The sequence below is a fragment of the Tenrec ecaudatus genome, chromosome 10 (genome assembly GCF_050624435.1).
Source record: "Tenrec ecaudatus isolate mTenEca1 chromosome 10, mTenEca1.hap1, whole genome shotgun sequence".
NCBI classification, from domain to species: Eukaryota; Metazoa; Chordata; class Mammalia; order Afrosoricida; family Tenrecidae; genus Tenrec; species Tenrec ecaudatus.
Window position 1 is genome coordinate 132,825,466 of NC_134539.1, and position 283,196 is coordinate 133,108,661.

A 283,196-nucleotide genomic window follows, 5' to 3' on the forward strand; every position below is an offset into this window, starting at 1 on the left:
TGACCCAAGCTAATAATTTCCTTTTTTATGGCCAATAATTTCATATGAATGCAAAATAAATCCAAAAGACTGAAGAAGTAGAGCTTTGAATCATGGTGTTGACAAATTTTGAATATGGATTTTGTCATGGATTGCCAGATGACAGAATGCTGCTTGGAAGAGAGATTGGTGCAATTCCATCTTAGGTACTTTGGGCATGCTGAAGAAGGGCCTTAGGAAGATCCTGTTAGCTTGACCCCGTGACTGTGCAGTGCGCTCAAACACAGCAACAATTGTGAGGATGGCCAGACCAGGCAGTGTTTCTTTGGGTTGTCCCTATGAGTGAAACCAACTGGGTAGCACCTAACAGCGGTGTATATTAATGTCACTAAATTTACTGCCATTGAGTCAGTGCTGACCCATAGCTTCAGGTTTCCAGACTAACTTTATGGGAGTACAAACAAAGCCCAGTCTTTCTCCTGAGGAGCTGCTGGTGGTTTTGAACTGCTGACCACGGGGATCACACTCAACCTGTGTAACCACACACCACCGCCAGGACTCCTTGTATTAACCTCATTAAAAACACACATAGACACAATGGCTTCAAATTTTATGTAAAGTGGAATGAAAAGATAATGGAATTTTTCCATGAACTTTTTTGAAGCCCCTTCAGATATTTTATTATCCATCTATTGGCAAGTCATCTTATTTTAATTTACAGCCACCACGAATTCTTTCATCCCCATTTTACTTATTGGCACGATAGGAAGCTAGAGTTCGTGACTGATAGGACGGGGTGGTTGCCGGTTTTTCTCCCGTTTAAGTGATTATCCCATTTCAAAGCCGAGGAAATCAAGGCTGGGGGATGATCGAAGTGCTCGGTTACGAAGCGGCAGTGCTGGGCTTCCGGGCTTTGTCGCAGCTATCTTTGCCTCGGTGCCGTGGTAGGTCCCAATTTTTATTTTGGAATAAATGCAACAGCAATGGGTTTTGCTTTTCACCTCGTTGAAAGCCTCATGACTGCTAAGGACCCTCTCCCATGAAAAATGTACCTTTGTACACACTCAAACATTTTGCAATTAGCAAAACAGCTCCATTCACGGGCCAGTCCATAGTCCTTCCTCAAAGGGACTCCATTCCATCTAAAGTCACGGAACTGAACCCACCAGGGTGGGGGGGCGAGCATGACACTCCAGAACCCCTAGAGTTCTAAGGAATCCACTAACCACATTCCCGATGCTGTTGGTTTGGGTTAAGTTCCAATAATTCCTGGAGCCGGCCGCGGAGGAAACTTCTTACCAGTCACTTGGGAAAAACTCGATTCTGGAGCCTCACAGCAAGGAAAAGGCAATCGCCTTCCCCGGGGGCTGCTCTCGATTACCACGAGGGGGGAGCAACCCAGCAAAGACGCCAGCCCAACATCCCAGAGGGGTAAGAAGTTCTGTTTGCGTAAGAGTCTTAGCAGTTAATCCATCGCTCCCTAGGCAGTTCCTCATCGCTAGTGAAACCTCAGTCCCAGCCCTCCCCTGTGGCCTGGAGATTCCTGGGCTTTTCTTCCCTTCCTAGCACTGGCTTGCCCGGCAACCTTGAGGAAGTTACTTAGGCAGAGAGGCTAAGAGGACAAGCAGCAGGCTATGGCAGACAGAGGGTTCTCAACCAGGGTGATTTCATCCTCCAGTCAGGGAATTTTTAGCAATAGTCACAGTTGGCCATTGGTTGTTACAATTTGGCGTGGAGTTGCTAAGAGTATCTCACAGCCAGAGGCCAGAGGGGTGCTAAACACCCTACAGGAAAGACCACCCGCTCCCAAGTCATTTCTGGGCCCAAATGTGCTGACCTTGAGACGGTGGTAGAAAGATGACGACTGCTGAATAAAGGTCACACGGACTTGGATTAGAATCACTGACCTCAACCTCTGCAAACAAAGGGAGGCCATGGTGAAAACCAACTTTACTGGCCAGCTGCGTGGCCTCAGACAGAATGCCTCCTCCGAGCCCCCCGGTTTCTTTACCTATGGCATTTCACTGGATCGAGTTAATCAAGGAAAGGACTGAGCACTGCCCAGTGAACGTCAGCCAATAATATTAGAATGCGTGCCAACTTGCTCAATTTCCCTCAGAATCTCTAGTCCATAGCTGCTGTACTCACACCACACGCGGCGTTGTTCATCCTCCTGGAGGTGTTTGTCTGGATGCTTCAAGCTCCTTGAGGGCAAGGTCTTCGTGCATTTCTCTGCCTTGCCCCTAGGGGGCTTACAGAGACTGACGAGCTTTTTCAATCGCACACACACGATTGAATCTGTTCTGGAGGCCCTGACAGCTTTCAGTAAGTCTTCACCTTTCAGTTGGAAGGGGTTCCCAACACTAATTGGGAATGGCCGTGGCGTCACTTTTGTCACCCAAGTTTTGCAGTAAGTCTGGAGGCATGACTTTCACAAAGTGGCTTTCCCTGTCGATTGCCGTTCCTTTCAAAACCGTCCAGCTTGCAGACAGACCACGTTCCCTGGCACCACAGGCATTCTGTCCGGATGGCCCATGGCCCCTATGGAGGTTTATCGAAGCAGTAGCGCTTCACACTTCAGCTTGTCACTCGTAACTGAGATAACAGCACCACTTGAGCCAAGTTAAGGGGCCCTGGTGGCGCACCGTGTTGTTCACTGGAAGGTCGGCCAGGTGGTTCTAGAGCATTCTAGAGCAGGTGTGGGGAGCCGAGCAAGTCTGCTGCTGCAGACTCAGCCCAAGGAGCAGTCCTACTTGGTCTCGTAGGGTCTCATGAGCCAGAAGACACTGTATAACATGGAATTTTTGGTTTTTAATCAAGTCAGGGCAGGGGGACTGCTGGATACTCATGAGACCACCAGAAAGATGCCCTGCAAGACTTTCTAGGCAATCTGTTAGCTCACCCCATAAAACACCTTTTGTATCTTACTGGTTTTACTCAGGAAATCTAATTATTTTTTAAAAATTAAAAACCTCAAGCATCAAAGAACAAAAAATTGTATCATTGTAAAGGTGGGTGAGTGCAGAGTGGAGACTCAAAAGCCCATCGGTAGACAACTGGACACCCCCTTACTGAAGGGTTGTGGGGACATGAGCCAGTCAGGGTGCAGTGTAGTAATGATGAAGCATACAACTTTCCACTAGTTCCTAAATGCTTCCTCCTCCTCCACTATCATCCCAATTCTACCTTACAAGTCTGGCTAGATCAGAGGATGTACACTGTACAGATAGCAACTGGAAACGGAATCCAGGACAGATGGTCCCTTCAGGACCAGTGGTGAGAGTGGCGATGCCTGGAGGGTAGAGGGAATGTGGGGTAGAAAGGGGGAACTGACTACAAAAATCTATGTATAGCCTCCTCCCTGGGGGATGGACAGCAGAGAAGAGGGCGGGGGGCAGACATCAGACAGTGTAACATGACAGAATAATAATTTATGAATTATGAAGGGTTCATGAGGGAGTGGGAATGGGGAGGGAGGGGGAAAATGAGCAGCCCATATTAAGGGCTCAAGTAGAAGGCAATGTTTTGAGAATGATGATGGCAACAAATACACATATGTGCTTGACATAATGGATGGATATAGAGATTGTGATAAAAATTGTACAAGCCCCCCCCAAAAAAATTTTAAAAAGAATTGTACGAGACCTCAATAAAATGATTTAAAAAAATTAAAAACCCAAATCAAATCTATCAAGTCAACTCCACCCTGTCTTAAGGTCATGAAACTAAATCTTTACCACAGGTGGGTGAATTGCTGACCTTGAAGTTGGCAGCCCAGTGATTTCCCAACAGCCCCGGCCCCCCCAAAAAACAAACCATGGAGTCAATCCCAACTCCTAGCAGCCCTGTGTGAGGTGGTTTCTGAGGTGGGAAACCCTTCTGGGCACTCATAGCCGCCTCTTTTCCTCGCAAAGCCGCTAGGGCAGCGGTTCTCAACCTCCCTCATGCTGCCACCCTTCAATAGTTCCTTCCTCACATTGTGGTGGCCCCCAACCATAACATTATTTTCGTTGCTACTTCGTAACTGTCATTTTGCTACCGTTATGAATCGGGCAACCCCTGTGAAAGGGTCATTCAACCCCCAAAGGGGTTGCGAGCAGCAAGGTTGCGAACCACTGTGCTAGTGGGTTTCAGCCGCTGACCTGTTGGCAGCTCAACAGTTACATGCTAATACCACCAGGGCTCAATAAAATGGCAAATCGATAGCGAAAAACAAGTGGGGGGACATCCACGCCTCCCTCCACCCCAAACTTGCTGTACAACTTTGGAACTAAGTTTCCCTCTTTGTGCCACCTTAGTTTGGGGATCAAAATGGAAACAGGCCAGCACAGAAGTAAAGGTGTAAGCTGGCTGGAGGAGGAATCCCCAATTCTGACAACTACACCTGTGACCTCGGACATGTCATTTTGCTTCTCCAAGCCCCGGCTCTCTTTTATAAACAGGCTTAATACTTAACCATCTATAGGGTCATGGATAGAATAATGTTTAAAAAAAACCAAACACTTGGCAATAAGTTTGGTACAAAGTAAGCTCTCTGAAAATGTTACAAATTAAATTTAAATCTGAAAGGGAAAAAGCACCAGTTCTTGTTACTGGGATTAATCCATGCTCTTCCTGGGAGGAGAGAAATGGTGTGTTCGTACCAGTGCAATTGTTCAGCACCAGTGGCTGAATCAATTCCCTCTTTTCTTTTTTTTTCCCCCCCAAGACCCCCACCCCCAGGGCAAAGAACAGAGGCACAGGCATATGGATTTAGAGAAACGTCGTGTTTAATGGTAAAGCTTAGCGCACTCCAGCACGGGGCATGACCTGGAGTTGAAGCAGCAGGGACAGGACGGTGCAGCCCACGGAGCCTCACATGGCAAACAGGATGAGGAAGGCGACCATCAAACAGAAGAGCCCCATAGCCTCAGACAGGGCAAAGCCCAGGATGGCGTAGGAGAAGAGTTGCTGCTTGAGAGATGGGTTCCTGCCAGGGAAAGAGCAATAACAACCCGGAGGGTAGGGAGTAAGGTCATGCTGACAATGGGGGGAAAGGTAGATTGGGATGACTGTGACTTAGGAGCTTACTAGCCTGCACATTTCCTGGGGGGTTGGGTGGACAACAGAGAACCAACATGGTCAGTTTTAAGTGAGCCAGGTTGGGCTGAGGGTCCCCTAAAGAGGGTGGGGCACACATGGGAGATCACATAGGCTACCGTGAAACTTACCTGGCATAGCCAATGATCAAGCTGCCGAACACGGTCCCAATGCCAGCCCCCGAACCGGCCACACCGACTGTGGCCGCCCCAGCACCGATAAACTTGGCCGCAGTGTCAATATCCCGGGAGACCACGCTGGTCTGGAACTCCCGCCTGGCCACCTGGAGCGGGGAGCTGCTGTAGGAAGGCTAGGAGACGGAGAGGTGGATAGAAGAAAAAGAGTAGAAGGAGATCGTGAGGCACAAGGACAGGGGACAAGACTCCATCCAATTCACCCACCCACCTGATCCCTTTGAAATGCCGGCAAATTGCCTTGTAAGTACAGAATGCAAGTACAGGTGGCAAAGTCTGCCGGGAACTGCTCTTGGAGTCTGTTCTCAGTGCCAGGGAACCTTGGTGAGTCCGGGAAACCTACCTTTAGCAAGTTTGTTAACACAAATGTTCAACTTGAGGGGCTACCAAAACACCACTTCTAATGGCAGCTCCATGGACCCACACCAGCCCCATTCAGAAACAAGGACCTTACTCCCTTACCTGTTTAGATGGGATCTCCGGCCTATTCAGGAAGGAGGCAGACACAGGCCTGATGAGACCCCTGGCACAGCAGCGGACCTATAAAACCAGAAAGGCAACGACATACACACCCCAACAATAGCAACAATCGCACTGTCGAGCTTCTGTCAAAAATGCCTATAACCATCACAAATAGCAAAAGCTCAATGTAGTCAAAGTTGACTAATGCATTCCTTTTCCGTTAGGCCTTCACCAGGAAGACAACTGTCCGGAGATTCCAGTGTACTGGACTCCAGTAGCAGATGACCTTCACCATTCAAAACCACGTACCAAAGTTCACCTCCATGGACACAGCCTTCATCGGTATCCCAAAAGGAAACATGAATTCACACTATTCACAAGGCAGATGGAATTCCATTCCATTGCACCTCAAGGGAACGGGAAGCAGGAAATCTTATTTGCTACCCAGTTAAGCTTGGTGAGGTCCCTGAAACAACCATCTAAGCAGAGCCATCTAGTCTGGCTTTCTCAGGATATTTCCTCAGTGTAGTGATCTTTGGCTGAATATAGGTATCACCTGAGGAATTCGGGGGGGAAATTGCAAAGGCATTCTCCAATCTCATTCCTAGAGCCTGAGGTTGGGAGCAGACAAGGTTGAGAACCACTACTTTAGTGGGCTGTCTGGCTAAGTCTAAGGGTCAGACGCGGGCTCTCTGAGGACATTCCAAAGTCAAGCTGGTTTAGAATTATCTGCTTGATTCTACAGGCTCCAAATATGCAGAAGTCACCTGCATCATATTCTACAGCCTCCCCCCAAGGGGAAGCCAAGCCCCTCTCGATTCATTCATTAAATACTGATGGCTCCTACACCCGCCTCCACAACTCGCCCTCGAGCCTCGGCTTACCAGAGCTGGAGGAATGAGTAGTGCCCCGGTGGTCTGCATATTTTCAATCTATGCAGGGAGAGAGAGAGAGAGAAAATCCCACTGAAATAGTCTGGTCGTTTGGTGATATCGGCGACCTTCGGTCGTCCCCTTCACCCCCGTTAGGAGGGCACTGGAGGTCAGAAGGCCGGCGCAAACCCGCCAGTCCACTACCTTCCGCCCGTGGGGTCTGCAAAGGAAGGTCACGGAGAGCGGAAAGGAAAGAAAGCAGATAGCCTAGGCCTCGGGAGGAAAACGTTGCGAAAGAAGACGGTCCCCCGGGAAGGCTTGGCAGGTGCCAAGCAGGGTCCTGCCCATTTCCTACTGCTGTTCGCGCTCCAGCTGGGGCAGCCAGCCACCCACTGCCCCTGGTCATTAACGCGAATGGAGCAGGAGCAGGATTCCCGCCGCTCCTCTCAGCCCCGGGAGGCAAACGCCCTTGAACCCAGCCCAGCCCAGCCCACCACCGTGCTGGCCACTGGCGCCCGGCCCCCGAGTCACCTGCGCTCCAACTGCCCTGCTGCCCCGGCTTGGACCACAGTACTCGCCTCGCTCAAGGTGACTGACTCACCTCTCGGGTTTAGCTCCGGGTCTCGGCGCTCAGCTCCCCCACCCACGTGGCCTGGGGCCCTTCCACGCTCATTGGCCGCAATTCCCCCCGTGCCGCCATTGGTGAACGTCATCCGCTCCTCCTTTCTCATTGGCTGTATGCAGCTTCTTCCTCTCTCCCCACAGGAGCTTCGTGGCAACTCCCGCCTCCATGCGGCTGAAGGCGGGGCTTGCCTCAAGAGCTGATGTCCGATTGGCCAACTCCTGAACTGCTCGACCATAGAGTCGGCCGAACCCAGAGGTTCCATAACCTCCCTCACAAAATGGCGACCAAGGTGGAAGCTGCAGGAAAAGGCGTGGGAGAGAGGACCGGACGCCTCACGCAGACAGACACGTGACTATAGGCCTGCGCTTTCATTCGAGTGCTCCGGTCTTGCGGTGCGTTGCATGCTGGGATTTGTAGTCCGGTTGGAGGAGGCACGCACACTCCCACCCCTCCCCTGCCAGCGTCCTACTCTAGGACAGCGGAGTTCCCGCGAGACCTCCCTCCGGGTTCCACGCCTTGACTGCAGTTTCCCACCCAGGTGATTTGCGGTCACCTCTGCTTCCGCCATGCAGGAGAAGGGCCACCCGCTGCGCACGAAAGTCCGGGAGTGGATGGGCCGGCTTCTGTGGGCCTCCGGGCGTTTGGCGCTCCCTCGCGGAGTAGCAGCTCGATGGTTTCGTAAAGTATTGCTTCTAAAAAGCAGCATTATAAGGATAAAACACTTGGTACCCCCAATACCAAAGGAGCAAAAGATAAAAAACGGTTCACGACAGAAGAAGTATAGACTGCTGGAAATAATGCTCAACCTTGCTTACGAAAGAACTAGCAGCTTCCAGCGCACCATTTGGCACTAATCTAAAGTGCAAGTTCTCTTTTGGTTCCTGTGATCCAGGCACACTCTTCTATTGCGGGTGAGAGTAGGTATTAAAAGGTTTTCTAGAAAGCAACTTGCTTGGCAAGGCTTCCTGAAAGTTTTTGAATGGCCCATCCTCTCTGACCCAGAAATTCTCGAGGAATTGAGAGCGTTTAAACTTTCTGTTTCTTTCACCCAGTACTCTTTAGGGAATTTATCCTGCGGAAATAACTAGACACAGCCAAAGCTTCTGTTTACAGCTTAGCAAAAAGAACATTAGGAACAAGTAAATGTTCAACCCATATTCAATAGCTAAATGATGATGTTTCTTCACTTCATGAAATGAACAGATATTTGAAATTATGTTTTTGAACAGAATAGTTCATAGCGACCCTATGCGGGGTTTCCAAGGCTGTACATCTTTATGGGAGCAGACAGCCTCATCTTTGTTTGCAGAGTGACTGGTAATTTTGAACAGTGCACGTTCCCACAAGCTTACCTGAGGTGTCACCTGGTCCCCTTACAAAACTGCCTCATGGTGTGAAAAAAAAATATGAACGAAGAAAATGAAGCAAGGACAATTTATATTTTCGTTTTTCCTGTTTCCTATGTACGGATAGGTGCTAACCTGAAACAACTGTATGTTTACAGAAGCATTTTAAGATTGATGTGAAGTGCCTTCTGCTTGGTTCTTACTCATGGTAATCGTATTAGGGTGTACCCCTCCAAAAAAAAAACAAAACAGAAAAAAGCTCTGCTTGGTGGAGCTTCCGCATAGGATTCATGTGTCCTGCTAGGCAAGCCTGGAGCAACTCTCTCTGCACCCAGTGGTGTCGCCTAGAAAGGTTCTCTCTGTTCACAGTGAATTTTTACATAAAAGTAAACTTGCTTGAATCGTGTGTGTGTGTGTGTGTGTGTGATGGCAATTGTGAGAGAACAGTATGCACCTGTGAAATTTTGTTTCCTGGGTCTGCAGAAACTGTTGTGATGTTGAACACAGCTTAAGAGGCAAGCGCTATGGGAAAAACTCAAGTGTAAAAGTGGTTTTCTCATTATTTTTTTTAAATTAAAAACTATCAAGTATAACAATTTTTATTGTAAATTAGGAGGGGATTTACATTTCAGAGAATCAACTTTGTGTTCAACAATTTAAATTGTTTAAATTAAACTCCCCACTAGTTTACCTTTTAACTGCTCGTTGGTTTCGCTTCCTTTTGTGGACTACTTCCAAATCCCAAACCCACAGCCGTCAAGTCGATGCCGACTCATACTGACCTTATAGGACAGCATCGAACTGTCCCTGTGAGTTTCCAAAACTGTAACTTTTTTTTCTTTCTTTTAAAAAACTTTTATTTCATAATTTTTATTTAACTATCAATGAAAATCAATAACTTTTATATAACTTTCACTTTATCTCATGACTTTCAGGAGCCACTCAGGTACCAAGTTGGGAGGAATCTCAGTCCAAAGGAGAGAGAGAGATCCAGGGTCTGGAACAAGGTCCTGGCCCTCAGCCCTGCATGTATTCCTAGCTTACAGCCAAGACAGCATGCCAGACTTAAGACAAAGCCATCTTGGAAGAAAGGCTCCATTCATCTGTTGAGCTCTGCAACCGGGTACTAGATAGGATCTGCAAGGGGATCTTCTCCATGCCATCTCCATGGAAACCAGGTTGTGATAGTTCTCCAACAGCACATCTTGATACAGGGTCTTCTGAGCAGGGTTCAGGAGCTGCCATTCCTCCCAGGTGAGCTGTACAGCCACATCATTGAATGTCAGTGATTCCGTCCGAGCTCCAGCTTCTGGAAGTCTTGTTGAATGTGCTCCCCGGGGCAAGAACCCACTTCAGAAAGAGGGCAGGGGGTGGAAGCAGAATCACTAGGCAGTTTGGAGGCAGGTGAAAGATATGTGGTCCACCGCCAGTTTGAACACTTAAATTAGTGACAGTAACAAATGGTTTCCATGGACAGGTGTTCATGGAGAGGTTGGAAGTTTGTGTCTACTCAGAGTCTCCAGGGAAGAAAGCCGGGTGATGCACTTTGAGAAACCAGTCACAGAAACCCCTCTGCAACATCGCTGTGCTCTGACATACCTGGAGTCTCCAGGCGTTGGCGTGGGTTTGATGGCATCTGTTTGGTTCATTCCATCGCTCGAGGGACGCTCACTCTGAGCCTTCTCAGTCTGAGAGACAACTCTTTTTTCTAAATCACTTATTGGGGGCGCATGCAGCTCTTATCACAATTCATACCTCCATCCATTGTATCAAGCACCTGTGTATATTTGTTGCCATCATCATTCTCAAAACATTTTCTTTCTACTTGAGCCCTTGGTATTGGCTCCTCGTTTTTTCAAAAAAGGTGAAATGTCGATTGATGACAAACCTCCTTCTGGTCGTCTATCAATTTCCCAAAGGGATGAAAATGTCGACTTGGACTGCATTTGGAGTTCGTACCACCAGGTCAGACTGTTAATCAAGCTTTCTATTTAGAGGTTCTGAAAAGATTGTGTAGCAGTGTGCGACAAAAAAGGCCTGACTTGTGAAAGAAGGGGGACTGGTTTTGCCACATGACAATGTACCTGCTCGCGCAGCCATCTCAGTGCACCATTTTGGGCAAAAACCAGCATGCCTCTCTTGCCCCGTGCACCTTACTCACCTGACCTGTGAATGAAGAGGGACATGAAAGGGCAGTGATTTGCAGACATAGACAAGGTAAAGGAAAAAAACAAGGGAGATGCTGTCAGCCATCCAAACAGATGAGTTTGAAAAATGTTTCCAAAAATGGAATAGCAGATTTGGCAAATGTATTAAGTGTACTGGAGGGTACTTTGAAGATGATAAGGTTGTTTTGTAAGAAAAAAAAACAACTTAAATATGTAACTTTGAAAACATTTTTCTGTTTTTGGGGGGGCGGTCCCCCCTCATGTGCAACAACAAACAGTGCCTCGCGTTGCACCATCTTCACAATCTTTTTGTGTGAGCCCATTGCTGCCGCCATGGAGACGCTTCCTCTTCTTCACTGACCTTCAGCAAGCATGATGTCCTTCTCCGAAGACCGATCCCTCATGCTAAAGCGTCAAAAGTACGTGAGATGAAGTCTCGCCATCTTCACAAATAGGGATCATCTGTCCTACTTCTGCCAAGACAGGTTTATTGGGACGTAGTCTGATAGTTCACGGTATACTCCAATTGCGAAGACACGAGTCGATGCATTACATATATGTACACCCATGTTTATCACGCCACTGTTCACAATAGCAACGAGATGGAAACAACTTAAAGCCCGTGAGTGCAAGAAGAACTCAGCAGCCTGGTAGCGGCACACAGTGGAGTTCCACACAAGGGTAAGGGGTAAGCAAGCTTGCATCTGAAAAATAGCCTGGGACCTGGATGAGCCCAGACGACATTGTTATGGTAAATGAATCAAATGAGTCACAAAAGGACAAATAGGATATGAGATCACCCTGACAAAAAACTCAAAAGTTTTTCACAATAAAACATTCTTTGAGGGTTACCAGGAGTGGGAGGGAAAGGGAGAGTAAATGACTAACCAGGGCACTAACCAGGGAAGTAACGGCAATCTTACCAGTCGGTGTGTGGCGTGGGGAGACTGGCAGGCTGAAGTTTCGTGGGAGGGAGAGTTGATCTATACCCAAGAATATATCTAGGGCTGACAGAGGATATTTGTATTTATTCTGAATGTGCAAATGTATTTGCACTGCAAATTTATTCATGAACGTGGTGCAGCCTACACAGGACAAAATTATGAGATGATCCTAGGTGTAAACAAATACTTTGGAGGAATGAGTCACTGGCCCTGATGTTTCAGGGCACAACACGGTCAGTAGGGAGAACATTGCCCACCAAGACAATGTTCGCCAACGTGCTTTGGTAAAGTAACAACATGGGTCTTGAAATCTGAGCAGCCATTTTAAGGCACTCCCAGGCCAGAAGAAATAAGAATAAAGGAAATCCTAAGTGCAAATGACAGTAACAATTAGTCCGATTGACTATTGGACCACATCAACACCAGCCTCCATGACCCAGAGATCAGAATAAAGACATCATGCCTGGCTACTTCTATCAGTCACTGTGAACACATTTAGAATGTCCTGGTTACAGTGGGGCCGAGGGGGGGGTGGTGTTGGGGAATGTGGAACTCAAAATTATACAAGAGACGGGCTTACTGATTGGATAGGAACTTCACCACCCTGCAGGGCTGGAGCTGAATTCACCACCCTCACAGCTTGATTTTCAGCCAAGCAATAACCACCAGGTGAATTGTAACGCTGGGAAAGCACACACCTCTTAGAGAGTCAACCAACTGAAATCCAAAGGGCACCATTTATCCAAGAACAAAATCCAGAAGTGTTCATGGAAGAAGGAGGAATGGAGACAGGGAACAGGAAGGAATTAAGATAGGTGATGCTACATTGTGGGGATTGCAATCACAGATAAGGAAAAAAAAGTGCGTGGGAAACTAACAAATGTCATTTCCGAAGATTCTCCCCCAACAGCTATGCTGCCTTAAAGTGAGCACCTGGTTGATTCTGTCTCCCATCTCCCGCGGAGTCACCCATCCCCCCTCATGTCTTTCCCCTGTGCAGGTATTGGGTTTCCTCACCTGGGAGTTCAGGGCCTTTACTGTGATTACCATCCACCTGGTGATACATGTAGCTACTGACTAGGCATGTCTTATAGCTACCTACAGATAGCCCCAAAGACGATCTCTCCTCCTGTACCCTCTCCCCCAGTTCTTCCTCCTCTGGCCTCTCTGCTCTCCCCCATCCCCTTCTCCTCCAGGCCCCCTCTCCAGCCCTGTCCTGTCTCCCCTGCCCTTCCCACCTTCCACATGCCTACATGGATCACTAAGCGGGGCTGAATGAATTGTTGACAGACAACGGAAATGATTTGTAAATCTTCATCCAAAAGCGAAAAGGGAACAATATTAATGGGCTTAGACCTTCTTCAACAGCATTGAAACAAAGAATCAGTGAGATGCTGTATGTGGAAGCCCTCTTTTTATCATTCAAGTGGAAATCTTGGTGAGCCAGGAGAGACTGTGCTAAGTAGAAGGTAGTTGAAAGTGGGCCCGCCGGCGTGGAGGCGCCTAAACAGCTCCTATGGGAACTCAAGGGAATGTTCAGGCAGAACTGCTGTGATGGAGGAGGGCAAAGACACCGTTGTGGATAATAAGCTGGTCGGTGCCTCTCTACAAAGTCTTTTAACTCTCCTTCTAACACCCTATAATTTTCCCCCTAGAATCTTAGATCTTCTCTGTTTTTCCTTCAAGCCCAGCTACTTGAGAACTTCGACAAACATTTCTGAATGAAGCGTTTTGAACAGACTCCAAGTCCTGCCTTAGGGTTGGGAGTACTCAGGTGAATAAACCCATCCTTGCTATGGGGGAGTCGTGGCTGTGTGGATGGCTCTTGTGGTTCCCATAAAAGGTTTGGGGGAAACTAGGCAAATAAGATGCTTATAGCCCACAAAAAGGAATTGGACAGTCTATCAATAATGCAAGTAAGGGACATGGAACCCCAGTGGGGGTAAGGGGGTCTCTATGTAAATAAAGTACTTAGATCTCTTGTAGGGGATTGGGGAGTTTTGTAATCCCACTATGTTTAAAGGGAACCAGTCCCAGAGGTGGAGGGGAACTTAACTACATCACGAAGAAGAGTTGGGACCAGAGTATATCCTTTAGGCCTGGAGTCCTTGTGCTGAGCACGTGGTAGAACTGAGAGACCGAAAGCTGTAACACTGGAGATAGCATGAAAGGGCTGCAGGATGGGACAGGTAGGCCAGACTTGCCGACCAAGGGTCATGGAAACAATATATTTGGACAGGGTTTGGACAGGAGGTTTCCCTGTAGAATGGGGCACCTCTGGGCACTTGTAACTGGTGATAAAAAGCTTTATAACAATTGTCTTTTTAAAAATTGTCTAAGCAGGGCAGAGGCCAAGCCGGGAAAAAAAAAAGAGGACTTTGGGATGGCTGAGAGGCTTGTCCGCTGATTCCTGACTGTGAGTAGGAAACAAACTCTTTCCTGAGAACTTGTAACTACAGAACTGTGTGTTAGTTTAGGATTCCAGTGTGTGCCCTGTGGCCCAGGAATGCCCATGCTGGTGACTTGATATTAAAAGTGGTTCTGAACCAGGGAGGCCCCTGTGCCAAAGCAAATTTAAAACTTGCTTGGATCCTTAGAGAATGTGCATAAGAAAAGGCTCAGTGAAAATGAACCCCGCCCCAAAAAAAGACAATGAACCCCACAGGGAAACACACTCCACAATGAACCAAAAACCACAGCCAGAATGTCAGCTTGCACATCTCTCGGCTGTAACTACCACTGTGGACTCTCGAGCCAGCTTGCCAGGGTTTCAGTCCAGCCTCTCCTCTTACTTTCCATGCGATCTTGGGCGAGAAAAACTGTCTTGTTTCTGTATACAGGGTCGTTAGGATAATTAAATGAATTAATATTTGTAAAGTGTCCGGAACAGTGCCTCATAAAAGTGTTACGTGTTATTATAAATCAGGTATGTTTTCGATGATTAAGGATCCAAAAGGGAATAAAAGAAGAAGAGGGTAAAATCAAAAATGGAACTTCTAAAAAGGGGGAAATAATGTAAGAAATTAAAAAATTTAAAACCTAATTGAAGGGTTAAACAATAAAGAAAAACAAGAAAAACAGTTCTAAGAAAATTATTCAGAATAGAACACACACAAAAAGATGAAGAGACTTGGAGGTCAGAGAACATGCATCTCCTGAGAAGATTAGGAGAGACTACAGGAGAAAAAGCCAGTATTTGAAAATACAATAGCCAGCCCTTTCTAGACCGATGAAAGATAGGCTTCTCAGATTAGAACCTGAAAGTCCCAAATAGGTTAATTAGAAAAACAAACTTTTATTGTAAATTGGGAAAAGGTTCACAAAGCAGATCAGCAGTTCTCCTTTCAGCAATTCACACCCATTCTGCCTTATCTCTTTCATTGCAATCCCCTCAGCATAACACCAATTGTCCAAATAGGGCAATTTAAAAATTATTCCTGTTCCCATTACAGTGAAGCTGTAAACCCTTGCGCATTTGCCCATTCCAAAGGAAGGTGATCTAGCAGAATGTGTAAGTTATTAAACCTCACTAGTATCATATGCAAGGAGACTGTAGCTGAAATACTTCCGAAGTGGTTGCAGTAGCACCTGGACAGGGAACTGTCAGAAATTCAAGCTGGATTCAGAAGAGAATGTGGGATGAGTTACCATTGCTGACATCAGATGGCTCCTGGCTGAAAGCGGAGACTACAAGAAAGGTGCTTACTTGCGGTTTGTTTTTTAGAGATACAAAGTTTATTAGCAGCTACTAGGATCAGCATACAAAAAGTGGGGGGTAGAGGGTTGAGGGTAGGGGTGATGGAAAAACTACATGGATCGTGGAATGTCAGCTGCAAACATTCTTGTCATTGCTGTGAGTAAGGCTTAAACCATCATCGCTGGGGCTGTTTCTGGCTGCTGGTTTCCTTGCTCGCCTGCTCTTCCACCTGCATGACCAGGACCAAGGCCTTCCTGAAAGCTTGCAGGACTGAGAGGTCATTGGGATGCATGGCTACCGTGGGTTCTTCTTTGTTCTCAGTTCTCTCTAGGTCATAGTCTGGCCGCTTGGCCATCTCGGGAGAGGTTAAGTCAGGTTGAACCTAGCTTTGAGCTGAAGGCGTTCAGAGTCTCGGGGAGGCGGCACCACTAGGCGCGCAGACAACCCTCTGCTCAGGCTGCAGGCGTTTCTCTGCTTACTTGCGTTTCATTAACTATGCAAAGCACCTGGCTGTCTGGATCATAGCAAACTATGGACGGCATCTGACAGAAGAGAATTGTAGCGTACCTCACTGCGCCTACGTAGGACATGCACATGGCTATTGAGGCAGTTGTTGGGACAGAACGGGGGACATTGTGTGGTTTAAAACCAAGGACGATGTATCTCAGCTTTGTATCCTTTTGCCCTCCTTATTCAGTCTGTGAAGGGCAAACAGTCGGGGGTACTTGACTTGTATAAAGAATGCATCGTCAGAATTGAAGGAAGGCTTATTAAGAACTTGTAATATGCAATCAATACAGCCTTGCTTTCCAAAAGCAAAGAAGGCTTGAGGCACTTACTGATGAAGATCCAAGACTATAACTTCAATATGGATTACACATCAATTTAAACAGAATGTGACCAATAAGCAACATCATGGTAAATGGAGAAAACATTCAAGTTGTCAAAGATTTCGTTGTACTCAGATCCTCAATCTGTGCTTAGGGAAGAAGCAGTCAAGAAATCATATGACACGGTGCACTGGGCAAGTCTGCTGCAAACGTGTCGCTTTCAGAATTAAGGCGGACATGACACAGGCCATGGTCATTTCATTTGCACCCGTGTATGTGGAAACTGGACAATGAATTAGGAAGCCCAAAGAATTATGGTGCTGATGGGGGATATTGAATACACCGTGCATTGCCAAAAGAACCAACACATTTATTTAGAAGAAGCGCAGCCAGGATGCTCCTTAGAAGTGAAGGTGACACGACTTCAGCTCACATCCTCTGGACATGCTTTCAGGCGGGATCAGTTTCTGGAGAAGGGCACCCTGTCTGCTAAGGTAGAAGGTCAGGGAAAAAGACAAGCCCTGACCTGGACACCCGTGAGACGACATCAGCCCCGCTGTGCACTGGGCTGGGGTAACTCTATCCCTAGGTTCTGCTGTCCGTTGCTATGGCTACACAGAATTCACCTGCAAAATTCACTGATGAAAGCGTTCCCAAGCAAGTTAACAGGTTGTCATGCAAGGGAGAAGTGCTCAGGATGGAGTGTATCGATGCCCAAAAGGCATACCATTCTTTGGCCAGCCTCCACCATTCAGCTGGGTGAGAAAACCCGCCTTACCCCCCAGCCCCAATTAAGTGTGCAGATGCACCCTACTCTAGAAGCCGGCCTCCTGCCCCAAAGCACTCAGCTTTACTTGCTCTGTGGGCTGGGAAGGCCGCCCCTGTTGGATGCTCTGGCTCTGGTTCGGCTACTGCTCCTTGGTTGGGTTACCATGAGTTGGAATGGACTTGATGGCAGTGGGTTTGGTTTCGGTTATTATAGACAGGAGTAGTGACAAAAGCTTTGCAACTGCACACACGCACGCATGAATTGAAACAATATGTTTAAGCCATCTGCAACCAGTGGGTGGCGGGAGATGCGTCATCTCTGTAATGCACTTGCCTTAAGACTCCTTAGGATGCATTCAGTGAAAAGTTCTGATCCAATCAGTGGCTTCTGCTGGGCCCGTTCAATTCAAGACAGAGAGATCATCACTGAGGGCTATGGTGACTGTTTGGAATTCTAAGTGGGGTAATTTAGACCGATTTTCTCAAAGGACACTCGTGTAGACTTAGTAGGAATAAGTTTTAAGAAATGGAAAACGGCATTATCAAGGAAAGGCCAGGAAAGTCCTACCAGGATTGTCCCCATCATGACAATGCATCTGTTGATCATTTGAAGTATTAAGGGCTGCCCTACGGGATTTTTTTCCCAACTTAAAAAAATTGTTTTATTAGGGGCTCATACAACTCTTATCACAATCCATACAGACATAAATTGTGTAAAGCACATTTGTACATTCATTGCCCTCATCATTTTCAAAGCATTTGCTCTCCACTTAAGCCCCTGGCATCAGGTCCTCATTTTTCCCCTCCCTCCCTGCTCCCTGCTCCCTCATGAACCCTTGATAATTTATAAATTATTATTTAGTCATATCTTGCCCTGTTCGATGTCTCCCTTCACCCATTTTTCTGTTGCCTGTCGCCCAGGGAGAAGGTCACATGTAGATCCTTGTAATCGGGTCCCCTTTTCCAACCCACCCTCCCTCTATGTTCCCAGTATCATCACTCATGAGTTCCTCATGAATATCAAAACTGCTATTTTGACATGATGTAAACTCCGAAGAGTACAGGATTCTTTGGGGGCAGCGTCCTGAAGGGATCATCCGCCCTGAATTCCCTGTGTTTCTGGTTCCTTTCTGAACCAGTGTCCATCCTCTGGTCTAGCCAGACTTGCAAGGTAGAATTGGGATCACGATAGTGTGTGTAGGAGGGGGGAGTGGGGGGAGGGGTAGGAAGCATTTAGGAACTAGAGGAAAGTTGTATTTTTCATCATTACTACATCGCACCCTGTCTGACTCTTCTCCTCCCCTAGGTCCCTCTGCAAGGGGATCTCCAGTGGCCTACAAATGGGCTTTGGGTCTCCACTCCGCACTCCGCACTCCCCACCTCATTCACTATGGTAAGATTTTTTGTTCTGATGATGCCTGATACCTGATCCCTTCAACACCTCATGATCGCACAGGCTAGTGTGCTTCTTCCATGTGGGCTTTGTTGCTTCTGAGCTAGATGGCCGCTTGTTTACCTTCAAGCCTTTAAGGCCCCAGATGCTATATCTTTTGATAGCCAGGCACCATCCGCTTTCTTCTTGCCCTACAGGACCTTTATGGGAAACCTTCCCTCTCCACCCTATAGACCAGCTCTTAGCTCATTCAGACTTCTTTTTGTTCCCCCAAAGGAACATGGCAGAAGAACACAATCTGAGTCCCTCATGAATATCAAAACTGCTATTTTGACATGACGTAAACTTCAAAGAGTACAGGATTCTTTGGGGACAGCGTTAGAGAGAGAAACATTCTGTTCACAGTGTATAGATTGATGAAGGATATGTTAAGAAACCATAGCATTATGCTTTGATATTTTTATTTAATAAGGGTTTCTATGATGTTTTAAGAAGACTTTTTGCCCTTGTCTTTAATATGAGAGTTCTGACCGTGCAGTGGTCCCACATCGGCTGTGATCTGCACGCATGGTCGGCGGTTTGAAATCGGAGCACATCTGCGGGGGAAAGACTGGCTTTCTTCACGTGGATGTGGTTACAGTGGAGGAAACCCAGCGTGGGGAGCTGTGAGGCAATATTGACTGAGATGAGACATTCTAAACTGGGAAGGTATCTAAAGACGTTATCAATAAACCCAACACATTAAAAAATACATCTAAAATATCCACTTATTACTGAAGTTCTACGTTATCAACATTAGTTCTCTCTACGTGGTAAGAACATGTATTCATTTTATTAATTTTGTTTATCTATGTGTTCTAATATTCTGCAATGCTTGTGTTTTGCTTCTGAAACCGCAAAAGGTCACTTTAAAACATTATTTAACACATAGTAAATAAAATGCGGAGACTGGAAAACAAGAGAATGGAGAGAAATTAGAGACAGCGAATGCCATTCTCTGAGGAGTTTTTCCTGCGGAGTGTGTGTGTGTGTGTGTGTGTGTGTGTGTGTGTGTAGTGGAGATAAAGAAGTGAAACAGTAGCTAGAGGAGGAAGTGGGTGCTATTGGTGGAAGAGAAATTTCTGGGCCAATCAATGGGCAGGAGAAGTTGGCACTCAGGAAGTGTATGGAGAGTTGGCTGAACTTGTTTACAAAGCTCACTGCCTTTGAGTGGATTCTGGATTCTGATTCCTAAGGCTCACAGGGCAGAACTGTCCTTGACCCCCGCTCCCCGTGGGTGTCGGAGACTAAATCTTTAGAGGAGTAGAAAGCTTCGTCTTCCATAGAGCAAGTGGTGGTTTTGAACTGGCCACTAAGTCACCAAGGCTACTGAAAAACCATTTAAAGTATATGTGATTTATGATAGATACCCGAGAAATAACGGCCAAAATAAATCGAAGGGCTGTATGTTAATATCAGGTATATTGTCTTCAAAAGTAAAAAGAGTCACCATGGAAGGGGAGCCATGAATACCTTGGTAAAAGACGCAGGCATGAAAGGAGGGTAATAATCTTACACTCAATGCGTCTCAAATATGCACATCAAATGAACGGGAAGGACAAATAAAAAATTCACCACCACAGAGGAAGGTTTAAAACATGTCATAATGGACAGATGAAGCAGATCTGAAATTGACAAGAATCTAGGAGATTTGAACCGCTCAGATAAGCTAACCGCCTTCATTTTCCAGACTTACAAAGAACACTGCATGCAGCAATCAGCGCACATTCTTCTCAAGCGCGCTTGGAACATTAACAAAGACCACTCACTAAGCCATACAGCAAGCTTCAAAAGAACCAAATAATCCGTATTACACAGACCACATTTTTGCACTACTCTGTAATTAAACAAGAATGGGGAAAACATTTTGAAAAAAAAAGAATGGGGGAAACATGAATTTGGACATTAAAACATTTTAATGTGAATATTGGAATCCATACCAACAGTTAGAGGGCAATCTCTGGAGAAGAGAGTATAAATGCTTATGACCAAACAGGCACTCCAAAAGGTCCCCACTGCATTCAGGGTTGGTTAGTACACACTCACACACACGCACGCGCGCACACACGCATGCACACGCACACACGCACACGCACACTCACACACATGCACACACACACTCTCTCCCACACACGCACACACACAGTCACACACACACGCACACACACTCTCTCACACGCACACACACACACACACACTCTCTCACACACGCACACACTCTCACACACACATGCACACACTCACACACACTCTCTCTCACACGCACACACACTCACACACACACACATGCACGCACACACACACACACACACTCTCTCTCACACACACATACTCTCTCTCTCACACACACATGCACACACACACTCTCTCTCACACACACACTCTCTCTCACACACACACGCACACACTCTCACACACACACACTCTCACACACTCTCTCTCACACACACACACTCTCACACACACACACACGCACACACTCTCTCACACACACGCACACACACACACTCTCACACACACCCTCTCACACACGCACGCACACATACACACACACACACTCTCTCACACACACGCACACACACTCTCTCACACACACATGCACACACACTCTCACACACACGCATGCACACACACACTCTCTCACACACACGCACACACACTCTCTCTCACACACACGCACACACACTCTCTCACACGCACACACTCTCACACACACGCACACACACACTCTCTCACACACACCCTCTCACACACGCACGCACACATACACACACTCTCTCTCACACACACTCTCACACACACGCACACACACACACTCTCTCACACACACATGCACACACACACGCATGCACACACACACTCTCTCTCTCACACGCACACACACTCTCTCACACACACACGCACACACACACTCTCACACTCACACACACACACGCACACACTCTCACACACACGCACACACACACTCTCTCACACGCACGCACACACACACTCTCTCACACACACACACACTCTCTCACACACTCTCTCACACACACGCACACACACACTCACACACACATGCACACACACACACACTCACACACACATGCACACACACACACTCTCACACACACACTCTCTCTCACACACACACCCACTCTCTCTCTCACACACACACTCTCTCTCTCACACACACACATGCACATACACACACTCTCACACACACATACGCACACACACACACTCTCTCTTTCTCACACACACGCACGCACACACACTCTCTCTCACACACACACACACACACTCTCTCACATACACACTCTCGCTTTCTCACACACACGCACAAACACACACTCTCTCTCTCACACACACATGCACACACACTCTCTCACACACACACTCTCTCACACACACACACACACTCTCACATACACACTCTCGCTTTCTCACACACACGCACAAACACACACTCTCTCTCACACACACATGCACACACACTCTCTCACACACACACACTCTCTCTCACACACACACACACACACTCTCTCACACACACGCACGCACACACACACAGCCACACATACAGACACTGACATACACACAAACACACTGAGACACACACACTCACACAGACACACACGCACACACACAGTCACATACACAGACACTGACATACACACAAACACACCGAGACACACAGACACCACACACACACACACACTCTCTCACACACACACAGTCACACACACAGACACTGACATACACACAAACACACCAAAACACACACACACACACACACTCTCACAGACACCACATACACACACACACTCAAACACACACACCCTTCTCCCTAAATGATCCCATCCAGCATGGCTCAAACTTTTCAACTACAGCCACAACTCATCTCCTTCCCAAAGGAAAAATCGCTCAGAGGCAATGGCATGAGCCACTTCCCCTCAAATACATAATCTTCTAGTTCAGGCCCAGCTTTACCAAGTGCAGTGCAGTGAATGATTTAAGATCAATCTCTCCAAGGGACCGAGATGAGGCTGGGTAAGAAAAGGGGCGGGAAGACACCCATAGGACTCGGTTGTGAGTGCTTGTTAATAGGGATTAGTTGTGATGGCCATTCTGCTGGGTCATCCCAGAAACAGGGAGGGGTGATCTCATTACCGCCAGCGAGGGAGAAGAGCCAGGAGCGGCGCGTGTCCTTTGGACCCTGAGATCCTGTACATGCAGCCTCCTTGATCTAGGAGACAGCCGTGGCACGTGGAGCGGGCAGAACCACAATCAAGAGCGTGAGACACTGGAGAACTTCCCGGTCCACAGAGCAAGTGAAGCTGAGAGCCTTTGGGCGGGAGGCTGCAGTGGGGTGTCTGCAGGCACTTGGGGGCTGGGGGGGCCCATGTGTGCTGACCCATGGGGCTAGAGCTGAGTGCCTTCGGGCTGAGGCTTGTGGCAAAATGGCATGCCCTTTAGGCAGTTGTTAGCACCCCTAAAAAGGGCTCTGTAACACCGCATGAGCAGGGCAGAGGCCAGCAAGCCATACGGCCGAGAGGCCAAAGACCAGAGAGAACTGACTGAGCGTATCTAAGAGGCTGTGTCTTCTGAATGACTGTGTCCTGAGCATGTGTAACCCGGTACCACTACCTCAATAAACCCATAAGTATGAGTACTGTCTTGGAGTTATCAAATCCAGCTGAGACGCAAAGAATGCTGGGAGGGGTGGCTGGAGGGTAGAGGCATGTCTGACCTAACCTCATGGGAATCCGCCTTGGGCAGTTGATGCTCACGCTCAGCCTAGTGATCTTCCTCCCCCCTTGTGAAGCGAGAGGCCAGACCCATGTCTTTCTGTTTCATACTGAATCCACATCACCTTGCCATCTCCCTGTGCGCCCGGGGGCTTCCTTGCTTACAGTAAGAGATCTGATTGCTCAGGAAGTTAGGAGAGGTTCATGGACACTTTGTTTCTTTATGCAGGCACAGCGCCACATCCTCTCCAGCATCTGGATTCATTACATTCCCTTTTGTCTGCGATGTCCATTGGGAGGCTCCCAGTCATTGGCTCTGCACCAAGCCCTTCCAAGCACCAGCTCAACTCCTTAATTTAGCTTATGCTTAAAAAATTTCTCAGCTCAGAATTTCGCTGACCAAGATAAGGTCTTCTAATTTGATTGATGCATTGATTTTTTCTTTTCTTTTTAAAAAATACTTTAATTGGGGTTCTTACATCTCATCACTATCCATACATTCATCCATCGTGTCAAGCACACTTGTACCTTTGTTGCCATCATCATTTTCAAAGCATTTTTGTTCTATTTGAGCCCTTGGTAGCAGCTCCTCATTTCGCCCCCTCCCTCCCACCATTGTGAACACTTGATAATTTATAGATTATTATTTTCATATCTTACATTGTCTTGTTACCCTTCACCCACTTTTCTGTTGTTTGTCCCCATGGGCAGGGGTTGTATGTTGATCCTTGTGATCAGTTTCCCCTTTCTCCCCCACCTTTCCCTTGTCCTCCTGGTATCTTTATTCTTTTTAAAAAATGTTTTATCAGGAGCTCATACAACTCATATCACAATCCATACATACATCAATTGTGTAAAGCGCATGTGTACATTCATTGCCCTCATCATTTTCAAAGCATTTGCTCTCCACTTAAGCCCTTGGCATCAGGTCCTCTTTTTCCCCCCCTCCCTCCCCGCTCCCTTCTCCCTCATGAGCCCTTGATAATTTATAAATTATTATTTTGTCATATCTTGCCCTGTCTGACATCTCCCTTCTCCCACTTTTCTGTTGTCCGGCCCCCAGGGAGGAGCTTGAATGTGGGTCCCTGTAATGATTCCTCCTTTTCACCCTCCCTCCATGATGTTTGGCATGTTATAAGCGCTGTAAGAGGCCCCATGCAATGATTTAAAAAAATAAAAGGAAAAGCCGGTAGGAAAGTGCCGTGTTTGTGCATCGGTCCCAGGGCTGTGCTAGTCTCCTTGCGTGAAGTTGTTCAGGTCGATGGTTGTTGTTGTGAGGTGCCGTGGAGTCCGTAGACCCAGCACATCCCACAGGCATCACTGTGCTCGCCATTTTGGGGCGATTGAAGGGGTGCCTTTGTCAGCAAAGGTGCCTGAGACGTGACTTGCCAGGAGGGCTGCCCTTGGATAGCAGCCATCTGCCAGGCCTGCTCTAGAAGAGCACCAGGTAAGGCTCTTGTTACAACTTGTGCAGGTTAAGTAGTCCACTTCCTACCATCCCTGATATCCTTTGTACGTGGACTTGGAACTTAGTTTCCTTGTGACATTGGCTGAAGACACTCTCAGACGTTTGTGTGTCTTTTTTTTTCTTCTTTTCTTCCTGGTGCTGCAATTCCCACAAAATCTTGGCAGTGTGATCGTGTCGTTTGTGGGCAATTTGTGCAGAAAGGCTCAAAGCAGGAATCTTACCTTCCTTTGATAAGGCTAGTCATTCCGGAACCTGGTGCAACTTGGGAGCTGGGCATCGGTAGGAACTGCTTATCGACCCCAACTCCCCTCAGTTAAGGATCTTAGTCTCAGGGAATGGATGTTGAGTCAAGGGGGCTGGGGCGTCACTAGTGAGACCCTGCACGAATTTGCCTTTAAATATCAGTCCTCCACCTTTGCTGCATTCCTCAATGATAAACCCAAACCAAACCAACTGCCACCAGCCGTTTCTGACTTCTGCGACCCTAGAGGACAGGGTAGCACTGCCCTTGTGGATTTCTGGAACAATAACTCTTTTGTTTTTTAAGTGGATACTTTTAAAAAATAATTTCATTGGGGACCCCTACAGCTCTATAACAATCCATCCATTGTATCAAGCACATTTGTACACATGTTGCCATCATCGTTTCAAACCATTTTCTTTCTACTTGAGCCCTTGCTAGGAGCTCCATTTTCTTTCCTTCCCCCCCCCCACTCTGGTGACCCCTTGATACATTCTAAATTATTATTATTTTCCTATCTTACATAATCCGCGGTCTCCCTTCAACCCATATTTCTGTTGTTAGTCCCCCTGAGCTTGGGGTGGGGTGGGGTGGGAGGAGGGGTGGAGAAGGGTTGACTTTCCGGAAGCAGAAAGCCTCATCTTTCTCCCAAGGAGCAGGAGGTGGTTTCAAACTGCTGACTGTCCACGCTCCTCCCTCTGGGGCTGAGCACTGGGTCGTTCCCAATCCTTCAATCTTCTCATTCATAGCAGCCTTATAGAGGGTTTTGGAGGCTGTAACTCTACAGGAGTAAGTTTCAGCTCCCCACACGAGCCACCTCCCTCTCCCCGTAACTGCAGCCGTAGTTGGACTGCTTGCCTTGAGCTGTTAGCAGCCTAAGGCATACCCCGCAGCGCCACTCGGGGTCCTTTCTTCAACTGCGGCCAAAGAAATGTTGGTGAAATCTTTTTTTAAAAATCATTTTATTGAGACTCTTATCACAATCCATACATCCATCCATTGTGTAAAGCACGCTTATACATTCGTTGCCCTCATCATTCTCAAAGTTCGCTTTCCGCTTGGGTTCCTGGAATCAGCTCCTCAGTTTTCCTTTTTACCCCTCCCCCTCCCTCCCCTCTCCCTTAATAATTTATAAATTATTATTTGATCTTATCTTACACTGCCTGGCGTCTCCCTTCACCAATTTCCTGTTGCCATCCCCCAGAGAGAAGGTTATATGTAGATCTCTGAGATGTCCCCCCTTTCTACACCCCTTCCCTCCCAGTATCGCCACTCTCACCCTTGGTCCTGAGGGGTTCATCTGACCTAGATTCCCTGTGTTTCCAGATCCCATCTGCACGGCTGTGCATCCTCTGGTCTAACCAGATTTGCAACGTAGAATTGGGATCATGAGAGTTGTGGGGGAGGAAGCGTTTAAGAACTAGAGGAAGGTTGTGAGTTTCATTATTGCTACACTGAACCCTGAGTGACTCATCTCCCCACTACCCCCTCTGCAAGGGATGTCCAGCTGTCTACAGATGGGCATTGGGTCCGCATCATGTGATCCCCTCATTCAGGATGATATGACTCTTCCCACTCCCCCCCCACACCCTCCCCCCCTGCCGATGGTGAAGGGGAGGCAATTTCACATCTGTCCAGCAGAGGGGCTCAGCGGGAGATACTTGATGATCTGGGCTAAGCATCCGGTTGTTTCAGTCTCAAAATGACCAATGCAGTGGATTTGGTTTGGGGACGTCTCTTGGTAAGAAACGATGCTGGTTCTACCTTCAATATGGCTTGAGAATCTGCCCACTTCTCCAGCCCCTCCGTGCCACCGCCCCTTTGTGATCTCACCTGGATGACTGCAGAGATCTCCGGTTCCCTAGATGTTCTCCCTTCTGGTCCAGCTGCAGTCCGGGAGGCCGTGGTCCTTCTCCGCTCTGAGAACACCGTGCCACTCCGGCTCAGAATCCTGCCATGACTCCTCAGTGACTCGGAGTCAGATCCTTACATCGTTGATGACTTGCTCTCATTGCTCCTTGGCCTCTTGCCCTTTCCCTGTTTATATGGCTCACTCCCAGGCGCTTATACGCGGGTCTCATATTTTTTAGCAGCTGCCCCAAGGCCCCTGTATAGGACAGTAATCACCACTTCTCCATTCTCCCCAAACTTCTGACCCTGCTCCGCTTTCCCTCAATCGTACCTGGCACCTTCTGACATGTATGTTATGTTCATGATTATTATCTTCGTCCATCCTATCATGTAAATCCCTGAACGCAGGGAGTTTGGCCTATTTTGCTCACTGTGCTTAAAACAGTATCTGGCTAGAGTGGGTGCTCAATAAATATCTGTTGAATGAGTGAATCGATATCTTCTTGCAACTGCTAGGATTTATCACCTAATCGATGTGCTAACTTAATTTTTGAGTGTGAGGGAGATATGGAGAATCAGCACCTGGGCGCTGCCATGCAGCACCACTGCAGGCGAACATCTTGACCTGCGCTCGAACCAGCCTCCCCCTCCCCCATTGTTTTCTACTTTGCATCCATTGGATGGTTGTCAGATAACGTGCCCCTTTTGCTAGATGCCCTGTTTTGCTATGAAATCAATAATGCTTTGGCCTCAGGGGCATGTAGACCAAATTCCATAAGAAAACAATAGGGAAGAGCTTAAACAAGCACCTCATTGCTGCATAGCAAAGACTGCCAGCATGTGTGTGTGTGTGTGTGTGTGTGTGTGTGTTGGAGGAAGGCGCATGAACAACTTTCCATACACAGATGACACAACTTTGCTTGCTGGAAGCTCTTACTGGTGAGGATCAAAGACTACAGACTTCAGTACAAAGTGCACAACCACGCAAACAAAACTCCTCCCAACGCGGCAAGCAAACAGCAAGCAAACAGCAACGGGGTCCACTGAGAGAGGGTGGAAGCTGCAGCCGGATTTCATTTCACGTGGCCCCCCAATCTTATCTCCATGGAAGCAGCCGTCAAGAGATCAAATGACAAAGGGGGCAGAACAACAGAAAAGTGGGTGAAGGGTGACAGAGGACGATGTAAGATATGAAAATAATAATCTATAACTTACCAAGGGTCCACAGAGGGGGGAGCCGGGGAAGGAGGGGAAAATGACGAGCTGATACCAAGGGCTCGAGTAGAAAGAAAATGCTTGGAAAATGATGATGGCAACAAATGTACAAATGTACTCAACACAATGGATGGATATATGGATGGTGATAAGAGATGCAAGAGCCCCCAATAAATGTATTTCATTAAAAATTAGAAATCAAATGACATATTGCATTAGGCCAATCTGCTGTAAAAGACCTCTAGGAAATGTGCAAACGCAAAGGTGCTCCCTTTGAGGGGTAATGGTATGCCTGACTCATGGCAGGTCTCTTTTTAAAATGGCCTCCCTCCTACGTGTGGGAAATCCGGAGAACGAAGAAAGACCGAAGGAGAGTCGATGCCTTGCGGCCTTGAGGCGTTGGTAGAGAGCATGGAACGCAGCATGAACTGCCTGGGTGCTGAAAGAAGCGCACCCAGTGTTCCCGAGAAGCAAGGCTGGCAAGGCTTCTCGCGTACCTTGGGCATCTTATCAGGATGCATCAGTCCTGGTAAAGTAGAGGGTCAGCGAAAAAGAGCACACCTGTAGGGAAATGGAGCACAGTGGCGGCCATGCTGGGCCCAGTCATAGCAAGGACACGGCTGAGGATGGCGCACCTGCAGGTGGTGTTCTGTTCTGTTTCAGACAGCTCATCGGCGCCTCAGCATCTGGCCTGACCTGCCTCTCCACGTGGTTCTCCCGTTCCTGCTGTACACGGCAAGCTCAGCGACACCCTGCCTCTCATGGTGCCCCAATAAGACCGCACTGCTACAGGGCATTGCCTTTACGCATCCTTCGGGCCCAGCTTCAATGTCACACTCTGTGACCCCATTCTCTGTGTTCTTATAAAACCCTGCACGTATCGTGGTAGGCATTTGCTCAACAGTAATTACAGGTTTCCTGTCCAGGGGCACCTCTAGAAGACAAGGTATTTTATTTAAAGCTTTAATTGCAAATTAGAGCAGACTATGAGGTTTGCATTCAACAAGTCGTACACATCAAAGAAAATTAATTTGAGCTGATGCCAGGGACTTAGGTGGAGAGCAAATGCTTTGAGAACGATGAGGGTAATTAATGTACAAATGTGCTTTATACAATTTATGTATGTATGTATTATGGTAAGAGTAGTATGAGCCCCAATAAAATGATTTTTTAAAAGAAAATTGTTAAATTATGAATCAGGTTAGAGTTCATGAACATTTTGTTTCAGCTCCCCTATCACAGTTCCCACAGCGCACTGTCATGCATGAGGGGCCCCAAAACCGATGCTCATTTGTTTTTTTCCCCAAATGAGTTTAAATGCATTTTATTTTTAGACCACCCACATGACATGGGTTTTTTTTTTTTGCCCCTTTGAAACCAACAACAAAAAAGCCTCCACTCCAAATAAATCTAGGTCAAAAGTAAATGACGAGCTCAAGATGACGTAGTTTCGTTGTCTGAGTCCGGGTGTCGTGTGGATGAGCGGCACCCGGGTAGGAGGGGAGGCTGGTTAGGATCGTGAGTTGCCCGCTGCGTTAACATGTCTCCATCCCTCAGCCATCCTGAAGGAGGATCGTATACCAGGTCACGCCATCCTCACGGTGGTCCAGCAGAGCAACCAGGCCCTCTGGATTCGGGTTCTCACCCAGAAGGATGTGCCTGATGGGTTCTGCAGCCCCGTCGTAGAAGGCTGTACCCTTTCTGGTGTCTGTTCTGCGAGTTTGCCTTTGATTGATGTCGCGTGGTCCCCGCTGTGCTTCTTGTCCGTGTCCATGGGGAAGCTGGCTTCCTCCAGGGACGGCTCCTGACAACATCAAACCGGTGACCACCGGGCTTCCTGTTCCATCGCCCCCGGGGCCGTCAGCCGAGGCATTGCCACCGATGAGCGAGTCTTCGATGTGATCTGTCCTACAGTCCATCTTCCCTGCCCCTCCAGGCACAGCCCGTCTGCCTGCATCTCCCGGATCTTGTAGATGTTGGAGAAGGTCTCATCACGGCCGATGAGGTCCCGGTAGAGGATCAGGATGGCGGATAGAGGGAGACCGCAGGAGCCCCGCTACTCAGAGTGAACAAGGTGCGGCCGGGGAGGCGCTGGGATGCGGGCTAGGGTGGGGTATGGGTGGTGCCGGTGGCAGACAGAAAGGCACTCGTCTGGGTTTGTTTTTTTTGATGTAAGGGCAATAGTGCACTTGGAGTTTGTTCTACCAGGTCAGACTGTTAATCAAGCTTTCTATTTAGAAAAGCATTTAGAAAATGCTGCTTAACATTGTGTGACTAATAAAGGCCTGATTTGTGGCAGACCAGGGACTGGTTTTGCTACCACGACAATGTACCTGCTCATGCAGCCATCCCGGTGAGCCAGTATTGGGCAAAAAAACAGCCTGCCTCTCTTGCCCCATGCGCCTTTCTCACCTGACCTCACTCCGTGAGACTTCTTTTTGTTTCCTGTAATGAAGAGGGACATTAAAAAGAGAGCAATTTGACGACATAGAAGAGGGGAAGGAAAAAAAATGAGGGAGGTGCTGTCAGCCATCCAAACAGAGAAATTTGAAAACTGTTTCCAAGAATGAAAGAGCAGATTTGACAAATGTGTTAAGTGTAATGGGAAGTATTTTGAAGGTGATCAGGTGTTTCATAAAACAAATGAAATAATCCCCCCACACACACACACCGATGAACAAAAGAAACCTGAATGAAGAGAGACAGAAGTTGGTGTAAGATATGCAAATAATAATCTATAATTATCAAGGGTCCAAGGGTGGGAGAGAGGGAAAAAAAGGAGCTGATACTAAGGGCTCAAATAGAAAGTAAATATTTAGAAAATGATAATAACATATACAATTGGTGTATGGATTGTTATAAGAGCTGTAAGAGCCCCCAATAAAATCTTTTTTAAAAAGTCAATAAAAAATTTTAAATACAGAGCTTTGAAAAAAATTCCGTTTGTGGGGGAGGCACCCCCTCTTAATCCACTTTCTCCCAGGGTTGTATTTTACTCTTCTGAATTTGCCCCTTGTTCTCAGAGCACCTATGTGGTAGCTGGTAATATGGTGGAAGGCATTCAATAAATGTGCGTGAGTGAGAGGTGGGGCAGAAAGAAGGCGGGTGGGGGTGGGGGTGGGTGGTGGTGGTGGTGGGGTGGTTGATTCCCATATGCACTTTCCCATAGCAATCTCTAGAGGGCGGTATCACACCACACTTGGCTTCTCCACCACTCTGCTCAGGGTCTTCTTCCTCAGACAGGCCAGGGAGATGGATAGAGTGGGCTTACTTTAGATCAAGGCCTAAAGTTGGCAGGCTCTGAAGCAGGGAACCTAAGCAAGCTAATGTAGGCGGTGCTGCCCCTTCCCACAGACACGTAGGCTTAGTACCCACAGATGATTGAAACCTGGAAAAAAGTTACTGGCTTCAAAATGAACACAACAATAAAACACCAGATGGAAATTCATAGACATTTAATAGCTGAAAAAAAAAACCTCTTATCATCCAATCAAATATAACACCACCAAGCTTGTAGTTATGTATAAACTACATTTCATGGGCGTGCATTTTAAAGTTTTAATATATTTTTTTTTTCCTTTCATGTTTTGGTGTTTTCTCAAGTGTCGAGGGTACCTGATGCTCTTGCAAAGGTTCTAGGAGGAAAGGAGGTGTGGAAGGCTACAGGGAACCCCAGATCACCAGCAGAGGCTGCAAGTCCAGCTCCCCTTCATCCTGCTGAGGTCCTGAGGCCAAGCCCAGGAAGACAACGGTCAGTGGCTCGCACAGGTGATCTGCAGCACCGTCTCTGTGGACCTCACAGTGTGATGGAGGAGGACGGCAGCTCATTTACACGAGACCCTTAATCAATGAAGACATTTACTGCAGGAGAGGCGCTGTCCCTTGGGGATTCCTGGCTTAGCCGGTGGAGTGGACATGAGACGAGAACCGAACCGGCTTGGAATTGGAGGCAGTAGTGGTCAGGTGCTCTACAGCACAGGTGCAGGAGGGCTGAGGGTGGGCCCATGCAGGCTTCTGGGATGAGGCAGCATTTCCACTGGGTCCTCCCAGGTGAGATGGTATCTCGCAGGCAGCAGGCGAGAAGGGGAACTAGACCGCATCTCTACCAAGCCTTCTAGATTGGGGGGTATTGCCCTGTGAGGGGTATTTACATGTGAGGAGAGTGAGAATTAATGATTAGTAATCAGAAAGATCAGGTGTTACGTGCTTACTTAAGCCAGGCACTGTGTTAAGTCCTTCATCTATACCAGTATCGGCTCTGTAACCATGATGAACCAAACCAAACCCAGTCAGACTTTTTCTCCTCTGGTGGCTTTGAACTACCAGCCTTGCCAGAAGTAGCCCAATCCTCAGCCCACAACTCCACGAGGCTAGGGGCTATTAGGTTTGTTTTTCACTTAAGGAACCTGAGGGTCAGAGAGGTTGATGACTTGTTAAAAGGACTCAAGGCCAAGACTGTCTGACTTCAGACTCCATGCCCTTAATCACTGGATCACACCCTTTCCACATGGTCTTTTGAATTTCAATTTAAGTGGCAGTGTGGAAAATGGAGTGAGGGTGGATAATGTGTCAGACACTTTCTGAATATTTTAAAGACTTTAGCTCATCTGGCTGAGTTTATCATTATCATTGCCCTTTTACAAATGGGGAAACTGAGGCCTAAAGAAGCGTGTTTGTGCAAGGTCGTCACCAGGCAGCCTGGCCTCAGAGTAGAGGGCTCTTCTCAGTCGTGCTCATCTGCTACTCTGTCTGCTGTGAAGGGAAAAGAAATGGGGCTCCCAGAACTCTGGACCAGCGACAAAAGCAGTGGGGGAGGGAACACTGTGGTCTGTGAGGAGCTCCGGCAGCATAGTGGGTTTCATGTTGGGCTGCTAACCACTAGGCCAGCAGTTCAAAACCACCAGCTGCTTAATGGGGAAAAGATGAGGCTCCCTACTTAAAACCCTGCGCGGGCAGTTCCACTCGGCCCCTCGCTAAGCGTCAGAATCGATGGATGAGTGAGATGCTACATGAAGGAGAATCCATCTGTAGGAGGCAGTCACTGTGCTTTCTCTGCTGCTTCCCCAGCAGGGATGCCATCCTGAGGCCCGAGCTAAACAGCATAGCTCCCCAAGCATCTGCTCTTTAAAAAGCATTTTACCTCGTGATCGCACTGGCCGGTGTGCTTCTTCCATGTGGGCTTATTTGCTTCTGAGCTAGATGGCCGCTTGTTCACCTTCAAGCCTTTAAGACCCCAGACACTATCTCTTTTGATAGCCGGGCACCGTGCCCAAGGGACCAGGTATAAGGCATCATGCAAAAAAAAAAGATATGTGTGTGCATGTATGTGTATATATATATGTATATATATGTATCATATTAAATGAAGGGGGAAGTGCAGAGTGGAGACCCAAGGCCCAAGTGTCGGCCAATGGAGATCCCCTCATAGAGGAGTTTAGGAGAGGAGATGGGTCAATTAGGGTGTGAGGTAGTATCGATGAAGAACACAGCTTTCCCCCAGATCCTGGATGCTTCCTCCCCCCAACTACCATGATCCGAATTCTACCTTGCAGGGCTGGATAGGACAGAGGCTGTACACTGGTACATATGAGGGCTGGAGGTACAGGGAATCCAGGGTGGATGATACCTTCAGGACCAAGGGTGTGAGGGACGATGCTGGGAGAGTGGAGGGTGAGTGGGTTGGAAAGGGGGAACTGATTACAAGGATCCACATGTGACCTCTTCCCTGGGAGATGGACGGCAGAGAAGGGGGGAAGGGAGACTCCGGATAGGGCAAGATATGACAAAATAACGATGTATAAATTACCAAGGGCACATGAGGGAGGGGGGAATGGGGAGGGAGGGGAAAAAAAGAGGACCTGATGCAAGGGGCTTAAGTGGAGAGCAAATGCCTTGAGAATGATTGGGGCAGGGAATGTATGGATGTGCTTTATACAATTGATGTAAGTATATGTATGGATGGTGATAAGAGTTGTATGAGTCCCTAATAAAATGTAAAAGAAAAAAAGAAAAAGATGATTAGGGCAAAGACTGTACAGATGTGCTTTATACAATTGATGTATGTATATGTATGAACTGTGAAAAGAATTGTATGAGCCCCAATAAATTGTTTAAAAAAAAAAAAAAAGCATTTTACAACACAGAATCCAGGAACAGGAATAGCTATACCAGAAGGGAAGCAGGGGAGGGGAGGGGAGGAAGGGCAACTGATCACAATAATCAGACTCATAGCCACACACCACCCCCTCCAGGGGGAAGTACAACAGGAGCCATGGGAGAAGGGAGACAGCAGTAGGTGTAAGATATGAAAATAATAATTTATAATCTATCAAGGGGTCACAAGGGTGGGTGGAGGGAAAAAAAAGAGGAGCTGATATCAAGGGCTCAATAGAAACTAAATGTCTAGAAAAGAATGATGGCAACATCTGTATAAATATGCTTGATTCAATTGATGTATGGGATTGTAATGAGTTGTAAGAGCCCCCAATAAAATGATCTTTTAATTTAAAAAATTTTTAAGCATTTTTATCAAAGTGTTTTTTTAAATTAATTTTAATAATTTATTAGGGGCTCATACAATTCTTATCACAGTTCATACATATACATACATCAATTGTATAAAGCACATCTGTACAGTCTTTGCCCTAATAATTTTTTTCTCTTTTCTTTTTTTACATTTTATTAGGGACTCATACAACTCTTATCACAATCCATACATATACATACATCAATTGTATAAAGCACATCCACACATTCCCTGCCCCAATCATTCTCAAGGCATTTGCTCTCCACTCAAAGTGTTTTTTAATTAGCAAATACATCTGCCTAACATAGGGTTCCTTTTTCCTGGTAAGGAGGAGCACTGATCTGCCCAGAGGCTTCCTGAAAGCTATCACTGGGCCCATTTAGTTAGGGAGACGCTGAGCTCTAGGGACAGGGTTTGTGCCACATCAGAAATTGACCTAAGTGGCGATAAGAAAACTTTCCGTGGTTCTGCTTGCAGGTCCAATTCTATCCAAGGTCTTTGCCACCAGTTCTAGGCTTTCTCTCTCAAAAAAGGAGAATTGAAAGCCAAGATGTGGGAATGATGAGGACAGGCTTATGGAAATGGAAATGTCCCATTTGGACGAAGGAAAAACTATAATGAGACACAGTGCATTAGCAATTAGAAAAATGAACTCTGAAATTGGCCTGCCTGAATTCAAATCCCAACTCTGTTGTGGTTAGACTTTGGATAATTTACTAAGACCCATTGCCTATATGGAAAATGGGTATATTATTGATACTGTTCTTTATTAATTATTCATATATTAAGTTCTGGTATTTATTGGGATGTAAATGACCAAATACTTATAATGTAAGTGCTTAGAACCTATTATTTAATCCAAATGAAAAGGCGATGTTATAGAACAGCTGGAGAACCACCACGGAAACCGTGTTCAGGATGCGGTAACAGGGTCGTGGTTGGCTACAGGAAGAATTTCCCAGGAACGGGGTGAAGTTAGAGCTCCCCAGTGTCTTCCCGAGAGCTCTCATCTCGGGGAGGCACTTTCTGGTGCTGGAGCCTAGTCCACAGGACTCAGGGACGGACAGGTATAAACATTGCCCTTTGAGACCTTCTGTTGGGCCTTGCTTTTGTTTTATAACCAGAAGATGGAACCCCTGCATTTCTAAGGCCTCCATTTAGAGCAGTTTCCCGCATCTCATTAGGGCTCTCATTTTAGAACCACAAAACCAAACTCACTGGTGACTGTAGCACTGGGTCGAACTGCCCAGTGAGTTTCCCAGACTATAACTCTTTACAGTAGTAAGGCACATCTTTCTCTGGAGGAGCCGCCAGTGGCTTTGACCTTCTGACCTTTCTATTAGCAGCCCTCTTTCATAACCACTTCACTACCAGGGCTCCTCTATCTTTCAAAGGTACCTCCCCAAATCCCTACCCTGACCTCCCCAGGGTTCCACATGACAGCCTCGCATTAAAGTTGCTGCTCTTTAGCGGAGAGGGAGGCAAACTGAAAGCAGTGATTGAAAGAAGGGAGTCAGAGTTAGAACAGGCAGCAGGGTTGGGTCCCCAGTGGTGGGGGACGGGCTAGGATGGGCCTCTTCAGGAGGTGCAAATGCTAGGCTGCTAAAGGAAAGATTGTAGGTTCGAGTTCACTTAAGAAGGTCTTTGGAAGGAAGATCTGGCAATCTGCTCCCTCCCCCACATCAGTCATTGAAAACCTTGTGGAGCAAAGTTCTACTCTGGCTCTAGGGAAATGGGAATTGGTCCTAAGGTGACAGTTTGTGAAGCGCTGCTGCCGCAAAGGAAGCACCAGGTCATCTCAGTGGGAAGGGTGGCAAGGGGTGAAGGAAGCGCTGCCCAAGAAATTCTTGTCTCCCAGAAGGTTGAGGAGTCAGTGTCACATGCAGGGAATTTCCTGGACTGTGAACTTTACTGCAGAGAGGACGTCCGTCTTAGGCTCCCTCTTCACCCCTCCCATTGCTCGACAGCTGCCCAAGCCTAAATGTAGGTCCAGCCTGACCTTCTGTAGCCGTGTGACCTGCATTCCAGCCTTACCCTTGCAGAGCCCTGCTGCCCTCAGCTACAAAGGGGGTAGTAACGGCACTGACTTGGAATAGCACTCAATGCACACTTGTTGGACTTAACTGTCATAGGACAGGATGGGTCCTGGGCCAGAGATTTGCACTGAGGGTGAGAAGGGTCTGTCTTTGTTCTAGGGGAGCTGAGAAAAGGGACAGACAAACACCCATGAAAAGAAATGCAGCTGGCTGCCTTTTCCAGGTACTGGTGCGGAGAAAGAGCACAGCTATTGGAAACAATCATTTCCAGGGGTTTCTGTGGGGTTTGTCACATTGTTGCATTACTTTTCTCTTCCTCCAGCTATCTTATTATTCAAGGGAATAGGAATCCTGACGGATACCCAAGTCAGAGAACAGAGTAGCAAGCAGGACATCAGATCGGAATGTGCGCTGGGCCACAGAGAAGGGACCTATGGGCAGATGTTGGGGAGCTAACCTCTAATGATTAAAAGCACAGGACTGGCAGGGACTTGATTGTGCATTAAGATAGGCATTTGCCAGGCACCTGTGTGTCCAGGACTCTTCTCAGCTGGCAACTCGTGAAAAGTCAAGATGGTAGGGGTCCCCTTCCTTTCTGCAATGGAAGGGCGCAAAGGTTAGAGGATTTAAAAGGGAGAAGTGCACAAGCGCCCAAAAGCCATTGAGATGCAGAGCACACCCCTGCCTTGGGAGGCTTGAAGAGGTCCTCTTTGGCAGAGACTAGGAGGGATGGGAGGGGGTAGGGCAGAGAACACCATCTCCGGGAGCAGATAGTGAGGGTGACAACGGAGGTAAGCTATTGATTGACCCAGTGCAAAGGGCTGGGTGCTTGCGCAAGTCACAGCTGAGCAGCTTCCATGGCATGAAGTGACAGAAAAAGCCCTGAATTCAGTCGTCTTCGACACCCCCAGCTGGTCTCCCAGAAGAGCTGCACCCCCATCCAGAGCTCGGCCTCTCTGGGGCCTCTCTAAATCCTCTCTGGGGCAGTTCCTCAGGGAGGATTTAGTTAAGGATGCCTGTGTTGGAAATCGGGACAGGCACACAACATACCTATCATTAAATGAAACAGAAAAAGAGCTCTTGCCTAGAAAAGTATGAATAGAAACGAAATAGTGATTATTTACTTGATTTTGTCTCTCCTCTGTTCGATAAGGAGCATACAGCATTAGTGCATCTATTTGCTATCTTGTCAGGAAGGTTTCGCTCTCTCCTTTGTGGGCTTCCTCTCCCTGTGCGCTCGGATCCTCACCACCAGTGAGCATCGCTGTCCGTGAGAGAGCCGACCCCCTGGGGAGCACGAGCTGGACCACTGCAGTCTTAAAGCCCAGAGCCATTTGACATGTGGTTCAGGAGGCAGAGAAAGGCAGTTAACCGCGAAAGAAATCTTGGCATCAGAGGCAGCGGGAAGCAGGGCGAGTGATGGTAAGGGCAGTTGTCTATTGCTAGCCAGCGCTCCAGCCTCAGTGTGGAGTCTTAAAAGCCTGGAATTCTCTGAGACACTCCTAGTTCCTTTACCTTCACCTTGTCCCACTGCCCATGCCCCTCAAATGAACTGTTTTACTCAACCAGACTGTCGTCTTTCAGGACAAGGGAGCGATTTGTTGTTGTTGTTGAAGTCTGATGAATGCTGGGTCCTCCTTTTGCAGAACTCCCCAGGATACAAATTTCATTCTTCTCTGCCAGTCTGTCCGAAACACTCCCATCGGGCATCATTAACTAGGACTCTGATCACACATCCACACCGCAGTCCCTCAATTTGCAAAGTGAGCTGCTGCTGGGTGCTGTCCCGTCGGTTCTGGCTCCTGGCATCTTCGCTCTGACGGAGGAGACTGCGCGGCCTGACACACACTGCTCTGCTGGCGCCCTCGTTGCAGTCATCGTGTCGATCCACTTTCTTGAAGGTTTTCCTCCTCTGCACTGACCTAAGCACGTCCCTTTCCAGGAACGGCCCCCCTGAGGACACATGCTTACCTTGTGTTCTGGGTTTCGAGCTATCTTCCCCTTCAGACTAGAACCAATCTGAAACCAGAGGCCCTCCTGCACAGCAGTCAGGGGATTCGCAGGGAGTCGAGGGAACGCCTTCAGTTAATCTTGTGGCTCTCTCAGGGGAAGAACTTGTCTTCTGGTTTCCTAAATTCAGGCCTGCCACTAGCTTTGCACACTGTGGGTGCTCAATAAATGTTGACTGACCAAGTAAACAATAAATTAGCTCCCCGCCCAGTGTGTCACATTCTTTATTTCTATTGGGAGAAACTAGTAACATCAAGCAGAACAGGCTGGGTGCCTTGTGAAGACCTGGGATTTGTGTGTGGGTGCCGCTTTCCCCAGATGTACTGGGTACATCCATCTCTACAGAATATTCCAAAAAGACACTGTTAATGCTTTTGGCCAAGTGGTGGACTCTCATGAATTGCCTTGACCTTGGTAATCTTGATTCCGTTGCTGCTGCCTCCAGGCCCAGTTAGGGAGGCAACCCAACACTGTCATGGTGATGGATTGTACTGAGATAGTATTCTTATCATCGAATTCAATAGTGTTGAACTGGCTTTGAATTTGGACTTGAGTCAACATATAGCTTTAGCAAGATTTTTGTAATATACCTTGAAAATTTTTTTAAGTTTGAGAGAAAATTAACATAACATGCAATCCACCCACTTAAAGTACAAACAAATTTCTCTCAAAATTACAGCCAGAATGCTCCTTAGAATCTATGGGGTGAGGTTCAAGTCTCACCTCCTTTGGACCACGTTCTTAGTTCCACCCCTGGAAAAGACACCATGCTCAGTAAAGCCAGCGAGAGAGAGGACCCTGGATGACACGGATTGACAAGGCTGCTGTAACAACGAGGCCAAACACAACCACCTGGAGGATGGCGAAGGACCAGTAGTGTTTTTTTAAAATAACTTTTTGGGGGGCTCACACACTGTTATCACAATTTATACATACATCCATCGTCTCAAACACATTTGTACATATGTTGCCATCATCGTTTTTAAAGCATTTTCTTGGTATCAGCTTATTTTTTCCTTCCCTCCCTCATGAACCCTTGATAATTTACAAATTACTATTATTTCTTCATGTCTTGCATTGTTCAACGTCACTGCCCACCCCCTTGTCTGTTGTCCATCCCCCTGGGAGGGGGTTATAGGTAGATCATTGTGTTCGGTTCCCCCATTCTCCCACCTTTCCCTTCTCCTCCTGGCATGGCTACCCTCAATATTGATCCCGAGGGGTTTATCTGTCCTGTATTCCGTTTCCAGCTCTTATCTGTACCCATGTACCTGCTCTGGTCTAGCCAATTGTAAGGTAGAATTAGGGTCACGATAGTGGGGGTGGGGGGGTAGGGAAGCATTAAAGAACCAGATGAAAGTTGAACGTTTCATCGGTGCAACACTGCACCCTGACTGGTCCGTCTTCTCCCCATGACCTTTCTGTAAGGGGATGTCCAATTGCTTACAGATTGGCCTTGGGCCTCCACTCCATACTACCCCCTCATTCATGTTATGATTTTTTTGCTCTGGGTCTTTGATGCTCGATACTTGATCCCACTGATACCTCATGATCACACAGGCTGGTGTGCTTCTTCCATGTGGGCTTTGTTGCTGCTCAGCTAGATGGCCGCTTGTTTACTTTCAAGCCTTTAAGACCCCAAACGCTGTATCTTTTGATAGCTGGGCTCCATCAGCTTTGTTTACCACATTTGCTTATACACCTGATTTGTCTTCAGCGATCGTGTAGGGAAGGTGAATATCTCAGAGTGCTGATTATTAGAACAAAGTGTTCTTGTGTTGAGGGAGGACTTGAGTAGAGGCCCAATGTCCATCTGCTTCCTTTAATACTAAACCTATAAACATATGTACATAGATCAAGTTCCCCATGGTCATATATACATTTACATATGTACATGCCTATATTTAGATCTCTATAAATGCCCTTTGCCTCCTAGTTCTTTCATCTATTTCCCTTTACTTTCCTCTTGTCCCACTATCATGTTCAGCCTTCATTTGGGTTTCAGTAATTCCTCTTGGTTACACTGCCCTTGGTCAAGCCCTACCTGGCCTCCACTCTCCTTGCCATAGATTTTTGGTCACTTGTTGTTCCTGCAGGACCAGTAGGGTTTTGTTCTGATGTACCCACCACCACGCAACAACATTCCCTGGTTTTGAGTAAATTAAGAGTTGAGCAACCACCAGCACAATTTTAAATTTTTTCATCACCCCCAAAAGAAATCCCCCTCCCAAAAAAGAAATCCCAAACTCATTAGCAATTACTCATTTTCTCTCAGCCCTAGGCACCCATTGTTTCTGTAGATTTTCCTATTTTGGACATTTCATGTCATGAAATCATACAACAAATGTGGTTTTCTCTGACTGGTTTGTTTCACTTCACTATGTTTCATTCATGCATTCATCAGCCGATGAACATTTGTGGTATTTCTACTTGACAAAACTTATTTATGTCTCAATTTGCTCATCTATAACACTAGAAGTTATGAGCTATCCTGTTTTAGAGGGTTACCAAAGGCACACAGGGTGTATCTCAAACACCCTCAACTATAGAGCGAAGGCATCAACACTTACAGGTGATCAAGCCAGGAGAGCACTTGGGCGGGTAACCTTCCTGGACCTTAGGGCCTAGTGCTGGTTACCTTAGTGGAGTAGCTACGTGCTTTTCTGGGCTTGATATCTAGGTAGAGTAAAGTTTGTCACTTTCGTAGGTAATTGACTGCACCATTTTGCCCTGGTCTAGCATCTTATCAACATCTGTTGCTAGGAGACCAGGTTGAGAGTATGCTCAGCTCAGTGCAATACTCCATTGCCATTGTAGAAAAGCACTCAATTCACAGGACGGTGGTATATGGGCATCGTCACAGTGCACCCGTTTGAGCACGAACAGGGGAAGCACTCAAGCTGGAGGAGCTCTGGCTTATGCCTGGCTAACTTTCCACTGGTCACCAAGGGGGCTCAAGGAATGCAAACACATTTTAAATATCAGACCTAAAAATAAAATAGAAAGGAAAACCTGTTGCTCTAAGAAGCATAATTCCTCTAACTTCCTTCTAATTTTTGCAAGTCTTTTACAACTGTGAAAACTGTGAGGAGTACCAGAGGCATAGAAGGCTAGGGCAGGCAGTGGATTATAACATAACTGCCTTTAAGAGTTGACAAGCTGCATACTAATTATCGTGGTTAAAGAAATTATTCAATAAAATTGATTTAAAATTGCAAAAAAATTTAACTGCTTACCACTAGTAGCTGCCTGGAAGCTAATTTCCCTCTTCAAAGCCTTAGTAATAGCAGCTGAGGATAATGAACAGAAGTTAAAGATGCTTAGTTTTACAGTTGGCAAGAAGGGTCACTAACACGCGAAGCGTTCTGTCGTGAAGCCTTCCGAAGCACTCCTGCTACTGCCGCTAACCGCAGCCACCGCAGGGGGGCAAGGACAGACCTGCGCCAAACCCACTACCGTTGAGACTTTCCGGCTTACTAGTGACAAGGTAATGACAGAGCCCAACTGTCCCACAGGCTGTCAGTCTTTTTTAAAAAAAATCATTTTATTGGGGGCTCTTACAGTTTTTATCACAACCCACACATATATCCATTGTGTCAAGCACATATGGTGCCATCATCCTTTTCAAAACATTTTCGGGCTGTAAGTCTTTACAGGAGCAGAATGCTACCTATTTCTCCCATGGAGCAGACCGTGGGTTCCGTCGGCGGACAGGCACCACCAGGACCCCTTCACAGGGACAAAGGTGCACAGTCTACCAGAAAAAGGTACTCACTCATTTGCCTGGTGTACGGCACTGCAGCTCTCTACTGTCATGTTGACTGAAAAGATGACCAGTCCTCAATAAAAGAAACTGCTCTATCAATGAAGCAAGAGAAATTTGGGAGGAAGTGGAATCAGCCAGAAATTCCTGCATCTCCACCTACCCACCTTATTTCTCTTCCAGCCTGTCTCGATGTCACACTTGATTCCTAAGAGGGCAAAAGGCTTATGAAGCCAAGAGACAGTGCACTGAAATGGAGATTCAGGCCAGCAGTGTGGATGCGTCTTCAGTTTATGCTGAAACAAAGGCCAGGAGCTGGGACTAAACAATGCAGTAAAGCGAGGGCAAACCTCAGACGGCACGCAGAGATGGACTTGACCTAGTCTTATTCATGAGATTAAGTTCAAGATCATTATAAGTTCCGGTACCAGTCTCACTAAGTGACCAGCTACTTGACTATCTGAGAGACACTTGCTCCATCCTTGGTTGAGAGAAAAGGGAATTGCTTTTGCACACATAGTTTCGGTAGGATGTCGGAGGAGGGCACTGAGCTCAGTTTATAAAGGGTGTACAGGTCTGCAAGACCCCCTGCAAAGCAGAGCCCGTTTGAGCGAGCCACGAGGATCCCAGCTTTCACATTCCCCCATCGCTTCCACCCGGCCTCAACATTACTGCCGCTTACTTTCACTAAAACGTTAAGGTGGGTAAAAGAAATCACTGGTACATCTGCTTTTCCTAAAACACCTTCAATCACACTTTTCCCATGAATTCAAGACTTAAAAATACTCCAGTACTTAACATAGAGGACTTGTTTATTATTTTGTATTAAAGTGATTAGCAATGTTTTGTCACATTATTAACTCATCCATACCAACAATCCAAGCTCAAACTGACCTCCTCAGGAAGTTTCACACCCAATTCCCAACAGCCACACACAAGGACTTAAATAAGAATACGTGCACAGGAAAGATCGGAGGAGAAAACTGCAACCAGGTGACCAGAGAGAGGGCAGGCTTTCTGTGGGGACTAGCATTTCCTGTCTATGGCTCAGGAGTAAGATGCTTCTGCTGGGAACTGAGAAATTCGGCTGTGAAACCTGTTAGTCAAAGTAGATGCAATTCCCTGCTGTGCCACTTTTTTCTCACCTAATGTGCTTATGCAGATAAAAACCTCTGCTTATTCTCTAGCCCCCAAGTTAGGATTGAGGACTGAATCTAACCTTGAATGGCAGTGACACAGCTTTGAGAACTAATCACTCAGTGTCAGGCCCATAGTGAACAGCCAGGTCCATTCCATCCTGGGCTTCTTGTACTGGTGGAGACCCTCAAAGAATGGGCACCACAGGTGAGAGGCGGACACACCTAGAGGTCTTTCACTTAAAAGATGGAATAATCATGGCTACTTCAGATAATTAGTATGTCTCTAGTTCTAGGGACAGCAGGGCTGAATACATCCCTAATAGTTTCATAGTCATAGTTTCATCCCTAATCATAACTCAGAGTCGAAAGAAGCGATTGGTTCTGTTCTATAGAATCTATCTACAGTGCACATCAAAGAGGCTATGGCACTTAGAGAGAGTGGCAGAGCACATGGTCCTCAAAGATCTGCTTCTGGCTGCTTGGGAAGCTCTTATCACAAATCGGACACTCCAAATAATGGGCCTGCACATGCTGCATTAAGGTGTGCTCCTCCTCGGTCAGGTCAGCAGTGAAGTCCATGGTGCAGCTGGGGCACTTCCTGATGGAGGCCTGGGAGAACGAGCAGAAGAGAGCACATCAGCTGTGTGTGGCAGAGAGCACGCCTATCTTGTTTCCTACTGTATCTTCGGCACCGGGCCTGCTGACTGGCACATGGGAGGTGCTCATGAACTCCGACTTAGAGACAGTTGATAGGGCATTCTTAACCCCCTAGGCCTGATATTGCTGCAGCAGTCAAGATGGCTGCCACCTTCGAAGGGGTCTAGAGCAGACCTTTTGTTCATATGTCTCCCACTAGTCATGCTACCAAATTTAACTTGCAGCTGGAGGGCCGTGTGCAGCCTGCTGATGGGTGGACTGTGCTCGCTTCTCCCCACTCATCAGGCTGGCACCGAACTGACCTGCGATGTCATCAAAATAAACCAGCCTCCCTACAGTTTGCCCACGAACTAGAAGAGTCAGTTCTTTATCTGATGGGGGCATACGTCAAATACTTACCAGACTGGGGGAAGAACTTTCTTGAATACCTAAGGAGAATCAAAAAGGTTTCAGTCAATGAAAAAGTAAAAAAAGAATCTTCAAGTCGCTAATTGTCCATTAGGTTAGAGTGGGTGATTTCTGCACCCCCTACTCCTGGTTTCCTTTCTCCCTACTGCCTGGTCTGCTGCCTCTCGTATATATGATATTTTTTGCCGGTTAGAGAAGATACATGATAAACAGAACAGAAAAGGGGAAAAATGAAATGGCATTTTCTATAGTCATGTTCATATTATGCAGTCAGAAAAAATACACCTACTTTCAGATTAGAAAAACAAGTAAATTTTCAATAGAACAATAACAATCTAATAAGGACACTGAATAGACTTTAAGACTACATACACGCAACAAACAATTCTCGAGTAAAATGCTCAATATTGTTAAAGAAAAAAATGTGTCCCCTACCAAGGTTTGGTTGCCTCCTAAGATAAAATGCCCTTACACTGTCCAAAAAGGCACCCTGGCTTTGGAGAGCAGCAAGGAAAGCTTCCGGTTGGGCAAACAGATCATGTGCCAAGTCCTTGAGTGACACGAGTATTTCCTCTCCCCGTTCCCTGTCCTCCAAACCACAAGTCTCTCTGGGGCTCACTCCTATTGCCCTAGGTCAGGACCCCTCGGGTGGCCGCCATAATGCCAGGGCCGGTGGGGAATCATTTCCCACTCTCATTAGCTCTCTGGGCTCGTACGCGCACATCTTCTACACACTGGCATCTCTCTGATTTATTCATTTGCAATACAGCCGCGGGACTCAATTTGTGTCTGCCGCCGCTGGGCAAATGATCTGATTTGCGTCTTCTAAATTCAGATTTATTTCTCAATTAAAACTTCCTGCCTGGCAATCTTTTGGTTGGGTTCTTGTCCTCAGTTTCTGCCCAGCAAGTCTTAACAATGAAACGGGTCTTAATTAGTAGCTCAGCCTCAAAAAAAAAAAAAAGGAAAAATCGAGTGAGGGAAGGCATGCAAGCGAGGCTTTGTAGCAAGAGCAGGACAAACTTGTCTTACCACAGTACGGGTTTCCATATACAAGCACTTGTTTTTGCTGTGCACCGCCTTCAGCTGAAGCAGGAACTTGATAATGCACATTGTCATAATCTAGGCCCATGTAACTCAGCAATCTGCTGTTCTCCCTCTTCAGAAGCTACGGATAGAACATGGGCAGAGATAGGTGAAAGACTGGAACAAAGAATGCTCCATCCCCAGGAACTGGCCAGGGGATGCTCATTACAGGTAGTTCTCAATGCAGCCCTGGAGAAACCTTCATAAGGGGTCACCCATAACTCTCGAGCAGCCTCAATATGCCAAAGATTTGACTTCTTTATACTTGAGTTTAAGTATATTTGCTGAATTTTGTTCAAAGGAATACATAAAGTCTCTGGATCGAGACTAGCTGAAATAAGAGGAGCGTAAAAAGATTGAGGCATACAGTTGGCGGTGACAAGAGTCACGACTGAAAGGGTTATACATTACTGAGAGCACTACCTCTTTCAGGCTCCTCCCTAGAACAAGTGTTAAAGCCTGCATCGAATACAAGGGGCTTTACAAAGTAGATGTGAAAATGGAATGGAACGAAAATGGAAGATTTCTACAAACCTTTTGCCTCTTGAAGCCCATAAGCACATATATTTATATATAAAATCTCCAGGCCACGTTTTGCAGAGAGGGTAGATGATGGAATACCGCTAGGGATGCAGATCTAGCCATTTCAAGAACACATGGGCAACTTACTCTTTGATGCTGAGTAAGAGATGGATGATTTCAGCATAACCATTTTTTACTTGCTGCCGTCATCCTCGGATTAAGCCATCAGACAGTAACTTAGCAGTCAACACAACAGGCAGGAATGAATGAACTGACAAACGCATACACACAGCACTGCTCAGGGGCCTACCGTGCTCCAGCACTGGGAGAGACCAGCACTTCTATTCCAAGTTTGGCAGCAGAGAAAAAGAAAGGTTGTCCTGAAGGAAAGGGGTCCCCGGCCAACATAAAAGTGACATGGGATATTATGCCTTCAAAGACTACGCTTAAAATAGTTTTCAAATTCTATCGCTGAATAATCTGTGTAGAATTTGCTGAGAGAATCTAAATGCCATGGAAACCTTCACCACAAGCACAAACGCATATTTTAAAAGACCACTCCTTTCACTACCTGTGTTTTCACAGCAGAAAACCCTCTCCCTTCCAAGCCACCAGCGCTGCAGGAAACAAGCTCCAGCTGTAGAGCAGGGAGGCCGCTGAGGTAGACCAGGGAACCAGATTAAAGGCTTAGGAGCAGCTGTCTTCACCCACTGTCCCACAGAGGAGCCCTTTCGTTTAACTTTTGATTTTCTCACATTTCTGAGACACCCCCGCTCCTTTCCCTAAGACCGTGGGGCTCTCCTCCCCTTTCAACATGGTGGCACAGTGATTCAAATGTGAGCTGCTAACCCAAAGGTTGGCCGTCCAAGCCTGACAGCGGCTCTGTGGGAGGACGATGTGCCCGTTTGCTTCCGTGAAGGATGACAGCCTTAGCATTCCCGTGGGGGCAGCTGTACTGTCCGAGTGGGGATCAACTCTGGGGCCGCTGGTCCACACACTTACATCACTTTCCCGCTGTAGCGTCTCATTGTCTTGTTGCAGAGTTGAATATATAAGCTCCTTTTCACTCAGTCTTCTCGACAAGTCAAAGTTCTGGTCCTGTCAACGGCAACAACAAACTAGGATTAAGACCCCACAGTGCGCTCTGTGTCAAGATGAGGACAAACAAGAGCAGGTGATGGGTTTGGATCTTTCAAGGGGGTGGGGCTGAGGGAACGAGGCAGGGAAAGTGGGTCTGCAGAGCAGGTGGCACTTACAGACCAGGATTAAACGAAATGCCTGAGCTGTATCAAGAAGCCAGTCTTGGTTTAGCTGGGAGTACAAGTGTGCAAACTGAGAAACAGTGTAAGCTTAGGGAAAGCTCAAGAACGACAGATCAGAGTTAGGAAGCACGGAGCCTTGTTTAATCCCACCCACCATGTAACACGCAACGCTGTTCCGAGTCAAGGCCTTCCCTCGGGAAGCCTGCAGCACTTCCGGGCAGGGTGGTGTGACTTTTGACTTTCTCCCACTGTGAGGATAGAGGTCTAGCCTACTCTGAGGAGGGACAGCCCCGGAAGGCATTCGTTCAAAGGTTACAAGGAAGGCAGGCTGGGCACTAGCTTCACGGCCCCAGAAGGCGGGGGCAAGCATGCTTCAGTGCTTCCCAGCTTCTACCTACATACAGTTACATATGCACTACCTCACAAAAACACTTAAAGCTAATCCTACTAGCTTGGCTTTGTTCCAAGTGTTTCTTATTTCTGTATGTGAACACTGGGGTCCACACTGCTATGTCCTAGGGGCAGTAATGCGAGAGGGTTGACTGCAGGCTCCTTCCTCCCCATCCCCATTGGCTGCTGCTGGCTCTGCTGGTCGTACTTCACTTCCTCCAAAGGGAAAAAAATCAGGCAGGACTGATTCTGCACGGAAGCCTCATCAGTGGTTACAAAAGCCTGTCCTGAGACCCATGGCTGAGCTGGGACTAATACTGATGGGATCTCCATGCTAGTGTCAGGCCTCAAATGATTTCCCTCTTGTTGGCTGCAAGAGAACATTCTCTTCTGAACAAGGGTGTGTAATCCTCTGGGTGAGGTCCAAGCACCGCTAATCTCACTGCGTGCTTGGCTGGGCCCATAGCGTAGCCTGGTCGCCTCCCAGGGCAGCGGCTCTGAGTTTCCCGATCAGTTTGTGGAGTCGTGGACACTCTTTGTACTTCTCTACGAAACAGACCTTCCCCGCCTCTACCTTTGCCTTTCGGTGTTCCGCCTCTTGTACTAACTGCTCCTCCACTGGCATTCTCTGTTTCTAAGCTCCTGCAGCATGAGCTATGCCATTCCCGTAGTTAGAGGCTTTTTGAAAGACACATGAAGAATGGCCGCGGGTCTTGTAAAATCCTCCGAGGAAACCCAGAACAGCCCCAGGAGGCTGGATGACGTCAAACATCATAAACCCAAACGTGTGACGAGGGACCCAATGGCTAACGCACAGGGTGGAGAAGTCCGAGGACTGCACCTACAGAGGGGCACGGCAGCTCGGCCGGCAGCTCCGGATCGTGCTGCCATGGGGAATGTGGGCTCAGTGTTGCCAGCTGCTCCAACTCTCAAGAGGAGTTGGAAATAACAGATTTTTAAAGCTGGAAATAGTCCAATTTTTAAATGCTGGTAACTATAGCAGTGGGTTTAGCATTCACAGATTCAATCAACCATGAATGTGCTTCAGTTTTTAGGCTGACCCTGACCTGTGAACTGCTAATTTGCCAACTTTTTTCTAATCTTTTTGTTATGCTAAATGCATATCGATCAAGTAGGTCCCCACTAGTTGACTGAAGGAATGATACAAGTATGAGTTACAATCCCAATTGGATAGCCCCACGATCACAGAATTTTTCATGCCCGAACGTCAATTCAGAAAATGGAACCTCAAGGCACCTGTCTTCAGCTAAGGATTTTTTTCCCCATCCAAAGAATCATTAGTCAATTCGGTTTTCATTCCTATAGCACTATAGTCTATAATGATAATTGTCATTACTAATCATGACAAAATTTGCTATATGTTCACTGTTAAACTTTGCTGTTGTAGCACTCCGCCTTAGAATCATTTGCCTGCCTCCACAAGAGCTCCATAAAGGGGGGTGGTAAGGATCATTCTGTGTCTACTGTAGTCCGTCATGAAGTTTATTTTCAGTATTTCTGCATCACCGACCACCCATTTAAAATGCCTACTTCTGGACATTTTGTGAATGGCACATTCTCTCTCCTCTTTGAACAGGAAGCAAAACACCCAGAATCAAACTCTAGTCCAGTCTATCTTAATTCGTCCTCGCCATCACCTGGAAATAGACCTTGGTCATATCTTTTCTGGTGCCCCTTCCCACCGTCACCCAAAGACAGACATGCCGTTAACTCTTGCAGTCTCTTTGCTGAGCTAGTTTCCTTTCGCTTCATCTCATTCACAGTCTGCTCCAGCTTCTTCTGATGCTTCCTCTACAAAGAAAGAGAGAGAAACCAGAAGGTCTCAGTCCATTGCCGGGAACCATCCCTCCCACCTCAGCGGACATCAGGAAGGGGCTGCTGAGCTAGCGAGCAGGCAGGATGCACAGGACAAGACAGTTCTTCATTGCTGAGAGAAACCAGATGACCGCATTGCAGGAGGCTTGGTTACAGCCATACCACCTTGACCATGCCCACGATCATCATTTCAGATGGCTTTCCTCCAACTTTTAAAAAAAAATCATTTTACTGGGGGCTCATACAGCTCTTATCACAATCCATACATACGTGGATTTGTACATTTGTACATATGTTGTCATCATCATTTTCAAAACATTTTCTTTCTACTTGAGCCCTTGGTATCAGCTCATTTTTTCCCATCTCCCTCCCTCATGAACCTTGATCATTTATAAATTATTACTTTTTCATGTCTTACACTGACTGATGTCTCCCTTCACCCGCTTCTCTGTTGTCCATTCCCCTGGGAGATTTGTAGATCATTTAATCGGTTCTCCTTCCTCCTCCCACCTTCCCTTTCCCTTCCCAGTATCTACTCTCATCAGTGGTCCTGAGGAGTTGATCTGTCCTGGATTCCATGTGTCCAGCTCTTATTCAGACAGCTTTCTCTGAACCAGTGATTTCTTGTAAATATAAAGAAACGACACTGTATAGACTTCCTTGCTTGCACCTCAAAACATTTCTTCCATAATTCTACCTGATCAGTCAAGTTGAGAAACAGCTGGTCATTTTCCTTTTTCAGGTCTTCCAACTGCTCTGTCTTATCTTGATCTCCCTGAATAAGCTTCTCCATTTCTTTCTCTTGAGTTGACAGCTGGGCCTAAAGGGAAGAAAATAATGAATAAGACCAAGATATGAAAAGGGAAAGAAGAACATTATGAAACCCCATAACCTCATACTTGAAGGATCTAAGTCTCAGTCGAATAAATTCTGAATCACTCCTTGAAGTCTCTCTTTAAGGCAGAGCTTCCTCAAAGTCCTGCTGCTATCTCTATTTATTTTTCAATAAGATTTTCAGCTAAAAGTAGTATGTTGGAAAACCAGTGGTTTATGATCTAGTTAAGACAAATGGTGCCATTCCTTAACTATTAACAAAGGGAGAATGTTTAGCTCAAAATCAGAAAGCGCACAACCTGAAGCTTCAGGCTCATGCTTTGAAAGGCACACCATTTGGTACTTGCTACGACGAAGTGTATCCTGCTGGGTCACCAGGAAGCTGTGGCAGTTGGCAAGGCTAAGAAAGACGTTGGCAAAGGTGTGGCATTACTTGCCTGAAGCTGATCTACTCTGATTCCCATCTTCTCGTTTTCTGAACAGATCTTCTGGTTTTGTTCTTTGAGTCTGTGGAGGTGGAGAGGACCGTGTGAAACAGACGCTGGCCACTGAATCCAGAGAAGTAGCAGTGGTTGTTTCTCCTGCTCAGCTGCCTCTGGTCTTAAATGAGTGAAGGCTGGCTGGGCTCTAATCCCACAGAATTATTTTTAAATCCCCAAGTCTCTTCTATAAGACCCCTGTGGCCTGGAGGTTAAATGCTCGGCTAACCAAAAGGTTGGTAGTTCAAATCCAGAGCTGCTGTAGTAGAGAGAGTAGTCTGCTTCTGTAGCTGTACAGCCTTGGTAAGCTCATGGGGCAGTCCACTTTGTCTTACAAAGTCACTCACTATGAGTCTCTTTGACAGTTCTGTTTGGCTCCTGCAGCCTAAAGGGCTGCAATTTTTTAGTAACCTGTAAAAGGTAATAACTGAATTCAAGATAATTTCTCATTCCCATTCCAATAAAAAAATTCAAAGGGGAGACCCACATCTCACTGCTATCAAGTCATTTCCGGCTCAGAGTAGACTGCCCCTGTGGGTTTCCACGACGGGAACGCTTTCCTGAAGTAGACAGCCTCATCTTGCTCCTGGGCAGCAGCCATTGGCGTTAAACTACTGCTCTTGCATTTAGCAGCCCAATGTGTAACCCCCTGTGCCACCAGGCTCCAGGCCCTACACCTGTAGCAGTCATAACCGAGAACTGCCTCAGGGAATCCAGGAATCCAAACCCACTTTGCCTAAGGGTACCTGGTAGAGCAGTTCCTCACACCCAAGAATCACGAGCCACACTCACTGAAGCAGCTCCATCTCCCAATAGTCCTTCTGCTCTTTCACCTGTCGGTCCAACGTCTTGTTGATGTTCTTGAGGGCTTCTAGCTCCTCCTGTAGTCCCTAGAAGAAAAGAGCCTGGAAAGTCATCCAAGGGACAAAGCAGCTCTAAGAGTTTTTATTAGATGCTCGGGCAAATGTTCATAAAGTGGTGGGGCCACAAGCAAAACAGGCATCATGCTGGATAAAAAGCACCCTCCAATTCTGTCTCTGGGACCCAACTTCACATTTAACTAGAGCCATACCTGCATTTTCTGGAGCTCAGTCTGAATGTCTGAGTTCTGCTTCTGGAGATTGACATAGCTTTCTTTCAGCTCCTGGTTTTCTTTACAAAGCTCCTTGTTACGCTGTTCAATCTCCTCCACCTCTCCCTGTGAAAGAGTATTGGATATTCAAGTCCCTCTGAAAGAAAACCCCTTAGACTGACTGGGATCATGGAAATCTGGCTGATTTCCCTTCACTGTGACATCTGTGTACCCAAAGTGGGAAGAGCTAAGGGTGTGAGATATGTACATCTGTGTAAGTGTAGTATTAAGGCTACTGTTACTACAAAAGACAGATAAGCAGGTATCAAGATCATAAAAGACCCAAAGGGGAAATGATGGAAAGAGTCAATATCGACTCTCTTGAAGACAGGACTGTCTCTCCCGTTTTGTTTAGCTGCTTGAGGCCACGTCAGGGTGGTGTCATTCTTCCCTGCATCCCCAGAGCCTACCACAGCACTGCATGAGGAGTAGGTGTCCTGTATTAGACAGGTTCTGGGTCGGAACTGTGAGAGATGGATACCATAAGGTCAGCAGTTCAAAACTACCAGCCACTCCAAGGGGGAAAAGACGTGTCTTTCTACTCTCATAGAGTATGAGTCTCAGAAACTCACAGGGGCAGTTCTACTGTCTTACAAGGTCTCTACGAGTCAGCCTCGACTCAATGGCAGTGAATAAGAATATTCAAAGATGCTAATTTTTAAAAATAATAAAAATAAAGCTGAAAAATTTGTTTGGCGGTAAAATGTACATGACAAAAATTGTCAATGGAAAGTTGAGACAATTAACAAATTAGTTAGAGAAAGGAGAGATCATTTATCGCTACCATTATTAAGGTTCTAAAATTACTTCTAAATGAATACCACATACATTTTCCCCAACACGATCTGATTCATCTGACTTATTAATTCTACTCCCCCCTGGAGCTGGGCGGAAAGGGACCGCGAGGAGATGCCGACAGACCTGAGTGGTTACGACCAGGATGTCGTCTTCACTTTCTGGACGGAACTGGAAAGGAATACTTGCTCCCCGGACCACACCGTCCACATCCACATAGCAGAACTGGTAATACTCATCATCCTTGGGCAGGTAATAAGCTGAAAACACATGCTTTTTAATCTCCAATAAGTTCTCTTCAGAAAAATTTAAATCTAGAGGCGATTATCTATCCCAGGAAACTCTGGTGCAAGGGGATCAATGAGCCTTATTTGCTGGCTGTCTCCCAACACCTCTGATCCATTCTCTTCCTCACCTTTGAATTGGACTTCCTGCTGTTTCTCTGATCCGCTGTTTAGGTCAACAGGCAAAGTAACCCACATGAAGGTGTAATACTCCCGAACTGTCTTCCATCCTACCTGCAAAGGCAAGAAGGCTCTCACTCAGCACCTGAAAGGACTTGCGAAAATCTTATTTGGGCTAGCTCTTCTTAAAATGCTTTTTTAGTATATGTAAGAAATACAACAGAATGGGTTCATGTCAAGATTCACACTCCATGGATCAGATCTTTTTTTTAAATTTAAGACAATAATATATGGTAAAATATCATATTTTAGGGCTTCAAAAAGCTTGTGGAAAATTTCTATTATCTTTTAATTCCACTTTTTTCATAGTAACTTGAAAGTCCCTTCATATAACTAAAAATTGGCATATAGTCCAAAATATCAGACTATGAAATAAATGAAAAATACTTACTCAACACCCAATACAAGCACTCCAACAACAGTTTTAACTTCAAGTCAGACATGAAATGGAGTGGCTGGGAGAAAGGAAAGAGTTCTGGAATTCTTACAAGTGGTGTTCTTGGAATTTCTGCATGGGAAACACTCCGGCCTGCACTCTCCACCAGTTTGTCCTCTACTCTTGTCCGATTCGGCCTCGTCATACCACATGGCTATAGCACTACATTGTCAAAACGCATTCTTTTGAATAATGTATGTATGAGGGTGGGGGCGAGGGAGAATAGGGAGTCTTAGCTCCTTCTACGTATTGAATGCAGTAAATCATAAAACATAAGGACACAGCAAAACATGCCGCAGAGCAGAAAGCTGGCTAAGTGGAAAATCTTCTCACTAAATGTCAGACAGCTCAAATTTTATCTGGAAGATGAGAGCGCACAGCAGGAAGCAGAAAGGGAACCACTATCCTCTGGAGCTGGCAAATGCGAGGCAAACGTAATATTTATGGTCGTGTTTTGACCCTGCTTGAACTCAGTGGGAAGAAAAAGAACTAAAAATACATTCCATTTTTATATATGAAGGACTCAGAGCAGAGTTGAAAAGGTTACACTGACACCTCATGAGAACATGCTGGGCCTTGGCTGTAAGCAGCTCAGCGCCACTGCGGCCTGCGTGGTCCAGGAAGCAGGAGCTTTATGGGGCCCTCATTCACATCCTGGAGTTCCTTAATGCACTGTGACCAAGTCTCACTGGGAAGGCTGCAGAAATGACTGCTGCCTGGAACAAGGAAACAGCTTCCAGCTAGCTGCCATTTCCAGTCGTGGCTGCTTCACTACGGAAGACTGGGTGAAACCGGCTCTCCTGACCCCCGTCTGCCTCCATGGCCTATTTCTACTCTTTGACACCTTGAAATCACCCGAGTCCCCAGCTAAAGGTCAGCACCGGATTACACATTCACGTCAAAGAAAGAGCGCCAACGCCCGTGCCCTGTCCACTCTGACTGATGGGTGCTCTCTCTCTAGGGAGAAGATGTAGCATGGGCATGCATGCAAACAGACTCGCCATTTGCCTATGAGGTGCCAAGAACTACGGGCATTAAACCCAATTAAGATTACTTACTGCTAACGAGTCAGTTCTGACTCCTGGTGACCCCTAGGGCAGAGCAGAACTGCCCCTAAGGGTTCCAGACTATAATTCTGGACGGGTGTAGAAAGCCTCGTCTTTCTCCTGTGGAGTGCCTGGTGGTTTCAAACTGCTGGTTTTATGGTTAGCAGCCCAACATGTAACCACGACACCACCAGGATTCCTCATTAAGGCTATAAGAAAGAAAACTGAGATGTAGGACAAAACTGTATAGTCACCTCATTAACTCCCTAATTATTCAAAGAAATTCAGCTCAGTTATAGAGAAAAGTGGCCACAACAACAGGCTGAAACAGAAGAACAAGATGGGGGAGGGGTGCAGGACCAGGTGGTGTTTCCTTCTGTTGTATGTGGGGTCACGAGGAGTTGGAACCAACTCGATGGCATCTCACAACAACAGAAAGACCAGGCACAGGTCTGGGAGTCACACACATGGGAGTGTACTGCCACACTTTTCTGAGTATATTCACTGTGTTCGTCTGTGAGCAAAAGGTCATACCCACCCCACGGGGTCGCTGTGCTTTCAGGCTTAGAAAACACAGGTTTACACGATACACCAAAAACCTCACCAAGGCCTGCCACACAGAGCGTGCTCTCAAAAAGCAAAAGCCCAACAACTTGTGTTCTCTCTTGAGTAGCTTAAAGCTTATTATCGTATATACTCGAGTATAAGCTGAACCAAATAGCAGCTGAGGCACCTAATTTTACCAGAAAAACGGCGTAAAATATGTGTTGAAAAACTCAGCTTATACTCGAGTATATACGGTACATCCTTCCGACTTCAGGGTAGGGTTCAAGTTAATAGCGTTATAATCGGTGAACACTAGTGATCCTTCAAATGAACCACCTTTTACTTCTTCATTTGGGTATAGGCAAGCTGAATACATGAATCGTTTATGTCAAATACACGAATCAAATATATATACATTTAAAATGTCTTTACACATGTTTTTTAAAAGCACAGGATCTTCATTTGGTTTATGATAGTCTTGCCTGGCAGCTGCTAAGTGCTTGGGAAAAACAGTCAGCCTTAGCAAAATAGAATAAACACATGTTGCAAGAAATAATGAGTTATAAGAAGGTTATTTTTCAAAACCTAGTAATACTGCCTTAAAAATGTGCTGAAAAAACTCGGCTTTTACACGAGTATATACAGTATCTGGACTATCTAGTAGGTAACTACATATACCTATTAAAATTCATTACAATTGTACAAAATGTAAAATACAGTTAAGTTAGTACATTTCAAGTGATCAACGGCCACATGTGTCAGATAGCAAAAGTACAGCTCCAGTAAAGTACAGGCAGTATTATTGGATAGGGCTAATCCATATGTTTTGCTATATTGTAAGGAAGGAAAAACAAAGAGAAATGACTCCCACCTTCTGTATAAGAGCAAACACCCTGCTGTGTCAGTTTTGTGTTAGCACAACTTTCTGTCTGAGGACGCAATAGCCTGCCGGGTTGACAACTGTTCCCACTTCTTGCTACCTACAGCTTTCATGGCTCTATCATGGAGCTTCAGATGCCAAATAAGTTAAAGGAAAGGGATTGACTGAGAGACGTTCTTAAGACAGCTCCTTCAGAGTGCAGTGCAGAAGGATGTCTGCTTTCAGCATGAGCAGCACTGGCCAGCAGGCATATGACATACTGAGTTGTCAAACCAAAGGCCACTGATGTTGCAACTAGCAGGGGAAATGACTTCAGCCTGACCTTTATCTCCTGTTTCAGCAGATAGGAAGATTTGTCCTTATGGGATGTTTATAACTGCGTAAGCACAAGAGACAAAGACGGGTAAGAGACGGAGATCACTGGAAGGAAGCTATTTTTAAAATGGCCGCTTCTGTACTTGAGCTGACAGGGGGATTGGAAGTTACCGGGGAGTTTTGTTAAACATCTTCACAAAGAAGCCAGACCCTCAGAGACAGACTTATTGGATGCGGGCTGTTTGACTACACTTTCTCAACACCGTTTCCACGATACTCACATTCAAACCCTGTGCTAAATAAGGAAGTGATTATGGTCACAATAATTACGCAAGAAGGGACTACCCACCCCAATCAAGTCACAGATGCGTATTTCCAAATAGGATCATTTTATTAAAAAATTATAACTTGTCCGTGAACGGCATTGCAAACTTGGAGATCATACCATTTTAGTTTGAGATGGATTTACAATGTGAGTCCCACAGCACACACTGCAACGTGAAAGGGGATGCTTTAAGAGTGCTCAGTCTAGGATTTTAAAATTTGCCAGACGTAAGATACAAAATGACTGTAAGGTTCACCTCTGGCTCCTGACTTCTCGATATTAACCACTTACTCTAAAGATGCCAATCCAATCCTTTCTCCGAGGGATGAAATGCTGAGTGAGAGTATAATAGCACGTGAGGTCCCCTCCGGGAACATAGAACTTCTCCACACTGTTGAAGATGACCTGCGCAAAATGACAATGATCCAGCAAGACAGCTGACGTGGGGGGATCTTCTACTGTCTCTTCCATAGCGAGGGTCCTGTTATAAGACAAAACCAGGCACTGAAAGGACTGAAACACTGGAGACTTCTGGGCACTCACCCAGGAACATTCCGATCAAAACAAGTCAGGAAAAGCCAAAGACTGACGCGTTCTGAGGGCCCACAACTTGCTTTCTGTTTCACTTTGAGCTGTTGTGCTGATGGTAACTTGTTCTGCTCTAACAACGTTGGGTCAGTCCCTAATTTCTTATCATGGACATTTCTGTATCGCCATCCCAACACAGAGAAAATGAGGAAGGCCCTTGACAAGATGGACTGACACAGTGGCGGCATCAATGGGCTCAGGCATAGTAACAGTTGTGAGGATGATATAGGACCACAGTGTTTTGTTCTGTTGTGCATAGTCGCTATGGGTCAGAGCTGATTCAACAGCACATAACACTTCCACACACCATTGTCTCTACTTTGTTTCCCTTTCTCTAAATGTATTAAATAAGTAAGGCAGTTTGAAGAACAATGGTCTGAACAGGGAATCTGAATCTAGATTTTAATCCCAATAAACCCTATAATTATCAGCCTTCCCATACATCGGGTACTCTACTGGGAGTGGGAAGGTCGGGATAACAGAAACTGGCATGCAGTGGTGACAAACATGGGTTTAAAAAAGCAAAAGGGCAAAATTCAAATCCCAACTGCAGCGGTGTGACATTGGGCAGTTTACTTCACCAACCTGGCTCTGTCTGTTTCCTTGTCTGTGAAATGGGATTAATAACAACACCTACATCATTTGTGTGTGTGTGGGGGGGGCTTTGTTTGTTTTTAAGGGGCAAGGATTAATGGAAAGAAATACTATTTAGTGTCTACCCCATAAACCAGTATGTAGCACTTATACAAAGTAGAGGGGTGTTGAATGATAAAATATTTAGCACAGAGTCTGGCACAGGGAAAGGGTTTAGTAGATATCAGTGATTCCTGTTGTGGGTTTTCACCCCTCAGTTTTTTTTCTGACACAGGCCTTGTCCTCAAAGAATTCCTAATTCAATACAGAGGCTGGATGAGCATACGGAAGTGACTACTAGACAGATGGACTAAGAAGAGAAAAAAAATACTCTGTTCAAGAGGGAGAGGTGGCACCTGGTTCGGGAAATGAAGGAAATCTTCCAGGAAACTCAGATGAAGCCCTAAGAAGGGTTTGGAGTCTGACAAGTGGGCATGGGGGCAATCTGTACAAAGGAAACAGCACTCGGGGAGGGGAAAAAGCTCACATACCCCCATTTGAAGGACAACACGCAGGCTTGGATTTTTGTGATTAAAACAGCAATAATGGCTCGTGTTTCACATTTCAAGATTACAACAGAGACGTGACCAAGGATAAAACTATTTTGGAAGTGAAAGCAATACTGAAACGAGACCAAGTCTTTTCAATTGTTGAGATCTACTATTTTCTGCCCTTCACATGCATTATTTCCTGAACGCCTTGCTAGTCGAATACTGTGATTATCAACGCAGGGTTTTATAGGGGGAAAAACTTAAATACTGCAGCCCTGAAGAGCAAACGAGGAAACAGCTGTACAAATGCAAATACTACAAAGACTACTGTTAACAACTCCAGCTGTCACAACCAGGGAGAATGCATACACACACAATTTAAAAAATCCTGAGTCAATAACTTCAGGTTAGCTCTTCTTGCCCTCTCTCACTTATTTCCTGGTTTTATTTTGAAGTCTAAGCAACCAGACCTCTGCCAACGACCCCAGAAGTCAGTCTTGTGAAAGAGAAAGGCAGGGGAACTTTGGGGCGGACGCTGAACTGTTCTTGGGATTGAGATAAAGGCCGTGGCTTTCTCTTGTGTGCTCCAGCAAAGCCACATCCTGTACCTCAAACCTCAGCTTTTCTCAGTGTGTGTGTCAGGAAGTCAGTCCGTCCAGACTTAGGCCTTGGTTCTGTGAGGAGCCATTGCCTCTAGACTATGTTTACAGGAGGAAAAGCAGGAGGCTGCTCAGCTTGTTACCTGAGCGGCAGGTGTGTACGTTATCCCTGCCCATGGACCCACTCTGAGTAGGAGGAAGAAAGAGAAGTTTTTGTTTAGAAGGCATACCAGGGGGAGACCACAGCAGTGCAAAACAAAAGGTTTTGTGATGTCCCGTTTGAAATCAGAATACACAGAGATTATGTACCTTTTGCCTTTGGAATTTATGCTTGGGGAAGTCACACACAGATGTTTTAAGTTACCTCCGGCTTCAGGCAAGCAAACACAACAATGAGGTTTGTCTTAGGCCAGTCTTTGTTGACTGACTGGATAGCAGGGTCTAGTGTTAATCACTAACAGGTAAATAAGAGAGGATTCTCAGCACTAGCTGGCATTTTCACGCGACATTCACATCCAACCTGTCTGCTTTTAAGCAATGTCGCCAATTACACAAATTCCATGGAGACTGATCCAGTAAAGTACCGTCGCAAACTGCATTTTATAAGGATTTTTCTAAGTACATTCACTAAAATAAGTGGGCTGCAAGCTTGCAGATCCTATTTCTACTAGTGCTCTCTTTTCATATTGAGACCATCATGCCCCCGTCTCATGTCTACAACAACAATGTATCTTAGCATGGAATACGATTGTATTCCTTTTACTACGATCAAGAACAACAGTCTGTTAAGAGTGACTTCAGGGCCTGCGCACCTGATTAATCCAAGTTCACACCCCCTGTGCTTTTCCTTCATCTACCAGTTGCCATCAGTTGATTCCAACTTATGGTACCCTTGTGTGGGGCAGAGCACAACTGGGCACCACGGGTCTTCGGTGGCTGATTTCTCAGAAGTAGAAGTGGAAGGGGGCAAGCAAGGAGGCGAGCGGAGTGGAAAACCAGTGGCTTCCCTTCTTGCCTTGCCAAAATGAGGGCAGAAAGGGCCAAGAGTGAACCTAGAGTGGAAACATGGCCACCTGAGCCTAGCCAGTGAGGTCCTCCACTCAGCCTTTCCTGAAAGACATCTGGTGATTTTTATGGTCAAGTGATCCTTCAAGGCCAACAGTGCTTGAAAAATAACCTTTCTGACAAAGCAACCTAGAAGAAGGCAGTGTGTCTATCTGGGGAGGAGGGGTGGTCCGGGGCGCAACAATGCAGAAGGAAAACTTGAATGATTTTAAGACCAGTTTCCTCCTCTTTTATCCATCCTTTCCACTTCTAGTTCTGGAAATAACCAGACAGTCCAGAAAACAAGAAGAACATAAAGATGAACAAAGGTTTAATTCATAAGTCCAGAGAACTACTAATTCATGAAAAAGCAGTAAAGTACGTTAGGCCTCCTAGGAATTAGGAAACAGAATTCCACCTAATTTTTTACGCCTCTACCAAATCAAACACTGGCCACAGAAGTGATCTTACAAACTGGATTTTTAAAAACAAAGTCACCCATCAAGCATCAGGAAAGAATGCAGATCGCACACGTTGTCAGGGGCACTTCGCCTCCGTCTCTGGACATAGTTGTTTTTCTCTTCAGCTAGATTTCTAAAAGGGGTAGAGTTCTTGGAGGAAGTAGGCAATAACAGGTAATATATTTTAAAGTGAGTCACCTCTACTGGCGTGTGGCTTCTACGAAAGCCTGACATATTTTCACCTAATGAGCTTGTCCAGCCTAATACGCTCTCCCCATGACAGTTCTATGGCAGCATAGCTCATCGGCGTCCTCTCTTAAATGGAACAACTACTGCCAACTCCCACTCTCGCTGAGGTAATCCTCAAACGACACGGACATGCTATTTAGCAGAAAATAAAAAGGTTCTAAAGCTTCCAGCTTCCGATTCTAACAATGCAATCATTCAACCAAATCGACTCATCAGCTTGTCTAAAGGTGTACACGCACGGATGCTGACGACACCAAGAAACAATTCTTAAAAAGAACACAACTTCTGCCGGCTTTTCAAAAGAAGCGAAAACTATTGGTAGCTTCTCTGGGTTCATCCCAGAGGGAAACAAATGATTCCACAGCTAAGGAGAAATGCGCTCAATTCTTCATTTAGCAACAGTGAAAACAAAAGTAAAAGTCAAACACACGTTCAAATGAATGCCCTCATCCGATTTACTTGACTTCTAAAACAATTAGCAAAATGGCTGGACTGGTTTGAATCCCAAGCCTCCTCGGAGAACACAGGTCAATGGATACTCTGGGTGTGGTGAGAGGGAGCAAGACACAAATTATCTCAAAGTCCTGCGCCCAGGTACTTTCCAAGTGGCTTCTCATGGCTTACCTATGATTTCTCAGAGTACTCTTCAGATAAATTTGGAGGCTTTTAATATTATTGATAACCATTTGGATTAAGCTGCCCAGCTTCTCCTACGCAGGCCCTTCTCTCTCATACCATACTACTGGTGCTAGTTGCTCAGTGGGGAAACAGAAAATCGGTTCCCAGGCAGGAGATTCTGACATGAAGGGGCCACTGTGAAAAGATCCGCACTGTGCGGTCCACCTCCCTTTCACTGAGACCACCCACTTCTTTCTTGGAAGCAATCGTGGTTGAAGTATAATAGAAAGACGGCTGAGGTAGGAGGAGCCAAGAGACCTGAGTACCTGCCTTTAGTTCTGCCACTGACTTCCCCTTGGTCAAGGCCCACTGCCTGGTTTGAGGCCTCAATTTCCGAGTTGGTCAAATGCTTGGATCAGGATGGATAGTCTCTAAGGGCCTTTCCGGCTGTAATGATCCTAAGTGAAAGTACTAGCTTCTTGGCCTTTTGGCTAAGATCAAGTGTAAGTACCTAAGAGAAAGGACTCATTTTAATGATCTACCTTTTCATCTAAGAAAATAAGGGCGTATATGATACCAGCAGAGTGCTGTCACATTTTTCAAAAGAGCCCTAGATGTTTTCTCTGACCCTGAAGACAACACATCTTGTTTGTTCCGGGTAACTGGAACGGGATTACCGGCTACCTTTATCAGTGTCCTTTCTACTCCATTAGCTGTCAGTCCCGCTAAAAGCCGTTTCAAGTCCCCCCTGGAAAATACCTGGAAAGTAAGCCATCTGGATAGTCCTTAAACGCCTGCCCTCCAGAATCTACAAAAACCCTTCTTCATGACACGGTTTTAGCAAACAAACCAAACACTCAACCCACTGCCTGCGTCCAGTGGATTCGAACCCACAGTGGCCCTCACTTTACATGAGCAGATGGGCTCATCTTCCTCCTAGGTTTGAACTACCGATCTTGTCCTTGGCAGGCCAGCACTTAACCCGCAGCGCCACCAGAGCGCCTCAAGGTTGAAATGGAGCGTGGGCTACGTCGGGCGCGTGGTGGCGGTGGGGATCCGGTGACGGCCGTGCAAGCCTACCCCTCCTTTCTTCTGGGGGGGCCTAGAGCCCGGCGGTAAGGGGGCCTCCAAGGAGAACACGGGGAAACTGAGGCCTGCAAGGGAAGCTGATGTCGGAAGGCCTGGCGCCTTCGAAGCAGCGCCCCTCTCAAGCTTCCACGCGGCACAGGGACGCCGTCCGCGCCCCGCGCCCCCCGAAAGGGAATGACGCCATGCGGCGTCACGACCCTCACTTCCGGCAGCGCGCTTCCGGCGCCCCGGCAGCTGGCGGCCACCCCGAAGCCCGCCGCCTCGCCTTCCTCAGCCGGAGGTCGGCCCCCAACTCTCGAAGGCCGCCGAGAGGGCTCCATGACGTCACGCCCACTGACCACCCTGGAAAAGTGGAGGAAGTGAAGGCGAATCCGGTCACACCGAAGCCACCACGTGGCCGGCTCACACCTGGAAGCCTGGGTCTGAGGGAATCCGACTGGACCCCTTTCCCCTACGGGACTCACCCCGGGCAGCAGTCGACGGCGGCGGCGCCACAGCAACAGGGCAGGGCTAGGGCCGGGGGCGGGGCTACAAGCCCGGGGTCGCGGGGACGCGCCTTGTCCCGCCCACGGCGTCATAACGACCTCTACGCCCCGCCCCTCCGCGTAGCTGGGACTTGTAGTCCTCGGGAGGCCGGGCCCAGGAAGGGTCCCCTGCCCCCTATGGCGTCCTCCTGTCCGGCACTGAGATCTCCATTCCAGGAAGAAACTTCCCCTAGAAAGAGCTGTTTATGTTCACTATGCCTTCATTGGTACTTCTCGCAGTCCCGAATGAGAAAGTGCCATTCCAGGTCACTTCCATTTTTCCTCTGCCTCCATATTCATCATGCATCGCTTTATAAATGTGTCTCTGGCATGTAGTCACGCTTCCACCGGACCCTAAAGGAGACCGGCAATCTCCCTAGGCCTCCAATTTCTGGGCTTCCCTGCCTCCCACCCCTTTCATTACTTTTCTGCAAAGAAATTATAATTAACTTGAATTTCTTCTGCTGCTGTTAAAGTTTCTTTTGTATTCTCAATGGAAGGGGAATAATTGGTTATGCTCTGTTATACTCAGGGGAAATTACGTCAGCCTCCATTTAGGTATTTCTGCCTTATTCTAGCTCTCTGTCCTCTTCTCTGAATGGTTTCCACAGACAGGCTGTATTTGTCATTTTCCCTAAAGTCATCTTATTCAGTGGCCTTGTTGGAAAGTTTAAAAAAGGGGGAGGGGGGAATTGATAGGCTTGTAATATTGATATCAGCATCTATTTTTCTCAATATAAAATAGGTAATTCTATTTTTGACCTTTTTCTTGTCTAAAAGATGCCAGTTAAACCCTACACATGTTTAGAAAACTAAACTCAGAAATGCCCCTTCTTCAAGGAGCAGGAACCGTATAAATCTGGAAAGAAACTTTTCCGTGCTGTCTAACCAGACAATGTATGATCCTAAGGCGGCTTTAGCGTTCAGGCATGAAAATGAGCATTCCCAGTTCTGCCTCTGCGCAAGACTGGTGGTACACAACCTAAATGAATTGGTGGTGCGGAAAGATAAGTAAACCAACAAATAGGACACCTATCAAAACCTCAAATCACTTTCTGAATTAACAAAACAAAACAAAGACTAAACTCTTTCATACTAAACTAACCAAAGGAACAGATAACCTGAAAATATCTCCCTTAATTTTACTTACTAGTTTTTTTTAAAGGCACTGAAAACAAGCTACTTTTATCTACAGAGTTTTCAACCTCTAATTAGCATGACTTTTAACTCAAGAAACTTTCCTAGGAGGTTAAAAATTCAAGTAATTTAATTGTTCATTCTGGAAACTTTCCTTTTTTAAAAACTTTCTTTTAAAAAAGACCAACTCTTCAATAGAAAGCATCCAATAACAACTAAATGTTTAAAAAAACATCCAACAACATGTTATAACTCATACTCTTAAAACTTCTGGGTTCAAAGTCTTTGTTTTGTTGTGTCCACCAATCCAAAGCTATTATATAATATTATCCAATGCCACTCCAACTTCTTGCCAATACAAATACCTTAAACTAAACTTCAAATTCATCTTATAGATATAACTGTCTTAGTCTGGGTTGACTAGAGAAACAAATTCATAGACACTCATATTTGTGTAAGAGAGTTCAAAGAGCAATTGTATATTGAGAAAACATCCCAGCCCCATCCAGATCAAGTCCATTTGTGTGATATTAGCCCATGTGTCCGATACCAGTCTGTAAGTTCCTCTTCAGACTCATGCAACACATGCGATGATGCCGAATGCAGGAAGATCACAGGCCAGTGGGTGGAAAGTTGCAGATCCGGTGTTGGTGGAAGCACCTCAGCACTGGCAGGGGTCTCCATGTGGTTCCTCCAGTTCTAGGGCTCTAGCATAGCTCCATGTGACATGTCAACAGGAATGTCTCTCAGGGAGTGAGCATGCCGCCTCCAGCGAACTATTTATCTCCTTAGTGCCTCCAAATGAGGTCATCAAGCTGCAACCTGATTGGCAGGCTAAATTCCACCCCTTCACTCTTAAGTCTCAAGTTGACAGATTATGTAACTCCCACAACAACTTTGTCCTTCCACAGAGCCAGTAATAAGACTTAAGGTAATTCTTATTTTGATAAGAACAAATTGAACTTTGCCTTATCAATCAATTCTTTTCATTATATTTGGGGGAACTGATTTCAACAGAACAGAATTAAAAACAACCACATTGGTCTGATTTAATTCCAAAAGAAGTGTCAAAGCTGCAGGGGGAGCAAAGCAAAAAAGTCCCCAAGGAATGCCTTGGGAACCAGGGCGTGGCACCCCAGCGGACTCAACTGGATAACACTCATAAAAGTCAATGGGCAGACCTGGAACTGTTTGAGGACTTTTCTTTTTTTGATGTTGGTTTATTTTATTTATTTATTTGTTGAGCTAAACAGTCATTTCATGATACCCACGTTCCCGACATGATCGCTGAAGACAGATGGGTGCATAAGCAAATGTAGTGAAGAAAGCTGATGGTGCCTGGCTATAAAAAAATATAGTGTCTGGGGTTTTAAAGGCTTGAAGACAAACAAGTGGCCAGCTAGCTCGGAAGCAACAAAGCCCACAGAGGAGAAGCACACTAGCCTAAGTGAACATGAGGTGTTGAAGGGATCAGGTAGCAGACACCAAAGAACAAAAACCATCATTGTGTGATCACCTTCCCCACATAAACGCTGAAGATGATTGTGTGCATAAGTAAGTGTGGTGAAGAAGGCTGATGGTGCCCGGCTATCAAGAGATATAGAGTCTGGGGACTTAAAGGCTTGAAAGTAAACAAGTGGCCATCTAGCCCAGAAGCAACAAAGCCCACATGGAAGCAGCACACCAACATGTGTGATCATGAAGGGCCGAGGGGACCAGGTTTCAAGCAACAAAGGTAGTGGGGGGAATCATCATCGTAAATGAGGGGAGCATGTGATGGGAACCCAATGCCCATCTGTAGAAAACTGGACATCCCTTGCAGAGGGGTAGTGGGGAGGAGATGAGTCACTCAGGGTTCAGAGTAGCAATAATGAAACTCACAACCTTCCTCTAGTTCTTAAGCGCTTCCTCCCCCCAACTATCATGGTCCCAATTCTGGCTTGCAAGCCTGGTTAGACCAGAGGATGCATGGTGGTACAGATGGGATCTGGAAACACAGGGAATCTAGGACAGATGAACCACAGATGAACCACTCGGGACCCACGGTGCGAGTGGCAGTACCGGGAGGGAAGGGGGATAGAAATGGGGAACCGATCACGGGAATCTAGATATGGCCTCCTCTCTGGGGGATGGGCAATGGTAGGGTGGGTGAAGGGAGATGCCTGGCAGTGTAAGATAAGATAAAACAATAATTTATCAATTATGAAGTGTTTATGAGGGAGGGGAGTGGGGAGGGAGGGGGAGGGAAAAAAGGAAAATGAGCTGATTCCAGGAACCCAAGCAGGTGAATTTTGAGAATGATGAGGGCAACGAATGTATAAGTGTGCTTTACACAATTGATGTATGTATGGATTGTGATAAGAGTGGTATGAGCCCCAATAAAATGATTTTAAAATAATATTTTTAAATTAATTTTTAAATTTTATTTAAAATTTAATTTGAAATTTTTAAATTAATTTTTTAAGAAAGGGGGTGCCAACAAAACCAGCAACAAGGGAAGAACAAGTGATCCAAAATTGATGGTCAGGAGGGCATAGGATGCTTAGGGGGGCTTGATCAAGGGCAATGTAGCCAAGAATTACCGAAACCCAAGCAAAGGCTGAACATGATAGTGGGACAAGAGGATAGTAAAAGGAAATAGAGGAAAGACACGGGTGGCAAAGAACATTTATAGAGGTCTAAATACAGGCAGGTATATATGTAAATACATTTGTACATAATGATAGAGGAATAGATCTATACATATATTTATGCATTAAGTATCAAGGTAGCAGATGGACATTGGGCCTCTATTCAAGTACTCCCTCAACAAAAGAACTAATAATTGTTCTAATAACCTGGCATTCTGCGATGCTCACTTTCCCTACACAGTTGCTGAAGACAAAAATGGGTGCATAAGCAAATGTGGTGAAGAAAGCTGATGGTGCCCAGCTATCAAAAATATAGCATCTGGAGTCTTAAAGGATTGAAGATAAACAAGCGGGCATCTTGCTGAGAAACAACAAAGCCCACATGGAAGAAGAGATCAGGCATCAGGCATCAAAGACCCCCTCAAAAAAACAAAAAAATCTTATCGATGTGAATGAGGGGGGTGGCAGAGTGGAGACCCAAAGCCCATCAGTAGTCAACTGGACACCCCCTGTCAGAAGGGCCACAAGGAAGATACGAGCTAGTCAGAGTGCGGCACAGCACCGACGAAATTCACAACTTTCCTCTAGTTCAGCAGTTCTCAACCGGTGGGTCGCAACCCCTTTACAAGTCAAACGACCCTTTCACAGGGCTCGCCTGATTCATAATCATAGCAAAATTACAGTGATGAAGTAGCAACACAAATAATTTTATGGTTGGGGGTTATCACAACATGAGGAACTGTATTAAAGGGTCTCAGCATTAGGAAGGTTGAGAACCATTGCTTCTTTAAGGTATTTCCCCCCACTCCCTATTATCACGACCCCAATTCTACCTTACAAATCTGGCTAGACCAGAACATGTACACTGTACAGATAAGAGTTCGCAACACAGGGAATCCAGGACAGATAAAACCCCCAGGACCAATAATGAGAATAGAGATACTAGGAGGATAAGGGGACGGTGGGGGAAGAAAGGGAAAATCGATCACAAGGATCAACATACAACCCCCTCCCAAGGGAACAAACACCAGAAAAATACGTGAAGGGAGACAGAGGATGATGCAAGATATGAAAATAATAATCTATAATTTATCAAGGGTTCATGAGGGAGGGAGAGTGGGGGGAGGGGCAGGAAATGAGGAGCTGATACCAAGGGCTCAAGTAGAGAGAAAATGTTTTGAAAAAGATGATGGGAACATATGTACAGATGGGCTTGACACAATGGATGGATGGATGGATTGTGGTTAGAGCTGTCAGAGCCCCCAATAAAAGTTGTAAAAAGAAAGAAAGAAAGCTGCAAGTACAGCCCTCTCTAGTTGGATATTAAAGGAATGGGAATTAATAGTTGAACTTCCCTGGAGGAGCTTCCAGCTCTATGTTTCAACTGCTAAGAGTCAGGCCCAGTAAGTACAAGACACCGTGGCAAACAAAGACGGAGAGGGGGGGAACTTACTCTGTGGCAGAAACTGTCCACCAGATGGATTATTTTATTTAACTTTACAAGGAAAGCACTCTGTGGCAGTTACATAATCTCTTGTCAACCTGAGCAAAGGGGTGGAGTCTAGCTTGTCAATCAAGTCATAGTCAATCATGCCTCAGTGTGGGCATGGCCTTCTCCTGGGATTCTGGGAACTCCTGTCTTCATCCCTAGAGGCAGGATACACTCTCTCTCTGCTTCACATTCCTGTTGACAAGCCACACTGATGGCAGCCAAAGCCCTGGAGATGCTTCCACTGCCACTGGACCCACAGGACTTTCCACTCACCAGCCTTTGATCCTCCTGCATTCTGCATCATGGCATGTGCCGTATGAGCCTGAGGAGGAATCTATAGACTAATATCGGACATATGGGCTAATATCGGATTTACAGACTTGATCTGGGCTGGAATGTTTTCTCAATATGCAATTGCTTCATGATATCGAGCTCTCTTTCATACATATATGAACGTCTCTAAATTTGTTTCTCTAGTCAACCCAGACTAACACACACGCATTATCCCTATCTTAGAAATGAGAAAACAGATGCTGAGAGATAGAAAAGTTGCTTGCCCAATGACTTCAGTGACTAGTATTCCCACCCCCACTCCCCACCCCCAGTGATTGCCTTGAGGTCTAAATTCAGTGATTCATCAGGGAAGACAAAAGCATGCATGCTTATAACACCACATCATATGATTCAGAAGAGGAAATTCTAGAATGCTAGAATATCACAGGTTTAATTTTTTTCCAGGGGGCATAGAAGGAAAGTTTTCCTGAAGAAGCAACATTTGACTTATTTAGATAATAAGCCTGGCAAGAGGTATGGGCGAGAAATGGGAGGTAGGGGAAGGAGCAGTCCCAGGAGGGCTATCCAATGGAGTCTCCGCAATGGTGGAAAACTCAGTGGCACTTTGTGTTTGCTGGGCAGCTGTCAGGGGAAGCCAGTCCCTAACACATCATTATGGGTCCGGTAGGCGCAATTGTACAGCGATAATAAGTAAAGATCATAGTAAAGTTACAGAGAGCATGAGAGATAGAAGAGAAGTATTGAAATAAATGGAGTTGGTCACAATTCATGGTAGCATGCTCACCTCAGCCTTGCTTGATGGTCCACATGGAGGGAGGGAGAGATCTTTAATGCTAGCCCAGGCTTTTATCTTCTCTGGGGACATGCAAGCCCCCTAATTACAGGTGAGGACATACGTCACAGAAAAGGGTTGTGCTATAGGTAATACAGTAATGAGAGGGGGTGGTCTAGGGAAATAGACGCAATACGAAGAGGAGGGATTGGGGGTATACATGTGACAAGATGGAAGGATCCTAGATTTAGGATGGCAGCCTAACCTTGGTCATCCTTGGATGGGTTTGACCTCTCTGGTGTCTCCTATAAGGAGACAGACAACTACTATCCTGATCAGAAGGGAGTGGGCCCTACTTGTTGTGGGATAAACAGTGGTGACTGCTCGCTCTAGATGGCTGATAACCCTTAGGGAGAATGACCCCTGATCTACTGATGACCTCCAAGTGTATAGTCATTGGCAAGCAGCTAAGTCTGGCATCTATTTGGGGGAGACAGCTTGGGAGAAATCCTTCTGTTTCCCACAGGCAGCTACTAACCACTAAGTGGCTACAGAACACAGGGGCAGTTCTACACTGTCCTGTAGGGTCCCTAGGAGTCGGAATTGACTTGATGGCAGTGAAAGTGAGTGAGACTAAGACATTGCTTTTTTACTTAAATTAAAATAGATAAAATAGCTACTCATGGCTAGTGAGTTTGCACTGGATGTGCAGAGCCACAGCATCTGGGTGACACCGGTGGGAACTCGGAGAAGCAGGAGGCAGACCTAGAAGAAGCCGCCCAACTAGCAAGTGCCTGCTTTTCCCCTTCCCCTCAGCTCCAGCCTGCCCAGCTCTGTGCGGCAGTAATGGCCCCACACGGGTCTTAACTTCCAACAGCACGAAAAAGCGAGCAAGAAGAGTTTCGGCCCTGAAGCTGTTGTCGCCAGAATCACCACCAGACTCTGTAGCTTGCCAATTTACAAAGTACAGACTGTAATATGGCCAAGTTTGAGAGAGAGAAAGACCAAACAATGAGAAGAAGGAGGCTATGCGTTATGTTGTGAGACCAGTGGGCTTTTACCTGTAAGCAGGTCAAGTGCACTGTTTTATAACCTTCAGGAGTCAGGCATACCTCACACAGCTCCTTGGGTGTGGGCAAACCAAATCATCTGTTTCAGGGAACGTTAAAATGCGTACGCGCCATGACCAAGGAGTAATAGACTGTGTTGGCAGTGCCCCTGTAATTGGAAAGTAAACAACTGAAACCAGGTCCTTGTTTCTATTGCTTTAAGTTGATAATTACATTCCTATTGCTTTTCAGTCCGATTTCTGAACCTTGAACTCCAGAAAGCCTGGTGCTATCAATTGGGAGCATAAACAAAGGAAAGCCTTCGCTGGCATAAGGACATCCACGATCAACAGGGATCCTGAGTCCACCTGTGTTCATATAATTATTATGGTAGTTTTAGGACTCTAGCTTTTAATTGGAGGATCCAGATACAGCACAACTGATACAGGATCGCTCCTGCTTCAACAGTTGAATGAGAAAGCCTTATCAGATCTGATGAAGTAAAACCATTCAGCTATGTTAGGTTTGCTTATTTTATGGTCTTATTTGGCCTTGATCAATGATCATAAGTCACCTTACTCATACACTTTTAGCATAGTAAGACACTCTTGCTTTGTGTATCCCTCACAATGAATTTTGTGCTCTTTTTGCTAGTTATTGCATGACTTTTTTCAATTTATAAATCTAAATCTTAGAACTGTTGACAACTATGTTAGGAATTAAATGCAAATCCTACACTACTGACTTCTAGCTGAAAGTCTTTGTGGGGGCAGAAGAAACAAGCAACAGAGCAGCAGAAAGACAGAATTGTCTATTCACAAATGGGAAAATGAGGAAAAAGAACTGGAAAAATGAATCCACAAAGACATATCCATCAGCAGCGAACAAACAGAGAGGTGTGCAGGGCCGGCACCCATCCAAGCTACTTCGACCCCTCCTAAGACAATTGCACCACAAAGGCCAGCACTGAAGATACAGCTCGGGAGAGTGGCCGGTCTGCCCAGCCCACATGGCAGCAAACTAAGAGGGAAAGAGAGACAGAGAGAGAAGGCAGAGAGAGAATCGTATCCTGGCCCATCAAGCCCTGAGGATGCACTCCTGCTTGGGGCAGCCAAGGAACAGAGAGGACCGTAGGGCCGGCCAAACCACAAGACGCAATGTTCCCTCACTGACCCACAACACTATAGGGGACGGCACTGAAGACATGTGTGGTATTGTGCCCAGGCTGGCACACACAACCCCTACACACACACACACACACACACACACACACACACACACACACACGGCACAACAGAGCAGCAAGGGGAGCAAAACAATGAAGTAAGTCCCTAAGGAATCCAGAAAATAGACTTCAGACTTGGTACCTCATCAGACTTGATCAGGAAACGCACAAGGGTCAGCAGACACACCTGGGACTATTTATAGGGCCTTTTTTTCTCCCCTCTCTTCTTTTTTTTTTTTTTTTTCATCTCTATCTAGAAAGAAAACAATGGCCTGACAGGGTAGCAGGGGAGAGAGGGGAGGGGGAGGGAGGGGAGAAAGAAGGGAAAGCCAAAAGACCCAGGGACAAGGGAACAACAAGAGATCTAAAATTGATGGCGAGGAGGACGTAGAATGCTTGGTGGGATTTGATCAAGGGCAATGTAGCCAAGAGGAAGTACAGAGAGCCAAATGAAGGTCGAACAGGATAGTGGGGCAGGAGGAAAGTAAAAGGAAACAGAGGAAAGAACTAGGAGGCAAAGGGTGTAAATATACGCATGTACATATGTAAATATATTAATATATGATGATAGGGATATAGACCTATGTACATATATTTATAGGTTAAGTATTAAGGAAGCAGACTGGCATTGGCCTCTACTCAAGTACTCCCTCAATGCAAGAACACTTCGTTCTAATAACATGGCATTCTGTGGTGCTCACCTTCCCGATATGACCCCTGACGACAAAATGGGTGCATAAGCAAATGTGGTGAAGAAAGCTGATGGTTCCTGGCTATTAGATGATATAGTGTCTGGGATCATAAAGGTTTGAAGTTAAACAAATGGTCATTTAGCAGGGAAGCAACAAAGCCCATATGGAAGAAGCACACCAGCCTGTGTGATCACGAGGGGTCAACAAGATTAGATATCAGGCATCAGAAGACCCAAAACAATCATACCAATGTAAACTAGTGGGGCCGTAGTGGAGATCCAAAGCCTATCTGTAGATAGTTGGACATCCCCTCATAGAAGGGTCACAAGGAAGGGACGAGGCAGCCAGGGTGCAGTATAGCACCGACGAAACATACAACATTCTTCTAGGTCTTTAATGCTTCATCCCTGCACTATCATGACCCCAGTTCTATCATACAAACCTGGCTAGACCGGAGCATGTACACTGGTACAGATAACAGCTCTGTGCACATGGAGTGCAGGACAGATACCACCACCACCACCCAGGAACAATGGGAGTAGTGATACCATGAGGGTAGGGAGAAGGTGGGGGGAGATGGGATAGAAAGGGGGAACTCATGGGTAAAGGGAGACAGTAGATGGTGTAAGATAAGAACATAATGATAAACAACGATGTATAAATTACCAAGGGCATATGAGGGAGGGGGGAATGGGGAGGGAGGAGGGGGAAAAAAAGAGGACCTAATGCAAGGGGCTTAAGTGGAGAGCAAATGCCTTGAGAATGATTGGGGCAGGGAATGTATGGATGTGCTTTATACAATTGATGTATGCATATGTATGGATTGTGGTAAGAGTTGTATGAGTCCCTAATAAAATGTAAAAGAAGAAAAGAGAAAAAAATGATTAGGGCAAAGACTGTACAGATGTGCTTTATACAATTGATGTATGTATATATATGAACTGTGAAAAGAATTGTATGAGCCCCAATAAATTGTTAAAATTTAAAAAAAAAGAACATAATGATAATCTATAATTTATCAAGGGTTCAGGAAGGGGGGGGGGATGAGGAGCTGATACCAAGGGCTCAAGTAGAAGGAAAATGTCTTGAAAATGATGATGGCAACATGTGCTTGACACAATTGATGTAGTATGGACTGTTATAAGAGCAGTAAGAGCCCCCAATAGAACAAATTATTGATAGATAGATAGCTAGATCATCCTCATCATGAGCTCAAAGCGAAAAGGGCTGAGTTGGGTAATTCCTTGTGCGTTAGAACTGAGATCCAATGCATTTGGTTGGTGGGAGGTTATGAGCTATTACTGAGTCCTGACTCCATGTGTTAGGTTGAGTTCTCTAGAGAAGCAGAACTCACGATGTATGTGTGTATGAGAGAGAGACAGAGATTTATATCAGGAAAAAATGGTTCCCACAGCTGTAGAAGTGAGCAAGTCCGGTCTGTTTCCAAGTCTGTGGTCAGGTGTTAAGCTAGAGGTTTCTCCTGACTGCCCTGGCATCAGAGGCTGATCACCCCAAGGTGGGCAAGAACACCACAAGCTAGTGGCTCCAGAGGCAGATGAACCCAAAGTCAGCCGGCCAGCCTGGTGCCTGGAGAAGCGAACGAATGCAAGGTCAGCAGATGAGATGACAAGCCAGACCGTAAGCCACATATGGCTCCCAGTTTGGGCAGACAATGTGGCAGGCTGTTGAGTCAGATCCAAAGACCTGGAGGTCTAGGAGCCAGATAGAGGATTCAACCCCATCGAAAAACAAGCAAGTGATACCACACCGCTCATGTGTGTAGGAAGTAAACCACACCCCCAGGAAACGTCTTTTGCCGGAGACTGGAAATCTTTATAGGACCAGACAGCCGTATCTTCTAAGGCAGCAGTTCTCAACCTTCCTAATGCCATGACCCTTTCACACAGTTCCTCATGTGGTGGTGACCCCCCCAACCATAACATTATTTTCGATGCCACTTCATCGCTGGCATTTTGCAACTGCTATGAACAGAGCGACCCCTGTGAAATGGTCATTGGACCCCCAAAGGGGTCACGATCCACAGGTTGAGAACCGCTGTTCTAAGGCATGGCTGGTGGGTCCTAATCACCCAGCTTGGTTAGCGGCCCAGCACTTAATCCACCACACCACCAGGGCTGCTAGATCAACTGGAAGCAAATCTCTGGAGAGGGAAATAAATGAAATTAAGGTCTGCAACGTGTACTGTTGTACTTATTAGATCAACGTGCCAGGCTTCGTGGCTTGTAAAAACAGTAAGGCATACATTATTTGCATGAAAATATAATGAACCCCAAGGGCAGTGGCTCGAACTCACCAACCTTTCTGCAGGCAGCTGAGGCTGTTTGGTCTAGTACATCCATACAGTCTTAGATACCGAAAGGGCAGCTCTGCTCTGTCCTCTACAGGTGCGATGAGTCAGAATCCACTCAACGACTGTGGGCATTTGGTTTGGTTTTAGCGCAATGGACAACGTACTCAGTGGAAGCTGAATTTCTGTGGACATTCGAAATTAAGTTCGAGCTGCCACTGTAAAACACAGCCTTTTCACCATTAAAAACACATTCATATTTTTATAAAAGCAAACAGGCATATCGTAACCCACCTAAATAAGTGGAAATGGGGAATGGATGCCCAAAGCACTTTGGAACCCTTTGGCTATGTGTCTGTGTGTCTCCCGTGGAATTAACCAAACTGCTTTGAATGTAGGGAGCGCTCAGGTAACGCGCCTGTCGTTCCATCTGCAGGCAGGCTGCTTTCCCCAGAGCTGGTTTCTAGGAGTCAACTACATCAAGAAAAAGATGCCCTAAAAATAGACAGGAACTACTTCTTGAAGCCATTTTCCCCAGACTGTGGAGCGGGATTGAAAAAGGCAAGGTGCAATAGAAGCTTCCATCGCTCATGACTGAGCAGCCTAATTATCAGGGGGCTCTCTCAGTGCCCTCCGACACACGTTCAAAAAAAGCCAAGCTCCTTTTGTGTGATGAACATACGGAGAGACCTCCCATATGGGTTTCCAGGAGCCCTGTTGGCACAGTGGTCACTGCAAGGTCAGCAGTTTGAAACCACCAGCCTCTCCAAGGGAGAAAGATAGGGTTTTCTACTCCTGTAAAGAGTCCTGGGGAGAACAAAACAAAAAAAAAAATATGAATCCTGGAAACCGAAAGGGGCAGTTCTACCCTGACCAGTAGGGTCACTATGCGTTTACTTGGACTCCGTAGGAGGAATACTGCAGAGTTGTCTGGGGGTTCCCCCCTTTAAAATTTTGTTGTTGTTGAGAACATACACAGCAGAGCAGATGGGCAGGCCTCAGAGATGGGCATTGTGGGATCAATCCCAGGCCACAGCAACAAACTGATTGTTTCACTAAGACAGCTGGCATGGATTTTTGTAGTGGTTTTCCAGGGCACGTGGAAGTTATACTATATTGGGACATGCCATGTCTTGGACCAGGTGCACGTTACTTCTCACGTTGCATCTTTGCTTCTTAACACTAACGCGAACTCTTGTAGTAGATTTGCCTGATTCAGTACACCATTTGTTTCCCTGACTGCCGTTTAGATGGGCGTTGGTTGTGATCCAAGGAAAATGACATCCTTGACAACTTTAATAGTTTATTAATATTTTAAAAATCATTTTATTGGGAGCTCTTAGAGAGATCATAACATCCATAGTTCAATCACATCAAGCAGTGTTGTACAACTGCTACCACAATCCGTTTCAAAACATCTTCTTTCTTCCTGAACTCCTTGATATTAGCTCTCCTATATCCCCTCCCTCCCCCACAAGAACCTTCATTCATTCATTCATTCATTTTGCTTTATCTTACACCGTCCACTATATCCATTCACATACAATTCTGTTGTTCATGCCCTTCCAGTGGGGTTATACAATCATCAAGAATATCAGCTGACCACCCCCACGCCCCATCCCCAACCCCCTCCTGTACCCTCAGGGCTGATGTTTGGGGTTGGAAGGGGATGTGAGGAGGGCAGTTTGATCACCTTGCTGCCATCGACTGAGAATGTCTTCAGAAACTGACTTAGCTCGGTGTCCACAAGAAGACATGCGCTCTGCTCGGGATCTCCTCCGGGCAGTTCATGGGTCTCGGCCTGCTTCCGGACCTCCAGCTAGCAGTCACAGTCTCTGGATTTTCTGATCTTTAGTTCTGCACCGTCCGCCATCTCGCGTCCGTCAGCGCAAATGCACTAAACCTTGCCACCATGGTGTCACAGTGCCAGGTGTAATCGTCTGTGCTGGGGAGGCACCTGGCAGGGCACCTCGGGCAGCAATAGCAGCAGACGCTGCTACGCCCAGTGTGTGTGTGTGTGTGTGTGTGTGTGTGTGTGTGTGTGTGTGTATTACCTTTTATTGTGAATTAGATGAAGGTTTACAGAGCATATAATCAGGTTTACATTCAGCAATTCATACACATTTTGTGTCAACTCATCCATTGCAAGCCCCTCACTGGACCACAACTTATCCCATTTCCCTTTGTGGTTCCTGTGCCCATCCCTCCTTCTTCAATAGCCCGTTGTACTTTGTTCTGGTAGATACAGCCCCGCCATCTTGAATCATTAATTACTCTGGCTCAGGGGTGACTTCTGTTCAGAACCTGAAGGGCGACCAAGGGCCATAATCCAGGTTTATTGGCTGATAGGAACTGGTGAAGCTTCAATGGTTTTATGTTCTGTTTTGTTTTTAATTATTTTTTTGAGGAAAATCGTTGCTTAAGGCTTCCATAATTACTGGAGTAATCTGAGTGTTCCTACTTCTTTGCAGTTAATTAGTACTTACTGGCTGCCAATTGTATTTGGCTTCAGATGAAATTTAAAAAAATAAAGGAAACCTAAATAAAATAGGTGAAAGTTCCCTGACCACGCAAGTCATTCAGGTGCGCACGCGCACACACACGCACGCCACAGGCACCTGAAAGGTGCTGGACAGCACGATCAATTTCTATGTGTTTCATATTAAAGACGGCGGGGGTTGGGCTTTAGCTCTAGGGGTTACTTTGTAAGCATCGGACAGTTGTCTTAAAGAAGACGCGCGCCCCCACACCCCATGTCTAAAGTTCACACTTAATCCTTCATAGAAAGGAAAAACTCATGATAAAGATAGTTCTGGGCAAAGTCTAATGATCAGGTCAGATTGTAGTCTGTCGAATGCAGGCTTGAAGCTTTAATAGGCCAATACGAGCTGATTTAGGATGGTGAACAGTAACGTGTCTGTGGAAACAGGAGCGGTGAGTTTTATGACCCCTCTGTGAGATCCTGGGACGTCTCAGGTCTCTGAGCCTGAGTTTCCTCATCTGGACACAGGAGGCCTGCCAGGTGAGCTCCGAGAGAAAGCTCTGCGGAGTGACAGACTCGGACGTCTAGGACTGTACAGACCTTAATGGCATTCCTTCTTAGAGGGCGGCTTTAAAGGAAAATAACTGTGGGGCTCAAGACACTTCCTTTTCAAAGAAGCACCTTTCCCTCACCTCTGCTCCCCGCCCCAGCCCTGGCACATAAGCCAAGATTTCCTCATTTTGATGGGCCCAGGGAGGAGAGACTTCAGAGGAGCAAAAGCAGGACTCCCATTTTTCCATGGAGGATTTAAAAGCATCTCCAACGGAGAGCCTGTGTGTCGATGGCAGAACAAACAAAGCTTGGAGGGATTTCTTGTTTTATTATTATTGTTTTAATATGTGTTTAGTGTCTATTGACTTAGAAGGTGCACTAGGCTGCTCAATCTCAGGTCTGGGGTAGAGAGGAGGCAGTCAGCTTTCCCAAAAGGTTGATTACAGCTTTGGACACCCAATGGGGCAGCATTGCGTTGCTCTGAGCCAAAATGGACTCAGTAGCAGTGGGGTGTGTTTGGTTGGTTTTTGTTCGGTTTTCTTTAGTCAAATGAGTGCCATTGAACAAAAATGACGGTTAAAAAAAAAAAGGCAGTCCCAGGTCTGTTTGTTTCTTTTTCTTTTCTCCCTGCACACAAAGGGAGAGGACAAAATCCTAACTTTGTGGGAACAGGAAGGGCCCTTCAACACTGGGCTCCTAGCTTTCACACCGAGCCTCAGAAAGTCCCTCTGCGATTGTCCTGTGGATGTGTCTGTTTCTGGTCTGCCTGGCGCAAATCACCAATGCGCTCTTCGGGGAGGGCTGCAGCCTGCTTCGCTCTACCGTTCACCCCGTGTTTGTCCCTGTCACCAGCCCTGGAAGGAAAGCGGTGCCAGGCTCTGTCCTATTAGCTCCATTGCAGCCAGCCCGCTCATAAATAACCAATTGTCAGGGATTTTAATGGAAACCTTCTGGAAGCCGTAAATCTTTGCTGTTCCCTCCTGCATCCTCTTCCTCATTTCCATCACAATATCACTCCAGAGGGACTAGGGACCAAAGAGTTAGCCTGGCAGGGCAGATTGGTAGGACACTGGGGAAAGAAAGAGGAGGGAGGGGGGAGGGGGAAAGAGCTGGGACAGTTGGTCTTGTGGAAGCATCTGCTGAGTGATCACCTGAGCCCCAGGGTCTCAGACGGGGGAGGGGCGCTATAGCCCAAGGCCACCTGGAGGGAAGAGGACCCGAAGACAGAGAGGGTTCTGGAAGAGTAGCAGATGGGCCAGTCCTCTGCTCAGGCCCTTCATTCCCTTTATTCCCCGCAGGGTGAAGTTAAGCAAGGCTTTCTGTGTCTGTGTGGGGCTGAGCAGGCCTTTGTTCCCAGCCTTCTGCCTGGGCAGGTCAGGCAGGTGAAAGGGAGATTTCCAGTCATTTCCTCAGTACCCTATCACAGTGCCGGGCTGACTCCCAGGTACAAAGTTTCCCATGAACCTGCTACAAGTTGACATCTTTCAGGAAACATCCCAGGCTTGTCCCCGACATGCTCCACATCGGAGCTGTGCATCCTGTCCTCTCTCCTTAGTCTGTTCCCAGTCACTAGCAGCTTCCCAAGAAGAGACTGTTTCTTTTCTTCATCCGCGTCCCTCCTCTTTGAGCGCACAGCAGGGAACTCCACCCTCGCCTCTTGTTGTTAGATACCTGGGAGTGGGTTCTGACTCACAGAACAAGACACTGCCCAATTCGGTGCCACACTTGCGTGATACTGTTCTTATATTTGAACCCATTGTTGCTGCGGGGCATGGTGTTAATCCATCTTGCCCAGGTGCTCAGTAGAGAGTAAGGATCCACAGTATTATTCCTTTGAACTTGTTGTTAGCTCGGTATTAGAGCTTAACTTCTGAGCAATGGTTTTGCAGCTGGCTGTGGTTTACAGTAGGAGCCTTAAATCCATTCTGAATCTTCACATACATTCTGCCTCCACTGAGACCTTTGTTTGCTTCTCCAACTCCCTCACCCTCCCTATCTCCAGCCCCCCTACCCCCCAATAAAACCCTTGCACCAGGTATTATCTATTCATCTACTCCATCTGTGCTTCACAAACTGGAAAATCCAACCGAAACAAAGTAAAAGGGTAAGGATAAAATAATAATACAAAGATAAAAATACAAATTAAAAAGTAAGAAAGAAAAGACCACCATCAGTATTTAGAAGGCCAGGGAAGAAATTTTTGTCATGGAACAAGCAAGAAATACTTGCACATAGAACAATTTCAGGTTGGGTCAAGCGGGAGGTCAACTGAGCAAGTACCAAGTTCAGTCAGAATCATCACGAGCACAATGATCCCTGTCTGATAGTACAGCTGTTGGAGACCCTTGTCTGTCGCTCGAGGGGATCTGTTAGGCAGAAATGGGAGTTAGCGGGGGAAGCAAGTGGAAAAATATCCTGAGCAAGAGAAAAACACTCTGAGGACCTGCTGAAAAACCAAACCTCCCCCTCCCCTTTGGTGACCTTCCAAGCCCAGATGCAGGAGGCTAACTGTAGTAGATAACATTGAATGCTGTACCCCGCCTTGCGGACAGCCAAACTGGAATGGAAAATCCCCCAGCTCCTCCCTCCCCAAGGCCTAGGCTATAAAACTCTTCACCTCTCACCCAGACAACATGCCTTCTCTAGCCCCAATTAGGGACCTGTGAACCTTGCTCTGAAACAAGCCTTTAAAACTGTTTCCGCTTTTGCCTTCTTTCTTTCTGTTGCCAAAACTACCTTACCCTGCAGTGGCTTGATCTGCAGATGGGTGTTGGGCTCCCACTGTCCTCCATAGCCTTCTACCAATTGGGCGTTCACAATTTAGGCTCTGGTACTTTTCCCTTTGTCATATTTGAATTTTGCTATTGTCGTCTTTGGATCACACAAGCTGGTGTGTTTTCATCCAGATGGACTTAGTTGACTCCTTACTTAGATGGCTGCTTGCTTGACGACAAGCCTTTAAGACCCCAGGTACTATTCCAATTGATAGCCAGGCACCATCTACTTTCTGCACCACTTTGCTGTAGCTCCCTTATCTTCAGGGACCATTTCATGAAGGTGAGTACTGAGCAGAACCATGTGATCAGAATTAGCTGTTCTTGGGTTGGGGCTAGAGGCAAATGGAGCCCCAGAATCCATCTGCTTATCCCTGGGATATCCACAACTCAGATTTACTATGGTGGTCCGTATTATGACAAAGCCAAAACCCCATAGGACCAACAACAGCAACAAACCAACTAGCAGACAACAAAAATAAATAAAAACAAACAAAATAAAGGCAGGAAAACAAAAAACCATAGCAACAGAAAATTAAAACATAGTCAAACATCCCCCCCTCGGTATAAGGCAATTGCCCTGGTAACATCATCAATTTTTCCAATAACACAGCACTCCACTGTCGGCGTGGAGTCTATGCAAGTACGGTTGCACTGTGAGCCACAACCCCTAAGTTGTTGCTCCACACAGACCGATCTTCCATTTGATAGAGTTCTGTTTGCCCTAAGCATGGGGATTATTGCCAGGGGGGAACTTCCTGGATCAATTCTTCCATGTTCAGATCCCTGTCCATCAATAGTATCCACTGGAAAAGTGAAAGGGGGTTACTAGGACTTCCTTAACCTTCCCTGAGAGGGGCAGTCACCTGGGTGTGCTCTTGAAAGAAATTGGAGTACCCAACTTCCCAACATGATCACTGAAGACAAAATGGGTGCATAAGCAAATGTGGTGAAGACAGCTGACGGTGCCTGGCTGTTAGATGAAATAGCATCTGGGGTCTTAAAGGCTTGAAGTTAAACAAGTGGCATTCTAGCAGGAAAGCAACAAAGCCCACAAGGAAGAATTACACCAGCCTATGTAATCATGAGGTGTCAACAGGATCAGGCATTAGGTATTAGAAGAGTCAAAACTATCATATTGATATGAATGAGTGGGGTCGCAGTGGAGACCCAAAGCACATCTGTAGACAATTGGGCATCCCACCCCCCACCCATCACGACCCAGTTCTACATTAAACATTTGTCTAGACTGGAGCATGTACATTGGTATAGATAAGAGCTCCCAACACACGGAATCCAGGACAGATAAAGCCCCCAGGAACAATAATGGGAGTAGTGATACCATGAGAGGGTAGGGGGAAGGTGGTGGGAGAAGGGGGAAAAAGGGGGAACTGAACGCAATGATCAGCGTATAACCCCCAACCCAGGGGGGCAAATAACAGAAATGTGGGTGAAAGGAGACAGCAGACAGTGTAAGATATGAAATAACAATAGGGGGAGAGGGAGGGAGTGGAAAAATGAGGAGCTGATACCAAGGGCTCAAGTAGAAAGAAAATGTTTTGAGAATGATGATGGCAACAAATGTACAAATGTGTTCCACACAATGGATGGATGGATGAATTGTGATAGGAGTTGCATAAGCCCCCAGTAAAATGATTTAAAAATAACAATAATTTATAATTTATCAAGGGTTCATGAGGGTGGGAGGGAGAAAAAGAAGAGCTGATACCAAGGGTTCAAATAGAAAGAAAATACTTGGAAAATGATGATGGCAACATGTGCACAAATGTGCTTGATACAATTGATGTATGGATTGCTATAAGAGCTGCAAGAGCCCCCAGTAAAATGATAAAACAATTTTCTGGATAATTTTGTTTTAAGCTGAAGAGCAGACCATCTCTAACCTTACCTAAGAGCAAAGTAAATCGCTTTGGGGCATTTCTCCTGCTTATCGGTTCAGGTAATTCTTGCATTTGACTCAAAACAAGCAGGGGGTGCCTACAATGAGGTCAGAGAATTTGCATTTATAATAGCGGTTCTCAACCTCTGGGACTCTTTCACAGGGGTCGCCTAAGACCATCGGAAAGCACATACCTATTTCACAATATATAATGACCTTGTTTGTGATAATCACTATGCTTTAATTGTTTAATTATGGTCAATTTGTAACAATGAAAACACATCCTGCATATCAGATGTTTACATGATGATTCATAACAGTAGCAAAATTACAGTTATGAGGAAGCAAAGAAAATAATCGTATGGTTGGGGTCACCACAACATGAGGAGCTGTATTAAAGGGTGGCGGCATGAGGAAGGTTGAGGACCACCGATTTATAACAAGCCCCCCAAGTCATGTTAATACTGCTGGTCTTAGTGTTTCGTTTCAGATGTAATAATGAAATATAAAGATCTAATGAACTACCTTAAAAAAAGGAAATTGGGGGGCAGGGAATGTATGAATGTGCTTTATACAATTGATGTATGTATATGTATGGATTGTGGTTAAGAGTTGTATGAGTCCCTAATAAAATGTAAAAGAAGAAAAGAGAAAAAAATGATTAGGGCAAAGACTGTACAGATGTGCTTTATACAATTGATGTATGTATATGTATGAACTGTGAAAAGAATTGTATGAGCCCCAATAAATTGTTAAAATTAATTTTAAAAAAAAGAAAAAAAAAGGAAATTGGAGTTGTAGGATCTTATAATCAAGGGCCTTATAATCATGAGTCATACCCTAACTGCCTTGGTTGGAGGGTCCTGAACCAAATGTTTACACTTCCCTAATCTATAGTGGCATAGCCTCTTTGGGAAACAAGGTGAACCTGACCCAAGCCAGGAGATTTTCAACAGCCTTACTGCATGTGAAAGTTGGAGGATGAATAAGGACCGGGCGAAGAAGAAAGGAATCTGTCTTGGAGGAAATACAGCCAGGATGCTCCTTATGAGTGAGGACAGAGAGGCTTCATCCCACCTCCTTGGATGGGCTCTCAGGAGAGACCAGGCTCTGGAAAAGGACACCCGGCTGGGTAAAGTACAAGGTCAGTGCAGCTGAGCAGGAACTGCAACAATGGAGTCAAACGTAAGAAGAGCGGTGAGCATGGCGCAGGACCCCGCGGTGCTTCTGTGTACACGGGGTCCCTAAGAATACGAATCGCCTGGCCAGCACCTAGCAATAAGGTTACCCGGATCGCGATTTAGATCTTAATCCCAAACTCTTCCCTATGGCGTTTCCTGTGTCTGTGGCTGGCATTTCCCCTTCCTCCGTCCCTGTCCTTAAGTGGATCCCAACTCCTGCTGTTGTTGGGGGCGGTTCCATAGAAGGAAACACTGCCAGGTCCTGCCCATCCTCACAACGGTTCCATTTGACCTCGTTGTCGGGCCCGGTGTGCCACCCCATCTCCTTAAGGGTCTTCTTCCTTTTTTGCTGACCCTCGACTTTACCAAGAACGATGTCCTTTCCCCAGGACATCCATGAGACGAAGTCCTGCCATCCTGGCTTCTAAGACTGACTCTACTTCTTCCCATATTGATTGGCGTCGTCTGGCTCTCTTAGGGTTTCCGAGACTCGCAGACCTGTCCCTTGTGCCTGCCCCAAGCCGCAGGAGCTGGGGGTCAGCGGGTGCGGACACGCCCCCTGGTCCCCCGCGTTCCCGCAGCGCCTGCGCAGGGCGCTCCGAGGGGGGAGCCCGGCGGGCTGGGGTCCGCGCGACCCCTACGTCCCTTGCGTCTCCCCGGACAACCTCCGGCGCTTCCCTAGCGGAGCTCCGGGGGCGGTTAATTGCATCCGCAAGGGCGGTGGGAGGCACAGCAGCCCCCCCGCAGGGGCCAATCGGAGGGCCAGGAGGCCCTGTATGCAAATATGAGGGCCAGGTGGGCCCGAAGTTAGGAAGAGGGCGGGTGGGGGTGGGGGGTTGTCTGGCAGCCAATAGGAGTGTGTCTCCCTGATCCTTCCAGGAGGGGAGCTGCCAGTGGGACTGCGAGTGAGACACGGGCCCCGCAGGGCGGGGGCGAGCGGGGCATTAGGAGTGGCGGGTAAGAGCGCCCCAAATCCCGGCGACAGCCCCGAACCGTGACGTCCCCACTGAAAGCCCGAGTCTACAGCACCATGTTTTCCCACCCAGGGCACCTCCGGGCCCCCTGGGTGGCATTCTAGGGCACCCAGCGACTCAGCCTCACGGCCACTGCGCCTCCTCGTCTCCCGAGCGGGGCTCAGTCCCTCGGGCTGCCCCGGCGCACCTCTAAGATACCCCACGCGCACTCCCTCTTTTCACCCTCCAGGCCCTGTGCCAGGGCTTGTCCACACCCTGCCCTTCTCCGCCCACCCAGTACTTCCTGTGCCCTATCCAACCCCCGCCCCCTACCGAACCCCTCCCTTCCCGCCCTGTCCCGGTTTTCCTGGACTAGCAGTCGTTTCCAGACCTGGGGTTTCTGGGACCACGCCGCTCTCTCTGCCCACTCCTTCCTTCCCCTTCATTGCGCCCTTGGCGTCCCCTTTCTTCCTTTGTGGAGAACCCTACCCCCGATTTATGCCCCACGCAGTCTTCTGCAGACGCCCCACGCTTCATGGTCTCTCCCCTCCACTTGTTACTTCTCCCCATGCCTGAGAGAAAGCGCCCAGGCTTGAGAAACAGTTCCCTTGGGATTTGAACCCCAGGAAAAAAAAAAGTGTAACTCAAGTTTGGGCCTGAAGTGGGATGGGAGTTCATGTTTCTCAAGCACCTGTTCTCCCAAGGCACGTCAATAGGTTATTTAGTGTGTGTGCCAATCTTTACCACCATGTTCTTTTTTCTTTCTTTACTGTTTTTTAAAATCCATTGTGTTTCTATTATAAAAGATAGCCCTATTTGGGGCCAAGCACTGCTTTTAAAAACATGACTAATACGAACCTTTGAAAGAATCCCTTGAAATGAATTCTTATTTGCCTTTTACTTATAAGGCATCCTGGTCGGGGTCATTTTGCTGATAAGCAGTGGGCGGAGCTGGGGTGCGGAGGTACTGCACGTTGAGGTGACAGAATGACTGCCTCTTCCAATCTTGCTGCAGAACTCGGTTCCTCGAAGAAAAGATGGTTCCCAGCCAGAAAAGCTCTTGAGGATCTCAATGAATGTGGCCAATCCTTCTCTGCATTTCTTATTGGCAAAGCTTTTGGACAGGTGAGTGACCCTCCTCTTCTCTTGTTTGTCCATGTTTTACCACAGACCCCTGTTGGTTCGGAGCTGAAATTGTTTGTTAGGTGTGGGGGGAACCAGCCCCCCACAACTAATCAATGGTTCGGTAAACACAATTATATGGTTAAAATACATAAAGATTGTGGTAAAGTCATGGAAGGTAGGAGAGCTAGGAAAGAGTAAAATGAAAGAGTCAGACATATTTCATAGTAGCATCCTCGCCTTCTGGACAGCCACAACCTCACCAGCCAGGTCCACGCCCAGCGTGAGCAGAGAGGCCAGGAGGAGTCTCTCTTTATTTCTGGCCAAGGCCCATGTATACTTAGGGGGTGTGATTACAGGGAACCACACGTCACAGGAAGGGGCTGTACAGTGAGCATAAGCGTGACAGGAAGGGGATCAGCTAAGGTGCACACTTACTAGGAAGGGGAGGGACTAGGGGTATACATGTGACAAGATGGGTGGGCCCTAGATTCATGATGGCGGCCTAACCTTGGTCACCTTTGAGTGGGCTTGACCTCCCTGGGCTCTCCTTCCGGGAAACAATCTACTATGATTCTTTTCAGAAGGGAGTGAGCCCTACTTAGGGTGGGCCAGACTACACTGTCTGGTTGCTCTAAGTGGCCGATAACCCTTGGGGGGGGATAACCTCTGACCTACTTTCATGGACCTCCAAGTGTTTACCATGTGTAGCAAGCAACTAAGTTTGGCATATGTTTGGGGGAGACAACTTGGGAGAAATCTTTGTGTACCCCATAGTTAGGTGCCTTCGGTCCCCCCTCCTAGTGACCCTACCCCATGTACGACAGAACGCTGACTGGTCCTGGCCATCCTCACGCCTGTTACGTCTGAGCCCATGATTGTAGCTCCTGTCCATCCTCTTTTTTGCTGACCTTCTACATTACCAAGCCTGTTGTCCTTTCCCAGGGATTGGTTTGTCCTGATAACACGTCCAAAGGACAGGAGGCAAAGCCTCTTGAAGGAGCATTATACACCCTTCTCACTTCAGCACAAGAAGACGTGCCAAACTGCCAAGTGGAGGGCAGCCAAACAGAAGAAGGGCCTTGACAAGGTGGCTTGACACCGTGGCCACGGTTACAATGGGCTCAAGCATAAGACCAAGTTCCAGGATAGCGCAGGATCAAGTTGTGCTTCACTCTGTTGACTGTTGGGTCACGATGAACTGGAACAGGCTTGACAGCATCTAACAATGAAGTGCTCCTTTCCCTGAGGCCTCCAGATGGATGCTTACGGTCGGAAAGAAAGGCCAAGAGATGAAAAATAGGGCAAAGGGACATCTATGTGAGGGAGAGAGGGAGACCACAGGCAGACACAGAAGATGCTCTAGAGCTCTATGCATCAGGACAGATTGGAAACAAAAGGTTTCCCTCAAGATTAGAGGTCCAAAACAAAACAAAAAACCTGGCTAAACCTTGAAATATAGTTCCCCTATCATTCTTATCTGAATCAACTACCAATCAAGTACCAGATTAGTCTTTCCTCCATTTATAGGATACCCACATTAATTCAGCTTTGCAAAATAAAGCACGCAACATGTCCCATATTCTGCCTCTTCCCTTAACACTTCCCGAGGCAAAGAGCATAGTGAACCTGTGTAGCTCTTCGGAAGTGCAAATGAGCCAAAAACAAACAAAAACCTGAATATGTGTGCATGGAAAGAACTCTGGTGGCTTAAGTTGTGGTTATGCATTGGGTTGTTAATCACAAGGTCAGCAGTTCAAAACCACCTTTCACTCCTTGGAAGACAGATGAGGTTTTCTATTTCTCTAAAAGAATAACAATCTCTGAAACCCACAGTTGCAGATCTACCCTGTCCTATAGGGTCCTTATGTGTCAGAATCAACTCAGTGGCAGGGAATTGTATGCCTGGAATTATCCTATTGTTCACTCCTTCCCCCTGGTGGCCAACAAAAGCCTTTTCTGCAGTCAAAACAGGAAGAATGCTAAGCTGCACTGAAAGCATGGGCCAAGAAAATTGGAATACTTGGCCAACCCACTAAAAGAGATCTATAGTTGTATCTATTCCAAAGAAAGGAGACCCAACAAAGTGCAGGAAAAGGTTTAAAGTATTGTTAATTTCACATGCAAGTAATTTTAAAAATTTAATTCAACAGCAGTTGCAGCAGCACATCCACAGGGGGGTGCCAGCAATTCAAGCAGATTCAGGATAGGATGGGGCAGGAGAAATACCATTGCTGATGTCAGATGGGTCTTGGCTGAAAGAAAAAATACAGGGAAGATGTTTATGTGTGTGTTATTGACTTTGCAAAGGTATTCAACTGTGTGGATCCTAACAAACTGTAGCTGACATCAAAAAGAATGGGAGTTCTCGAACACTTAATTATACTCATGTGGAACCTGTATATGGATCACGAGGCAATTGCTAGAATAGAACAAGGGAAGATTGAATGGTTTAAAAACAGGGACGGTGCGGATCAGGGTTTTATTATACTTTTTTCAATCTGTACGGTGATGTAGTGGATTACGAATTGGTCTGCTAACCTCAACCTCAGTAGTTCAAACCCACTAGCCTTCCCATGGGAGGAAAAGGAGGCTTTTTGCTCCTGTAAAGATTTATAGCTTCAGAAACCTACAGGGGCAGTTCTACCCTGTCCTATGGAGTCACTATGAGTCACAATTGACTCCCTGGTGGTGGGTTTCTTTGGCTTGGAGTGTGCTGGGCAAATAATAATGAGAAGCAAAACAAAAACAAAACAAAACAATGAGAAGCTGGACTCTCTGAAGAAGAACATTGCATCAGACTGGAGGAAAGCTCCTTCACGACCTGGGATAGGAAGATGAAACAAGCTTGCTGGCTGAAAACCAAGAGGAATTTGATGAAGATACAAAACTCCAGTCTGCAATATGGATGTAATGAAAGCAAACTACTCGCAGTTGGACTAACATAACATGATAAACAGATAAAACTTGAAGCTGCCAAGGATGTCATTTTGCTTGAATCCACAATCAGTATCCATGGAGGTGACAGTCAAGAAATAAAATTAGCCCGCCCCTGCGCTGAGGACCTGGCCAGGCAGTCTGTGTCCAATTGCTCCTGTGGCCAGATGGCTGAGGGAGATCCAGCAGCTAACCAGAGGCAGAATGAGGAAATTGAAGCAATGGCTGCTATAAATGGCGATGAATGGTGTGTCGTTGATGAGTGTGCCAAAATATTTTGTACTAGAATTAGTGACACTACAAAAAATCCCAAATGGATCCTTTGCTTGCAGGTGCTGCTACCGAATGAATACCCAAGTACAGCTCCACCCATTTATCAACTGAATGCTCCTTGGCTTAGAGGGCAAGAACGTATGGATTTATCCAATAGCCTTGAGGAAATATATATCAGGGGCAGCAAGTGAAAAATAGCATACAACCCAATCCACCATCATCCTGTCTATTCCAACACATAGTTAAACCCAATGCTTAACTCAACACACCACCAACATTCCTGAAAAATATTACTAATGTAATACTTATATTACACATGCCAATATAGCTCTTACTCTTTGTAAACTTTATTATGATTCAAAATGTTATAACACTTCTGGTGGTTTGTCATTGTTTGAAATAACACTTGGTTTTTATCTCAACAAATAAAAGATAAACCATCATATGAAGGGAAAAAAAGAAATAAAATTAGTCCCCCCACCCTTTCCGTACTCTCAAGGAATCATTACTCCCATTACTATTTCTAAAGGGTTTATCTATCTTGGATTTCATGCATCAAATGATCTTAATTATACAACTGAACATATGCAGGTCTCACAAGATTAACGAGGTAAAACTAAGACTGTAATCGCAAGGAGAGGGAATATTAAAGAAGTAGAGGGGAACGAATGACACACTGATAGGTGAACAGATACATTGGCTGGAGTAAGATACAGCAATATAAAATATAATATACATAATATAACAAGGGTTCCTGGGGGTGGGGGAGGGAGGGAAAAAGGGGGAGCTGTTATCAGAGAGTTCAAGAAGAAAGAAAATGTTCTGAAAATGATCATGGCAGCACTTGTACAATTATGCTTGATCTAATTGAACTCTAGATTGCTATAATATCTGTAAGAGCTCCCAATAAAATGTAAAAAAATATATAATAAATTATATATAATATAATATATTATATATGTAATATCCAGAGCTCCCAATAAAATCTAAAAATATGTATATAATAAAACGAGGTATTGCACTGGGCAAATCTTCTTCAAAGGACTCTTAAAAGTGTTAAGGAGCAAAGGCGTCCCATTGAGGACTAAGGTGCCCCAGGCCCAGGCCGTGGTGTTTTTAACAGCCCCGCAGGCTTGTGAAAGTTGGCAATGACTAAAGAAGATCCAAGAGGAACGGATGCCTTTGATTATGGTCTTGACCAAGAAGGTAGACATTAACATGGGTTGCTAGAAGAACAGACAAATCTGCCTTGCAAGAAGTACAGCCAGAATACTCCTAAGAAGCTAGGGTGATGAGACTTCATCTCACCCACTTTGAGCTTGTTACCAGGAAGAGCCAGCCCCTGGGAAGGAACAGGGTGCTTTCTAAAGCAGAAGGCTGCCCCAATAAAATGATTTACAAAAAAACAAAACCAGAACACCATTGAAAACAAAGGGAGCCAGCCCTCAAGGAGATGGGCTGACACAGTGGCAGTGACAATGGGCTCAACCATAATTGAGGCTGGCACAACCACCACCACCGGGATTTAGTCGGCAGCTTCTTGTTCGGAAGACTGCAAGATCCAACCCCATATAAAAATGCTTTAATGAAAAGCTGATGTGTTTTCACTGTCCTAATTAGCATACTGGGAAAGGTAAATGGAATGTCTGTGTCATTAAGGAAAACTGAAGAGGCTGCTGGTCATGTTTGCTACATTGGTAGTGCAGTTTTAATTACTTTAATTCTCCAAAGCATTGAGTACACATTCCTTCACCATCTGCCCACTGGCCTAGTGTAATGGAAGGAGAATTAAAGGGAGCAGCAGATCAGGGCTTGGATCCCGGCTCCACTGCCTGCTTGGCTTCTGTGCAAATCCTCTCCCCCACGAGGGCGTGGTCCTCAATAACCTCACCTCAAAAGCAGAGGCATTGAATTAGACTCTCTCCAAGATCCCTCCTAGCTGTAATATCCAGGGATTCCCTAAGAGTGTAGCAAGTGGTCTTATAAGAACCTGGACATTGGTGAAAATAAATAAATGAAAGATAGTGACAATAAATATAAAGCAGAAGCAATTGTTAGCACCTTACCCAGGTTACAGAAAATGTGGGCAGATTGGGGCCCTTTCTTAGAAATGGGCTCTGAAAGGAGATGGTTTTTAAGACAAGTTGTTTGTTGCTGTTAGATGTCATCGAGTCTCTTTCAGTCCATGGCAATCCCATGCACAACACAAGGAAACACTGCCTGGTCTGCAGCATCCTCACAACTGTTCCTGTGCTGGAGCTCATTGAGGCAGCCAGTGTGTCCATCTGCTTTGTCAAGGGCCTTCCTCTTTTTCGCTCTCCCGCTACTTTATCAGCATGATCTCCTCCAGGGGCCAGTCTCTCCTGACAACACGTCCAAATGCAGCTTCATGGACAAGTTCCGCATGAACACGACGAAGTGTTCCGGAATTCCTATTTGTGTTAGTCCAGGTAGACCAGAGAAACAAATCCAGAGAGACTCATGTGTGTAAGAAAGAGTTTTATATAAGGAGTAATTGTCTATTAAAAAACATCCCAGCCCAGTCCAGATCAAGTCCAGAAGTCCAATATTACCCCATATGTCAATACTAGTCCATCAATTCCTCTGTAGACTCACGCAACTATGCAATGGTGCTGAATGCGGGAAGAGCCCAGACCAGTGGGTGGAAAGTCTTGTGGATCCAGTGGCAATGGAAGCATTTTAGCACTGGCGTGAGTCTCCACGTGGCTTCTCCAGCTCCAAGGCTCTGGCTGACATCAGCATAGCTCCACGCGGCTTGTCAGCAGGAACATGAAGCAGAGAGTGTCTCCTGCCTCCAGGGAGGAATACGGGAGTTCCCAGAATCCTCAGAAGGCCATGCCCACACAGAGGCCTCATTGGCTATGGCCTGATTGACAGGCTAGACTCCACCCCTTCGCAAGTCGCCAGGATATTATGTAAGGGCCACACTATTCTCAAAGTTCTCCATAGTTTGTTATGATCCACATAGTCAAATGGCTTGGCATAGTCAATAAGACACAAGTAAACGTCTTTTGGGTACTTTCGTTTTCAACCAAGATCCATCTGACATCAGCAATGATATGCCTTATTCCACATCTTCTTCTGAATCTGACCCGAACCTCTGGTAGTTCCCTGTCAATGTACTCTTGCAGTTGTTGCTGGATGATCTTCAACAAAATTTTACTTGAATGTCATATCAGTGTTACTGTTGTATAGTTTGAGCATTCTGCTGAGTCACCTTTCTTCGAATGGGTACAGATATGGATCTCTTCCAGTCAGTTGTTCAACTAGCTGTCTTCCAAATTTCATGGCATAGACAAATAAGTGCTTCCAGTGTTTCATCAGCTTGTTGAAACATTTCAGTTGGTATTCCATTGATTCCTGGAACCTTGTTTTTGACTAATGCATTCAGTGTAGCTTAATTTCTTCCGTTAGCACCATTGGTTCTCGCTCATATGCTACCTCCCGAAACGGTGGAATGGAGACACGTTCTTTTTGGTACAGTGACTGTGTGTTCTTTCCATCTTCTTTGGATGCTTTCTGCATCAATCAATATTTTGCCTATAAGATCTTTCAATATTGCAACTGAAGGCTTAAATTCTTTCTTGAGTTTTTTTAGTTTAAGATATGCTGAGCCTAATATTTATATAAAGAGTAATTATATATATATATATATATATTTAAAACATTTTATTAGGGGCTCATACAACTCTTATCCCAATCCATACATATACATACATCAATTGTATAAAACACATCTGTACATTCTTTGCCCTAATCATTTTCTTTTTTTTTTTTATCTTTAAAAAAATTTTTTTTTAATTTTAACAATTTATTAGGGGCTCATACAATTCTTATCACAGTTCATACATATACATACATCAATTGTATAAAGCACATCTGTACAGTCCCTGCCCTAATCATTTTTTTCTCCTCTTTTCTTTTTTTACATTTTATTAGGGACCCATACAACTCTTATCACCATCCATACATATACATATATCAATTGTATAAAGCACATCCATACATTCCCTGCCCCAATCATTCTCAAAGCATTTGCTCTCCACTTAAGCCCCTTGCATCAGGTCCTCTGAGTAATTATATATTAAGAAAACATCCCAGCCCAGTCCAGATCAAGTCCATAAGTCCAATATTAGCCCATATGTCCAGAACCAGTCTGTAAATTCCTCTTCAATCTTTTTTTTTCCTAACTCTAGGATTGTATACATTTCATTATAATACTTTACCTTGTCTTCTGGAGTTGCCCTTTGAGATTTTTTTGTCCAGCTCTTTTATTTCATAATTTCTTCCGTGTGTCTCAGCTATTCTATGATTGCAAACAAATTGCAGTCTCTCCTGACATCCACTTTGATCTTGTCTCTCATTCTTGTCTTTTTAATGGCCTTTTGCTTCCTTCGTGAAGGATGTTCTTGATTCCATCTCACAGCTCCTCAGGTCTTCTGTCATTCGTGCTTAATGCAGCAAATCTGGTCCTGAGATGATCTTGACATTCATTTGGGATGGGCTCAAGGTCGTATTTTGAGTCTAGTGAGTCTATTTTGAGTCTTGTTTTAATTGTTTTCAGCTTCAACCTGAACTTAGCATAGGAGCAATTGATGGTCTGTTCCACAGTCAGCCTCTGCCCTGGTGTTAGCTGCTGATTTTGAGCTTCTCCGTTGCCTCTTCCCACAGATGTAGTCAATTTGATTTCTGTGTGTTCCATCTAGAGAAGCCCATGTGTATAGTCACTGTTTGTGTTGTTTAAAACAACCTATTTGCTGTGAACAAGTCATTGGTCTTGCAAAATTCTTGCAAAATTCTATCATGGGATCCCCAGTTTCATTTCTATCACCAAGACCATATTTTACAATGACTGTTCCTTTTTGTTTCCAACTTTTGCATGCCAATTGCCAATAATTATCAATGCATCTTGATTGCATGTTTCAACAATTTCAGATTGGAGATGTTGTAGAATTCTTCAATTTCTTCATCATTAGCTCTAGGGGTTGGTGCATAAATTTGACTAATGGTTGTATGGATTGGATTTCCTTGGATGCAGACAGATATAAACCTATCACAGGCAACATTGTACTTTAAGATAGACCATGAAATACCACTTTGATGATGGACACAGTGCCACTCCTCTTGATTGCTTCATCCTGGCACACAGTAAACCGCACGATTTTCTGATTCAAAATGGCTATTACCAGTCCATTTCAGCCACCGAAGCCTAGAATATTTATCTTTCTGCATTCCATCAAATTTTTCCTGACTTCCAATGTCTTACTTTGGACATTCCAAGTTCTGAACATTAATTAATGTGTGCCGCTGTTTCTTCTCATTTTGAGGTGTGTCCTCTCCTGCTTTGTAATCCGGAAGCTCTGCTGAAACCAGTTCACTGTGGGTGACCCTGCTGGCATTTGGAATACAGTGACATCGCTTCATATCACACCAACACACAAGCCATCACCGCAGTATGGCAGACTGATGGACAAGTGGGAGTAAGGAAACTAATGTGGTACCCATGGGTGCTTTCCCCCCACCTTCAGTTTGTGTACCTTGGGTGGGAGTTTGCATTTCTCATCATCGACCTTGTATTCATCAGTTTAAACTACTCATCCATCCTTCCCCTCCTCTACTCTTCACCTGATCCTTGGCTCCTCTTCTCCCTCTGTGGACTACCGCTTTCCATTACACCCAAGTTAGCACTTGGCAACAGTCTAACCCTTCCGGGCCCACCCCCCTTGGCAGTGTCCAAAGTCTATTCCCTAGTATGAAAGTTGTTATCTTAGGGAAAAAAAGATTCCTCTTTTTTTTTTCTGTCAGCAAGCTCACTTTATTCACAGGCAATGGGGACTCCATGCAAGTTTTTAAAATCACTTTTTTTTTTAAACTTCAAGCTTTTTTTGTGCATCATAAAAAGATTGAAAAGCAAGGAGCAAAAAGCAAAGAACACAAAAGGCACCCAGAATCATTTTGATGATTTCATACAGTATGATATCTTTCTATATCCTATGCACGTATATAAATGACTGAGCATACAATTTTAGGTGGTTGAGGTCACACAGTATGGATTCATGCATTTCCCCCCCACACCATGAATATTTACCAATTCAAAGTCCCTAAACTATGAGTATTTTGACAAGCAAGAATATAATATGCTGACTCAATCAGAAAAAGAAACAAACAAATCCCCTGGGGAGGAGAAAATTCCTAAAAAACAAAAATGGTTAACAGGCTTCTACATAAGGGTATGGGCAGAGTTATATTTAAAATACTGCATTCCCTTAATGCTCAATTTAAAATGAAGCATAAATCAAGAGGACACTAAGTATAATGCTTCTAAGAAAATCATCAGATTTTAAACTATTAAAATATTACCAAGGTGTTTCCCCTGAACTTAATGTATTTCTATAGTCCCACCAAGAGATGCCCACATACATCGACGGTTATCATCCAGATGCAAACACAGGCACAAACTTGCACACACCTCTCCCCTATCATGTCCTGCCGTCACCAACCTAACCAACCTTGAGGTATACTGCTCAAAGGTGGATTATTAATTCCATGTTCAAGATGGGTTTCTAAATCATAGCAAAATATATTTATAGATTGGTTAAATAAAAATATTCCTCTTATAATATGATCTCATAGAATATTTATTCCTACTAGTTTCACTCAACATGATGTTGTCCAGGCTCATCCATGTCTTGAGATGATACATGGTTTCCTCATTGTGTTTTTTTCCCCCATTCTTCTACTGATGGGTGTTTGGGCCATTTCCATCTTCCTGTCATTTTGATCAGTACTGCACTGAACAAGGATGTGCACACATCTTCTCCTGTTATGGCTTGCTTCTTTAGGATTTAGACTCAGTAGAGGAATTACTGGATCGTATAAAATTCTATTCCTATGTAACCGTCCACAATGATTTGCTTGTTCGAGGTGACACCATGTAACTTTCCACAATGATTTTACATATTTACTCTCCCACTCGCAGTGTGCATGGGTTCCAAATCTCTCTGCAGAACTTGGCTGTCAGTGTCTGTGTTAGGTGGTATCTCTTTGCTGTTTTGACTTGCCTCCCCCGAATGACCAGTGATCGAGAGCTTTTTTCCATATGTTTGTTGACCACCTGGATGCCATCGTTGGTGAACTGTCTATTCATAAGACCAATAAATCCGGCGCTTACCTGACAGACTTCCAGGGCTTCTTCATCTGTAAAAGAGGGAAGATAATGCCTATAATATGGTGATATGAAAATTAGGCATTAAAATACTTTAGTATATTGTCAGTTTCTTGGGAAATGGGTTTTAAAGTAGCAAGTATTATTTGAAATGAATGAATGCTTTCTGTGCCTGCCATATGAAAGGACCCTGGGCAGATGCTTTAAAAATTATTTATTTAATGGTCCCAGCAGCACCGCTATTACATAGAGAAAAGTGAGTCATAAAGGCGTTAAACTAGTCCATGCATGCATTTCCTTCTTCCAGTCTAGTCCCATTCAGGATTCATATAAACATTTCCTCTGTGTGCCAGACATTATCCTAGCAACCAAGAATACTCAAACACAGCCAGGCTAGGTTCACACACCGAACAATGATCGTTTTTATTGAGCATCTACTATGTGCCAGATACTATTCTAAGTACTCTATTTGTGTTGTGTGAACTCAAAGGAGTTAACTCATCAACTCCTATAACTCTCATAACTGGGGCAATATTTTTACAAATAAGGAAGCTAAGGAATTTGGAATCTGATTAGCCCTTGACTCATGTGTTAGGGAGACAAAACAGAATGTTAGGTACTGAGCAAACCACAAAGTGTCTAAAGAGGAAGTTACTACTGGACTCTAGTTGATCGCTAGCATGAAGGAATGGGAACCTACTTGTCCAAAAGAAAACAAAATAAAGAAAACTGAAAATCTGGATTTTTTACATGAGAAATTTGCACTTTCTAATGATCAGATACCATTTTTAGTGCCATACAACAACAACAACAACAGAGTGCACAAGCCAAGCAAGCACTTCTGAAGGCTGGCTTCACCATTGGCGTTGGCGGAGATAGTCTGTCTCAGGAGCCTTTGGAGAGTAGCCAGCATCGTGCAGCCTTTGGAGAGTTAACAGGGAGGAGAACGCTGGGAGAAAAGAGAGCCGAGAATCAAAGACAAAACTCATCAGACACAGCGGGGATTGTTGTTTGCCATTTGGCACCTTCTCAGATGCCCTCCAGGTGGCTGTTTGTCACAGGGACCTAGCAAACAGGTGATCCTGGGCCAGAATGCCACAGTGCACCGGCTCCTTTAAGAATGCAGGATCTAGTTCCTTGCTCTTCTAGATGGGAGGCTCCGTCATGCATGTCTCCGCCATGGACAGTGTGACATTTTTTTTTCCTCCTTGAGGCAGACAGGGCTTGCTCCTTCCACTTGGGCAAGAACCGGAACAAGGGCAAAGACAGCCCACGATTCCAGAGGCTAAACTCAGGGTCAGTTTTCTCTCCACAAGTTAACATTAACCTTTAGGTAAACAGTGCCACTCCTCCTCCAGGGCTCCGTGAGTAAACAGGACTCGTGGAGGGCGAGGGGAGGGGAGGTAGCCATGTACTTGCAGCGAAAGGAGCAGTCCAAGGTCAAAATTTCCAGCACCTTAGTGTTCTGGAGTCTTGCCAAGAATGTGCCTGTCCCCAGGGAAGAAGTGACTCATCAGATTCAGGTTCTATGTGTTGCTTGCTCTGAGCACCTCGTTCTACTCCTGCACAAGGGCCTCCATAGGGGGCCTTGGGTGCAAGTGGCAGTTCTGTTCATCAAGGAAAGAACCAAATGGGGGTTTGTGTCGGATTTAATAACTCCTGGGGCAGTTGTGAGCACTCAAGGCAATTATGTATATGAATATGCTTTGGAAAGAAAAACCAACAAGCACTACACCCTTTATCGACTTATTCAATTATTTGTAGGTAGCTCCCAGTTAGACAGCCGGCCCCTCCTCCCCCCATCACCAAGTTTTATTGGGGGGCAGAAAGAGGTGGAAGAGTAGCAAAGGGAAATGATTCCCCAAAGATGGTATCGCTCCGGTGAGCCGGGTATAATTATGGCTGGTGGTGGTTCAGATGGTTAGAATGCATGCGTCTGGGAAACATCACAGTAAGAGAGTGTGTGTGCGTGGGTGAAACAAATAGTCAAGCACTTGCCTGCTCGCTGAAAAGGTTGGAGGTTTAAGTGCACTCACAGGCATGCTGAAGAAAGGCCTGGAGATCTGCTTCCCCAAAAGCCAACCCTTGACAGCCCCATGGGGCACAGCTCCACACCGACCCACATGGAGTCGCCATGTGTCAGAGTGGACTCCACCACAACTGGGAAAGTGGTTGGCTGACTGCTTGGCTGGTTGGAGATATTTGTACACACACACACACACACACACACCTATATATACTTGCCCACACCCAAAGCTATATAGTTTTTACATTCAAGAAGCCAATAATCCTACTTCAAGATCTTTATCCTAGGAAAATAATTCTAAAGAAGCAAAAGAACTTCTTACATGAAATAGGTTCTTTTCAGGGCTAGATAGAAATGGTCGGTTTTGTTCTGGTACATACCTTCAATGGAATCTTCTGAATCACAGTGACCCGATACAGGGTTTCTATGGCTACAATTTTCCATAGGAGCAGGTTGCCTTCTCTGTCTCCTCGGGTTGACTGGTGGTTCGAACTGCTGTTCTTATAACTAGTAGCTCAGTAAGCCACCAGCCAGGGCAATAAACTATGACACAGTCATTCAAAGCCAGACACGTTATAAGTTATAAATAAATAAATGTGGGAACTTTGCAACACCCCAAAGATGTTGACGCCACAATGCTGAGAAAGCACAAAACTGTTTGCACAGGACGATTGTTATTGTAGAAGCATCATGATGCTTAAGAGTTAAAGGATACAAGAGAATACACAAGGCAGTCAAAATTGCTGTGTTAGCAAAAGCTACAGGTGAGTTTTCACCCTACTCTGCTCTCCTGACTTCCTTTCATGTTATGTTATTTGAATACTAATGTGAGTTATCTTTCACAAAGCCAAGAGCAGGGAGAAGGTTGCAATGGGCATTCAAGGAGAGGGACGGAAATGGTGGGAGGGAGGTGGGCAGGGTATTGGAGGGGAGTACCACAAAGCTGGCTTTGTGGCCAGGAGAGCCTTGGATGTGAAGAGCGAGTCCATGAATTGATCGGGGCTGTTCTGGCTACCCAAAGACACATCACGAGCATCCCTGGGGATTAGTGGGCCAGGGGCATCAGGACTTTAAAACTATATGTTTGAAATGTCACACACCAAAGGAGAGGGGACAAATGAGAACTTTGCCAGATTCTATTTTCTGGTTGAGGACTGGTTTTACTTTTAGTTAAATGATGGAGAAGACATCATAGCTTTTTTGGGGGTCGGGGGTTCTAAAGGCCCACATCCCACTTCTACCCTTGAATCTCGTTGTTAAATTAGCTATAAATCAGTTTTGCACACCAGGAGCAGCAGTTGCCTTAGCTACCGCCCCCCACCCCCCACCCCAGCAGATAGCTGCTGTGGGAGGTTGATTCAGTGTTGAAACAGTTAACAGACCTCCTCAAAGCACCTCACCTTCCCCTCTGGGACTGAGTCCGTACCTAGGAAGGCTCAGGGCTTAGCGCTGAGAGGCTGTCTCAAGACACCCACTTGCTTTAATAATAAGCTTGTTTATGAGGCAGTGCCGCGCACAGTGTCTCAAACGGCTCCTCGGCAGCCCAAGAGGGCAAAACCAAGGCCAAGGTTGGCTGAGTGAGTCCCCAAGGTCTTACTCAGTGGCAAAAGATGGAATCAGCTCCCTCCCCAACTTGCAACCCCCACCATGGAAGAGTGGCCTTTTATAGACCACAACCTGTTTGTGGTCCAGCTTTGTGGAACCAGAGTTCACCACCCACATGAGCGAGGGAGGGGGTCCCCCTGCAGGTAAATCCATGTAACTGCTTCTCTCTCTCCCCTTTCTCTAGGGACAGTGAGTATTTCCCCAAGGCCTCCAACAGGGCCAGGGACATGCTGCCAGGTGAGACTGTGGAAAGTGCAGCCGGGGCAGATTCAGACGAGAGGAAGGACAGTGGTATAGAAGGTCTGAGACGACTCATCGCCCTGGCTTTTGTGAGAGAGAACACGGGGCCGCAAAAGGGGCTCCAGAATGCCCACCAGCCAGGCAAGAAGAAGAGGAAGAAAAAGAGGTTAGGATTTAACGATGGGAAATGGGGGTCCGTGGGGGTGAGAACAGGTGGGATCCGGAGGGAAGGGGGGCCTTGACTGCTAAAGGGAGACTCCAGGAGAAAAATTGCAGAGATTGTGTGGGATTGTCCCAACTCCACCACTTCCGGGTCAGACAAATCAAATCCACTGTGGATGGTCTGTTTTATATAATGAACATGTAAAGGAAATCTACACCTTGTCCTAATTCCGCTCTGTGAGCATGTCTAGGATGTTTTTTTTTAATGGATGGGGAAAGAGGATTTCTATGTTTTATCTTATTTTTTGACATGTGACAGCATTTATTGCAGACTCCAGTGTCCACAGATGAGGGTAGGGCGGGAGCGGGGAGCCAGTGTCAGACTGTGCAGGAGGAGGATTTCTGTGTTTTAAAGAAATGTTTCTTGTCCTGGGAATTTAGTCTGCTTGGAACATAATAGAATTGACTTATTGGGATCTGATTACAACTTCTGCATTCCAGTTCTTGGGGAATGTTTTGCCATGCTTTCCTCTCCCCCGTGGAAAATGAATCACCACTCGGACTCATGCCGGAGGGCTTGCCCTCTCCCAGACTCACAGCCTCCCTCAGTAGGAGGAGGAAGGGGCAGGAGACCCTTTGGGTTCCAGAGATTTTCCATTCTTGTCCTTAATGGACCCCTGCAGTGATGGGGCTCAGGGGTGATGATACTAATATGGAGCTGTAAGCAAAATTGGCTGTAGCTGCACTGCGGAAGTTGGATCCGATTCCTCGATCATGAGAAAGGGACTGTCAGACGCAGTGGGGCAAGGCTGGGGCTGGCCCACCAGGGTCGGTTTCTCGGATGGACGTGTCTGGCCACGACCCCTGGTGCCGGCAAGTGTGTCTGTCTCTGTCTCGCTGCTCTCCTTCTCTCTTCCAGATGATTGGTGATCAATCTATCCAACTGCCGGTATGAAAGCGGTGAGCATCTGCATTCAGGGACCTCCGCTGGGCACATCCGAGTCCCCAGAGGGTTGGGAAGGATCGTTTCCCTGTTGTCTTGAGGGTGAAAAGGAGGATCCCTGAGCCCTGGTCTTGGGTTCCCTCACCTTGACTGACTAAGGAGGATGTGGGGGGTGGCTCTCCAAGAGCGGTGGGTTTGGACCATCGTATTGATCATTCTTGTATATGATGGCTTGGGGCCATGACTGCTGGCAAGGCAGCTGTGGACTCCGTCGACGGCTGTTTCAGAGCACGGGTTACACACTGGCAGACGGGATTGAACAGAGCCTACGACTGATTTTCTACTTCAGAGCACGGTGGTGCTGGTGTTGGGTTCAATTTGAATTCGAATGCTTTCGGCTGGCCAGGCATTCTCCTGGTTACGACTGCTGGGCAACTCCCTTCCCAGGTCCTTGAAGGCACTGGAGTTTGGGTGGGAGCCAACCCCAAGGTATTCATACAACAGGGACCAGAGAAGGATGTGCCAGCATGGACATGGCTTTGAAAGGCATTGTGTAATGTTTTATTTCCTGTGCTGTAGCTCACTCTGGCTGATGTTAAGGGCTAGTTTGTATTCCTTAAACATTCAATGGCTGAGTCTTTGGAAGAAAGCCCGCAGCCTGCTTCCTAGTAAGGGGAAGCCAGGGCGGGTAAGGCATTCACGAGCGAGAGCTTTCTGTGGGGGCTTTGAGCACAGGTTGTACCATCATCAGTAGCTCTCTGCTCTCTCGGTTCCTTTCTTGGCAGTAGTGTGTGTCCAGTCAGGGGAGGATGGCCACCGGCCCCAAGGAGACCAGTGCTTTCACTTAAGCACTTGCTTTGGAAGCACCTTCACACGGAGCTAGCCTCCCCGCCCCTGATCCCCTTCCACTTTCTGGGCTAACGGGCCTTGCTGTCCCCCAGTGCGTAGGGCTGCCCAGCAGTACGGCCTTCGCGAGGGAGGGGACAATGAAGACTGGACACTCTACTGGACGGACTTCTCGGTGTCGCTGGAGCGGGTCATGGAAATGAAAAGTTACCAGGTACCTGACTCAGAGCTGGTCCTCAGTATAAGGTGACATCTGCCTAATGAGGCTGCCGGGGAGCCCCCCCGTCCCCCGCCCCTTGTTAATCATTGCACCCAAGGGAATGTGGATCCCTACGTCCCCTCATTATTCATGAATTCCGGCTTCCTTCACAGAAAATCAATCACTTCCCCGGAATGAGTGAAATCTGCCGCAAGGACTTACTGGCCAGGAATATGAGCCGGATGTTAAAGATGTTCCCTAAAGATTTCCACTTTTTCCCCAGGACCTGGTGTCTTCCCGCTGAGTGAGTGCTCGCCGGTGCTCCCGGCTCCACGCCCCACCCCAGGTTACACTTCCTTCTGGAGGCTGCGTCTCTGGCTGTCACTGTTCCCGCCCATATGTTCTCCCATCTCCCCCCCCCCTTCTGTTCCGGAAGAAGGGAGACTCCGGGTGTGTCCAAGGTTCAGAAAACACAAGGCTCTGCCTATAAAATGAGATGACATCAGCTAGGTGCTCAAGTTAGGAAAGGCATTTGTTTGTTCTGACCCTGAAAGCTATTGGTCATGGATTTGAATGGATAAGGGGGCTTCAACACCTCTGTGGGAAAGTGGAATTTTAAAACAATTGGAAATTCCCCACAAACGTTCTGAAACCGCCTTGTCTCAACCATTTCTGGAGGCAATTTTGGATTTTTAACACCCGTGGAGCAGAAACGGTGCCTGGCCCTTCCCTCGGTCTGCTTTCACTTCATCCGTCTTGAAACCAGACATCTGGCCCTGGCTCACCAAGTGCTCTGAACCACACAAGGAAGAAATAGAAGAAATGAGAGAGACCGTGAACACGACCTGGGTACAAGCGGGCGGCTGAGCGGAGCAGGATTGTTACAGGATTCTTGCACGACTACATTAGGGGATTATATTTTCATGGCAAGGGCACTAGAGGAACCCCGCCATCCCCTTCCCATGCAGTGTTCCCTACCCAAGAGGCAGTAGGCCCAAACGAAGTTTCCGTTTCCCAGCGTCTCTTTAGCTTGTAGAAAAGGTGCTTGGCCAGCAGGGCAGCAGGACCCTCCAGATTTCAAAGCCGCTGAGGAGCTCTGCAATTAGTCCCTCCCCAGTGGTCACCGGCTTCCTTTACAAGGACACACCAAACAAGTGCGACGGTGCCGCCCATCGATGGGCTCGTTAGTTCTTCCGAATGTCCGCTGGCCGTCTTGGGAGTGCCCTCCCGTGCAGACTGCCTCCCACACGTGGCCTGAAGTGCAGCTGTTACTGCTGACCACCGACTCCCAGAAGGGGCTTAGAGACAGATCCACGGTCCACTCTGTTTACGAACGCAGAAAGTTCACCGACCCAGATCGCTGCTCCCCCACACGGGGTGCACGGTGCACCCGGGCGCTTTGCCCGAGTGAGGACAGGGGTCACCCTATGACAGTGAGATTGGTATCATTATCCTCATCCTCGCTGCACGGATGACGAAATTGGCTCAGAGAGGCTAAGTCCCTTGCCAAGGGACCGCCAGCTAGTAAGTGGCTTGGCCTGGATTTAAATAGGCACCTGGATGAATTCCCTCCAGAGTGCCCCCCCCTGCCCCCCAGCTGCTAACTGGACCTCGGGAGCCTATCAGCACCCGGGCTTTTGTCCCATGAGTTAGCCTTTCTTTTTTCCCTAAAGGTGTGTCTCTTTTCCTCTCTGCTCTTGCAGCTGGGGAGATTTGCAGAATTACAGCAGGTCCAAAAAAAACAAGACATACATTTGTAAGCCGGATTCAGGCTGCCAAGGGAGGGGTATATTCATCACGCGGAGGGTGAGAGAAATCAAGCCCGGGGAGGATATGATCTGTCAGCTCTATATTTCAAAGGTATGTCCTCATCGCAAGGATCCATCACCCCCGGCAACCTTAAGCTCTCGCTTCTCCGCACACAATGTGAAATGGGGGGGCGAGGGGGGTGGGTGAGGCTGAGTCCCCCGGAGTAGCTCCTTACCTCCGGCAACTACTCTTACACCAGGGGGTCAGTTGGTCTGTCCCTACCAGACGGGCCCTTTTCCTCTCAGAGGTGACAGCTGGGAGGACACCTTTAGCGTGTGGAGGCCCTGCCTGTTCAGGGAATGCGAGGCGTCCTGGAGGGATTTCTGTGACTGGTTTTACTCCCTGGTGGGAGCACAGAGGCCAGCGGTGCATGAACGCACTCCAGGGTCGAAGCCTCCTAGGAGGAGGGTGGAGGAGGAAGGACTGGCTCCATGGAACGGGAACGGCCAGGACACGGCGGGGCAGGGAGCAGTCTTGCGGGGCAACAGCAATAACACAGCCCTGGCTGGTGGTACTATGTTCTCGCTTCACAGGGCTTGTTTTGAAGTTACTCTACTTGGCTGTCGAGATGATGCTTGGCTGTGCTACCTTGTGCCATCCGACAGATCCAAGAAACGGAGGGCAGTGTAGTTTGGCGAATTCTACAAAGTCACATGTTGGGGCAGCGCCCAAGTCTCCTTGTCCGCCTCTCAGCCTCTCCCAACCTGCGCTTCATCCCACGAGACAAGGTTGGGTCTGACACCACGAAAGTGAGATGGGTGTTTCAGCTTCTCCTCTGACGGTGTGTGCCTTCTGCTTTCTCCTCCCAGCCCTTCATCATTGATGGTTTCAAGTTTGACCTGAGAATTTATGTGCTGCTGACGTCCTGTGATCCTCTCAGGATTTTTGTGTACAACGAAGGATTGGCCCGCTTCGCCACGTCATCTTACTCCTACCCTTGCACGGACAACCTGGTGAGCCAAGAGAGCACGCCTCTGAGCCCCACACTCTTAGCAAGGTCAAAACTCCTGCTTACACCCGCATGATCAAGGTGTCCCGGATACAGCGGTCACTGGTGGCTCACGTAATACGGGCCAGGGTGCCGAAGCTCTCTTTTCAAGGAGTACTCCCAAACAGGGAGTGTTACCCCAGTTTGAGAAGGAGCGCATTAAGGCTCAGAGAGTGCAAGGGTCTTGTCAAAGTCATCCAGCTAGGAAAAAGTGGGCCTGGGGTGCCCACACCAGCCCCACGATTCAGTGATGTCTGCAGAGAAAGAGCCTCGGGGAAGCCCTCCCAGAGCTCTGGAAGCCACCTTCAGGCCGAGGGGTGAAAGCCAGCCGAAGCCAGCCTTTCTTCTGGCCCTCCAGGCCCTGGGCACTCTGCCCTGTCCTCTATTTTGCCAGTTAAGTCAGCCCGACTTGGCGCCTTTCTTTTCTACCCCTGTAGGTGCCAGGGGAGGGAGGGAACAAAGCAGAAGCAGAAGGCCTGCCCTTCCTGTCCGACCCCACAGGCGTGTCTCTCTTTTTCCCAGGATGACATCTGCATGCACCTGACGAATTACTCCATTAATAAGCACAGTTCAAATTTCATTCAGGATTCTCACTCTGGCAGCAAGAGGTAAGGAAGCGGCTTCATTTTTGGTTCCTTTCCCTGCCAGCCTCTGAGCCGCCCCCTGAATCCCTGTCACTCCCAGAGGGGTTTCCATCCTGGCCCTGAGGGTCTCAGAAAAAAAAATATATTGCTTGGCTTCTAAGCCTAGATCAGACTCCTTCCTCTTTGTTCTCTGGGTTGTTAATCATTAAAAGAGGCCTGGTCGTAAACGTGGGAGGCTGGGAGGAGGAGACATAAACAGGAGCTGTTTCCCCAGCAGGATACACACACACACCCAGACACACTCTGGTTACGGTTGGGGCTTTCCTGTCAACAGATCTTCACTGATGGCTAGTCCGTCAGGTGTGAGGGCATGCCAGGTGGGTTTTCAGGGCCTGGGGCTCTCTGGGGCATCGCTCCCTTACAGATTCTCAAAGGCTAGGTCAGGATGCCCTAGTGCGGCAGACCTGTGACCGGCTGGCTTTTACAGTTGCTACAAAAGGAGGAGGAAATTATTGGGGGGCAGGAGGGAGCATTTCACAAAAGTACCTTCACCAAGGGGTTTTGGCCTTCCCGTTGCTTTGTCTCAGTTGAGTCTTAAGGAAAGGAGACTGAAGCAGCTGAGCATGGTCAGGGAAAAGGAGGTGTTTATGGTGTGCAAAGTCAGTGGTTCCAAACCACTGTGGGAGAAAGACGGGGCTTTCCACGCCCATAAAGAGTCTGGAACACGACGGGGGCAGTTCTACCCTGTCCCACCGGGTCGATGCAAGTCCTCCACTCGCTGGCAGTGGTGTGTGTGGAAAGGCGCCGCGGTGGTGCGTGCACCTCAGTCCGCCTGCCACATTCTCTCAGCAGCACTTACCGTCACCCTTGCTTTGGACACCAGGAAGACATGGAATTGGAGTGTCACTTTCCAAGGTGGCACAGCTAGGAAGCGGTAGAGCTGGGACTTACACACAGGCTATCTCGCCCCTGGAGTCATCCTGCAGTGCTGGTCATTGGAGAGAGCATTCCGTGAGGGTGCCTTGGGTGCGGTTCCTCATGCTCATGTCTCTGCTTTTGCCCACCGACAACCTAAAATGCCACCAAAGGCCCTTCTTCTGTCTCACAGAGGCAGCCCTGCGGGTGCTGCGGTGTCTGAAAGTGAGCGGTTCGAGCCCATTAGCTGCTCCCTGGGAGAAAGAGGAGGCTGGGCACCCACAGGAGCACCTCTCCTCTTTCCTTCAGGTCGCTCTGCGCCAAAATGGGCTCAAGGACAGTGGGAGTTTTCTCTCTTTTCTTATTGGACTCACGAAGCTTCCATGGTTCCAGGTTCTGGTCCAGTCACTTAAATAAACGCTGTGGTAGTGGTCAAACCTGACTTTTCTTGGGCCCTTGGCCTTCCTCACTTATCAGATGAGAAGCCTAGGTTTCATCTCTTAGGACAAGCTGTGGAATCAAAGCCTAACCACCCACGTGACCTCTCCGGCTCAAATCCCATCACCCTCAAGGGTCACATCCCCCATAGTCCGGCACTGTTCTTTGCTTGTTGGCCTTGTGCTCCCCCCTGCACAGTGTGTCCCCCTCAAGGCAGTGGGATAGTGTCCTGGGCCCTGGAGTGCTTCCCAGAAGTGGTGCCTTACAGAGTTTGACCTTTCTTGTCCTGTCCTTCTTCCTTTCTCCCTTCCGGGGAAGAGTTTGAGACAATATGATTTCCGTACCGATTTCCTTCCCACTCCAGACTTCCGGCCACAGCTGGAGGCAGTCTGTGCTTCCAGGCAGTCCCCTCCCACGCTGCACACCGAGTGGTGCTTTGGTCAAAGTGAAGGAAAAGACAGGAACACCGACCTGGCCAACAACACTATCTTTTCATTTCCAAGGCACAGGAGGGGCATGTGAAATTGAACTGCCTAACCACTGGGCATTATGAAATCACACAAGCACAGGCATTCCCTTTGACGAACCTGAGTCATCACGGGAAGGTCACGTTATGTTTCGTAACCTCTCTTACAAGGAGGCAGGGAAGTGCATAATCCATCTTAGGGAGATTTATTACCCAATTAGGAAAACTAAATACATTTTTTTTCGGCACTTGGAAAGATCAGCCTCAAGTGATCTGGAAAATCCATTTATGTGCAACACGCCATCTCCTGACAGTGGGAGGTGGAGGAGTTTGGCCTCGTAGTGAGTGAGCTTCGCCTTTCTGCCTTTATCCTTTATGCAAATGCATTCCAGGTTCTCCAGCTAACCCTGGGTTTCCCTTGACGTTGATGGTGGCCCTTGGAATCCCTTCACCGCACAAAGCTATAAGTGAAGGGCAGCCACTTGGCAAAATGCTCATCGGCTGGTTGACCCTGCTTTCTCCTTTTTAACTCTATCCATGAGGGTCTAGAGCACTTTTTCAACTGCCGGCATGAGTGGTGCCTCTGGCCCTCATTCTCCTCTCTGCCTCTGCCCCTTGCATCTCGCTTCCACCGTCCACTTACACTCTGTGTGCACCAGGTGTGCACGGAAGGGTGAGGGCGTGTGCCAGGCTCACCCTCTCTTAGTATTGCCCAGCTCAGAGCTGATGGGAACACACACGCAGGAGAGACATCCTCTGCGACAGGTGACAACCTTCTTGGTTTCTCTGCAGTGTGGGACAATCCCAGATGGCCTGAAACAGTTGGTTACCCATCTGTGGGGGTCCCTGACTGTCTTTCCTCTTGAAGGTCACCCTCAAACAGGTATCGGTGTTCTTTAATGGCTCCTCAAGTGATTTCCCTTTCTTTCTAAAATCATTTTATGGGGGGCTCGTACAGCTCTTACCATAATCGATCCATCCATCCATCGTGTCAGGCACATTTGTACATTTGTTGCCATCATCATTTTCAAAACATTTTCTTTCTGCTTGAGCCCTCGGTAACGGCTCCTCTTCCTCGCCCCCCCCCCATGCACCCTTGATGATGTATAAAGTATTATTATTTTTTCATGGCTTACACAGATCGATGCCTCCCTTCACCCTCCTCAAGTGATTTCAAGGGGCCCTCGAAGGCTGAGAAGCAATTTCCCCCAAAGTAAAACCACGCGGGGTGTTTGGTTGGTTGGCTGGTTTTCTCTCCACTCACTGAGCTTTCCGTGCGGGATACCAGACGCCTGCTCCAGTCCCTGGGTGTCGAAAGTGCCCAAGCTCCGTGTCTTGTATTATTATTGTGAATTAGGTGAGGGAGGTATCCCAGCCATGTCTTACATGTCATTAGATGCACATCTACTCCGGGGCTTAGGAAGACTTGACGGATGTGGCCCTGTGACTCTTTCAGACCCTCTCCTGTGCTGAGTCCGAGTATTCCTCTTGACTGTCTTTAGCGGTTCTCCACCTTCCTAATGCCCCGACCCTTTCACACAGTTCCTCATGTGGTGGTGACCTTCCAACCATCAAATTATTTCCATTGCTACTTCGTCACTGTCATTTTGTTATGACGATTATGTCTGACAGATCCTGTTATAAATTGGGCAACCCCTGTGAAAGGGTCGTTCAACACCCCGCCCCCAAGGGGTCGCGACCCACAGGTTGAGAATCCGTGGCTTCTCTCGCCGTGCCTGGTTTCCAGAATGCTACGGCCTTAAGTGATCAGAGGTGAGCTGCCCTGTCTGTGGTTCCCCTCCAGGAAACTCTCCACCTTCAACGTGCACATGGCGACCCAGGGCCACAACGTGGAGCGGATGTGGAGCGACATCGAGGATGTCATTGTCAAGACCATCATCTCTGCCCACGCCACCATCAAGCACAACTACCGGTCCTGCTTCCCCAACCACACGCTCAGCAGCGCCTGCTTTGAAATCCTGGGCTTCGACATTCTGTTGGACTGCAAGCTGAAGCCCTGGCTGCTGGAGGTAGAGCGGTCTGGGCGGAGGGTGGAAGCTGGGGTCTGCCTCTCAGGGCCGCCAGCTCCTTCAGACTCACCTGACTGTGATAAGCCACTTCCTGCCACACGAGGCACCAGGGCCTGGGGCTTCTCGCTTCGTCAAAAAGTGGCCACCAGAGGGGGGTAGACGGCAGGGAATTAGAGCATCCTTTTAGTCCGGAGGTCCACGGAGACTTGGCACTGCTGAACTTGGGCACAGCGCTTCCGAAGGCAGTTCCATCTTTCATAAGAGCGGTTTTCGCCCTCAATTGATTTCAGTGCTCACTATAAGACAAGAAGTGCTAGGCCTGGTGGCCCTTTGGAGCCTGATGTACTCAGTTGCAAGTCCCAACAGAGGGAGAGGCCTGGTGTCTGCTGCCTTAGGGATGGGTGGGGGCACCACTCAGGCCCGTGCAGTAGGGAGAGAAGGGAAACATGCTTTCTGGGTGGCTGCCTCTTTTTTACAATTGAACTTGTCTTCAAGAACTTTCTGAAGGCGGCCAATCAGAATGCACCATGGGGCTCACAGGGTGCGGAGGGGCAAGTGTCCGTCCAGTGCAGTAACCCAGAGCCAAGAACACAACATGGTATATCAGGTTCCTGGGGCCTGGACCTTCTCCCACTCTGAACCCTGATTCCCAACTGTGGGTGGAAAAGAGGCCATGGCTGTTTATACCTGTCACGCTTCTTCAGAGAGCAGATTGAGCCACCAGGGACAAGTTTTCCCAGAACTGCTAGGATTCTGCAAATATCACCGTGGGCTGCGATTCTAACAGCGGCTTATGAACGACTCTCCCTCAACTCTGGTCACACTCCCGATGTCTCTCTCCTTTCTACTTCTCCTCCCAAATCTGTCCCCGAGGGCTGCCCCGTCCCACCCTGCTCTAGAGCGTGACAAGTGCATGTGCGGATAGACGTGCACCAGATGGAGGGAGACCCTGTGCTTTTCAAGAAGGAAAGATGGAAATAAAAACTTTCGAATTTGGAGGGACTGAGGCTTCTTTTCCCATTGGGATTCCAGGCCAGACCCTCCTTCCACTCACAGCCGGTCACCTTGGTAGACCAGTCCCCCGCCTGCACCCCCTCCCCCCCACACACACACCTGGTGCGGGCTTTGGTACCACTCTGGACAGCCCAGCGCCCAGCTGTCACCTCGCTCTCACAGGTCAACCACTCTCCAAGCTTCTCCACTGACTCCTGGCTGGACAAAGAGGTGAAGGACAGTCTGTTGTATGACACCTTGGTCCTGATCAACCTGGGAAGCTGTGACAAGAAGAAAATCCTGGAGGAGGAGAGACAGCGGGGGCGGTTCCTACAACAATGTCGTTCTCGGGAGACCAGGTGCAGGAGTGCCCCCCTCCCCCAGGGAACCCCCACGCAATAACTCCCCTGTTCCTCCGGGTCAGACTGGGCCGTCCTGGCTCAAGTTATAACGTGTAGCTTTTGGGACACTGCTCTGAGCCTGTGTCCTTTCTGTGAAGTGAAGCCAATAATAGGTAACACATAAGGTTGCTGGTGGGGGAGGGCGGGGGTGGGGGCAGGAGGGTTGGAATTCAATGCAATAATGCGTAGAAAAAAGCTTCCCAGAGAAAGAAAGAAAAAAAAAAGCTTCCCAGAGTGCCCGGCACTGCCGATCTTGTTAGAAGCTGTTAAGACTCTTGCTTGGAACTGCACAGAGCAGGTGGTCATTTTCTACCAGATGATGATGCTTTTTGGAAAATGAGTTTATAGTTGTTGAATGTACCGGATCGAGCACGCTTCTGGTTCTAAAAACAGAAGGCTAAGTTACAGACCGATAGAGATAGGTAATGGAAATGAATTTCCTCCTGGAAAGCCCTTCGAAATACCAATAAACCACTCCTTCGTTTTTACTAAAAAGCAAGACCTGTCTCTTCTCCTCACTTCGCTGTGTTGGCAGAAGCTAAATACCCCTCTAGCTCCTGGGGTGGGTGCAAACGGTTTGCACCCACCCAGCCTCCTAATTGAATTTGAATTCACCTCGAGGTGCCATGAAAGAAAGGCCTGACTGCCACAAGCACAGCTCTACTCGGAAACATGGGGCCCAAAATGTGCTAGCTCTGGGTATTGTCTTTAGGCTTTACTGCCTCCCTCTACTTACTGGCCAGCGTGTTCCTCAGAAGAGGGGCCTCTGGAACCCCGGGCCTGCCTTCAATAGAGCGACTCTTGTGTCCCTGAGCCTGGTCAAGAGATGCCTTTGTTGCTTTTCTGATCCACCCATCCTCCTGGTGGGCAGATCCAACCTGATCCTTTGGGATTGGGTGTCTGGCACAATGGCCATCGAGCCTGTGCACGGGGATGGCACTGTCTTTTAGACTCAAGCCCTGGTTGGGCTGCCAACCCAAAGGTTGGAGGTTCGAAACCATGAGCCACCTCGTGGCAGAAAGATGTGGTTGTCTGTCCATGCAGATCCATAGCCTTGGAAACCCTATGGGGGAGCTCAACTCTGTCCTGTAGGATTCCTGGGAGTCAGAATTGACTTGACCCCCTGGGCTTGGCTTTGGTGTTCTGACTGTCCCTCGGAGCATGCTCACAAGCACTGCCTGTCCTGGTCAGGAAGGTGTATGACGAGGTGGCAGAGAATCCTGTGTCTGAGGCTCGGGAGACCAGGGCTCCATAAAGATAACTAAGCTGCCCAGTCACCTTGTCGGTGGATGGCAGGGCTGCATGAGAGCTCCGTTGTCTGCCATGCTATCCCTAAACTCCTTCAGGGAAATAGAGTCATATGAAAGCAGTAACCAGAGCCGGTGTCTTCATCAATTTGGGTGGCACTCAGGGCTCGGGCTCTCTCAGTGGCTCTTCATTTCTCTATGTAAAAGGGGACTAACCCCTCCCTACATGACCTTGATCTCCCCAGGGGGCTGTGAGGAAGCGTGAGATCAACACAGCTCCTAAAAACCCGCCAAGTGTACCCAGCCAACAAACCGCACCCACTGCACCGATTTGATTCTGATTCATAGTGACCCTCTAGGACAGAGGAGAACCGTCCCCTAGGGGGTCCAAGGCCATAGAGCTGATGGAAGCAGACCAACACATGTTTCTCCTGCAAACTTCTCCACCCAAACCAAACCATCTCCCTCGAGCCGATTCCGACTCTCAGATCCTGCACAGTGTTGCTGACGCTGCAGGAGCCGACGGCTCCATCTTTCTCCTGGGGAGCAGCCGGGGGCTGTTAACTGTTGACCTGGCGGTGAGCAGCCCAACGCCTCACCCACAGCACCACCAGGCTTCCTTAAGCTTACTCGAGAGACCCTCAAATGTAGCAAACCCACAAGGCGCCCTTCTCCAGAGAAAGCTAGCCAGGCTGTGAAAGAGAAGGTGCCAACCGGGAGCCGCGTCAGAGCTAAGCCATGGGGGAAGCAGATTTCCTTGTAATGGGAAAGCATTGGTGAGCTGGACGCGTCTGAGCATCTAGTGCTGCCACACACACATGGCACCAGTGAGTGGCCTTCACACAGAATCGTGCTGCAAGTCCGAATTCACAGCACGGGCGCTAGGGAAAGGCCTTTTCTCGCTCCCTCAGCTCTGGGAAGGCGCTCATCTCTTCAGCTTCTGCTTCTGTTTCCTGGGTCTCTCTGTCCCTGACGCCTCCTGGCCTGGGCCAGCCTTTGCCCGGCTTGGGTACGAATTACAGAATCACAAAGCTCTGTAGCTCTACCAGCAAGGGGCCGCAGGCATCCCACTCTGCCAGGAAGGCGCTCGTTTCTCTTGCTTCCTGGGTCAGTAACGTTGTGGCTCACTGGTCTCCTGGTTCTCCACTGCTGCTGTCCCCGTCTTCCGGCTCTCCTCTCTTCCCTCCGAGCCCTCACCAAAATTGCCTTTAGTGTCCATTCACCCACCAGCAGGCTCTTCAAGACAATCTGGTCTTTTCGTACTAGGCCCACGAAGCGTTTGCGGCTTCTGCCCATTACTCAGTTCCCAAAGGCATCCACCTGTAGGTATGTCTTAGAGCAGAATCACACGCCCATGTCCATCTCTGCAGTACCACTATACCAGAGACACTTCAAGGGAACAGCTTGAACACACAGAGATTTATTTTCTCTCAGTGTAGGAGGCTAGGGGTCTGAATGCAGAGTGTCTGCTGTAGGGGAAGTTTTCTCTCTCTCTCTCTCTCTCTCTCTCTCTCTCTCTCTCTCTCTCTCTCTCAGCTCTGAAGGAAGGCCTTTGTGCCTTCCTGGCTCATCAGCTTCTGTTTTCTGGTTGGTTCTTTAGCCCCTTGGGCCCCTAAGGGCCTCCCGGACTGGCCCACCCCCTGCCCTGCTCAGGCAAAATAGCACAAAGCTCTATCGCTCTACGTGCCCCAAGATACCACCCATCCGTCATTAGTCCTTATGTCTTGGTCCAAAGGCATTCCGCTTTCTCTCTCTGGGGGTCAGCGGGCCTAGCTCTCTCAACAAGCACCCGGAGGACCCCGCTCGGCTAGGAAGCCTCCTGCCTGAAGGCAGGGAGAAAGGGTCTTTTAACCGCTCAATGTATTATGACCATGCTGTCTCGGGAGAGCTAGTGTCGCCTCTCCCTGAGGGGCGCAGCCATGCGTTTATTGAGCATGCATGGAGTGACCACTGTTCGGTGCCAGGCCTCTGTCTGGCCTTAGATGGCATCCATCTTTGGCATGTTCCTTCCAAGTACCATAACGCCCCAAGCTTTGTCCTGAAAACTAATTGTAGCCCTGTGTCCTGCTTCCCAACAGGATTGAGGAAGTCAAGGGTTTCCAGGCTGTGTGGTTGGAGAAAACCAAGAAACACGAGAAGGAAAACTGTGGAGGGTTCCGGCTGATTTATCCCAGTCTGAATTCAGACAAGTATGACAAGTTCTTCCAGGACAACAACTCCCTCTTCCAGAATACCATTGCTTCCAGGGCTCGGGAGCTGTACACTCGGTAGGAAGGCCCCTGGGTCAGGTGGGCTTCGTATTCCCCGGGGCTTGATCTGCTTGGCGATGGGCCAGATGACAGGGATAAAGAGGACATCGGCTCTGGGCTCACAAGGACCAGGAGAGAGGAGATTGCCCGGTGTGGGGTATTGTTAAGTAGATGGGTAGCTCTTTCTAGAAACTCATCCTTAAGACAGGCGGAGTGGAGACGCCCTTGCCCCACTCCGGGATGCCCCTCCTCTCTGAGGGCCCCCGTGGATTCATGGCTGTGTAACTTGTAAGAGCTGGAAGGAGTCACACGGCACCCAGTCCAGCCCCCTTCTACCAGGTAACGTCATGAAAGGCAAAGTCAGGGGAGGGAAGGGGCCACACAAGAGGAAGGTGAAAGAGGAACTAGAGCAACAACCTTCTGACCCATAAGACGGTGCGGTTCCCCTGCTGCCCTGCTACCTTGGTCTGCCTCCAGAAGCTACGGAGGGGCCGTACGTGAAGGGGCCCTGCCCTTTGCTTCCTAGCGACCCTTTTCCCCACGCTTGGCATATGTGAGAACGGGCCTTCTGGGAAGCGGGCAGCAGACTTGTGTTAAAGGGATGTGCAGTTCTCCTTGGATGCTGTCCCCCAGATTGAGAACAGCGTGGTAGGAGCCCGATTCTTTATTCCCTGCTCTTTGGCCGTCGGTCACGAGTGTCTGTGGACAGGCTGGGGAAGGGCGTGGGGACACTTGGGAGCCCTCCTGTCTCTCTCCGACGCGTCCATCTCTCAAGGGTAGTTCCTTGAATCGGTAGCCCTTGCCTCACTCACATGACAGACACGCCCTCGTTCCTCAATGAACAGGCAGCTGATCCAGGAGCTGAGACTCAAGCAGGAGAAAAGAGCGTCCAGGACTAAAGAGAAGAAGACGGAGGTGCCGGGGGAATCGGTGGGCGAGCAAACTCGGGCCAAGCACCCGGGGAGCTCCAAGCAGAAACAGCGGCAGCAGCCTGAGGTCACCCCTCAAGCCTCCAAACAAGTAAACCTGGACCGGAGGGCAGCAGGCATCCCCAACACCCTTCCCCGGCTGGGGCCAGTTCGCGGGGGGGTGCCGAGGAGGCCACTACTGAGGGGCCGGACACACTGCCAGAGTGAAGCTGCACGGGGTGCTGAGCAACAGGAGGGGCTGCCCAGAGGGTGTGCGGAGCCCCGTGTCTGTCGGGGGGCCCTTCCTTGCAGGCAGTAGGGGGCTCTGCCCTCGTCTGTCCTGGTTGCCTCCTCCAATCTGTGTGTAGAAGCAGCAGGAGCCTCGGGGAGGCTGAGCACAGTCCCCACGGAGGAAGGAGGCTCCACAAGAGCGTGGTCCAGCCTCTGGCTTCGTTTGCAGGAAGCCAGCAGGCCAGGCTACAGCTGCAAGAACAGGCCACTGGCAGGAGCTTCTAGAAGGTGGAGCTCTCAGCATCTTCCCCCAGGGTACCTGCCCTGCCTGGTCCAACCTAGAGAGGAATTTGCCTCCGGGAACTGTCTTTGGCTTCTTCCCTGTCCTGTCTCGCTCTCTTTTCCGGCTCAGTGGACAGTCTCAGCTGACTTTTCAATCCATCTCCTTTTTCTCCAAGATTCACTCTGTCGGGGTACAATTAATTAGTCTGCTGTAACTTGTTAGAGCTCCAGACCCTGTGATAATCTGATCAAAGCGGTGGGGGACCTCTCGCCATCAAGTTCACAGGCACACACTTTGCAAACTGCCCTTTCCAGGATCCCCTAGAGCGTCAGAGACGCTGGTCCCAGTTGCTTTCTTCTCCTCGGCTCCTTTGCACTGGCTCTTGGGTGCAGATGCACACGGACATGGACAGAGCTGGGTTCCCAAAAGCCCTGTGTTTGGTTTCCTCCTTCCTAGCCCACGGCCTTAGTGTCCCGCACACCTGACCCACTCTCCGAGGTCAGCGACCCAAAGAACACGGAAGCGGACAGCAGCCTCAAGGAGGAGGCGCCCAAGCCTGCAACCCGTGGGGCTCTCTGCAAGCCCTCCTCCCCGCGGCACTACAGCTCCGCCCCGGACCTCAGGATGTCAGCTCTCCAGCCCAGGTTCCAGGGGCCCAAGTCGGCATCTGCCGGCAGCATATTCACTGGCACTGTGGTAAGTGGAGCAGCCCCCTGCCCGAGGGCCCAGCTCAGGGGGGAATGGCCCCTGTCTTGCTTCCTGGGCCCTTCTCTCATGTTGCCGTGTGCCTTCCCTGGGCCTCAGTCTCCCCATTCCTGAAGCCCTCATTTCGGCATGACACGCCTGCAATTGGATTATAGGCCTGGGAGGACTTTTACTGTTGTTGCTTTGTAACTTGGGAGACGCAGTGCGTTACGGCTTTGGGTAACAGAAGATGATGTTTAGGCCTGGTCCGTTTCTTCCCCCGTTACGGCTTTGGGTAACAGAAGATGATGTTTAAGCCTGGCCCGTTTCTTCCCCATTGCTGTTGGGTGACCTCGAACCACTAACTTTTAGGTTACCAGTCCAACATCACGGTTGGCGCCTCCCCTGGGAGGGCTTTCAGAAAGACCAGTTTATGCATCCTCTTCACTGGCCTCAAACAACAGTGATATACTCTAAATGCCTTGAAGGGGGGAAAGGCCTCTGAGATCCTTATTTGAGATAAAATTCACACACACACACACACACACGAAACCCCTCACTAAACTCACTCTATAGAGGCAATGCCAACTCATAGTGACCCTATAGGGCAGGGTAGAGCTGGCTCTGGAGCAGCTGATGTTTGCCAACCGCTGACCTTTCGGTCTAACTGAGCCACAAAGATTCTTTGTTGTCGTGCTCACGCACACCACACACACACACACACACACCCTACGCTATCCTCTGCCATTAATTCAATTCCAACTCATAGCAATCCTATAGGACAAGTAGACCTTCTTCTTAGGCTTGCCAAGACCTAATAGCCTCAGCCTTCTCCCCAGAAGCAGCCCAGGAAGATGGTGCCAAGGAGCTGTTTTCCCTCTAGCCATGCATTTGGTAATTCTTTGGGAATGGCAATGAGTACCCTACAAGGATTTTGTTGGGAAACCTTACCCGGCCACCCTGCAGCCTTGATCTTGTCCCTTCAGACATTTCACCACACCCCCCCAAACGCAAATAACATTTAAAAGGAGCACAATTTGCATCCCTTGATAACAAAACTGCTTTTTGTGATGTGGTGTGGATGGAGGAATGCAGAATTCTTTGGGTCAGGGGAGGTTGGAGAGCTGGAAACAGTGCCTTCAGGTGTATAGAAACCCAGCTGGGAGATATTTGGAGAGAGAACCAAGAGTTTCACATTTGGACATTTTTGTTGAAGATTTTGTAGCTATACTTTTTGACCTACCTTCATCTATGTGCAATATATTTTATATACATATACTTTATATAAATGATATCCATTTTATAAATTTATATCAGCAATATAGGTTATAAAAACGGTTACATCTTTCAAAATGTAAAAATAAGCATATATTTCAAAATGTATGTTAAAAATTATCTAAGTATATCAATAAAACCAGATATACAGTCTTTGTGCACATAGTTTTTTATGCAAAATTCAAAACAAGCTTAAAAATCTATAACCTATGACCCCAATAAAATCCAAATAAAAATATGAATTTCATGTTACAGTTGATTCTCTTCCTTTCTTCCCTTTTTCCTTTCTTCTCGGAAACGAAGGTACCACGTGGAAGAGGTACTGATTGCCACAGCTCAGGGTCTTTTATGTTTGACGCACTTATGTCCCCCCACTCCTGCCACTGCAGGAAAATCTTCGGCTTTGGGGGACCTCTGCTCGGGCCAGATGCAGCATAGAGCAGCACAGTATTCAAACAAACAACTAGAGTCCATAGTGAGAAAAATCTTTTATTTTATTTTATGTAATGATCTGCTAACTCCCGAGGCTCTCATTTCTTTCCCTGAACAATGAGGCTTCAGTAAGAGGAGCCCTGGTGACGCCAGTGGGTCAGCACTGTGACATAAACGGGGAGCTCCGGGACCCCAGCTGCTCTGTGGGAGAAAGATGCAGTGGTCTGCTTCTGCAAAGATGGACAGATGGACAGCCTGGGAAACCCTGGGGGGCAGTTCTGTGCTGTCTTACAATGTCACTATGCGTCCCCATGGGCCCAAAGAGTTTTCTGTCCTTAGGGTTTTGTTAGTTTGCTTGTTCGTTTTGCTGTTTGTGTATTGCCTCTTCCACGGAGTAATCCATGAACATGTGTATGACGGACTCTTAGCACATAACACTCGGGAAGTCCTAGGGTGCTCTCATTATTACTACTTCTTAAGGTTGCCTTTGGTTTTCTTTAATATAAGATAATAAAACCAATACTGCTTGACCCAGGAGAGATGTTTTTTCAAAAGGATAAGATGGGAACATTTGATTATTTTTTGACTTTCAGATGCAAGGGGTTGATTTTATCAAGCACAATCACACTGTAGCATAGTTGATTCACCCAACACCTTGGCCTGTCTTACTAACTTTACCATTTGTCTTATGGTTCCCTTTCCCCATCCTCCCAACACTACAGGCAACTGTTCTTGTGTGTTTAGTGTATATTGTTGTGTTTGCATAGTTGTTGGCAAAACGGGAATTTTACTGCATGTATTTAGATTATATGTAAATGTCATTGAGTGATAGACATTAAAATATGTCTTTGTGGAAGCACCCTAAAAGCTCGTCTACAGATGAATGGATGAACAGAATGTGGTGCTTGTACGCGTGGAGCGTTATTCAGTCATAAAGAGAAATGAAGTGCTAATACGTGCCGTAATGTGAATGCACCTGAAAACATGATTTCAAGTGAAATAAATCAGTTACAAAAGGACAAACAGTGCTTGATTCTACTTTATGAAATATCTACAACAGATAAATGTGCAGAGACCAAGGTTCACTGGTGGCTTGGTATATGGGTTGAGGCATCAGTCCAGGTTCATCCACTTGCACATGGAAATCCAGCCCCCGAGCACTAGTTAGGACTAGTTAGGACTAGTGGATGGACTGACACCCTGTCGAAAAGTATTTGACTTAGGAATATAGGTTTTCTTCTGGGTTCTCAAGTCTATGGTCTACACGTCTATCCGTAGACCAGTACCAGGCTATTTTGATTACTTTGTAATACGTTTCACCATCAATGTGAGTCTTCCTACTATGGTGTTTCTGTTTTGTTTTCGTAAGACAGCTTTGGCTCATCATGGCCCCTTGTGGCTCCATGTAAACGTAAAGACCAGCTTTTCTATTTCTAACAAGAAGGCCGTTCGAATTCCGTTGGGAATCGTGTTGAATTTACAGGTGACTTCAGGTCAGTGCTGACATCTTAATTTAATCTTCTGGTCCATGAGCACAGGCTGTCCTTTAGGTCTTCTGGACTTCAGTGGTGTTTTATAGTTTTCAGTGTAAAACACTGTTCACGTCCTTGGTTAACTCCTAGGTATGTTAGATGCTATTGTAAACGGCATTGTTTCCTTAATTTCCTCTGCAGTTTGTTCATTGTTAGTGCATTCAATCCCTTTTTACCCTGCTACTTTGCGACTCGTTTACTCCTTCTTGTGGATTTATTGATTCTGTGTGTAATTCGTGTCATCTGTGAAAAGAGCTGGCTTTACTTTTTCCCACTTTGTAGACGCCCCCCCCCCCCCCGCCCCGTGTCTAATTGCTCTGGCTGGTATCATTCTGTTTCTAATGTTAAGGGGAAACTCTCAGTCAATCTCCATCGAATATAATGCTGCTTGTGAGTTTTTCTTTATTATTTTTAATCATTCTATTGGGGCCTCTTACAGTTCTTATAACATTCCATACATCAAATGTTTCAAGCATATTTGTACATATGTTGCCATCATCATTTTCTAAACATTTACTTTATATTTGAGCCCTTGGTATCAGCTCCTCTCCCCACAACCCCCCTCACGACCCATTGATAATTTATAAATTGTTACTGTTTTCCTGTCTTATACCTACTGCTGTCTTCTTTCACCCACGTTTCTGTTGTTCATGCTTTGGGGAGCAGGGGCAGGGGGAGAAATTATGCTTCAATCATTGCCATTGGTCCCCCTCCTCCTCCCATCTTCCCCCTACTCTCCTGGTATCACTACTCCTAATTCTGTTCCTGAGGGGTTTATCTGACCTGGATCCGTGTGGCATAGCTCTTACCTGTTCCAGTGTACAGGACTGGGATCACAGATAGTGCGGGGTGAGGAAACCTCTAAGAATTAGAGGAATATTTGTGTTTCATCAGTGCTATACTACGCCCTGGTTGGCTCATCCCTTCCTTGTGACCCTTCTGTGAGGGGATGTCCTATTGTCTACAGATGGGTTTGGGGGTCCCTGCTCTGCCCAGCCCCTCATTCTCAAGAATCTGTTGATTTGTTCGTTTTGGGATTTGTGAGTGTTTCATAAAGGCCCTTTATCAGATTAAGGCATGTCCATGCCTTTCCTAGTTTGTCGAGTCTGATCATCATGACAAGGTATTGGGCTGTGTAGAATGCCTCTCTGCATCAATTGAGATGATCACGGTCAGGAATATGGAATATTGCGTGGATTTACTTTTCTAATATTGACTGCTGAAATCATTTTTGTAGGTGTCCTTTAACAGATTGGAGAAGTTTCACTCTATTCTTAACTTACTGAGTGTGTTCACCGTAACTGGACGTTAAGTAGTGCCAGTGCTTTTTCCGCGTGAATCCATATGATCGTGTGCGTCTCTTCCTTAGACTGCGACTCTGCCACATTCCATTGAGTACTGGGCCAGTTTGCCTTCCTGGAATAAAGCTACGGGATCCATGATATGTGATTTCTTTTCATACTGTTGTATTCAATTTGCTAAGGTTTTTAGGAGGATTTTCAAGTCTGCGTTCAGGAGGGATATTGATGTGTGGTTGGTTTTGTTGTGCTGTATTAGTATGTCTTTATAATCAAAACAATAATGCTGACGTCATCCACTGAGTTGGGAAGTGTTCCCTTTCATTCTATTTTTCTGGAAGAGATTGTGTAGAACGGGGCTTGCTTCTTATTGAAATGTCTGATAGGAATTCCCAGGGAAAACTCTGGGCCTGGAGGTTGCTTCATGTTGTATAGATCCCCAAGCTTTTTTGGTCTATTGGCCCATTTTCAGGGGGAAACAATTACTCAGCAGTCCCCTGACAATTAAAAACATGTGTGTTATAGCTCCTAATCCAGGAAAAATTGCAGGTATCTGCTTTTGCAGCCACCCCCACCCCACCCCAACCCCCAACCTGGTTTTGTTCCAGAGCTTCTCCTGGGCTGTACCTTGGGAAACACTGCTTTCATGTCAGGTTTTAACCTGAAAATTCAATTTCTTTGACAGTTCTTTCCTTTTTAAAAATACTTTTATTGGGATCTCTTATCACAATCCATACATTCACCCATCGTGTCAAGCACATTTGCACATATGCTGCCATCATCATTTTCAAAGCATTCTCTTCCTGCTTGAGCCCCTGATAGCCGCTCCCCATTTCTTCCCCCTCCCTCCCCCGCCCGCCCTCTCACAAACCTGTGATAAATTATAGATTATTATTTCCACATCTTACATCATCTTCTGTCCCCCCCCCCGCCCACTTTTCCATTATTTGTCCCCCTGGGAGGGAGTTCTAGGTTGATCCTTGTGATTGACTCCCCCTGTCTCCCCCTACCCTTCCCTAACCCTCCTGGTAGCTCTACTCTCCTTGTTGGCCCTGAGGGGTTTATCTAGCCTGGATTCCCTGTGTTGCCTGCTCTTATCTGTAGCAGTGTGCATGTTCTGGTCTAATCTGATTTGTAAGGTAGAACTGAGGTCATGATAGTGGGGCAAGGAAGCACCAAAGAACTAGAAGAAAGTTGTACATTTCATCAGTGCTGTTCTGCACCCTGACTGGCTCATCTCTTCCCTGTGACCCCTCTGTGAGGGGATGTCCAATTGTCTTCAGATGGGCATTGGGTCTCCACCCCATGCCCCCTCCCCCATTTACCTTGGGTATGTTTTTTTTTTTTTAACAATTTATTGGGGCTCATACAATTCTTATCACAGTTCATACATATACATACATCAATTGTATAAAGCACATCTGTACAGTCTTTGCCCTAATCATTTTTTTCTCCTCTTTTCTTTTTTTACATTTTATTAGGGACTCATACAACTCTTATCACAATCCATACATATACATACATCAATTGTATAAAGCACATCCATACATTCCCTGCCCCCAATCATTCTCAAGGCATTTGCTCTCCACTTAAGCCCCTTGCATCAGGTCCTCTTTTTTTCCCCCTCCCTCCCCTTTCCCCCCTCCCTCATGTGCCCTTGGTAATTTATACATCGTTATTTTGTCATATCTTGCCCTATCCGGAGTCTCCCTTCCCCCCTTCTCTGCTGTCCCTCTCCCAGGGAAGAGGTCACATGTGGATCCTTGTAATCAGTTCCCCCTTTCCAACCCACTCACCCTCCACTCTCCCAGCATCGTCCCTCACACCCTTGGTCCTGAAGGTACCATCTACCCTGGATTCCCTGTACCTCCAGCTCTCATATGTACCAGTGTATAGCCTCTGTCCTATCCAGCCCTGCAAGGTAGAATTCGGATCATGGTAGTTGGGGGGAGGAAGCATCTAGGATCTGGGGGAAAGCTGTGTTCTTCATCGGTACTACCTCGCACCCTAATTAACCCATCTCCTCTCCTAAACCCCTCTATGAGGGGATCCCCATTGGCCGACACTTGGGCCTTGGGTCTCCACTCTGCACTTCCCCCTTCATTTAATATGATATATATATATATACACACACATATACATATACACACATATACACATACATACACACACTTATATCTTTTTTTTTTTTTTTTGCATGATGCCTTATACCTGGTCCCTTGGCGCCTCGTGATCGCACTGGCTGGTGTGCTTCTTCCATGTGGGCTTTTTTGCTTCTGAGCTAGATGGCCGCTTGTTCACCTTCAAGCCTTTAAGACCCCAGACACTATCTCTTTTGATAGCCGGGCACCATCAGCTTTCTTCACCACATTTGCTTATGCACCCGTTTGTCTTCAGCGATCCTATCATGGAGGTGTGCAGTCAATGATATGATTTTTTGTTCTTTGATGCCTGGTAACTGATCCCTTCGGGACCACTCGATCACACAGGCTGGTGTGTTCTTCCATGTGGACTTTGTTGTTTCTGAGCTAGATGGCCTCTTGTTTATCTTCAAGCCTTTAAGACCCCAGTCACTATCTCTTTTGATAGCCAGGCATCATCAGATTTCTTCACCACATTTACTTGTTCACCCACTTTGGCTCCAGCCGTTGTGTCGGGATACCTTGGGTATGATTTTGTTCTGGGTCTTAGATCCTTTACAATTTTAAGACTATTCAGGTTATCTGTTTTATCTCGAGGAGGAACCCTGGTGAGGTAGTGTTTACTCACACAACCCCGCAGGTGCTCTGCGGGAGAAAGGCCGGGCTCTCTACTTCCAAAAAGAGATACAGCCTCAGAAATTCCCTGTCTACCTGTCCTAGAGGGTTGCTGTGAGTTGGCATCAACTCTATGGCAAGGAGTTTGGTTTTATCTTGAATGAATTTTGGTGCCTTGGGGCTTTCGAAGGCTTCACCCATTTCAGCTCGCTTGTTGGTCGGTCAGTGGAGTTGTTGGAAGGATCCTCCATCATCCTTCACAAGTTGCCAGCATCTGTCATGACAAACGCTCCTTCATAACTAATATGAGTGTGTTTTTCTCTCCTCTGTGAGTGTTGATATTGGTTTAATACACTCATCGATTAAAAATCAGGTCTTAATTTCATTCTTTTCTCTCGTCTTTCTACTTTTGCTATTGTCAATTTCCCTCCATCCCACGCATTTTTTATGGTGGGTTTTCATTTTTGTGTAGTGCAAAATGCTTTCCACTTCCTCTTGAGATGTCGTCTTTGACCCATAGATTATTTAGCAATGTCTTGTTTAATTTCCATATGTTTGGAGAGTTTCCTGTTAATTTTCTGGTGTTTATTTCTAGTTTTATTCCATGACGGGTACCAGGCATACTTTATATAATTTTAGTTCTCTAAATTTGTTAAGGTTCATTTTATGACCCAGGATATAGTCTATTTTGGTGAATGTTCCATTGTGCACTGGGGAGAGTCTAAGTTTTTTGGTTTGGGATGATGAGTTCTATAAATGTCAATTAAATCTAGTTGGCAGATAATGTTGTTTAGTTCTTCTCTAGCCTTGCTGATTTTCTGTGTGCTACTCCTGCTAGTGACTAACCAAGGGTGGTAAAGTCCCCAACTATAACTGTGAGTTTGCCTATTTCTCTTTTTAGCTCTATCAGTTTTGCTCCATGTCTTTTGAAATTTCACCATTAATTGTATCCACAAGATTATTAGGTCTCGGTGAATTGATGTTGTATCATTATATAATGTCTCTATTGCTTGTAATGCCTCTGTTCTAAAATCTACATCGTCTGGTCTTCACTCCTTCGAGCTTTTAAAATCCCGCTCTCCACGCTAGACCATTGTCTTCAGTGAGCTAGTCCTTAATCCATGCCTGAACGTTTAGTACACAGTTGAGGGTCAGAGTCACACAGGCTCAATTTGGAAGTGAGCCCACGGGGTCCTGAGCTACTTGGTGGAGTTGCTTTCCCAAACTCTTCCCTCTCTGCAGTCTCCCTTGTACACTCTGATGCTTCGTTGGGATTGGTGCCATCTCGTGCATTGTGACACACGGCAACCCCCAGGGCAGAGTAGACCGGACGGCCCTGTAGGGGTTCTGAGCTACAATCTTTACAGAAGCAGATCTCCGGGGCTCTCCCTGTAGATAGTGATTGTATTCAAAACACCAACCTTTCAATTAGCAGCCAATGTTGAAGTTACTTGCACTACCAGGGGTCTCTTCTGGCTCCATGGCTCCCCACTGTTCAGGTCTCAGACTGGAAAATTAGAACTTTGGTTGCCCTGCTCTGCTGCGCATTTCCATACCTCCTTCCGGGGCCAAGTGGATAAAGGACAGAAAGAGAAAATAACTGTGGGGTTCACGCCACCGGTGGGGCCACAGCTCCTCCACTTGAAGAGAAACTTTCCCCTCCTTCAGTTTCCAGTACTTCCAGGCCTCTGCTATTGACTCTGTTTCTACCACTGCTGCTTCGGTCTCGGGATTTCATAGGCGCTGGGGCTCAGGAGAGGAGCCCTGGTGATATAGTGGTTGTGTGTTGGGCTGCGTTCCTTGAGGTCGGTAGTTTGAAACCTCCAACTGCTCCACAGGAGAAAGACGGGGCTTTCTACTCCGGGAAAGAGTTACAGCTTTGAAAACCCACAAGGGTCGCTTATGAGTCGGCATCCATTTGATAGCAGTGCGTTTGGTTTTGGAGTTGGGGCCCAGGAGAGTGTAGAAAAGAAGAAAGGGGATCTCTTGAGTATTAGGAATCCCCATTTCTCCTCTCTGAGCCCAAACTAGAGGAGATTGTGCGCGCGCGCTTGCGTGTGTGTGTGTGTGTGTGTGTGTGTGTGTGTGTGTGTGAAAGAAAGAGCTTTATATCAAAGATACATCCTAGCCCAGTCCAACTCAAGTCCATCAAGTCCAGTGCTAGTCCACAAGACCCTCTTCAGACTCACGCAGCCACATGCAATGATGCAGGATGCAGGAAGATCACAGTCCGGTGGGAGCAAAGTTGGGTGAACCCATGGTTGGTGGACACATGGCCGGGCTCTGGGTGCTTTCAAGGGGACCAGCAAGCAGGAGAGGAACCCTTGGTACCCATTTCCATGTTTGGGGGTGCCATGGGTCCAGGCTTGGGAATTCCAAAGGAAACATGGAACTTCTGGTGGACTGCTTTGAATTGTCATCTTCTTCCTTAATCTGCCTGCTGCCATGTACTTTGCCGAGTTCTCCCATAACTGTCCGGTGCCTACGTTCTGTGCGTATGTACCAAGTGCATTCAGGAGGAAAAACAAGGTGATGTCTGCTTAAGTTTTCTCACCCAGAACAAGACCCCTCTGGTCTCTGTAATTCTTTCTATTACCTTTTTTTTTTTTCTATTACCTTTTTGATACACCTACCTTTCTGAGCTTGATAGAAGTACTTTGTGGTTCCTCTTTAGCTCCATTCATCTTACTGGAGCATTATCCAGTTTAGTTAAAGAACCAGCTTTAAGCTTTGCTAATTTTCCTTTTTTTTTTTTTAGTTTTGTGAACAACTGTGATATTTTATTTATTTATTTATTAGCAATTTATTAGCTTTGCTAATTTTCTGTATGGTTTGCTGTTTATTGATTGTTGCTGTTGCCTTTTATCATTCCATTCTTTCTGATAACTTTAAGTTTAATTTGCCTACTCCCCACCCTCAACTTCTTAGAGTAGAACATTGCTATTTACTTTTAAGTTCTTCCTCCCCTACAATGTTTCGGACTTCTCCAATATTGTTTAAAACTGTGAACGCTAGCTTCGCTGCATACCTCAACAACGATGTGTTGAATTTTTATTACCATTCTATTGGAAATACTAATTTCTCTTGTGACTACGTTTTCGACTCGTGGGTTATCTATATGTTTACTGTTGAATTTTTTAATAGTTGGGACTTTTCTAGGTCATATTACTAGTTCCTCATTGAATTACTTTAGTGTCGTCTTTGTAGACAACACATAAGCAGCTCCTGCCTTTTTAAAAAAACCCAGCATGCTAAATTCAGCCTTATAATGGAAATGTCTACTTTATTTTTGTTATTTAGGGCTGAAATTTTTTCTATTCATACTATTATTATTAATTTTCCTCTTTTTCCCTTTCGTTTGGCCTAATTTTTAATTCCTCTATTTCCTTAAAAGGAGCTCTGGTGGCACTGAGGGTGGGCACTCAGTTCACGAGAACATCGGTAACCCACCCAGCAGCCCCGTGATAGGAGAGACCTGGCGCAGTCTGTCCCTAGGAAGATCACAGTCTAGAAGACCCTGGGGAGCAGTCCTTCTCTGTCACACAGTGTTGCTATAGGTTGCAGACTCTTTGATGGCACTTACCAATGACAAAATAGCTTTTTGTATCTGTTAGTGGTTGTGCCAAGGGTTACCATATGCCCCTTCGGCTTGTCACCAATCTACTTAGAGTTAATGTTGTCCCAACCTCAGCGCGTTACCTCAGTAGAAACCTCTTCATTGTCCACCACCCAGACCTCAACCTGCCGGGAGGCGCCCCCAAACCTGACCCTCGATGCCAGTCCTGAGAGCCACAGCCCAGAGGTGGACAGGACGATCTCCTTTGGATCCAAGCAGCAGCAGAGCCCTCAGCACCTAACCCATGGGGAACTGTGGCAACCGTCTCTGAGTCCGAAGCCTCAGGGCTCCTGGGGAAACGTGGACTCACCGTGGACGGTGGTAAAGAATGACATGAAGCAGCAGCAGCTGATGTCGCAAATCTTCACCAAGCTTCAACTGAGGGGAAAGCTCTCCTGGTTCCCAGAGCATCACAACCCAAAGATGGCACCAAGTCACCAGTCACGTGAGTGTCTGCATGTTCGGGGAGGACAGAGAAACCAATAGAACCAACCCTAACCCTTGAGGAAGCCCTGGCTCTAGAGGGAGGCAAAGCCCCGGCCCCCAGGGCGACTCCAGACTGATGGTGGAGACACCGTCTAGTCCTGTAGGCACTCTCTGGTCCCATTGAGAAGACAGAAAACGTAAAAATAGAATGTGTGTGTCTCTAGCTTAAATGAACAAACTGGGATGAGAAACTATTTGGGGGACAGAAAGTAGCGATGACTGATTTCGAGAAGGTGTTAGAATCAATTTAGCTTTTTCTTTGAACCACTGGCGCGGTAGTCCCAGAAATGTGTGCCGTGACCATTAGCACAAACGGATAATGTCAATGACGTTCCTTTCCAGAAAGCCCCTCACAGCCCTTGGACTCCTACTTCAGAAGCCAAAGCTTTGGCAAGAAGAGGCAGCTGGACATGTCCCCCCTCCTCCTCTTGCAGAGAGAGCCCAGCCAGGGCATTTCTCTGAAAGACCTGCTGGTGATTACCACTCCAGCCCGACTGGATCTGAGGCCTGGCCGAAGCCATACAGGTGTCATGAGGGACCCATGCCCATCGGATCGAAAAGCATTCCATCATACCCTGTTCTCTGGCCCCCCAAAATGTAAGGGGCACTAGCTAGGCCCACCTTTATTTCCTTAATGTATCTTCTTCATTGGCAGGTGGTCTCTCTAGATTTTAGAGTGTCCCATAGATAAGTAGATGAATTAATAAAGACGTATAGATAAGTAAACTATTACGATTCGCCTAGTAAAAACGTATCCTGGTTGGGATGTCTATTTCTTTTTTTTTTCCTACGGGGGAGGGGAGATGTATATTTCTACACGATTGATCTACCTACCCCACTACAGACTTATGGATACCTTTGACTCGGATTGAGACAATCATAAATTCAGGTCCCAGAATTGGAACTGTCGGTCATAAAGGGATGGTTTTCATACCCCTCGGATTCCTTCCAGCCCAGTCACTTGCCCCGGAAGCTACTCCCCCCCGCCCCCCCCTCCACACACACACCCCGGCAGCATTCGGAGGACACAGCAATAGGCAGCAAAGCTTTGATTCCACTGTATGGAAGAAGCCCTCTGTGGGAACTCGGGAAATTCTGAAGGAAGTCCCTAGGTAAGAACTTAAGATAACGCTACAGCATAGCACTGGCCTGGCCGCCTAGAGGAGGTTATATCTTTTAATCATCTCTTTCCCTTCTGCAACCTAAATGACTCCCTAAAGTGGGACTGGCACCCCACTGGATGCCAGTGATGAGCCAGGTAATGGTGCATCAGTCAGGCGCTGACCAGGCTCCCTTGTGACCAGTGTCTCACCCTGCAGAAGGCCAGCAAGCTGTTCATTAAGCATCGGTATTCTAGGACCGCCTCTCCCAAAGATACCGTCTTGGGAGCCCACAGAGGCAGGTCCAGTCTGTCCTACTGGGTTGCTATGAGTTGGATTTCGCTCGATGGCAGTGGGTTTGGTTTTGTCGAGTAATTTCTAAGAGCGATTTGTCTTGTGGAGTCATACGGGTTTGTACTAAAATTGTAGACAAGGCCTAATGGCACTGACTGAATGTTTTTATTATTAATAGATTTTGTGTTTTAGAGGAATTCTAAGCTTTCAGAAAAGGTCTGTAGAAAGTACAGAAAGTTTAAAAAAAAGTACAGAAAATTCCCATACATTCTTTTCCCGCGCTGCCCACCATTATCGCTATGATTAATAACTTGCACCGGTGTGGTCTATTCGTCCCAATTGTTAAACTAGGGCTTACACCGTACTGTGGGTTTTGACAAAAGCCTCTGTGTGCCACCTATTTGTCCTACGATTTGTGTTTGTTTGTTTTTTAGGGAGGTTGGCATTGTGTTGTTTTTACTTTTTATTGTGATTTGAGTTTTTACTTTTTATTGTGATTTGAAAGTTTACAGAGCCCATGTTTCTTATTAAAAATTAATGATGATAACAGTTGTCTTTGTTTCTTAGGGCTACAGTGACAAACTATCACAACATGGATAACTTTGAAAAGCAGAAAATAATTTTCTCATAAGTCTGTAGGCTAGACATCTGTCTCCCCAGTGTGTAACTTTCTCCTCCCTGTTTCATGTCCTCTTTTATAAAATAGCACTTGGAAATGATTACATACCCCTCACCCTGCTCCCGTTTGACCTCATTTAATTAGACTGTTAGCAAAAGAAAAGCCTATTCCCAAACAAAGTCACACTCACAGGCACAGGGATTGGGATCACAACATAATCTTCCTGGGAGAAGCTGCTCCATTGATAGCGTTATCTTTTTAGGGTGGCCTACTATGTGTTGGTCACATAGATGTATAATTCCAGCTAGAACCATGAACTTTAGAAAAGAAACGAATGTTGAACCCAAAGGTTCAAAGCTCTCAAGGCTCAGTCTGCAGGAGGCCCACCAGTGTCATATGGGAGAACAAAGGTCAGATCTTTCTGATTCATAACCCCCACCTACTGAAGCCATGTCACTTCTGCTCCAAATGGCAATTTAATATTAGGCTTCTGTTAGAGCTAGGGATAAAATAAATGACTCTTCCGTGAAGGCATTTCTGCAGGTGGGAGAGAGAGGGCCAAGACCAAGCAGGATCGCCTAGAAAATCATGCAGGGTCACCAGACTTCAGGCTGGCCCTCTGCATTGGGGTCAAATTATGGCTGACATTTCTCTGCAAAGATTTCGACTGTGAAGGACTCATGCAAACTTGCAGAAGGCAAACTTGCAGAAGACCAGTTATATGGAGCAGAATGCCCTCCAATCAGACACGGACCTGCAAATAGAGCCGGGTGGAGCGTGAGAACAGATGTCCCCTGTGCTTGGCATAGTCCTGCTGCGTAGCCAGGTGTATGGGAATGAAAGAAGGAAGGGGCACGGCAGAGATTCACATTCGGAGTTAGTGATTTTCTTAGACCTTGTGATCATCACACCCTGCACATAGCAAGTTTGGGTATAACTCATGCAATCTTCACAGCGAGTGTGTGATAGTGGCCAGGAGGGCATTATTACCTTATCCCCAAGTTGCACGGGAAGAACCCCAACACTCGGTGCGCTTCCCCTCTCAGCTACGAACTCAGAGTCCTTCCCAACCCGTGTAAGAAAGGGGGGACTAGCAAAATCACTCCGTTTTTATGTTCCGATGGCTAGAGTCACATGAGCCTTCCTCTAGATTACTGATCTCAGGGTGACAACAGTTGAGTTGTGGAATGACAACCCCATTTTGTACCATTTTAAGGATGATCAAATGACTGACTCCCTAAAGTGGTGCCAGTGATGCTGCTGCTGCTGCTGCTGCTGATGGCATTGATGTTGCTGAGGGGGATGCATCCAGCATTGGCTGGATAAAGAAGCATTTGTTTGGGGACTTGTTTGTTTGTTTGTATACCAAAAGCTGTACTTTCATGTTCTCAGTCACTGTATTAGATGTAGATATTATTGCTGCTCTCTTTTCAACTGAGAACACCAAAGATGTTAACTGGTCCGAGGGTGCAGACAGTAAAGGCTCCCCAGCCTGTGCTCTCAGCCTCTACATGATTTTGAGCCAGTCACCTGGGCTACCCCTAAATGGCCCATGTGCATGCTGGGCTCTAGCACACCAACAGGATGAACGTAGGTAGCCAACATCGTTTTCCACTGAGGAGGGATGTGACTCACGGAAGGGACTCCTGACCCAATGGTAAGGAATAGGGCTGATGAGTTAGTTGACTATAATATTGTGGGGGCCTTTTTAAAAAACTCATTTTTGGGGGGGGGCTCTTACAGCTCTTATAACATTCCATACATCAATTGTATCAAGCATATTTGTACATTTGTTTCCATCATCATTTTCTAAACATTTACTTTCTATTTGAGCCCTTGGTGGCAGCTCCTCTTTTTTCCCTCCCTCGCCCCCACCCTCATGACCCCTTAATAAAGTATAAATCATTGTTTTAATCATATCTTGCACCAACCGTTGTCTCCCTTCACCCACGTTTCTGTTGTTTACTCCCCTGGCGGGTGGGCTGGGCTATGAGTCAATCACTGTGACCGGTTCCCCCTGTGGGGCCTTTTTTAAAAAATCTAAGAAAAATCTTTTTCTTATCCTCCCCTCAGGATCAGACTGGATCTCTGTCATATATATTTTTTCTTTCCTACCTCTTATGTCTGGGAAACGATTTCTTCTCATAGTGTCTACAGTGATTCCATAGAATCAACTGAAAAATGTGTTTCTACACCCAGATAACCTGGTACTGCCAATTCCTTTGATTGGCAACCCCGAAGCCATCAGCCTTGCTTTTTGTGCCATCGAAGTTGCTGGACCATGACTTGTGGGGGCTTGGGCTGCTGGCACAGGACACACACCCAGTTGCCCCTAGTGCCTTGCCAGTGGGTCCCTCACATGGCATCACCACTCAGAACATTCATTCATATAACGCAATACTTTAGATGGGTGGGGTGGCGTTGAGGGTGGGGATGGATTTCAGAGACAGACTCAAAATTCCTAGGAGCCCAAAGCCTTTACCCCACCAACAAGTCTGTGTTAGTTAGTCTTCAAGTGTAAAGATAGAAGGTGGGGACAGAGTGGAGCACAATGATTAAGCTCTGAGTAAGGGAATAGGGCAGGTTCAATGTCACCAGGTAAAGGCCCGACTTTCTCCCGATCCAGCCAGCCCAAAGCCCTGTCACCTGAATGCTCAAACATCTTCCTGCTGCCTCCCTTCCCAACCTAATTCCACCTGGCCCGCAGACACAGAGGTGAGTCAGAGTGCCTAGCCTGCAGATATCCTTCCATCAACCTGTGAAAATGAAGAGTTTCTCTCTCAGGTGTACATTTAGAAAATAAAATGCCGTGCTCACTGCCAGATTAATGAGCCCACTCCAGAGTGAGTGGGAAAGGAAAAATGGGAAAGATCATTTTTCTGAAAATTCTTCATTAAAATGACTCCAAACCTATTGAAATTGGCTCAAGAACCTTTGAAGAATGACCTTGGATGAATGGTCTATCTTATTGCTAGGAGCCTGGAGAGTGAGGGAGGCTTTTCTGCGTGGGCCTGACCAGACTCTAGGCATGACAACTCAGCCTGCCCTTACTGTCACTTCCCTCTCTATCCCCTCTGGGATTATGATTCAAGATTTTTGCCTCCTCTGCTCTTTCTGAGTCAAATCCTTGGTGAAAACTCTAGAGTCATATGGGGCAGGGGTGGAAGAGGAGGAGTGAGGTGTAAAGTCACACCTGTTTTACAATGTTGACCCAGTTTTGCCTTACAGATTTCTTACGGAACAAACGTCTGGGGCCAAAGATGTCAAAGGGGATCGTTGAAGCCAGCAGGATCCCTCAGACAAAGGACCTCAATTATCCAACATGCTGAATGGAGAAGCCAGACTCAAGACATTTATAGTCAACTATGAAATGGACAGACGTACGCAACATCTGCATCTCCCTCTGGATTTGGCTGTCTAGGACTCCTGGCATAAGGCTCTTTTTAGTAAGGCAAGACCCATCCGGATAACAGGCGTTACTGGTTATTAGTGGACATAAACATTAAGGCTTATTTTTCACTTCAAACCTTACTTGATCAGGTCTTTCTTGCTGCCACTCAGAAGATATAAACAGGCCAGAGGCAAGTTTCCCAGTAACGATGATCAGCTTGCCAAAGGTCATCGTCTGACCCAGGCAAAAGATGTGAGACTTGTTGAAATGGAGCACCCTGGGAGTTCACCGGCTTTCTGGAACCTCTAAATCTCCTCCGTTCTTTCCCCCAGTCACCAGCACCCTGAACTAGCCAAAGTTCCTGAGCTGACTGGGGGTGGGGGGACACATTTGTTTATAAGGTGATATTGGTATTGATATGGTGAAGCGGGAATTATCCTTTGGCCCTAGAGAAAGGATTGACTTCGTGGTCATTTGAACTATGCAGGTGCACGGGGTCCCGTGCTTAATGCTCTGCTGTTCCCACCTTGAAGTTCTTTCCATGTGGAACAAGCGACCCTGCCTCTTCATTTTGCACGGCACCTTGTAAAGTATGGAGCCAGTTTTGTCTAGATTTAAACAGTTCTGGAATATTCACTGAGGAGGTGGCAAAGGCCCTTCTTCACCCCACCTGCCTCTTGCCTCGTCACCCACAGAGCTCTCTAGAGCAACTGTCTGCCGTTGGTAGGGACCCTAGGAACCTTGTAACAGCTCTTGCCCCGTGGAATGTGCAGGGGAGTACGACAGGTAAGATGAGTCCGCAGAGGAGGAAGGAAGTGTTTCCACACTCAAATGAGAAGTCCAAATGTATCTCATTGGCGGAAGTAGTACTTAAGGTCGCAGGAAAGGGCAAACCAAGGCTTTCACAGGTAGAGAGGAGATATGGCCTTCGCCAAGGACAGGAAGGAAACCTAAAATGTGATTAACAAGGAAGGTCTAGTCCAATTTGGGTGGGAAAAAAGAACTTTGCGGATGAAGATGAAAGATCATTTAGAGACTCTCCTGGAAACCTAGATATATTTTGTCTTTATTCCTCTTACTGCACTGACCATGACCTTGACAGTGAAGTTGCTTGAGTGACCCTCCCACCATTAGACTCTGCCCTCTTTGTATCTGTATGGTCTCTGCTCTTTTTTTTTTAAATTTTAACAATTTATTGGGGCTCATACAATTCTTTTCACAGTTCATACATATACATGCATCAATTGTATAAAGCACATCTGTACAGTCTTTGCCCTAATCATTTTTTTCTCTTTTCTTCTTTTACATTTTATTAGGGACTCATACAACTCTTACCACAATCCATACATATACATACATCAATTGTATAAAGCACATCCATACATTCCCTGCCCCAATCATTCTCAAGGCATTTGCTCTCCACTTAAGCCCCTTGCATCAGGTCCTCTTTTTTTTCCCCTCCTCCCTCCCCCTTCCCCCCTCCCTCATATGCCCTTGGTCATTTATACATCGTTGTTTTGTCATATCTTGCCCTATCCGGAGTCTCCCTGGTCTCTGCTCTTAGTAGATACTGAGAACACAGTACGGATTCAATACATGTTTGCTAAATGAAATAATAGGAAAGCTTTTTAGCCAAAACAGTGGGCAGGAGGAGTCCATCAAAGGCTCTTGAATGGAAGAAAGAGGTTCAGTTGTGTTTGTAAAAGTTTCCTAGGATTGCCATACCAAAGCACCACAAACTGGGTGGCTCGTCAAGATAAGGGCGCCACTCATAAGTTCATACATTCAGCTCACCTTAACGGCTAACATCTATAAAGCCCCATTTCCAAACCAGGTTACAGGCACAGATTCCCGCACTAGGTCGTCAACGTATCTTTTGGGGAGGAGACACAATTCAGTCTATAACAGCATCAGAAAGATCATCTGGTGGTAGATGGCGGAACGACTGCTTGACGAGGTGGTTAAAGAAGGGCTTGGGGACTTGACTCCTGCAGTAGTGTCAGTGTCAATCCCCTGCAGCCCCCTTCTCCCCCCACCCCTGCTGGCTGGGGGAATGAACAGAAAGGCAAGGGAGGAAAACCCCACCAAGCTAAGACAGCGACCGAACACAGGGAGGGGGCAGGGAAAAGGAAGCAGCAAAGATGGCCCCCCACAGCCCCCTCCACAATTGAATCCTTGGGAGAAAAACTGGGTACATTAGACCAGGCGCTTTGGGGGAGTGCGGTCAGAATGTCTTTGTCATGAAGCAGCGCTCGATGTGTCCCTGCCCCTGGATGGATATAAAAGAGCCATATTGAAGGGCATTTTTTCTAATGGAAAACTGATTTTTCCTAAAGACTAAGTTAAAAATAGTCCCCTTAGGCAACTTCTGCCTCTCCTCAGGCTCAGCACTACCAGAACACATGTGGTCCTAGACCAAATTGATCCATCTAGGGAGGGGAGTGGCTAGATTAAAGTGCTCCCCGGGGGTTCCAGTGCACAGCCAGGTTGGGGGGTCATTTATCTGCTCATCCCACATTCTGGAGGCTCTGAACCTACCTCAAAGACCCAGTAACTCTAACTAGCCTTGAAGGTAATTTCAGACTCCAGTTTCCCTTCTGCACTGGCAGGGAGTGTAAGTCAGGCCCACTGGCAGCTGTTCCAAGCATGCTCCCCCTCCCTCTCCTGCAGGATTACAGGAGCTGAATGTCTGCCATGTCACTTAGCTTAATTACAGCACTCAGGAGCAGTTCCACTCCAGGAATCTAAAAAAAGCAATAAAGGGGGTTTTGCAAATGGTTAGGAAGGCAATGAAGACCTTGAAACTGCAATTTACTAAGCATTGCTTTCGATCATTTCACATTGGCAGGCATGGCTCTACGTTAGGAACTAGCAACCGGGGAAAGCCAAGCCGGCCATAGGGTTTTCGTGCCCCTTGGAAACCCACGGTGCTGGAGCTCTAGGAGCTGCTTGGGACGGAAGAGGGTGTGGTTGCTCTAAGCACACATTCTCCCCAACAGACCCTCCGTCCTCCTGCTTACTCCAGGACCCTCCCAAAGCATGGCCTCTGGCTGGTCTGGGCTGACCTTCCTTTGGACTCCCCGGTATCTAGCACCCCACCTCCCCAGACAGCATGCCCAAAGAATTGCAGGCAAGCAAAGCCATTTCTTCCAACCCTCTTGGGATTGATTCCTGATTTCTCTGAGTCTCCTGATTTCTTTTTCTGGCTTACTTCCTGGTTCCTTGACATATCTAGATATGTACTTCTCGGGCAGCCATTTTCAAGAGAAAAACTGTGACGTCCCTCCACTAGCCTGCTTCCCCAAACCTAAGAGTCTTAGGACAATACTGGCCTTACAAAGAGAAGCCATTCATCTGAGCAAGGGGCCAAAACAGCGGGGACCTCGGGGACCTCGCTGGCTAGAGCAAGCAGCGAGAGACAGATCCTTCTGTCTGGGAGCACCAGGGGGAGACCCATCTGAGGGAGCAGCATGCCAGCTGCCTCAGTAGCCATTGCCAGGCAGGAAAGCAAACACCAAAATCCTGTTGGCAGAGCCCAAGAGGTCCGCACCACTCGGCCAAAACAAACGGGCTGAGGCCGGCCCCCTGCTTGAACTAGCTAAGCCCAGGGTCAGGGCTTAGCTAGAGGACCTTCATCCCCATCCCTGGACGGAAAACTGATTATGATAAAGCAGATGCAAAGTAGGATTTCTACTGTCTGGTTTTCTCTCTCCCTCACAGTAGGCCTGTGAGGTCAGCAGCATTCCCACCTTAGAGATGAAGAAACAAACAGAGGCTCTGGGACATCAGGGACCCAGAGATTTGGTCTTGGGGCTGCTGACTCAGTGTTGCCTTTCCCCACCCCTCCCCCCTGAACCCCTCCAAGCCTTCACTCCTCCACTTATCTACCCCTGAACCCCTCCCCCTCTCAACCCCCACATTCCTATATCAAGTCTTAAGCAGCCAGGTCTCAAAGTCTCACCGGGCTAGCTGGCTTTGCACCTGCGTTCTCGCTCAGCAGAGGCTCCAGGGAGAGGGCTTTAGTTTCCAATGAGGAAACTACTCCCTGGCGGCCTTGCTGCTGCCCACCGCACACGCCCCCAAAGGGAGACAAGGTGAGAGGAGTATGTTTGCAATATTTCTCAGTTCGTTCCCTATTTCAACCGGTGGGGTTTTCTCCCCGACTCTCTCTCCTTTTTTTAATGCAAAAGATCTAAATCTAGACCTCCAGTTTTCAGATCAACACTTGGTCCTGTTTGGACGTAGCCTGAATAAGGCCCCTTAAGACCAGCAGCCCTTTAATGTCCCTGGGGCCCAATGTACCCAGGAAAACGCACACCCCGTTGCCGCCCAGCCAGGCCACATAAGCTATCCCATGAAGAGAGGAGGCACAGGGGCTCTGTTCATAGCTGGTGGGAGGCCGGAGCTTTTCTTTATTTGCTATCGTCTTTGGGAAGAAAACCCTGGGAGCGCATTGGTTTTCCAGACCACAATAGACACGCGTGTTGTGTGAGTGTCACTGGTGGACGGACTGGGCTTGGAGGGCGAAAACAAAACTCGGCCGCCATTAGATCAGCCTTTCCCTTCTGGGTCCTCAGGCCTCCGTCGATTTCCTGACCCTTTGAAACGACTGCCCAAAGGGCCCGTTTGAGAGGACAGAAAGACAGGGGAAGGAAAGGGGGAAGCCGGGAGGACTGCTGTCTCCCACCCAATTCCCCAATTCGTCTGTTCTTTGTCTCCGCGCTTTTCCTTTGCTTTGCTGTCTGCTTCTGGGGACCCAGCAGAGAAGGCGGCCGTTCTGTGCCTAGAAGGAGCCGCAGATCCCAAGGGGGGGGGGGTCCTGGTAGAAGCTCACCCTCCACGTCCCTGTCTCTGCAGCGGAGGCCTGGTGGTCCCGCAGACCAGAGAGCTTGGCCACCGAGGCGCCGCTTGGCCGGACGCGCGGCGAGCTGGGGACGGGGACAGGCGGGCGGCGACGAAATCACCCGGGCGCCGCCTGCGGTGAATCCCGAAGGGGGCTGCGGACTCCGGGAGAAGCCCCGTGTCGGAGGGCAGCGATCCCTTGGGTGCCGCTTGGACGCCGGGCTGGGCTGGGGCATCCCGGCTCCGGCGCCAGCAGCTGGGAGCTGGCAACGCAGCTGCAGACATTGGGAACCCGAGGGATGGAGGCGGGGCAGCCGGGCCTTCGCCCCAGCGAGGTCTCAGGGGTACCAAAGGCGACCCGGTGCCGATTCCCAAGCGCGCCCCTCTCGCGCCGAGCCGACTCTGGCCACCCTGCAGATCCCCGGGCCCATGAGCGCCTAGGACCACGCAACGCCAAACGGGACCACAGGGGTTCTGCTAGGGGTTGGCGCAGAGACTCGCCCCCTTTACAGTCACGACCTCTGGGCTCAGAACCCAGTGGGTGGCGGAGGCCCTCCTGAACCGAGCCGCCCGCGACGCCACCGCCACCGCCACGCAGGCCCCGCGGGCCTCGACTTCATCTCGGACCCCGGGGGTTCCCACGCGAGCTGCGAAGCTAGAGTCCTGTCTCGATTGTTGACTGGAGCTGCGCGGTCAGCCAGGGCGCCGGAGAAAGGCAGGGGCAGGGCGGTAGTCAGCCCCTGCGGGGTAGGACAGAGTGGGGAGCCGTGCAAGGTCTTCTGAGCCTCGTCGCGGGGTCAGCTTTGGAGTCCGACATTCAGCGGCCTCACATTCAGCTGAGAAGTGAATGGGGGCCGGAACCACACTTGGGAAGGCCACTGTGGAGTAACTTGGGATGAAGGGTATTGTGCTTTTCCAGTGGTGTCATGTCTCAGAGGGTGGAGGACCACCAAGGTCAAGGTCAAGACCACTCTGGCTTAGAACTGGCTGGCCTCCAGATAGCCAAAGGCACCAAGAAGGTGGGGCTCATGGGCAAATAGAGAAGCCTTGACGGTGCCTCCCTCAGGAAAATGGTGAAGAAAGTTGAAATCAGCCACCATGCCAAAGTACCTCGCTCCTTCTGCAGCAAAACCCAAATGAAGAGACGTGCTGTGGACATCTGGCGCGGTTGTCATTGCATGTAAACAGGCGCTGATGGGGCCTGGACCTACAGTACCCCTCTGCTGTCCCAGGAAAGCGCTCCACCAGATGAATGAAGGGGTTGACAGACCTGTAGAAGCTCCACTATCTGAAACCTCTCCAGCCTTTTATAAGTGGGTTAATTTTTTTAAAAGAAAAGAAAGGGTCGAGAACCTTCCCCCTCCAACATCCCCCCCCCACTCCAGCTCCAGAGACTGTGAGAAGAAGGGTGAAGTTGGAGACGACTCGCTATGGTCACTTGGCTTGGGACTTGGCTCAGGCAAAGGGCAAGTGGCTGGGACTTAATGCAGTTGAGGCCTTGGTCAAGTTTCAGAGGACCCTGAGGCGCTACAGTCGCCGCCATCGGGCTGTTTCGAGTTGAGGCTGGGCGGGGCATGGTTTGGGTCCCGCGGTGGCTCTCCCGCCCCGGTGTTGTCCCACAGCAGAGGCCGCTTGCGCCTGGCCTGAGGCTGGAGGCGTGGGGCATCTGGGCTCTGTCTGGCCCCTAGCTTTCTTGAGTCTGCATCCTTGGCCCAAGAGCAGCTTGGAAACAGGAGCTAAGAAAGGCTTCCGCCGCTCGGTGTTTAAAAACACGACAGCCAGACTATCTGGGTTCTTGTTAACGTTTGGTCACCCAGTCCCTCGGGAAGGAGGGAGGATTTATGCCCTCTTCCTCGGGAAAGGGGTCCGCCCCGAGCGTCTTTAACCCCCCAGGGATGTGGTGTTTCCCTCCCGACAAAGGTCCTTCAGGTGCAAGCCGGGGCGGGCGGGCACCTCCCCAAGTCCCCCCACCAGATCTCTCCCCAGGGCCCCGCTCCCGCCCCTTCCCGCCCCCTCTCCGAGCCTGGCCACACTTCCTTGGTCGCGTTTCGGAGGCCCCCGAGCTGCTGCTTCAGCTGACGCCCAGGGGACGCTCTTTCCAGCCTCTGCTTCCAGGTGGGGCTGTGTCCAGGTCCCCCCGCCCAGCCAATCCCCAACCCCCCAGGGACAGCCGGGCTTTCAGAGTCCCCTCTCCTCGGCCTCCACCCCCTCCCCTCGCCCTTCTTGTCCCACCAGTTTCCAAAGTGCGGAGGATGTTTACTCTCCGAAAAGAGGCAGGGATGGCGCGAGGTCAGGGGCGCTATTCACGGCCGGGAGGCGCCGAGCCCGCCCGCCGACCGGGAGGAAATCTGGACTAGGCAATCCCACCCCGCCCGGCCAATAAACGCCCCCAGGACTCCTGGCAGTTAGGCCCCCCGCCCCGGCCTCCAGCCCCCGCCCCCCCGCCGCCAGCCCCCGGACCCCAGGCTGCAGATGGAGGTCTCGAACTGCGGAGGGCACCCGCCACCACTCGCTTCCCCCTACCTGGGGCTCTGGCGCCTCACCTCTTGCTTAGGGAGGAGGCGGCGGTGATCAAGGAACTCCGAACTGCCCTCTTCTACCGTGCTGGGGTTGGAGTTTCTGGGGCTTGAGGAAGGGAACCACAGGATAAGAGGATGGTGGGGGGTAGCACTGTCCCCCTCTTTCCACCTTTGTTTTCCAATTAGCCCCTTTCTCACCTTAGCGCCCAAGAGGGTTAATAGTTCACGGGCCACCCGTCTTCCTTACCCATGGGGCTCTGAAAAGCCCAGCCGCTTTGTTCCTCTGAGTGGGAACTGCGGGACAGGCCAGCCCCGCTGGGGCCGCTCCAAGCCTGATCTCAGTACCTGTCCCACCAAGTCTGGCCGCCCCGCCTGAGCCGTTGCACTGATAAGCCCCCAGACAGCCAAACATCGTTAACTTCTTTGCTTTTCTAAGTTTGCAAGCCTGTCCTTTCCCCGACCCAAGCTGGGGGTGTGTCCGCATTTCCCCCGCAGAGCTGGGCTCAGTCACTTCACACTGGCCTTCTGCTACCCAGCCCCAATCCTCCCTTCCCCAGGGGGAAACCAGCTTTGTGGGACGGACACCCTATGGTCTCCCTCCACCACCTCAGCTCACTTTACCCAGTAGACACCAGCTCTGAGAAACTGGAGGGGGTGGGGTGGGACAGTAAACTCCCAGAGATAAGAGAACTTTAATGGCAGAAAAAGGTAAGTGAGTTCAGAAATTGAAGTTAGAAATGCCTCTGACCTCAATACTATGGGAAGGGGATTGAATTGGCTTCGTGGAATATCTAACTGGCATTTGGCCTTTCCTCTTTTCCTTTACTCTTGGAAACTAGTTCATAAACAAACAGCATCAGCCTGGCAGGCAACAGTCTCTACACTGATATGACCAGTGGTGGGAAACATCCAGCTTGTCTTCTCCCACCACCCAACATGGAGTTTGGACAAAGCCACTGTGAATCAGCCCCAGTGCCCCAGATCATCTGACCAGGGTAGAGGGTGCTGCCGTGACAACTCCGGTGGCTTCTTCCCACAGTGGCTTCCTTCAGGTGCCCCCCCACCCCCGCCTCTATCAGCAGCCCTGTCTGACTCACACCTGTCCCCAACTCCTTTCTTCATTCCTTCTCCCTCAAGAGGGGACATTCTGGAGCCCTCTGGAAGTTCCATTGGTCCTGAAAGGCAGCTGTGGTGAGGCAGTTGGAAAGGGCAATCCAAGGATAAACTCCTAAACTCACATGTGGGATAGTTTTTCAAATGTGGGATTTACTAATTCAGATAAATCATTTCTAATTTGAATAAATCAGATACATTGTGGATAAATACATTGAACTCAAGAAGTTCTATGTGGTTTGGTGAGAAATCAACTAAGAAAGCTCATCATTCTCCTGGGATGGTCTTTTAACAAAAAAGAAATTGTTGACAAGGCATCGCTTGAATATATCTTTTAAATAACATTTTTATTGTCAATTAGATAGTGGTTGACATGTCAAATCATCAACTTTGTATTCAACACTTTAGACCACCAACCAAACCCCCCCCCCAATAGTTTACCCTTCCCCACCTCCTTGCTTCCTCTTCTCCCACCGGTGGGCTTACCATCTTCCATTTCATCCAAGTTCACACCAGTCAACCCTGTAGTCCAGGCTTGGATATATCTTCTGTAAACTTTGGAATTAAATTAATCTAATATCCATTTCACTGCCAACAATTCGGAAGGGGTAAAAATAACAAAATCTTGGCAAAGTCTACTTGGTTTTTAGTCAAACACTGGCCATGAGACTTATAGCTCAGACTGAAATCCTCCACTGTTGAGAAGTTCTCTCGTTCCTGACACCTCAGCACTAAGTAAGTGCTCAGTGAATGTCAGCAGTCAAGCCATCTCTAGGATGAAGTAGACCCAGCTCCTGAGCATGCCAGAGTCCTTCAAAACCCCTAACTCTAGTTTTGCCTTGTTCCTCATCTGAGTTTTATATAGGATGCAAACCATTTGTATTAAAAATTATATTGAAAGTGCGGGCATTCGGTTTCAGGAATAAACCTTCAGCAAAGTGCTGGCTAAGGATGCCTTGCCCAGTGAGGGGGAAATCTGTTTCGGTTACAAAGAAAATCAGGTAAGAAAGCCCACCAGACCTCTCTTGGGATGGGGTCTTTAGACAAAAGAGAAATAGTTCTAAAAAGTCATTATTCGAATAAATCATTTTAAAACTTGAGTTTCCAAGAGTAACTGTTTTGTTGTTTGTTTTTAGTTTCAATTCAGTAGTTTGATTATATCAAGAAGAGTTGTATAATCATTGCCACAATCAAGTTTAGAACATTTTCTTTTTTCTTAGACTCCTTGTTATTAACTCCCCATTTTCCCACACTTGCCCCCTACCATACCCCCAAGAAATCAATAATTCAGTTACTGTCTCTATAAATTCACCCATTCTGGATTTCAAGTATTGAAAAACATACAAAAACAAACTGTCAAAATAATAATAGTTTATAAATTATCAAGGGTTCATGGGGGGGGGAGCAGGGAGGGAGGGGAAAAATGAGCTGATATCAAGGGCTCAAGTAGAAAGCAAATGTTTTGAGAATGATGAGGGAAACAAATGTACAAAAGTGCTTAACACAAGGGATGCATGTGTGGATTGTGATGAGTTGTACAAGCCCCCAATAAGATGAGTTTATTATTAAAAACCAAAAGCAAACTTAACAGTTAAAAAATAAAATAGAGGAAAACCTCAATGGAAAAGAAAGCAGAAAATAGTTAAAAACCAGAACAACTTTAAAATGGGTAAAAATGGAGATCAAATAATAAGGGGTTAAACTTTAAACTAATTACATCTGCCAACATTCACTTTCCAATGCACTCTGCAGGATAGCAAGACTATTCAGATCCCTGGTCTATGTTCAGAGAGGATTCACTGGAGGCTCGATCCAAGTGCATGTCCCCTTCCCTTTTTAAACCGGTACAACTCTTAAATGGGTCACAAAGGGGAAGGAATAAGATGGTATGAGACTAATTCTTTAAGGGATAAAGAGCCTCTGAGTACCTTCTAGGGATGAAAACAACAAAACCTTGGGAAACCCTAGTCTGGGCTTTTAGGCTATAGGAGGGGTGAGGGTGGGGGCTGGGCTGAGTGCTTGGATCACAGGACCACCAACTCTCTCTCACCAGGCACTTGTGCAAGATGCTAGAGAAGGCCCCTGCAGTGCAAATCCTCACTTACCCATCACAATAGCTGCCTCTGTCTGCCCATCCCCAGACTGGTAGCCACTCCTAGTACCCCCACACTGGGAGGTCGTAACTCAGCAGGAGAGAGTAGTGGGTTGCCTACTCCCAGTTCACTAGGGATTGCTGGGCTGAAGGGGATGAATCTCAAAGCCACCTACCAGCTGTCTGGAAGCAGGGGGCCCCTATCTTCGACCTCATCCAATTGTCTTCTAGATGTTATCAGGTTCTGGCAGTGAGATTGGGGATCGGGCCAGTGGGAGCTAGGAAGGGATGTTTGTTTGGGACTTGGCTGAGCCTCAGAGGAAAGACGCCGTGTTGGGCACTGAGACTGGGACCTGGCTTTCTCCCACAGCCAGGCCGCTTGTTTTCATCACGCAGCTGTGTGGCTTTTACAGTGGTGCCTCCTAAGCTTGAGGAGCTAGAGAAGATTAATAAATAAGAGTTAGAGAAGATGAGGAAATGATTAAGGGGTGGGGTGGGGGTGTCTCCGTTTTGCAATAAAAATGGAATGCCATAGTAGAAAATCCAAATGGGGAATATTGAATCCGAATTCCACATCCTCCCAATCAGCCCTCCACCCCTGGGAAAGGAGCATTCGAAGAGTCCAGTACCTACCACTGGAGTACATGTCTCGGGTCTAGAGCTACAGGTTTTAGACCTCTCACATATGGTCTTCATGACAAAGTAAACACAAAAGTCGCAAGTCCGCGTTTTAGTAGGACACAAAAACACGCAAGTGAGAAAAGACCCATCGACCAAAAGCAACCGAGAAATAGCAGGAAACCAACAGATGCCTTTCTGGCGGGGTGCAGTGTCGTGGTGGGGAGGCCGGGATTGCTTCTAAACCCTATGAAACCATGTTCAAGCTCGGAAAATGAAAAATGCACAAAGCATTTGACTCAGCCCATCTCTAAAAGAATATCACACACAGCAGCATCTGTAATAAGATAAATTGTTGGAATTGAAAACAAAAAGGAAGGAAGGAAATGAACGATCAAGACATCCCTTAAAAAAAAAAAGACATCCCTTAATAACCCGTTGCCTGTTTTAGTAAATGACCGTCCATAAAAAGCCAAAGCAACAACCAAAAGCCACCTGGAAGTCACTGTCGTCTAGTGGATTCGGACTCACAGAGACCCGGACAGTAAGATAATCTACATTGATGAAAAAGGAACAGGCTTCAGTACAGATAGCGCCACGATTAAGATGTGTTATGGTTTAAAATTAAACGCTGTCACGTGACGGAGGCACGGGGCTCTAGGATTGCAATGGGGCAGCTTCTCTAGGCCTTTCCCATTTGAGTCTCTTTCGTAACTTTTAAGTCCTTCCTTTTTAGATGCATCGCCCAGTTTTTTAAACATTTAAATCTGGACATTATTCGTTTACGAATGGTAATTTATGTATAGAATCCTCACAAACTTGTTTGGGACGATTTTGAAAATAGAAACCACCCCGCTCAGATTCGGGAGAGCGGAGCTGCGCCGCCAGTTCCCAAGGAAAGCACACTGCCACCTCCTTCCTTCCAAACTCCTTCGGTGCCTTCAGGGCCTGTACCTATCACTTATGGGGTGTCAACAAGTTTGATGGAAATTTTATTAACTTTTCATTTCACTTTTCCCATAGCTTTTTGAAGCATACAGCTAGATAGACATATATGCCCAGAGATATAAAGATATATGTTTATCAAGCAAATTTGTAACTTATCTAAATGCAGATTGATGTAGTCTACTAAGTTCAGATTTGCTGAGATAATTAGAAAAGTGGACAATTTATTTGGTAATTAACTTTTTTTTAAAAGCCCACAAGTGTTTTTCTTTTTTCTGGAGATGAGGTTTGCAGAGCTTAACTGCTTTCGAATTGTTCTCTCTCCTTGAGTTAAGCTCTGTAAACCTCATCTCAGAAACAACAACTTGGTTACAGAGAAAGAGAAGGAGAGAGAGAGAGAGAGAGAGAGAGAGAGAGAGAGAGAGAGAGAGAGAGAGAGAGAGAGAGAGAGAGAGAGAAGAGGGGGACAGAAATGAATGGTCATCACAGTAGCCAAGATTTCTTCCTGAAGCGGGAAGAGGAGAAATTATTTGCATAAGACAGTTCAAAAGTTAAGAGGAATTCGAATCGCTCAATTTCAAAAAGTTGAAGCTTATTTTCTGTTGCAGCTGCGGCGAAAGGACAGAGAGCTCGCTGACCAGGGACTGGGGCTGTTGATCCTCGTGGTCCGTGTCTCCGGAGGAAACGAAATAAAAAGGATAGACCGAGACCGTGAGCACCAGACGCCAGGAAGCCGATCTGAGCGAAAATTCCTCCCTCTGCGTCCCCAGACCCCAGACCCCACATCCGGAGCACAGAAACCGAGCTCCGACTTCTCCCAGCCCACCGGCAGCTGCGGCCACGCTCCTCACAATTTCGCTGGCTTGGGCTGACTCCCCACTTGTTAAAAGAAAGCAAGCCGCCCCATTGGGCCACTTCTGGTGAGGAATTCCATGGGCCTGGGGTCCCCAAGCTCAGTGTGCTCACCCCAATCGTGGCGAACAGACGAGAGTGGGAAGCTGCCGCAGGGAGCGACCGACTGACTCCCCACTGGTTGGGGAGACTCTCCAACGCCCACCCTCTTCCTCACAGGAGAAATAGGGATCCAGCCCCCCATCCCCCCTTGCCCTACCGTTAGACCTAAATCTCTTTCCTGCCTGGCCTCTCGTGTGAGCTCCTCTTCTGAGTACCCCTTGGCAAAAGTTTGGGACCACACAGAGCGATCAAGAGAATTGCCAGAAGGATTGGGTGCGAGGCTGAGGGGACCCTGTCGGAGGAGGTGTTTTGGGTGTCACTGGGAGTCTTAGCAACCCTGGAGAAGGAACTGTGAGCCTGCGGGGGGCGGGGCGGGCCGGGGCTGGGGGGTGGGACTGACAAGTAAGGGAACAACCCAAGTTGTCCTCCTTGTTAGATGCCATCAAGTCCCTTCCCACCCATAGGGACCCGTCTCAAAACAGGAAAACCACTGCCGGTCCGTCCTGCGCCGCCGTCCTCGCAGCCCATTGCTGCGGTCGCTGTGTCAATCCATGTTTTTGAGGACCTCTGAAGCCAAGAAGGATTGAGGAATTTCCAAGGGTGTCTCACCCACCGGGAGCCCCCTAAAGGGAGCCCTCCAGGAGATGAGCTGTGATTTGAAAGCCAGCGCACACCCCACCCCCTTCCTGGTCCCTTCCCCCAGCCAAAGGCTCTTGGCGGTCAGGAACAATTGCGCTGTGGTGTGGCCCTGCTCAAAGATCGGCCTCTCCAAAAGCCTGGGAAAGTATAAGCTGACAAGATCTACCCACAGATGGCAGTTTCCTGGCCTGCACTGTCCCCCCCCCCACACACTCCACCTTCACTGAGGGTTCTGCCACCCCTTGTGAGCCCCTCACTCCTCATCCCAAGGAACTGCTACATGGCTAAAACAAACCGCAGGGTCGCCCATGCAGGAATCTTGGAGGAGTTATGGACTTGACTGATTGGGGGGTTGGGGGGCCCTTGGGATCTGAGTATTTACACAAATGCTTTGATCATGCCAAGCCAGAGGAGATGACTAAAAATAACATTAACTGTGAAAACAAAAAACCTTCAAATTGTGGATTAGACTCAATCACCTGGGAGTTTCACTAGGGAGATAAGATTAGAGCTGACCCCTCTAGTTTGTTTTGTTTATAAACAACAAACTCAAACATTTGCCTTCTGATATCCAATCAGTACAGGACGGAGATTTCTCCTCTTCCCCTGGGGACAGTCAGCTCTGGGCCTCTGGGGACTCCATGCCGCAGATTCAGGCAGAGGGAGCTGGGCTAAGTCACTCCCGGGTTAGCCCAGGGAATGGGAAAACTGGCTAACTTGGACTGCTCAGAGGGCAGAAAAGCTGAACATGGGCTCCAACGGATTTCTCCAGGAATTGGTGGACCTAACTAGGTTTTAAAATTTTTCTTTTTAATTTTCTGAGACTGGTTTAGTGGTGCTCAATGGGGCAATCTGCATTTGTGTCAGTAGGGGTTGTGGTTGATTCCAGCTGGCCTGCTGGCTTGTTGCCTCCAGTCCAGCCCACCACAAGGGACAGCTGCGCTGCGTACTAGGCTGTCCCTTTCGGCTTTAAAAAGGACTGAAATTCTCTAATTTCTTTAACTCCAATCTCCAGCCTTCTTCTCCCATTTGTGGGTCTGTCTGTCTGTCACTGACTGCCATCAGTTTCTCTTGGAATTAGAGTTCCCTGATGTCTGGTGAAGGAATTACTATACACTCAGGTATAAGTCGACCTGAATATCAGCCAAGGCACCTAAATTTTACCACCAAAACTGCATTAAAAATGTGCTGAAAAACTTGGCTTCTACAGGAGTGTATACCGGCAACCCAATCCCTTCTAATTGGCTCACTGACTGATTGTTTTGCTGGAGAGTCTGCTTGAGGTTGAACCTGTTCTCTGTTCCTGGCGGGCTGTTTAGGAGCCCTGTAGTGTTGAAGCTGACTCCAAACTGCTTTTATTTATTACAGGTCCACACACTTTGAAACTTCAAAAGTTTTTTCTTTGCCATTGAACCTGAAAATTCAAGTAGGCTAGAGAGAAAAAGAGGAATCCATTGTTTCACTTTACCATCTCCTCTGGGAACAAGTGGAAACAAACAAACAAAAAAAAAGCATTTCTTTTTAAGCTGACACTTCATTTGAGACATACTCTTTACACCACCACCACCACCACCACCACCCCCCACCCCGCAACTTTGGAAGGTACCAGGGAATCTCAGCGATGAGCCAGAACAGAATTCTAGGGTCAGGAAAGAATTGAAGGAGGTTTGGAATCCAGGTTCCCTACTATTAAAAAGGAAATTAAAAAAAATTTTAAGTGGCTCCTAGGTGAAGGAATGAAATTAGGAGACACACTAGTAGAAAGAAAACTAGGAAGGGGAGTGCCAGAGGAGCCCCCCTCAGCTCAGGACCAGCTCTGCACAGGGACAAAGACCCTTCTGTCTCCTGCCTTCCCTCTGCTCTCCTCCTGCGCTTACTTCCCCCAGAGACTGGGCAGACCCAGCTGCTCAGAGTGGGCGTGGCCCACACCTTCCTTCTCTGGCTGAATCTTGGTAGGTAAGGGGGTGGGCTCAAAGTCTGTCTGGGATCACCAACCCCCTCCATATCTAGAAAGAGAGCCTGGCAAAAGGTGATGCTGCTCAGAATGGCCAGAAGACCACCTGCCGCATCTTCAGATTCTCCTTAAAGAAACAGCGTCTGCTCCTCATATCCCCAAATCCCAAGACTCCAACTCAAACACTCAACTGCCATAGAGTCAATATGACTCATAGCAACTCAAGAAAACTTAGAAAGTTGTAGACTATTTGATGGTGTGGAACCGTAAAGCCCAGGTAGTATACTGATCCCGGAACTTGAGCAAGATGCCCTGCAAGGTAGCTGAGTTTATGATAAAACATGCAATCCTTGTAGCCTCTCCCAACACTCAAGCTAAAGAAAGAGACGAGCCATCAAAAGGGGTAACCGCTTTATTTTCTGCAAAAGAGTAAAGAACACCCATAGAATATTTCAAAACATGAAACTTAAGTGTCCCTTGGGTTCATGTAAAGGATTGCCTGGAAAGAGTTCAAGCTCAAACTGAAGAATTTACAAACAAAGGCTAGAGAAGAACTGTACCCCCCCAAAGAAAAAGTGAGCAATCAAGTGTCATTATAAAACAGAATATGGAAAGAGCTCCCGTGATGAACTGGAATGATTCAGATTGAGAACCAATGAAGAAATTTATCAACTCCAAAGCACCTGTAGGAAAATATGCACAGAAACACAGGATATCCAAGAGGAGAACACATCGATGGAGATGGAAGGTGTGCATCAAGTCAGTTCAGACCCATAGCGACTATATAGGATAGAGTAGAACTGCCCTCTGAAGGCGTAACTCTTTTCAGGAGTAGAAAGCCTCTTTGTTCTCCCAAGGAGTGACTGGTGGTTTCAAACTGCTGACCTTGTGGTCCGGAGAAACTTCAGCACTTATTTACATATTTTTGGTTCCTCATTCCTTCTGAGCAGAAGCTCGTATTGTAGATGTGGAGTGTAGAGTAGGGGCCTTTTAAAGATTAAATGGAAAGGAGGGTGAATCCCAGACAAGAGCATCTCCTCATCGCAGGCTAGAGGACTCCAGACAGGAGATAAACATAGATCCAGGATGGGGATGATGCAAACAGAATTTCAGAAGCTTCAGCAGTAGGAGGAGTTCTGGCTACCTAGTCAGCAGGAAAAAAGTAGTATAAGTTTCTACTCTGTACTGAGATGGCTCCATACCACCTCTGTGGAGATGACAAAACAAGTGACAGACAAAAATGTGTGTGCATAAAATGAGACTTTTCTGGACACCTCCATCAAATTGACACCTAAGAGCACAAAACCTCTAACTGGTGCATGGGGTCTACTTAAGGTGAAGAGATTTTGAGAGGATAAATGTATGGGGCTTTTTTGGGTAAGGTCTTCTGGAAGGATCACAAACAGCCTGTGTACTCAGGACAGATTGCGCGAGATCCAGGTTATGAGGGTAAATTGCATTTCACACATGAGTCCCCTTGAATAACCCAATAATTAATTAAAACCATGTCCTGCAGGGGAGAATTTATTACATACTCCCGCTTTTTATGAGCGAGGTATAGTTTGGAAATGAAAAATGTAAGGGTTTTTCTGTACCAGCTCACAGACATCCCTGCCTGTAGGTCTCAGAGAGCACTGTCGGGGTAGAGGGACTTCGGATTAGAAGCACTGAGCCTATTTACTACAGCTGGGTTGGACCCCTCCAGCTTTTGTCCTGGGTGCCCCAACGGTGTCTTTGCTTTTCCCCTTGGAGACAAGCTGGGCCTTTGGAGTGGTTGGTACCTCCAGAGCTCTGGAAAAAGAGGGTGGGGTGGGTAGTATGTATATTGGCTTGGGACAAGCTGGGGGGAGGGGGGAACAAAATGGAGACTCTAGGCTCCTTGGACAACTGTGATGGGTGGGAGTGGCTGCTGTTCAGGGCAGTGTCCCTTCATAGGCTGGTGGCCTGGTTGTTCCCTGGTTTTTCTCAGCAGAATTCATCACCATGACCAACTGTGGAGAAAAAGAGCCATTTCGTTCCAACACATCACTGTTTACAGACTCTTCACTTGCCTCAACTTACTTGGAGGAAGGCTAGACAGACGGCCATTCCCATTTTACAGATGAGGAAGTTGAGGTTCAGAGAGAAGAGAGGTCAGTTGAAGGACAGCAGGCCACATTTGCCAGAGCCGGGACAGGCGTCCACCTGTGTGGATGATGTCCTCAAGGCAGGACGGAGTGAGGGGTGGTAGAATTGGATTAGCCTCTTCCATTCAGGGCAGCCTGTGCTCTTTGGAAGAAATCATGGATGCCTTTGGAGGCTTCCCCAAAGCAGGAATTAGACCAGTGGTTCTCAACCGTGACCCTTTCTCAACCGTGACCCTTCCTCATCTGGTGGTGACCCCCAACCATGAAATTATGTTCATTACTCCTTCATCACTGTCATTTTGCTACTGTTATGGATTAGAGGACCCCTGTGAAAGGGTCGTTCGACCCCCAAAGGGGCCACGACCCATAGGTTGAGAGCGGTTGAATTAGGCAGTCCTGTTTAATCTTTCTTCTAGATCTAGAGTTGTGTATTCAGCCTTCAACCCTTCCTGAAACCCAGATCACCCCAAACCCTATCAGGGGATCCCATGCAGGGTGTGGGAGAGAAGGAAGCCCCCCCACTTCAAAAGTAAGTCCAGCCTTTGGGGAAGGGGACGTGAGTGAGTGGCCCACCTGTTCACCTGTTCCAGCTCCACTTTCTTTGGGCAGAAGCGAAGCGAACTGTGCTATCACCTGCCATGTCTCACCTGGCTGCCACTGCCCGAAGACAAGTGGAGCAGAACCCGGGGGGGGGGGGAGGGGGGAGTTGCCTGGTCCAACACACAGCAGTGGGAGATAATCTCTTTTAAAATTTTATTAAGCGTGAACAGTATTTTTGAGAATTAAGTTGATCTGGGCTTTTCTCAAGAAATACATAAAGGAGGAGAATATGTTATAGGATCTAAGAAAGTTAAGAGACATAACTGCAAAATAAACAGGTGAGCTTTATTGAGATGCTGATTGGCACAAACCAAATGTAAAGAGATATTTTTGAAACAACTGAGGAAATTTAAATATGATAGCATTAAAAGGTTGTTGTTAACTTTGTTAGGTATGATAATAGCATGGAGATCCTGTTAAAAACAACAATAAAACCCTAAACCCTTTTCTGTTGAATATTCAAAATAAAATCTTTTAGGTTCCTATGATGTCTCAGAGTTGCTTCAAAATACTCTAAACTCACTGTCATTGAGTTGATTCTGACTCTCCGACTCATCAGACCCTATGGGATGGAGGAGAACTGCCCCAATGGGTTTCCAAGATGAACAATTCATGGGATTTGAAAGTCTCATCTGTCTCCCTCTGAGAGACTAGCATTTTCAAACTGCTGACCTTTTGGTTAATATCCCAACTTATAACTAACCACACATGAAGTCTCCTCAAAATACTCCAGCCCCCCCAAAAAATGTGTGGAGAAGAGGCAGATACAAGACTGAGCATGAGTTGAGAAATGTTGAACGTGGATGATGGCTAAATGGAGGTTCAATATACCCCTTTGTTGTCCAACCCCCGTTGTAGCTGAAACTTGCCATCAGGTCCAGATCAATAGAGCTTTGATTGCACCCCCCAGAAAGCCACGCACAGACACGCGCACCACATTCCACCCCCATTTGAAGAGAGCGCGCCTTTGTGGATCATCGTGGGATTACGTTCAGAAACCTATTGTCCACCAAACGTTTCTCTTCCCCCTTCTGAGTGGATGGAGTTGGAAGGTGCTCTGGCACGATGTTGCTTTGTTTTCCTCTGTGGTGCTGTCAGTCTGGGCAATGGGGCATCAGACCCTGAGAAGTTTGAACTCTTCGTCAATTCAACCCTGGGCACAATGTCTCCAGACTTAGCTCCCTGGCTACTCCTATGGACTTGGCCTCAGAAGTGAAGCTGGTGGCAGAGGTGAGTGGCAGTGAGGGGTGGCGAGAGAGAGAGGGGGGGGGGCATGGGTTAAAAAAAGAAGGAATAGTAAAAAAAGCTTCCTTTATTTCAAGGTCAAAATCTTTAAGTCCTGTGATCCAGATATCATAAGCTTATTGTTAGTATCAGTCTGAACGTTCTGATGAGACTTATTTCCTTTTTGAAAATTAAACATTTTCATATTGAAGAGAAAAGCATCAAAGGTCTAGAGTTTGGTCCTGGACAGACGGGAAGAGTTCGTCCAGGCTCCATCTTTCAAGTCTTTAGAAGTTGGACAGATGAAATGCCTAAGCCTCCATTTGCTGATCTGTAAAACGGAACCCACAGCTGCCTGTACTCAGAACTATTCTATGAAGACTAAGTGACAGCCATTGCGCATGACAACACACTTATCCCCACCCCCACCCCGTCCCCAGCAGGCATGTGGAGGCATAAGGATTCCTCAAGGTCTGAAGAAGGCAGCAGGACTGGGATGTCAGGGTCAATAGGCCTGAACGTGTCATCCCAAAGCCGGTGGCCCGGAAAGCACTTGGATAGACTGAAGCACGAAGCGGGCTTTGGGCCAGTGGAGACCTCAACTCTCCTGGGAGGTAGCTGGTGCTGCCTGCCGCTCAAAGGAAGCGGATGGCAGAGGTGCCCACACCCTCATCTGGGCTGTTAGAAACCTTGCTGGGCAGAGAAGGTGGAGGCACAGCCTTGGCCATCCCGGAGCTGGCAGCTAGCCCCACGAGGTGCCATGCCTCAGTCTTATTAGTTTAACATCTGCCTGACCAGGTGCTTACACACAGAAGAAAGGGAAATGATGCTCTTAGGCAAAAAGGGAAAAGTCCTTAGGACGCCTGTTGTCTAGATGGACAGTAAAGTTCCCCGTGTTTCTATGAATTTTCCCACCTGCAAGCTACCTGGATGCCTTGACACGCATGGGTCATGGACCACCAAAGTCAGGGCAGGTGTGGTTTAAGATCTGTCTGGGCTTGGCTTAGTGGGAAACTTGACCCGCGGGCCTGCAGTCAGTGATTCCCGAGGCTACAACACCCCTCCAGCCGCTGGGGCCAGGGCCAGGGCGTGGGCAGGGGGCAGAGCAGAGGGACTTAGTAGGTAGACCAGTGGGGAGATTCCAACCCAAGGACAATGGATAGACAGTACTCCCAACTCCTTGTTGGCACACACACACACACACACACACACACACACACACACCAACAGCAGCATCTGAGGTCTGGGCTGGGACTCTGCCAGGTCCCAAGGGAAGGTGGCGGGATGGGCAGATGAAGCCTTTCCTCCTGGCTCTTTCGGAGCCGCAGCTGCCACCGAGGCTGAAGAGTCGGTTCTCTAGAGAAAGTTACCAGACAGAGGTTAGGAATAAGAAACTGGGAATCTGGTCTTGCCTTGTGTCCAGAACAGTAATCCCTCCACCTGGGAGGGTGAGCTTCTGGAATAGGACTCAGTGGACCATGGGGGTTGGGACCAGAAAATCATTCTGAATTGTGGAGCTTCTACCCCATCACATCCCAGTCAGCCTTCCTAAGGGTTGGAAACCCCATGGGTAGCATGCCTTCAGCCCTCTGTGTTCTCACTCCTCATTTATGCTGCCACCAAAGCAGCTGAAAGCTGCCTGGCCCCACAGGACTGGCCACTGGTTTCTGGAAGCCAGGCCACCTTGACTCTTGCAAACAGCTTCCTTGCTGTATCAACGGCTATCCAGCACCCAAGCAGGTCGCTAGGACTAAATAGTTGCTAAGGATCTTCCAACTCAAAACACTGGCTGACAAGTTTGGGTAACTGGGGAATCGGGGGCTTCCTGATGTTCAAGAGGAGAAAGGGAGAGCCCAAGATAGCTCCTAACGAATGATTTCATCGAAGAAAGCTTGTCTATCCTTCTGAATGTCTAGATTCTGAACTCCTGTGCTATGTACCACACAAGCACTTCCGACGTTGAATTCTCCCTCTAACACCCCACTCCTGACCCCACCACAGGAGCATGCATGAGGGGGCAGCCAAGTAAGGAAAGATTTCTGGCCTTAGGGGTCAACCGTGGACACCACCCCCTCCAATAACAGACAAACAGAAGTATTGACCCTGTGGGGGGTGTATGGGTGGCTTTCCTGAGGGGGTGAATGGGTGGCTTTCCTATGGAAGGTGAAGGCTTCCACTCTCAAAACTCTGAAGAGACTTCTGAAGGATTCTAGAGGGAAAAAGACTAGTGTCGACCCAGAGCTATGAGGAGCCCAGAGCTGGGTGCAAAGCTGGAGCTCCACTTTGTTGGTCACGTGTACGGCCCAAGGTCTGCTTTGGACTGTTCGTGACACTGCAGAGACTCTCGAGTCTCAAAGTGTCAGGATCCAGGCTCAATGGCTGGCCCAGAACCTCGAAGGTCTCACTAAGAGGGACTTCCCCCCGCGTCAGAGTCCTCAGGGCACTGACCGGACACTAGCCAGTGTGCATCTCGGATTGGGACTGAGATGCAGAAAGAAGAACGTTTCATGTGTGTGTACGCACATGTGTGTGCACATTGCCAGACATTTCAGGAAGCAGATGGGCATCTTCAAGTCCTTCAGGAATCCCAATGGGGGGGGGTGCGGTTCTTTGTAGTCACTTTGCCTTCCCACCTTGGTTACACTCCTCCAAAGAGACTGACTGCTGAGCACCATGGACAGGACAGGCCTCGGTAGATTATGGGTCATTTATCTTTTGTTCATTACAGAGAGAGAGAGAGAGAGAGAGAGAGAGAGAGAGAGAGAGAGAGAGAGAGAGAATGCCTGCCTGCCTTCCTCTGCTATCAATTTTACTCTCTGAGTAGATAACTCAGAGAGAAGAAAGGGGGAAAGGTTGGCTGCAGGGAGTGAGGTGGTGGTGGAGAAAAGAGGAGGGAGGTTGACCGCAAGATTATGAAATTTGGAGTATTTGGAAGGGTCTCAGGTCTCTCCATATGTAGAATCCAACCGAAGAATCAGACCTTACTACCCTCGAGTGGGAACAGGATCTCCATCCCACGCAGCTCCGCTGGGCAGCCGTTGAGTTGCTGGTTTGCAGCTGGATGGGGGACCAGAGGGCAAAGGGGTCTGGATGTCTCTGTGTGGGGCCCCTTCCCTGCCTGTGCCTAGGTCTCCACTCACGGTTGGTTCTCCCGCGCCGCTCCCCGCAGCTGCCGGCATTCCGAAGGCTCCATTGGTTTCGCTGGCTGGAGGCCCGGTGGACTCTTAAGCTCGGACCTGGCTCCCTCGGTCCGACCCGTGAAGCATCTGGGGTTGTTGTGAAAGGTTCTAATCCCAGAGGGTCGCGGGGCTGCCAGGGTTGGGAAGGCCTTGGGGGTCTGACATCGGCCTCCTCCAGACCAGCTGCGTCTCTAACCTTCTGAGCTCCAAAGCCCTGACCTCCACGACCAATGTGTCCTCCCCAAGGTGTTCCTCTAAGGCAGCGAGCGAGGGAGCCCGCCGGACCCGGTGCTGCCCCTCCCCGGTCGGTCGGGCCCGCCGGCCGCCGACGCTGCTCCAGGCCCTGGAGAAGCCCCGCCGGCCCGGCCGGCCCCTTCCAGCTCCGGGAAGAGAGAGGCTTCCAGGCTGAGCGAGAGGACCGAGGACCGGAGAATGGAAAGCGGGCGGCGGGAGAGCGAAGCCGAAAAGAAGGGAGGAGAGAAAGATAAAGAAAATAATCAAGTAAGTGATCTTAACGAAATCCCACTGTCAACAATATAAATGTTATCAACCTGCTTAAGGAAAAAATCAAGGAAGTGACAAGAAGCAGAAAATGGAAGAAAGCCAGAAAGGCCGAGCGCCCGCAGAGCAGGGAGCTGGGCCCAGCGGGAGAGCGGGAAGCAGCCAGTCCTAAATCTGGAAAGATTAGCGCGCACCGGAACCAGAGAACTAGACCCGAAGGAAGACGCACCAGAAAAACCAGAACGCTGCCCAGCACCCAAGGCTGGGGCGCCAGAGAGGTCTTGGGGAGCAGAACCGCCCAGAGAAGACCAGCGACCGGCAGCCCAGCTCCGCCAGGCCTTCGGCCGCCGCCGCCGCCATCCCCCAGTCTTCCGCAGAATACCACTGGGAGGCTGCAGATAAATGCGCATTATTCGCCACCGTCCGTGTGACCGCTGCCACCTTGGTGATCTCTTAGTTGCAATTGGAATAAAGGAGGCAAAGGTACTCACTTGGCTTTACAATATCTATGGATCCACAAAAGCTCATAAATGCCCCACCTCCCGCCACCCCCACCTGCCCCCTGCATTGGGGGACCCTCAAGCCGGGGCGGGGGCGGGAGCTGACACCGAGGTGCCAAGTCCCCATGGCCGGAACCCCCGGGGGCGCGGCGGCTGCACTCAAAGGCTGAGCTGTAAAGGCCAGAGGCAGTCGGTGGGGCTGCGCTGAATGGGCTCCCGGAGGTAATTAGACTCTTAACTTTCAACTTGGCCTTGACCTTCCTCGAGGTGTCTGGCCGGTATGTAAAGGAGTATCCCCAAGGCTTTCATAGCGTTTGGCCCACTTTGTAAAGGGGGGTGGGGTGGGGTGGAGTGGGACACAAAGGAGCCTGGGGCCTTGGGGGAAGGGCAGGCACAGCCCTATCTGGCTAGGAGGTCCGGGACGCCAGGATTGTGTGGGAACTTTGACCCTGAACACCAGACAGGCCCAGAGAGAACCCAAGAGTCAGGAGCCTCTGTTTTTCCCTGTGGGAACCTTGGGCTCTCTCAGGGCTGAGAAGAAAGGCAAGTGAGAAGTGACAAGCAAGCTTCAGGACTGTCCCCTGCTTTTCAGACAAAAGCGGGAGGCTCATAAATCGTCAGAAACAGATATACACACACTGGAACACAGGTGGAACTCCTACTATTGATTCAGTCCACACAATGCTTTCGTGCCCGCGATCTCCTTCACAACATTCCAGTGAAGTCGGAATTCGGACATTCATTTTGCAGGTAAAGAGATTTACTCCTACCTTGCCTGACTCCAAGTCCAGGGCTGTGGTATCACGAACAGATGCACATACATGTCCATGTGCAGGAGTAAGGAACATAGGCCTACATACTAATAAATATGCGATCAGAATGTGCCTGGAATCTAAGGGGTGCCCAGTGCGTTTTAAGGGGATGGGTTCCCCAAGAGTCTTACTTCTTGGCATCGCAATGGAGTGTCTGTTGGCAGCTGGTGGCTCCCCCAGAACAAGGCTTGTGGTGTTCCACTGGGCACCCGTTCCAGGCATGGATTGGGCATTTCCCTGGACACAGATTGGAACACAATTTCCAAAAAACACAGTTGCAGGCCCAGACCTTTAAATTTCTTGTTTAAAATTTTTTTACTTTTTAAAGTGAGGTATAGCAGGTACATTAAAGTACCAAACAAGTGTAAATTTGATTACTTTTCCCAAAGTGAACACACCCATGTAACTAGAATCCAGGAGAAGATAGATTTTTTAAAATTATTTTTTGGGGGGCTCATACAACTCATCACAATCCATCCATACATCCATTGTGTGTCAAGCACATTTGTACATTTGGTTCCACCACCATTCTCAAAACATTTGCTTTCTACTTGAGCCCTTGGTGTCAGCTCCTGTCTTCTCTCCCTTGATAATTTATGTTATTATAACATTTTCATGTCTACACTGACGGATATCTCTCTTCACCCACTTTCTTGTTGTCAGTCCCCCTGGGAGGGGGTTATATATCAATCATTGCGATTGTTTTCCCCTTTCTCCCCCCACCTTCCCCTTCCCCTCCTGGTATCCCTGCTCCCATTATTGGTCCTGAGGGGTCTTTTCTAATGTACATAATTTTATTATAATCTTTTAAAAACAAAATGAAACATCCTAAAAATCTAAATTTACGAATGATGCTAATTCATAGGAGTTCGTTGAACTACCACATGTAAGTCAAGAAATTACAGAACTATTAAATATTTTTTGAGCTATTAAATATTTTAGGAACATTCAACGTCAGACATTTTATGATCTATGTAGTAGCCCCTTGAAAAGCGACAGCCTGCATTTAAAAGAAACGGGATTTTTCTCTACCAAGAATTTTATCAGCTATCCAAAATTCTGTACAAAAGTTTATACTTAAGCTGATACTGAGATGCGTCCGCCACACATTATTTCAGGTTAGCCACTTATTCTTCATCTTCATTCTCCTCCTCCTCCTCTTCATCTCATGGTTCATTCTTCTTTGAACCTGTGGGCCAGCCAGGACCCTACCTTCCTGCTTCTAAAGGGTAGATATTTCCAGCACCCCAGAAGGTTCCTTGATCTCCCCTCCCAGTTAGAAGCCCCTCCCCCCAAGTTAGTTTCTATTCTAGCGTCTACGTTATCATGGGTAAAATCCCTAAACTTCACTATTCCTAAACTTCATAGGAATGGAGTTATACAAAAAGGATTCTTATGTGTCTGGCATCTTTCACTCACAGATCTGCGGGGCTCATCATGCTACATGCACCAGTATATATATATTTAAACTTCTTGCTTCATAGTGCTCCATTCTCCTGTTGATGTTATTATGAATAAAACCGCTGTGGACATTCTAGAACATGCTTTTTGACTAAGAAAAATACTCCTGTGGGCTACCTAGCTAGGAGTTGAATTGCTAGGTAAAAGGTATGATTATGATCGTTTACCTTTTTATTTAAAATTTTATTTATGCCTGTACCATGTGTATGAGGGGAGTTAAAAATTATGGGGGAAATTCCATTATCTCTTTTTTTTTAGTGTTTGGTAAGTTTAATGTTGCTGTTTGACAAGATCTTATATGGTATTAACATTTTTAAAATTAATTAATTAAAAACTTTTATTTTTTTTCAGCTTAGCCTCTTTGTTTTTAAAATCCATTATCTTTTTATTCCACGTTTCCATGAACTTTTGGAAGCTTTTTTCATACGAAGGCACTCGTGCATGCACACACACAAGTCAACAAGTATTGCTGCTAGGTTTCCCAATTCATATGTTAATGGGCTTGTTATAAGGAAAGGTGTTAATGACTGCAGACAAGCGATCTTAGTATTGAACTTGCTTTAGTCTCCGTAAGGCACTTTAAACGAAATAAAAAGAAGGCCCAGGCAAAACAATGACTTCCCAGGGGAATCTGCTAGATAAGTTAAGTTCAAGGCTGATATGACAGGTCGCAAGTTTATGGTGATTGACTTTAGGAATTCCAAAGGGGATTTCTTGATAGATTTTTCTCAAAGGACCCAGGATGATCATGGAGACTTATTTTTACAAAAACTGCTTTGGTGAGGAAATGGCCAGGAAAGTTGCGCGGGGATTCTGCCCTCTCCCCCTGCCCCATCACAAGAAGAAACGCACCTGTTCATTCTTCAGAGGGAGCAAGGGCTAGCTTTTGAACATTTTGTTGAAAAACAAAAGTCACTGTTTTGACTGTTGGAAAACTACTCCATCCATCCTACAGGCTGGCTCCTGCTCCTTCAGTCTTCTCTGTGTTCCCATATTCAAAGCACATTGAAAGGGAACCTGGTTGGAGTCCCTGGAGAATGCGGAAACTGCTCTTTTGACTAGCTGTCAATTGAAGAGCACAGAATCTTTCAGGGAAGAGAGATGGAAGCATCACCGTCAGAGTGTAGAGCCCTAGATAGAGGACATGTTGACAATCAATAGCTTCCCATCACATTGTGCTGTGTTTTTAAATAAAGGTTCCTATGATTTTGTAAAAATACCTTTTGACCTACCCTCATATATTCTATCCTCACACACAAATGCACGTGTGATACAAATGTCTGAGTGTTTGCACCCACCGTGCAAATGCACTATCGGTCCATCATCTATAATGCACAAAGTCAGCGAGCATTTCTTAATCTGTGAGTTTAAAAAATCCAGTATTTCTTCTGCCTGCTGTGATTAGACCACGCAGTTCAAAAACACCAGCTGCTTGGGGGCAGGGGTGGGGTAGGGAGAGGTGGGGCTTTGTACCCTGGTAAAAAGTGAGTCCTAGAAACGCACAGGGGCGGGGAGGGAGGAAAACAAAGAGAAGCTGATAGCAAGGGCTCAATAGAAAGCACATGTCTGGAAGAAAGATGGCAGCATATGTACAAACATACCTGATTGCAATCGATGTATGGATTATAATAAGAGATGTAAGAGCCCCCAATAAAATGATCTTTTAACTTAAAAAAAAAGAAAAGAAAAAAAGCTACCCTATCCTAAAGGGTCACTATATCACTAACATCAACTCAATGTTAGTAAGTTTGGATTTTGGTTTATTATCATTAGACAAGCAAAGGACTATGCCAAGAAAGTAGACAGGGCTGTTTTAAAATACAGTAAAATCTAGCAAGGAGTCCGTGTTCAGTTCTCTCTGTCATTGGCCATGTTCATTGAAGGTGATCTGCACTCTTTCTACTATAGGCCTACAACTCTGAGCAGCCTTCAACTCTGACTTCCCATAAGGTAGCTCAAGTTCAAGTTCAGGTTCATGGGAAGGCAGGCATGAATGAGCTCCCCACAGAGCTCAGGACTTGTTCCATGATAGAGAAGCCCTTGTCCTCCTGAGATAAAGAGGGTTCTAGAAAAAGGTGCCAAGGTGGGATTTTATTTGGTGAAGAAAGCAGAAAAGGGCCCATTTGTGAAACAAACATTTGAGTCTTCTCAATTGCACTACACAATAGAGCCCCAACAAAGAGTCCTCAAGCAATTCTGCTGGCAGTTGGGGTTTCCCCTCTAACCCCCCTTTTTCCTTTTAAGAAAATGTAAAGCTTGGGTGGGGCAGGGAGGGGTCTAGCTAAGTACTTGGCTTGGGTGGGAGTGGGTTAGTGTCAGGCTGTCTTCTGGGTCTCCAGGACCCAACAATTGCACAATTGGGTCACTATTTTCCCCTCTTGCATTGTTCCAGTCCAGACCCCCAGCAGCTAGCTCATAGCCCGCTGGCGAGGCTTGGCTTTCCAGAACACTTGGCCCTGGGAAAAGGAAGAAAAGGGATGTGAATCTCTTCGAAATGACACTTTGGGATTTTATAAGACCCTTTCTCATCCCCCTCCTACCAGTGTCTCTTCAACTAGGCCTTTGCCTCTTGGCGCCCCCCCCCAAAAAAAAAACACTAAACGGAAACCCAGGGCCCCTTTCACAGGCCACGTCTGTTTCATTTCCTTCGGATCCGGATGTTGCTCGTCCACATCTCACTGGGCTGAGCTCCTGCCCCCCCCCCTCCGCTCCACCCCGGAATTGGGGCCTCTGGGCTTTCAAAGGAGTAGCTAAGGGTCCCTGGGGAAGGGACGCCCAACCACGTCCCTAGGGCGGGGGCGGGGCGGGGACAGCTCGCCCCAGCGCTTTCAGGACGGGCGGGGCACCTGGAGGGAATTGGGGTACTAGTGCCCAAGACCCAAAGCCAATGGCTTCCAGGAACACCCTTTCCGCCCCGTTTCCCAGATTCCTCGCCTTAAAACGCATTCCTGAGTTCTTTTTCCAGGCGGCTCCCCTTCCCCCAGGAGAGGGACGCTTTATAGAGAAAGCTTTTTATTCTCTCGTTAAAGCAGCCGAAGCGCCGGGGCGAGGACGCGACGGAGGTGGGGCCGGGCTCCGAGCCCCTTTGCCTCGCGCTCCCCACCCCCAGGCCGGCGGGGGCTCCCTGAACTGGACACCGCCGCCCTGCTTTCTCTCCTGTGGTTTTCACATGCAATAAATCCAAGGCGAGAGAAGGAGGGCGGTGGAGAGGGGGTGGAGGAGAAAGTAGTTTTGCCATCTCTGCCAAGAGGATTTTATTAGCTTCTCTCCCCCAGGCCGCAGCCAATCAGCGCGTGCCCGGCCCCTGCGTCCTGCCGGCCGGGCCCAGCGACTGCGGGCGTCGGGGGAGCTGGGAGCGATTTAACCGCTTTGGCTTCCCTGCGCCTGGGTGGGGAGCGCGAGCTGAGTGTCCCTGCCTCCCCCACTTCCCGCACCCCATGAGCCGACCCTCGACTCCATGGAGCCCGGCAATTATGCCACCCTGGACCTGGCCAAGGATATGGAAGGCTTGGTAGGAACCGGAGGGGCTAGGCACCTAGCCCCCCACTCCTCGTTGACCAGCCATCCAGCGGCGCCCACGCTGATGCCCGCAGCCAACTATGCCCCGGCGGAGCTGCCAGGTTCTGCTGAACCGCCGAAGCAGTGCCACCCATGCCCCGGGCTGCCCCAGGGAGCGTCCTCAGCCCCAGTGCCTTACGGCTACTTCGGAGGCGGGTACTACTCCTGCCGAGTGTCCCGGAGCTCCTTGAAACCCAGTGCCCAGGCAGCCACCCTGGCCGCCTACCCCGCGGAGACTCCCGCGCCTGGCGAGGAGTACCCCAGCCGTGCCACTGAGTTTGCCTTCTATCCGGGGTATCCTGGACCCTACCAGCCTATGGCCAGTTACCTGGACGTGTCGGTGGTGCAGACCCTGGGTGCCCCTGGGGAGCCGCGCCACGACTCCCTGCTGCCTGTGGACAGCTACCAGCCCTGGGCCCTCGCTGGCGGCTGGAACAGCCAGATGTGTTGCCCGGGAGAACAGAGCCCGCCGGGTCCCTTCTGGAAGGCGCCATTTGCAGGTAACCTTGCCGGGCTCTCCTGGACCTCCTGGTTCAGAACTTGGGTGGTGGGCCCAGCTGGTGCTGTTCTGGAAGACAAGGGAGCCTTGGGCTGGGAAGAAGACTGGCCTTCTGTTGGCGATTAGCACGCGGAAGGAGGGGCAGGCAGCTGCAGGGCCTGGATGGATACCTCCAGGGTCCGTGTGAGGAGCCTGAACTGGGGACTCTCTAAGTGTACGGGTCACCCGGCCTGACCCGGGGCTCAGGCTTTCAATCTGCTGGAGCCTTTAACTGTCTTCGCTGTTGCGTGGGGGCCAGGGAATCCCGACCAAGCACAATCCTGGTGTAATTGTGGGAATGTGGAGAAGGGTGGGGGGTGGGAAGATGGAAGGGCATGTATAGGATGTCCTGTAGGATAGAGGCTACAACCTTTCCTTTCTTTTTACTTGCATTTTACAATTTTTGAAGAAAAAATTTAGAGTTCCTGCGCCCATGGTTTAGGTGTGTGGATTGGTGTGTGTGTGAATTGGTGTGTGTTTGGTGTATGTGGTGTGTGTGTGAATTGGTGTGTGTTTGGTGTATGTGGTGTGCGTGTGTGTGAATTGGTGTGTGTTTGGTGTATGTGGTGTGTGTGTGAATTGGTGTGTGTTTGGTGTATGTGGTGTGCATGTGTGTGTGTGTGTGTGTGTGTGGTGTGGACTATATAAGTGGCCAATAGTCCGGATGGGTATGTGGCCCTGCTGGGGGTGGGTGTGTTTGCAGTGAGGGCAGAGATGGGTGGGCGGAGATCAGAGAACATGAAGGAAGCTGGGTGCCCTCCTGTGTTAGGGAGAGGAGGAGAGTCCCTGAGTGTCCGTGCAGCTCTGGAGGTTTGTGGGCCCTGGGCCCCTAGCAAGGGTCGGGGGTCTGAGCTAATCTCTCTTTCTCGCTTCTCGATGCGTGCCCCCTGCGCAGACTCCAACTCGCAGCACCCTCCGGATGGCTGCACCTTCCGCCGGGGCCGCAAGAAGCGCATTCCCTACAGCAAAGGGCAGCTGCGGGAGCTGGAGCGGGAGTACGCGGCTAGCAAGTTCATCACCAAGGACAAGAGGCGCAAGATCTCCGCGGTCACCAGCCTCTCAGAGCGCCAGATCACCATCTGGTTTCAGAACCGCAGGGTCAAGGAGAAGAAGGTCCTCTCCAAGGTCAAGACCAGCGCTACCCCGTGAAGGGAACTCTCTGGCTGGGTGGGTGGGGTGGTGGAGGAGTGTCATGGGGAGACCAGGACCATAGCTGGCCAGGACTGAGAGCCCTCCCTGACTGGGGACTCTGCTGGGGGATTCCCAGAGGCAACATACTTCCCAGCGAGTTAGGCTGACAGGTCCAGCCTTTGTTCCTGGGGCCACAGCGACCTGCCTCAATCATCATCACTCACCGGGGACGTTGGAGGTGATCACATTGACCTAGGTGCAGTTGCCCCGAGCACTAGCCTCATCATCTCGATCCAGAGCTCCGTGGAGCACTTTTGAACCCGCTTTCAAGATTGAGCAGCTTGTGTATAAACTTGGCAGGAAACCTGTGGCCTGGCTGCTTCCTCTCCGAGCCCCTTCCAGTTCACAGAGCTGGGGGTCACCCTTCCCTCCCCCCATAGCTGTGCCCTCAGGACCAGGACCCTTGGCTTAGGGAGGAGGAAAGACGGCTGCCACTCGGCCACCACACAGCCCATAAGCAGTTTGCTTAAGGTGACAGCTGCCCTGCCCAGACAGCAATGCAGGGGGTCCCCCTCCCTCAGGAGTTTCGGAGTTTCCTCACCACTGGCCCAGGTTGCTCACCAGGGTCTCCCTCTCAGACCCCTCAGCCCTAATTGTTAGAGTCCCTCCTATGTGAACATGCCTTCTTGATTAGTGATGCCTGAGAAATTCCCTGGATAGTCCTCCCACCCCCACCCTCACCCTGGGAAGGGAGGGAGAAAAAAGTTCTCCAATGACTCCCTTAATATTCCTGGTTGCTCTGCTCTAAGCAGATCAGGGACCATTGGATCTTTAGGAGCTGTTGAATGCAGGTACCTGTAGCCTTGGGGTTGTATTTGTGGGGGGGAAGGCTGGGGGTGGTCTCTCAGTGCTAAAGGTGGTAATGAAACCTTCAGGTTCCATTAGGCTGCCTGCAGAGAGCATCCCTATTACCCTGCAGGAGAGGAAAACGGGAAACAAGCAGCTTGGGCTCCTTCACCTGACTTCCCTGGCAGGAGCAAGTTTCAGGGTCTCAAGTCTGGGAGATGTTCTGGGCTTTCTGCAGGTGTAAGATCCAGGCTCAGCAAAGCTGTAGGCACCCCAGGAGGCTGAGGTGACTTTGGCCGCAGGTTTCACTGTTTCTGCAATTTCGCTGGCCCAGCCTCTGTGAGCTGCATCCCTGGTGGCTGGAAAACCCAGTGGCTGGGCCTCAGGCCCCACACAGGCAGAGGCCTGCTGTTGCAGAAACCTGGCACAGTCCTGGCTCTGCAGGGCCAGGAGCTTGAGAGAGAACAACCAGGAGGTCCTGTCTTCTGTGGTGGCTCCCTAGGAGTGATCCTGGTCTCCTGGGCCACTCTGCAAAGCGATAGGTTTGCGACCAGCGGGCCTTTCACATCCTGGACTGGGAGACTCGCCCCTGCGCTCCCTGGGAGGCTCACCCCTGCGCCCTGCCACCACCCCTTTCACCGCCATTGAGAGCAGCGTGTAGGCTGGGGAAGGGACAGAGCTGGACTCGAAGTTTTCCAGGTATGCCAGAGGGTAACAGCCAGGGACTAAGGTGTTTCCAGCCCTGGTCCCTCTCCCCGGGAGAAGGAGCTGAGAAGAGGCTCTGACGCATCTAAACCTCTTTACCAAAGAGGTGCCCAGGACCAGGACGGAGGGAAGAGGCCACTGGCAGGCTGTCGCCGTCCATCCCTGCGTCTCCCTTGGGTGCATGTGTGTGTTTAGGAGTCCGTTCCGTGGTGGTTTAAAACATCCTTCCAAGCCTAGTATCCCACGTGGAGCTCCTCCGGTAAGACGCCCTGCTCAGGAGAGGTCACCCCTGCCCTCCACAGTCCCCTTCAAACGGTACCCCACGTGGGCAGCATTTCAGGTCACCAGGGCTCACCCCTCTGCTCCCAGAACTACCTTCTCTAAAGGTAACTGACTTTAGAAATGCGGTGAAGTGCAGATCCAGCAGGCTCCCGTGAGCTCCAGGAGGACCTGAGACAAAAGAGGGGGAGCGTTCTGGTGTGGGGTCTTCACAGGAAACAGGAAAGCCTGAGGGGGTCCAGGACCCAGAAACTCTGGAACCACCCCCCATAACTTTGACTTCTCCAGCCTTAAGATTTCGGGGTCCCTCTATTTTTCGCTGGCAATAATTTTAAAACAATACCATAAAAAAAAATACCAGAAAGTCGGGGTCGCAGAGATTTATTTCACTTAGGAAAGCGGGTTCGGACTATTAGAAAGACAAGGCTGCCCCCTGCCGGTAGAGGCCCCCCATTTCAGGGAACCTCGGCTTCAGACTGCTTTGAGCCTCGGGGTTCTTGGGCCTTTGAGCTTGGGGGGCTCCGGGCCACGTGTGGGAGACGGCCAGGGCCCAGAGATGCCAGGAATTCAGTCGAGAGGGCCAGTCAATGTATTAGTCCAGCTGCTAAAAGACCAAAACAGACCAGCATGAGCCACCTGGAACCAAAGAAGAAGCGAGCGGCAGGGCTCCAGGACAAGGTCACCGCTGTCCACGCCTTCGTTGCACCCGGAGTTTGCTATTTCTCATCCTTGCCGGCACAGATCTCGGTAGACACCCCTCCCGTTCTGTTCTTTCCGCCCCCCTTGTAACTGACGTATTTGTATCGCACCTGTGTGTGTGTTTAGGGGGGGTGTCGTTTTGTAACAAACCCTTTTACAGTGTGCCTTTCCAAACATCCATTTCATTCCAAAGGGAATTATGCCAGTCGCTAGGCTAGCCACCATGCTTAAGCCACCTGTGTGTCTGAATTGTGGCAAAATCCCCGGGCTTGCCTTCACTGTCCACAGCGACTGGCTTTTGGGCCAGGGCTATTTTAAGGCACAAGGGAGTGTGTTTTGCAGAGAATTATTCAAACAGAAACAGGTAAACACAACGTTCTCCACTAAGTAAATGCAAACAGTAAAGGGACATTCAATAAACGCAGAGATACTCCGGAAAATACACCGGGCGCCTTGTCAACCAGGAAGGGAAGCTGCGTCCACCTGGACGCGCCCCTCGCTCTGAGCCAAACGCCACCAGTCAAGCCCTGGACAAAAGCTTCAGCCCTCGGCATCCATGAAGCTTGCCGCCTGGAAGACCTTAGGGGGCAGGGCTCCTCAGTCCGATATATAGGGTCGCTATGAGTCGGAATATACTCCACAGGCTGGGTTTATTGGTCTTTGGTGGATCAATGCATAGACACGGCCCCCGCCCCACCCCACGCACCAATCTTTGTGCAGAATCTACGGTGCCCAGAGCGGCTTGGAGGGCAGTGAGTGGCGCTGGCCCTGAACGCTTCCAGAGGCCCGGGCGCCAAGGCCCCGAATGAGAATCTGTCCTCTGTGCCCCCACCCATCCTCTGAGTCGTCTCGGGCCCAAGATCTAGCTGCCACCCCACCACACTAGGTCTCAGGTCAGGCCTCCTTCCCCTAGCTAGAAGCCCCAGTCTCCTCCCCACAACCGGAGGCCGTCCCCTCCTCTCCTTCATTAAGGGGTGCTTTCCCGTCCTAAGTGCGGGACTTTAATAAGGTTTCCCGTCCACGGAAACTCTGCGGGCTCGGCCCCGTTCTACAGACTAGAAACCCCAGGCAACAGCGGAGAATTCGTTACCGGGAGCCGAACTCTTTAAGTATGGTTAGCGCAGCGGAGGACAGGGAAACAGCCTTCTTGGTTTTGGAAGAAATGGATACCTCACTGTCACCTACCTTGGAAGATCCTCTCTGGGAAAAAAAAAACGAGGGAGGACGAATTGGAGGGCCCTGACTCTACAGGGATGCTCCCACCCCACCCCACCCCACCCCCGCCCCAAGTGGCCTCCTGGAAGAAGGAAATTTAAAGTATCTAATGGGGAGCGTCACCAGCCTGGTTTCTTCTCCCGTGGCCAGATCGGTCTAAGAATGGGGGGTAAGGGGCCGAAGCAGCGCCCCATCACGACTTCTCCCTCTCCTGAATGATCCCCCTCCGAAACGGGAAAGGGACAGTCAGACTTCGATGGCCCCCAAGATGGGGTGGGAAAGAAAGTGTCTAGGGGAAGGGTCAGGGACTTTGCCATTGAACTTGAAGTTCCGGGCTGGTGGTCTCTGTCCCTCCTCCCCTCCCCCCTTCTTCTAGGCTGTGCCTGGGAAGAGGGGTGTCTCCAGCCTCAGGGAGGAGGTAGGCGACCAAAGGGCGGGGAGGGAATCTGTGAGGGTGGCCGGAGGCTAGCAGGCCTCGGGCTGCGCTGAGCTAGAGAAGAGGCAGCCCTCCGCACCAGCACCAGTGGCTCCGCGGTAGGCGCTGCGGACCGGGGCGCCCTCCGGCTGCGCCCCGCCCGGCCTTCGCTGTGAGGGGGCACGCTCTCCCGCAAAGCACCCCCAGACGAAGGGGCGCGGGCAGAGCCTGTCCCACGTGGAGGCTGAGAAGACCCGGTTCCCGCTCGCAACGCAGGCTCCCGGGCCTGGGCGGAGAGAACCAGGCTGGGCAGCACGGTGGGAGCGCGGCGCCCGGGCCTCAAACCAGACGCCGCCCAAATAATTGCCTGCAAGGGTGCGGTGCTCTGGACGGAGGTAAACCAGCTGATGGGAGGCCAGGGGCCTGGTCCTCTCCGGACTCCTCTTCCCGGGTCGGAAGGGACAAGGAAAGCGCTTCGCAGCAAGCGGGACTGGCGGGGCTGTGTGTGTGTGTGTGTGTGTGTGTGTGTGTGTGTGTGTACGCAGTGTGGAAAGGGGGTCAGGGGGTGGGTAGCTAATGCAGGCGGCTAGGCCCTCCCTTCTGACCTTATATCTGCCTCCAATAGGGTGGAGTGTCAGAACAGGCAAAATTAGTATTATAGATGTTATTGTTATTCGTATTTAAAGTGATAATACATCACTAAAACACCCACTTTGAAATTTGGGCCAAAGTTAACGTGACAATTAGGATATCTTACTAACTCACTCCTAAGGGAGAAGCGCTAGGCCTTAAAGAAAGAGAACACACTTTGTTTTCCAGACCCGGCTTCCTTCCCCATTCCTGCTTCCTTGTTGGGCGGGGCCGGCAGAGTCCCGCATAAACTCAGACTGGGGCCCCCTTTCTGCACCTACACAACCAACACTGCTCATTCTTCTGGGGAGGGGCAAGGGAACCCTTGGGGCCATCTAACACTCCCCCCCATCAAGTCCCTCAGTGCAACATCCCCACACTCACAATATTCATAATTCAGTGAGTGTACTTCAAGCGAGGGCATTGAGGCTAGGCGAATATGTTTTGCTTTTAAATTCATATTGCCATCCCCCTTCTATAGTGGCAGGACTGGGACCCCCAGGCCTAGTGGACCCCAAAACAGGAGCTCTTAACTGCTAAGCTACCTGACTCCCCAATGCACAACCACGGAGTCCAGATTGCTTTCCCAGCACACCCCACCTCACCAGGCCTCTCCCAACAGCACACCGGCCTGCGTACAGGCTTCCTGGGCTGGCTGGTTGGAGTCCGCCGCTGCCCTCACCGTCCATCTGGCCGCTGGCATCAAGTAGACAGGCATCTTGGCAAGAGATCCGAAGGAACAAGATCCACCTTCCTCACCGCAGCTGGAGAAGGCGCTGGAAAACAGGGGCCCGGGTCGGGACAGGCGGAAGTCTGCGGGGAGCAGGCCAGGGGCTTCTCCCTGAACCCTGGACGCCTGGGTCCGAGCTGGAATCCGAAACCCACTGGTCCCTTCGGACTCGGACGGAACCAGGCTCACCCAAGGGGCAGGCGCCATGCACCGCGCGGGGTGGGGGGTGTCCCAGAGCGGGAGCTAAGAAGCAGCTCTTGGGCAGAGTTCGTACTCCTCCCGGGAACCCTAAGCTCACGGCCCAGGCGAGTCGGGGGGCCTGCGCCAGCCTTTGTCTGGTTACCCCTCCCCCTTCGGCTGGGCTTTGTCATTGAACTTGAGTCGGCCGTTAGCATTCCTTCACCCCTCCGGAGCCGGACGCGGGCGCGGAGGGTGGAGGGAATGGGGGCGGAGAGCGGAGAGGGGAGGCCGGCCTCCCGGAACACTACGGCCGCTTCGCTGCCCGGAGCCCAGGGCCGCGGAGCTGAAGCCCGGGCCGAAGTGCGCGCCTCGGGAGACCCTCGTTTCCAGCAGAATCCCCACAGTTTAACTCTCTCTTCCCCAGTCTGTGGAAAGGAGCCTCTCCCCGCCGTATCTTAGGCTGTAAACTCTCTTAAATCTCCTTAGTTATCAGGATAAATACAGATGCTTAAACAACAACAACAAAAAGTAGCTAAGTATTCGAGAACATTCCAGGAGGTCTCTTTTAAGAGCGTCCCGTCCTCCGCAGAATAGCCCCGAGGAGGCCGCCGGCCGCCTCTGCTGGGCCTGAGCGTTTGCGGTTCCTTCGTAAATTGGGGTTCGCCTGCCTGGGGCGCCTCCCGATCGAACGGGAGACCCCGGCGCGTCCTTCGAAACTGCCACCGGCTGATTGCAGAGGCTGCGGGCTGCGTGTGCGTACTCGTTGTTTTTGTTTTTTAAGGAATCCGGGTCCAGGGGCAAAGGAGGGTCGAAGGTTGGATCCCAGTAAACATTTCCTGGTTCAGGAGAATCCAGACGAACGCAGGTCGGGCGCGCGCAGCGCTGGGAGCAGGTCGCCGGGGGTGCGGCGGTGCCAGGCGCGCTGGTTCCCTCCCAGCGCCAGGAGCTGCCGCGCCCGTGACACAGACACCACGTCCGCGAGAGGACGGGAAAGCTGCCGGCGCCGGATTTGGTGCCAGATAAGTGCCCGGCGAAGGGATTGTTCCCGAGGGCTCTCCAGCCCCTGCCCCTGCCTCTTCCCCAAGCCGACGACTGATTACCGCCTACAGGCCCGGGACCAGAGAGGGCTTGGTAGGTGTCTTCTCCTCCCCACCTTCCACCCCCCAGCCCTTCGAAAGAACCCAGTCCGCCTCTCCATTTGTCTGACCTTTGGGTGGGTGTCAAGTTCACCGACCTGGCCCACATCTTCTAGGGCCACCGCGGCCACTGGGTCTCACTGGGCCTTGGGGAAATTGCGGGGGAGGGGGGGGTGGCGGGAAGCAGAGAGGAGCGGGGTCTTTTTCTTTTAACTAGTGGTTTCGGGATTTTTTCCCATCCATGCCCCCCCCCCCACTCAACTCGTAAGGAGGACAAATCACTTGATCCCAAATGAAGACCATTTGTTGGGAAAATAATAAGAAATGGGCGAGGATTCATGAAATGAGCTTCTCGGAACGAATCTTAAATCCTCGGAACGAATCTTAAATCCAGCGCTCTTGTAATTGTGTGTCGGTTCTGCGCCAGCGTTTAGGAAAGCTAAGGAGATACAGCATTTACTTGGTACAACAGTTTCGGAGGAATCCAGAGCAAAACAAGGCCACTGTGCCGCTCCCCAAAAGTTTCAGGCTCGGCACACATTGAAATAATTTTCCCAACATTCCTGCCCCTTAAAAAACAAAATCTTCCCAATTAAAACCTACCAAGGCTCCAGAAAGCAGAACAGGGAACATAAAATACACACACAAACATTTTTCATAAAACAAACTTAAAGCTTCCGTTTTTTCCCATGCCCAGTTCGCCCATTGTTACTTATTACTTTTGCTTTGTTTCCCTTTAATGTGGTTTTATGTGCCCTCTCCTGGCTTTTAAGTACCCCATACAGTTACTGTCACAGCGAGTCCCTGTGGTACTATAATCCTCTAAATGTCATTTTAAAATTGCATCGGATTCGGTGAGATGAATTGAGATAATGAAGAAGACTATTTCCCTAATGTTGGGCATGTAGGCAGGCTCCACATTTAAAGAGAGAACAGTTATTTCTTGACTAGCAAAGTAATCATTTTCTCCTGGTTGACCATTAAAAAACCATTTTTAAAGAGAGAGAGAGAAAGAAAAAAGACCACCCAATTCCGCTCACCTGAAGTTTGCCAAAGCTCATCTGTTGTGGTTTCTTCCTGTTGTTTTCAAAACGGAGATACTGGGTGCAGAGATTTGCAGCTTGCCTTTTTATTTAAGGGGATCTGAGCATTCCCTGGTGCCACGAACTATTCTTCACAAGCATGATTTTCATGGTTTCCCAGAATCCACGCCGCCGCTCTGCCATCATTTAGAAAGGACTTGCCCCAATTATGGGACATGTATACAGTTTCCATGTTTGCTCTTTAAGATGACTCCTGAGAGAGAATGAGAAGAAGGGGTTGAGGGATGGAATGCTTCACCGTGTTGGTTGACTGGGTGGGAACAAAAGGGGGTTTCCTGGAGTGCTCAAAATTCTCCATGATTTTCCCTGGGAGTGGCGGTGACCCAGGCACATGCCTACATACAAATGTAAACCGCACATGGAAGATTGCTACACTTTCTTTTTGAAATTGAGCGACCTCCTCCCTCCTTCGTGTCAAACGTATAGCTGCTTACAAAGGAAAAGGCAGTGCAGGAAGCTTGGAGGAGGACGTGTAACAAGGGAGTGGAAATCGGCCTAACCTGGATCAGTTCCCCACAGGCTAGTGTATTTATTGCCTTTGGTTCTTAGAGACAAGAGCCAACTTTGACAGTGATGAGAGCAGAGCGGTGGGGGGGGGGGGTCTAGGAGAAGCTCTTCCAGGGCTAACCCTCCTTAGGGGGAAAGGCTTTTCTACTCGGAAGCCCATGGCTGTGACTTTGAATAGGAAGGGAATGAACACAGGACAGAGGTTTAAAAAGAGTGGAAATTAACAGATAAAGAGCTGACTCATTTCAACACTGTCCTGTGAACTAGAAGCTGGGTCCTTGATATAGCTTATCAAAGTAAACTTTTGGGATAAGTTCATTGGACATCATTGTGTGTGTGTGTGTGTGTGTGTGTGTGTGTGTGTGTGTGTCGGACGGGATTTGGAGGCTGCAGGGATCATTGTTCTCCCGGTGATGAAAATGACCCAGGAGAAATGGAGTCTGAGACCTGAGTCCTCTCCTGTGAGATGGACAGCCGCCCGGTGTGCTGGCCAGAACATATGCTTGATCCTTGGGAAGCTGAAGGAGAGAAATGGAGCTGGGGTGAAAATGACAGTTTAGACAAGAAAGGAAACCAGTCTTCATGCTCTAGATTGGTGTCTTCAGTTGTTTGGCACCATTGATTGCAAAAATCACTTCACAATATTAACTGGTACTTTCTTAATTTTTTTTGGTACTTTCTTAATTTTTATTGTAATTCATTTTCATCCTTTTTCTTTTGTAACTTAGACTCATGATAAAGATTGTTATAAGAGCTGTAAGGGCCCCCAATAAATTGATTTACTAAAATTTTAAAAATCATGATAAAGTTGGATTTTAAAGATTTTATTTACCACCACCTCCCCCCTCAGAAGAATGCACTTCAGAGGACAACACTGGGGCTACAGCTTGGGGAGAGGGGTATGCATTGGATCAGAGCACAAAGGAGAATCTCAAAGGGATGCAGAAGGAAGAGAGGACTTCCTGGCCCACCAAGTCCTGGCTCAGAACAGACTGGGGTCCTTGGAGAAGGGGAGGTGGGAGAAAGGAAGGGGAGGGCAGACCAATCCAGGGACAAGGAAACAGCAAGTGAACTAAAATCAATGGAAGGAAGGTGGTAGGATGCCTAGTGGGGCTCAATCAAGGGTAATGTAGCATGGAGGAATTACTAAACCCCAATGAAGACTGAACATGATGGTGGCACAAGAGGGAAGTAAAAGGAAATAGAGCAAAGAATCAGGAGGCAAAGGACAGTTATAGAGGCCTAAATACAGGTATGTACATATGTAAATAAATATATAATGAGAGGGGAAAATAATTTTGTACTCATACCTATATGCCAAGAATTAAGGTTGCAGATAGACAATGGACCTCAACTCAGACTCAAGTACTCCCTTAACACAAGAACACTTTGTTCTAACAATCAAGCATTATGTGATGCTCACCTTCCCAACAGGATCGCTGAAGACAAAATGTGTGCATAAGCAAATGTGGTGAAGAAAGCTGACAGTGTTCCACTATCAAAAGATATAGGATCTGGGGTCTTAAAGGCTTGAAGATAAACAAGTGGCCATCCAGCTGAGAAGCAACAAAGCCCACATGGAAGAAGCACACCAGCCTATATGATCATGAGGTGTTCATGGGTTCCGGTATTAGGCATCTAAGACCCAAAACAAAACCATACCCATCGTGAATGGGGCGGGGGGGTATGGAGTGGAGACCCAATGCCCATCTGTAGACAATTGGACAACCCCTCACAGAGGGGCTACAGGGAAGAGATGAGCCAGTCAGGGTGCAGTATAGCACTGATGAAACACACACCTTTCCTCTAGTTCTTTAGTGCTTCCTTCCTCCCACTGTCACGACCTCAATTCTACCTTACAAATCAGATTGGACCAGAACATGCACACTGCTACAGGTAAGAGCTCACAACACGGAATCTAGGATAGATAAACCCCTCAGGCCCAACAATGAAGATAGAGATACCAGGAAGATTAGGGGAAGGTGGGAGAAGGAAGGAAAAATTGATTACAAGAATCAACATATAACCCCTTCCCAGGGAGACGAATAACAGAAAAGTGGATGAGGTGCCACAGAAGTAGGAGGATGTAAGATATGGAAAAAATAATCTAGAACTTATCAAGAGTTCATAAGGGAGGGTAGGCAGGGGAGGGAGGGGGAAGAAATGGGGAGCAGATATCAGGAGCTCAAGTGGGAAGAGAATGCTTTGAAAATGATGATGGTGGCATATGTGCAAATGCGCTCGACACACTGGAAGAGTGTATGGAATGTGATACGAGATGTAAGAGCCCCCAGTAAAAGTATTAAAAAAAGATTTTGAGAATGATGATGACAACACATGTACAAATGTGCTTGACACAATGAATGTATGTATGGATTTTGATAAGAATTGTAGGAGCCCCCAATAAAATTATTTTTTAAAAAGATTTTATTTAAAATATATCAGGGACTTTTTTCATGTGAGAAATATCCTGAAGATGGTTTCCAACAAAGGAGGCGGAGGAAGAGTAGGCCCAGAAGCTGCTTGAGTATAGTTAAATACCTCCCGGGTTCGGTTCCTGGTTGGAGATGCTGAGTGGTTTTCTGGGATAGCCCAGTTCATCGGCCTAAGGCACATTCAGTGTCACTAATCTCTCTCCTAGTCTGTCTGTTTCAGAGTGTCCAGGGTCTTAGAAGCAAGCAGGAGGCCAGCCAAGGCACAACTGGTCTCTGCTCGCTGGGAGCACCAGGGAGAGAGGAGTCGGGAACAGAGGCTGTGGGCTTTATGGCCCATCGCCTCCTGAACAGCTGCCTCCTTGTCCAAGAGACCTGGCTCCCAAAAGCGAACATTTTGAGCCAAGATTCCATAGAAGAATCCTGAAGAAAAGGGAGAAAATGCAGAAGGACATTTTAAATTCTCCTGGAGGCTCCACTATCTGGAACAACGGAGGGTGGATAAACCCCTGAATCTATTGCTCTGAGATCATTTTTAAACCTTAAACCAAAAATATCCCCTGCAGTTGAACCATGGAGCAATGGCGAAGCATAACTGGGGGACTAGAGGAAAGCAAAGCATTTCGGTGACAGCAAGGGCAACGCGATGAGATGGGCACCTCACGCTGATGAAGGAGGGGGACAATTTCGAAGAGGAGGATGTGCAGGGTCACACAGAAAACTGTCAACAAGTAAGTGCTATGTGCAGAAACGAATTGACCGATTTCCCGCTGCTTCTGCACGTACTATTCGGCAGCATGGATTACCTTCCTAGCTCACTGTGTTGGACAGGGTTCTACAGTTCACAGGCTAGGCATCCTACAGGTAGTGTACCCCTTTAAACTGAGGCACAGAACAAGCAAGGCGAGGCTCACCGAGCCATTTATCCCTCCGCCCTTCAATTAATCCAACTTGTGTTTATCGGCCAGGCTGGCACAATAAACTATCGCACTCACCTTTCAAGTGCCTGTGTCAATTTGGTCCCATCTAGATTTGAAAAGGACGTAATGCCCGAGAAAGAGCTTTCTGATGAGTTACATGAGTGTTTATTTCAGGGAATATTTTTGGTTTAAGGTTTTAAGATTGTTTCTCACAAACAGTTGCAGGGTTCGTCCGCCCTCCATTGCTCCAGAAAGTCTCGCATCTAGGGGAATTTTAAATTCTGTCCCAAATGTCTGTTTCCCCCTTTTAATCAAGGTGCTTTGGTGGCATCTTTTATCAGAATGTTAGGGCTGGTAGCCGGCACCCTGGGCTTCTGGGCTCACGGCAGAGGAGGCAGTTGTTCCGGAAGGCAGGTAGCTACGCAGCTCATATGCTCCTCCCTTTGTTGCTCCCGGTGCGGGGAGTCCAATAGCTGTGTCCTGGAGGCCTCTTGCATATGTTTAACACCCAGGTCCCTAAGCCACAGATGTAAGAGAGAGGGAAGAAGTGCTATGTGCGCCATTAGGCTGAGTCCCAGGACGTCCTATGAAACCATAGGGCCCTGGAGCTCTGAACGAAGGGACCAAATCTCATGAGCGTGCATTGTATCTAAACGCCTTCAGCAACCATTTTTTAACATGACTGTCAATAGATGGATCACATTGCTTGTTTGCTTGCCATTTCAACCTTTCCCAGGTGTACAGCTTATTGACAGCAGTTACAACAATCGGCTATGTAACCCTGCGCTTAATCAATGTGATTTCCCATCACCACTAACCCCCCTTCTCCTCCCTGGTACCGCTGACAAACTGCTCCCTGTACATTTGCCTTCCTGTCCATTTAGATAATTGAACTCATAGAATATTTGTCCTTCTGGGATTGGCTGGCTTTGCTCGGCATGCTGTCAAGATCTAAGCACCCAGAAGCTCTATCAAAACTCCATTTCTCCTACTGGCTGAGTCGTGTTCCGTCATGTGTGTACCCCACTTTGTGTGTCCATTCATCTGTTGCTACATGGACATTGATCACGTCTACTTTTGGGGTATTGTGACTAGAGCCACAATCAACACTGATGCACAAATCTCTTTTGGAAGCATATTAATCTTGATGACTATGCCCATTTAACTACCATCCAGAACAAGATAGAGACCATTTCTTGTGCCACTGCAGGTTTTTCTGCCCCTTCCTGGCCAATATTCCAGAGGTAATCGCTATTCTGATTTCTACCGGCATGAACTGGTTTGCCTGTTCTTGAACTTCATAGAATTAGAAGATGTAGTATATATTCTTTAGGGTCTGGTTTCTTTCATTCAACGAAATGTCTGTGAGATTCATTCTTATCACTGCATCACTATTAATTTTTTAATCACTCTTCTTTTCCATCGTGTGAGTCTGCTACAACTAGATTGTTCATTCACCGATTAATGGATGTTTGAATTATGTCCATTTTGGCTATTATGAATAAAGCTGAAATTGATATTCTTAGGTCTTTGGGTGGACAAATCAACTTATTTCCCCATGTAAATAAGAGGGGAGCTTCAAGGAGTTTACCAAAAAAAATACAGAATTACAAGATAATGGAATTTTTCACACACTTTTTGAATCCCTAAAGCAGAATTATAAGGGAGGCATATTTTAACTTTGGTAGCTACATTGTGGGTGCATGTGTGTGTGTTTTAAATAAAGTATCCATATACCAGCCTCAGTTTCCCATAAATGATTCAAGTGCCTACACTTAAGAAGAAGAAAAAATCCAACAGATTAGAGGTGTATTTATATTTGCTTAAATTTCTAAATGAGCATATTCTGAAGTTTCCGTGGTCTCGATCCTGGGACAGCAGTCATTTGAGTTTGCCAACAGCCAGGTAGCCAAGCTCATGGTTCTGGTCCTGTCAGTCTCTCTGTATTGATCCAGTCCTAGAGGACAGTCAATCTGCAGGTTATGCCTATTTGAATCTTGTCAGACTTTCCCCAAATGTCAAGGCCAAGGCAAACTGTAATTGAGGTTGATGGTCAGAGTCAGCAGGAACCAGGGTCCCTGGGTTAGTTTCAGAAGATGGACTCCGTTCCCTGAGTTATAATTGTAAAATGTATTGCCTGTGGTCTTTTAACAAGAAGTAGTCTATCTTCCTGGGCAAAGTCTCCATGACTGGAGACAGGATCGTTGGAACAGCTTATTAAAAACCATCATTTTAGCTCTCAAAGTGAATGGGGCTCAGCGTGTTGGAGCAGAATTCTAATTTTCAGCTCCACATCGTGGGACGTGGTGGGAGCATTAGGAGGTATTTAATAAGCTCGGGGACAGGTATCCAAGCACTCTTTCTGCAGCTACCTGGACGCCCAGGAAGCATTAGGATCTGCCCTTATTCCCCAGGTCAGAGCCCCCATTCCCAGCAGGTTACCATAGTTAGCCGGTTCTCTCACCGGCTGTCCTGGACCGGTCCTGCTCTGCCCCAGCCTTAGCCTGGCCCAGAGCTTGTCTTATTGCTCAGCATATGTGGTACGCTGGAATGAACACAGACTTTCCAGCTGAAGGGATGGGCTCAACTCCAGCTACACAGATTACTACCTGGCATAGGGCGAAACCTACAGGTTGAGATAAATCCCAAACCCATTGCTGTTGAGCTCCTCACGTCGAGCGACCCTGTAGGACAGAGTAGCAGTGTCCCGTGGGGTCTCCACGGCTGGAATCTTTATGGAAGCAGGCTGGCACACCTTTCTCCTGCAGAGCTGCTAGTGGATGATGTTAACCACTGATCTCTACATCCGCAGCTGAGTAATCAGCCATTGTGTCACCAAGACTCCCTTCTGTTTGTGCGGGGCCTTTACGTTGCCTGCAGACTTTTGTACACGCCCATCTCTTACTTCATGTGGTTTAGTGAGACAAAGGAAGGACTCGAACCTGCCCACCTTACAGAGAGGGCTGTTGAACTCCACGGAGGCAGCCCCTTCTAGGCTGTTGTTCTGTTTTTATTGAGAGCCCTCAATTTTTATCCTCGGTTCTTTCCTACATGTGTCTTGACAGCCCTGAGAAGTTTGAAGTGAGGCGTAGACACAGGGAGCTCTTCCAGGGTGGAGCCAGTTCCATTGCCCGCATAGAGATCTTCTCTACTTTCAGTCTGTCTCTCCATCAGATGTTCCTTCTGGCGGAATCATGCCCATTGTCAGTGAACCTGATGAGCCACATAAGCCTGGGTGTACTCGGGCCAGGTCAGAGGGAGAACTAGGAAACAGTCACAGAATTGAACGAGTACATTTTGTAACTGGAGTAGACCAGCCTGTTGGTAGGTGTAGCTCATCTGAAATGTCTGCCGGGAGACAGTTGGCATGGAGGCTGGACTGCTTTGACTTGTGAGTGACTGGGGTTTTCCCAAGAGATAAAGTTCAAAGGTCACTTTCAAAGACATCACAGCAAGATGCTCTTGGTTTCTGAGTTTGGCTTCTAGCTTAAAGAAGCTCATGACTTTTACACAGTTACATAGAAGGTCAGATATTAAAAAAATAATAATAAAATAAAAAAAGAAGGTCAGATATTTCACAAAACGTGACGGATTTCATATATGTGTGCTTTGATGGCTTATTTTAGCCGTTTTGTTTCTCTGAGAATTTGGGAAGCAGATGCTGTGTTCCTTTTTGTGTTCAGTTGTATCCTGATACCACACCTGAAGACTGGAGATTTACTTTTCTTCAGCCACCTCTTTCCTTTAAAACATATTTGGATGAACAACAAAAACTCATCTAAAATTTCCATTGCCTTCACAATTCAATGGCCTTAGGACAACCATACCTGTGTGAGTTTGTCATTTGTCTGTTTGGTGCCATAAGATCCAACAAAGGCTTGGAAACCCACAAACGTGGTTCTCAGGCCCTTGGAGGGAGGGAGGGAGGGAGGGAGAGAGAGAGAGAGAGAGAGAGAGAATATGCAGATTGCCTCCTTCCCAGTTGTTCCAACTATTTCCTGGGACTTGGGCCTTAGAATCAGCGGTGCCCCTTCCAAATGCACTTTCCCTTACCAGGAAAGCACAATTCCCAAACAAAAGATTTCCTGTTCACATGCAAGCAGAGGCTAGCCAACATGTGAGTAACCAGAGACAGAATTGCTGCTTCCTTTCAGGGATGATTTGGATGAGAAAGACAAGCACCTTTCCAATAAAAACATTGTACTTGTTCCTGCAAGGGTTTCTTTGGAAGCATCTCAACATGCCCTAAATGCTCATTTTATTCTGAATGCTTCCACAGCCCAGAATGGTTTTTGGCATGCGTCTTGGTTGAATCTGCCTCCAACGTGCCAAAGCGCTTTCCAGTGGCGGCTGAATGGCTCATCCCTCCATTTTGATGAACTAAGGAGACTGGTGCAGTGAGCTCCTCAATCCTGCTCTCTACCCGAGGACAGCTGGAGGATCACTCTACCCCCAGGGCACGTCTGGAAGGACCCACACCCCAGGCAAGGCCAATCCCTCCCATCAGGAGTCTCTTAGAGTCTGAGAAGAGGAGACGCCTGGGCCTGGGACAGAGAATTCCTTCAGAGGGTTGGGTTTGCTGTCTCTGTAGCATACAGGCGCTCACTCGGACTCTATAACACACAGCAGTCGAGAAGGGAGTGGTCCTCTAAGGTTCGGTGGTCTTTTTCTTTACCTGCAGGAACTGAATTCTATGGACAGGTTCTCCTGGCAGTGTGAGCTAGGCAGACCCCAGGACTAGCCCGGCAGAAGCCTATCTGTGGTATCTGTACTAGTGAGCACCTTCGCCGCCTCCAGACTCAGGCTTCTCCTTAACACCTCCGGGCAGGGTGCCTGGTGTAGCCTTGGTGCTAGCATGTTTCCTTCCGAGTAGAGAAGGCGTCTGAGGAAGGAGCGAGAGGGCTGCAGTAGGAGTTGAGGTTTGTGCTGGAAGAACTTTGGCCTTGAATGTGTCCGGGTCCTCACAAATGCAGGCACCACGTGTCCCGTTCCAGTAAGATGAGACTCTCTCCCCGCTACCCTGGACTGCTCGCTTCATGCGGGAGAACAGCAGGCAAGAAGAGGCACTCAACCAGCTCTTCTTGTACAAGGGCGGCGGGGAGTCACATTCTGATCTTCTTCCCGGACGACATCCCTGAGTAACCAGCTGGCTGAAGAGCTTCGCTTTGGCCAGGCATGACCTACATAAGCCGCCCCCTCCTCCTGCACTTAATTCCTACCCACTTCTTATTTAAAATAATATTTAAACTTCTCTCTTTTAAGTTCTATCCTCAAGCAGCAGTTCTTCTTTATCTCTACGCTTGCCTTTTGTTGGATCATGACTTCTGACAGCGTCTCCACTGGAGACCTCTGGACTGCTGAGCAGACGCACGTCTTCGCTGAGCGCTCTCTTCAGTTCCACGTCTTTATCTCCTGCAGCCCTACAGCCACCTCCCGGCTTAACTTGACTTTTGGTCCTGATTGCCATTGAGTGGGACACCTGCTGGGCAGACACTCTACTCCAGTGGTTCTCAACCTTTCTGACACCGCGACCCTTTCATACAGTCCCTCATGTGGTGTGACCCCCCCAACCATGAAATTATTTCCGTTGCTCCTTCATCATTGTCATTTTGCTACTGTTATTAATCGGGTGGCCCCTGGGAAAGCATCAACCCCCAAAGGGGTGGCGACCCACAAGTTGAGAACCGCTGCTCTACTCCAAGGGAAGAAGAGCTCTGAATGGGCAAGCTCGTTTTTTTTTTTGTTTGTTTGTTGTTTCTGGAGCTAGGAGAGAGCTTCCAAACATTTGTGGGGAAAACTCTTCTATTTTAGTGCCCTTTTCCCACGAATGCTCTGAAGCTCCTCACATACCTCACTGGCCTGGACAGACCGAACCACCAAGAGTGGCCCTGTTTCTGAGCGTGACCTTCATTTGCCGTGGTGCGTGGTCCCTGGTGCGTGGTGTGGGAGGAAGCAGAGTCATGGTGAGTGGGGAGGGAACTGGTACAAAGGAAGCAGGAAAGAGGTGCAGGGGAGGCTGCGGAAGGGGTACTGGGATATGGCTTCCAAATATTGCCCTGGGGCGCTGACCATTTAGACTCAACATCTGGATGCAAACTGAAAACTTAACAACTAAAACGAAAGAAAAAAGAAACCAACTCATAACCCAGACATTTGGTTTACATGCCACCAACCATCTGGACGCTGGAAATGATCAGGCTCGGGAACTATAGTTTCAGTTTCCTTCCCAATTTTAGAAAGCTACGATTACAGTTGACTACCAGAGGACCTTCAACGCATCTTTACTTCTTGTAGGTCTTTAGGAAATACTTGTGGACATAGATAATTATGTTGGACCTAGATAACTCACACTTCCCACAACTACAGCAGAGGTCAAGGAAAGAATACGTTCAGAGAGCTGACTATGCTCAGGGAAGCCTGTGTGGACATGACCTCCACTGATATCAGAGGACACAGATAAATCTCTGGGGAGATGGTTCCCAGTCCTACACACACACACACACACACACACACACACACACACACCCCGCCCCCCACTCGGGCTATGTGCTGCAGCTTCCCCTCCTTTCCCATCAGCAAATGAAATCCCAGACGGATACTAAGGCAGTGATGAAGTCCAAGTGTGTCCACTTTATAAGCCCTGCTTTATCGGCCCTTTAGTAGCCAGCTGAGGACGATCGGGAAATGAGGCCCAATCCAGGCCATGCTGGGCTCAGAGCCGCCCTTCGTTCTCCGGGAAACTGCTTGTCTCTGTAGTTAGAGAGACCTTCCCAGGCCATCTCTGAGAGGAAGCAGAACCCAATCATTAGTTACCCTTCCCAACCCTCCAGTTCTGCCTCATTGCCACGAGTCTTTTCCCTTCCTGCGAAGGGGCCAGACTAGTAGGTGATGGAGAGGACCATGCCCTAGAGCAGCAGTTTTCAACCTGTGGGTCACGACCCCTTTGGGGGGAGGGGTTGTATGACCCTTTCACAGGGGTCATCTAAGACCATCAGAAAACACAAATATTTCACAATATATAATTACATATGTCTTGTGATGAATCACTATGTTTTAATTATGTTCAATTGTAACAATGAAAATACATGCTGCATATCAGATATTTACATGACGATTCATAACAGTAGCAAAATGACAGTGATGAAGTAGCAACAAAAATAATTTTATGGTTGGGGTGGTCACCACAACATGAGGCACTGTATTAAAGGGTCTTGGCTTTAGGAAGGTTGAGAACCACTGGGTCTGGAAGTTATAAAGAAGAAGAAAAAAGGAAATTTTAGAATTGTAAAATACAAGAACTAAACATTTAAAAACTCAATGAATGGGCTCCACAGCAGAATGGAGGGAAACAGAAGAAATAATTCGTGAACTTAAAGAAAGAGTAACAAAAACAATCTCACCTGAACAATGGAGAGAAAGCAAGCTTGGGGGTGGGGGAGATGAGTAAAGTCTCAGGGACCCCTGGGATTACAAGAAATGTCTAATATCTGTGTCATCATTCTTGGAAGGGAGTGGAAAGAGGAAAGAGGGCTGAAAAAATACTCCAAGAAATAATGGTAAATTTTCCCTAAATTTTGCAAAAGACATAAACAGATTCAAAAAGTTGGGTGAATGCAAAACACGAAAAGCCCAAAGGAATTCAAACCAACATAGATCATAGTCAAACTTGTGAAATTTACAATCTAAACCATTATCTTGATGTTTTGATCCAGAGAGAAAAGACACCTGATATACAGAGAAAAAGAATTCTAGTGATAGTGAACTTCTCATGGGAGACGATGGTAGTCAGACACTGGTCTGATGTGCTTTGAAGGTCAGGAAGGAAAAATTAAGACCACTGTATTGTTGTGGCACCGGGGGTTACCTGCTGGGCTGCTAGACACGAGGTCAGCAGATTGAAACCACCAGCTACTCCGTGGGGAAAAGCCGAGGCTCTCCGCTCCTCTAAAGGTTACAAGCTTGGGAACTCACAGGGACAGCTCCACTCTGCCCTACAGTGTTACTATGAATCAGGATTGCCTCAACGACAACCAGCGAGTAACACGATAGACAAAGGAAAACAAAGAGAAGTAAGATTTCGATACTTCACTTGAACTGGTACAATGGCAATACAAGTTGTTGTTGTTGGAAATGCTGCCGGGTGCCGCATCATCCTCACAATTGCTGCTGGGCCTGAGCCCATGGCTGCAGCCTCTGTGCATCCAGATGACACAAGCAAACATGAACTAAAAGACCTAGAAAAGCACTAGACAGTGATACCAAGAGGGCGGTACTAAAGACCCTCCTGTAAATGTCAGAAAGCAGTGATGAAAACATAGAAACTAGCAGGAGTGACCAAGAAACAACCTCACGGGATACTGTCTACAAGAAATTCAATTTAAATATAATAAAATAGGCAGGTTGATAGTAAAGGAGGAAACTCGCAGACCAAGCAAATATTAATGAAAATAGGAGGAATGGACATTTGAATCTTGAAACAGATCTATAGGACAATGCTAACAGGTCAGTTCAGTGGGAGGAACACCCACCTAAAACCCCACTGCCATCGAATCTATCCCGACGCATCGTGACAGATGCAGGGTTTCGTAGGCTGTAAATCTTTCACTGTGGACCTGCAGGTTACCGCTCAGTGGTTCCTGACAGTGCCCCCGGAGCACTTTAGAAGACACAGATACCCACGTTAAGCATCAAACAATAGATCTGAGAAACACACAAAGCAAACACTGAAAAGAGAAATATGCAAACCCATGATTATGGCTGGTAAACTCCCTGCTAGCCCTTACCAATTGAAGAACCACTAGACAGAAAAAGCCACCAGGATAGGGAGATCAGCAATACATAAAATAGGTCTTTATAGGATAGTCTACCCCAAAATAGTAGAACATACACTCTTTTTAAGCACTCATGACATACCCAATCCTGGTCCCTAAAATATAGTTCAGCAAAATTAAATAAATCGAAGGCATACAAAGTATGTACTTCAACCACACGATGGAATCGCGTCAGATAGCAACAGCAAAAAGGTAACAGAAATGATTCCAAACCCTTGGAAACGAAACAGCACACTTCTAACTAGTTCTATGGTGCTACATGGAGACACAAACTCTAATGTCTAGAAAAGCAGTCAAAAGCGCCACAAAGAGAGGGCCCCTCCTCCCTGGGGGACGGACATATGACAAAATAATATTAATTTATAAATTATCAAGGATTCAGGGGGGGAGCGGGAAGGGAGGGAAAAAAATGAGGAGCTGATACCAAGGGCTCAAGTAGAAAGCAAGTGTTTTGAGAATGATGATGGCAACAAACGTACAAATGTGCTTGACACATGGATGTATGTATGGATTATGATAAGAGTTGTATTGGCAAAGACTATACAGATGTGCTTTATACAATTGATGTATGTGTATGTATGGATTGTGATAAGAGTTGTATGAGCCCCTAATAAAATGTTTTAAATAATAATAATAAAACTCATTTTAAAGGTAAAAAAAGAGTTGTATGAACCCCTAATAAAATAATTTTTTTTAAAAAACCACTTTATCAGGAAAGTTCAGGTGTTTCACCACAAAGGTTCCACAAGGAATTGCTTTTACCTCAGTTCATTGGTGCCTCCAGATTTTTCGAGTATTTCAGCTCCAAATTTACCTCCAGGAGGTTCATGAATATAAAGGAAGAGAGAATCCTTCTGGTGCTTAGGCTGCCTCTACTCAACGGGGCCTCAAACATTTTCATTTCTCTCAGCTCAACCCTTACCTCCTGGACTTTCTTGGATCTGAAGGAAAAAAGGGAATCCTTCATTTCCTGGGCTGCCCTTTTGTGTTGCCTCTCCGAGAGTTACGTTTGTCATTTCAAGAGTGCCCCCAGCACTTCCTTTTTCTGTGGTCAACCAGCATTACCATTTCCCATATTCATGAGAATATGGGAAACCTTGAATCCTGCAATTTCCTGTGTGTCCGAGTTGCATTCACCAATGAAGCTTCATGTATCTCCTTGTGCTCCAAAACTAGGTTTGCTCACTGAGGTAGTTAGTTTATCGTCCCAACCTGGCCGATAAACACAGGTGGGGTTAATTGAAGGGCGGAGGCATAAATGGCTCGGTGAGCCTCGCCTTTCTAGTTCTCGGGTCTCTTGTTTGTGATGGTCGGACCAGGGTGCAGCTGCCTTAGCCAGTTCCCTGTTTCAGCTGGCAAGGCTCACTTCCTGCAAGACATCCCTGAGCAGATGCCACATGGACCTACCGTGATGCAGCCCTGGGTGCTGGAGCAGCCGTGTGGAGACCCCTGCCAGTGCTGAGATGATTACCCATTCACTGATTCGGTTTCCCCCCTGCAGTAGGCATCATTTTGTCTCTTTTGGGAGATGGTGGAAGACTTTGTGGATTGGTTGCAGACATATGGGTTAATGTTGGACTGGTGGGTTTGGGCAGCACTTAACCTTTATATAAAACTCTCTCTTATTCACAAAGAGAGAGAGAAGGGGCCCCTATAAAATGGCAGACCTACAGACCCGAATGACATGGTCTAAAGCAATAATTAAAATCCCGAAAAGGGAAGTCTTATAGGAAGACTTGAACTAAATGGAAATACCAATCAAAAGTCAAACTCACTGCCATCAAATTGGTTCCGACTCATAGCGACGCTATAGGACCAGGGAGAAATGCCCGTGAGTTTCCGAGCCAGTCACTGTTGGCTTTCACCTGTGGAGCAGCTAGCGGCCTTCAGTTGCTGGCCCGCAGGGCTACAGCCGAATGCGTGAGCACCAAGCCAGCAGGGTTCCACAAATGAAAATACTGCGTATCAAGATTTGTGGGACACGGTTAATGCCCTGGCGAGATAGAAACTTACAGCACTGAATGCATATGTGTTAGTCTGCGTCGACTAGAGAAACAAATCCAGAGACACTCAGATGTGTTCAAGAGAGAACTTCATATCAAAGAGCAATTGTACATTGAGAAAACATCCCAGCCTGGTCTAGATCAAGACCATAAGTCCAATAGTAGCCCATATGGCTCATACCAGTCTATAAATTCCTCTTCAGACTCACGCAACACAATCAATGACGCCGAGTGCAGGAAGACCACAGGTCAGTTAGTGGGAAGTCTTGTGGATCCAGTGTCGGTGGAAGCATCTCAGTGTTGGGTGGGTCTCCACGTGGCTCCTCCAGCTCCAGAGCTCTGGCCCCATCAGTATAGCTCCATGTGGCGTGTCAGCAGGAAGACAAAGCAGAAAGAGAGTGTGTCCTGCCTCCAGGGAGGAGGACAGGAGTGCCCAGCATCCTCAGGAGACGCCCATGTGCACACAGAGGCTTCTTGACTATGATCTGGTTGACAGGCTCGATTCCACCCCTTCGCTCAAGTTGACAGATTATGTAACCGCACAGCATACATTAGAGAAAACAATCAATCTCAGATCAATAATCTCATCTCCCACCTCAAGAATTAGAAGGAGCAAAACAAACCGAAGACACATAGAAGAAAGGAAATAATAATAAAAAGTAGAACTAAATCCATGAATTTGAAAACGGGAAAATTAAGAAGCAAGGAGTTGGTTCTTTGAGAAGATCAATAAAATGGTCAAGCCTCTAGGAAGACTGACACATTAAAGAGAGCGAACAAGCGGCCAATATTAGGAATGAAACAGGAAATCACAATAGACTCTGGGACATCAATGGTTAAGAGGGGAATACCCCTTTCGCTTCTCAGGCTGCCGTTATTATTAATTCCCCATTGGCTTTTCTGGATACTTTCTCTGAACTTGCAACCCCATTCACTTAAAATATATGTTTTTAACTCTAGACCAGTGTTTTCCAAAACGTGTGCTGCCGCACTGGAATGACCCGGGGAGGCTGCAAGAGCAGACGCCTAGCCCTGACCCTGGGCTCCGAGGGACAGTACAAACGTGTTTCAACTGCCAAAGGGGCAACTGAGTAATTTGTCTGAAAAGCAAGGGGTCGGCCAAATAAGTTTGAGATCATGCTGTAGCTGACGCTCTGAGAATTGTTTTTACAGTTAGCAACCTGGGGAGGCTGTACAGTGCATAGCAGGCTAGCCCTTCCTTTCTGCGGCCACATACATTTCCTGGGATACATGTATCATAATTTATTTAATGTTACCTTTTCTCTCATACATGGTCAAGATGAATAAGAAGTAAAAAGTGTTATTCCTCTTATCACCAAAAAAAGGAAGAAAGAAAGAAAACAAAACATGATCTAGAGGAATAGGTGCGGCGGTGAACATCAGCATCAAAGGACAGGTGTTCTGGTGATCTGCTTTCGGGACCCAGAAAGGATGACGTGAGTTTAGAGCTGTCTGGGACCAAGGGAAAGCAGAGGTGAGTGGCGGGGGAGGGAGACAGGAAGGAGGAGGAAAAGAGAGGAGAGGAGGAGGGGAGGGTGAAGGGGTGTAGAACCATCATGACAAAGTAAACAGTCTTTAAATCCCTAAATCCAGTAACTCCTGAAGCTCCCTGAACATCCCAGTTATGCCAAATGTATGATTATTTCCCTTAAACCAGTTGGAGTTACAATGCAGAACCCTGCCTAATCTGTAACAATATATAGCAGGTAGTCATGTATCCAATCAAATATACATACATACATACATAGAAGAAGACTTTCTGTTCAATGTGTTTATCTAGCCGGTCCATCTCCAACAGAATATTAAACTTAAAATTTCACTCAGCACAAATACGCATTCGTTGTAAAAAAACAAGGTGAGATGCACAATCGTTATGTAGCAATTTTCACCAGGCACGGCTGAATAGCTGTCCGCTGACTCTTGACTTCCCTCCTTTGGTGGGAGCACGTAAGGGGATCAAAAACACCCGGAGCAGAGGGATTTTGTGAGGCTTCTTTGGAAAAAGCTTTTCCTGTGGCGTGAGCACCTTCCCAGCATTTGGTTGGGATTAGAGGAGGACCTGATTCCTTCCGGGAACATCTCAGCCAGAGGCACTTCCGTACGTCTGTGGACTAGGAAGATATGTCCTAATGACTGTCTCTTGTAACTGCACTTGTCACCCACCAATTGGTACCTGTAACAAATTGTTTGCCTTTTTGAACATTTGTTGGGGGATTACACAGTTGGACCCTAAATTTGGGTAGAATTCATCCCTCCAAAATTTATAAAAGAGACAGGGGAAAGATCTCTTGGGGTACATGATCATTAGGGAATGTCTTCTTAATATAAAGCCCTTCTTAGCCATCCATGAGGGTCACTGGGTTTGCTTCTCTAGCCAATCAAGCATAGCGCGGCGGGACAGCTGATTCGGGGGAGGCGGATTTGTCTCCATTCAAATGGAGGAGCAGAAGCAGCTGCTACACAGAGAATGATAAAAATACATCAGAGCTGAATGTACAGGGTGCAGAGATGAGAAACACAAAATACTGTGTCCCTATGACTTCCTGTTTTTAAGTTGTAACCTGGCCTGGATGAGACGCCTGGGTGAGATCCGCTTCCTTTTCAGGAATCAGCCCCTCTCCTTTTCTGAGCTGTCTGTGGAATTTATTCAAGACTCCCAACTAACACAACTGGCTTAAATTCCTTACCTTCTTGCTCGGCAAATAAAGGTTACATCTTCCCAAGCTCATCGGCTTTAGCTCTCTTCTTAGCCGCCCTGGCCCATGCTCACTCCCCAGTAGCCCTCCCTTGTCTATTGTCATCCTCAGGACCAGTTGGTTGAGCCTTTCCTAATTTGCACGTGCGCATACTTGATTGCTCAATCTTTGCAGCAGCCTTGTGAGCTGGTCGTTTGTCCTATTTCAGGTCAATACTCCCTTATTGAGGATCTGCTAGTGCCAGGAAAGACCTGCGATGTCCATCCGGGTAAGTTTGTTTTCCCCAGTTTTCCCCAGTCCTCAATTCCTGTTCCAGCAGCGACCACGAGTTTTGCATAGGCTCACATGGTGCTGGAGCAGGAGGACAAATGAGGCCCACGTGTGTAAGTCTAGTGTATCTGAAGGTTATAAATCAAGCTAACAAGGTACCAAGCCTTGCCAAACGCAATCAGGTTCAACTTGACTGTTTTGGAAATCTCCACTCTGCCCTCTCCACACGACCAGCTCCAGCCGCCTCTTGAAGAGCTTCCTGAATATGTGTGTCAACACTCCAGTCCCTATAAGAACCCGCAATCCACACCTGCTGCAGATGAACAACATCTGGTCACGTATTGAGTTTAAGAATACACAGGTCAGTGGCAAATCAGCCCACCCGCTAAGAACAGAGGCCTGCACAGGCTTGGGACCATTTGGGCAACACGCGTGATGTCTCAGACATGTGGGGCATAGCGTTGAGTCTAGCATGTTCACACTGTAGGTGGGACCATCCTTTGGCCTCCTAGACCCTTCACCTGATGGAGAAGAGCCAGGCAAAGGACCGTCAAAGCAGGGCCCTTACGGTGGGTGAGTTTTGAAATTCAGAACGATTCTCCCTTCAGAAAGGAGATAGGTCATACACACTGTATATTATTGACTATCCTCGTGGAATAAGACACATGAATGCTCATTCTAAGTGGGTGAAAGATGATGGTTTTTACAAATACCTTTAAGGACTCCTCATGTCATTTCTTTTATTACGATTAAACATGTTGATTCCTTTTTATTATGAAAGAAGTTCAACGGCATTTGGAAAAACCCAGAGAAGATGGAAAAAATAGATAAAGCCATTGATAATATCAAAGAAGCAATCATTTTTCCCCATTCGATTACTTTCTTCCAGTGGGCTTTCCGCACATTGTCCGTCCAGGTGCATCACACTGAATACAGTTTGGAATCCCATTCTATTTGCTTAACCTTGTAGCTACTGTGTCCTCCAGCGGTTAACACATCTGTATCCTGTCATTTGAAGCGACTGCACAGTAGGCTCTCATTTAACTTGTAACAAAGAGCCTAACTAAACAGCCCTTGACTGTGCATGCCAGCGCTGCTGTAGTGACCCCGTAGTCAACAGTCTTGGTGAGCTTGCACTGGCTGCGTTTTGTAAGCAGATTGCCAGGGCCTTTCTTCCTCCTCCTGTTATTTCAAGTCAAATTTTGCCACCACGTGAGTTGGTGTCAAACATTACATAGCAACAGTTTTTGGTTTCCAGACCTTAAGGTGTCAGAACTTGCCAGTCAGAGTCCGTAGGACTACAGTGGCTGTTCCTAGCTCACGGACGCTCAATAGGAAACGACATATTTCGGGGCTTTTCTTTCAACAAAAGGCCAACTAAGGAGGTTCTCACTAATAGAATAAGAACAGCAGCAGTGGGGCCCGCTGGGTTTTGAGCTTTACGACACTGGACTTGGACTTGACCACAGTGTCTCCTTCCTTTCTGTAGCAGGGACACAGATGCCTGTTCTCCAACTTCCATCAGGCAGATGAAGACACAGCCTGAGCCGACAGGGAGCCAGAGTCCTCAGCTGGCTACGCGGGGCAGGATCCAGGATCACATGGGCGGCTCAGTGCTGGATGGCCAAGGGGAAGAGAGATGAACTTCTCTTTTGATTTGAGTCACTGTATTTTTGAGTCTCTTTTTTTACAGCAACTTAGCCTTCAAGTAATTAAAATAGTGCGAGCGACAAGGGCTGGGCACACTGAGAACGGGTAAGACACAATTCCTCTCCAGTGGGGCTTCAGGGCCTAAGGAAGAGAACCCAGCCCACCTACAGAGAAAACGCATGACTGGCCGTTACGACTGCGATGGAAAAGCAGAGGTCTTCTTTGGGGCTTCAGGGAAAATGTCCTCAAAGAGAAAGTATGACAGGGGGCATCTGAAAATTAAAGAGCGATTGCTCAAAGGAAGAATATAGACCAGGGATTGTAAATGTAAAACAAAGAGCAAACAGCATTGCATTGCAGAGAAATGATACTCTCGATGGATAGAGAATAATGTTCATGGTGGGGTATGATCTGTAATAAATATTGGGGTGGTGGTCGCATTTATAAAAATAAAGAGATGCAAAGAAATGGTTACAAACTGTTAACTCATGATGGTAAAATTGAAATCTTCCTATTTTTCTGTATTCATTGATGTATCTTTTTAATCACATGTTTTTAATATTAACAGGCAAACTTTTATTTTTTCCATTCAGGAAAACAAAGGCAAACTACTACTAGCAGTAAGGCAGTCTCACAGCCACCAACTCTTCTTTCAACTCCCAGTGCGTGTTCAATCTGGGTAGACCAGAGAAACAAATTCATAGACACACATGTGTATATGAAAGAGCTTCATATGCAAGAGTAATTGAATATTGAGAAAACATCCCAGTTCAGTCCAGATCAAATCCATAAGTCTGATATTAGCCCATATGACCAGTACTAGTCCCTAAATTCCTCTTTAGACCCATGCAGGAATGCGATGACGCCGAGTGCAGGAAGATCACAGGCCAGTGGGTGGACAGTCTTGTGGATCCAGTGGCGGTAGAAGCATCTCAGCACCGGGTGGGTCTCCATGTGGTTCCTCCAGCTCCCAGCGCTCTGGCTGCATCAGTGTCGCTCCATCAGGCTTCATTGTCAGGAATGTGTCCCAGGGAGCGAGTGTGTGTGTGCCGTTTTCAGCCAGTTATTTAGCTCCTTAACACCTCCAAATGAGGTCCTCAAGCCGCGTTAAGTCTCAAATTGACCACAGATGATGTAACCGCGACAGTGACCCTGTCAGCTGGAGCAGAGCTGGCCCTCTCAGCTTTGGAGGCTGTCCATATCACAGGAGCAGAGTCTGGTCTGTCTGTAGGGAGCAGCCGGTGGATTCAAGCTGCTGGCCTTTCTCCTCCCATCAAATTTTCATAAAGAAAGAACAGTAACACTAATGAGATGCACAAACCAAACCACATCATTTGAGAGCAACAGGACAGCGTTGAGCCAAGGACAAAGTGCAGAAAGGTTAGGAAAGAAGGAGATGTGGAAATGGGAAACAGGAGGAAGTGGGGTAAGGACTGTCACATGATGAGGATTACAATCAATGACATGAAACAAAATGCGCACGAATTTTTAAATGGAAAAGTGATTTGCTCTGTAAGCCTTCAGCTGATTCACAATTTTTATAGGAAGAAAGAAAAGACATAAAGGAGACAAGACTAAATCTATAAACCTTCAGACCACCTCTGCATAGGTGAGGCTTTTCAATGAGAGGGGAGAGAGGGGAGAAAAACAGAAGTATGCAGATGGAATATACCACGACTTAAGGAGCGAGCAGAAGAGGAAGAATCAATCTTACAAATTAAAAGAATGTTCAGCGATGTTAGAAGAAAACCAGGCGACACTGCTGCCCTCATTTGGTAAGGAAATGACACACGGAGAGAATAAGCTATGAAGTTGGTGACTTCCCAACTTCTCTCCGGGCCTTTGCTCTGCCTGCCACACCACTGCTAAAAGACAACAACAGCATGTTGTCATTGCTTTGTTTTTGTTTGTTGCTTTGTTTTCCTCTGTCTTGTTTTTGTGCATATTATTATCTCTGCAGGTCTATCTAGATAAGATAGGCGGGATAAACAATCTGGAGGAAAAAACAACTGAACTGATGGTGCCCAGGAGGACATGGGAGAGGGACATGTGGAGAGGGGGGTGTGGGGAGGAAATGGGTGTTAACAACCCTCGGGATAAGGATAGGGTAGGGTGTGATCAAGGGCAATGTAACTGAGAGGAATTACTGAAACCCAAATGAAGATTGAGCCTGATAGTGGGACAAGAGGAAAGTCAAAGGAAATAGAGGAAAGAACTAGGAGGCAAAGGGCATTTATAGGGGTCTAAATACAGGCATGTACATAAGTAAACATATTCATATATGATGATCGGGAAATAGAGCTATGTGCATATATTTATGGGTTTAGTATTAAGGCCGCAGATGGACATTGGGCCTCCACTCAAGTACTCCCTCAATCCAAGAACACTTTGTTCTATTAAACTGGCATTCCATAATGCTCAAGCAAATTCCATAATGCATAAGCAAATGTGGTAAGGAAAGCTGATGGTGTCCGGCTATCAAAAGATAGAGCATCTGGGGTCTTAAAGGCTTGAAGATAAACAAGCGGCCATCTAGCTCAGAAGCAACAAAGTCCACATGGAAGAAGCACACCAGCCTGTGTGACCACGAGGTGTCGAAGGGATCCGGTATCAGGCATCAAAGAACAACAACAACAAAAATCACATCATTGTGAATGAGGAGGAATGCAGAGTGGGGACCCAAAGCCCATGTGTAGGCAACTGGGCATCCCCTTATAGAAGGGTCATGGGGAGGAGATGAGCCAGTCAGGGTGCAATGTAGTAATGATGAAACATACAACTTTCCTCTAGTTCCTAAATGCTTCCTTTCCCCCACTATCATGATCCTAATTCTACCTTACAAATCTGGCTAGACCAGAGGATGTACACTGGTACAGACAGGAAGTGAAAACACAGAGAATACAGGACAGATGAACCCCTCAGGACCACTAATGAGAGTAGAGATAGATACCAGGAGGGGAAGGGGCAGGTGAGGAAGTAAGGGGAATCCATCTCATGGATCTATATATAACCCCCTGCCTGGGGGATGGACAACAGAAAAATGGGTGGAGGGAGATGTCAGACAGTGTAAGATATGACAAAATAACAATAATTTATAAATTATCAAGGGTTCATGAGGGAGGGAGGGGGGAAATGAAGAGCTGATACCAAGAGCTCAAGTAGAAAGTAAATGTTTTGAGAATGAGGATGGCAAACAATGTACAAATGTGCTTGACACAATGGATGGATGGATGGATTGTGATAAGAGTTGTACGAGCCCCCAATAAATAATTTTTAAAAACAACAAACAGATACACACACAAAACAACAAGAAAATGAATTTTGATTTTTTAAAAATGAATTTATAGATAGTAATGAATCCAAGGTGTTTCTGGTAATACTTGCCTCTTTCTTGGGCACAAAGGGGTCCTGAGGAGAAACAGTGTAAGAAGCCCTGCTAGGAGAGAATACTGGGAGATCCTCATCTATCTTGTCACTGCTCTGAGCCTGTGATTGCTCAACAGAGTGCCTGGGGCACCGTAACTAGTAAATGAATATGAATATGTATCTAAATTCTTACACTTCCTATGTTCTTTCCAAGACAAATCCTGACAAGGAGACATCTTTCATACCAGTCATTAAATGGCCAGCCTAGTGAATCCTAACTACTGGCTCTAGTGGTCATTGTTTAGTTTAATTCAAAGGGATGATTAGATCTCTTGACACTCCTACGACTACGTGAATCATGGGACTGAACAGGAACCTACCTATTCTGTATATTCAAAAGATAAGTCAATTGAGCAAACTGGCTGAATGGTTCATCTTTGTGACTTGTAGCGTTGAGATTAAGGAGTTCAGAAAGCACGAATGTGATAAAAAAAAAAAAAAAAGGTTGTGAGAAGATAATGTGGGCAAGGGGCTCTACGCCGGGGCCCAAATGTCCCAGAAATGTTTCCCACGTCACCGTGAGCCTGGTCCTGACCCTTTCTACCAGGACACCTCGGATCCAGTAGGCCTTTGGTGTTGGTCTTTGCGAGTTCAGAAATCTTTCAATGTTGCCAACATGTTCACAACCCCCACAACCAGTTGTGAAGCTTCGTTAGCTAATGGACTGGTTTTACAAGGCCATTAACTATGGACCCTTCCAGCGATTGAAGCCTGTCCACTTTCAGCCGGAGCAAACCCAAACCCAAACAAAACAAAAACCGAACACCCCACTGCCATCGAGTCAGTTCTGACTCACAGAAACCCTATATAAGGTTTCCAAGACTGTAAATCTGTGAAATTAATAATTTGAAAATATTTCAGATGTTTATTGTCAATAGACTATTTTTGCAAAGGGGACATGCACATAACTGTTGTGAACACGCTTTGTGTATCTATGACGATGGCATATGTATCTTTTAACACCACTACATTCCTCAGGGTAAAATTAAGTGATGAGTATGGAAATTCTGCAAAACTTATACAGTTTTTATAATTATTAGTTGGGATTTAATACATATAACATAGTTCAAGCACTTCAGGTAGAATTGTACAATAGTTACCACAATCAGTTTCCAAACATTCTTTTTCTACATGGACTCCTTGACATCGTCTCCCTTTGACCCCCCCTCCACCCCTGAGCCCCCTCCCCCCAAACCCCCTATTCTACTTGCCGTCCCCGTAGGTTCATCAATCCCGGGTTTCGTGTACCCATAAATGGAAAAGCATGTCACACCGCTTCAAGAGGTGACCTCCGTTGACACAACACCACTGAGATACACTCTACTACGAGCAAACTCAAACCAAGCAAACAATGCAAACCAAAAATGCAGAACATTTTGGAAACCAGATCAGGTCCAGCCCACATCATAGGGGGGGGATGTGCTGACAAAGCTTTTAGGTCAGATCGATGCCTTTGGTCTTCTTTACTCCCCTCTCCGAAGCACTGTGCTTATGACCACTTTCTTCCATCCTTCGATTGTGGAGACCGGGAGTTCTCCGGAGGCTTTTTTCCTACGTAGTTCCCACAAATGAACCTTGGGCTCCCTCTGTCATCCATCGCCTTCTGCACACCCGATTCTCGCAATTTAGGCTCTGATATTGGTCCTTTCTTCAACCTCGGATTATCCGGATTCCAGTCCTTCAGTGACTGAGGATGGTGTGCTTCGTCCATGTGAACTTAGATGGCATCTCCTTTAGATGGCTGCTTGTTTGGAGACGAGCCAATGACTCTTTCTTTACAGGAGTAAACAGCTTCCTTTTTCTCCTGGGGAACAGCTAGTGGGTTTGAACCCCCAACCTTGTGGTTAACAGCCCAATTTTTACTCTACAGTGACACCAGGGCTCCTTCAATTGTTCGATGATAATAATAATAATAAGTTCGCATTTTAAGCCTCACTAAACAGTTCAAAACCACCAGCTGCTCTGCAGGAGAAAGACCAGGTTTTCTCCTCCTGTAAAGGAGTGACAGTCTCAGAACCCACAGGGGCAGTTCCACCCTGTCCTGTGGGGTTGCGAAGAGTCAGAATAGACTCAATTTCAGTGCGTTTGATTTGGTTTGGTTTGACATCGTCCTACAAGCCATAGTGACGTGGTAGAAAGGAACAGATCCGGTTCAGATGCTGGTTCAGAGAGTTCCTTTATGGAATCACTGAGATGATAATACACAAAGTATAAGGCAAACAAATCCTTGGTGCATGGTGTAACAGCTGTTCTTACATCATTTATTCATGTCTAAAGATGGCAAACCTGGTACAGAAAGATAACATGACTTGCTCAAGGTTATTCAGCTAGTAATTGGCAGAGCAGGAAACTGAACTCAAATCTAACTTCAGGCTTTACGCTCGTACCAATATGTCACCACTGTCTGACCCAAAGTCACGTAATAATTCTTTGTAGACTCATTGATGTCTGCTGATACAGGGGTACAGGCACTGTGACTTAGGAGAGGCAGCGTGCGGGACCAGGAGATATGAGGTTAGGTAGGCTAGAACCCAGACCCTGCTCAGTGCAGAGAGCCAGGCAGATTGGTATGGACAAGAGCCAGTCAGAGGAACCAGACTCAGCATCCGGGTGTTCTATAAGAGGGTGAAGTCCCAAGGGAAGATACACCCACACATGCACCAAGGGCCCTGTGACAGCGCCTCCCTTCTGGTAGCACAGGGACACGTGGTCTCATGAACTGTGCATGGACTCTGGACAAAGAGGTGTAACAAGTGACAGGAGATTTGGGGTCCTCTCTCTTGGGTTCCCACCCCTTCCAAGGGTTAGAGCCTGCTCCATATGGCCGAGCCTGCTTTGCAAAGGTAAGCCGCTGAAAGGTGTCCATCCTGCACAAGGTGCTTGCTTTCTCACTGTAGGCCCATTGGACCCTCAATTGACAGAATTGTCGAGATTCAAAGGAACTCGGACATTTTAAAAATAAAATTTAAATTCAACAGACAGCAGAGAAATCGGACTTGTAATAGATTTTCCCAACTTCCTTCCACCTGAGCTACACATCAACACACCACACTGAGACATGAGTGTGCATTAGTAAGCATCGAGTTCTATGTGACAAGCTTAACCTAGTGATCCAAACAAATAAGACCCGGCTGCAGGCCTTTTCGAGACAGTTCAAGGGTCCCCTCCTCCATTCAGGGAGCCTTCCCTGACCCCACGTGGGGTTAGGCACTGATGATAGTTTGTGTCCAGCACTAAACCTCGACTCTTTCCACACCGAGTCCATGTGGAGTTACCATATATACTCGAGTATAAGCTGACCCGACTATCAGTCAAGGCACCTAATTTTGCCACCACAGCTGCATTAGAAAATGTGCTAAGAAACTAAAAAAAAAATTTAAATGTGCTGAAAAACTCATCTTACAATATCCTTTTCACTCTATAAATTTGTCCATAATTTTGCTTCTTCATTTGGGACCATTTGAGCTTTGGTTTGACACAATCGGCAACGTCCAGGGAACTGATGATGTCTATAGGTTGGATTTAAACTCGATCAAGAGAAGTTTTGTCTGATAAATATCGAAAGAAGGAGCGCATTAGGTGAAGACCGACAGGAACAGAACTCCCCGGCTTCGGCGGCTTCGGTGGGTGCCATATGGGCTGGGCTACGTGGTTGACTTCACTGGGGGGAAGCTCAGGTTCTGGAGGAGAGCACTAGGGAGGGGGACGTGGTCTCGCCCGGGACTTCCGGCAGCACACCCTGAGTGGCTCCCCAGAATGCACCCTGGCCGGCTCCCTGGTCAGTGTCAGACTCACCTTCCCGCCCCCCCCCCCGCGCCGCCCCCCCCCATCATTAAGCTTCGCCCAATCAGAGGGCGAGGCGGGCGCGCAGACCGCCCATTCACCTGCGGCCAAACACCCCCCTGCCGGCCGCCGGGCTCACCGCGGGGCCACCTCGGTGCGCTCCTGCTGCACGCCCCCCCCCGCCCCGCCAGCACCCGCTGTCTGCTCGACGGACTTGGACGACGGAGAGGCCCGAGAAAGGGCGGGTACCTTTCCCTGAACCACTGCGCCCCCAGGGCACCCAGGGACGACCGGGTCCCTGACTTCGGAGTGGGGGGGGGAGGGGCGTTCTAGGCCATCCTCCTCCGCAGGCACCTGCTCCCGCCCGCCGCCCCCGCTAGCGAGGTGTTTACCGGGCGTCCGGTGGATAACGTGCCAACCTGTAATTACGGTGTGCGTACTCTGGAATCCTGTTTCCTTGGGATCGTCGAATTCCATGGAATTGATGACAGCTCGAGGGAGCCAGTTTTCGGCTTGATAAAGCCCCTTGCTGCCTCCTCCCAATCCTTGCGTTGCTCTTAGTTTCAGAAACAGCGCTGAAGTCGCTGTTACCCTTCAAACCCGACAGGAAAGTTTCAAGTTGGGCGCTCCTGACCGTGGCTTTTCCAGAAACCCAGAGCAAGGAACCGCGCAGCTTTCTGAGCGCCGAGCACCCTCTAGTGTCTGTCCGTGGTAAAGCAAGTCAAGTCCGGAACCTGCCTGAGAGCCCCATTTATTACCCAGTTGCCCCTAATTTTCCTCTGTTCATGGCTAAGCTGAGTTTTCAGGATTCCGCTGCAAGGAAAAACATGGATTAAATAACATTATTGCTAATATTTTGAGCTAATATGTTGAGCACTTAATATGTGCGGACCCCTTTGTGAACTGCTAGCTACATGGCTAATCTTCAGGCACACATTGCTATTGTGCTTGTATTACAGATGAGGAACTTGTGATTGCTGTTATTAGGGGCCATTCATGCGGTCCCCACCCACAGCGACCTTGTGCACATCCCACTGAAGCACTCCTGGTCCTGCTGAGCCCACCGTACTTTCCCCACGCTGAGCCCATCCACTGTGGCAGCCACTGTGCCACTCCATTGCCTCTCGGCCTCCCTCCTCTTGGCCGCCCCTCTACTGTACCAAACATGATGTCATTCCCCAGGGACTGGTTTCTCCTGCCCACATGGCCAAAGTCTGTAAGACGAAGCCTCCCCATCCTTGCCTCGAAGGAGCACTCTGGCTGTACCTCTTCCAAGACAGATCAGGTTGTTCTTTTATTGTGGTCCATGGTATTTTCAATAGTCTTCCCCAGGACTACCATTCCAATGCATCCATCCTTCTTCCAAGGTCTGCTTTATTCAAGGTCCAACTGTCACATGCAGATGAGGCCATTGAAAATGCCATCGCCTGAGTCAGGCACACTGTAATCCCCAAAGTCCTTGCTTTTCAATACTCCAAAGAGGTCTTGGGTAGCAGATGTACCCAAACGCAACTCTTCTTTGGACTGCTGCTCCCATGAGCCTTGATTGTGGATCCAAGCAAGACAAAATCCTCCACTTCAACTTTTTCTCTGTTTAGTATTACCTATTGCTCCAGTTCCGAGGATTTGTACTATCTTTACATTTTACATTTTAATTGTCAGGTGCAGTGTAGCAATGATGAAATATACAACTTTCCTCTAGTTCCTAAATGCTTCTTTCCCCCCTACTATCATGGTCCCAATTCTACCTTACAAATCCAGCTAGACCAGAGGCTGTATACAATGGTACAGATAGGAACTGGAAACACATCCCAGGACAGATGAACCCCTCAGGACCAGTGGTGAGAGTGGCAATACCAGGAGGGTGGAGGGAAGGTGGGATAGAAAGGGGAAACTGATTACAAGGATCTACATCCCCCTGGGGGATGGACAACAGAAAAGTGGGTGAAGGGAGACATCAGACAGTGTAAGATATGACAAAATAATAACTTATAAATTATCAAGGGTTTATGGGGGGTGGATAAGGAAGGGGAAAGTGAAGCAGTGATAAAAGGCTCAAGTAGGAAGAAAATGTTTTGAGAATGATGATGGCAACAAATGTATAAATGTGCTTGACACAATGGATGGATGGATTGTGATAAGAGTTGTAAGAGCCCCCAATAAAATGATATTTTTAAATAATAATTTAACAGATCAATGAAGTCCCCGGGGATAGAGGAGGTACCAGGGCATGGCACCCCATCAGACTTGACTGGAAAGCACCTGTGAAGGAAAACAAACAGACCCTGAACTATTCATACGTTTATGTGTGTATGTGTGTGTGTTGTTGTTGTTGTAGCTATTGTTTTACTTTCTGTTGGTGCTTCATGGTACTTGATCTTGTGACGGTACATAGCATGTCTACCTGGAAGGGATAGGTGGAGCAAGCAGGCCAGAATAGGAAACAGCAGGATGACAGTTCCAGGGGGACATGGGGGCAGGGGAGGCGAGGGAAAAGAAGAGGATGTTAACAAGCCCAGGGACAAGGGAATAACAAGTGATTCAAAATCAGTCTCAAGGAGGGTATGGGAGAGGTCTGGCAGGGCTGGATCAAGGGCAATGTAACCGAGAGGAATTCCTAAAACCCTAAGGAAGGCAGAACATGATAATGGAACAAAAGGAAGGTACAAAGAAACAGAGGAAAGAACTAGGAGGCAAAGGGTAGTCATAGAGATTTAAATACAGACATACAAAGATGTAAATATATTTATGTACGATGAGGGGGGAATAGAGCTATGTACATATATTTATAGGTTTATTATTAAGGAAACAGATGTACAGTGGGTCCCTGCTCAAGTACTCCCTCAACACAAGAACACTTTGTTCTAAAAATTCGGCAGTCTGAGATGCTCACCTGCCTGGCACGATCACCGATGACAATGGGTGCACAGGCAAATGTGGTGAAGAAAGCTGATGGTGCCCAGCTACCAAAAGATATAGCACCTAAAGTCGCTGAAGACAATGGGTGCACAAGCAAATGTGGTGAAGAAAGCTGATAGTGCCCAGCTACCAAAATATATAGCACCTGAAGTCTTAAAGACCTGAAGATAAACAAGCAGCCATCTAGCTGAGAGACAATAAAACTCACATGGAAGAAGCACACTGGCCTGTCCTGACTAGATCACTGAAGACAAAGTGGGTGCATAAGCAAAAGTTGCAAACAAAGCTGATGGTGCCCTGCTATCAAATGATATAGCATCAGGGCTCTTAAAGGCTCGAAGACAATCAGGCGCCCATCTAGCTAAGAAACAACAAAGCCCACAAGGAAGAAGCACACCAGCCTACCCCGATGTGAATGCTGAAGACAAAGCGGGTGCAAGGTCAAGTGCGGTGAAGAAAGCTGATGGTGCCCAGTTGTCAAAATATATAGAATCTGGGGTCCCATAGGCTGGAAGATAAACAAGAGGTCATTTAACTGAAAAACAACAAAGCCCATGTGGAAAATGCACACCAACCTGTGAGATGACAAGGCATCAAAGGGATCAGGTATCAGGCATCAAAGACCAAAAAATCATAGCATTGTGAATGAGGGGGAGTGCAGAATGGAGACCCAGGGTCCATCTGGGGGAAATTGGACATCCCCTTGCAGAAGGGTTGTGGGGAGGTGACTAACCAGTCAGAGTGTAGTGTAGCAACAATGAAACATACAATTTTCCTCTGGTTCTTGAATGCTTCCTCCCCCCCCCCACTATCATGATCCCAATTCTACCTTACATAAGCGGCTGGACCGGGAGATGTACACTGGCATGGATAGGAACTGCAAATATGGGGACTCCAGGATAGATGAGACCCTCAGGCACAGTGGTGAGAGTGGTGATATCGGGAAGGTGAGTGAGAAACGGGAAACAGATGACAAGGTCTACATGTGACCTCCTCCCTGGAGGACAGACAGCGGAGAACTGGGTGAGGAAGACGTCAGATGGTGTAAGATATGATAAAATAATAATTATTTATAAATTATCAAGGATTTGGGGTTTGGGGGGAGCGGGGAAGGAAGAGAAAATGAGGAGCTGATGGCAGGGGCTCAGGTGGAGAGTGGGTGTTTTGAAAATTATGATGGCAATATATGTACAAATGTGCTGGACACGAATGATGTATGTACGGATTGTCAAAAGAGTTGTATGAGCCCCTAATAAAATGATTTTTTAATTGAAAAAAAAGAATTTAAAACTTAAAAAAATTAAAATTATCAAGGGTTCACGAAAGTGGGAGGGTGAAGTAGGGAGGGGATAAAAGAGGAGCTGATGCCAAGGGCTCAAGTAGAAAGAACATGTTTTGGAAATTATGATGGCAACATATGTACAAATATGCTTGATGTTATTGATGTATGGATTGTTTTAAGGGCTGTAAGAGTCCCAATAAAATGATTTGTTAAAAAAAAAAAAGAAGAACAATAAGAAGGTTGTGTGTTTCATCAGTGCTATCCTGCACCCTGGCTGGCTCATCTCTTTCTGTGGCCCTTCTGACAGGGGCTGTCCAATTGACTACTGATGGGCTTTGGTTTCCACTCTGCCCTCCCCATTATTCACATCAATATGATTTTTTGTTTTGTTTAGTTTTGTTTGGGGTCATTGATGCCTGATAACTGATCCCATAGACACCTCATGATCACACAGGCTGGTGTGCTTCTTCCATGTGGGCTTTGTTGCTTCTCAGCTGGATGGCCGCTTGTTTTTGTTCAATCCTTTAAGACCCCTTGTCTTTGCCCCCTTTTTTTGTCTTTGCCCTTTTTTCAAGGAAACAGGAATCCTCTTTGATTTTAATTTTTAAGTATACAGAAAAAAACACTTTAACCAAAAAGAATAATGATAAATTGGTATAAAAACTTGCGATGCAGGCAACCACAAAAGGACTAATAACTAGAACCCACAAGGACATTTTGAGTTTGCTCCAAGAAAAAGGCACGTAAAAGGGGGGGGTGTTTAAATAAATTATAGAAAGATCACATCAAATGGTCACTCATATGTGAATGCTTGCATCCCTTTCTCACTGTTGAGGTGAAAGCAAATGGAGAGTGGAGATAACCTGGGGTGAAGGAAGATAACACAATGGGGACATGAGAGTGATGGGCCTTCTAAGGAAGTTGCCTGGCAAGAGCTAGTGAAGCTTTTAAAATGCACCTGCTCTTTGGTCAACTCCCCAAACAAGCTGGCGGAAAAGTGAGAAGCATAGGTATTTCTATCCCTATAAAAGCAGACAAACCTCTCTTTCTCTCTCTCTCTCTCTCTCTCTCTCTCTCTCTCTCTCTCTCTCTCTCTCTCTCTCTCGTGTGTGTGTGTGTGTGTGTGTGTGTTTCTGACTGTGAGAGCAAAGAAGGAAGGTATGGAAAACACATACCAGGCTGCAAAGAACAGTCTGAAGAGTGGGGAGGATAGGCTTTGTTTCCATTCATCCGCTTTGTTAAATCTTAGTTTCACTTGTCACAACCTGAACTGCATAATGTAGAGGGAAAAATCACAGAATCAAAATATCACTCATCTTTTGATGGTGACTTGGGTGAAGGTTTAAGTCGCGGATCTTTAAACGCACACACAAACTTTTAAAAAAAGATAGAGAAGGCTCTCACAGTAATGGATATCCAAAAAGTCAATAAATCTATGAAAAGGGGCTCAGCTGGTTATCCAAAAAAAGAGAAAAGTTTTTAAAAAAGGAAAGTAAAACTACATTGCACGATCACTCTATAGTCCTTAGAATGACTAAATTGAGAAAGTGTTAGAAGGGATCGGAAACAGCTGGATTTTCTATACATTACTGATGTGAGTGTAAATCAATTACTTTGAAAACTGTTCACTTTGGAACAAAATAAATATAGTCCTATCTGCTGACCAAAAATTTCCATTCCTATGCCTCTTCAGTGCCAGCATCCACCAAAAAACATATGCAAGAATGCTCATAATATTTTTTAACCATTGTGTTCATATATACTCTATGTATGTGTAAATTTAAATATATTTAAAGTAGTTGTGTGTGCAATCATCACCACAATCAATTTTGGATCATTTTATTGATTCTTGTATCATATCCAGTGTTACACAATTTCCCTGCCGCCTCTCTCCCAAGGATCTATTTATCTAGTGATTGTCTCTATATTTTTACATATCCTGGATTTCATCTAAAGAAAACAATACCCCACCCTCCAAAAAGCCATCAGCAATAACAAAATAAAACTCAGATGGACTTTGATCCCTAAGAAAGCAGGAAATAATAAACACTAGAACAAGCTAAAAATGGGTCAAAGGGAAAAACAAATGGTGAGATGTTCAATTTCAAGCTACCTCTGGGGGAATCCATTTTCCAGTGCATGCTGTCTGAAGACCAACTATTCATATATTTAGTCAACGGTTTGAGGAGCTCAATGGAAACTCAGTCCTCGAGGGGCACTGCCAGAGGATGTGGAGTCTTCGCTGGCATCCATCGCCTTCCATTGCAGCTCTCGGGGTGTGGAAATAGCAACTGGAAACAACCCAAATATTCACCAAGAGCAGCACATATAAACATATTGCGGTGCACTCGTGTGTTGTGGGCAACTGCACAACAGAAATAAGCATGCTGCACTTGACACCACAGACAAATTCTCACCCCCCCCACAATATTGAGCAGATGAAGGCAAACACAAAAGACTACATTCTATGACTTCCTTTCTATGAAGTTCAAGGACAGGCGAAACTAATCTGGGGTGATAATCTGTTGCCTCTGCATCAATTGTGCCACATAGTTTTTAACCTACAGGACAGAGTTGAATTGCCCCCACTGGGTCTCTAAAACTATAAATCTTTATGGAACCAGATGGGCACATCTTTCTCCAATAAAGTGGTTGGTGAATTGGAACGACTGATCTTTTGGTTAGCTGGCCAGTTCAGAACAACTGAGCCACCAGGCCTCCCTTCCAGGGAGATGAAAGGACAGAATAAAGGTGACTTCTGAAGAAGGGTGGCACTTCTTCCAGAGTGCTCCGTAGAGGCAAGAATGGCAAGGCTGAGTTTGACATATTTAGGACCTATTTGTCCAAGAGACCAGTCTCTGGAGGACATCACGCTCAGTACAGTGCAGGGACAGTGAGAAACAGGACGGCCCTCAAGAGCTGTATTGACACAGTGGCTGCAATGATGGGCTCAGGCGTGGGAATGGTTGTGAGGCCGGTGTTCCATTCTGCTGTGCACAGACAGGGTCACTATGGGTCAGAACCAATTCACTGGCACCTAACAACAATGGCAACTGCAGCAGGGATTGGCTAGAGTTTCTTGATTGAGAATAATGATAAGGATGCCTTCAGGAGGCATCTAGGAGGTGGTTATATCAGGTGGCCAGTTGCTTCCAGTGGATTCTGATTCATGACCACCCTCTGTGTGGGAGGAAGACTGTGCTGCCTAGAATTTTCCACGCTTGATTTTTTGGGGGAAGTAGACCTCTGCAATGTCCTCCTGAGAGACCTTGAGGTGGACTTGAACGTCCAACCTGTTGTCAGGCAAATCAAGTATGCTCACCATTCACACACACACACACACACACACACACACCCCGGGAAAGTGGCTGGACAGATGTGCAAACATACCTTGAGCCCTATCCTTGGTATGAGTGCTCTTTACTGCATATATGCGGTACCTCAATAAAAACAGGGAAAAGTAACATGAGATAAAGGACTTGTTTGTGGAAACAAAATTCAGTTACATCATGTTTCTATATTCATGTTTAACTGGATGTGGAATACAGTCACCACGTGGAGGACTTTTCTTTTCAGACGAATGGCATCAGCGCCCCGGGCCCCTGAACCTAGAAGGCTGCAGAAGCCAGTCCTAAACCATCCAGCTGCGCCCTCTGCCTTCCAGAAAACCGAGGCCTGGAGAGAGCTATTGCCCCCACCCCCACTCCCCAGCGCCAGAGTAAGTGAGTGGCAGGGCAGAGGCTGGTCTAGAACTCAGCTCTCAGAAATCTCTCCTCTTAGTCCTGAACAAAGGACCTACCTCCCAGAGGAGGCTGGATTCAGAGTGGGTGGATCCCCAGCCCCGCGCTGCCTAAGGGTCCGAGGAAGTCCCGGAGAGCCGCCAAACCGGAGCCAGTGGAAAAATCAGTTTGGGTTTCGGCGGGAAAGAAAAGACGTTCCAGGAACTCGAGGGGCCAAACAGCAAAGAAGTCCTGAGAGCTGGATGGGAAGGCCGCGATTCCCAGCGCTTCCATTGACCTTGGCCAAGGTCGTTCTTTCTGGCCTTGCTCGTCCTGTTCCCTCGAAGGGGTGGATTTCGTGGAAGAGGAAAAGCGCAGAAGAAGAGAGACGGGCAGAGGAGCCGCCTTCACCGGGAGTGCTGTCCCCCGGAGGCCGGACGGAGCCCCAGCCGCGCGCCGCAGCTGGAAAGGAGCGGCCGGGCGAGGGACCCAGGGCGCAGAGGCCCGCGCGCCGGGGCTGGGGGGCGGGGGCGGCGTCCTCCAGGCCCCGCAGGCGCCTCCAACCCAGGGTACGTGCGGGACCCCCCCCCTTCTCAACGCCTCGGGCCTTGCCCCTCCCCCTCACATTCCCAACTTTCAAGGACAACTTGTCGCTTTCCCCAGACGCCCGGGGGCTCCTTTCCGCCCCGACCGCTTTCGCCTCCAGTCCTTTTGTCTATTGCGCCGGTGGAGTGGTCTTCTGGAGCGCGCCCGGCAGCCTGCGCATCTCTCTCTCTCTCTCTCTCTCTCTCTCTCTCTCTCTCTCTCTCTCTCTCTCTCTCTCTCTCTCTCTCTCTCTCTCTCTCTCTCTCTCTCTCTCTCTCTCTCTCTCTCTCTCTCTCTCTCATTTGGCGCCTTTCCTGCGTGGCGCTGCCTTTCAGAGGCACGAGTGGCCATTGCTGGGCCCAGCTGTGCGCGGATCCGACGGCTCCCGGGCCCGGGCCAGTGGGTCGGCGGGAGCCCCTCGGAGTGAGGCGAAGGAAGGAGGCTTCGGCGTCGGTCCACCGAGGCCGGGTCCGCGGCCCCCCGCCCCCGCCGCTGCCGCCACGGGATTGGAGGACACGCGAGTCCGGGAGTCCCCAAGACCGTGGGCGCCTCCGTCCCCCGACACATGCGGTGTCGAGAAGCCCCAAAGTGGGGTGAGCACCTCAGGCCATCTCGCCCCTGGCTCCACGCGCCATCCCTGGCGTCCCTAGGCCCAGCTGTGGCCGACTTGGGACCCTGCGGCCTCCGAGGACAGAGCGGTTCGGGTTCGGAGAGGTAGGTGCGGCGGTTCCGGTGCTCCTTTCGGAATCGCCCCCCTTTCTGGTCGCTCGCGGCCGCGCTCGCAGGACTGACTGCGCCGTGGAGAACGTGGGCTACCAGGAGCCACGAGCTTAACCTTGAGCTCCGCACGTCCCAGCTCCTGGGAGAAGGCTGGAAGGAGGGGGGCGCACTCGGTGGTCTCTGAGCTCGCTCAGGCTGCCCCCCCCCCCAAGGTGGCGAGTGCCGAAACCTCTTCCCCTTAAACCTGCTACTCTGCCCCACTCCCCACTCTCTCCGGCCCCACCCCTGGAGCTCTGGGCGAAGTACCGCCTGCAGCCCCCACTCACCGACTCTTCCCACTCCTGAGCCCACATTCCGAACGGAAATGGTCAGTGAGACGGGCCAGCTGCCCTGAGTGACCTGGAGCTGGGGTGGAGCGTGGGGATGGGAAGGAGGCAGACAGAATGAGTTCTTTCCCGATGGAAATTGGATGGAATTCTGGACCCAGATGAGACACCCCAGGTCCCCAGGATACCCTCTTTCTCTAACCAGTCCCTGGAGGAAGGATGGGAAGAAAATGTTTGAGGAAACCTCTTGTATTGGACCCCCTTTCTGTGCAGCAGCGAGGGGACCTAGTTTTCCTGACCCTCCAGGCTCCTGCCCATAGATGCCAGGCGCCGCCATCTTGGCACTCACACTCGCAAGGAAACCCTGTTGGCTTTTCATTTATTTAGTTAGTTGTTTATTTAGCAGCAGGCCTGTTTAGGGGAGGGGGCAGAAGGCAAGGGTCTAGACCTGGTGGAGTGTATAAAAAAAGAACCCACCTTTCAAGCCACATGTCTGAAGAGCCAGCCCAGGAGGCTGTGCATCCTGCGGCATGCATGCTCTGGTGTCTCCCTGGAAGCAGTATCCTGGCTGGAGTTGGTGAGAAATCATATAGAGGGCAGCCGTGCCTTTCAGACTGCATCAAGATGGAAGGTTCCTGTAAACATACAGAGGAGACAGGAACGGTGTCTTCCCAAGTGTGCTCTGTTATACACGCAGTCACCAAACGAAAACCATGCACATGTATATGACACACATTCCACACATGCTCCCTGGCTATGCTCAGAGCTGCACTTCCCAGGGGAAATAGAAACCCCCAAACTCATAATAGTTCCTGAGTGGAAGTTCTGATTTCTTGGTGCACTTTCCTTGGCCTTGGAGAAAGAGCTAAGTTCCTCCTGGCCCCTTCACCACGTAATATTTTTATCTTTACACAACACACACACACACACACACACACACACACACACACCCTGATTTGGAGCTGCAATTTCTCTTTCCACAGTCTGGATCACTTGCTTGCAAGTCCAGGGAAGTTTCCTCACTCCCCTAGCCCAAAGGGAGGGGTGAAGTCCCTCTCTACTCTCAGCCATATTGCGCTTGGCTCCCCAGCAGGTGATTTGGCTCCCCAGCAGGCCAAAGCTCAGATCTTGCCTCCTAGATTCCTACACACACACACACACACACACACACACACACAGAATACAGATGAAGGGTGGGGAGGGTACCTTAAAGACACACACTGTAACTAGGAAGACACAGACACCCAAGCAGTGGGTAACAGTTTTACCTTTTCACCACCTCAGATGGCACTGGCCGGTGGTGTGAGTCCATTGCATTAGGAATGTCCTTGCCCACCCCACCCAACTCGCCTCCTGGACAGCTGTCCAATGTTGTTGATTAGAGACTTTAGTTAATTTTGTAGATTGTAATACTGTCCTTCCTTTTCAATACCCTCATCTCTCCCTCAGGTATTGTGTACACACACACACACACACACACACACACACACCTCTTCTTGAACATAGAAAGACAGAAAATCAGTGACTTCAGGGTTTGGAGGGAAAGGATGGGGGATTTTGACCCAGCCAGCCTGCACACAGAACCATAACTGGAACCACTACATGGCTGTCATGGGACCCTGCCTTTCCAGGCAAAGAAGTTAGTTGATTCCAAAATCCCGTTCCAAAAACCCAATGACACCATTATTCTCAAAAGGAACTACATACTTAAGTTGTCTGCAGTTTTCAAAGACAGAGCAAAAAAACATTGCCTTAACTCCTCGTCAGGTGCCCAGAAGCCAGAGGGACTCTCTCCTTTAACAAGCAGGCCAAGGGTCACGGAGAAGAGGCCGCCTTATTAGTGGGGCTGGGTGAGTCCACTTTGGACCAAGGGCAGGATGATCTCTCATCCCACCAGCAGGGAGTCTTGGGTCTCCAGGTGGAAATAAGATCAAGGCTCTATGACACCAAGGGGTCAAGAAGAAAGAACATAATGATGGACAGCACATGTACAAATGCACTTGACCCAGTGGATGTGTGTGTGGATTGTGATAGGAGCTGAACGAGGCCCCAATAAAATGATTAATAAAAATATTTTTTAAAAGACCAGGGCTCTAGATCCCCTAGGTTCATCACCTTCCAGAGGTCCCAAGGGACTCAGGCCCCACTCTGAGCCCAAAATTGGTAATCCTTGAAAGAGAATAACTGGGGGCATACAGATTTGAATCTGCTTAAACACCCAGACCCACTCTGGAAGCAGCAGAGAAACGTGTCTCCTTTGTGGGCTTTTGGCTTCCTCCTCTTTAGTTTGCCAAAGTGTGGGCCAGTTCACCTTGAGGCTTCAGGGTTTAGGGAACTGGACGCAGGGTTTGGGGGGACTCTTACCGCTCCTCACAGCTCTCCTTGCTTCCTTCCCCTTCCAGCTTTCCTTGTAAAATTGTGACATTTCTGATGCTCTGAGCCCCAGATTAATATTCCTATTATCATTGATTATTGATCAGAGATGTTTGCATTCGGAAAACACTGAGGCCAAATATTGTCAATCAATGTGAGTCAGCCCTGGCCTGTAACACGCCCAGGCACCTGTGTTTAGCCTCTGTGTTTTAGCTCCCTGCAACTCCTGTTAGGGAGTCTTGCCAAAGTCAGCTGAGCAAAGCGCCCCTCCATGGCCCATCTTTGGGTCCAGTTGACTCACCCCCTTTCCAGCAACTGTTCAAGGCTGAGACGGTACTGGGGTGGAGTTCAAGGTTTAGTCCATAACGGCCTGCATAATAAGTAGTACAAGTGAGAAAATACAAAAATACTGAGTCCAAACTTGCAGAAAAGTCCCGCCTGGTCTGCCTGTCCCCCCACCAAAAAGAAAACCTATCTCCAGGGGGGCCGGCACTAAGACCAAATGCTGCAAGGCACAAACTGCAAGAAGGCCCTGTCTCAGGCCCCACTCTTACAAACAAACAAAACCTAAGGGGAGAGGATCCAAACTTCTACTTGTTTAAATCCTGTTACCTCTTTGTCTGGCAGTCTGCTCCTGGACCAGGATCCGGATCCTGAGTTCCCAGGGGAATGCGGTGGCTCTTCTAAGGCCCAGAGGTGGCTGAAGCAGAGGGAGACCGAGGCTGTGGGTCTAGGTTGCATTGGGCTGGAAGTGGGGTGGGACGTCTGGAGTAGGTGTCCGCGCGGGGATCCTGCTGAGCAGTGAGGCACAGGGACAATAGAGGCCAGAATGTCTTTGTGGTCGCCGCAGACCCCACAACCCGGATCCGCAGCGGTGAACTCTTCAGGTCTTGGCAGTGGCGGGAGGACAGGACTGACCTGGCAGGGTGGAGGCTGAGCGGGAGCCTCAGGGTCAGGACCACCTTTGTGTCCGCCCCAGGCACCTCCAGTGCAGCCTCGGCCGCTCAGCCCAGAAGTCGATTAGCGCATAGTAGTGGTGGAACTGGGACATTGGGGGACCAGCTCCGAGCCCCAGCCATCTGGGATTAGGGGAAGGAAAAAAAAAAAAGACTTTCAAATCCAGTCTCACGGTGGGAAGCGGCAATCAGACCGCAAACAGAGGTGGCGGTGGCACTCTCAGCTGCTGGGGGACGGCGGGCACCTCTGTCCAGCCAACGCGTGCCCCCAGGGCCTCGGCGCGCAGAGGGGGAGCTACAGTCCACTGGGCCCGCGGAGGTCAAGGCGGGCGCCGCTCTGGGACCTTCGCTCTTCCCGAGGGAGCCGCGTCTCCGCGGTGTCGAGCCCCGCGGCGTGCCAGCCCGGTGCCAGGTGGTTGGCTGCCTGGACAGCACCGCTCCTCACCGCCGCGCCTCCGCGCATCCGGGCGGCGCCCACACCCTCACCGGGTTCCCAACTCTCCTCCCTCAGACGCTGCAGGCCCTCCTCCCAATTAGGGATGGAGCGCTCGGAGCCCCGCCAGGGCCTGACAGTGGGGCGCCTCCACCTTGTAGAGTAGGCTAAGGAATCCGAGCGCTTTCGGAGTTGCAACTGGGCGATTTGGAGGGAGGGGACCTTGACGATATCATTAACACACACACCCCCCCCACACACACACACAAGTGAAGACGGGAAGCCTACTGGGCCCGCCGCCCTGGGATCCTTCTCCGCATGCGGGTTCAGGCTGCCCGCCTCCCCGCCTCGCCCCACTCCTGGGGTTTTGGTTTCTCTGTGTGTATCAGCGTCGTGGTCTTACCTGACAGCGTCCCGCAAGGCATGTCCCCTTCCCTCAGAAGGCCCAAGGACGGTGGGAGGTCCTGGCACGCACCCCTAGCTGGTGCCTCGACAGCCTGGCAAAAGCTAAGGGAACTGCAGACCCTGATACATGCCCCCACCCACTCCCCAAGAGTTCAGTAGGGGGGCACCGGTGCAGTGTCAGCAGTTCTTAACATTTAGATGTTCTTACATGTGGACAACTCAGGACCAGGTGGCAATTCACCTGAGCGACAAGCCCCAGTGGAAGGGAAGGTCCCCTATCAGCGTGGTCAGAGGCACAGGGAAGGCCACTGCCGGCAGTGTGCAGTGGAGGGGACGGGCATCCTGGGCTCCTTTACCTTGCCATAGGTCTGGGGTCCGCAGCACCTGGGAACACTAGTTAGGGAGTGAGGGTCTGAGTACACACCAAGTGAATGTGAAGCCAAATGCGCTCATCTGATCCTCATTTCTAACTTGGGCTTCTGAGGTGCTGAGCCCAGTTCCCTCTGGGAAATGCTTGAATGTGAATGAGAGGTTCTTAATATTTGGGGAATGACTCGCTGCTGTTTTAAAATCTGATGAAAGCGATGGATTTTTCCGTCTCCCAGAAAAACAAACAAGTGTACTTCTTACCCCATCCTACTCTTTCAGCGTTTAAGACCTCCTGGAAACTCAGGTGAAGCATGCCTATTGGGATTGAACAGAGACGTTTGTGTCTGGAAAATTCGGAGACCAAATGTGTCTGTCTTCATTGTCTTTCCTGTGACTGATGTTTCAGCATGTCGGGGGTGGGTTTAATCTGGCCATCAACATTCCCCCATCCCCCCGCCCTCCCCCCAAATATCTTGCTTCCTCTCTGTCACCACTTGTGGAGTCTGAGTTCCCAGTGGGCAATAGGCACCCCCTCCCAGAACCCTCCCAGGAAACCAGAAGCGGAGAATGCTGATCTTGGACTGACTGAGACTGGAAAGACTGCCTGGGGGAAGGATGTCAGGCCTGGGCACCCGTTGGGGGAATTAAGCCATCTGGAAGCCTCTTAGGAAGGGAAGACCACACCATCCATGCGCCCCCGCAACCACAACCTTCAGGCAAGGGGTGATGGCCCTTGGAATGCTCTTTTATGTCTTGCCTGCTTCTGCAGACTTACCATTCCAGTTTCCATCAAGACTTTGAGTGGGGCTGAGGGCTCCGCCAATGTTAGAAGCTGGGGGACACGGAATTCTCAGCTAGCAGGGGAAGATGGACTCCCAAACTCTTGTAATTTTGTTTGCAGACATCAAACTGCAGGTAGCCCCTCACAGTCTGGAGCCTCCTGGTTCCTCCCAGCCTCTGCACTGTCGTAAAGAATACCTTGATGTTTGGAGCGGCAACTGTCCTTTCCCCCACCTAGTAAAAGCTTCCTGACCGCCTCCCTTCCTAGACCGGGTGCAGTGGTCTTCCTGAAGCGAAGCCAGCCCTGTATAGGGTCTGAGAAGTGAGGAGATGTTCCTTTTTGTAGAATTATGTTCAGACAAATTAGGAGCACTGGAAATGAGCGGGCTTATTGTGTCCCCATAACCCACAGGGATCCGTTAAACTGTCCTACAGGGCCTCTATGAGTTATAATCACTCCGTATCAGTGTCAGGGAGTTTGAGATTGTATCCCTACCGCTCACACCCAAACTCTCCAAATTCATCCCCACTGACTGCTCCTCCATTGCCGATGCATTTCAAGTAAAGGTGACAGGGCGGAGAAGAGCACCCCAGCCCCCCCAACTCCTCCCTGTATGCCCCTTTGTGAGCTGGCACAGCTCCCACCTAACAGCCCCAGCAGCTCTGGGCCATGACAAGAAGCCAAGGGTGAGCTAATAGTCTTCAGACCCCTGCCTGAAAATAAAGAAAAAAATAAACAATTTTCTGCTTGGGACAGCTTAAACGAAATAATTCTGGCTGTGAACATCTGACCTAAATGCCTTTAATCAGAGCAGAAGAAATATATGCCCATTTGCTTTCTACCTTACTAATTAAAGAGAACTAATTGGTGTTCTCTGGAACTTCCGACTGAGGGTCAGGAGCCTCCAGTCATCTCTCTGTCGGGCCTTGCTCCGCACACCCTCCTCCTCCCTCCACAAGGCCATCCCCACCGTGGAGTTGGCCGCTTTCTGACAGACAATAGGCGGAGGGGTGCCCGCCCGACCTCTGCCCCCACCCCCTGCTTCAGGACTTTGGCCCTGAAAAAGCAGTGCTCTTATTGGCTGAAAGTTCTTGCCCAGCAGGGGTGTCCCCCTTCTTGAGTTCCCAGACTTGTTTCTGGTAAGAGACCTCTTGCTGGGTTGCCAAGTCAGCTCCACAGCCTGTGGGGGACAGCTCCTGCTGGCCTCACACCTTAGACACCTAGAAAAAGTGTGTAGAATAAGAGTGCCCCCCCATAAGAGTCTGGTTTGTTTATAGGCACAGGCGCTCCCAGAGTTTCCAGGCCTACTTACTGTGGCCCAGGAAACAGGTAAGACCTGGTTTGACTCAAGCCCCTCTTAGATGATCCCCAATGCCACGTTCTGGGCTCCCACTTCTTTTCCACCACCACCCCCCCCCACCCTAAGTAAGGCTGGGAGCATCCAAGGGCGCTCACTGAGCAGCCAAGGAGAATATGCCACCACTCTCCAGCCCCATTCCCTACAAGAACCAGAGGCTTCCGGCTAAAGAGTTTGAACCTGAAATGAGCCAGATAATTGCCCCAATTCTCTGTTGTTTATTGAAGAGGCAGTTACAGGCCAAGGGGCTCGAGGGGCCTCACTTTCATGGACATTGCTCCAAGTCAAAAGAATCCATTATACATATACAGGCAGAGACACATACCCTAAACCTAGACTGGTCCTCTGAGAACAAAGCAAGCCTCCTGCTCCTTCCTATTCCTCTCCCTGGTCATTAATAGCTGTTACTGTTTGCTAAAGGCGCCCAGGACCCCAGGCATTGGGCTAAATCCCGGGCACACAGTATGCCAATGAATCCTTATAACAACTCTAAGAGTTAAGACTTAAATTTTGCAGAAGCCAAAGCAGAGTTATTTTGAAGAGCCTGTGTGTGTGTGTGTGTGTGTGTGTGTGTGTGTGTGTGTGTGTGTAGGGGGGCAGGTGTGTTCAATGTGCAGTGCAGCTCCAAAGGCTCAGACAGGGTAACTGGAATCGAGACAAAGCAAAACTGAAAATGAAAACAAATCTTCCAAGTTTCAAAAACACAGAAAGCTTTAATAGAGTGCAGCTCGTTTCTCCTGCCCTGAAGTGAACGAACAAAGAAACGACGCAATTAGCTGGCTGATTCCAAAGCCCCAAATGCTTTCCCGTGCAACGGGCGGATAATGAGGCCAGCATTATGTTCGCAGTTGAATCCGCCTGATGTTGCTTGATTTTTTTTTTTGTTCATTCACGAACTTTTGCGAATCCATTGGGCCGTCGCCATGGAACGCGCAGACGTCCGACCGCAGGGACGCGCGCGCGCGCGCGCGTGCACAGACGCAAGGCCGGGACTGCTGACACACGCAGACCGGCCTCGGCGGCTTCCAGGGTCCTTTATGGCTCCGCCTGGGGAACGAGAACGGCGTTTGCCGCCGGAACTTCCTCCCGAGGCCGGGCACCGCGCAGCTGCTCCAGATGTGCGCTCCGTAATTAGAGCGTCGCTGCCAGGCTGGGGACGTGCGTCTCGCGGGTCCCTGACACTGGCCCAGAAGGTCGGAGTCCGCGCTGTCGCTGTCCTAGCGCCTTCCCTTTGCTGACCCGTCTCGGTGGCCCCTCGCTTCTCTTTTTCCCTCTGTCCCCCTCTCTCCCGCCACCCGGGACCCCCACGGCAGGGTCCTCACCAAGACCTCTCTCACTTTGAAGCTCTTCTCTCGCCCAGGGATCCGCCGCATAAAATGGCGTCTCTCCCTTGGGGAAAGGGAAGAGGGACCCCAGTTTGGGGGATGGGGCCTCCCAGGTCCCGGATATCTCTGAACGGACTCAGAGACACTGGGTCCCAAACCGGGCACCAATTTCCTTACTGCCCCCACCCCGGCCCCGCCTCCCTCCCATTCAAGCCAAGGAGGACTGCCCTACTCCAACCAACACCACCTCCGTGTGTGTGTGTGTGTGTGTGTGTGTGTGTGTGTGTGTGTGTGTGTGTGTGTACAGGCAAAGACAACAGCCAGCGAGAAGCCAAAGCCACTTTCAGCTAGGGGGACATCTCGCCCCAAATGTGCAAACCGCACAGCATTGCCGCCCAGTCGGTCTTTCTCAGCCAGCCCCTCCCCTCCCTCGAGGGCCCACGGAACCGGTCCGCTCCCCGAGACGCGTGGGGAGGTGCGGGCTCGCAGGGGCCTGCAGGGAGGAGGTGCGCTGTCTCCCGAGGCCTCTGCCTCGGCTTTCCTTCTGCGGGCCACCACATCCTAACTCCTGACCGCGCCCCACTCCCAATGCGCGTGGTTTCCCAGGGAGACGCTCTGGTGGTGGGGGGGGTGCAGGGTGCGCATAGCCTGGGGCCAGAGCCTTGCGGCCCCGCGCCCCCACCGCAAGCGCTGCGGGGCCCCTGGGCTCGCCGGGGCGCTGCTGGAGGCGGCGGGATCTCCGGCCAGCGGGGGACGGGGGAGGGATGGGGCCGTCGCGGAGATCAAAGGAAATTTGGGCCTTCGGCGCCCGAGAGGGGTGGGGGCGGGGCGGGTGGGAGCGCTGCTGGGCTGATCTCTTGCCCAGCCCGCCCTCGTTTAACCGTGTTTCTCTTGCTTGGCAGAGGGCGCCAAAGGCGACGCGCCGGCGGCCAGCTGCCGGCTCAGCCCCGTGCTCCGGCGGGCACCGCCGGCCGGTCCCCTCGGCGCGGGACGCAGAGCCGCGCGGGGATCGGGTGCAGCGCGGAGCCGGCTCCAGGGCGCCGCCTAGAGGTCCGCGGCGCCTTCGGCCTGACCCGCCCGCGAGCACAGAGCTGCCGCCCCGACCCCAGCCAGAAACTGCCCCAAAGCCCCGGCGCTGGTCTCCGAGCGTCGCAGACTTCTCCCCAGCCCTTACCTGGATGAATCCCTGGAAAGGGAAGGAGCCCGCCCCCGAAAAGCCCAGCGAACGGAAGCAGTGGCGATGTTGGGTTCTTGGAAGATCTTCACTCTGCATTTATGTTTACCAGACCTCCTCACCCCCCAAATTGTCGGGGGCCCATCTAGTTCTGCAAGAACACGGCTCTATCTTCAAGGGCAAAAATGGGGGGGGGCAGGGAGAAGTTGCCCCTGAACCTTTACAGCTTGGTTATTTGGATGCTCCAATTATCTGAATCATGTGGAGATCAACGTGTTTTTGGAAAAGTATTTGAAAAACGTCGCTTGCATGATCTTTAACTCTGCGGGGCCATCAGCTCCGCTAGGGCTTGGCGATGCTGATGGCCAGTGTTCTGTCCTGGGTGCCAGGGCAGAGCATTTGAAAGGGGACTTCCCCTCTCCGGGTCAGGTGAAGGCAATGAGACCACAAGATCTTCAGATGCCCGGTTGAGGGCCAGGACTGTGTTGTCATTCAGCTCCATGCTCTGTGCCCAGAGTTATATTTCTGAGTTGAGATCCAGGGCTGGAGTGGGGTACACAGCCTCCTTGAAAGTGTCTGCAAAGCACGCGCGCATGCGTGAGTGTGTGTGTGTGTGTGTGTGTGTGTGTGTGAACTCAAAGGCACACAGGAGTGTTGTTCTAAGGCCTGTAGCCTCTTTCGGTTTTCCCAGGAGTCAATGACACAAGCCCCTCTCCTCAACTCACAGGGCACCAGTGGTAGTAGTCTGGGAGGCAGTGGTACAGGGATCTGCCCCCCACACAATCCTTCCTTTCTGCCCTCTGCCTACCTCCAAGGCTCCGCAAGGCAAGTCCTGAGAGAAGGGGCTGGTAACTGTCAGTGGCTGCCATCCCAAATTTTTAATCAAAATGTAGCATGATAAAGAACCATGGGGGGTGGTTTCCAGGACCTTAATGAGAAGGGACTCCCCATGTACATTCTCCTCTATTTGAACAGTGGGGCAGAAACAAGCTACTTCCTGTCTTCCAGCAGGTAATGAGCTTCCTCCCTCTTGGCTAGGAGGAAGGGGCACTGCAGGACTCCCCTTGGGAGCTGGGAGAGAGAAAGGCTGCCTGGAGCACAGTAAACCTTTCAGAAATTGTGTGAACTGTAGACCACAGCTTTGTTTCCCCCACCCCCGCCCCCTACCCATTCCAGTCGGTATCCCACCAGTGTGGTGTTTTTCCTGGAGGGGGTGTGTGGAGTTGGCCTGGTCGTCAGGACTGCACCTGTGTGTGTCTGTGGCCTGGTGCCATCAGTGCCCCCAACCTCCTTCTGGGTTTGCAGCTGGGCTGTAAACCTTTACTGAGTGGAGCCCTCCCTGCCTGCCTACCAGAACTAAGTCCTTGGCCAATGGCCCCAGACCTGAATCCTTGGTCTATTGGGGGGAAATTGTGAGTATCTGATATGATATGACACCACCACTCCTATCCAGGCCATGCACAGGCCTTTGGAGCAGACAAAGGAAAACCAAATATGTTACTCCATATGAGAAACTAGTGACAAGGGCTTTCAGGGCTTACTGTGGTCTAAATCCACAGTGGTCTCAACTCCAAATCTGGATTTCACAAAGTATGTTTGCTTGTAAAAAAAAGAGTCCAGATTTGAAGAAGAAGAAATAGAGTCCAGAGCCGAAAGTGCTGTGAAGAGGAAAGTGAAGGCCCTAGGAAGAGTTTGGTTTTGATTTTGGGAAAGTTCAGGGGACAGTGGCAGTGCAGCCCAGGCTGAGTGGCCCGCCTCTGGAAGCTCTGGTGGAGTTCAGTCCCTTGGGTTTCCCTTGGGAGAGGCCCTGGGCCCTCCAGCCCTTGGACATTGTCCTCAGTCTGCACCCCTCTCCTCTTGAAGGTATCTGGCAGTAACCGGGTTCGGCTGCCCCAAAGTGTGACCCACCGGCATACTCACCTTCAGCCTTGGCCCTGGAAGAGGCAGGGGACAGGCGAGAGCAAGCAGCCAGTGCAGCGGCAGAGCTGAGCTTCTGCCTGGAAGGAGCAGGGACCTTGAGGTCCCCAGGCCTTGAGGAGCTGCCTGGTGCAGCCAGAGGCTCCCCTGTGGCCATATGGCTGCAGTGGGTCTCCCACCCCACCCCCAGAGCCCAGGACTGCTTCTCCCTACACGGACACCCTCGTCTTTCCTAAAGAAAGGGGCAGAGACTGAGATGAGACCCGAGCTTTCAGGCTCGTAAATTTAAATTTATTTCCCTTTCCTTTAACCCGCCCCTGGTCGTCTTTCTTTTCAGGACATGCGGGGGATGTAAAACATTTGAAGTTCATCAACACGATAAAGTTTTATTGTATTTCCGTTCCTCAAGATTTATACTTCGCCTGCCCCATCCCACCGGGCGGGTGGGCGCTCCCTCCTCCGACTTCCCTGGCGGGACACGTGGACGCCCAGTCGGATGGATGCTCTCCGGGGGCAGCAGCGAGGGCAGGAGGGAGCCAGGCGCCCAGCTGGCCTCTGGCTGAACACCTTCGGATGGCCACCTGCGTGCAGCGCCTCTGCTGCCAGGTGAGTGGGCTGCCCTCCCACATGCACCCAGTGAGGCCAGGGCAATCCGGAGGGAGGGATGGAGTGGGCAGCAGCCCGGGACTAGTTGGGCCTAGCCAGAGGTCCAGGCAGCTTTTTCATCATTTTGCTTTGGAGAGTTCTCCAGCTCCGGTTCGAGTCTTGACTTTGACAGGGCCTGGCTCTCCTAGGGCAGGTGGGCAAGTGAGCGGGTCTCTGCCAGTGAGCGGTGCCAGGGCCCTGGACTTAGGAACAGGACGCCTTCTTTCCACTCAGAATTAGGCTCTGTTGGCGCCTCCAGTCTTGTCATTCGGCGCTCTGCTTTTCTCCCCTACCGGATCAGATCCAGACCCGCTGAGTGAATTCCGTAGCTTCAGCCTGTGGCCCCGCTGCCCTGTCTACACCCGGGTCTCAAAGCGGGCCTTAGAGAAGAGCTCCCAGAGCTGGCCTCTCTGAACTGTATGCGTTTATAGATGGCCAGGGATTCAGAAGAGCTAGTGGACTCACCTTGGGGACACTTTGAAGGTGGAAACTTCTTTGCTCTGCGGAGACCTCCAGTTTTGGGGAAGAGAGGCTGAGGACGGCCCTGACCCCTTGGGAACACCAAGGAGGGCCTGCCCGGATTTTGGAAAGCGGGCAGAAGTTCCTGGAATCTGAGCCGCCAGGCCCTGTTTTGTTCCTTCTCCGATTCATTCGTGGATAATGGATAAGGATGCTTTCCAGCGAATGCATTCTGTTGAAGAGGAAGGGGGAAAAAATGAAGGTAGCTTGCCATTTGGACCTCCAATTGGCCAGGGGCCTGCCTCCGCTCCCACCCCCCACCTCTTGACCTAGCGCTTGGACGGAAGCTGCGGAGTGAATCCCAGGAGCTTCCAAGCTCAGTGGTGTTGGGCCTGAGTTTCTGAACCCATGCAAGACCCCCACTGGAATGGAATCCTGTCAGTTAGGGCTCTGCACTCTGCACTCACCTGGGGTGGGGGGTGGGTGGGATGGGGGGCTGACAGAGTGCAGAGGAATAGGACCAGTGGAACACCCTGGCAAAAGGGTGAGAAGAAGATTGAGGACCCTCAGGAATGCTCCCCAGAGAAGAACTCTCAGGAGATGTGGGGTGCCCTCCCACGCCTACAGTCCAGTAGCAGCTGTGTGTTTGCAGGGGAGGCGGCAGAGTGGGGACTAATCCACTTCCCAAAGGCACCTTCCTGGGCAGCTGATGGGTTGCTTCACAGAGCCAGAGGGTGGCAGCTGGGACCTTGAGTTTCCTGCCTCAGGCCTCAGTCTACATGGCGGAGAAGGCTCCCCAGCTTCAGTCTTGGGTCCAAGAAGGACTGAGGAGTCTGCAAGCTTTGGGGGACTGAGGCTCCAGCTCAGGGAATTTCAGGTCCTTGGAGAGGGCTCCCTAGGTCCTGATCTGGTTCTAGGAAGGAAATACCAGTGTCCCTTGCAGTCACAGCCTCCAGGGACCCCTTAAAACCTGCCAATGGTGTAGGAACTCCTGAAGGGAGACTGTCACAGGGCCCTTGGCTCCTTCCCCTCACTGTCCCTAAGAGCTTCCACAGAGCACCTTGAGCTGGGTTCATCGAGAGGGATCTTAGACTTGGTGGGGAGCTCAGGTTGTTGGGTAGCTCAACCTGGGCTAACAAGGTGACAGGCAACAGAACTGGGGACTGGGGTGGAGAGTAGGGACTGGGAGGGCAGAGAGATACCCTTGTGACCTCAGTCCTCGGGAGACTGCTGGCTTTCTGACCAGGGAAGGAATGATTAAAATCATTGGTGGAAAGAGGAGGAAGTTCAGAAGCATAAGCTAACTTTTGTTCCCAAATTTTCCCCCTTGCTTACGGCGGAGGAAATGTGGCAAAGGGGCCGACCAGATGGGGCTCCGGCGGCGGCGCCAGGCTGACTTGGAAGGCGAGAGGGGCCTCTGAACAAGGAACCTTTGCTAGGGCTGAGGGGCACTGGGGAGACCCACCCCAGCTTGGGGAAATGCAGCCTTCAGCCCATTGTCCTGATGAGCAAAAGCCAACAATGTTCGCTTTTGAATTCTCTCGTCCTGGCTCTGGGTGAAGGCCTCCTGGAGTAGCCCCGCTGCCTTACCTTACTTTCGCTGGCTGCTCACAAACGTTCCGGGGGCCCCTTGGGAGCCTGTCTTCCATACTTGCCATCCCTCCACCACCGCCCCCTCCCAGGAAAAGTGCTGTAAAAAAGAAAAAAGGGGGATGTCAGAGAGAAAAGAGGAAATAAAGTCTTTGGAAAGCAGAGTTTTACAACAGCCCCAGGTTTTATGGAAGCAATTCCGTAATAACCTTCTACCTGCCTGGCTCCTTTCTGCCCCGCCTGCTGCCCACCCCGTTTGGTCTCCTAGATACACCCCCACCACCACCACCACCCCACCCCACCAGCCAAGAAGGCAGCAGCCATCACCACCTTGAAATCCTATGGCTGAGAGTGGGTAAGAAGATCCCAAGGTCTGCTTAGGCCACTGACGTCTCCATCCTTCCCTTCACCTCTGACATCCTGGGAGGAGTTTGGCAGAAAATTTCGTTACTTTAAAATTCAGACCACCATTCTGGGGGTGTGGAAGCATTGAGGGTTGAACCCGTGTGCAGATTTGATGTGATCCCTGGTTGGGGCCCCGTTTTGTGTAAAAGGGCGAGTTCTGGGGACTTTAGCTTCTTAACCATGGAATGAGTTTGTCTTTCTCCATGTCTTCACCATGAAACCTCACTCTTTCTCAAAGCGGGCCTGGCCTCTGATCCTGGGTCAGAAGAAATGCCTCTGACAAAGATTTGGGGTCTTTCTAATTTCGTTGTACACAACACAGCGATGCTTTTGCCTGACTCCACAGTTAGTGGAGGGCTTTCAGACTCAGCTCCTCTTTGTTCACCTCTATGCCACACTTGTGCAGGACAGACACATGGAGAGGTAATGGTGCCCCCACCTCTCTGTGCCCATCACACGCTGAAATAAGCATACCCTACACACTGTCCCTACAATTTAGGCCGTATTGTACAATAATGGATTTCCTTGTTGGACATACACACAACACACACACACAAGTTTCATGACTTCTTTTAAGCTGATTAGAGACACTCCCTTCACCTTCCAGACAATGATTTTGGAAGGACACTAACGGACACCTGGATGAAACCACACGCAGGGGTTTGAGGACACAGCATACGTCTCACAGGATCAAGTTGAGGCACAGATTTTCAAGCAAGGCTCCCAAATCTGACAAAATTTCGTAGCTACAATTTAAGTACAGAATTCCACAAGTTTTTCCTTTTTCCATAGATGTGTGATGATTATAAGAATGTACACATAAGTCTTTGGGTTCTAGACAAAATTACAGACCCAGATGCGAGCACCCAAACACACTCGGTATTGTAGTTGGGTCAATATATTTATTATGTGTTTTTTATTACATGTTTTATATATAGTATAGCACACGGCACCTTTACATATTGGACTCCCCATAAAGAAACCTTGATTTTTAAAAATACACACAGGACACACACATCATATCGAATCGAATACATCATGCTTACATTTCAAATTAGCTTATTAATTTAAAAAATATCTTGCTTCTGTTTTTCCATTGATTCCCCCCACCCCCACTTTCCCTTTGCTTACCTCCTGCTAGAATTTCTCTCTTCTTCCTAGCCAGTAACGAAATCCTCACCAAAAGCCTTGCTCAAAGCACACACACACTCACCAGCTGGTTTCCTGGGAGTCAGCCTCCGCTCCCCGGGACCTTGCCCCGCTCACTGGTGGCTGCTTTGGGCCCCAGTGTGACCAAGGTCTGTCGCTTCTGCCTGCCTGCTCTTCCCTGAGCTACCAGCCCCAGCTGTCCTCAGGCACAGCAGCTCCTGTGCAGGAAATGGCAAGAGGCTGCAGGCATGCCCTTCACTCCTCTTTAGGCTTGGGGGTGCAGTGGGGAGCAGCTTTGTTCTCTCTGGACAAAGTGACCCCTCTATGACACTTCTTTAGAACGGGGCACCAGAAGCCACAATCCTGTTTCCTGGACTCTCTCAGGATGAGTAACATTGTCTGGGAGAGAAAACAGGATCCTTTTTTTTGGGGGGGGGGGCGGGAGTTGAGGAGAGGTACCTACAAGTTCTCAGCACCCAAGCAAGGGGCTTCCTCCTAGCTGAGCCCATAATTGTTGGTCTGAGCTCCAGTTGATGGGGTACAGCAACACTGCCTAGAAAGTCAGACTGGACTGAGACTCAAGGCTGGGTTTGCCCCACCTGCACCCCCCCACCTCTTCTCAGATAATGGAGACCTCCAAACCTCTCTCAGTAAGATTGTCCTCTCTCTAGAATCATTGTGAGGAAAGTCTAAACTCTGACGGTAAGAAAAGAGGTCCAAGTGCCTCACCCAGCATCCAGGGGACAGGAAGGGGTGGGGAGAGGTAGGCACTCAGCAACTCACAGCCCCAACCCTGCCCCTGGGATATCTCCCCCTCCTTAGGGCACAATGCCCCTTCTCTGTTAACTTCTCCCCTAACTGATGTGCCCCTCCTGATGCCCTTGTCGCAAAGAGAGGCAGCCAGGGAGCCAGGAGCCAGGAGGCCCCACTCAGCCCAGTGCCTGCCCAGGTCCTCTTCCTCCACACTCAGGTGGAGACTTTTCCATAAATAAAAAACCCAGCCCACTCTCCACATGCCCTTTTGGGCCCTGAATTTATATACCACAGGAAATCATATACTCTGTTTGACATGCTTCATAACACCGTTATTTATGGCAAGGGAGGTGTTCGTTCTCTCTCCCTAAAGAATATATTTATTACAGGTGAAGCTGACAGCAGACTCCCTACGTCTGGTCTGGCAAATCGGGAACAGGTGCTCTGCCTTAACTGTGATTCATTCGCTCTACGTCCTGCTTCCTGCTTCCCTCACTGGTGAGGCTCAGGGCTCCCTCTGACTTTCCCAAGCGTCTGTTTCTTAGAAGAATTTGTATGAGCGGCTTGTTCCTCTAGTTGGGTCCCACGGAAAAAAACCAGCTTCACGCTGCTTGGTTCCGGATCCGGGGCTGCCGCCCTGGGAGAGCCGGGGATTGAGAAGGAGGGAGCCGGCTGGGCGCCGGCATTGATCTTTAAAAAATCATTTTGAAATCGCCATAATGTGAAGAAATATGGCGCTTCGCCCTCGTATTTCACATGTAATGACACGAGATGGCTTCATTTGGAAAGAAAAGCGGGGCGGGAATGTGTTGGTGCCTGCACAGAGGTGAACCGCCGCAGCCTTCCGCAGGGCCCAGGCGTAGGACCCAGAAGACCAAAAAAGGACCCCCCTAAGTTAGAACGGCCCCCGGTTTATTAAAAAGCACTGGGCTTGGGGGGGGGGCAAACCAGGGCTGCTATGTGATAGCTGGGGTCTGAGAATTACCAAAAGAGAAATTCCAGACCGACTCACCCTTCCAAGGGCCGAACCCAGGCAGAACCGGGTCTGCTCAGCGGCTGGCCGGGTCTCCCTATGCGCCCCACGCCACAGAAGCAGCTGCACTGAGGAAAAGGGGCGGCGGAGCGACGCTGGGAGGCGAGCCAGGGAGCCCGCATTGGCCCCGCGGGACTCTCAGCGCAGGGCCGCCCCGGAGTGGATGCCAATAAAAGGAACTGTTCTGAAGCTCCAGCCAGGGGCTTCCAGGGAGGGGAGGCAGAGGGAGGTCCGAGAGACTGCGACCCAGCCGGCGTCCAGTCTGCCGCCCCCATTTCGGTATTGGGAGTCACTTGGGAGAAGCCGCCAGCCCCAAGGAGAGGGGTGCAGAGGTGAGCTGAGCAGTGGGCCTTAGGCTGCCACTGGGGATGGGGTGGAAGTAGAGATAAGGCTCCTCTCCCCGTGTGCCTCTGCTCTAGGGCCATCTCAGGGAGGCTGTCTTGAGTCTCCCTGGTAGCTAGCCCCATCATCCCGGCAACTTTAGGGGTGAAGGCGGAAGGAAGTTTTGCCCCACGCTGTCCCTTCGGCCAAGGCCAAAGCGAGGTGACTCGCTCCGGTGGAAAGCAGTGTTGGGGTCCTTGTAGTAAAACTTTCAGAGCCCCAAGTTTCCAGAGCCTGATGCACCCCTTTCACCTCAGTCAGGTTCCCAATTCAGGGCAGAGGTAGTATCCCCAAATGCCCACTCCCTGCCAGGACTCTGGGGACTGCTGGGAGCCGGGGCCTGGGAAACTTCCCCCAAATAGCGCCCAGAGGGTCCCTCCACGGCCTGTGATGGCGTCCCCTAACAGCCCCCGTTTGTCCCCATCCCCTGTATTTCTCCAGTGGATTGATACTGCTGGTGTTGTTTAATAATAAACATCTTCTGTCAAGGGGACAGAAAGGAAGCCAGGGCCTGCGGGGTGGAAGTGGAGGTGGAGAGGGGGGGGGCGGTGAAAAGGGGGGAGGAAGGACCACCTTCTCCTTAATTATCCAGTCGGGTCACTGGGGCTGCTCTCCAGGCTGGGGCTCCCTCCCTCCCTCTCGCCCCGACTCGCCTGGGGAGAGGGCTCCACAGTCTGGTCCCTCGCGAGGCAGCCCGCGGCTCTCCCTCCGCCTCCCCTCCGCCCCCGCCGCCCCATGTCGAGAACTCTCCCCCCCCCACCTCCCGCGCGCTTCCTGCCAAAGGAGGGGGGGTGGGGGCCGGGCGACCGGCGGCTCGGGCTGAGGTTACGTGTCCGCCGGAGCCCTGACGTGGTAGCACATTGCATCAGCATAAAGCGATCCATCCTCGATATGGAATGCGGGTGCGGACAGATGACAGCCAGAGCGCAGCCCCCTCGCCCGATTGATTGATGTCGGAGCTGACGCTTTATCAGGCAGTCGGAAAAACTTTGACCAATCATTTTGCACGGAGCGCCGAGCCAGGCTGCTCCACTGTACTTTGTTGGCTGAGAAGTTGAGCCGGGGGTGGGGGTGGGAGGGTGGGGGGCCGGGGGGGTCGCGTCCGAAAAGCCCTCACACCGGGTCCGGGTGCCACCTTCTCCCTGCTCGGGCGCCGCCGCGGAGCCCAGCGCGTCCCCCTTCCCCCCGGCGAGCGCCCGGATAATGTCTGAGAATGTCCATTTCTGGGACCCTTAGCAGCTATTATGTCGACTCGATCATAAGTCACGAGAGCGAGGACGCGCCTCCAGCCAAGTTCCCTTCGGGCCAGTACGCGAGCCCGCGGCAGCCGGGCCCCGGCGAGCACCTGGACTTCCCCTCGTGCAGCTTCCAGCCCAAGGCGCCCGTGTTCGGCGCCTCGTGGGCGCCGCTGAGCCCGCACGCGTCGGGCAGCCTGCCGTCCGTCTACCACCCCTACCTGCAGCCCCAGGGCGTCCCCGCGGCCGAGAGCAGGTACCTCCGCACCTGGCTGGAGCCCGCGCCGCGCGGCGAGGCGGCCCCGGGCCAGGGCCAGGGCCAGGGCCAGGCGGCCGTGAAGGCGGAGCCGCTGCTGGGCGCGCCTGGGGAGCTGCTCAAGGCGGGCCCGCCCCAGTACAGTTTGGAAACTTCGGCGGGCCGGGAGGCCGGGCTGGCGACTCCGCGGGCCGGCTACGGGGACAATAAAATTTGCGAAGGAAGCGAGGACAAAGAGAGGCCGGATCAAAGTAAGTTATAAAAAGTGAGGAAATACCCGGCGGGGGGAGGGGAGCGGAGAGGCCATAAACGGCGGACAATGTGCCGGGAGCCCGCGGCGGGGACCCGGGCAGCAGGGGGAGGAGGGACGGGCCCACCCCCCCAGGAAGAGGAGGCAGGCGGTCAGAGGCGTGCCGCCCCCGCCGCTCCACGTCCCGGAGGCCACCGGCGCGCGGGGACCGAGCCGCCGCGCTCCCTGCCCGGAGGCCCCACCGCCAGCCGGAGAGGCGACGCCGGCCGAGAGCGGAGCCGAGGGCCCGGGCCGGTCACCGACCAGGCCCGGAGTGGGCGCGGGGCAGCCCCGGACTTGGCGGGCGGACTCTGCGCCCCGCGCCGCCCCGCCGAGCCAGCCTGGAGGGGAGGGGGCGCAGCAGGATGATTATTATTTATTTATTTTTGCGACGCAACAGCTTGGCAGAGCGCTGGGCTCCTCGGAGCCCGCACGAGCGGAGCAGGGTCCCCAGCTGGCGCCAGGAGGGGCGGAGGAACGCGGGACGCGGTGGCCTAGTCCCCTCCCCGAGGCGCCGGCCCCTCCCCGGAGGTCCCCTCCCCTCCGCGGCAGCCTCGCCCCCAGGGTGGCCGCCGCCTGCTCCAGGCCCTTCGGCTCCCCCTCGCCGCGGGGGTTCCCTAGCGTGCGGAGGTGTCCGCCGGGCGGCATCTGAACTTCCCGGCCAGTCAGCCCCGGGAGCGGGCCAGATCCCAAAGGGACCCTGGGGCAGGGTGAGGGATTTAGGATGTGTGTACAGAGGCGGAGAGCTTTCCCCTCTGGGAGGACTTTCTTCCCACCTCCCACGCCCCCGCCCAGCATCCCGAGTCAGCATCTCCAGTCTGGCTGCTTTCCAGGAGGTGATGCACGCCGCTGGGGAGATGCCTCAGGTCGGATTTTCTTTCTTGTCTCCCCCCCAACCCCACCCCTCTTCCTCAGATTGAGAAGGGCAAATCCTTTAGGGCTCTTTCAGCCCCAAACCCTAAGTCAAAGTCTGGCGCGGACTGGTCCGCCTGCTCACTCTTGTTAGGGAGTTGGGCTCAATTATTTCCTCTCTAGATTTACTCTGCTAGATTTGCGGCCCACCCCTGGAGCCCCTGCCCCCGCTGCCCCTATTCTCTGAGGCCCCTGCAGTTTGCGGCTGGCACCTCCGACCTGTCAGGATGAGTCACAAGAGCTGGCTCTTTCCAAACCCTCTCCCGCACACGCTAGAGCTGACCCTGTACCCCAATCTCTGCCTGGGAAGCCCATTATTACAAGGGCACCATTTGGCCAGGATCAATTATTAACCAACTCCCTTTCATATTTAATGTGACTGTGGGTCCCCTCCCAGCCATCACAGGAAAATAGTGCTGCACGTTGTTAAGACAAGGTGCTTAGTGTAAGATGAACCAGATTGTTTTGGGTTTTGTTTTTCTGTTCTAGTATCCAATGCTTCCCATTTGGGAAAGAGGAAGCAAGCAGAGTTGAGGGGTGACTGTTATCATAAGCAGGCTTGGCTTTTAATTGGAGTCTTTTCCAAGTTCCAAGGAGGGAGGGAGGGAGAGTAAGGAGAAGTGATGTGGATTTCTGCTTCCTCTTTCTCACTCCCTTCTACTCTGTTAGCCCCTCTCTGCTGCCCCACACGGGCCACTTCTCCCTACTCATCCGTGGCTCCTCACCTTGGGGCTGGAGCAATCTTGCTCTCCAATTTCCCTGAACTGGCGTTAACCAAACTGCGAGCTGGGCAGGAGCAGAAAAGGCAGACTATTACAACCATAAGTTATCTGGGAGCCCCCGGCGCTCCCTGTTCATAGGCGGAAGTTGATAAATGGTTGCAATCGGCTTGCATGTGAATTGGAGAGTGCTGGATGTTTGAGTCTGTAAGTGCTCTGTAGGACCTGTATATAGGCAGGGGGTGTGTGGTGTGTGTATGGGGGGGGGTATCTACACAGACACACATGCCTGCTGCCATGTGGCCAAGGGAAGCCTGTGCTCCTGGCAGGGTCGTGTCCCCACCGGAGGGTTGGGAAGACTCTTGGCTGTGGCGGGACAGAAGCTCCCCCAACTCCTCCTCTCAACTCCCAGAGCTGGAATCAGGATCATTTTCAGGTCAGCCACCCCTGCCAGGCTGTTGGTGCTGTAGGGGTTCCAGGCCTGCTCTGACCACCTTGAATCAAAGCAGAAAGATGGAGGGAGAACTTGAGGCAGACCAGACTTTGGCCATCCGGTTTACATTTGCCTCTGTTCTCTCCAAAGAAACTCTCCTCTGGAGATGGCCATGGCTAATGCTGGCCCTTGGCTGAGTCCAGAAGGGAGTGGGGGAAGACCCAGGTGCCCCCTTCTCCAGTGTCAGGTGAGGCATGGAGATCAGGGGCACACCCTCAAATAAGTACCCTCTGAGAGCCCTTCATCACCCTCCCCTTCCTCTCTTTGATTCTATCCCTGCTTCTCTTTCAGCCAACCCCTCTGCCAACTGGCTGCACGCTCGCTCTTCCCGGAAAAAGCGCTGTCCCTACACCAAGTACCAGACGCTGGAGCTAGAGAAGGAATTTCTGTTCAATATGTACCTCACCAGGGACCGTAGGCACGAAGTGGCCAGACTCCTCAATCTGAGTGAGAGACAAGTCAAAATCTGGTTTCAGAACCGACGGATGAAAATGAAGAAAATGAATAAGGAGCAGGGCAAAGAGTAATGCTTCCCCCAGCGCCCTCACCCCTTCCCCAGCTCTTATTTATAAGCGGTGGCTGCAAAGCCAAGCTATCTGGGATGCCTGCCTTCAAGTGAATGGGGAAGGGGGTCTTTTTCTGCACCCAGGCTTTCTCTCCTTCCCTTCTCCCTCACCTGTTTCTCTCTTCTCCCCTGGCCTCAGGAGAAAGTTTTGTTGAGTTAGAAGGTAGAAGTAGTAGGTTTACTAACGTGATGGGCCACAAGGAAAGAGAGGCCCTAGCCAAGCCCCTAACTTTTCTGGGGAGGCCCAGCCATCACTTTCTGCCTGCCTGTTCCCTCCCTACACCCATCCCAAAAGTCACCCAGGGACACTCCAGTTGCACCCAGCCCCACCTGCATACACAAAGCCCTGAGCCCACAGCAATAACAAGAAATGTGCTCAGCCCCTACTTCACTCACTCAGAGGGAGTGACACCCCCAATACAGGCTGTCTCACACTAAGCCTGGGGTACACAACCTGGCAGAACAGTCAGAAGACCATCAGGCCAGCCAGAGTTCCATGCCTGGAGCAAGTGCACACCAGGAAGATGACTAGTGAGGCCTGCCCTCCTGTCGAGGGTATTGAAGCCCAGAGGGCACCATCTCCCAAGACCACCTCCAAGGAAGTTCCCCAGGCAGGTGGAATCATCCCCCCACCCCCCACAGCTCCTCAAGCCAGGTGGACAGGGAAGGGCTGGGACAGGCAGAGTGCCCTGGGGTGGAGGCTGGCTTTTCCTCCGGTTGCAGGAAGTGTTTAATTCTGCATGACGCTTCCCTCTCCTTCCAACAAAAGGAGGTCACATCTTGGGTCGGAGAACCTTGACCATGTGGTCCTTCCACTTCTCCCGGCCCCACTTGATAGAGCCGGTAGCTGGTCCTGCTCTCAACTCCCCTGCCTTGCTCTTTCTTGCCTGGCTCCGAGTTCACTCTGGCGGCCACCTCCCTGAGCGCCAGCCACTCCCGATAGAGAAGATAGAGAAACCCCTTCAGCCTTCCAGGCCTGCTCGCCTCAGTGCCGCTGTAGGCAGGAAGGCCAGCTCAGGAGAGTCTGATTGAGAATTTATTGCGAATCGATTCCTGAGCGCCCTTCTCCGAGGACGTTGTGAGGCACAGAGAGGAAAGGCGCCAGCGCGCCGAGGAGCAGAGCCCTGTCCTCTGCCCACCTCCGCTGGGACCCACGCAGAGGAGTCCCTGGCCTGGTGGCAGCCGCCCCAGCACACGACAGGAGCAGTCCCAATGCTGGTCTTCGCCTGGTGTGACTCCCGCTTTGCCAGGCTGGTGAGCTGGCTGCGTGGGAAGCGGAAAGGCACCTAAACCGCCAGGCTGGCTTCCTCTGCTTCCCAGGCGCCCCTGTTCCCCCATCCGTCAGCCCCTCCAGTCTCCTGGACTCTCGCTCCTGCCCCTCCAGGCCCTTCTGTAGAACTTTGCGCTTTGTCCGTGGCTGTCGTGAAAACGTGCTTGTGTTTTTGTGATTTCTTTCAGGGTGATTGTCTCGCCTGTTTTGAGTTGTCTCTTATTTGGGAGGGGTGGGGGTGGGGTGGGAAGGTTAAAGGGACCTAGCGCTCTGATTGTTCGTTTTGGGGAAGAAAAAAAAAAGAACAAAAATATATATCACTCTAGAAAATAAATCTCTCTTTGTGTCTTATTCTGTGTTGGCTGGTCCCACCCGGCTTGGGTGGGCAGCTTCCTGGCCAGGTCTGGTAGGGCAGGCTTCCCAGGGGTCCGCCTGCTGGATTGGGGCTCTCACAGGAGGGTTTACCCAGGGACGACTGGAGGGTTGATGAGGAAGGAGGAAACGATGATGGACTGGCAAAGGTCCTGTGTTCCTTGAGCAACCCCGTCTTCCCCCAAGTTGGCCGGAGACTTCCCCACTGGCCGGCGGAGTCCCACTAAAGGCCCTGGGATCCATCCCTCCCTCAGCGGTATGAGACTGTTACCTGGGCTGAGCCTCTTTAAAGGAAGGCAGGCGACTTCCCTTCCTGGCGGCTGTCTGGGGCCAGACGGGCCCGGGGGAGGGTCTGGCTCTCCTTCTACTACCAGGGAGCGCCCCCTCTCAGGGTGCCCCGCGCCCACTTGGGGTAGGGACCCCGTTGGAACTTAGGTCTGAGGCTGGTTTGGTGGAGGCTGAGCTTGGGGATCCAGATCTCCCAGCCGCGGGAGAGGGTTGAAGGAGAAACAGAAATGTGGCCAGAGAAAAATCAATGTCCCTTTTCCAGTCTGACCTCAGGACGAAACGCATTCCCAGAGACACCTTCCTGCCCTCCCTAGCGGGCCAGTCCCAGTCCCAGCGGGAACCCCTCACGGAAGCCTGCAACTCCGAGCAGCCCGCTTTCTCCCCGCAGGGTGGGGAGTCTGCCTCTGCGGGCTGGTGCTCAGCCCCCACCCCAACCTCCCCACCGGGCCCACCCCAGCGACACGCGGCCTGAGGGGCCCTCCCTGCCGATGGGTTAGAAGTGGGGATACAGCAGGACCAGAAAGAGAGCGAGAACCCTAGAAACGAAGAAATCAGCGAGGCCTACCCCCCTCGAACGAAAGGATGCGTGCATCAGAGGGAGCCTGAGGCCGGAGAGAGCGAAGCTTCCGCAGAAAACGCACCCTGGACCGACGGCCCGCGGGAGAGGTTGTGTTTAGAGAAGGCCGGTTCCGACCCAGGGAGACGCGAAAGGCGAGGCTGCCCCAGCACCCAGCGCAGCCGGCGGGGCAGGGGGCGCGGACGCCCGCAGGACCCTGGGCGGCGGCGGCGGTGGCGGTGGCGTCTGGTCCAGAGCCCCGGTGGCTTCTTGAAAGACAAAGGGGGAAGCTGCGGAGGCTCGGGAGCCGGAGAGGGGAAGCAGTTGTCATAAAAGAGAGATTCCCAGAGAGCCCGCGAGAGTGCGAGACAGACAGAAACCCGGCGACGAATTCAATGCCGTGGTGCGCGGCCATAAAAGAATATGACCGCTATAAAAGTTTATAGCGTATAAATTTCTGAAGGTTAAGAAACTAAACAGCAGCAAAGCAAACAGGGAGCGGGGAAACTCTCCGGAGCTGAGAGCCGCAGCTGGGCCTGGGCTCCTACCTGGGTGGGGACTGGGTGGGCCCAGCAGCCCCCCACTCTCACCCGCTCAGGACCTGGGGCCTGGGGACGGGAAGAGGGGCAGGGACCAAAAAATAAATAAAAGGAAGGCGGCGGGAGGGAAAGACACTTTCCTGCCACAAATGCTTCAGACACAATCGGGACTCGGATTTTGTGCCTCGTGCCCCTTCCAGAGCCGGGGATCCTAAAGGACAAGATCCCCACCCCTCACACACCGCTCTGTTCCTGTGGGGTCAGACGTCTGGGCGCGGGCGGCCTCTTGAACCCATCCCTCCCTGTCAGGTCTCCTCTCCACCCGTCCCCCCAAAGACCCAACTCTTTCCCTTGGACATTGGAAACAAAGGGGTAGAATTTGGAATCTGCTCATCTCCCCCTTTTAAAAACGGGCCAAACGTGGGCGACTGGAGGTTGCGGCCGTAAATATGAAAACAAGAAGTTTTGTGGTTTCTTTATTCGCTTCCTCTTCCCTGTTTTTTTCCCCCTCCTTTAAAAGAAAAAGCTCATCTGCAAAATTTCACGAACCGTTTCTGGATTCTGAGGCCCTTTCTCCCGCCTGCTCTGGTTTTCCTCTGTCTTTTCGGCTAATAAGGAAAGTTCCTCTCTGGCAGCCTGGTCGCCGGCTCCCGCTCCGAGAACCGGGGCCCCGGGGCGGCGGCGCCTTTCCGCAGGGCGGCCGCTAGATGGCAGCCGAGCTCCACGTGAAAGTCCCCGAAGCGGCGGCGGCTGCGGGCGCCCGCGGCTACTCGCCGCACTTCGGTCGGCCAGGGTGTCTGCGAACTGCGCGCTCCCAACAGCCATGAATAATTTGCGAGTCGTAAAAAATATTATAGTGTCCGATCGTCGTTTCCCCCATTTTAGAGATTTTTCAGATCGCGTAATGTTTTCCCCTCCGTCCTCCAGCGGGTCCATTTTCGGAATTTCCTTTCGAGGAGAGATCGTCCACTTGGCTGCGTGTGGTGGGACAACCAATGCATGCAAACGGGGAACCCTAACCGTCGTAGAACGAATGAGTCCCCATAACGAAGGAGAATCCATTCATTTAAAAATCAGATTTTACCGAGAGGGGAGGAGAGGAATGTCAGGGCCGCGGGTGGGCCAGTCAGGTGAAGGGACGGGCAGGCCGGCAGGCGGCTGAGATCAGCGGGAGATCAGTGTGCTGCGGGGAGGGGGGGGTCGCTGGAGGAAGCCAGCCCAGGGACCCCCAATTTTAGAGTTTTTCCTCCCCCACAGGAATTGCCCCAACTGAACTGGCAGGTCTCTGGACCAGGCGGCAGCTGCAGAGGTGGTGTGGGTGCCCATAGCTGGGCTGGGGCTGAGGGCGGGAGGGCTGGAGATCTCCTCCCTGGTTTGCTTCTCTGGCGCTCTAAGTTGGACTGCCCCCACAGTGCGCGTTTTACGGATGGGTGCAGGAGCGGGTGCAGCAGCAGGAAGCAGAATCACACGCGTCCTCCCCTCTCCTGAGGCCCAGCAGCTTCCAGGTGGAATCACCAGGCTGACCCCCAGCAAAACTGGTCACTTGGCATGAAGGCCTGGACACGGAGCAAGCTTCTCTGGGAGGCCCCCGCGCGTGTGCGCGCGCTTGGCGGGCCCACAGTCCCTGTTAATCTGAATCTCCCATTTCTTCTGGGTCCAGCCTTATTTTTGCTCCCCACCCGGATCAACTGGGGGGTGGAGGGGATAGCCCCCTAAACCCCCACCCACTCACTCATCCATACACCACACACACTCCTGAAACCACCCCAGCCAGTCCCCTCTCTCTTCCCCGCAGGGCGCCTAATGCAAAGAACCAAGCAAGTGAGTCTCTCCTTAACTTCAGTTGTTCCAATAAATCTGCACTCCGGTGGGTGTTTATAAATTATCTTCTTGCTTTTTCTAATCGTAGAAACATTTTCCTTCCATCAGGAATTTCTGGCACAACATAGGGATGATTTAGAACAAGCCATTGAATTTCTACTTTGCCTGGTGAGTGCTCAAATCATGACCATAAACCCCCACCACTACCCTCGCCCCCCACATTTGATAAAAAAAATATTCCCTTCATCAACAACTTCCCTCTGCCAGCCGCTGCCTCCCCTCCGCCACTGGTACAGTATTTCTGAGCCTTGCAGCTCCCTCTCCGTTGCCCCTTCTCTTTAGCTACCTTCCAAACCCATCACCCATTCTCCGGATTCACTTTTGAAATCACTGGTGCTGTGTGCATCTCTCCCTTGGGGAAGTCAATACTTTTGTTTTCTACAAAGTGTGGGGGTTATGAGGATCCCTAAAGGCACCTTCCAAAAAGCAAACCACCCTCCCTTGGGTAAAAAATGTATTTGTAAAGCCTCCCCCTTTGTTACTAAAAATTTGCTTTTATTCTCTCTCTCTATGTCTCTGTTTTCCTGGTCTCTGACTGATCAGCTCTGCAGGACGCCATTGCCTTCAGTGCAGTCTGGCCAGGAGACTCACCCCAGTGGATAGGTGAGGCAGTGGCCTGAGTGTGTGGTGCCCACCCTGATTGTCCTGCCTTCCATTTCTTCAGATCCCAGGTCCCAAGGCCTGGAGGGGGTACAGGGTTTAAGAAGCTGCTTTCCAAGGGGGGAGCATTAAAAAAAAAGAAGACTCAGCGGCTTCCTGCATCTGAATCTCCTTCACCCCAAGATCTGTGGAGGCAGAGCCTGTCCCTCAGAAGGATCTGGGGGAGGCTGAGGATTAAAAGGTGTGACCCTATGCTTGCACCTTGCAGCCACAGCCTAGGGCGAGGGAGGGCATAGGTCAGTGGGCACCAAGGCCAGGTACCTGGGCTGAGGTGCCCAGCTGGGTCTAGACTTCCCTTTCCGTTGCTGATGGAGGCGGCCTGGTCCACAGTTGTGGAGGAGAACCACGCGCCTGGAAGGTTGGCTTGGTTACTGGGCCCCAATGCCGGTGCTGGAGAGTGGGCCAGCCCAAGTGAAAGTCCCCTCACTGGTGGCATTCACACAAAGTTGATCCCCTCAAAGCACTGGCTGTGTCCCAGCAGTTTCTGGAGACCCCACCCCCATTGTAGCACTCCCCCTCGGAGGAGAGGGATTGTACAAAACTGTAAAATCAGAGATCGCCAGAGAACTTTGTGCTGAGCTTCACCACTGTCCCTTAACCGGAAAGTTTCTTCTCCTGCACGGCCGGTCCCCTCCTTTTGCCCTTCCAAACCCCTTCACAGAAAACCCTGCCTTATTTGTTGAATGAGGGAAAGTGGAATGAGTGCCCTGGGCGGAGGAGCAGGGTGGGCTGCTTGGAGAGGAACGTGGGGGCAGGTGCTTGCCCTAGCTGAAGGTAGAGAAAAGCCAGCAAAAGTCGCCCTTTGTGCAGGGAAGAGGAAGGGAAAAAAACCCACCCCATAATCGTTCTCATTTCGGCTTCGTCACCCCACCGTGCTGCAGTCGGGTGGCGGGGCGCTGGAAGCGGCAGTTTTATAGCTGTAGAGGAAAGAACTCGTAAAATCCTAACAGCTTTTATGCGCTGCGGCATAAACAACAACAGACTCGGGCTTTATTGCGTTTTATAGTTTGTTAAAGAGTTTACAGCCGTTTTTGGGGGGCCAGTTACCCAGTCAATTCCCTCTGCACGATAGTTAAACCTTTATCAATAATAAGGAAATTGATCATTAAAGCTTTAAATATGACTACCTCGTTTGTTTGAAAATATGTTTAGGAGAGGAAGCTGTATGATTTGATAACTTGTATTAAAATGCCAATTACATTTATAGGACCTTTTAAAACTCGGCGCAATTAAACCGTGTTCTTTTACATTTTTCCGAAGCGACCCTGACATTTAGAAAGACTCCAACTGCCTCGTTAAAATCGCGAAATTAACAGCGTGCCTACGCCTGGCCCGTTGTGTGTGTGTGTGTGTGTGTGTTCGCGCGCGCGCGCGTGCGTGTGCGCGCGCGTGTTTTTCCATGACTCCCCCACATCAGTCTTTGGGGGTGGTCTGCGAAGGTATTTGATTTGTTGTGAGGAGAGGGATATCTCATTAATGTAGGTAGTTAAACAGATTTAATCCGTATTCATTCTCTCCCCCCCCCCACCCTCTCCCTCTTTCTCTCCCCCTCTCTCTCCCTGGTGTTTTTTTTTCCTCCTTTTTTTTTTTTTTGCGCTCTCTCCTCACTCCCTGGCGCTCTCTCGCTCTAGCTCTCTCTCTCGCTCGCTCTCTCAGCTCGCTCGCTCTCACCCTCTCTCTGCGTTCTGTCCGGGAGGAGTACGGAGAAGCCAATAGGATGCGGGGTCTCTAATGGATGCAAATGGTCATGAAAAGACAGTGCAAAATATGAAACAACTCATTTGCAGGGAAGTAAATCACCGAAAACTGTTTATGAACTGGCATCCCTTCTTCGAAATGTAAAGCGAGGACCTCTTTAAGTGGCGGTATATTTTTGTTTGGGGGGTGGGGGGTGGGGGAGGGCGAGCGAGCCTCGGCTGCCATGCCAGCTTAGACTTTGGGAGCCTTCTGCGTCCTTTCCTATTCTTGGAAATCACAAAAAGTGTCGCGGCTTCGAGATCTTCGCCTTTTCTTTCTTTCTTTCTTTTTTCCTCCTCCCTTCCCCTCTCCTTTCCTGGCGAGGGTGACTAGGAGCCGGCGAATCCGCGTTTTTTTTTCTCCTTTCTCTCCCTCCCTTTCCCCCTCCCCACCCCCTCCCCAACAGCCCCCAACTACAGCCGCCGCCGCCGCCGCCGCCGCCGCAAAATTCAATAAAATGAGCTCTTATTTCGTCAACTCACTGTTCTCCAAATACAAAACCGGGGAGTCCCTGCGCCCCAATTATTATGACTGCGGCTTTGCCCAGGACCTGGGCGGCCGACCCACCGTGGTGTACGGTCCCAGCAGCGGCGGCAGCTTCCAGCACCCGTCGCAAATCCAGGAGTTCTACCACGGCCCGTCGTCGTTGTCCACGGCTCCCTACCAGCAGAACCCGTGCGCCGTGGCGTGCCACGGGGACCCGGGCAACTTCTACGGCTACGACCCGCTGCAGCGCCAGAGCCTGTTCGGCGCGCAGGACCCCGACCTGGTGCAGTATGCCGACTGCAAGCTGGCCGCCGCCAGCGGCCTGGCCGAGGAGGCCGAGGGCTCCGAGCAGAGCCCCTCGCCCACGCAGCTCTTCCCCTGGATGCGCCCGCAAGGTGAGCCGGCGGCGGGCCCGGGGCCGGGCGGGCGGAGGCCAGGCTGGACAGGCCGGGGCTGCCCACCAGCACCCGAAGACCCCCTCCCCTCCCCGCCCGCCCTCAGCATCCTTCCCTCCTTCCTTTCTGCCGCCCTTTCCCTTCCTTCTCTTGTTGGTTTCCCTTGAAGGGGGGGGTCGCTAAGCGACATTTCCTGAATCCATAAACCCCTCACCCCGCTCCACTGGTCTTCTTCTTCCCCTTTTACTGTTTTATGGGGGGTTATGGAGAGAGAGGGGGCGGTGGGAGTGGGGGCGCTCAACTTTGCACTTCTCAATTGCTTTATAGTTTAATTGCCCTGAAGAAACTTTTCTTCTGGGCCAGAGGCTGGGGGCTTTTCAAGGTGGGTCCCTTCGTCCCCACCGGGCTTTTTTTTTTTTTTAATTCCTCCTGCTCTTCCTTCACATCCGTCCTTCTAAAGTTTATGGCACGTTTTATAGACCTGACCCATCGCCACCACGCCAGCTCTCCGGGGCTGGGTAGCAGGAAGGTGGCTCCCCCTTTCCTGCCCCCTTTAGAGTCCGTGGTGTCTGATCCCCTGCACTCCCACCCACCCCCGCCCCCAGCCTGGCCACTCCGCTGGCCGAGGCCTCCTGGCGCCCGCGCCGGGTAGCAGGTCGCCTGCCCTAATTTTCCTGGTCTCCGAGGCTGGTTCGCGAATTTTCCAACCTTCTCCGTCTCTGTTGCCTCCCCCGCCCTCCCCTCCCCTCTGTCTCGCCCTTTCCCCCCTTCCCAGCAGCCGCCGGACGCAGGCGAGGCCGACAGACCTACAGCCGCTACCAGACCCTGGAGCTGGAGAAGGAGTTTCTATTTAATCCCTATCTGACTCGCAAGCGGCGGATCGAGGTATCGCACGCGCTGGGACTGACAGAGAGACAGGTCAAAATCTGGTTCCAGAACCGGAGGATGAAGTGGAAAAAGGAGAACAACAAAGACAAATTCCCCAGCAGCAAATGCGAGCAGGAGGAGCTGGAGAAACAGAAGCTGGAGCGGGCCCCGGAGGCAGCGGAGGAGGGCGACGCGCAGAAGGGCGACAAGAAGTAGGCTCCAGCCTGGGACTGCCAGGGCCGCGGGTCCCCAGACCGCTGAGCAGCCGCCGCCGCCGCCGCCGCCGCCACTCGCCCCCCCGCCCGCCCGCCCGCCCGCGAGCGTTCTGGCCCTGCGAGCGGGCCGGGAGCCCGGCCTCCCGCCGCAGCGTCCCCGCCGCGCCAGTCCCCGCTAGTGGTAGTATCTCGTAATAGCTTCTGTGTGTGAGCTGCCGTGGGTCTCCTTCCCTTCTCTTGGGGGCCCAGGGGGGAGAAAGACAAGGATTTGAAGCAAGGAGGCCCTCGCCCCGCGAGGAGGAGCGGCCGCGGCCTGGCTGAGCCCCCCCACCCCACCCCCGTGCCCCTGCCCCGTGTAAAAAGCTTCCTCTGTGCAATGGTCTTGTTCCTTTGTAACGACCGAGGTACCGACTTCTGCTAAGTTCTCCCAACAACATGAAACTGCCTATTCACGCCATAATTCTTTCTGTCTCCCTCTCTCTCTCTCTCTCTCTCTCTCTCTCTCTTTCTCTCTCTCTCTCTCTCTCCCTCGCTCTCTCTTCCTCCCCAGGCCCTCTCTCCTGCTGCAGTCCCCAGCTCGCTGGCTTTCTCTCTGGCTTCTCTCTCTGGCTCCCACTCCTCCCCACCCCGCCCCCTTTGGTTTGACAATTTTGTCTTAAGTGTTTCTCAAAAGAGGTTACTTTAGTTAGCATGCGCGCTGTGGGCAATTGTTAAAAGTGTTCTTAGGTTTTACTGTGAAGAGAATGTATCCTGTATCCGTGAATTGCTTTATTGGGGGAGGGAGGGGGGCTAATTATATATTTTGTTGTTCCTCTATACTTTGTCCTGTTGTCTGCGCCTGAAAAGGGCGGAAGAGTTACAATAAAGTTTACAAGCAAGAACCCGAGACTGGCCCGGCCCGCGCTGCCTCATTTGCTCCCGGGCGCCTGGCAGAGCTGGGGGGAAGCGGGTCCCCCGGCTCCCTGCGCCCGCCGAGGCCAGGCCGCAGAGAGGAGGGGGCGGGGGGCTGGAGGCAGGTGGTACGAGCCCCTCCGCCCAGGGGCTCAAAGGGTGAGGGAGGCGGCTGCTTGTGATTGGAGGAGAGGGGAGCGAGGGAGGGGAGCCCAGAGAAACCCCCTCCCCTCGCGTTCCGAGGCGGCCAGGCCCGAGAGACCCGGGCGCCCGGGCCGCGCTCGAGAGTTACGCTCAGACTGGTGGCTGAGTGTCCCCCGCCAGCTCCCCCTTTGTTTCGGTGTGCGGCCTCTAGCGTGTGATCGTGGGGGGGGGAAGGTGCGGGACACAGCTCCTGATCACGCTTATTTTTCTCGCCCCCCTCCAGCCTCTGGTTGTGGGAGGGGGGGTGGGGAGCAGGAGGAGGGGTGACGCCGTCCTCTCTTCTTGCCGGGACCCTGTGGCCTCCTTCCCCAGCTCCGAGGCCGGCCAAGGCTGGCCGCCGGCCTCCCTTTACTGCCGCGTCGGCTTCCCTGGCGGCTGAGACCGCGGTGGAGGCATCCGTCTGCCGGAACCGGAGGGAGAGGCTTGCCCTGTGGGCCGCCCACCTCCCTTCCTTTCTCTCCCCACCCGCCCCACCCCCTTCCTTTTTTAATTTTCCAACCTTTTTCTTTTCTTTCTTTCTTTTCTTTTTTTTAAAAAAAGTCATCGGAAACGTCAGCGTCCCAGGTCCGTGGGCCGGGTCCCAGGCCTCTGGGACTTACCGAAGGCAGCATGCATCACAAAGCCTCCATCCCGCCCTTCCTTCTGGGGCGCTCAGGGAGCAGGGCGGGCAGGCTCTCTCATCCCTCACCTGGGGGGGAACGGACCAAGTTCCCCCCAAAGGCCCAGCCTGCGGGAATGGGCCTGGATTAATAAAGACCCGCCTTGCCCTGCCCCCAGTGGCGTGCATTCATTTCCTGGGCTTGTCTCTCCTTTGGAAAGGGACTGGGCAGGATGGCTGGGGCGGGGTGCTGGGGGGAGAGGGGGTGACAACACGGATCGCTCGGAGGTTATTTATTTTCCCTTCTCCTCAATTCCTTCTCCCCAAATCTCGCCTGCAAGCTGCCTCCAGCCCGCGGGGGTCGACAGCGGCCCTTGAGCCCCCAGCCCCAACCCACAGGGCTCGGCTTCCCCATTCATTATTGATCATATTTTATAAATCCAACGCCACACAATTTTTTCCACATTACCAGGAGCCGTGGGGAGGCTGCCGGTCATTGGCGGAGGGGACGTCACGTGGGCTGAGGTCACGTGGTCCGGAGAGGAAAAAGGGGGTCCTTTTTGGTGTAAATCTGGACTCTAATTCTGTAATATATCAAGGAATCTCGTAAAACCGACACTAAAACGTCCCTGCCTACAAATCATCCGGCCAAATTATGAGTTCATTGTATTATGCGAATGCTTTATTTTCTAAATATCCAGCCGCAAGTTCGGTTTTCGCCACCGGAGCCTTCCCCGAACAAACTTCTTGTGCGTTTGCTTCCAACCCCCAGCGCCCGGGCTATGGAGCGGCGGCGGGCGCTCCCTTCGCCGCCTCGATGCAGGGCTTGTACCCGGGCGGGGGGGGCATGGCGGGCCAGAGCGCGGCCGGCGTCTACGCGGCCGGCTACGGGCTCGAGCCGAGTTCCTTCAACATGCACTGCGCGCCCTTTGAGCAGAACCTCTCCGGGGTGTGTCCCGGAGACTCCGCCAAGGCGGCGGGCGCCAAGGAGCAGAGGGACTCGGACTTGGCGGCCGAGAGTAACTTCCGGATCTACCCCTGGATGCGAAGCTCAGGTAACGCCGCCGCCGCAGCAGCCGGGAACCTTCTCCCGAGGGTTCTCCTCCGGCCCGGCCCGCCGGCTCCCGCTGGGCGCGTCCCGAGTGCTCGGGCCTGCGGTGGGCCCTGGAGACGCCGCCCCGATCCCGATCCCGGGGACGGGTCCCCGCGCGCCGCCCCCACCGTGCATGGGCTGGGGCGCTGGCCTAGCCCAGCTCCGGGAGGTCTGTCGGCCCGCGACGCTGCGGTGCGCCAAGCCCCCAGCTCGCCCTCTACCCTTCCCCTCGGCCTTTTAGCTTTAAATATTTATCAGCCACTCTGGCACGGGCTGGAGACCAGGCTGTTTGTCTTTTGGGTTTGTAGAGAATAGCCATTAGGGTCTCTCTCCCGGGCGCCCCCCCCCCCACTTCCCGCCTCCCCACCAGGGGATCTCAGCTCTGGGTGTGTGTCCCAGCCCCAGCTTGGAGATGGTCTGGGGGAGGGGGCCCAAGCACAGAGCAACACTCCCCTCCCCCTTCTTTCCCAGCCAACCCTGCTCCCCCATTATCCCTACCAGGACAATTAGAGGTGGGCCCTAGAGGCCTGGTAAGAGGAGGGGGCAAGAGAGCTGGAGAGATATGGACCCAGCCTGGGACACTGAGCACAGCGAAGCAGGTGGAGGGGTGGGGGCGGGGATAAGGCCCAAAGAGATGGGACCCTTAGCCTCCCCACCAATGAACTTGGGGTATGGGCAGGAGAACCGTCCAAAGAGGTCCACTGAGGGCTGTGAGTGTGCAAGTGGCCTCCTCAGGTGCAGGCCCTGTCACTATTCCTAGATGCACCCCTGGAGAGTTGGCCAATAAGTTTGGAGGTACCATTTCAAAAGTTCAAAAGCCCCTGTTGGTGAGGGTGGACTGACACTACTTGGAGTCAAGACCCTAAAGGATTCAGCAGTACCTGAGCTGTACGAGGTCAGGGGCTCTAAGGGGGTTTCCTGTCAAGCCTGACCAGGCATCCTTCTTAACCGCCCTAGGTAGACTCTCAAGACCAGTGGCCAGTGGGTCCCAAATAGCCAGAATTGGGGCCCTGGATGAGCCAGCGTTCAAACCGCCAGGCTTGGTTGTCACGCCCCTCCCCCCATTACCTGCTCCATAATTCAATTGCTTTTCCGGTTGATTTATCAAAGCCCCAAGTTTTCTGCTTGTAAACATTTCAGCTTGCCTTTTATGGGACTTGAATTTAGGGGTCCTAGTTCCTCCTCCCTTGTCTCCATCCTAGGAGGGCTGGAACCAGCCCCGTCCCGGCGCAATCCTCCTCTAAACCGCCTCAGCATGCTGGGCCTAACCTGGGCAGTATCCCCCTACTCTTCAGCCTACACACGCGCGCGCACACACACACACACACACACACACACGCTCCTCCATACTTCAAGTTTCACCCCAATCCAGGTTTCAGTCCCTCCTTCTCATCTCTTGTCCTTCCTGGAAGCCTAAGGATTGTCTGGTAGGCAACTGACAGGATAGCCTGGCCCTGCCTGAGCCTCAACCACTCTCTAGAGAAGAGCCACCAAAGGGTGGCTGCTCCCAGTCCAACTGCAAGCTCTAAGGGAATCTGCTAACTTTGACTTCCTCTTCTTTCACAAGAGGCTTGAGGGGAGTGGTGGGTGAAACCAGACCCAGACCAGGCCCATGAGCTTCTTTTGTCTCCTTTTCTTCCTGGGAAATGAATCCAGACTAAGCCTGGAGCCCCCCCTTCAAGGTCCCTGCCATCAGGCCCATTGCCCCTTTACTCCAAGGACCACCAGAGCTAACGTGAAGAAGGGAAGGCTTGGGGTCCCAGCGTTCAAAGGGATTACCCTCTGATAGGATTACCCTCTGCTGGTCTTCCATTCATCCTCAAGAGCCAGCCAGTAGGCTGTATTTTCCTACTTCCCAACGCCCAGGGTGGAATGGGATGGAAAAGGGGAGTGCCTTCCATGGGAAGCCTGTGGCAAGGTCTGCAGCACTATGCCGGCTGGGGTCTGAAAAGCAAATTTTGGGTTTGATGGGGAAAATGACCTTCTATTTCACACACAGACACGATTTAGACCGTGGTGGGCACTCTCCTGGCACTTCTTGCACTCATGTATTTTTCTCCTCTACGTGTGCTCAGGGACTGACCGTAAGCGAGGTCGCCAGACCTACACCCGCTACCAGACGCTGGAGCTGGAGAAGGAGTTCCACTTCAACCGCTACCTGACCCGGCGGCGGCGCATCGAGATCGCGCACGCGCTCTGCCTGACCGAGCGCCAGATCAAGATCTGGTTCCAGAACCGGCGCATGAAGTGGAAGAAAGAAAACAAGGCCGCCAGTCCAGGCACCACCAGCCAAGACAAGGCCGAGGCAGAGGAGGAAGAGGAAGAGTGAGGGACAGATAAGGTGTAGAAGAGGGAAAGATGAAAGAGAGGAGAGAGAGAGAGAGAAAGAGAGCGGTAGATGTGTACATTCTCACTTTGGGAACTGAACCAGGAAACTTGAATCAATGAGAAGGGGGGAAACCTCTATTTCAGTGGAAAGCGGTATCTAAAAATGTTTAGAGAAGACGTGAGGAAATTTGGGGTTCTTAACACTGAAAAAATATATACTACCTATAGGAAAGTGGGTTGGGTTTGTTTTTGTACGATATGTGAAGGACCTTGCGTACTACTTGTTCTGTAGCTTTCTGGAATCTGCCTCCCCTTTTCTATGTGGCGATTGTAAAGTCTTTGTAAAATCCTGCTGGTGTGTAAGCCCCTGTTGATGCTGTCTTTGTGGATTGTGGGTCCAGACTAAAGCGTGTGTTTTCCACCTTTCACCTTCCGGGTAGCATCCCCGTCCCCCTCTCCAGGGGCCTTACTGAGCCCTAAGGATGGCTGTGTAGCTCCCGTGTCCCCATTGTGCGCCTGCCTGCTGCTTCTGCCAGCCCTGCGTGTTCCTCTTTACGTTCTCCATCTAGCTGAAGGATGAAAAAAATAAAATATAATTAAAAATAAACAGTTGTCCTCTTTTCCGTGTTTTCCTAAGGCTGGGGAGGGTCCTCCGGGTTACGAATGGGCGGCACAGTTCCAGCACCCCTCTGCTCTGACTCCTGGCACGGACCCATTGCTTTTTGCATTGGGGTCTGCTCTCTTTCCTGATGCCCCTTGCTTGGAGGACTGCAAATGGGCGAACCCTGATACCAGATGCGTTCCATTTGCAGCGTTTTACACACCTGGACACATCCCAATGCATAGTCAGATTTATTTAGAGGTTGACATCACCTATAAATAAATCTATACATCTTCATATCAATTCCCCAACACACACATATATACATACACTCACAAATAAGCATAGGCACACAGGTTTTCACACAATTCCAGCTCCATTCAAAGGAAGACCTATATTCACATTCACACACATTCACCAGTCAGCACATTCACACTCACTCACTAGCAGCAGGCACGTGGATACATACTCATAAATGTACATTCACACATTGACTTATAAACACAGGGATTCACATTTGCCCCCAAGTAAACCCATCCAGGACTCCACATGCTCAGTCAAGCACACTGGAAAACAAAACAAAATTAAACACCACCACCGCCCCCAGTTCCACAAATCATCGTCCTTATCCAAGCCTTCTTCCAGCAGACTGCGGGTTCTGAGAACTGGGTGGCCCTGCCGCTGCCGCCGCCTCCGCCGCCACTGCCGCTGCCGCTGTAACCCGGACACCAGGAAGAGCAGAAATCCTAAATGCTAGGCCCCCGTAGGGAGGAAGGGCGACAAAGAAAGAAAAGGTGAAGACTGAGATACACACCCCACTCTTTGAAGGGCATCGGGCAAAGCAGGCCCACTAGTCGCGGACCTTGCCGCGCATCCAGCGGCTTCCAAAACCCAGGAGCTCCTGGCTCAGCCTCGCTCGGTACACATTTTCAGCAAGCGCTACATTTGCTCCTTTGACTTCCATTTATTTTCCTTTCGTTTCACTTAAATAATATTTATTTATGTGAAAGATCCCAGGAGCAAGAGAGAGCCCCAAACGGCTCGAATTTACCAGGCTAGTGGGGCCCCGCCCTGGCCTCCCTGAGCTGGGCCTCCGCCGCCTTCCTCCGAGCGTTTCTGCGGGCTCTCCGCTCTCCTCCGCGCCAAAAACCTGGGGCCTTCTGCAGAGCACAAAGAGTGAGAGAGAGAGAAGGGAAGAAACTATTTGGGGGAAGGTTACGGTATTTCGTTTCAGCGTCTGACAACTACACTAAAAACATGGGCGGAATAACGGGGTACCTGGGGACCAGAAGGCCGGCCGCTGTTTGGTTTCCTTTTTCTATTTCACTACCAAACATTCCCTCATTGCTGAACAAAACCCCTGGAAAACGGCCTCACCTCCAGAACTGAGGTTGAGTCTTTCTTCCACAGTAGACCCTGGATTGCTTAAACTGGAAGAAGGGGTGTGGGGAGAGAAAGCGAACGGAGTTGGAAGGGAAGCGCGCCGGTGTGTTCTGGGGGATGTGTTTCATTTGAATTTGCAATAAACAGCCCCTAAACCTTCAAGTCCCCGCTCAGTGACTGCCGCCCACCCCTGGAGGGTAAGACCCAGTGAGCCCACTGGGTGAGCCCAGGCAGGGTGGGGCTGGAGAGACTAGGATCTGGCCTTCCCCTTTCCCATTTCAGGAGTGCAGAGGCGAGACTAGGATGGGCCGATTGTCTGCTTTGGGGTCGGCCCAGACAACTTTCCCTCCTGGGTCAAAAGCCAGGCCTGGGGAGGTGTGGGGTGCTCTTCTCTGGCCCTGCCAAGCTGCCAGCCTCACAGGTGGGGGTCCCACCTGCTCTGGGGCGCGGAAGGATGGGGCCATGAGGAGGGTAGAGCGACCCCCTGAAGCTTTCATTTTGTCCTGGTTCAAATAGCAAGTCTGTACCTCCACTGCTGCACCCGCCTCACCCGCCTCCCCAAAGTCGGAGAAGACTCCCTACGCCGCCGGGGAATGGGGAATGGGAGGTGAAATTTTACTAGCGGAGGGAAACCGAGCTCTGGAGAGCAAACGGAGGGCTCAAAAGGAACCTTCTTCCCAGCTGGCCCCTGGCGGCTCCTCCGCCCTGATTCCCAGCACCCCAAATCTTACCCCTTCTCAGATTGGGGTTTCCCCAAAAAGCGAGAAGGAGAAGAAAAGAAGATGGCGACTGAGAAAAGGGCTGCTGGTGGAGCAGCCATGAAGAAATGCAATAAATTCCTTGTTGTTTTATGAAAATTTACAACTTTGTGATAGAAGTTTATGAGTGGTTGAATCCAGCGATTGGCCGGCGCCGGTCATGTGGCCGGGCGATCGTGAACATGAACTTTTTATCATTTCCCTGGTGGTTATAATGCAGCATTCTTTCGGACACCACACCTAGGTCGGAGCACTGTCGTCCTTCAGGGCGCCAGCCTCTTGATATTTTTATACTTCAGGATCAGCTCGTTGAAGGGAAAGGGAGAAAAGACAGAGGGGGGAGAGGAGAGAGAGAAGAGCCAGAGGGAAGGAGGGGTGGGCATTACACAAAAGGGAGAACCAAAAATAATTTTAATTCCTAAATTAATTTGCTGGCTGATCTGGGATTTTAGTCATCATGGAGGCTAGATGGCAAAGCGGCCCAGGATGGCAGACTGATACCATTTTTCAAAACCAGAACTTACTCCATTTTCTATGCAAATGTCAGAAGAGCGAAACACCCTCTCTTCCCAAGTCAGAGAAGGGGAAGCAACGGCTCTCAGGTTGGGACAATATTATCTGGAAGCTGAAGAAGAAACCGAACGCTCTTCTCCCCCCTCCCTCCCCACCTTTTTCAGTCCGGTGTGTGTGGGGGGGAATCAAGATCTGCAAAGGTAAGGGAGCTTCGACAATTCTCCTCTTGTTCTTTTGCATCGATTTTGTCGAGGGGTGGGGCTTGGACTTGACTCCCCCCCCCCTCAAGAGAGGGCTGAACCCCACCTCTGGGCGCTGCAGGGAGAGGCTTCCCAGGAAATTCGGTGGCACAGAGAGGGTGGCTGCTTCCTGGAGGGGGAGCCAAGACAGGGCAGATAGGAGGAGGAACGGAAAGGGGCCACCGTGGCAAGTTCGGTATCCCCTTTTTAAGCTGGGATAAGAGGCTCAGGAGAGGGGCTGCAGGAGAGAGGATGGGGGTGTCTGGGATTCCTCCGGCGCCCTGCAGAAGCCGGTGCACCGCTATGGCCCCAGTGGGTTTGCGGGTCCCCTCCCTTTCCCCTCCCCCTCCCCTCTTCTTGTCCCAGCCTCTTCCAATTACCCCCGCTCAGTTCTCTTGCCCAGCGCGGGTCCGGCAGTTTCCCCAGCATCTTTGGCATGAGGGGCGGTGGCGCTCAGGGACGTCCTGGTCTCTGGAGGGCCCCGGAATCTCCGCAGAAGCTGGCGAGAGCAGGCGACGGCTATAGAAACACAGAAAGGACAATTCACAGAGAAAAGCTCACCAGCTCCCTTCGGAGACCTTTCTGAAATTGAAGGGCTGTGGGTGGACACACCCAGAGCCAGGGCGACCCTCCAGGAAGGCTGCCAGCCAGTGCCCAGGTCCCTCTCCACTCCCGGAGGAGGGAGCCTCGCTCTGCCGCGAGATGGGTTTGCGGTTTTAAAGCGGTAGGTTATATACAGCATGTTGTTTTTTTCTGTGCTGTGGATTCCTTTACTTGTGCTAGATTGGTATGGGGGTAAGGGTTGTGCGTGTTGATTTCGGTGGAGGAGCCAAAAAATATGTCATGTGTGTGTGTCTGCTGTGGAAACACTGTTCTTTGGCAAACTTTCCTAAAAGCAAATGTGGTGATGGGGGAGAAGTTCTTTCCCTTGCTGTTGTTTGTGGCTTGTAAACAAAGAAAGAAAGAACAGAAAAAGAACCCCCACTTAGGGGTCTGACAGCAGTCTGGGCTGGGAAGCCTCCTGGCCTGGAGCGCAGCCTGGCCAGGCCTGTCCCTCCAGCGCCCGATTTCACCTCCCCACCTAGGCCCTCCAGGGGGTGGAGAGAAGAGGGCTTTGAAGCCGGGGACCTGGGTTTCTAAAGTAGCTAGTCTGGTGGGGGGGGGGGTGTAAAGAGGGCTAAGCTTTGAGCTGTGAACTACAAAATGGGGCGCGGGGCGGGGAGGGTGTATTCTGCAGAAGCAGCTGCGGGGCCATGTTGGGCGTAGAGGGCAGGAGAGATTGCCATTTAGTTTGGTTGACATACATTGGTGACTGGTTTTCTCCGTCTTAAAACCAGGTTCGGAGCACTGGGTCTCGGGCTTCGCCTTGGATTGCGGGGGCTGGGGTGGGGGGCGGCGGTGGGGGTGGGGAGGTGTTGGCCTTCTTCTGACTGAGATGGCGGGGAAGGACGCTGCCACTTGTGGAGCGGGAGGGGAAACCTGGGGGCCCAGAAAGATGCCCTCTGGGCAGTCCGGGGCTGGGCATCCCCAGGGGCAGCTGGGCTGCTTCGCGAGCATTCTCTCGGCGCGCACCCACGGCACTCGGGCCTCGTCTCAAAGGACAAATTCCCCAAAGCCACCCGGACGGAAGGTCTTTCTCTCCTGTAGTCTTGCCGGGTTATAAATTGTCGCAGACAGTTTGCTGTGACCCAAATTATGCGGTTTGCTGCCATCTACCGTCCGCGCCGAGACACGCGGCTCCGGCGCCGCCAGCCTGCGACGCTGCGCGAGCCGGGCCGGGCCGGGCGCCGGCAGCCCCGCCGCGCGCGATCCGAGGCCGCGGCTGTGCGGCCGGAGGGGCGCTCTCCGCCGCGTGCGCTCTTGGCCGCCGAGGGTGCCTTAGAGCCCGGCGCCCCGCGCCGCCTCCGCGCTCCCACGCGGGCCGGGGAAGCGGCTTGTTCGGGGACACGCTTCCAGAGGACGAACGCCGCTTGCATCCTTGCATCGGGCGGGCAGGGTCCCTGAACCGCAGCTTGGGGATGCGAGTGGCGAGACGCCTCCCCCAGGGGCGCGAGAGGGGGTCAGGCCGCTGGGGCGATCGGAGGCCAAGGCTGCGGAAGGTTTATTTGGTTTTCTTCTCAGCCAAGGGAAGGGCCCGGCAGGGGAGGCGCCGGGCGGCAGTTCCACTTGGCTGTCAAAAGACAAACCAGGCCTGTGTTCCTCCGCTTGGCTGGTGGGTTCTTGCCAGTTGCGTGGCTGGTGGGTCCGAGGTAAAGGAATTGAATCGAGTTTTCTGGAAATGGTTGGTGTCTGCAAGTGAGTGCTCGGCCCCTCCCCCATTCTCGATCGTTTCGACCGAAATCCAGGCCGTGAAGCTGCTGGTGGGGGGTGGGGGTGGGGTGGGGGTGGGGAGTGGGAGTGGGGAGGATTCATTCAGGAACTTAACCATTGTGATTTGGTTCCGGCCCACCCCTCTCATCCGCTTAACCTGGTGGCTTTCCCAGGAGGGGGTGGTGAGGGCAGGGGTCCGCGCTGCCGCCGCCGCCGCCGCCCGTTGGAATATTGGCCCCAGTCTCTTGGGTTACTGATTAGCTCGGGCTTTCAAGCCTCGGGAGGAAGCTCAGGCCACTCCTCTCCTTTCAAGGTGCAGTGGCTCCGGACCCTGGGCGGGAGTTCCAGGAAATTGCCTTGCGGTGCCGGCCGAGGTGTGACAGGGGTCTGGCCTCAGCCGGAGCCGGAGTTGCTGCTGAGGCTGGCAGGGCTGGGGGCAAACACCGCGGCGGCTCGGGCCCCCAGCCCTGTCCGTGATCTCCCCTGGGGTCTGGGCCACCGGAGCTGCCCTCCCAGCATCTTGGCGGAGGCAGGAATGACTTTATGGTAGTTAGAAAGTCAGCCCAGCGGGGCATTGCTAGAGCCCCCCCCCCCAACACACACACACACACACACAGCCTACCGGGAAGGACAGGGATCTTAGCAGATTATTTCTGGTGGACCCTGGGCAGGCCGGGTGGAGAGGAGACGTCCGGTTGGAATTACACTTTGGGCCTCTTAGGCTGCCCACAGGCTCACTGGAGGAGAGGGGGCAGGAAGAGACCACCCACTCCCCTCTACAGATCAGAGATGTGCTGGCCATTTGCATAATGGAAGTAAAATCTTTGTACAGCTTTTTGGATCGGTGGATATTAAGCAAAGTGGCCCGTCCAACCTTCAGGAGTGGGCCACCCTGTTCCCACTGGGAACATTACTCCCGAAACTCCAAGAATTCAGGGCAGGAGTAGCTTGAGAGGCTTCAATCTCCAAGCCTAGCAAGAGTTGAAGTGTGTGTGTGTGTGTGTGTGTGTGTGTGTGTGTGTGTGTGTGTGTGTGTTGGGGGAAAAGCCCACAACACTAAGATCCTGAGTAGTGTCTACACCCACACTGTCTACACACACACCGTATTTACAAGCATGTGTGCTTCGCTATGGTTACTGGTGCAGGAGAAACTTACTCAGAGACATTTCCCTGGGAGCCAGAAGGTGTGGACGTCCACTAGACTGGCATCACAGAAAATAAGAATCCTCAAAGCTGCCTGTGGGCCAGCTCTACAATCTGTTGTCTCCTCAAGCCTTGCTACAGCGGGCCATACACACCCGTCCTTGACTTGGGGAAAGACTCCCCAGGAGGGCAGACCGGCTATGTCTTCCTTGTGTATTTACGTATTCCTCCGCAGAGACAGATAGACGGGGTGGACCAAAACCACAGACAGATTCGGAGAGATCTGGCTCCAGGAGCCAGGCAGCCTCTGGCCAGGCCCTTACACTGGCTGCTCTTTCTCCCAAACAAATGGATCAGAGGAATAAACGCTCATAAATACCTCTGGGCTTAGATAAGAGAGATGAGGCGCTACTTCCTTTCATGCCTGACTCCAGGCGCCCAGGCCCTGCCTTCCAGAGGCTCCATCTCCCTGCCAGGCAACCTGCAGAGGTGAGGCTAATTTGGGGACTGCTTGGACTCCTGGCATAAAGTAATTGTTTTTGTACTCAGACCACAAGAGAAGGCCCATGCAAATGTATACATCTGTCTAGGCCCCACAAGGAAGCCCACAAGGGGCCCAGTTCTAGAATTGACATTGTGGCCATTGGAAGAGGCGGCAGGCAGGACTGAGGCCCAGAACCCAGCATCAGTGGCATAAAGGACAGACATGCACTCAGGCACAAGTGACTCTCATTCCTAGTCTCTAGCACGGAACACAACCACAGTGAGTTTGGAGAGTTTCTGCTTTTCCGTCATTATAGCATTTGGGTTTTATTTCTCAACCCCTCCTCAAAACCCCATAGAGCCTGATTAAGGCATGGTGGAGGGCCATCCAGTGTAGCCTAGAAGTTGCCCTGAGTTCAAGGAGCCCTGGAGGCTGCTTTGCCAAGTCCAGCTCTGGTCTCCCCAACCTCAGCTTTCCTAGTGTCTTGTGCTATCTTTGGTGGGCAGAGCTGGCCCACAGAAAAGGAGCCCCAGGGAAGAAGTCAACAGAGGGACAGATTAGCCCAACAGTAGACTGCCCCACACCTTGCCCCCACCCCTTCTTGTCCCCAGATCTAAGGCTGTCACCCTTCTCTACCAGGTCTCTGTGTGCATATTAGAATTAGCAAGGCACTCTGGCCCACAGGCTTTCCCAAGCCCCCCCCCCCTGCTCACTTTCTTTTCCTAAGAGAGCCAGGGACACACAGGCACTCTCTCTCAGCTCCATCCTCAAAGAGCAGCAAACCTGGAGGTACAGACTAACCAGGTGGTACAAACAAACCTGGAGACACAAACCCAGAGTGGGTGTGGGAGGGAATTCCAAAGATGCAGAGAGGCAGACTAGAAGGATGGTGTCTGGAGAAAGGGATACTGGCAGGGAGTTGCTGGCTGCCTGTTGAGTCCCCCAGGAGAACTCAAACATGCTCCCCCCCCCTAGAAAATTAAATCCAAACCACATTTTGGGAAGGCATTCCTTTTTAGAGGAACTCCCAGTTTAGAGGAACTTTCGAGAGAGACCTGGAAAAGGGGTAAAGATTACTCTCCTCCTGCTCATGTCTAATTGCCTCAGATATCAGGAGGGTTTGAAGATGTGGAATTGAAAGAGAAACCATTTCTTCCTGGACCCAGATGTACCTGGATGTCTTTCATCCCTAAGACTCTGCAGCTACGGATAGATTGTGTCCTTGGGGTAGGAGCTGAGTGAGGGTAGAAGGCAGCATAGAGCCAGGAGAAATAAAGGCACCTCATTCTGGCTCTTGTCAGGCCTGAGTGGGTAGGACACTAAGTCCCCTTGCTAGTACTGTGTCGCCTGAGGAGAGCAGCTGCGTACCAGAACCAGACAGGACATCTTGGGCAGCAGCGGCAGTCCCAGCCGCAGCCAGCCAAGCGGCTCCTTGCCTAGACTAGACCGAGAAGGGGAAGCTGGCACTCGCCTACACCCTTGCACATCTTCTGAGCTCGCTGGGCTTGCGTTTGTCTCCCTTAAACTGTAGTTGTTATGAAGAAGCAGGATTAATGGAGACCTGGGCTTGAGGGTGAGGCAGCAGATCTGATTCACAGGAAAAAATAAAACCAATTTACAGCCTGGGAAGGAAGGAAGGTGTTTCTTCTTTGCTGCTCTCTTTTCTGAAAACGACACTAATTAGACACCAGAGAACTCTCTTGCCTTCTACCCACCTCAGCCCCTTTAAACAAACCTTTAACTGGGTCTCAGTAGAGACTGGGGACATTCACCCAGCTCTCCTTCTTCTAGAGACTGGGTCCAAGCAACTCAGGGGTTAACTTTTCTGAAAACACAATGAACTTTTTTCCGATCCTGCGTGAGTGGGGGGGGGGAAGAGGATATATTTATTTAATCACTGGGGGAATGGGGTGGTCTTAATCCAAATGCGCCCTCCTCCCTCAAAGGCGCAGATCCTACGTAGGTAGAGCAGGACGCAGTTGTGTTATTGGGGGGGGGGTAAGAAAGGAGAAGGAGAAGGAGGGGGGGGGAAAGGTTGATAGGTTTGTGCGCGGGTCCCTCGTGCGAGCTGCGCTCCTCCTGGGTGCTATTTGACAATTCCTGCCTCTGCCATTGGTCAGTGTTGGATCAGATGGTTGTATTTCCTTCTGGCCCTCACTGGCACCTCGCCATCCCCCCTCAGCTAAAACCCAATCTCGGATATACTACTAATAGGCGCGGCGCTCGGACTATAAAACACAACAAATCATAGACCCGGCGGAGCAGCAGCGGCCGCGCGCGCCTCCCCTCCCAATGAGTTCCTATTTCGTGAACTCCACCTTCCCCGTCACTCTGGCCAGCGGGCAGGAGTCCTTCCTGGGCCAGCTACCGCTCTACTCGTCGGGCTATGCGGACCCGCTGAGGCACTATCCTGCGCCCTACGGCCCGGGCCCCGGCCAGGACAAGGGCTTTGCCGCCTCCTCCTATTACCCCCCGGCCGCCGGCGGCTACGGCCGAGCGGCGCCGTGCGACTACGGGCCGGCGCCGGCCTTCTACCGCGAGAAGGAGTCGGCCTGCGCGCTCTCGGGAGCCGACGAGCCGCCCCCGTTCCACCCCGAGCCGCGCAAGTCGGACTGCGCGCAGGACAAGAGTGTGTTCGGGGAGACGGAGGAACAGAAGTGCTCCACCCCGGTCTACCCGTGGATGCAGCGGATGAATTCGTGCAACAGTGAGTGTCACTGCTCGCCGCCGCGGGTCCCCTCCCCGGGACAGGGCCGGCGCGCTCCCCCCTCCCCCGCCTCCCCGCGGGTGCTAGGGGTGGGTCTCAGGGCTGAGGGTGGGAGACCGGCGCCTGCACCGGGTCTGGCGCTCTGTGCTCTCACCCCTCCAGAGTTGGAAAGTTTGCAAACTCCCAGCTGGACTCCGAGTCAGGGGGGAGCAGTGGGCTCTTCGGGCGGGGCCAGACTGGGGGGGGGGCAGGCCAGGGTAGGAAGCCGGGACCACAGCCCCTGGCTTGGCTTTCCTTGGTACCCCAAGACCCCAACCGGGGCCCCCACCCGAGGCCAGCTCCATCCGAAACGGCGTACGTCATGGGAGGGAGGTGGCGTGGCGTGACGCCGGCGAGGGAGAGTGGGGTCTGTCCCTGACGGAGCTTCCCTGGGGTGGGTGGGGGCTGGGACAGATGAGGCACCAGGGAAGGGGAGTAGGCTGAGGAAGAAGAGGAAGAACGCGAGAGCTGGGCGGGGGGAGGGAGTGGGGCCCACAGGCGCCTGGGTTTCGAGTTGGATTATTTGTCGGCCTGAAGTCCCAAATTGATGTCCATTAGCGGGACATGAAAGTGAGGAGCCGTTAATGCCGGCTCTGGATCGATGGGCGTCATTACGGATTAAGGGTGGGCGGGGGAGAGCGGGATGGATGGATGGAAAGGAAAAGAAAGGAGCGAGTCGCCAGGAAGAGGCACACCTGGCCAGCCCCTCCCCCAGGCTCAGGTGGGAGTTCCAACTGCCCCTCCCCTCCCCCACCAAAGTCTAGACGCCGAGAGCAAGGGCCCGGGACACCCCCAGGGAATCTGGCGGAGGCGCAGGAAGAGGGGTGGGTGGGAAGGGGTAGGGGCGAGGAGTGGAGGGCGTCCCAGGACAGGCTGCAGGGTCCAGTGGGGGAGGGGCTCCGGCCCGGTGAGTGCAGGCCTCAGCATCTTCTCTCTGTGTAACAGGTTCCTCCTTTGGGCCCAGCGGCCGGCGAGGTCGCCAGACCTACACCCGCTACCAGACGCTGGAGCTGGAGAAGGAGTTCCACTACAACCGCTACCTGACGCGGCGGCGGCGCATCGAGATCGCGCACGCGCTCTGCCTGACCGAGCGCCAGATCAAGATCTGGTTCCAGAACCGGCGCATGAAGTGGAAGAAGGAGAGCAAACTGCTCAGCGCGTCTCAGCTTAGCGCGGAGGAGGAGGAAGAAAAGGCGGCCGAGTGAAGGCGCTGGAGAGAGGGGACGCGAATGGAGAGGCCTGCGGGGAGCCCACGGCGTTGGCGAGACGGAGGAGGCTCTGCGGGCGGGCGGGGGCAGGGACTCGCTCCCCACGCCGCCCCCCTCCACCTCTCCCTGCGCTCCTGCCCGCTGAGACCCGCCCGGAGCCCACCCCAGACCCCCACCTCCCGGAGCCCCCTCGGCCCAGAGCAGGCTCCCCCCACCCCGCGGGAACTGAGGACCTGACTCACTTGATGTTTCCTGAAGCTGAGCAAAATGCTCTTGTCCCTGTCGCGTCTCCTCTTGTCGTCTCTGTTCCGTCCCCCCCCCCTCCCCGTGCACGGTTCAATGGTAGATTCGCTGTCCCCTCAGCGGGACCTCGAAGACTCCCTGACCCCAGACCTGTCGTCTCTCCCACCCTCGCCCTGAAAGCCACTGGAAGGAGCACATACTACCTAGAAGTAAGAAGAGGAGCCTCAGAAGAAAACAAAGTTCTATTTTATTAATTTTCTATGTGTCGTGTTTGTAGTCTTGTCTTAGTTCTGGACGTGAAATACTTCGGTAATAATATTAATATTATTAATAATGATAATAATAATAAAGACGTAAAAACGCGCCGATCCGTCACCTCCGCTCCTCCCCGGGTCCTTTTCTTCTCACCTCTTCCACCCCCCACCTCCCCACAGTCACCCCATCTGCCCCAGTGGCGGAAACTCGGTAGCAAAGGCAGGAGCCATGGTCTGCCTGGAGGCCACCCCAGAGGGCTCTCCGGACACGACTCGGAAGTTACAGTTGAGATAAAGGCCTGAGCTTGGCTGGGGCTGAGGCTCCGAACAGCCTCTCCAGAGGGGCAGGCTTCGGGGATACGGAGAAATCCTCTCTCTAATTCTCCGTAATTTCCTCCTCTTTTGCCCACCGCACAGGGGACGCTTCTGAAGCCCCCTAGCCCGGTAGCTCCGATTGAGACCGGTCGGTGGGTTCTCGCAGCGCTCTACTGTCCTCAGTCCCACTCGTTGGGACCCCTGGTTCCTTTGGCCCGCCCACATGGCTTGGCTCTGGTGGCCTTGGCCCTGGGCTTCCGTCTCCCCCCCCCTCCCCGCCGTGGCTCTGGAGACTGAGTCAGAGCCACTCGGGATCCTCAGGCCCCGCCGCTGAACGCCTCCAGGAACCTCAAGTAAGAGCCCAGTGACAACTGGGGACATCCGAAGCCTCCGGCTGACACGGGCACAGCTTTGCCCCGTTCTCCTGAGACGTGAAGGCAGGAGGCCCAGTGATGGGGCACACGGGTCTGACCTCGGAACCCCAAACGACCGGTCTCTCCCCATCCCCACCCTCACCTGGCCTCCCTGCGGCCCTTCCGGTTTTCCTTTTCTACTTCCTCCCTTTCTCTCTTTTTTTTATCTTTAAAGAAAATGACCTCCCCAACAGAAGGGGCCCAGCTGCGGTGGGCGCTGGCCGCCCAGCTAGCTGGCGCAGCCAGGCACCGCACACAGCACGGCTCCTCTGTCCTCGGAACCCCTTCCTGGAAAAAGCGGTGGCTGCCGAGCAAACTCGGAAACTGCCCCAGCTGCCGGGCCAACCAGCGGGGCCTCCCAATTCCAACAGCCCGCATCTGGCAGGAGCAAGGGGTCTCGCCTTCACCCCAAACTCTCAGACACATGGTTTCACCCAAACCCCAGGCGCAAGCCGCAGCAGTCACAGCTGCCTTTCGTGGGGGCCGGGGAGTAGGCCGCTAAGTCCTTCCCCGGGCTCTTCCTCTTGGGTCCCTGTCCGGCCCTGCCATTTCCCGGGCTAAGAACCGGAAGGGCAGGAAGAGGATTCGGAACTTCCAAAGGGCCCAGGGGAAGTGCAGGCTTCTCTTTGGAAGCCTTCGCGCGGCCCTGCCGGCTGCCTGGGTACAGGGCACTGCCGATGCAGCCCCCAGGAAGCTCCCACGGCTAGCCCCCCGGTCCTCATTGTTTTCCACACACATCTTCCCGTCTGTCCCCTCCACCCGGGCCCCCAACTTCCACCCTCAACTTGGACACTTGCAAAGCCCAAGTAAGGGAAGAGCCACTCGATCTTTGACCATTTCATCTTGAGTATTTGGGGTTTTGTTGTTGTTGTTGCTGTTTTTAATAAGGAAGGACACCAGATGGAAAAGCTAGCCCCCTGGCTAAACTTGGGAATAAAAAGGCTCAATTGGGACCCTTCTCGGAAATGACCAGCCCTGCCGGCGAGGCTTGGCTAGGGGTTTCTTTCTCCAGGCGGCTGCAGGGAGGCGGCCGCCGCCATGGCAGTTTGCGGCCCGCGCTCCCGCCGATCGCCGGGAGGTGGCGCGCTCTGCTCAGAGGCGGCCGTCAACCTTCTCCGGGTTTCTCCCCCTTCTCCTTTTTTCCGCCTCTCTCCGAGGCTCGCATTGAATCGGCCCTAACGATTCTGGGATCGTCATTATTTGTAACCATAGAGCATGAATTACCTCTTGAGGTCATCAGCGAGAATTTACGACTGGTCAACAAAAGCACGTGATTCCCTAACGCCCCCCCATCCCCCTTCCAACCTTCCCCCCCCCATATTTGGCCGCATACATAGCAAAACGAAGTACAGTGCATCGCTATAATTCATTAATACATCATAAATCGTGAAGCACAGGGTTATAACGACCACGATCCACAAATCAAGGCCTCCAAAATCACCCAAATGAGCTCGTACTTTGTAAACTCCTTCTCGGGGCGTTATCCAAATGGCCCGGACTATCAGTTGCTAAATTATGGCAGTGGCAGCTCTCTGAGCGGCTCTTACAGGGATCCCGCTGCCATGCACACCGGCTCTTACGGCTACAATTACAATGGGATGGACCTCAGCGTCAGCCGCTCCTCGGCCTCCTCCAGCCACTTTGGGGCGGTGGGCGAGAGCTCGCGCGCCTTCCCCGCGCCCGCCCAGGAGCCCCGCTTCAGGCCAGCGGCGTCGAGCTGCTCCCTGTCCTCGCCCGAGTCCCTGCCCTGCTCCAACGGCGACAGCCACAGCGCCAAGCCCTCGGCGTCGTCCCCCTCCGACCAGGCGACCCCGGCCAGCTCCAGCGCCAATTTCACCGAAATAGACGAGGCCAGCGCGTCCTCGGAGCCCGAGGAAGCGGCGAGCCAGCTGGGCAGCCCGAGCTTAGCGCGGGCGCAGCCGGAGCCCCTGGCCACCTCCACCGCCGCGCCGGAGGGGCAGGCTCCGCAGATATTCCCGTGGATGAGGAAGCTTCACATCAGCCATGGTAACTCGCCTCGCGCTTTTTTGTCTTCTCGGCTGCCCTTCTTCTGCCTTTGAGGGTGGGGGGTGAGGACAGCTTGGCTTGTCCTCCTAGAGAAAAAAATATATGTATCTGTTCCAGAGGGGAGAAGTCCCTACGTGGGTGCTCACAGCTGTGGGGAGAGAGCCCTAGAAGGTCTTGGCCAGGGGGTGTGTGTGTGCATTTTTAATAATTTGTCCCGGCGTGCGGCTCGGGTCTGATCCGCCCAGCCTCCTCGCTTTGGGGTGAAAGAAGGGATTTTTCTCCCGTGCGGCCCCGAAATGTTCAGGCTGCCATTGGCAGCCGAAGCAGGGGCAGGCAAAGGCGCTTGCGGAGCCGGGGGACCGCCGCTCGCCACCCTCCCTCCTGGGGCGAGCGGCCGCCTGAGCCCAGCGAAGGGTGAGGCACAGGGAGGGGACGGGAGACAAAGCCGGGCGCCTTCGCTGCTGGCAGAAGTAGGGGGGCTGCAGAAGGGGGTGCAGAAGGCGAGCCTCAGGCGGGCGGGCGTCTGGGCTAGGGAGGACTGGAGCTGCAGGGAGCTGGGTGCTGGGGACGCCTGGGTCCGGCTCCCCGCCCCCCTCCCACGCAGTGTCCCCTCCCTTAACCGGAATAACGTGGCCTCGTGGCTGTACTCTATCTGCTCCAGATATGACCGGGCCGGACGGGAAGAGGGCCCGGACGGCGTACACGCGCTACCAGACGCTGGAGCTGGAGAAGGAGTTCCACTTCAACCGCTACCTGACCCGGCGGCGGCGCATCGAGATCGCGCACGCGCTCTGCCTGTCCGAGCGCCAGATCAAGATCTGGTTCCAGAACCGGCGCATGAAGTGGAAGAAGGACAACAAACTGAAAAGTATGAGCCTAGCCACGGCGGGCAGCGCCTTCCAGCCCTGAGGCGGCCCCCCAGGAGCCCAGAGAGGCCGAAGAGTCGCGCCGCCCCCGCCCCGGCCCCTCGGAGCCTCCCCGCGCCGCCGCCGCCGCCGCCCGCCCGCTGGGGACCGCTTCCCACGAGTCTGCCTCGCGCCCCTGGCCCTGTGTGACGCGTTTTCGTTCGGTCTTAGGTCTTCTTGTGTCTCCCTCGCTCTTGGACTGGTTAATCTTGTTGTAATTGTTCATAATAATGATGATAATTATTATCCCCCCCTCCCCGCCATGCGTCCCACGCCTCCCCCGCTCACCCCCAAACGCCAAACGCGCCAGTGTTTCTCAATGTCGTGTCTGTGGTTGCAGTCTCCCCCCACCCCCACCCCGCCCCACCCCGCCGGAGAAAAGAAAAAGAAAAAAAAAGAAACTCGCATGTTGAATGTGAACTTTCCCCTCCCCATCTGTGTACTAACTTATTTATCAGAGAATGATGGCCCCTGCTTTGAGTTTCCGCTGGAAACTTCTCTGAGGGACAGCAGTGGAGGTGGGGGAGTGCCGCAGTGCCCCGGGCCCAGCTGAGCTGGCCTCCGAATAGCTGGCATGGGAGTCTGGATGATAGCTTCTCTTTTCACCCTCCTCCTCCTCCTCTTCCTCCTTGCCCCCCACCCTACCCCCAGGCCCACTCCTCAGACCCAAGTCTCACCGTGGGACTTGATCCTGGGGTGGGAAGGGGTCAGGGAGGAGCGCAGGGGCGGCTGTGAAGAGGGGCAGGATAGGAGTGAGAGTAAGTTCCTGCAGCCTGAGTAGGCCCCACAAGGCCCTGTCTGGGAGTGAATGGAAGCAAACCTAGGAAGCCTCCGTGTAAAATGTCTTGTGTGTTTCTCTGTGAATCTATGGGTTTGGCTTAGAGGCCCCAAAGCTTGTAAATAGGGGAGCAGTCTGGGTCAGATCCATCCCCTCCCCCTGCCCCTTTCGCTTCTGAGACCATTTGTAGTGAGCAGTGAGTGGATGCTGAGCTGCTGCCTGTGAAATCTGTCTTTGCCGGGCCTGTCTCACTGACTCGCTTTTGGTATTTCTTTGTAGCCTTCCTTGAAGTCAAATAAATGTTTCCCCCACTCCACTGCCCTTCCACTTGTCTTTTCTCCAGGGGCCTGCCTCTGCAGCGGCCACCACCAGGCACACCCTGGACCTTGCTACATAGCCGTGAGGGTAGGGGGAAGGAAAGCAGGGTGCTCAGCAGCAGCCCCTCTCAGCCACCTACTCCCTGGCTTGGTCAGTGGGTGTTTGGGCCCAGGATCAGGCTTCCCGGACTGGGAGGCTGAGAGGCCCAGAGACCCCACCTGGGGTTGGCACAGAGGACAGGCTGCAGCTGGCCTCCTTCAGGCCAACCACCAGGCAGCCAGGAAAACCTCTGAAGCTTCTCCGGGGAAAGTCATGTGGGCCTAAGTCCTGAGAGGGGAGGCCCTGGCCTTTTGGGAGTGGTAGAGGCCTGCCCAATCTCCTTGTTCCCTGCTCCAAAAGCCCAGTTAAGCTCTCCAATAAATGGCAAAACCAGAAGCTCCCCAATTGACTTGATTTCAAAGGCTCTCTCTCACCCTCAGACTTCTTAACATTTCTGGAGGGCTTCCCCCTCTCCAGGGGCCCAACTGATGTTCCCTCTTGATTAGGAGTTGAGGTCCCTCCTGAAAGACCTCTGGTTGGTGTCCCCCCCACCCCACCCACCCACTCCCAGTAAGACTGGCTCTGGACCAGGGCCCTGTCCTTTTCCGTTCAAGTCAGCCTCCACCCTGAGCACAAGAGTCAAGTCTGGTCACTTACCCGGTGGTCAATCCCCTGGAGCATGGGCCAACTTCTTACAGGACCTGGGGGGAGGGGGAGCTGGGGAGGAGGCCTCAGAGGGTAGTGGAGGATCCACTGGGCCCTCCTTCCCCCTCACCCCTTCACTTTGTCCCCCTTTGTAGATAGCAAACTATCCCAAAAGTCGCTATGACATTTAGATGTCAAATGGATAGGGGTTTTATCTCGAAGTTAGATCGTAAAAATCGCCGAGAAGTCAGACAGATACCCCTCACTGGCTCGAGAAAGTCACGTGAGGTCCATAAAGTTAGTTTTATGGTTTTGGGGAGTTGACACCGCGCGGTATATTTCACATTCTCCAGAATGTTAAGTGACACTTTAACTGCTAGCTGTGGTGGGGAAGGGGGCAGAGGTAGGTGAGCGCTCTCCCTGCCCAGAGCAGTCCAGAAGGCAGCGGCGGCAGCCAGGCCCAGCACTCGCTCCCTGCAGTAAGTCTCTTCCAGCTTTCGTTGATCTCTTCCCTGGCAGTTTTGGGGGCTTAGCTCTGGGGAAAGGAAATCTCTCACCTCTAGCAGGGCTGTAAGCAGGCATAAGAAGGACGGGTTTTGACTATTTTTTGGTATCCTCTTCTGAGAAGCTGGGGGTCCAAAGAGGGGGGCCCTCAGTTGGATTAGGCCCCAATGTTCAGTAGTGGGGGGAGTACCTGGTTTTGTTTGCAAGAATGTGTGCTTTTGTGCTGAAAAGGGGGGGCTGGGTGCGATCCTAGTTCCATCAGTGCTTGGAAATTTAGGGGGGCAAGAAAGAGGGTGTGTGCTCTGAGAGCAGGGCCCCTTGTGGGGGCCATTTCACGGCTGAATATCTTCAGACAGACATCTACCCACCCCCATAAAGAAACTTTATGACATTCATTTGTCAGGGGGTGTGGGGTGCGCCGCTGGGCACTTTTATGTGGGCTACATCAGAGCGGAGAAGACTGGGAAGGAAGCAGCCCTGGGCTGCCTTGTATTGAGCGCGCACGTTCAGGCTTTCAGATGTTCGAACTCCAGAAAAGGGTCTCTTCTGCAGCCCATGGCCTTCTCAGCCTCACTCAGGATGGGGAGAGCAGCTCTTGTGCCCTTTCAACTGGAGTCTGTGGATCCCACTCTGGTCCTAAGGCTTTCAGTGGGGTCCTGAAGTCAGAATGGGACTGGGAAGAGGGAGCAATCCCCTCCAATCCACAGGCTAATTTCGGGTCAAGTGTGAAGGGAAGGAGAGCTCTCCTTATCCCCCAGCCTACAGGAATTGCTCTTGAAACAGACCTCTGGCCACCCCTCCATGAATAAGAACACAGACCTTGACGATCTAATCCGGAGGCAAAAGGAGACCCCAGGAATGAAGCGGGGGAGACAAAATGGGAAAGATGCTTCTAGCTGCCCTCCTCTCCTGTCCAGAGCTCAGAGGTGTCTTTGTTTTGTGGCACCCCGACCTAAGGATTTCAGTATTGAACTCCTGAGAGGGCTCTGTTAGTTCCCAAGGGAAAGTCTCTCTTCTAGAGGGAGGCCTCTTCCCCAACTAATCCAGGGTCTCAGTTTGAGACCTATAGAGAGAGAGCCAACCATCTTTGCTCCTCCTGCTCCCCATCAGTCTGCTTCTTCTTCTTCTTCTTCTTCTTTTTTTGCCTCACCCAGCCCCATAGTAGCTCCCTGGGATTGCACACATGTGGCACCTTGAGGGGCAGCTAACCTTAGGGACAAGGAGGAGACCATAGGACGCCCTCCGTTTCCCATTAGGGTACATCCGGTCTCCGGGCCTTTCTTCTCTGCCGAGTCTCTATTCTCCTGCCACTCTACGGGAGACTTTCCACGGCCTTGGAGAGCAGAGCGGTGGGAGATGGGCCGAGCTTGGGCGTTTTTGCTCTACATGGAAGACTCTTTCTGAATGGTGGGGGATGGAGGAGAAGACTCTAGTCAGCTCCGGGGGATCCTGACCACTATTTAAAAATAAAAGAAGAACATAGGCACCCACTGTGGGTGCTGAAATGGAAAGGAGTGAGGGGCAGACTGAGAGAGCCACAGGGCAGAACCCAAGCCAGGGCCACCATTCCTGTTGGACCCCTGGCTTCCGTCTAATGTGCCTTTCCTTCCATCTCAGAGCCTCCCCAAGTTCACCAGCCCTGGCCCTGAAGGTTTCCTGATCATTGCGCTTACTAATAGCCTGCCCATTCATTCCATGTCCCTTCTACAAACTGCTAAAGAGCCTGCGAGCCTGGCGCGGCCCAGAGACATTGCGTGGGCAGATCTAAACAAATTCCCTCCCGGCATGTCCAAGGGCAACTGAGGCGGGTGTGTGCCCACTTCTGCCAGAAAAGCACTGGAGAGGCCAACTGGCTTCCTTTGTAGATCGATGGAGGGGATGCCTAAACTGGGCTTTCCTCTGTCTATTGATTTGGGGGCAATGGTCCCCTGAATCCTCCCAATCAGGAAATGTTGGGTGAGGGAATCATTGGGGTAAAGGGGTCTTTGTTGCCATCAGATTCTCTCCTCTGTCTCAGACCCTCTCCCTTCTCATCGCTCACCCTGTGGAGGACTCTTCTCCTTCCCCAGAGCACGGGCGTCCAGGCTCTAGCCTCTCTGTGAGATCCTTAATCTGATCCTGGGTGTACCTCAGCCTGGGTCAGGGCCCAGGAAGCTCCAGAGAGAGATTTAAACAGCGGTTTCCCTTTTCTCTCCAAAGCCAGCTTGACCACCCTTCAGTGGACAATTTGAATTTGATTTTGGGGAGGCAGGGAGGTTGTTTTATTTGGTTATGTTTTGTTTCTCCAGGGCAGTGGGGTGGGAGGAAGTATAAAGAAGTGTAAACAGGAAAGCCAGCCGGGCCTGGAGTTCCGAGTGCCCATATTTCATCAGCTTCCTCTCTACCACTGTGGCTGTGGGGACACTTAACCCTTCCCTGGCTGCAGGGACCTAGTTACTGGGGCCTGCTGGGGCAGGAGAAGGGGCATCCAAGAGGAAGCGTCTCTTCCTGCCTGGTTCCTTTATCTCTGGGGTCTGGACACTGGAGTGGAAGCCAGGAATTCCGAGCCAGGAAGAGCTCAGTCCAAGCCCCCAGGCGCTTCTGGGCCAGAGAGGGAGAGGTTTCTGTCAGAGTGTGGTCCCCAGCTTGGGGCTCCACCCAGCCAGTGTAGGACTGCGGAGCTACGATAATGCCCTCCCCTCTTTGGGGGAAGGACCCCCTGAGCACCCCTCCCCATTTGGGGAGTTTCTCAGAGTAATGGGATTTGGAGGTTAAGATCTGCCCACAGCAGGAATTATCGATCATGGCAGTGCTGTTACACATCTATATTAATTAACCCAGACACCCGCCTGGAAACGGAGTTGTTTGGGAAGGGGGGGAGGGGAGAAATGGGGACCCCTTAAGGAGAATGGACATTTCTCCAGAAGGGCCCCTGGGGACCTGATTGGTTTGTTTTCCAACTCCAAGTGCCTCAACTTCTCAGCATCGGTGAGCCCCACTGCACCTCACATGCGTGAGTTAACCAGGTAGAAGGAGGCCTATTCCTGCCAGCACCCACTCCACTTCCCAAATGAGCTCTGGTGAATGCCCCCCCCTTTCCTAGAGGGATTCACTTCCCTTACCACCTTCCTTGCCATATCCCTGTGGTAGATGGGCTCTTTGTAGTCTTTGGTTTGGATTTGGTGTGTGTTTTGTTTTGCCTCCCTGTCAGGTCCCATTTTGGCGGTGGTGGTGGTGGTGGTGGTGGTGGTGGTGGTTAGTGATGGTATTATAGCAGGCCCTCTCCTCCCGCCCCTCCCTCCAAAAAGTGATTAAAATCTGTTAAAGGATTTAATTAAGAGAGTTAAATGAAAAGGAAGGAGGCGCAAATGAGTTGGGGGAAAAAAACCCCACACCAAAGCTATTCTCAACGATTAAATCGCCATTTTAACAATATAATGGAGTTTGCATCCTGAAAGGGGAAATCAACGCTCATATCTCATCAATAATTCATAGAGTCCGGGATCACGCAGAGGTCAGCAGACGGGGGCGAAGCGGCGGGCCTACGTGGGGCTCCGAGCCGCTGCCGCATACATTACACGCCGTTGGCCGCAACGCCGCCACCACTCCAGGCCTGGGGCGTGGAAGGCAGGAGCACAGGTTTCAGAGTTTCCCGTCGTTCCTTTGCCAAATTTGGGGAGCCACAGTTGCAGGCTCCAAGAGGAAGTGGAGGGATTTGCGAATTGGCTTCGACTGGACCTGACTGGCCCCAAACATCACCTGCTTTCCCACTTTAAATCTTCCTTTTTCTCCTTGCACCTTTTCCGGCCTGCCGGATAGAGACGTCTTTTGTAATGCCTCTTCCTTCGGGGAAATGAAAATGTCCTGTGAGAGGGGAATGCGGTCCCGTCCTCCCCGCAGCCTCCTCAAGCCCCTGCCTCTGCGCTTGGGCCGGCCTGGTCCCCGGAGTGGACTTTCTCCGCCGTGGCCTCGCCGTGGAGCGACAGGCCACGATCGCGGACCTTGGAGCCCTTTGGGCTAGGGATGGATGAACAGGTCTAGGGGGGAGCGGTACCTGGCAGGCCCCAGGCTTGTGTCTAATGGCCCAGCGGGGCCAGAATCCAAGCCAGATGGAAGGAGGGGGTTGGCCAGGAGACTCCTTTTGGGTGATGGAGAGGGAAAGTCCCCTGCGGGTTTGTTTGGCGGCCCGCCCTGGCCGGTTCCATCCCCTCTTGACTCTTTTCCATTTTATGGCTCCCAAAGCCCCCTAGGGAAGGAGAAACCAAAGCTTCCCAGTGAGAGGCGGGGGGTCTGGGGGGGGGACGGCGTTTGGGAGGAAAGGAAACCGAAAGCAGGCACCGCTGGTCACCAGTGCGCCGCAGAGTCCAGGCAGAGGCTGTAACGTCCCCGAGCTGCCAGTAGAGTCCGCCTTAGACCAAGTTCACAGCCAGGCTAGGGCCTCCGAGGCACCGGCGAGTGGCCGCGCGCAAGGTGGCCCGGGGCCGCTGGGCCTCACGCTGCTCAGGGATAGCGGGCTGCTCTCTCGCTCTCTCCTAGCCCCTGGGGCCAGAGGCTTCCCCTCCCAAAGAATTTCTGTTCCAAGTGCTCCCCAATTTTCACCCCAGAAATACTCTTCTTTCAGTTTAGCCCATGCGATTGCTCCCATAGACCCGCTCTCCCAAGAACCGCGGCCCCACTCTGGGGCCAAGCTTGTAGGGGAAGAGATTGTTAAAAGCCCTATCAGGCACTCCAGTGAAAGAGGCCTGTGAAAAATCCAAAAGTGGGATCAGAATCTTTCTTCAAGCAGTTATTTCACCATCAAAAGATTGGGTCTGAGCCCCTTAGTGTGGGAGGGGGGCTCGGGGGGAGGGGGAGGGAAACTGGTTTTGTGCTTGCGTTTTTCCTGCAGGCGCCGCAGCAGAAGGAGACCAGAGCTGAGGCCAGTGTTATTGCCAGAGGGGTCGCAAAGTTGGAGGGTCAAAAGTTTACAGTGTGCGTGAGGGGACCTCGAAGGCAGCCAGCAGCGGCAGGGGTGGAGTGGGAGAGGGGGAGGGGGCTCTGTGTGTGGAGAGAGAAGAGGGAGCCAGGGATGCTGGAGGTGAGGAAGCCTGGTGGACTGGGGGAAGTTGGGATCAGAACTGGGGAGCGGGGAAAGACAGAAATCTCAGGGAGGAGAAACTGAGGAAGGAAAGAAAACAAACAAGCAACCTTCTCCCCAAACAAGGCTGGTGGTGGTAGGGAGATGTACAATGGAGAGGGGCAGGGTCTGGCCAAATCCTCCAGGCAATTTTCTTTCCCAAAGATAATCTTTGAGTCATCATATAAAATTTAATTAAAGCCTACCCAGCCACACACATTTAAGAAATCCAATTACCCATGTGCCCTTGCAGGACGTTGTTTGGGGGGCAAAGAAGGCTTCCAAGGTGAAGGCCTGGTTCTCACCAACATCAGCCTAAAGGGGCTAAACAGCTGGTTCCCCAAACTCCATAGGTGAGCTGGTTGTTCAGGGGGCCCTAACATCTCAGCTGGCCCAGGCAGCTGGAGTCCACAGCCCTGCTTCCAACCAGAGCCTTCCTAAGCTTCCACCTGCTTCTGTTTCTTTACTTTCTTTAAATTGTTCAGGTTGGGGATCATGGGTATTGAAAGAAGATTAGCTAGTTAATTCTCTTCCCTTTCTCCCAAACCTCCCCTTCTATTGCTTCCTATTTGGAAGGAGAACCATGAAGGAAAAATACTGAATGGTCTCACTGAGATCTATTTAACTTGAGTTGAAACAGCGACCTGAAATGAACCTTCAATCTGTGCATTAAGCCTAGCTCCTAAATAAATGCTTAGAGAGACTTAGTCATTGTAACACCGGGGCGGATGCCTATTTTGGGTCTTTAAATGACTATTGTGCTTTGAGGTGCCATCATATTCTCTTTCCAACATTTCCTATAGCAAGAGCACTGTGGATGTTTGTCCTGCCAGAGAAGAGGGGCCCCGGGAGTTTTCATAAAGATGCCTTCTGAAATATGGCCTGGCCAGGAGAGACAGAAGTTTAATGTCAATTTTCCAATTGGATATAACATTTTAAACTAAACTAACTGGTCCCCATTTTTCCTGACTCCTCAAGTGACTTTCTCTGGGGGTTAGACCAGGTAAAGGCTAATGCTGTAATGGGAAAATCCATCTTCTTCCATTTACCCACTTACCATCTCTTTCTTCCTCCCCAGGATCAAACGTTGTTAGCAAATTCATAAGGACTCTGTTTAGGTCTCTGTGGGATGACTGGGCAGCCCATTGGTCCCGGACAGGAGAGGTTCCAAGCTGAGGAACCCAGCTCAAACCAGCTGCTTCCTCCAGATCTTCCCATACTAGGGGATGCATGCACTCAAAACCCCCTCTGGCCTGGAGCATGGATCTAGATGGAAGTGGGGTTGGTTCCCCTACCTCTGTTGGTCTCTTGGAAGCTAGAGAAAGGGGAAAATGCCTTGAAAGCAATTCGCCCACCCCTAAGTCAGAGAGACACTTGCAGAAAATCCCTAGGTATTTTAATGCCTTCCTGATTGACTCCTGCCCTCCTTGTGATGTCTGGGGGGGGGGCTAGAAAAGGAGCTACCAAGTGGATAAGAATGGGGGGGTAAACTTGGGGGGGGTGAAGAGGAGAAAGAGATGGTTTTCTTTTAAAAAGAAAATTAAAGTTTCTGAAAGCCAGTTCCCCCAGCCCTTATCACCACCACCCAGTCCCTCTCCCAGGATTCTTTCCATGTTCTCTAAATATTCTGGGCTGTGGTCCCAAATCTCAGCTCCCCATAGGTGGAGGGGTCATGCTTGGGGACCTGGAACCTCCATGGTTTCGGGAAATAGGGAATATCTTTGATACTTGTGGGAGTGAAGTGATCCGGTGGGACTCTGGCAGTGTGGTCAGTTCTAGGGCAGGAGTGAGGAAAAGGGGCTCACTAGCTGTGACCCCTGGCCCAAGACTGCATTCTCACTTCTCCCTGCCAGTCTCTTTCTCAGGCTGCATAAAGATGCCCCCCTCCCCTCCTGCCACCCAGCCCCCTTAGTCCTACTCTCTCCCTCTTTGCCTCAGGACCCAGAATCCACAAAATATGTGCAGGATGGAGAATCGAAGCAGAGGCACTGCCAGAGTCCTGTCCAAATGGGGCTTTTTTTTTGGGGGGGGGGTGTTCCTGGGGTCTAGGTGGAAGGGAGAGGGATGGGAAGATGGGGTGAAAAGTGGATGAGTTTAATCCAGTCCCCCCACCCTCCTAGGTTCTCTTTTTCTTTCTTTCCCCCAAGTAATGACTTGCACAAAAAATCCAATACGACGGAGGGAGCGAACTGGGCGAGCGTATTATAGCAACTGCCTGCTTGTGGGGGGAGGCCTGCAGAGGGGTGAACGACAGGTCACAGCGTCTAAAAATTATTAAAATGTTCAAGAGCCTCGTGACGCGCCTAGCTGTTTAACAAAGACTGCCAAAGTATGAGATGAATACGAGAAAACTTGCACTTCAAAACAAAAACATGGCCAGAAAGAAAGAAAGAAAAAAAGAGTCCTGTTTTGGCCTCCAAGGAGCCGGTGGCTCCGCCGCCGCAGCCAAGGGTCGGGTTTCCGGCCACACGAGAGTGGACCGGCGCGAGTTCCTTGGCTGCGGAGCCGCCGCGGGCGGGCTGGCGGCGGGGAGGGCTGGGGAGCGGCCGGTGAGTACCCAGTTGGCTGTCCCTTCGGGTCCTGGGCCTTCCCGTCCTCCGCGCGGGCCAAAGGGGCGCGAGGCCCGCTAGGGTCTCGCCTCCGCTCCGCCCTTTCCATCGGCCTCCCGGTCCCGTCCCTCCCGCCCCACCGACAAAAGGTGGCCATTTCCGCGGGGCAGGACACGCCTGGGGCGGCGGCAGGGGGCTGGGCGACGAGAGGTCACGCTAACAACCTGTAGCTGCCCGAGCGGGCGGCCAGGGGAGCTGCGGGAGGACCTGGGGCGCAGACCCTCCGAAAGCAGCGCCAGGAGCCCGGACTCAATCTTATTTTTATCCCGAGGCGCCTGTATAGTAGCCTTTTTTGGGGGGAGGAGGGCAGAGGGGGAGCCCTCCTAGGCCAGTGAAAGCTGACTTGAGAGTCGCTGCCGAACCCCAGTCCTCCATCCTTGGAGACTGGGCTGGCTCGCGTGGGGGATGCGCGCCTTGGTGGGATGGGCAGGTGGCGGCTCCCAGCGCGGAGAGGAGGGACTCTCGGTGTCTGGTCCCTAGGATCTGCAGTCCCCAGCCCCGCGGCAGCTTCCACCTTCGCTGCTCCTCTCTCTTGGGGGGATGCTCCAGGCTTTTGGGCCACACCCTGGGTGGAGTGTAGAGAGCAGACAGGCCCCGGAGGTCAGCCAGCGGCCTTCCCAAACTTCGGAAACGCCAACGGGTTTGACGGGCTTCTGAGAGCTGGGCGCGCGTAGGGCAGGGCAGGAGGTCTGGGGAGGGTGAGGGGTCTGGTCGGCTGGGGTGGTTCTGGGAGCCCCCAGCTAAGTGGCCTTTAAGAAGATTTGGAAAAGTCCCTAGTAGACGCTGGGGAGCTGGGCTGGGGTTGAGCGGGTCCTTTTGTGTCTGGGCCCAGGGCCAGAAATCAGTCTGCCTACGTGTACAGATGGGGTCTGCAGGTACCTGGTGGATGCTCTCTTGACAATGTAAACTACCATATTTTGTTTGTTTGAAACCTGTGCGAGTCCAGCCTGGCTAGAAGAGATTGTTAGAAACCAAGCTGGGTGGTCAACTTGGGCAATGCCTAGATTTTAGACCTCTCACCCCAGCAGGTGGGAAGTCTAACCACCTGCCAGGGGTCCAGGATTCCGAATGGATGGGCAGAGAGACCTCTGAAGAGGTTTCAGGGCCTGCAGTGTGGTGGTGGTTGGAGGCTGGGTTTTTTTTGGTGTGTTGTTGCTGTATTTGGTTTTGCTCTTTGAAATTGTTATTGGGAGGGTTCACTGAGGGGGGACGGAAAGATGCCATCTTAATGATCTCCTAGCAGATCCTCACTTCTCACTGTGTAGAACTCAGTTCCTTCCAGCCCATCCGAATGTAGTCAGCTGCACATTTACTCCGAGCCCCCCGAAGGTCAGGAGCCCCCAATCCATTTTCACCTCCCCACCAGCAGCCCAGGCAGGTGGCTGGGCTGAGGCCGCATGTACATTCAGACAGAAAATGGCCTGCTTAGGGCTATGGAGGTGGGCCATGGAGAAACAACTGGGGTTCCCCCTTCCCTCCCCAAGATGGTCTTCCTCCCCCTCAGGAGGTGTAGGAGGCTGTGGGTGGGGGGCAGATCATCTGGTTGGATCTTTTGTGGTCACTCATTGCCCTTCCCTCGGAAATGAAGTGCCTTTGATCTTTTTCTCAGGTTGTAAACGGAATTGCCCTTCTTTAAATTTCCGGGGCCCCATCTGCTGGGTCTTCCAGCATTTTTTCTTTACAGCTGTTTCTCTCTCTTTTTGCCATTGAATTTTTCCAAAAGGACTTTTATGATACCCCCTTCACACCCAGCCGGCTTCTCCCTCCGCCCTTCCTGGAGAGGCGCCAGTGGAAAAGATCTAAATATTCGTTTGATCGCAAACTAAAGGCTGAGGGTGGCTGGGAGGAACGGATTGGGGTTTTGTTTTTCTTTAAAAAAAAAAAAAGGCTGGGGGTGGGGAGGGGCAGGAGGTACCCAGAAAGGCCTGGCTTTGACTTGGTGGCAGCCTCAGGATGACCCTTCTCCTTTTGTGTTTAGCTAATGTTTACATCTCATAATTCATGCTCTGCCCGCCTGCTGGAGAGTAGAGCGGTCAGCCCCAGAGGTTCGCATCCCTTTACAGATCAGCTGCTTCAAGACATTGCTCTAATAGAAAGGAGAAGTGAAAACCTTGTAATCCCAAGAATGAACCCTCCGTGCCTTTGCTTGTTCAAAGTAGAACAAAACGAAATAAAATCGAAGCCCTCAAACCACACTGCAGCCGAAGAAGGTGCGCAAGCAGGAGGACCGGAGGATTTCTGGGCCAAGAAGATCTGTCTGTCTTCTGTATATACCCTGTAGATCCGAATTTGTGTAAGGAATTTTGTGATCACAAATTCGTATTTAGGGGAATATGTAGTTGACATAAACACTCCGCTCCCTTCCCCCCCCCCAGAAGAAAAAATGTATACTTTTTCCCCCTTAAATAAGGACAACCCGGTGACTGACAACACGAGGGAAGACCCTTTCTCTTCTTTTCTTCGACCAGCTGCTTAGAGACGCAGGAACCATCCACCTGAACCCTCCCCACTCTGCCCCTGCAAGCCTTGGTTCCTTTAAGGCTGTTGACAATGATGATATTTTTCATTTACTCTCTTATCCGAAGAAGTCCGCCTGTTCTCTATTCTGGGCTGGGGGTGCAGCTAATAAATGTTTTCAGCGTGTGAGGGGCAAAGGAAATTCGCTTTTCATAAGGATGCTGAGGGGGCCTGAGCTTGGCTTTCTGCATCTCTGGGAGATGCAGAGAGGGGGGGCGGTGTATTCCTTTGCCCGGCATCACTAAGATGGGAGATTTGTATTCGCCTGGGCGGTGGCGGCAGCGGCGGCGGAGGCATTCGCGCAATTAGAAGTCTCTGATGCCCACAGTTAGTGTTGCTCCCATAGCTCAGGAACCAGCAAATTGCTATTGCTATTCAATCTGCTTCCAAAAGTTGTGGGTTTGTGCCCCTGCACGCATCCTCAGTGGGCGAAACCGAGCCGCTTCTCTCGGTTTGGAGCATGTGGGGTAAAGGGAGGAGTGGACTGGAGAGAGAGGCAGACCGACGGACAGACACAGCAAGCTAATAGCGCAGCTAAATGCAATTTGGAAGGCGAGGTCTCCCCGAATTTAGTGCATGAATTTCCTATCGATCGGGGTCGCAGTTCCATTCATTCATCTCTGACAAGCCCCTCAGCGCACCGCACCCGCCGGCTGGCTCCCCACCCCTCCTCTCTCACCCCTGCCCCTCCCCTCCCAGCCGCCAGAGAAAAGCCCCTCGCTGGAGGCTCCTGCCCCAGAAGGCTTCATCTCCCAAGGCGGTGCCCCCAGCCCTCCCTCCACGCAACTCCCACTGATGGAGGGGGCTTGTGCACCCTCCCGACGGGAGGAAGGGTAGGGGATGATGGAAAGCAGAGAATTCTGGGAGGGGGTGAAGCAAGACAGGGGAGGCTACAGGGAGCCCCAACTTCTGAGGGGACCCAGGGGCTGTGTTTTGCCCAGCGACCCAACAGGCCCTCCAAGTGAGACCTGCTTTTTCCCTGTCTCCGTCGGGTTGGGTCGCCACCGAGACAGCCAAGCGCAGCGAGGGTCACCCTAGAGAGTCCTATGTAAATCCTGGGGCTGGGTGGGTGGGAGGGGGGGTAGAAGAAGGGGAAATGAACCTCTTTGGCTGGAGTAGGGTTCGGGTGAGCAGATTTCCTTATCCGGGAATCGCACGCGGGGCGGCCATTGGCTCCGAGGATCACGTGGGCCCCCAACTTTGTTCACTTGACAGTAAGTAGGAGGGCTTTCGGAAACAGGAAAACGAGTCAGGGGTCGGAATAAATTTTAGTATATTTTGTGGGCAATTCCCAGAAATTAATGGCTATGAGTTCTTTTTTGATCAACTCAAACTATGTCGACCCCAAGTTCCCTCCCTGCGAGGAATATTCACAGAGCGATTATCTACCCAGCGACCATTCGCCCGGGTACTACGGCGGCAGCCAGAGGCGAGAGAGCAGCTTCCAGCCGGAGGCGGGCTACGGGCGGCGCGCGGCGTGCACCGTGCAGCGCTACGCGGCCTGCCGGGCCCCCGGGCCCCCGCCGCCGCCGCCGCCCCCGCCGCCCCCGCCGCCGCCTGGGCTGTCCCCTCGGGCTCCTGCGCCGCCCCCCTCCGGGGCCCTCCTCCAGGAGCCCGGCCAGCGCTGCGAGGCGGTCAGCAGCCCCCCGCCGCCTCCCTGTGCCCAGAACCCCCTGCACCCCAGCCCGTCCCACTCTGCGTGCAAAGAGCCCGTCGTCTACCCCTGGATGCGCAAAGTTCACGTGAGCACGGGTGAGTGCGTGGGCACCCCTTCCCCCTCCCATCCGGGGCGCTTTACACCGAAGGGACCTCCGCCGAGGCTTGGGGGGGCGGGGGGTGGAGGGTGGAGTTGGGGGAAGCCAATTGTCCCCGCCGTAAACTCGCCATTGCGGGAGATTTACGGTCGCCTGTTTTCAGAGCCACATAATTACATCCCCCATAAATTTTTATGGCCTGGTGGGCCCCGCGCCTTTGAAGTCGCTTCCCCATCCTCTTCCCCATTCTCACCAGCGAGTTTTTCCGTCAGTGCGTAGCAGTCTCACTTAGTGAAGTTGGAAGTTGGGGAGGGTGGGAGGCTGGGGACTTGGAGAAGGGGGGGGGGAGCGGGGAAGGATGTGTGTTTCAGCAGAGAGCTGAGTCAACTCCCAGTATTTATATTTCCCCCCTTTTTCCCTCTAGTCTGGCTCCTTGGCCCGGGAAGTAGACAAAAGTGGTTGTGTCTTATGAAGGACAGACCTCACTGGAATCGAACAGCGAGGGTGGGAACTAAACAGAAGAGGGAAGCTTTAAGGAAGTCCCCTCCTTCCCCCCTCCCATTCTTCCATCCTGGGGCCTCAGGCCAAGGGAGTGAGTGGATGGTTAAAAAGGCATCTTCACCTCTCCAGGACCACGAAGACAACCCCCCCTCCCAACACACACACATACACACAAAACTTTGAGACCACTTTCTCTTCTTGGGACCCTCTTTCTTCCTTCTTTCCCCTCCTGCTCCCCCCACCCCCCCACCCCCCCACCCCCCGCAACTTGAGGAAGAAGAGGTGGAAGGGTCGGGGAGGGAGCCACTGTGTTGTTTGCTGGAAGAAAGGATTTGCCCTCCTCCCTTTCGGGGCAATAAAACTTTCTCTTTCTCCCTCTCTCTGTGTGTGTCCAGTAAATCCCAATTACGCCGGCGGGGAGCCCAAGCGCTCGCGGACCGCTTACACTCGCCAGCAGGTCCTGGAGCTGGAGAAGGAATTCCACTTCAACCGCTACCTGACCCGGCGCCGAAGGGTAGAGATCGCGCACGCGCTCTGCCTGTCCGAGCGCCAGATCAAGATCTGGTTCCAGAACCGGCGCATGAAGTGGAAAAAAGACCATAAGTTGCCCAACACCAAGATCCGCTCGGGCGGCGCGCCAGGCACAGCTGGAGGACCCCCCGGCCGACCCAACGGAGGCCCCCCCGCGCTCTAGTGCCCCCCCACGTGGGAGCCTAGAACCTTGGGGCAGGAGGGGGCTGCGAGCACGAGCGGGAGGGGAGAGGTCCTGGGGCTTGGACCCCCGGAAAAAAACCCGACCTGCCCCCCACCCCCCCACCCCCTGCTTTATCTATAGAAGAATAAACACAGAGGAGGGGGGCGGAGGGAAAGCTTTATTTATAAAATTGACAATGGGTAGCCCAGCGAGGCCTCACCAGAAGCACTGTTCAAGTCTTTGCTTTCTTCTTTAAAAAAAAAAAAAAAGGAGTACTAAGAAGGAAGAACAAGACAGAAAGAGCAATCGGAGGAGGCTGCAGCTCCTGGTTTTCAGCTTTGGCGAAGATGGATCCACGCTTCATCTTTAATCACGCCAGGCCCGGGTCCATCTGTCTTGTTTACTCTGCCGAGGAGAGGACGGGCCTCGGTGGCGACCATTACCTCGACACCCGGCTAACAAATGAGGGCCGGCTGGCTCGGGCCGCCACCGCTGGATGCTCTCTTTGTCTCCCACTGCAGACACCCTGCGAAAACACCCTCGGACTGCCAGAGAGCGCAGTGTTGTGGCGCAGGGTAACACACACACACAAACCCATTCACACACAACTCCCTGCCCCCTCCGTGCCCCTTCTTGGGGACACTGCCTGTCTGCTCTCCGTGCCACCTTGGGGCTGGTGGTGAGCAGAAATGAGGCAAGTGGGAGGTGGGGGAGGCAGTGTTGGTGAAGCAGGAAACGGCAGGGAAATTGAGGCCCAAGTTTAAAAGGAGAGACACAGAGACCCTGAGACTGGGCGAGGGTCTTTCTCTAGAGAGCCGACCGGGCCTGGCAGGTGAGGGCCCAGTGGAGCGCTCAGAGCCGGCCCAACCCTCTCGCCAATCTGGAAGTGCAGCGGAGACTCGCTCTCCCAGACTGAAAATTAATGTGAAACTTAGGAAATAAAATGTGCCCCTCCCAGTCGGAGGACCGCGTTGCTGCAGAGCCCTCTCCCATAGATGATCATTGTCGCGTCGTTTGTTCTTCTTATTATTGTTATGGCTGGTTTTATGTCATGTGCGTCCTCTCCTGTTCTCTTGCTGACATTCCAAACCTGCTCCCCGCCCCCCTTCCTACCTCTGGGGCTGTCTGAGTCTAGAACTCTAGAATTCGTTGCTGGTGTGAAAATGTGTGTCCTGTACTGAGTGACAATAGAAATAAATGTTTGGTTTCCTGTGACCAACCCAGAGTGTTTTTGTTGAAACCTTGATGGAAAGATGGATAGAGGCCACCTCGCTTGTACTGGAAGCACCCCAGTCAGTTCAGCTCTATCTACTGCACATTGTCTGTCTTTGAAGTTTCCCTCTCCCAGAGGGTCAAATGGGAATTTCTATGGCGTCCCTGTTGTGGAAGCTGGTTAGTTTTCCTTTTGGGGGTGGATGGGTTTTATTTGGGGGCTTAAAATCCTCCCCCCCCCACTCCAGTGCAATAAATGGATGGCAAGGACTGGGAGGGCTGACTCCAGTACCTAATTGGGGGGGGGGTGTTTCACTGTAGCACACAAGAGCCTTCAGTATGCCAAAGCCTTTCATATCGTGATTTATTTGTCATAAGCAAATAAAATGCGGTTAAGCTGTCTCTTTTGAGACAGACGGCTCTTTGGTTATTAAAGTTCCGAGAGAGGATTCTGTGAGGCCAGCCTCTTTCTTCCCGAATAGGAAGGTATCGCGTTCCTCTGAGGTGTTTAAGGCTTTAATGAGTCTAATTTTTTGCACAGATGTTTCTGGGTGTTTGCAGGTTTTCAGAGTATTTTTATATTACAAAGGAGCAAGCCGGTGCCATAGCTCAAACCCTGACAAGCAAATAGATAATCAAGAAGACAAATTGCCTCTTTTGTGAAGCCCTGCTCCTGTATTAATTTTCATTTTCTTTCTCATAGAAAATATCGAAAGTGCGACTGGGGACCAAATAGCTTTCTGTCTCAGAGGTCTCAGTCACCCCTAGAATGAGGTGGGGGAAGGGAACCCGGGGTGCAGATGACCCTGATACGCTCTGTAAAGTCTTGGGCCACACTGATGCGACACCATGGAGAAATTCTAAGGTCTGGGGGTTCCAGCCTTGGGGTCTCTGGTCCTACTGGGGGCCCAGGCCTCCGAAGAGCACAGGGCTCCAGAGAAGATACATTATTTAAAGACAGTTTTTCATTTGAGTCTCATCTCCCTTCAGGAAATAAAAATAGCCAATTCCACCATATGTTTTATTTGGAATTTTTAAATCCATCAGAGCCACCAGGGAGCAGAAGGGTTTTTTTAAAGTATTATTATTATTCCTCTGTTTGAAGCGCCAGTCATTTTCGGATAGGGAACCCCCCTCCATCCCGTGTCTACAGCGGGAAAGGTTCCCGTGTGTTGGCCAGCCGGCCGAGAGTCATGAAAAACCACTCCGGACTTGGGGATGATGAGCCAGGCAGGCTTTGTTTCTCTGGGAGTTACGGTGTGATGTTGAGCTGCAAGGAGATGCCATGGTCTTTGGTAGAAATGAAAAAAAAAAAAGTTCTTAAAAAGCAGATGCCCCCCCAGGAATGTCTCAATAGAACCAAATCAAAGCTGCTCCTTGGAAGGTATGAATAGAATTTAAAAAAAAAGATTTCTATGGAGCTTAAAGTTCACAGCCATTCTGTGTAGACAAGAGCTAAGAAAAATGTGAGAATTATACAGAAAACCATTAATCACTTCTTTTCTTTAAATACGTATCCTCTCTCCTTTGTTATTATTCAACAGCAAACCTCTGCAGACCGGCTGTTGGGGGAAAAAAGTGTTAGCTGTCTCTCCGGGATCTGCGAGGGGGCAAAAAATTTGGAACCATAAAGTTGCAAACTTTTTTCTCTCAGTTTGGAAGAAGCCGCTCATCATGAATGGGATCGGCGGAGCCCAGGCGAGAGGAGGCAAGTGGCGGAAAGGTAACAAAGCGGGCTTGGGCTGGCATTTGGGATGTTTTTATGAGCTCTTTCACAAGTGAAAGAAGAAACACTCTCGCCTTCTCCTTTTCTTTTTCAACTGTCTTCTAGGGGTTTTTTTGTTTTTTAATTTTATGATGCAGATGCCCGGGCAGGTTTGCTGCCTTTTATGATGACTGATGGCCCAGTTAGTGGGAGAGAGGGGTCTGACACCTGGAGAGCGTTTGAACTGCTTAGGACAGAGGTGTCAGGGCCCCTGAAACATCCCAGGGAAGAAGGCGACTTGGCAGGCAGTTCAGAAGGGTTTTTCTGGTGTGGGGGGATTGCAGGCGGGCCAGCAGCCCCAGCCTGCGCTTGTGTGCTTGTGTGTGTTCATGTGGTGTGTCTGCAAGGCGGACATGTGGCCCAGGCGGTCCTGGGACTACACTTTCCCACTCTGGGGGCTTGTGTCTCCTGTGCCAGTTTACCGGTGAGCTGTTCCTATTGCAGCCTGGGGAAGAGGAGTTCGGACCTTGGGTGGAATCTTCCAACCTTGGCGCTGACTTAAAGAGGGATGTGTTTGTTTCTGTCTTGTCTAGCTTGGGATGCTAGACAAATATTTGCTACTCTCTGGAGCAGGAAACGGCTCCCTTCACAAGCAAGCTTTGAGGTTCAGCTGACATAGAGATGTTCCTCTTTTCTGATCCTCACCCTCTTCCTGGAGGCTGGGCTTTGGGTGGGTTTCCTTTGGTCCCCTGGGTTTGGGAGTCTCTGCTCCCACCTCTTCTTAGGGTAAGGAAGCTAGTGGGCTCTGCCTGGGCCCTGAAAACACTGATCCCTTTCCCCTGAGGCTCTCAGAGGGTTTGGAGACTGGAGGCCGGCAGGAGAGAGTTCATGGAGAGGCCACGTTTTCTAGGCGATTAGCTCAGTATTCGAACCACAAAATGACCTCGGAAGCCCCTTGACCTCTCTGAGACTGGACATTGTGCTGGCTCTTGCCTCCTGACTAGGAGGGAAAGTTACACCTCCTCTGTAGGGAGGGGTCCTTGGGCTGTGGTGTGTCCCTTCCCTATCCCCCACTCGCCCCTAGCCCCTTCTTTGCTATCTTGGTATTTCTGAATCATTTTTCTATTACTGATCATCAGGGAGAAGAGGAATAAAAACCGTTAATCTGGGAGGTCCAGCTGGGGGGAGGACACTAGGAGGCTGATCTCTTTCGCTATTTAGTATCCCTTCCCTAGGCCAGGCTGCAATCCGCCCTCCTCCCCTTCCACAGTTCCTTCTTGTCTCTTTTGCTTGGAGCTCATAAGAAGCTCAGGGAAAAGGACAAAGGGAGGTGAGGAGAGAGAGCAGAGAAGCTCCATTCTCAGGGCTTCGGAGGGCTTAAGGAGTGAGCCTGCTCCCATCACAAGCGAACCTTATCTAAGGCCTGATATTCACACCCACAGCCTCTCCAACCATGTTCACATGTTCACAAGTTCCTTTGTTTAGGAGTCTATTTGTATGATCAACTTTACTCCCTCTTCCAAACCCTCAATCCCACCCCCAGCTACTCACAGTGCATGGGGAGTGCCTGGCCTGCCAGAGGAGTAAAACAAATGGGGAGGCGGTCAATGCAGACTCTTCTGACCACCTCTCTCTCTTTCTCTCTCTCTCTCTTGCTGTTTTAACCAAACTTTCCTGAAACTTCTCATTTTAACAGATGAGGGGGGAGCTTGCTAGGAAGAAGTGAACCCCAAACCAGAGCCTTTCCAAAGCTGTATTCTACCTACTGAATGTTAAAAGGCCACATCAGCAGGCATCCCTTAAGTGGGCAAGACAGCTACAGGCAGACAGGACTGGAAAGAGGAAATGCCATCTTCCAGTTAAGACAGGGAGTGAGAACTTTGCTGGGATGTGTGTCAGTTACTGGCTTGCATTTCATCGATTGTTTCCTGTTATTTGAGAGACTTCTGTCACAGGCAAAATAACAACAATAATAATCACAACCAGGGTTGCTATCTTCTCTTTTGTCATAAATAAATATGCCATAGCTCTAAAAAAATTCACTGTCATGGAATCCAATTCATAGAGAGCCTATGGAGACAAAAAAGGTTCGCAGGGACAGGAAGGAAATGGGGTGAGAAGGAAGGATCTGACCAATCCCCGGGACTATAAATATTTGGGGTTCAGGGGCGATCTACACCTATCACAACCAATTGTGCACCCCGCTATAGAGCGAAGTGCCAAAGATCTTTGCAAGCCAGCAGTTGTGGCATTGTTGGGGGGTTAGAGGTCCACTAAAGAGAAAGAGGAGGGACCAATGAGAAAACAAGGTTGGGGTTCACGCAAAGGTTCTAGCCCCAAGCTAGACTTTGAGATCTTTCTCTAAGCAGGCTCCTTGCAAGGCCGCTGTGACCTCAGCCCAGTGTTGCCTGTGGGCACACCTGAGTTCTTCCAATCTATTGATCGCTCTCCCCCCACCTTTTTCCCCTTCCAGTTTCGGGACTTCTCCTCGTCCTCCCACCGTCCACCCGCCAGTGGGACAACCTCTCCGCTCCGAGTGGGGTTTGCCCGGTCTTCCCGGAGCCCGCGGAGGCTGCCCGGGCCCCGCAGCGGGTTTCCCGGGGAAGCGGCGGCGGCCGGGGAGGAGGGTCTGGTTGGAAAACGGCGTTGGGAAGTTTCCCAGCGTGAGTTGAGCGCTGACGGATTTGTGATCGGCCATAAAACGGCGCGTTCGGATTCGTAAATCAATCTCGCCTTTCTCCCACTATAAACGCTCGCTTTATCGGCCGGCAGGAGAGCGCAGAGCCCGCGCCCCGGCGCTTGTTTATTTGAACTCGGAGATTCCCAGGATCCGGACGGACAGAGTGCGGGCATTTTAACAGATCTGCCTGGCCCCTGCCGCCCCGCTCGGTTTACTCTTCTTTGGCTTGTGCTGGGGGGATGGGGGGGAGAGGAGAGAGAATTTCTCGGTGTCAGATATTGCCGAGTTCTCTCTTACGTTACGCATATCGACTCGCTCCTATTTTCCTCTTAGACGTAGCGGAGTGTGTTTCTTTTGGCTTTTCTGGGACTATTTTGAATGGGTTTGTGGCTGGGACGGGAGCCCACAGCGCCAGCAGGCTGAATTCAATAGGAGTCTGGGTTTTGTTATCTGGACAAAGCCGACCACCCCCCTACAGAGTCTGGGCCCCGCTGGCGCCCGAGCACCGGGGCCGCGAGGCCGGCGGCTGAGTGACTTGGGCGCACGCAGGTCTCACCGTTAGTTATAACGCGCTGGGCGCCCCGGGTTTTGGGGGGCGGGGGAGGCTTGCTTAGGCCTCTGGTTTCTGAACCTTCTCTTCAGAGACCTGCTTTTGGGTGAGGCCCCTCCAAACAATTCCGTGGAGTTGGGCAGACCCCACTCCTGGATCCCCAAATGGTATTCCCTCCCCCCCCCCCATCTCCATGGGCTCTCAGGGTTTTGGCCAAAGGGAGATGAGAGAGAGAGACAGGCTTAGGCTTATGGGAAAAGTCTTTTCTGTCTTCTGGGTTCCACGTGCTGGGGGCCAAGCTTCTGATTCTGCCAGCCACACTGGTCTGCCCATTCGGAGGTGGGGGGCTTGGGGGCTTATTTTGTTTCTTTGCTAGGTGAACACGGCTGTGTGCACTTCTCTGTCTGGCCCAGGGGAATGGGTTTCTCCTAGCCCTGGAGTTTGACTTTTAACACACACCCCCTCCCACCACCTTGCCCCCACTGATCAGTTTACATCGTCTGATAATTGAAGCTGGGGGTACTTACACCTGGGCCATAGGGACTGGGCGGCCAAGCCAACTTTCTTCTTCACCCTCCCTCCCATAAAGTTCAAATTTTCAAGGGTGTGTTGGGGTGGGCTGAGTCAGAGCCTGCCCCAGGTAAGAGAGAGGCTGAGTGTCCAGCCTTTTGTGTAGAAACCTTTCTGCTGGTCTTTGTCTCCAGAGCACCTACCCCAGGGAGCACCCAGGAGGCTGGGGTTCCCCACATTGCAAGCAAGCACAGCCAGGACCAAAAAAAAATAATAATAACGTCTCCCTGTGTTTATTCTCCATTCTGGAAGCTCCAGGGTCCTCTCTGCACCCTGTCCCTATTTTGCCCCTTCAAAGGGGATTTCAAAGGAGGAAAAGCCAGAAGTCCCATTCCATATGTGCCTATTTACATATGATTATGAATTGTTTTCTAGCTGGTCCCCTGCAACATTCTGTTGATGATGTAGGAAGAGGGGAGTGGGTCCTACAAAAATAAATATGTCTATGCCCGAGTCAGGGAGAGAACAGAGTCGGAGGCTCTTAATCCTAAAAGATGCAGAGAGAAGAATTGGAAGCTGAGAAATTCAGGGGCTTAGAGAAGGGCTCGGCGCCCACCCCACCCCCACCCCCAGACGCCCCTGCAGACTGTTCCTGCACCTCCAGGAACTAGGCAGAAGCAGGAGGAGAAAGGAGAGAGGAGAGGTGGGCTGTGGGTAAGTGTGTGTCGGGGTAGGGGTGTTAGAGAGCTGTAGGTCTGGTAGCTGAGTGTGGGAGAGTGAAAA

General features: G+C 49.9%; 10 protein-coding genes and 1 long non-coding RNA gene across 17 annotated transcripts; 8 read left to right on the plus strand and 3 right to left on the minus strand.

Annotated features, from left to right (window-relative positions):
• Positions 1-4,730: 4,730 nt before the first annotated feature.
• On the minus strand, positions 4,731-7,251 carry ATP5MC1 (ATP synthase membrane subunit c locus 1). Of its 2 annotated transcripts, none has more exons than XM_075559312.1 (5): positions 7,118-7,251; positions 6,599-6,646; positions 5,715-5,792; positions 5,190-5,368; positions 4,731-4,948 (listed from the first exon to the last, which is right to left on the minus strand). In XM_075559312.1, exons 2-5 carry the CDS (start codon positions 6,635-6,637, stop codon positions 4,834-4,836), a joined length of 411 nt encoding a protein of 136 aa, XP_075415427.1. In that variant the 5' UTR covers positions 6,638-6,646; positions 7,118-7,251; the 3' UTR covers positions 4,731-4,833. The 2 variants fall into 2 exon arrangements, with proteins under 2 accessions (XP_075415427.1, XP_075415428.1); XM_075559313.1 differs by having other exon boundaries at positions 7,188-7,219.
• Positions 7,252-43,033: 35,782 nt separating this feature from the next.
• CALCOCO2 (calcium binding and coiled-coil domain 2) lies at positions 43,034-63,116 on the minus strand. The gene is made up of 13 exons (XM_075561671.1): positions 63,028-63,116; positions 57,083-57,272; positions 53,195-53,297; positions 52,906-53,039; positions 51,925-52,050; positions 51,645-51,742; positions 50,811-50,880; positions 50,237-50,359; positions 49,429-49,515; positions 47,054-47,149; positions 45,476-45,611; positions 44,435-44,463; positions 43,034-43,987 (listed from the first exon to the last, which is right to left on the minus strand). Exons 2-13 carry the CDS (start codon positions 57,260-57,262, stop codon positions 43,808-43,810), a joined length of 1,362 nt encoding a protein of 453 aa, XP_075417786.1. The 5' UTR covers positions 57,263-57,272; positions 63,028-63,116; the 3' UTR covers positions 43,034-43,807.
• TTLL6 (tubulin tyrosine ligase like 6) lies at positions 62,644-156,855 on the plus strand. Its single transcript, XM_075559640.1, is given in 20 exon segments — positions 62,644-63,168; positions 84,157-84,295; positions 84,455-84,569; positions 99,862-100,083; positions 100,999-101,039; positions 101,964-102,082; positions 102,241-102,371; positions 103,771-103,927; positions 104,686-104,829; positions 105,387-105,472; positions 109,072-109,297; positions 110,474-110,649; positions 114,017-114,205; positions 115,033-115,207; positions 116,066-116,305; positions 128,123-128,213; positions 137,950-138,072; positions 140,170-140,223; positions 156,157-156,398; positions 156,673-156,855. Coding segments are annotated over 20 exon segments (3,378 nt in total).
• A 5,773-nt stretch (positions 156,856-162,628) lies between these two features.
• Positions 162,629-164,416, plus strand: HOXB13 (homeobox B13). The gene is made up of 2 exons (XM_075559314.1): positions 162,629-163,229; positions 164,163-164,416. Exons 1-2 carry the CDS (start codon positions 162,629-162,631, stop codon positions 164,414-164,416), a joined length of 855 nt encoding a protein of 284 aa, XP_075415429.1.
• Positions 164,417-227,041: 62,625 nt separating this feature from the next.
• On the plus strand, positions 227,042-231,902 carry HOXB9 (homeobox B9). The gene is made up of 2 exons (XM_075561673.1): positions 227,042-227,673; positions 230,127-231,902. The coding sequence occupies exons 1-2, from the start codon at positions 227,145-227,147 to the stop codon at positions 230,360-230,362; spliced, it is 765 nt and encodes a 254-aa protein (XP_075417788.1). The 5' UTR covers positions 227,042-227,144; the 3' UTR covers positions 230,363-231,902.
• On the plus strand, positions 227,561-240,673 carry HOXB8 (homeobox B8). 2 transcript variants are annotated; one of them, XM_075561674.1, is made up of 5 exons: positions 227,561-227,673; positions 235,355-235,414; positions 235,850-235,909; positions 237,598-238,584; positions 239,360-240,673. In XM_075561674.1, the coding sequence occupies exons 4-5, from the start codon at positions 238,161-238,163 to the stop codon at positions 239,665-239,667; spliced, it is 732 nt and encodes a 243-aa protein (XP_075417789.1). In that variant the 5' UTR covers positions 227,561-227,673; positions 235,355-235,414; positions 235,850-235,909; positions 237,598-238,160; the 3' UTR covers positions 239,668-240,673. The 2 variants fall into 2 exon arrangements, with proteins under 2 accessions (XP_075417789.1, XP_075417790.1); XM_075561675.1 differs by having other exon boundaries at positions 239,363-240,672.
• A 976-nt stretch (positions 240,674-241,649) lies between these two features.
• Positions 241,650-245,387, plus strand: HOXB7 (homeobox B7). The gene is made up of 2 exons (XM_075561682.1): positions 241,650-242,414; positions 244,528-245,387. Exons 1-2 carry the CDS (start codon positions 242,015-242,017, stop codon positions 244,779-244,781), a joined length of 654 nt encoding a protein of 217 aa, XP_075417797.1. The 5' UTR covers positions 241,650-242,014; the 3' UTR covers positions 244,782-245,387.
• A 238-nt stretch (positions 245,388-245,625) lies between these two features.
• Positions 245,626-262,298, minus strand: LOC142459777 (uncharacterized). The gene is made up of 3 exons (XR_012786482.1): positions 262,095-262,298; positions 248,655-248,793; positions 245,626-246,134 (listed from the first exon to the last, which is right to left on the minus strand). It is a non-coding gene; the product is annotated as an uncharacterized LOC142459777 (long non-coding RNA).
• HOXB6 (homeobox B6) lies at positions 247,679-256,783 on the plus strand. Of its 5 annotated transcripts, none has more exons than XM_075561680.1 (3): positions 247,679-248,998; positions 254,426-254,918; positions 255,903-256,783. In XM_075561680.1, exons 2-3 carry the CDS (start codon positions 254,504-254,506, stop codon positions 256,160-256,162), a joined length of 675 nt encoding a protein of 224 aa, XP_075417795.1. In that variant the 5' UTR covers positions 247,679-248,998; positions 254,426-254,503; the 3' UTR covers positions 256,163-256,783. The 5 variants fall into 5 exon arrangements, with proteins under 5 accessions (XP_075417795.1, XP_075417796.1, XP_075417794.1 ...); XM_075561681.1 differs by having other exon boundaries at positions 247,679-248,235; XM_075561679.1 differs by having other exon boundaries at positions 247,680-248,998; positions 254,394-254,918.
• HOXB5 (homeobox B5) lies at positions 257,932-261,384 on the plus strand. The gene is made up of 2 exons (XM_075561672.1): positions 257,932-259,397; positions 260,059-261,384. The coding sequence occupies exons 1-2, from the start codon at positions 258,836-258,838 to the stop codon at positions 260,304-260,306; spliced, it is 810 nt and encodes a 269-aa protein (XP_075417787.1). The 5' UTR covers positions 257,932-258,835; the 3' UTR covers positions 260,307-261,384.
• Positions 262,299-273,910: 11,612 nt separating the features above from the next.
• HOXB4 (homeobox B4) lies at positions 273,911-278,517 on the plus strand. Its single transcript, XM_075561683.1, has 2 exons — positions 273,911-274,559; positions 275,458-278,517. The coding sequence occupies exons 1-2, from the start codon at positions 274,109-274,111 to the stop codon at positions 275,754-275,756; spliced, it is 750 nt and encodes a 249-aa protein (XP_075417798.1). The 5' UTR covers positions 273,911-274,108; the 3' UTR covers positions 275,757-278,517.
• The last annotated feature ends 4,679 nt before the right edge of the window (positions 278,518-283,196 follow it).

Excerpts from the sequence above, each read along its gene's own strand:
- ATP5MC1 (XM_075559312.1), bottom strand. The coding sequence starts at position 6,637 with ATGCAGACCACCGGGGCACTACTCATTCCTCCAGCTCTG. Across the intron at positions 5,369-5,714 it reads CGGAGATCCCATCTAAACAG|CCTTCCTACAGCAGCTCCCC; the intron begins GTAAGGGAGTAA and ends TCCGTCTCCTAG. Across the intron at positions 4,949-5,189 it reads TTGATCATTGGCTATGCCAG|GAACCCATCTCTCAAGCAGC; the intron begins GTAAGTTTCACG and ends TTTCCCTGGCAG.
- CALCOCO2 (XM_075561671.1), bottom strand. The coding sequence starts at position 57,262 with ATGGAAGAGACAGTAGAAGATCCCCCCACGTCAGCTGTCTTGCTGGAT. Across the intron at positions 52,051-52,905 it reads TCCTGGTCGTAACCACTCAG|GGAGAGGTGGAGGAGATTGA; the intron begins GTCTGTCGGCAT and ends ACTCTTTCACAG. Across the intron at positions 49,516-50,236 it reads TTCTCAACTTGACTGATCAG|AGGAAGCATCAGAAGAAGCT; the intron begins GTAGAATTATGG and ends CTTTCTTTGTAG.
- HOXB13 (XM_075559314.1), top strand. The coding sequence starts at position 162,629 with ATGGAGCCCGGCAATTATGCCACCCTGGACCTGGCCAAGGATATGGAA. Across the intron at positions 163,230-164,162 it reads CTGGAAGGCGCCATTTGCAG|ACTCCAACTCGCAGCACCCT; the intron begins GTAACCTTGCCG and ends CCCCCTGCGCAG.
- HOXB9 (XM_075561673.1), top strand. The coding sequence starts at position 227,145 with ATGTCCATTTCTGGGACCCTTAGCAGCTATTATGTCGACTCGATCATA. Across the intron at positions 227,674-230,126 it reads CAAAGAGAGGCCGGATCAAA|CCAACCCCTCTGCCAACTGG; the intron begins GTAAGTTATAAA and ends CTTCTCTTTCAG.
- HOXB8 (XM_075561674.1), top strand. The coding sequence starts at position 238,161 with ATGAGCTCTTATTTCGTCAACTCACTGTTCTCCAAATACAAAACCGGG. Across the intron at positions 238,585-239,359 it reads CCCCTGGATGCGCCCGCAAG|CAGCCGCCGGACGCAGGCGA; the intron begins GTGAGCCGGCGG and ends CCCCCTTCCCAG.
- HOXB7 (XM_075561682.1), top strand. The coding sequence starts at position 242,015 with ATGAGTTCATTGTATTATGCGAATGCTTTATTTTCTAAATATCCAGCC. Across the intron at positions 242,415-244,527 it reads CCCCTGGATGCGAAGCTCAG|GGACTGACCGTAAGCGAGGT; the intron begins GTAACGCCGCCG and ends ACGTGTGCTCAG.
- HOXB6 (XM_075561680.1), top strand. The coding sequence starts at position 254,504 with ATGAGTTCCTATTTCGTGAACTCCACCTTCCCCGTCACTCTGGCCAGC. Across the intron at positions 254,919-255,902 it reads GCGGATGAATTCGTGCAACA|GTTCCTCCTTTGGGCCCAGC; the intron begins GTGAGTGTCACT and ends TCTGTGTAACAG.
- HOXB5 (XM_075561672.1), top strand. The coding sequence starts at position 258,836 with ATGAGCTCGTACTTTGTAAACTCCTTCTCGGGGCGTTATCCAAATGGC. Across the intron at positions 259,398-260,058 it reads GAAGCTTCACATCAGCCATG|ATATGACCGGGCCGGACGGG; the intron begins GTAACTCGCCTC and ends TATCTGCTCCAG.
- HOXB4 (XM_075561683.1), top strand. The coding sequence starts at position 274,109 with ATGGCTATGAGTTCTTTTTTGATCAACTCAAACTATGTCGACCCCAAG. Across the intron at positions 274,560-275,457 it reads CAAAGTTCACGTGAGCACGG|TAAATCCCAATTACGCCGGC; the intron begins GTGAGTGCGTGG and ends GTGTGTGTCCAG.